General features: G+C 37.9%; 3 protein-coding genes across 9 annotated transcripts; 1 reads left to right on the top strand and 2 right to left on the bottom strand.

The window, feature by feature from the left end:
- Positions 1–89170: 89170 nt before the first annotated feature.
- LOC145999620 (uncharacterized) lies at positions 89171–241574 on the top strand. 7 transcript variants are annotated; one of them, XM_083136706.1, is made up of 5 exons: positions 89171–89560; positions 196673–196771; positions 198566–198725; positions 216425–216987; positions 237448–241574. In XM_083136706.1, exons 3-5 carry the CDS (start codon positions 198645–198647, stop codon positions 239654–239656), a joined length of 2853 nt encoding a protein of 950 aa, XP_082992832.1. In that variant the 5' UTR covers positions 89171–89560; positions 196673–196771; positions 198566–198644; the 3' UTR covers positions 239657–241574. The 7 variants fall into 7 exon arrangements, with proteins under 7 accessions (XP_082992832.1, XP_082992835.1, XP_082992836.1 ...); XM_083136707.1 differs by lacking the exon at positions 89171–89560 and adding an exon at positions 189143–189254; XM_083136705.1 differs by lacking the exon at positions 89171–89560 and adding an exon at positions 189143–189499.
- LOC145999149 (uncharacterized) lies at positions 241543–243375 on the bottom strand. The gene is made up of 2 exons (XM_083136082.1): positions 242832–243375; positions 241543–241647 (listed from the first exon to the last, which is right to left on the bottom strand). The coding sequence occupies exons 1-2, from the start codon at positions 243369–243371 to the stop codon at positions 241543–241545; spliced, it is 645 nt and encodes a 214-aa protein (XP_082992208.1). The 5' UTR covers positions 243372–243375.
- A 38394-nt stretch (positions 243376–281769) lies between these two features.
- On the bottom strand, positions 281770–282603 carry LOC145999148 (uncharacterized). The gene has a single exon (XM_083136081.1). The coding sequence runs from the start codon at positions 282601–282603 to the stop codon at positions 281770–281772; it is 834 nt and encodes a 277-aa protein (XP_082992207.1).
- Between the last annotated feature and the right edge of the window lie 5755 nt (positions 282604–288358).

The following is a 288358-nucleotide window of genomic DNA, read 5'->3' as shown; positions in this document are numbered from 1 at the left end:
GTGGGTGGCCACCAGTCCCATACACAGGCCAAAACCTCAGGATAAGAGTTGTTAAGCTTCCCCCAGGAGACTCAAACTTGCGCTAGTTCTGTAGCTGGAGCCCATAGCACGATGCTGTTGACTGCAAGGCCACGATGCAGGACTATCTGAGCATAAACAATTGTCTACCAGTCAAGAAATCAACAGATAGGTCAAGAAAGTCAATAAATTATGCTTGTGGTCAAGAAGTTTTGCTATTATTTATAGTATAGTGAATTTACATTGTTATATATCTGTACTGGGATTTGATAAATTTGAATCATTGGAAATCTAAAATTATATTGAGTTGTGGTTAAGAATTTTTTGGCTTTTGTTTCTTAAGAATTACACCTTTATGTGCGTGAAGTTTTGTAAAAATATTAAAGTAATGTGGCCATTCCCCATCCAGGTTGAAGCCTGAAGCAATAATTTTTACATGCATAATTAAAGCAAGTCTAAATCTCTTGTTAAAGTACAGCTTCAGTTTTCATCTTAACCAGCCTTGTGGTAGGATTTTTTTATTGAATAAAAATATCTATTTTCTTAATTTTCCAACTATACCTGAGTAGGGGGCGATTAAATACATGTCAAGAAGAAATTGAAAAAAGACCAAGAAAAAGTCAAGAATTTTGGATCTGTTATTTTGGTAGACACCCTGAACTGACAGTTGCCCTGGGTTGATTTTTGTCAGTGATGTTAGAGGACATGGATTGTGCATCAAACCTCAACACCTTTTTTATTCCATGACTTTCTAGATCCAGGCCAATGCCAGCAAGAATTACTAAGAATCTATTTGATATCATCCTTTGATCATAAACCAATTAGGAAGATGGAATTTTGAGAAATTTTACAGTGTAAAATTTACAGTGCACCGCAGAAGGTCCGCTACAAATTGTTTCACTTCTCGAACACTCAGTGCAGGATAGTGTGTGATAAGTCCTCAAGCAATAAGTAATTCAGTGATAACTAGAGCCCGGAAGTTTGGGAAAAAGCCTCTTTTTATCTACTGCATATATTGATAAATTTTTTCCGGATATACATTTCTCATGTTGTTTCGAATGTTTTAGAAGCCTTGTAATTTTGCCTATTTGGGACCCCACTGCCTATTTTTAATTATAATGCCTTTTTTGCCTTTTTCAATTAAATTTGACCATTTTTTTTAAAAAAAAATGTGTATATAAATTATTTTTCTCCCAAAAAACGTTGTTGGCATTTATTTTTTTTTCGTTTATTATGTGAATAATTTTCGCCTTATTTAAGTAATATTGAACTCATGCATGTTTCAGCATTGCTGAAGGAGAAAAGTGTGAGGAAAATGTATTTCATGCTCAGTTAGGATATTGCCTTTCGGTTAACATTTCCTTGTGCATGATTGACTGCTGAAGTGGACAGGTTGATTTCAAACACAAAGAAGATATTTCTGAAATCTCCCTCTCGAACCCGAAAATTTAAGGAAGTTGAATCTGAGCTTAGTTTACCTCTGCAACCAGTCTTGACCAGATGGGGAACCTGGATATCAGCAGCTATATATTATGCTAACAACCTTGAAAAATCAGTGAGGTGATAGATGCTCTTCCAGAAAATGAAGCGGCTTCAATTCGTGAAGTGAAAAAACTCCTGTGCTATTCAAGTTTATTTTTGCACATTATGGTGCATTCCCAGAGACAATTACAATTACAGAACTTAAAAAAAACACTTTGTAGCATCCATGAAAATGTATGAGGAATCTATGCTGCAGATGATGGAAGTGCCAGGAGAAAAGAGGTCAGCTCGGGTAGTGAGTGCAAATGAGGACTTGAAACAATTGAAAACAATTTGTGATATTCTAAAAGGTGAAAATGCTGTTACCGAAATGCGTCCAGCTACATTAGCTTGTTTTATGTATGCTCCAATAACTTCTGTCGAAGTAGAAATATCATTTTCTATTATGAAAAACATTCTCTCTGACAGACTACTATCAATGAATGTTGAGTAATTAAAAAAAACACCTTGTAGTTATGTGCAATCAAGACGGAGAAAATTGAAATGCTCTTCCCAATATAGATTTTAACATGTTGCCAGAAATTATAGATAAAAGTAAGCGACTTCCAAATGTGCCTTTTTTTGGTTTATTTTACCTTTTTTTTCATTTTAATGCCTATTTTCCACATTATAAATGCCTTTTTGCCTGCCTATTTTAACGAAAATAAATGCCTGAACTTCCGGGCTCTAGTGATAACCCACCAAACAAATTATTTTTATACACTATCATAAGAATAACAATATACATAAGAGATCTATAACTCAGAGCAACATTAAGAACATAAAATAACATTAATACTGAACATTACAATTTGGTGATGTGGGACAGTCTCGGAACTTAGTTTGATAAATGTTGCTACAGTTTTTATTTGTGTTATTGCAATTTCATCACTTCAGTATCCAAATTAGTTGTTCGAGGTACCCCCCCCCCTGCCCTTTTATAAAGTTATACTAATTGTTACTTGCTTAGAGTTCTTACCCCTTCTAGTACACAGAGATCGGGTGTTTGTTTTGTAAGTTTCATTTTATCCTCAGTTTGAATGCACTGGAGTACTTTTCAACCACACCATTTGTGACATCACATTATGCTGCACAGTAAAGCATGGGGTTCAATAAGAAGCTCTAATTAAAATCGGTACTTACTGTACAAGAGTTTTTTTTTAAGGGGGGGTTACATTGTTGCCACTTATCTACTTCTAAAGACTGCAGTGATAGTAAAATAATGTTAAGTAAACTTTAGTTAGTATCTTGAGATGGGTGCAGTGGCATGCACAAGAATTTCTCAGCATTTTGTCCCCGACTATTTTTGTTAACTTTTTCCTTGCATCCTACGTATTTTTAAGCAATGAACTCTTAAGTCCTCGAGCTGTTCAGATGCTTGGTTAGCATTTTGATCCACTTCTTGAATCTCTCATGGGCTAAAACAACGAGAAAAGAATATGGTGATGGACAATTTGCTTTGTAATTAATACTTACGCATCCAATTGTACAAATAGCTGTAGGGAAGAATCCATACACTGTAATGAACAAACTACTTAAATCAGTATAGTTGTCAAAATCTGACTGCAAGACAAAAATTTGACGTAAAATAAACCAAACACGCAAATCCATATTTCAAGACCCTCAAAACAGATTTGGAGAATATATGATTGTCGTTTTGATGCAATCATAAAGTCTTCTTATGAAAAAGTACTAAATTAGAAAATTACAAAATCGAACATTTCTATAATCTCAGAGCCCCTGTCACTAACATAAATTAAAATTTCTCCATGCATAGTGAAGTTGAATTGCCATTCGCAACATTGACAGTGGTGCTTGAGTCTGATTGAAGTAAATATATTGGGTTTCTTAGTTCTGCAACTGCTGGGTAAAGAGGAAAGAAACCCTGGCATTCATCAAGGCTTGTGGATTCTTGTTCAAGAAAGCTCACTTACACAATTGTCCAACACTTTGCTTAAAATGCATGTTGCATATGATAGGTGCGACTCCTTGGAAGTTGGTTTCTTTTGGATCTCATACAGATTTCTAACTCTGATCAGTTCTTGCTTTTCATAGTTTACACCAAAATACTGTGCTCAATTTTGTGAATAGAAAGTTACATTTTTGTGTATAACAATAAAATTTAACTTTGATGGAAAAATTTTGCAAGCAAAAATTGTAATTTTGAATTTTATAGATAACTGTGCTTGGACATTCAATATCACAGTATGCAATAAGTATGAAGAATACTGAAAACTATGTTTTATTTTACTGTCTGGATGCAGTTAGACTTATTTTTATAATGAAAAATTATATGTCTATATTGTAAGTCTTTATTATTGATATTAGTGCACATCTGTAGCAGATTGCTAAGCTATATTTATGTTTTCTGGAAATTCAGAGAGTAAATTGTTTACATTTGTATTGAATAATTCTCAAACTGATAGTCTAAACTATATTTCAGACTTTATAGTCAATATCATTCTGCACACAAAATTATAGTGGGATCTTTCAACATCAAAGACCATATGTTATCTTTTATCTTGCACTGTTATCAATACGGCCAGGATTTTGATGTATTTGCATCTTTTTCTAGGAAAAACCAATACGTTGCTCAGTTAGATGTTCATTGGTTTCAAACAAAGCATAAGGATGGGGCTTTCTTTCTTTATGTATTTTTGTCAATTTTCCAGGATATTGCATTTTTTGTTTTCATGGAATTTTAAACAAATTTTAGACACATTATTGTGCTTTTGTTTTACATGAGAAGAGACATTCTTAGTGTTTTTGTTTGTTTTCTTAAAATTTGTTTCTTGCCAGTACGAGAATTTCAGAACAACAACTTTGGTTACAGGAAATCTGTTAAATCCTTCCGTTTGGTACAAAGAGTCCCACTGAAAGAAAGTGACAAGTGAGTTAGAAAAAATTGATTGAAAATAAGCAACCAAGAAAATGATTCTGGTTGGTTTTGAACAAAAATGAAAGGTTTAGTATAGAATGTTCTCTTGCTAATGATATGTTTCAAGAAATTCTTCTTCTGTAGGATTATTGGGGGATTTGCAAGCTGGTGACATAGTTTGCTTTAAGTATGTTACACTAGTATTGGTAGAGATGGAAAGGGGCTTTTCATTGTTCAATTCTTTGTTAAGAGACAATCGGCAGTCAATCAGTATTGCATTGAAATGCAGGACTGGTGAAATGAAATTGTAAGTTGTAATAAAGCATTGTAACATTTTGTGTGTTTATTAAGGCATTATTGCATTTTTATGGAGCATTTTCTGGTATTTTTTGTGAATTAAAATCCTAGCCCTGATTAAAGTAAAGGTAAAGTGCTCCCCTGTACTTTGCACCATGCCATGAAGGTGTATAGGGGGTGTGGAGTTAGGGCCCAACACTTTCATGGCCGAAGGTGGGGGTGATGTGATCAGCACCATGCCCTAGGCTGCCTTTACCCCCCAGAGTTTCCTCCAGGTACCCACTTTACACGATGCTGAGTGGCTGCCGGAGCCACTTGAACAGGTGGAAAAAATACCAGTTCTTCCCTGCCGGGGATTGAACCCAGGTCTCTTGCATGGTAGTCAGATGCCCTAATGACTAAGCTACTGCAGCTAGCCCTAAATATACATATATATTTTTAGATAACTATGATTCATTGTTCAATATCACAGTATGAAATAAACACGAAGAATACTGAGAAATCTCTTTTATTTTACTCTCTGAATGTAGTGTGCCATCATTATTATTACTTCATGCTTGTACTAGATTACTATGCATATTTCAGACTTATAGGCAATATAATTCTTCATACAATATTATAGTTGGATCTTTTGAAAACCCATATTTTACCTAGCACTGCTATCAGTGTAGTTCTTGATATAGTGTGTCTGGCAAATGTTTTTGTGATTTAGTGGTTTCCATATCACACTGTGAAGCTGACGTAGGAATCAAAGGTTTGAATCCATTTTTGAACATTGATTTGAGTGACACAATACAGTTGACACTGACATCATGATCAACAACAATGGTACCTACTTTTACCTACACTAGACACTTCTATACACATTTTATGTCATTTAGTTAATATATGAGGGGCGATCAGGTTGCTCTGACCCTAACATAGAAAGAGCGGCAATAGGGTTTCATTTTTTATTTTTTATTTTTCAACATACTCCCCTGCAACTCCAATCCACTTCTCCCATCGGTGATCCAACGCGTGGATACCTTGCAAACAAGTTCTTCCGACTGGTCCTCCAACCATGAGTCCACAGCTTTTATCACCTCAGAATCATCAGAAAATTCTTGCCCACGAATGTCATTTTTCAAATGCTTGAACAAATGGAAATCACTGGGAGCCAAATCTGGGGAATAGGGTGGGTGGGGCAGCAATTCGAACGATGCATCTGCGATAGCAGCCCTCGCAATGCGTGAGGTGTGGACAGGTGCATTGTCCTGGTGAAGGAGCACACCACATGCCAACATCCCACGCCTCTTTTTCTTGATGGAATCATGTAATTTCTTGATTAGGTCACTGTAGTATGTGCCAGTGATGGTTTGGCCTCTTTGTAGATAGTCCACAAGAAGGACACCCTTGCAGTCCCAGAAAAGTGAGGCCATCACCTTCTTGGCTGACGTTTGCATCTTGAACTTCTTTGTTTGGTGGAAAGTGTGGGTGTTTCCACTCCATGCTTTGTGATTTTGTATCTGAGTCGAAGTGATGGGCCCATGTGTCATCCATAGTTACAAATCGGGCAAGGAAATTGTCTATATCAGCACGAAACTCGTCAAGAAGTTGTTGACTGATGAGCACTCGGGTGCGCTTCTGATCTGGGGTGAGGTTTCGAGGGACCCATCTTGCAGCAATTTTTTTCATTTGCAATTCCTGGGTAATTATGTTTTGCACAGTACCATATGACACAAAGTGAGTATATAATGTAGTTGAGAAAGTAGCGCAGTCTTCCCTCCCGAAGCTGAAAAAAGAGGGCCGTGGGCGTTCCCAACCCTGATGTCACTCACGGGACAGAACTGAAGCTGTCACAGACCTTTCCGCTTGTTATAGGATCTGCATTTGTGTGAGGGAACGTGAAAGTGCCTTGTGTTTTCTTTTTCTGTAGCTCTTGTGTGATAGTGGAGAATTTTTTTCAACAACAATAACATTTCAGGAAAATGCCACGCAATTGTGCTGTTGCTTTGTGCCCGAACAACGCAACAAATACAGTAGGACAGGCACATATCCAAGCGAAAGTTTTCGGTTTAAACTAGATAAAATGAGGATTTTGGTTTCTTGTTGTGTGAAATAAGATAATGTGACAATAATTTAAGGAGAGAAATTATTATCAAGGCAAGACGGAGAATGTTCTGTAACCCTGTTATTGATAATAGCATGCATCCAAAGTGGGGTATAGGGGGCTTGACCCCCCCCCCTCTCCTGGAAATTTTTCAGTTTACATTAGATAAAATTAGGCTTTCGGCTTTGTCAATAATATGACTGAGAATGTTCTATAACCAGGAAATTTTTCAGTTTACATTAGATAAAATTAGGCTTTCGGCTTCGTCAATAATATGACTGAGAATGTTCTATAACCCTGTTATTGTTACTAGCACGAATCCAAGATGGGTATCAGGTGGCTCGAGTCCCCTCAGGTAATTTTTCAGTTTACACTACATAAAATTAGGTTTTTATCTTCTTGAATAATGTGACGATAATTTAAGGAGAGAAATACTTATGAAAGCAAGACGGAGAATGACCCTGTTGTTGATAATATTGCACGTAAACTTTACTTGAACTTTCAGTGTTGTCGCAGTGAACTTGAGCACTATGTAGAGACTTGTCAGTATTTGGAAGCTGCACAACAAAGGTAGCTCCACACGTAGGGCGATTCGTTGTAATTTCTAATCTCTGGAAGACGCGAGAGGGAATGTTCTTGAATAAGAGGAGTCGAACTACTGGCAATATCTATGAATCGTTTATCTGCGGAACATTCTAGAATATAATGAGGATAAATATGCGTTAATTAGAACCATTCCTAAATAGATACACTTTGACCAGATCTTGGATCCAATGAGAAAAATTGCATTGTTTCTGACTTCATTGCCTTTTAAGTGTTCAATTCAAGGACTTGTTCATGATTTATTTGATCGTGTACAAGGCGCTTTACTTCAGTCTCCAATACGAAATCATAAAAACTTCTGGGGACTTGATTTCAAAAAATGTGTCCGAGATAACGAGTGACGTTCCCAGGATTTTCGGAAGGGAAAGTGGTTACGTATACTATTTTTGGTGGTCAGTCCTCATTTTGTCATCTTTTCCTGTCTTTGATGTTCAAATGGGGCTATGACCCCACCAACCCTCCCTTTGGCACATCACTGGAGATAAATAAGTAAGCAATTAACCATATTGGGAGACGAAACATCAGATGTGTTGGGAACGGAAATGTTTTCACTGTGCATTAATTATTTCGCGATCCAACTGTATTCTAGAAGGTGAGACTGCGGAATCTGTGACAGACAATTTTGAACACTTGCGAGTGCTTAGGCTGAATATGAACAATTTGGTGGGTTTCTGCTTTTATAAGAGCTGCAAACATGGGAGGACAAGACACATTAGTAGTGTTCAGGCTCGAATCAGAGAGAAATAATCGAGAACTGTCTGTGTCCAGTTCGCAGCCCACAGCTTGAATCTCGCGTTGTCGAGTGGATTGTCCATCTCGTGTATGTGTAACAGCTTCGTAAAAGCACTTCTGGTACACAGATGGTTTGATCCTAATCAGAAGAAATTGATAAACACACATACTGAGATGGTTCCTGCACACAAAGTTATAGCATGGAAACAGGAGTCGAGTGGTAAAAAATATCCCGATTTCACGTTCTGATTAAAATGAGAGCCTTAAACAGTGACGACGATTTAGGGGATAGTTGCTCCCCATTTTCTTGCCTCCACACTATGTCCTCTTAATGCTAAGCCTTGTCTATCAAGAGAAAGTAAACTTTCCTTGCAAACCGCCCAGTTTTAGAACCAAATTGCCACCACTGGCCTTAAACATACAATACACCCCTTAAAAAATGGTGTTCACCCACCTCGCCGAAAGGAATTCCTGGATACGTGCCTAAAGGATCCGATTACATGCAAGATGTGGGTAGTGAAGAGATTTGATCCTGTTAACACCAAAACAGCGACAGTGTACTCATTGCATTTTCTGTATGCCGATTACGAACGGAACTTAAAAACTGCTGAGTATTATTACCTGTAGACCGCAGCTTAATAGAAACGCTGTACCATGTTTAAATTTGCGTGGTTGTGTGGTGAATTGTAGTAGTGTTCAATAGCCAAATGGCATAATTGATTGGAGTGTACGTGCCAATAAACGTCAGATTCGAAAGCGAGCAGTGGACAGACTTGAAGAGTTGTCTCCTCGCAAAAGAATTTGCATGGCACATAATTCAGAGACTTTGAGTACTGGAAATATACCCAATCTCCAACAAGATAGTGTGTTGGAAACTCTGAAAAAGAAATTAAAATGTGCTGAAGAACAAATAAAAAAACTGCAAACACTACAGAATGAAAGTGCTAAAAAAGTAACTTTTGGATTATAAACATGAAGTTGTAATATCTCGGTCCCAGTGATTTATCCAACAACTTCGCCCTAACATTCCACACAGTGTTTTAAAAAGGACAACTTTGTGGTCATTTTGGCTCTAAGTATAACTTTTCACCCCCATAAACACGAATTTACACCACTCAAATAGAAAATTCTGAACAAACCTCTGCTCCACCTCCGAGCCGGCTTTCCCGCTTTTCATTACATGTAATTCTATTGATAGATAACTTTCAGCGACACAATTTACTAAATATAGTCTGCTCTATACATATACATTTATGTATACACACACGCTAGAACATTCATTCTATTTTATAACAAATTTATTTCCGAAAACACGGAAGAAGTGTGAATTCCTATGCCGTTGCTGGTGCTCGTCTTTGAAATGTCCCGTGGCTGACGTCATCCGTGGAGGTTTACAAATGGTTTCGAACTTTTCCGAACGCCAGACTGTACCTCCCTGATATGACAGGCCACACATCTCAGCATCATGATGGATAGTGACTCGACGATCCTTCAGCATGATATCGTGGACTTTGTTAATGTTTTCGGTCGTCATGACAGTTTTTGGTGCTCCACCTGCATGTTCATCCTCACACGACTCTCTCCCACAATTAAACTCACGACACCATCTCTTCACCATACTGTATGAAGGAGCACTGTCCCTTAATGTATCCACCAAGTCCTCATGAATTTTGGATACCGTCCACTTCTTCTTCACAAAATATTTGATCACCGCTCTCACCTCAGTTTTTTCCATTCTGGCACATTGACACACCTTCACTCCGTTAAACCCCTGTAAAAAGAAAACTGTACGTTACTTAGAATTGCAATTCAGATTGAAAGCATATAAAGGATTAGTAAACAATAACAAAATAAAAAAATCAATCGTAACGTCATTCATTCTATGTTAGGGTCGGAGCAACCTGATCGCCCCTCATATGTTTTTAACTTCTACAATGATAAAAATGTGTATTTGTTTTGTACTGCCCTTCAACTTTTTCCATACCAGTTTACAAGGTGAATAGAAAAATAATATTGACATGAGCATACTTAATATTTAGATACAGGTAGTTTCTTGCTGAATGGAAAATAAAAGTGAAGTGAAGTAAATTGCTCCCCTGTGCTTTGCACCGTACCATGAAGGTGTATATGGGGTGTGGAGTTAGGGCCGTACACATTCTTGATCATGGCTGAAGGTGGGTGTGATGTGATCAGCACCACGCTCCTTGCTGCCTTTACCTCGTCTCTCACATGGAAGTCAGATGCTGCTTATGACAGCTACCACTCCTCAGAATAGAAAATAAAGCTGCTTATTTAATGTTCTTATGAGATAAAGAATATATCAACCTCAAAACAGTATTGCATATTTTGGATAAACCTTAAAAGCCTTATTATGACAATAGTACAGGGTGTCCAAAAAGTCCCACACCATAGGCAAAATCACAGTATTTGTTCAATGTGCTCTCCATTGAGTTCAACACATTTGTAGGTGGAATCGCAAATTGTTGAGCACACGGGGGCCATAATCTGGGCCAGTGGCTTCACATACATCCTTGGTTCTTGTGCGAAGATGAACCATATTATGAATCTTCACGCTGTACACCAGAGATTTAACATTCGGCGGTTCCTCTGCGACCTATCCAGTGTTCCGGAAATCTGGTATCCAACTAGTCTCATACAGCCTGGGCATAGTGCTGTGGGACACCATAGTGCATGAACCATACTGGATATGTTCCAATAATGTCCAGTTCAGGCAGCGGTGGCTCAAGGGGGAGAGCCGCCGTGTCATGGCACTACCCTCAGAAGAAATGCATACATAGCCCAAGTATTGTTAAATTAATACACGCCACTTAAGAGCTGGCCTAACCAAGTTGAAACACGTGAGAAGTCTCAGCGAATAACATTTCCACCATGAGGCGGGAAGAAGGTGGCAGGGGGTGGTGTTAGCCAATGGGGTTAGCCCATAAGACACCACCCGTACCCATTTTCACTTTGGCACAGCGAAGGAACTTTTGCTGTGTTGACACAGTTGCCATCTTCAGAGATAAGTTGCTAAATACGACAGATTTGTAAGACCCGTTGGGGAAGTAATTCTTGAAAAAGGTACTATCTACTTTTCTGCCAACTTTTGGAGAAACGAACCTAGTATTTTTCCAAAGTTAAATGAACATTTTGATAATAGATAGATGCACCTAGAGGGCCATCCAGACTTTTTAAAAATATAAAAGTAAAAAATCCTATGGTGATGCGAGTTTTCTTTGGCATTTCGACAATTTCTTTTTACATCAAAGGTCTAGAATATTTTCAACATCTAGTTGGAATACGTGTGCATGGGGGAGGAGAAAGTGAGAAGATTTGTTTTCCCTTCCTCTTGTAATTGTGTTTTTAGTGAAGTGTCCTGTAGTGTATAAAGATAGGTTAGTGAGTGAAGATGAATCGTATTAGTGTGTTATTACTTAAACCCACACTGTTTTCCACGATGAGGATAAACATCTTGGCCAGTGGGGCAACCTGAAGGAGGGAGCGGGGACATTGCGGAGGTTTTTTTTTTTCTTGATCACGTTGGCACTACCCTTCATACTTGCTGCCGGCCGCCACTGAATTCAGGTATGAGCCAGCCACTGAATTCACGTATCAGCCAATCTCCCAACATTGTCAGATAGTTTTTTCCGTTCACAACCTTTTCGAAAAAGTATGGGTCAATGATATGATGATTCCACATGCTGCACCACATAACTCGCTGGGACCCCTTCTGTGAGGTTTGTACCAATGGGGGTTATCCTTGGACCAGTAGTGCAGATTCTGTTTGTTGACCTTCCCATTGACATAAAAATTAGCCTCATTGGAAAACAGCACACTTTAGAAATGTAGCATCCTCATCCATCTTCTCCAAGAACCAAGCACACATTTCCAGTCTGCGGTCAGGATCTTCTTCGGATAGGCGATGCAAAAGTTGCAGCTTGAATGGATGAAATTTTTCTTTCTTCAGGATATCGTGAATGGTCGATCGGGGAGGAAAACTTGCAACTCCATGCTGGTCCGCCGGATAGACTTCTTTGGACTGGCATACACTTCGGCAATCACTGCTTCCTGCATGTCTTCGCTAGTGTGTGGCCTTCCTGACCAGGGCAAATCCACAACAGAACCTGTCCTTTTGAATTTCTCCAGCAATCATCCCATGGTGGTGAGGGATACTGGTTGCCGTTGTCGTTTGGTATGGCATCGGTTGAACTCACTGACATCATCTTGATGTGAGTAACCTTCATGCCCACATAGCAGTATTATTTCCACATGTTCGTCCTGCGACAGCATCATTCTCTACAACAAAAGAACAAAAAAATAAATTTTTACCATTTTGCCTATGGTGCGGGACAGGGTGTTCGCACCCTGTATTTGTTCAAACTTTCTATATGCTCAGCACAAAACTAAATGATTTTTTTTTTACTGCTTTGAAATTATATTTAAGTTGCTATGAGCATGTTATCAGCTAATAATCTTTTCCATTATTCTATCAAATTTCTACACTTTCTTCTTCTTTTCCATCCCCTTCTGCCATTAAGCATCAGGTTGCACTTTTCAGACTTTAGTGAAGAAGCAAGATTACACTTGGAATGTACTCTTTTTCAGATATCTAAACAAAAACTTCATGGAAAGACAGATGCGAAATGTGCCAAGGTTACCTCCATTTCCATCATTACATGCAGGCAAGTCAAGCATTCAAGAGCAGCAGGAAGATAATACAAAATGCATCAGTGGACAATTGAACATGGGTACCCATTCTTCACAAAAATCCTTCAGAAATAGGACAGATTTTGACCATGGCAGTGATGATAAAAAGAAGCAGTTGATGTGTTCCAACTGCAACAAAGTTTTCACCAAAAGGAGAGATATCATAAGACATTTTCACACAAAAGAGAGACCTTTTAGTTGTTCAATTTGCAACAAAGATTTCCCTCGTAAATGGTCACTTACGAGACATATACATTTACACAACAAAGAGAAACCTTTTAGTTGTTTAATTTGCCACAAAAATTTTACCCGTAAAGATAGACTTAATCAACATACAAAGCTACACACCAAAGAGAAACCTTTTAGTTGTTTAATTTGCAACAAAAATTTTATCCGTAAAGATAGACTTAATCAACATACAAAGCTACACACAAAAGAGAAACCTTTTAGTTGTTTAATTTGCAACAAAAATTTTACCCGTAAAGATACACTTAATCAACATACAAAGCTACACACAAAAGAGAAACCTTTTAGTTGTTTAATTTGCAACAAAAATTTTACCCGTAAAGATACACTTAATCAACATACAAAGCTACACACAAAAGAGAAACCTTACAGTTGTTCAATTTTGCAACAAAGATTTAATCCAAAAACAAAATCTTAATGTCCACATGAGGGTTCACGAGAAACATTTTAATTGCTTAATTTACAAAAGATTTTGCCTGTAGAAATACATTTGTTAGACATACAATGGTATACACCAAAGAGAAACCTTTTCGTTGTTCAATTTACAACAAGAATTTTATTTTAAAATCCGAGCTTAAAGAGTACATGATGATTCAGACAAAAGAGAAACCTTTTAATTCTTGAATTTGCCACTAAGATTTTCCTTAGAAATATTTACTTAATGTACATATGAGGGGTTATACAGAAGAGAATGCAATGAAAGTTCCATAAAAGATAAGCTTAATGATTATATCCAGTTTCACAATGAAGAGGCACTACATGTTCAATTCGCAACCCGAGTTTTAGAGAGAAATAGAATCCCAAATTTCATGTAAAGATTCACACTGAGGGGAAGCCTTTTAATACATATGAGCCTTCTTACAAAGATAATCCTGTTGACTGTTTACAACATAAGTTGTAACATGAAAGGGAAATATTAATGTCCATAGTGACTCAATATTATAATAGCGAAAGTCAGATATTTCTTTTCTAAATTTTTCTGTATTTAAATTGAGTAGTTGTAGGTACTTTAGATGTAATAGGTGAATTTAGAAGAGATATGCAACTGTATAGGAAAATATCACATTGCAAGCAATAAAACTTTTAAAAAAATAAGTTGCTGTTTTTATTTGTCAATTTGGAGAATTGTCATTTTGATATTCTAAATATCTATTAAATAAACTTTATTTTATTTATAATGTGAGTTTATAATCTTAAACATCCACACATTATTTTATATTCGAATGTGTAAAAATTTGTATTAATTACGTAATAACTCAGATCACTTTTTTATCAGATTGAATATACATCACACCCCTTATAGTAAGCTCAGTATCTCACATGCACCTCCAGATCCCAGTACCTGGCAACACCTATGAATATAACTAATGAGTACTAATAAGTACAACTTCAGTAATTTGATTTACATAAGCTACTTTGAAGAATACATTACAGATTCGTTGACATCGTGCTAATTGACTACTACTGTTTGTCAAAAGTTTGGGTTTTGTTTTAAGTCCATGTTTATGCTTACGTTGGCTAATTTGGACTTGATCTACAGTTTAAAGTGAGATCCAAACCACTATGTGTCTCCATTGGGTATCAAACCCTGTATCCCTTGATTACAAGGCAACGATGATATCACTACACCATCGAGGAGGCTCTGTTTATCAAAAAATGTGAAAATATTTAGATATTCTTCAATGATGTGATGTGTTTGAAGAATTATTTTATAACTTTGAAAAATGTTTGACTTGTACAAACCTAAAAAGGTGATGTGAAGATCCCTGTGCATATAGCAATTTGCCATGAAGGCACATTTAGGCGATGTGATGGTAAGGCCCCATGCATTCTTGATCTCGGCTATTTTGGAGGTGATGTGAACAGTACCATGCTCCAGGTCACCTTTACATCCCAGGGTTGCCTCCAGATACCCATTGATTTGAGGCTGAGCACTCCCAGAGCCACTTTTTTATGCAGGGACAAGGCCAGAAAAATTCTGATCTTAGATCACCAGCCCCAGAATCGAAACAGTCTCTCCCACGTGTAAGTCAAAACACCCTACCGACTAGACCACTGCAGCTCTTCATAGAAACTTAAAAACCTTTATCCATAAAGAAATTCACACACATTATTTTTTCAATTAGTGTTGTTATTAGTATCTGAAAGTAGTAATAATAATTAAGGATGAACTGACAAATTTTTGCCCATACTGTTATTGTATCGATCTGATCTAAAATTGCCATTTTTAGAAACTCAAATCCATGATATATGAATTCTCTATTTTTATTAATAAAATGGTGGTATTTTGCACTAAATTACAGGCTGTTTATAAACATATTGGATTGGTAAAAGTATGACTTATTTTACTGCTAAACCAATTGGTATCAACCGATACTAATACGGTACCAGTTAATCTTTCCCACCCCTAATGACAATAAGTAAAGTGAAGATTGTATGGCTATAAGAACCATTGCACAATAAATTTAAAGTAGTAATGAACTTTCCATCAACTTTTCTTGGGGGGGGGGGAGAAATAAGTATTCTGGGAAAATACATCTTGAGTTTGTGGGAACCCTAAAGAAGTTAAATTGTAGGATTTTGTCAATTTGTGATTTTTTCAGCCCAAATTATTATCCTCTCTTTCTGAAATAAAGATAAGATATCTTACTTAATTTAAAACTAATTCTGAGTTAACACTGATTAAATATTCTGACTCCAAAAACAATTGTCGTTTTTGTAATAAAAAAAATAGAGTAACACTGTAAGCAACAATGAATTGGTAGCATAAAATAGTTCCAAGCAGATAAGAAAATATGACCATTAATGACATGTGCCAGATGTTCCAAGGTCAGTTAAACATTTCCTGTTATCTGTTGGAAAGGCTAGTGAATTAAACAAGACAGAACATATCAGTGGAGAATAAAAATTCAACGTTATAACTTAACCAATGCAAGGACCCAAGTTACGTCATAGCAAAAGATTTATTGTTTATTTGTTTAATTTATGTACATGTTCTGTAAGTGCATCACATGTATAGGAGGGCCTGTATTGTCATGTCTAGTGTTATCGCATATATCGGCAACTCTGTAAAAATAAGCGAGTTGGTATCTATGAAAAAAGATTGAGATTTTGCTGGCTTTTTGGTGATGTGAAAAAATATGAAAGATTACTTTAATGTAAGTCTAAGTTTGTTTGATCGCCAGTTATTTTGTGATAATATTGTGACTATTTTACGGCTTATAATCTGCTGGAAATTTAATTAAAAGATTGGCCTCTGTAAGGTTTTGTGTAAACTAAGTATCTTCTTGAAAGTGTCTTTTAAACGTGTGTTGTTAACTAGTTGCTAGTTAAATCAATTACTGTTAATAAAACGTTAATTATGCGATATTTAGACTCTTACTTAAACCCAGCAAGACCTGTAAAAGAGTTCTCGTACTCCTAGCCGGGGACGATGTAGCACCAAAAATCTTTATACGAAGGTAGATACTATGACCATCCCAGAGGTGATAAAAGGTTTACTGTCCATGTCAAGGAATATTGAGCTATAGGGTCTACCAATTTGAACGTCAGATCTTTAAAATTAGATAGAATGAAAACCACAAGTGATAATGACATTTTTTATTTTATTTTGAAGAGCAAACAATGGCATTATGTTTTAAACAATATGTCGTTCAAATGTCCTCGTCTGCTTTGGTGGGTGGAATGGGTTCTGAATGACCAATTTTCCAGCATGTCTGCACACATATTGAGCGGTATAGCCTCAATGGTTTGTTTGATGTTCTGTTTCAGGTCACAAACTGTGTGTGGCTTAGTCTCATAGACTTTGACATAACCCCATAGAAAATTATCCAGGGGGGTTAGGTCACATGATCTTGGTGGCCAGTTCACATCACCCTTTCTGGACAGAACTCGTCCGGGGAACTTTTCCTGCAATAATTGCATTGTTTTACGAACTGTGTGGCAAGTTGCACCGTCCTGTTGGAAAAACACATTGTTGATGTCAAGATTTGCCAGTTTAGGCCAGAAAAACTGCACCACCATATTCCTGTATTATTCCCCATTGACAGTCACATGATTTCCATGTTCGTCCTCAAAAAAATAAGGCCCGATCATGCCATTGGCCCAAAAACCACACAGTCACTTTCTTAGGATGAAAGGGTACGTCCAGAATCACTTGCGGATTTTCTTCTGCCCAAATCCTACAGTTTTGTTTGTTAATGTAGCCATGAAGAAAAAATGTGCTTCATCGGAAAATATGATGAAATTCCTCTCAATGCACGAAATGTCTGTCAAACTGAATATGAATTTTGAAAATAAATTTGAATAGTTTCTTTGCATTGTGTATCCCTCCATGAATGATAACTTGCCACAGACTATTGCACACAGATGTCCCAGTTCCATCTCGTCATTCCAGCCAGTTTTGCTTTAACACACTTTCATAGTTCTGACGTTCAAATTGGTAGACCCTTTAGTTCACATGATTATAAAATTGTACTCAATGGGAGGTAAAAAGTCGAATGTACCTCACTGCAAAACTTCAAATATCTGTTCTTTAATATGAAGGTAAGTCAGTCAGAAACATATATATTTTAAGAAAGGACTAAGTGAGATACTGACTTGAAAACCATTTTTATTTTTCAACATAATCTCCACCAACATTGATACTCTTATCGCATTTCTCTATCAGTTCCCTCAAACCTTTTGCAATAAAGTCTTTGAGCTGCTGCCCCAGCCATAGTCGCACCTCATGTGTTCAACATCATGATCATCTGCGAAACATTTGACCGTCCTTGTGACTTATCAACCCAGTTGTGCACCACTTTACATGACAAACACTTCTCACCATAAATGGGAAACATTTCCTAAAATCTTTTGCAGGAAGTCCTCCTGTCCACAAAAGATGCACAACAGGATGCTGATCTTCTAATGTACACTCCTTGAGCAACAGGTGCAAGGGAAGGAAATGGGAACATGGGTGAAAGAGATCAGAGGCAAACTATAAAAAATTGGATTAGGATGGATCTGGGAGGGGGAACACGTCGACCAGGAGACATTGCAATTAGTGAAGCAAATATTAGAGGATATAGATAGGCAGGAAATAATAGTGACATGTGAAACTAAGAGATCGCTCGAGCTTCAAAGAAGGGCACCGCGTACATCAAGAAGGTGACCATGCTGGCAAGAAAGGGGTTGGCATGTATGAGGCAGGGAGGATGGAGACACAATACAGTAAAACATGAGGAAGGGAGATAATAATGCATATTATGCAATGGTGATGATGTGCCAGAACATTTATTCTTATGTCAGGGCACGCATGTTCTGCAGGAGGAGAAGATACGTAACATAAGCTTGGAAAGTGTCTTCAAATCAATAGTAGTACAAAGGAACATGGAATATTGGAAAAAAAGGGGGGGGTATATTTACAAACAGTTAGGGGGGAAAGAAGTGCTGCACAGAGACGGGATAAAGAAGAGGAATAAGTGTTAGTTTAAGTGGGAACAGTTAAAACAACCAGAACTGCTATTTAACACCTATACGGAATGTAATGGAAAGTGTAGTCTGTAGGGAAAATCAAAGTTGTATAATAAGAATAGATGTAGTGAGTACTGCCGATGGCTCTCACATGAGTTGAGCAATAAATACTATATTTTATGAATAAATTTGTATGAGTATGACTAAATTTTGTAAAAATTAAGTATTTGGCCATTCCCCATCCAAGAAGAATGTGCAGTAACATGTAATTATGTAAATTAACATATGCTTAGAATTTAAATTAATAATTTTTAGAACTTTTGTAGTAAAAAGAAAATGTAAAAAATATACAACTACCGAGGGATATGAAATACACGGCAGTTAAAGGTGAGAACTCAGCTTGCTTTTGTTAGTTACTGTAAATTTTCTCAACTGGCCTTCTGGTAGGGGTTATTAACAATAACAACTTTTCTTTGTTTATAAACATATAGACATGGAAAATGATATAAATAGACCTAGACAAACCTGGAATTTAAAAACAGACATTTAGTAGACACCATTGCATATTTATGGATCATTTTTTCTGGTATTTTATTGTGCATGCCCTTTATCGTACTAGCTCTAGCTATCCCCAGTATCTTGCAGCAAGTTTTGCGATGCAGTGATTTACATATCAAACTTGGAATCTAACCTAGGAGTCCCAGGTTTGAATCCATTTTTGGACATGGACAATTTGAGGGACACAATGCAGTTGATACTGACATGAGACTGCAGAGGCACCAACCACCATTTACTCTAGACACTACTACACACATTGTAGTTTGTATAATTCATGGGTTTTAATTTTTACAAAGATAAAAATGTGCAATTCTTTTGTACTGCCTTTGCACTTTTTCCATACTAGTTTATGAAGTTAATAGAAAAATAATATTAACAACAGCACATTTTTTATTAAGATGTAGTTTGTTTGTTGCTTGAATGGAAAATGAAGTTGATCATCTATTGTTCTCGGATGCTTAAGATACATGAGCCTGTAAACGATATCACATATTTTCGATAACATTTTAAAAAGGTAAAGTGCTCCCCTGTGCTTAACACCATGCCATGAAGGCCTATAGGGGGTGTGGGGGATAATGTTCCACACTTTCTTGATCCGGTCATGAGTGGGGGTGATGTGATCAGCATCACGCTCCTGACTGCCTTTACCCCCCAGGGTTTCCCCCAGGTACCCATGTCATTCGATGCTGGGTGGGCGCTGGGACCGCTTCCTACATTAGAAAAGTTCCCGGATTTGAACTGGCCGGGGATCGAACCCAGGACCTTGAGCATGGTAGTCAGACGCGTTACCGTCTGAGCCACCGCGGCCACTAACATTTAGAAACCTTATGACAATAGCATTGTTCAATCTTTACTATTGACTTCGTCTTAAAGTAATTGAAAGCATGTTTTTTAGTGCCTCAATAGCATTTTTAAATTGCTACTGAGATACAGTTCATTAACATTATGAGTTGTATTTAGCTTAAGAATGAGCTTACTGTATAAAGCAGAGATGAAAATAACCTTTTACAAACTTTTATTTCTGAATTTCTAATTAACAAGCAATTATGAGGAGGTCCTTGGTAGGTCTCCTTCACCTAATTTATACTGAACGGTTCAGTTACAGGAATTTACGGAGAATGCCCTGATTGTCTCAGTGAAGATTAAAAAATGTAACCATACTTAAAAAATTAACACAAAATAGAAGCTAATATACACATTGATAAATATTACTCAAAGTTGTATAGTTCAGCGCTATATTTTTAACTTTGTAATGATCGACGCTAAAAAGGCCATATATTTGAGAGCTCTCAACACTTAAACAAGACTCACTATCAAAATCACTGAGCACTTATATTCTTCTGCTTCTGGTTAGCAGTTCCTTTTCCTTCCTCCTATCTGTAACCTTAAAAAAGTTGCGGAAGAAGCCACCTCTCGCCGATCCATCATGCTACAAGTCTTTTCATCCTTCAAACTACGAGTTCACCATTCGTGTTCTCTTTTAGGCTCGAACTATCCATGCCCTTTTGTGTTTCGCGGTGACGAAGTCTAAAAAAATGTCAACAACTCGAACGATTGCAAACTTTTTGCGTTTTTCCAGCAACGCGCACGCGGACATCAACCGCAAAGATGAGATGCTGTAACTCTCTATCGCCGACTGTTGCAACTAACCCAAGCTCGAAATTCACGAGCGCTTATTTACCATTGTCTTTGGGACTCTTATTATTTAAGGGGGGAGTGAAGCCTCTTTCATCCGCATTCGTTCCGAAGCATAAGTCCTACAACAATCTGTTATAATAGTGGTATGGATCCCACTTTATGGTCCAGTCCTGATTAGCCTTACTGCGCTTAAAGTGGACGGGTCATTCCATGTCAAATCATCCAGAATTTTGTAAAAATGTCACCCACCATCCCCGATTTTGATGAAATTTGGTATGCTTATAGAACTTTTGATGCTGATTACAAAAATGACAACTTTTTTTTAAATTGGTCAAGTGGGTCAGAAGTTACGCGCTTTTTAAAATCTCCGTGTATGCCACATTCGGCTCCACTTTGAATGACACGCATTAGGTTATAAACGATCGTATCTTCCCTCGGGTTTGCCGTAGAAACTTCAAGTTTGTTTTCTTTTGTTCAGAATAGTATAAGCTTTCATTTAAATAACGTTTCAGATTAATGCATCAATAAACATGTATTTTTATATATAGTTTTATGTATTTTTTTAGAAAAATAAATGACTAACTTCAAGAGCAAATTTCATGCAATGCCCCCCCTTCAATTTCCCCCTAATTTTATATGTAGGTAGCTCAGAGTGTGTACTAATGCCTGATGGAAAAATTGGGATGGGCGGTTCAGACACAGGGTGATAAAAAAATCATTTGCATAAAATGATATTAAAAGTAAATCTTATTAGAAATGCTTATGTATTTAGCATAAAGCCTGAAGTACAATATGTTTCAAGCTACAATATTCAACATTTATGTTCACTATGTGTGAATATAAGCATAGGCGTAACCTAGCGGGGGCAAAGGAAACTCTTGCCCTCTCCCAAATTTATAGATTAATTTAAAATTTGCAAGTAGCTAATAATTACAGTGGAACCCCGATTTAAGTTCCTCGATTTTACATTTTCCTTCATTTTGCATTCAATCTTGGTGGTCCCAACATAGCAAATTGTTTAGAAATTTTCCAAGATTTTACATTTTCCCGCGTATTAATTATTTTCAGCTTGATCTCCTGGATAACATAAAATCCAGGTTCCACTGTATCTAAGTTAGTTTCAACTGTCTTTAGTTTTTTTTAAAAAAGTTATATAATTTTATATATATACACTCTTTATTAACATTCCCAAGTTTAGCAAATTTATCTTCGAGAACATTCTTTTTGTGCATTTTATCTCAATATGGAAGTTCTCTTTTGGCTACTCTTCATGGGGATACGTAATATGAAGTAAGAATTGATACTACACATTTGTGCTGATTGAATTTTTTTTCAAATGGAGCTTTTTCGCCACATACCACAGAAAATATCCTTGTGATGGGATGGTTGGAGCATTAAAAATACTTGTATAGACTTCTATAGTATAAAGCAACAAATACGGCAATTATGTAGAAATAGTATTCAAGACATATATTTCTTAGTAATCATCTAGGGTGAAATGACAACAACTCACAGTACAATGTGTCAGCGATTGCAAAGTACTACATCAGTGTCAGGAAGTATGCACAATTTTGAACTTACATGTTCCGTAAGTTACTTTTTAGAAGTAACTGAGTTACAGTCACTCATTTAAAAAGTTACTCAGTTAGTGTTACTGGTACTTTGAAAGTAACTGAGTTTCTTTTACAGTTACTGTAACAGTAACATACTGTCAATGATCATTGATTTGTGAAAAAGTTACACACAATCAATGATCATGAAGACTTCCATGTTTTACTTATGTTTCTAGTACATAATATGTATTCATGTAGGGGAGACCGGGGTAATTAGAACAGGAAACAGCCTGTAGAAGTTCCACTGTAAATTACTCAGAAAGTTACTGATGGATTTTTTAAAAATTTCTACCATTTAAAAGGACATCTTTTGCATATTTTTGAAAAAAATAATGACCATACCTGCATTGCAAATACTCGTCCAAAAAAAAAAAAAATTGTCATGACACCAGAAAATTGTTCCAATTACCCCATTTGGGGTTAATGGAACATAAGTTAGAAATTTCAACTGAATAGCTTTAGATTGCTGTTGGGGTAATACGAACATCATATATAAATGTCCCATTTACCCTGCAAATTTGAACACAATAGCTCTACTTCTTCTGGAGTTATCAATGCTTGTTTAAATAAAATCCCAAGTTAACGTCTTTTTTTCATAAAGTTCAATTTCCCAGCTGTGAAGCAAATATGTGTGAATGAAAATCAGTGTTCTATGATTTATTTGAAAGGTTACAGGCCATTCTACAATGTAGTAAAGAAAAAACTTCTAATAGTTACATGTACAATCTAGTAAACCCAAGCAAAATCAAGCAAATTACGCAATGTTCTAATAACCCATTTGCAGAAATTTTTGGGGTAATAAGAACTTTGCTTATAAAAACCAGGCAAATTGCCCATAGACAACCAAACTCACATGAAATTATGTGTGCCCTTATGTTTTATTATAGGGGTGAAGAAAATTTTGAAAGGGTTCTTTCATTCACATCCAGTATATGCAGAAGCAGAGAAACACCAAGCATGCGTCACATCATTTTTGCAGGTGTATAATAAAAGTCAAATAAAACTTACTTTTGTGTAGTTATTCCAATAACAAATTTTCTGCATGTAGGTTTAGTGTAGGTACATAGGTATGAAATGTTATTACACCAGTCTTTTCGTTTTAAATTATTCTACATTAACATGTTTCAATAACCCCATGTTCTAATTACCCCAGTCCCCCCTATTTACATTATTACTGCTAATAAATGATGGAAAACACAGTCAGCTTTGCTTGAACGATTATAATTAAAAAATCATTTGTATGCTGACCACGGTATTTTGAATATGGTGTCATTGATTCCACTTTCACCTTTTTCTTTCTCCTCCATTCCAAGTTCAACCAGATCCAAAGATCCACTCCCTCGACAATGACTTTTTCCTAGGTGGACAACCACATTCCAAACAAACGCAGCCAAAACAATGGAGTTTTCACATACAATTAGAAATGAATTACAGTAAAGCGTGGATGTTCTAAATTTAGCATGCAACAAAGCATAGCTTCCTTGCCAGCAATTCCAAGAAAATCCTTTCACGTAGCATCTGTAGAAGGTACATATTTTTTTATATATAGTCTGGAACAGAATTGTCCAATTTAGCTATTTCCCTACTGCGAAAAGTAACTCTGTTACGTTAACGTTACTGGTACTTACTTTTAAAAGTAACTAGTTACAGTTAGAATTCCTAAATAAAAAGTAACTTTTACTTGTAACTTTGTAACTAGTTACTTCGAAACACTAGTTGTTTAACAGTCAGAGCAAAAATAGTAAGTGCTGATGTAATATGTTTTGTAACTGTATGGTTTGACTTTTGTGAAGGAGTGGCTTTCCGAATTCCAACTGTAAACAGTTATGTAGTAGCATGTGTGTGCGTGACTCAAACTTGTTTGTAGGATTGCTTCAAAAGTCCACTTCAAAATGGAGATGAAGCTATTAAATTCTTGCATCCACTTGGTTCATCAACTTCCAAAAAGTATGCTGTGTCCAGTGGGAACATTAACAACACAAATGGAAGGACATATGTACTTAGTGATAAGTCAAATTCTTTAGTGTGTTTGAAATGGTCAAAATATCCATGTAAAATGTGAACAGCACAATTTATAGTACATGAAATTTTGGCAATGCATAGAGTACAATTTTTAGATACTATCTTAATGGGTGTCACTTGGAAACTATTTTTGGGTTGAGATAATCACAAAGTTTTCCATTGCATAAAAATAGTGTCCAGGATTATTTGATAAACACATTTGAAAAATCACAATTATTACTCTTTATTCGTCTGTTCCTCAAGTGCCAAGAGGATTACAAGATATATATTTAACTTGTAAATTTTTATTAATCTATAAATTTGGGAGAGGGCAAGAGTTTCCTTTGCCCCCGCTAGGTTACGCCTATGCTTATATTCACACATAGTGAACATAAATTTTGAATATTGTAGCTTGAAACATATTGTACTTCAGGCTTTATGCTAAATACATAAGCATTTCTAATAAGATTTACTTTTAATATCATTTTATGCAAATGATTTTTTTATCACCCTGTGTCTGAACCGCCCATCCCAATTTTTCCATCAGGCATTAGTACACACTCTGAGCTACCTACATATAAAATTAGGGGGAAATTGAAGGGGGGGCATTGCATGAAATTTGCTCTTGAAGTTAGTCATTTATTTTTCTAAAAAAATACATAAAACTATATATAAAAATACATGTTTATTGATGCATTAATCTGAAACGTTATTTAAATGAAAGCTTATACTATTCTGAACAAAAGAAAACAAACTTGAAGTTTCTACGGCAAACCCGAGGGAAGATACGATCGTTTAAAACCTAATGCGTGTCATTCAAAGTGGAGCTGCATGTGGCGTACACGGAGATTTTAAAAAGCGCATAACTTCTGACCCACTTGACCAATTTAAAAAAAAGTTGCCATTTTTGTAATCAGCATCAAAAGTTATATAAGCATACCAAATTTCATCAAAATCGGGGATGGTGGGTGACATGGCATGGATGAATTGACGTGGAATGACCCGGACTTAAAAACACCAAATCAATCCAATCAACTGAAAATCCAACTTCAGGTGAGGTATTTTGGTGTAGCAAGAAGAAAAAATGTGAGGTAGTTTCCAGTACGTCTGAGGGGAAACTTAAGGGCAAGGTGCAATTTCAAAATAATTATGCCATAACCTAATTTATTTTCAAATAGGTAATAACTGTGAGCAAGACAGGCACGTAGAAGGTTGTAAATTTAATATATATCATAACTGATGACATTTCCAAGCTTCTTCATGGTTGAATTTGTTTGAAGTCCACTTTATGCACAGAACGGATAATCGTGAATGGAACTGCAGTGGGATCTGAACAATTGTGCAATGTGCCTCCATCAAGTATCAAATCCAGAACCCCTTGATTACAAGGTGACGATGTTAGCACTACGTGATCAGGGAGGCTGCAACCTTCTTCATAATTATCTCACTCAAAGTTACTTCATTTTTAAAAACAGAAGATTTAATTATTGGAAATTCATAACAGCCCTCAACAGCATACAGGGGGCCTCTTTGATGCTGCAGTGGTTGCGCCGTTGCCTTGTAATCAAGGAGTCCCAGGTTTGGTACCTGGTGAAGGCATGCAGTGGTTCGGATCCCACATTAAACTGTATAGCTCCAGTCCCAATTAGCCTTATTGTGCATAAAGTAGACTGTAAACACCAACTCAACAGCATACACCAGAATGTAAAGTTTGTCATGAAGAAAAAATTTTGAGTTCTTGTTTTAAGACCATTTTATACACAGAGGCTAACTGGGACTGGACCTACAGTTTAAAGTTGGATCCCATCCACTCTGTTTCTCCACCAAGTATCAACCCCGAGTACTCCTTGAATTCAAGGTGACTGTTCTATGCTGCCAAGATAACCTTCTGGTACATGAAATCACTCAGGCAGCCATACCCCAGGTCAGAAATACAACCCAGAACCTTTGGTTGTGAAACTGCCAGTTGACCACTCAGCATGCTTGGTCATAGAGGTGGCAAGAATGGTAATGAATCTTGGAAGGCAGCAAATTAATTAATTTGTTTTTCAATATATAGAATAGCCTATGGCAGTGGTTCTCAAACTGTGGTATGCGTACCCCCAGAGTTACATGAACTACTTGAAGGGGGTACGCGAACAGCTCAGAAGAGAAATGTCGAGAATACCCACACAACATTTTTGCTGCAGGTGTGTAGAGCAGACTTAATTGTTTCAGACTTCATAGTTTAACACACAGCAGGAAAATAAGGCTGATTTTGTCACTAACACTCTTTATCTTTGTTTCATGTTTTGAAATAAAATACTCGTTCAAAATCTATAACAGACTAAATTTGGATCCAACCTCCACTTGAAAGTCTCAAGCGCACAAACAGACATCAATAAACTGAATCACGCTATGCAGGCACATCCATCTCACTAGAAACTCTGAGTATTTACAATAAAATCTCCAAAATTGTGCTTGAACGTTTGTTTGCAAACTTATTTGAGTTGTTTACTTTATTTTCAATAACTCTGGAAAAATATGTGAAAATTAAACTTTTTTTTATATACTTCTTGGTATACATATGTTTCACATTTTTATTTTTGTAACTAATCAAAAAGGTAGTAAATGTAGAAATTCCCAATAAAATAATAAGTGTATGATTCTAATGTTTATTTGTTTACCATCTTTCCACATACAGCCCAAATGCCATTATTTTTGTTCTCTTACAGATACATGCCTCCAACATATCAAAAATGCCTCACCAATCAGGCAGCCAAAATAATTCCCCAAAACCCACTATTCGGAGATAACCTATGGTGGGGGTACATTAAAGGTTTAGTTACAACTAAAGGGTACAATGAGAAAAAAACTTTGAGTACCACTTGCCTATGGCATTCACAAAGTTTATTTTATTTTTATTTTATCTTTAAATTGAAGATTTGGTTGGAAGAATGGAGTATGTGTAAAAATGTCATTCTGAGGTTGCTATTTTAGCTAAGTAACTTGTGTGCAATAAATAAATAGAGAGACTACCTTCATGAGGTGGTTAACCTAGCTTTTGAACTATTTTCACCAGGTCTATCTATATCTATCTCTATCTAGAGATAGATAGAGATAAAATATTTTTTTTCTATCTCTATAGAGATAGATAAAGAGAGATATCTATGGAGATACAGGTAGCCTCCATATACAGGGTGGTGCAAAATTCCGTTTACAACTCTTGGGAGGTGAATCGCCAAGTAAAAACAAGGAAAAAATGCCATTTGAAAAAATGTCGAAATCGGCACCGTTTGCGAGTGACAGGCGTGCGAAAATCGCCCCACACCATGTGTAAAGCACAATAACTCAAGAAGGAAGAAAGATATCAATGTCGGATTAAAATAATACAAAGAAAGTCGTGCCTGACGAATACAATGGTGCAGAAATTGAGGCCCAGTGTAAATTGCGCAAGGGAACTCTCAAAGAAAGTGGGGAATCCCATGATGGAAAATATAGGAAATTTGCTACTATTTTCTACATAATGTTGAGATCGGAATGTAGGCAGTAAAAAATGACGACGTATGTCCACATGTCCCACTACTGCTGGGACACCCTCCCACAATCGGGAAATAGGAAATTCACCCGAAAATGACGCTATGCCGTCAGATTACGCTGAGATTGATTTCACCTAATTTATACAGGAAGCCCCACTAGAGGCGCTGGGAGTGTAGGTCACCTGTTACGTATTAGCGTTGGTGGATACTACGTAGAGAGTGTAATCGACCGTTGTTCTTCCTGTCTGTTCTGCGTGTCGCAGCGTGGAGTTTAGTCTGGCGTGTGTGTGTGTGTGGGTGAATTGCGCCAAGGAATATTGTACGTAGAGTACGTATTCCATGTTCTTTCTCGGTTTGCAAAAACTGCGTGGACACCTGTGTGACATTACGTGGGTGCTAATCACGGTAGTTGTGATCCGTCACTCGGAGGGAAAGTGCCCCTGTTGCTGGGCAGTTCTCGAACAGGACAATGGTGGAGTACTCTACCCACGAGCTTGCTGATATGCATCTCGTTTATGGAGAGGCAAACCGAAATAGCCGTGAAGCACGGCGTTCGTATCACAAACGTTTTCCCAATAGGCGGTTACCAGCAAATGCACTCTTTCAAAGACTTGATGCTCGACTGCGTGAAACTGGATCTCTACTACCCCGTAGGTGGGATTGTGGAAGACCCCGCACTGTGCGCACTGTGCAATTTGAAGAGGACGTATTGGACGCGATACGAGACCGACCTGGCACCAGCACACGTGCCGTTGCTCGTACGCGACAAACCCACCATAGCAATGTGTTCCGCGTTCTTCAGGAGGAGGGATTTCACCCATACAAATTGCATAAGGTGCACCACATACTGCCCACAGACTTTCCCCTACGCATGGATTTCTGCCAATGGTACGTGCAACAAACTCTTGCCATTCCGGATTTCCCAACAATAGTTTTGTGGACCGATGAGGCAATGTTCACCAGGGACGGCATGTTCAATAGCCACGTCTGGGATATGGACAATCCGCATGCAATCATTGTGCGCCATCATCAACATAGGTTCGCAGTGAATGTATGGTGTGGCGTAGTAGGTGACCACTTGATAGGCCCGTACATTTTGCCCTCTACTTTGTGTGGTGGGAATTATCGGGTGTTTCTACATGACGTATTACCTGAACTTTTGGAAAACGTTCCACTGGCAGGTAGACAACGTATCTGGTTTCAACACGACGGCGTCCCCACACATTTCGACCGGGGAGCCAGGGCCTTACTCAACGATATTTTCGGCGATCGTTGGATTGGCAGGGGTGAACCTTTACCGTGGCCACCTCGTTCCCCTGACCTCACACCACAGGGTTTCTGTGTATGGGGAGAAATGAAAAGGCTCGTGTATGAAACCCTTGTGGAAAGTGCTGAAGACCTCGTTGCTCGTGTTAGTGCCGCTGCTGGGACAATTGTTGACATGCCAGAGGTATTTGCGCGTATCAGACAATCAGTACTTCGCCGATGCCATCTTTGTCTTGAAGTCAATGGTGGATATTTTCAACAAAGTCTCTGAGTATACCGATGTTTGTGAGCCCCTATCAGCACCGCATAGCGTCCTTTAGTGAAAGGTGCGAGTGAAGATGCTGGAGATCGCTGTACTTCATACCATCGATCTGCATGTGCGGAGGTTGTGCGCTTCTCAGTGGAATCCCTTCCAGATGTGCTGTGCCTGGAAATGTTACATGCCATTGTGTGCATTTTCTCGCCTTTCTCCGTCTTCATTCCTTCGAGGATTACCCACTTTCTTTGGGGAGCTCTCTTGTAGTATATGTACAGCCTAACGACATGTGGCCATTGTTTAACTTTTGTTTTTCGTACTGCAAAGTAGTGTGTCAACATTAAGGGATTGAAACGTTTTTTATGATTTTCCGGTATTTTTTTCCATTTGGGATGGTGTCCCAGCAGTAGTGGGACATGCGACAACTTGGTTTCTTTTCTTGTTCGTACCGCAATAAGAACCGTGTGCAACAGGAGATTTGCAGTTATTTTCCTATTTCCCGATTGTGGGAGGGTGTCCCAGCAGTAGTGGGACATGTGGACATACGTCGTCATTTTTTTCTGCCTACATTCCGATCTCAACATTATGTAGAAAATAGTAGCAAATTTCCTATATTTTCCATCATGGGATTCCCCACTTTCTTTGAGAGTCCCCTTGCGCAATTTACACTGGGCCTCAATTTCTGCACCATTGTATTCGTCAGGCACGACTTTCTTTGTATTATTTTAATCCGACATTGATATCTTTCTTCCTTCTTGAGTTATTGTGCTTTACACATGGTGTGGGGCGATTTTCGCACGCCTGTCACTCGCAAACGGTGCCGATTTCGACATTTTTTCACATGGCATTTTTTCATTGTTTTTACTTGGCGATTCACCCCCCAAGCGTTGTAAACGGAATTTTGCACCACCCTGTATATATATATATATATATATATATATATATATATATATATATATAGATAGATAGATAGATAGAGATTATCTCTATCTCTAGCCAGAAAGGAGCTGCGATTGGACTCGATGTGCTGACCAAGCATCACCCAATGAAAAAGCCGCTCTGCCACACTCTGTGCTTTAGAGGTCTGTTGCTATACGATTGATTGATTTGCTATATTTTACTTCACTTTTTTGTGCCATTTTTGGCTAATTTGCGAAGATGGGAATGAGATAGATAGAGATAGTATCTATCTCCATCTTTTTATCTCTATCTATCTAGAGATAGATAGAGGTCGTAAGTTATGCTTCATCAATATGTGGGAGCTACTTTTATAAATTTACATGTTCTTGTGTAAGATATTTTTTTTTAGTGCATATCTTGTAAGGTTAAGCAGTTAGCTTCCATGTCTCTTTCTAAAAAATAGCCACTTAAAAATTCCACACTATGTGAAACTTGGCTCAAGTTCCTTTTGTTTTTTTGCGATTTCATCATGCTACAGATTCAATTTTTACATGGTTCGATTTCGATTTATGTCTGTTAATACATACTGAGGAGTTTTAGCGATTATTTAAGATTTTGTTCAATATATACTTTTGTGGTTAGGTTACGCAGGTCAGGTTTGGTTCTCTTAGAATTAAAATAAAGTTCCTGAATGCATTCTCTTAAGGTTCAGATTTACTTCTACATTCATTCCCACTAGTCTATGATACTTACTGTCTCTTGTCAACGGAGAATACCTTGTCCATGGGAAGTACGCATCCTTGTGTAAGGTGTTTGGGTCATTCCATGCCAAATCACTCAAAAAAATGGAATTTTTGACCTCACGATTTCCGAATTTCATGAAACTCTCAGAGTTAGTAGTATTTGGGGAGCAAAGAATATTTCCACAATAACATCCAACAACGATGCATACTTTTCATGTAGCAGGATTGCTAACTTAGGGAAAAAGTGAAAAATTTGACACACGGAGCTGAAGGAAAAAAAATCATAACTGTTGTTGCAGGTAAGTTCGAATCTTCATGTTGGGCTCACTTTAAAGCTATAGTATTGTTCTTTTAATAAAAAATAAACTTCTTTACCTTCAATCAAATTTTTATTTCAAAGTCATATCATATGACCTTTGACCTTAAAAATTTTCAAAACTGTATTTTTGAAATTTTTGAAACTAATACATATGGTGCATTAAGATGTCTATAAGTGACAGAAATATTATCTTGGGATGGCATTGGGAACAGGAGCTATGATAGTTACTGTCCACTGGACTTAGGCAGTTGTTGCACTGAAGGTATCAAAGGAGCAAGTTCAGACATGCTCAGTCACTTTGTTTTCAGTGAACCTACAGTCTTCCAAGCAGTGAGAGGTGTCCTGTGCCAGTGTGCTTATTAACATTTTGTTTTGTAAGTGTGTGTGTGAGGATCTGTTTGCAGTAGATTGCAATGGATAAGAACTATTATGAACCTACATAGTGCTGTAACCCCTTTGATATTGAAGGACATACCAGTAGCAGAAAACAGTTAACAAATGTTCTGTGATGGATGGTAGAAAAGCTGCCACACCTGCATATTGGGTACAAGATATGTGATGCTTGTAGAAAACAAATTCTAATCAGAACCAGCAACAGAGTGAGTGGTGAAGACACAATGGTTAGAGAACAAAGAGAAAGTGATAATGGTTGTGATGAGGAAGTGGAGAAGTTCTACAGGGATGTGTCTATTCAGGCATTAAATGAGAGCTTACAAAGTGTTAAGAATCACCCATCAAACGGAAAAAAATGAAATCAACAGGTTATAGCAAAAGCAAAATAAAGATTACAGAAGCAGTACAAAATATTCCAAATACCAGGAGCAGAAGAACAGGTTCTAGAAAACAAAAGTACTGATGGAAAAATATTGGAGCAGTTGAAAGAAACGTTTGAAAAATGTACAGAAAGATGTGCTAAAGTGTAGCTACCTAATGATTGGAGTATTGGAAGAATGAAGAATGAATCCAAATCCTAAACCTGGGAGAAGTTTGAATCCAGGAATACCTCTGACACCAGAAGAAAAGGTTTTCTACAGACATAAGTAGTGAAAAACACCACACCAGTGTCGCGCAACAAACACTGCCTTTGGATGAAGCTCGTGGTTTTGTGACGTGCGTTCATGATCATGCATGGTGGTTGGGATGTGTTGTCGATGTTTGTGAAAGTTCTTATGAGGAGGTTATCATCAGTTTTCTTCATCCACATCGTCCTTCTATATCGTATGTATATCCCCAACATCCAGACATAAGAATTCCAAACCAGGATGTTCTGACTAGTGTAGATCCAAGAACTGAAACTGGACGGACATATACGATCCCAGCTTCAGACACTAAGACCTTAGAAGAGAAGATGAGGAATAGGCAATGCCATTATATGCAATGTTATTTGTTATTATTATTGTGTAGTTTTCTAAAATGTAAACATGTGCATCCTTCCCAGTGTTTGTATCCCAGTCAATGCACAGTAACACTTTTTTGTTAAGTTCATATATTTCAGCAGCTCCTATTCCCAATGCCATCCCAAGATGATATTTCTGTCACTTAGACAACATCTTAATTCACCATATGTATTAGTTTCAAAAATAGTTTTGATAATTTTCAAGGTCAAAGATCATATGATATGACCTTGAAATAAAAATTTCATTAAAGGTAAAGAACTTTATTTTTTATTAAAAGAACAATACTATAGCTTTAAAATTAGCCCAACATGAAGATTCTAACTTATCTGGAACAACAGTTATGATCTTTTTCTTCGGCTCCGTGTGTCAAATTTTTCACTTTTTCCCTAAGTTGGCAACCCTGCTACACAAAAAATATGCATCGCTGTTGGCTGTTATTGTGCAAATATTATTGTTTCCTCAAATACTACTAAACTCTCACATTTTCATGCAATTCTAAAATGGGGAGGTCGGGGGCTGTGTGATTTGGCATGGAATGGCCCGTTTTTTAATTTTATTTTTCAACATAAATAACTTTCTTCCGAATACAAACAGTGCTCATGACTTCAAGGAATTTCGTGTGACAATGATTTTCCAAATTCTAAGATAATTAGTCTTTCTGCTAGGAGAATTTGAAAAGAAATCATAAAACAATTGGAACCATTACCTAAAATTTAATTAGAAAAAAAAGCATGCTTTTAACAATACATTCTGATTCTCGTAGTTACGCAAATACATATTTTTGCATTTAGAAACTTTGATTTCACTTTCAACACCAATAGTATATATTTATTGTTTTGCCGAACAAATCCGTTTGATACCATAGCCTATTTTGGCCAAAATTAAGCTATATTTTCATTTCTTCTGGTGGATTTAGCTAAGTTCTAGGTCTAGCAAAATGCCCAACCATGCTAGTACCCTCGTACTAAGGTGATTAACAAGAGCTTAAATTTTTGAATATCTAGCTTTGGAATTCTACCGTTAGTGTCAAGTGACACTCTGTTGATTGGTTGAGTGTGTATTTAACTTATGCTTCAAACAACTTTACTGCCAGGTGGCAAGTTTTATTTGAGAATGGTGCCAAGGTAGTTTTTTAGATATGAAAACTACTGACTACTTGATTACTAGTTAATTTGAGACACACTGTTTTGCTTATACCTAAGGTAGTTTCTTAAATATTATTTTGGTTACTAATATTAAGAAAAAAACTTTTGAGGCATCCTATGTAAGAGACTAGTTTAGTCTAGTATATTAAACAACTAAAATTGTTCTATGACTCTTTCATTCTTCACATCATAAAGAAAAGTCTACTCTGCAATAAGAATAACACTACTAAAAGTGTTGTCAGGCAGAGGCTCATGGATTTCACACACAATTTTGATATTAGTTCTATCATTGACTACCACTTGATTTCCTTTTGATGTGTTAATAACAAACATTGGTCTGTGTGCCTTGAATTCACTAGGAGTGTAGTATACATCTATGTTTCCTTCAGTTACTCTCTTGTAAGCAGTGTAAGCCTCATATAATTTAATAAAATCATCTTGTGCTATGTCCAGATTATAATTTTCACGGGGGGAAATCTCATTACGTCCATTTTAAAGATATATATATTTTTAATCTTGCAATCATCAAATTTGATAGAATCTTTTTCTTGACTGTTCTCTCTCCCAGTCTGAAACAACACAATTACAAAATCTGGCATATCATACTGTACTACTGAATTGATTAGTGGCATCAAATTCATAATGTCCACCAGAGGCTGGTTTTTGGACACACTGGTAAGTGTAAAATCCAATAGGAATTTGTGGATTTTTTAGAATATTTGCTTTGTAGTTTGTAGTTTCATATTCTACTACTGGTATTCTTAGCTCCATGGTCTTGATGATACACTTGGCTGTTTCAGGCAAGGTGTTGGATAATGTTGTACCATCAGGATGCAAAGTACGAGGGTCACTATTTATATTTTGAGCCTTGGCAACACTGATTGAAGTTAGGCGCGATTTGACATTTGCACGGAATCGTCTGGCATTATTGACCATAACGTACTTCAAATGTTTTGTCAATAGCTTGATTTGTGTTGTTTATGTTGCCTTGGAGATTGCGCGACAACAATAAAATGGAATTAACTCGTGAACATTTTCGTGCGATGATTTTTTACGATTTTCGACGTGGATTATCAAGACAAGAGTGCATCGATCAACTTACTTCCACATTTGGCGATGAAGCCCCATCCTTTGCCACTGTGAAACGTTGGTATAACGAATTTAATCGTGGCCGCCATTCGCTCACCGACGAGATTCGCGAAGGTCGTCCAAAAACAGTTGTTGTTCAAGAAAACATTGATGCTGTGCAAAACCTAATACTGCAAGATCATCATGTGACATACTGTGAGATTGAGGCAACCATAGGCATTAGTTCCTCCAGCATATATAAAATATTACATGATCATTTAGCTGTGAGAAACGTATGTTCTCGTTGGATCCCACACAATTTGACAAAAACTCAAAAAGACGCACGCTCGCGTCAATTGGTGCAAACAAATGCTCAATAAATACAATCGTGGTGCTTCAAAAGACGTATATATAAGTTTGTAACAGGTGACGAATCATGGATATATGCATATGAGCCGGAACATAAACAGCAGTCGACTGTATGGGTGTTTCAAGATGAACCCAATTCAACAAAAGTTGTTCTCGCTCGAAGCACATCGAAACAAATGGTCGCCTGTTTTTTTTTGGGTAAGCTGGTCATGTGGCAACTGTGCCTTTAGAGGAACGTAGAACGGTCAACTCTGAATGGTACACAACAATTTGTTTGCCAGAGGTCTTCGGTCAAATACGGAAAACAAACAAACGCCATCGGATCATTCTTCATCACGACAATGCCAGCTGTCACACATCTCGTCTAACAGCCGACTTTATGAACTCAAAAAATCGAATTGATGGGTCATCCGCCGTACAGTCCTGATTTGGCACCCAATGACTTCTTCTTGTTCCCGAATGTCAAGAATAAATTGCGTAGACAACGATTTTCGTCGGCGGAAGATGCCGTTGATGCGTTCAAAAACCATATTATGGAGGTGTCTCAAGAAGATTAGAAAAACTGCTTTGACAAATGGTTCGAACGAATGCAAAAGTGTATTGACCATAAAGGAGAATACTTCGAAAAACAGTAAAGCAGTTTTCAATGCCAAATTCCTGTTTTTTCATTGTTAGGCTCAAAATATAAAAAGTGACCCTCATACTATAACGCATTAGTGCATTATTATCATTGGCTGCCCTACAAAAAGTAATTCTCAAACCACCTTTCCATATGATGTCCTTGTAGTATGAGAAGAAACCTGGCAGCAGACGCATGGGAAATAGTACTGTGTGGTTTTTTTGTCAGAATCTTGGTTCCTGGTTCAAATCCCCATGCCTGGTAATATGTTGCATCTACTTTGGAAAATTTAAGTGTTCCTATGGCAGTAGAAGTAATGCCAGGATAGTCTATTCTATCTATCACAGTACCATGTTTTCTAATTTCTACTTGAGAGAACAAGTGTGGTACAAAATTATCTACTAGTTTTATGTTTGCACCAGGGGGAAATGCTTCATTATTTTCATTTCTACTACTTCAAATTTAATATACAAGTCAGCCCTGTGAGGATGTACAAAACTGGCACCCACGTACATGTCAAATTCAATTTCACGATTGGGTTCATTGAGATTATCAAATGTACGACGATTGCGAGGAAAAGATTGTAGTTCATAACTTTTAATATGCTCCATGTTAATGGTGATTTTATATATTAATTTCTATGATTCCTGTTGTAGAGGCACCAGCAAAATCTACTACTACTCCTTTTTCATTGGTTACCACCAACTCTATGTGGTCTATATGATTGTGAGATACTGCAAAATAGATAGGTGAGAAGGGTGTGTAAATAATACTTACTTACTCCTTGGCTGCTACAGCCCCTAAATAGCCTTGGCCTCTCTCACAATGATAGCCCATTCTCTTCTGTCTTCTGCTCGACGTCTCCACCGTCTTACTCCCATCCTCCTAAGGTCCTCCTCAACGTCCTCCAACCATCTTTTCCTTGGCCTTCCTCTTAATCTTCTCCCTCCTGCTGTCCCTTTATAGACCTTTTTAACTGCTCTGTCTTCAGGCATTCTTTCCACATGTCCTAGCCACCTCAGTCTCATGTTTCTTATATCGGAAACTATATCTGGTTTTTTGTAGAGTGCTCTAATTTCATCGTTTCTCCTTATTCGCCATTGTCCATTCTCATTTACTGGCCCGTATATTTTCCTCAGTATACTTCTTTCCACCTTCGCAAAAGTTCTTCATCTGCTTGCACCAAAGTCCATGTCCCTGCTCCATATGTCACCACTGGCTTTACGACTAGCTGATATACTTTGATTTTCAAATTTCTACTCAGGCTGCGAGATTTGAAAACTCTTAACAGTGAGAAATAGCTTCGATTACCAGCTGCAATTCTTGCTTTTATTTCCTCCTTAATATTATTATCCATGGTAACTAATGTTCCAAGATATTTAAAACTTTTGCATTTTTCATATGTGCCTCCATTAAGTTGTATATGTTGGCCTTCCCTGAATTCCATATTTCGCGCTGAGAACATGTATTTAGTCTTGGGTTGGTTTATTTGGAGTCCCATCTCACTAGCTGTGTTCTCCAATCTTTCCAGTCCTTCCTTCACTTCTTGCAATCTTCGTGCCATCATATCAATGTCATCAGCATATGCTAGATTTTGGTTCACTCTGTTGAAGAGAGTTCCTCCTGGGTTACACCCTTGACACACTCTTCTCATGATCTTTTCTAGAGCTATATTGAATAATATCGTAGATGGCACATCTCCTTGTCTCAAACCTTGGTTCACTGCAAATTCCCTTGTGAGCTCTCCTTCAATCTTCACCTTGCATTTAGTACCCCTAAGCGTCATTCTGGTTAATCTTATTAGCTTGCTTGGGATCCCTAGCTCCTTCATTGCCTCATACAATTTTCCTCGTATGATACTGTCATATGCCTGCTTAAAGTCTATAAATGCTGATGAATATTAATGTTATATTCATAACATTTCTCCATTATCTGCCTGACCATAAAGATTTGATCCGTAGTGGATCTGTTTGGTCTAAAACCACACTGATAATCCCCTATTATTCCCTCAGTCAGTGGTGACAGTCTTCCTGCTAGGATCTTTGCAAGCACTTTGTATATTACGCTCAGTAGGGCTATACCTCTATAGTTCTCACAGCAGGTTTTATCGTTCTTTTTATGTATAGGGCAGATTATTGCCATACTCCATTGATCGGGCATCTGTTCATGTTCCCATACATCACATAACAATTTGTGTATATATTTTATTAGTTGATTTCCTCCGTTCTTAACCATTTCAGCATTGATATTATCAATCCCTGGGGCTTTGTTATTCTTAAGAGACTTAATAGCTGTTCTAACTTCTTCTAGTGTTGGAGATGTTCTGGTTTCGTCTTCATGGTCCTCCTCTGGGTACTCCTCTTCATCACTCAATTCTAGATATTGGAACCCATCTTCCACATTAAGTAGCTGACTGAAGTATTCTGCCCATCTCTCTAAGATCTCATTTTTCCCGCCTATTAGGTTTCCTACTTGGTCTTTACAGAAAGCTGTCTTCGGTTGGAAGCCTTTCCTTATATCCTTCACCCTCATATACATTTTCCTTACTTGCCGATTACTATTATATTCTTCAAGTTCCTCAATCCACTCTTTCTCAAAACATCGTTTCTTTCTCCTGCACACACAGTCTGCTTCCTTTCTTTTAAGTCTATATTGTTCTGTGTTATATCTGGTTTTCCTATTAAGCATTCTCTTTCGTGCCTCATTTCTTTCATTTATTGCTGTTCTACATTCCTCATCAAACCATTTACCTCTTCGGATCTTCGTCTTCTCTCCCAGCACTTCCTGTGCTGTTTGATGTAGGATCTCCTTTATTATACCCCATTTCCCTTCAATACTTTCGCTTTCCCACCTTTGACTTCTTTGTTGAAGTTGGTTGCCTACCATTAAACGGAATTGTTTGGCAATGGCTTCATCTCTTTTTGACTTCTCATCATCATACCTTGAGGTTACCTTCGCTCTTCTTCCATCCATATATGTAGCTATTCTCTGTCTGTATTTAATGCGTACTAAATAATGGTCCGAATCACTGTCTGCTCCTCGACAGCTATCTACTTGTAGTATATCAGAGGCATGTCTTCTGTCTATCAGCACATGGTCAATTTGGTTTGTGTTACACCATCTGGTGAACACCATGTCATTTTCCTCACGTTCTTCCTTTGATGCCAGGTGCTTCTAATGACCATTAAGTTACACATAGCCAGATCTATCAATCTCAGACCATTATCATTTGAAATTTCATGTAAACTTTCCTTTCCTATGGAATGCTTCTTCGCGTCCAACCTTGGCATTAAAGTCTCCCATTATTATCTTAATGTCATGTTTTGGTATACGATCGATTACCTGATCCAGCTGCTGGTAGAATCCATCCTTTTCATCTTCTTCTGCCTCTTCCGTTGGGGCATATACACATACTAAGGTAATGTTGAAGAACTTGGCTTTCATTCTCAGCGTACATAGCCTCTCATTTATTGGTTTGAAGTTCTTTACTACAGTTTTATATTTATTGTTTAGTAGGAATCCTGTGCCACCTCTTGTACTTTCACTGCTTCCACTATACATTAAAGTATAATCCCCAGTAACATAACATTCCATTTCCTTGCCACCTGATCTCCTGCAATGCGGCTACTATTATTCTGTATTTCTTCATTTCCTCCTTTAGGTTTTGCGATGCACCTGGTTTACTTAATGTTCTAACATTCCATGTGGCCAGGTATATATCATTCTTCCGTTTACGTAGTCCTTTAGCATGCCTGTGTCTTTCCATAGAATCTGTCCGGCTATCATTGTTTCTGAGTTCCGTAACAATGTTTGTTTTATGGGATAGGGTCGTTAGCCCCATGCTCAACCCCCAACCTGGAGGACCAGGGTTTGTATCAGGTTTGCTCCTTTAGAACAGTTGCCATCACTGCAACTGAGGAATCCACTCCATCCCCCTCGTAACCCTGAGGACGGGACTAGGGACTAGGTAGGAATATTGGGATAGGATACAATAGGTAAGATGGGACGTTGCAGAACGCCTTAGTCTGGCTTCTCTTCTGAGACCTGTCCGGCATGGGTGACCCTGCTGGTAGAAAATCTACCGCTGGCATAGCTCTCAGCCTCAACAAAGCACGCAATCCCCTCTGCCCGCACGGTCAGTGCTACTATAAGGCGGCGTTCCTTGGAGGGGTAAATAATAGGGTCCATAAACTCAGAATTTGGTTTGAAAGTTGCTATTATTCCAGTTTGTTTGTGACTACCTATGTTGCCATCAGAATTTGTAATCATTCCTTCTGCCACATTACAATGGATGTTCAAAGTCTCTATCGCCAAGAATTTAGGAATCTTGCCACCTATGTGTTTGATGGCAGGCTCAAGTTTTGTGTTATTCTCAAAACCTAGTAGTTTACCAAGTGTACCCAGATCAACTGTTTCAGTTGCATAAACTAATTCTACTCTGTCTCTAACAGAATTATGTGATAGTAGCACTCCTCTAGGCAGATGAGCTTGTAATGTTGATAGATTATACTGACCAGGAGTAATAATATTTTTTTCATTGTCTACTGCAACCCTATTAATGTGTTCTGTGATGTTGGGAATAAGACACATACTGTAGAAAGCATGTACAGCTATGGATTTAGGATAGATAATATCATTGTGTAAGCTAAGTTTTAGTATTGAAGTCTCACTAGTGAGATGGAATACTCCCATGATGCTTCAGGTACCACAATGCCTTCTGGTAATCTTTGATTGTTGGGTTATTTATATGAGTTAGGAAGGCCAGCATTGAAACACATAGGTGACCACAATTTACATCCTCAAAACCCTGGATACGCTCGTCATTATAATAAGATTAGAAGTATTAAGATAACTAACTAAGCCTGATGGTGGTATTACACCAAAAGAATAAAAAACAAAAGCTATGTTAACTTGTTTGTAATAACAAATCCAGTGAGTGCCTTGATTTTTTAAACTATCCAAATTGACTACTCCACATTCTATTTGATATGGTCCCTTGAAGAGTATGAATCTGACATGAAAACACCTCTGAATTATTTAATTTTCAGTAACTTAATCATATTTTCAATATTATAGTTGGATAATGGGTCTATTTTTTTTATATATTTTCTCAAAGCATTAATACCCTTGCCTTTCTTCTCCATTGCCAGATTATGATTATATTTATGATTATAGTCCCCACCCTAATTTTTGTTTTGTATTCATGACAATGGTTGTACCTAATGCTGCTATTTTTTCACATAATGAAGCATATTTGCTGATTAGTCTTCCAAATGCTACTTGTTCCAATTTTTGATCAGCCTTATGACGAGCACTAGGATCATTGTAAGTTTTGTAGGCAATGTCATGGTCTTTACAAGCTGTATCCAAGGATTAATTTCTTTGTCTCCTTTCTACAGTCTTTGTTCTAGTTTAGTCCCTGGACCACAGTATTGGTAACCAGGTAAGTGCATTTTGAAAGCAAGTTTGTTAATAATATCATTAACTAAACCCTGACCCTTCCAGAATTTAGGAGGTAGAGTATTAATAATTTTAATTAAGTATCCTATGCCTTTACTGTCATTTACAATAAAATTGACTAGTTTAGCACTAATCATATCCACAATGACTATTTTTTCATTATAGAAATTATATTTTGCCAGCATTTTCTTCTCCTGCTATGACCATCAATCTATCTATGAGTTTTCTTTCATCATCCACCCACACAAACTCTTCGGGTAGAGTATTGTAGTGTTTAATGCCACTACCAGTTTTGAGTTGGTTCCATATAGGTTTCATCAAATTCTTGTACGCGTATTTATCCCCATTGCTAAATTTAACTCTATTCTGACTAGCATCATTGTTTTGGTATAGAGCATCAGACAGTATTAAAATTTCTGAGTAACTCTGGTAACCTTCATCTGTATAATCACTAGGATGTTTCTTGGTGATGAGTTCCCTCAGTTCCAGGATATCTGGACCAGTATTGCTCCACCCAAATTGACTTTTACGTCATCTCCTTGAAATGTAACTCTAGATTTTCCAATTTTCCAAACTACTCCCTCATTAGGCTCCATGGTTGGATATAATCCAAACACTTCATCTTTGTCAAATTTCCCAGTACTCAGGTAATCAAGGGACCTAACTCAATGTTTTCTGAATCTCGTATAGCCTTAGTAGGTGGTTGTTGGAGTACTAGAGGATTATGAATAATGGATAGTAGTGTAGGAGGAAAATCTGCATAATTTCTAGCAGCAAGAAGCACTAGCTCATTCAAGAGATTCTTATTTTGTTCTGTGACACCCTTAATTTCTCTACCAAGACCACTGATAGCATCAATAATTGGTTGATCCTGACGCTTGTGTTGTTCATAGTATCCTCTATTCTCAGATTTCCAGCCTTTAAATCTTTTGGCCAGATAGTCACATAAATTCAAATTGTCTTGAATTTTATGTTTTGTCATTTTTGTTTATAGGTTATTTATAACGTCACAACGTATCTTATAATGATTCAACATTTATAAAATTGTTCATTTTGTTTCTATATTTTCCATTGTTTGGTATTTGAGTCATATCAATTGTCGCAAACCCAAAATCATCTTTGTTCAAGCAGGAAGAGCAGAATTTTGAAAATTGACTGTAGTTTAAATCTCCTCCTACATAGTCATTATATACATGTTTAAGATTAGTGTGGTCCTGACGAAACAGACAAACTAGATTTGTATTATCTAGAAGTAACTGTTTGGGGATCTTAGAATAAGTCTGAGCCAGATAAAAACAGTCTATTCCCCTGTGATGACACTGAGTAAAAAAATTACGAATTTCATTTTTATTTTCTAAAATTATCATCAAAGACTAGAAGTGAGTTTTGAAGACAATGGTCAAGTGGCTTTATTTCTGATCCAAAGGTAGCTATGCCCAGTCCCTCATACAGTTCCATAAGCTGCTGATATTTGTGTTGTTCCAAACTTTTTGAGAAAACATACAAGTGTCTGTTCTTCCAGTCTAACCAATTTGGAGCAAGCATAAAATTATCTACAAGTGGTGTAGTTCCTCCACAACCAGATGGACCTACAGTGCTCCCTGACAATCTGAGATTGTCAGGGAGCAGCTCACCATTTTTCTTTCTAGTTTCTAGTAAATCAGGCAAACGTCTTACCACATTCCATGTTGTTGTCATAGAATTATTTGGAATGTGGTAATCCAACTATTTTCTGTAAGTCCCAGCCTTTCACTAATAACTTTTTGTTTTTTCTACGTAATATTATAGTTACCGAGCAAACTAAATTGTTTCCACATATGATTTTTTAGTGTCCTGTTGAAATGTTCAACTATGCTAGCTTTCAAATTCCTGTATGTAGAATAACGTCTAATATCATGCTGGACCATTCATTTGGTGAATGTGGAATTGTAAAATTCGTTTCCTCTGTCTGTCTGTAGGTGACGAGGTATTCTGCCTTGTTCAAAAATAGACTTAAAGGCCTCAGTGACATAAGTTCCTGTTTTAGATTTCAGAGGAGCAGCCCAAGCATATTCACTAAAAAGTGTATTACAGTAAGCAAATACTTAAAACCATGATTTTTCAAATTTCCTGTGTTCATTTCAATCAAATAGGCCTGCCATAGATCATCAATTCCTTTTGTTACCACAGATAGTCGTTTGTAGTTACGACGAGCTGGTGTGTGTAGTTCATTAACTATATGTTGTCTAGACATTGAGTCTGGTAAGAGAAGATTACATAAAAAGGATTATCCTCAGGGTACAATAGTTTAACTTCAAATAATAATTGGTCACCATTTTCGACAGACAAGATGCTATTGGTATTTGAAGTGCCCTGAATACACCATCTTTTCTTTGTATAGTGAAAAGTGGCACCTCAAATTGTCTTCCTTTTTTCAAATATGCAAATTTTAAAAATTGAATAGTACCATTGAGAAAAAAATTCATGAGTCTGTGAGTAAGGATATAATTTGTAAATATTACCAGCCTTAACATATGTCCAGTGCCCTCGTGTACTTGGAATAATGTGAAGTCTGGCAATCACAACAGAAATTATTGACTAGATTCTATTTCATCCAATCTGCTCAACAATGGTTCCAAGTGTTCTCCTATATTACGAACAATCTCATCATAGCCAGGTTATGTATGCGGTCCCAAGCATCTCGATCGAGATGCTGTGTCAAGGTCGTAGTTTTTACGTTATAACTTTTCTATTTTTGGCTAGAATTTCGATTTTTTTATATTGTTCCTAACACATGTATTTAACAGAAATGTTTTTTGCCCTTTTTTCCTTCATGAAAATGGAGGGTAAAAGGGACTTCTCTTTTGCATCTCTTTTCAAGGGAAAATTTTTGCCGACAAAGGAAGACCGGCTTTGTTGTTCTAAAGCAATGCCTTTCACTCCCGCCTGGTAACTGCATTCGAAGGAAGCTTGTTTATCAGTATCCGATGTCAAAATGAAAGTTTTCCGTGAGGGCGCAAGCAGGGGGTTGGATCTGCCTTGTGAGAATGGTATTTCGAGGCACGCTGAAGGAAACCTTTGTTTCTGAGCACAAGTGTTCCACAAGTTGCAACACCCTGCATTGTCTAAAAATATAATTTCAAGCAGCTGCAAGAATCGGCGCTCATTTTTCACTGCGTTCTAGCTTTTCGTCCGTGAAAGTTGTGCGTAGGTGTGTGTCGTTTTTTGCCCAAGTGCGAGGATATTTTTTGAGTGAAGTGACAGACTTCCAAGGACTTTTTTGTCATCTACGTGTTTTTCTTGTGGTGTGAAGTGTGCTAGTGTCGTTTGTGCCTGCTGCATTTTGAACTTTTCATTTCCATTTTTTCGTGGGGGCGGGGAGGGGGAAACCTCTTTTTTTTAAAAAAAAGTCATGGGATTTCCCCCTCCATATGTACGCCGAATGTGCATAAATTATATATCGTCTGAATGTGTGATTAATTCTCCGTACAACGGTATATCTTTCATATCTCTAGGGCATTTAGTTTCTGAGCTATAGTCATTTCAATGTAACTCTACATTTCGATCAATTCCGAAGCTTGAGACAGTGGCGTACAAGCCTTTCGTTCCAGGGGTACAACTCGCGTTATATTGGTCATATGACAATGATGCAAATATTTTTCTGTTTCTTACATGCCAGCGATAATTTCTATGGCGCTTGAACTTTTCATATCCTTTTTTCGGGAGGGGGGAATATATTTTTCAGGGGATTTCCCCCTCCATATGTACGCCGAATGTGCATAAATTATATATCGTCTGAATCTGTGATTCATTATGCGTACAACGGTATATCGTTCATATCTCCAGGGTAAATAGTCTCTGAGCTAAAGTCATTTCAAGGTACCGCTGCATTGAATCAGTGGCGTGTCGACCATTCCTTTTTGGGGGTACAACTCAAGTTACATTGGTCATATGATAATAATGCAAATATTTTTGTGTTCCTTACATGTCAGCGATCATTTTCATGTCCATGTCGACACTGTCATGTAGTTTTTTCTTGGGGGGAGGGGGACCCCATTTTTTCCCCGGAATTTTGGAATTTTGTAAGTTAGCCCACACCACATATACCACGAATTTGCATAAATTTCATATAGTCTGAATCTCTGGTTCATTCCGCGTACAACGGTATATCAGTCATCTCTCTAGGGCAATTAGTCTCAGATCTACACTCATTTAATTCAAACTCTGCATTTTGCTCAAAATCTGCTCGGGACCAAGGGAGTTGCATGTAAAGATGGCCTTGGGACTCCAAAGGTTAATGTTTGAAATAATTTGCTGTAAACTCTCCACAAGCCTCAATTTGGAGCTTTGGCTAGAGAGATTGTGTACTTGGCGTCTGATTTCCATAAATAATGAGTGAAGTTCACCGACAGTGTGGTTGATGGGCAAAGTGGCAATAGTTTCTTGAATTTGTGCAATTTTCACCTGAGGGTTTTAAATATCTTCAGATTTTAGTATTTTATTTACTGATCTTTTCACAGCTCTTAGTTTCTGAGAAGTAGGTAAGCTAGCTACAGTATTCTGAAGTGTTGTCAAAGCTTTTTTCACAGCACTTAATGCAGTGGCATAAGCTACAGTACTTAAGGCATCTTGGAGTTGTGTTATGTCGTTTTGTGTAGGTGTTGATTGCTGTAGTGTTTCTAATTTGTTTTGTATGTCATCTATCAAATGATGAAAATGAGATAATACAGATTCAGTGTTCAGATTTTGCAGCTTAGTAATTTGCTGTTGGACTATACTCAGAGTTTCAGTAATGCCAGGTAATTTTGATTCCAGTATTTCCTGGACATTCATTCATTCATTTTTCATTGTTGTCAAAGTATCCTCAATGCGGGCTATGATACTTTGAATTTTCGCGAAATTCTCAAGTTGGAGTTTGATGTTAGTAACATTACGAGCAATTGCATTAAGTTCAGTGGAGGAGGGTAGATTATTTATAAAATCTTCCAATATTTGAAGTTTGGCTTGGAGTTCAGTTATGACAGTGTGCAGCTCATCTGTTTGTAGTTCAATTTTTATATTTTCCAATGTAGGAATCTCAAAGGATTGAAACTGCTCACGCAAATCAGCAATTATACTATCATAATCTTCTTGAGTTTTAATACTTTGGATAATAGGTTGTAATTCTACACGAATACTGTTTGTTTGATTATTTAATTGTTGTTTCAGTTGTTCTACATTAGCAGTCTGAGCTTGTCTGAATTTCTCAACTTCTGTTTTTAATTTGCCTACACTCTCTTCTAAGTTTTGAAGATTGTCCATTGAGGCCAAATTAGTGTATTTTTGCAGTAAGGATTTGAGTTCAGCATCCATTTTGAGAATAGGATCCAAACACAGCCTGTAGGCTAGCTATCTCAGATTAAAGACTAGAGTTGAGAGTATCCTGTAATGTTCGTAGATCAGTAAGTAATTTTTTGACTAATATCAAGTACAAGAATTTCATCACTGTGATCATTGTGTTTTGTATGACCAAAAATATCATTAGGCATTTTGGTAATGGTTATTTATTATAAGATAAGTGATTTTCGACTCCAAAAACAAAAGGTATAAGTTTGTTGTAATCTTAGATACAAAATTATTTTCTAAAAAATTGAAACATTTTGAAAAATATTTTCTTTCAATTTTAACTTTAAAATTTTTGGGTAGGACCATATACTACCATATTACTCTAAGATCATATACAATTTAAAATGGACCATGTCCATTTAATATAAAATATGTGAAAGCATAGTTATTTATAAAGATAGTTTCTACTTATCCTTAGATATTGTTAATGTGTTTTAAAATCTCTTATTTTCTAGTTCTTCAAATACTATTGAATGTAAAATAATTTCTTCTTAACGTAGTCCTTGCTTATGGGAATACATAGACTATAACTGCTTTATTGAGAAAGTGTACATTACTTTTAACACACCCTGTAGTCTCATCCTGCTTTTAAGGTACAGCATGGCCTAAATAGTTCATCCAAGATACAAGAATAGTTTCTACTTAAGACAACCATTGCTCATGGGAATACATAGACTATAGCTGCCTTATTAAGAAAGTACATATTACTTTGAACACACCCTGTTGCCCCATCCTATGTTGAAGGTACTCATTTTCCCAGCAGGTAAAGGAAATAGGTGAATGGGGGGATATTGATTTTCCACAGGCAGACCTAGTATTGACGTCTTACTCCCAATGCTAATTATGGCAGCATGCAACATTTCAATCCAGCACAGAAAAACAAAACCTTTCAGTTATACATATGGTGCAACAGAACATGTATCTTGTTTTCTCATTGCTTATACAAGCATAATAGTTTTGTTATAGAACATTTAATCTGGTAAGTATTAGGCATTTTGGTAATTATTATTTATTCCCCCCCTTCAGTTTGGGAGACTTTTGAGACAGTTGTAATAATCATCAAAGGAGAGTTTATTCTCTATTGTAGATCTACCTACTCCCTTGGCTTTTTAAATATATTTTTCTGATTTAATTACATACATCTTTGCTCTCAATCCAATAAATTCCTTAATATCATTACTTTTTCATATTTTAGTTTGCCTGGTACCTTTTTGTTGTGGGAAGGAATATCAAAATTAGGAGGGTATGAAGATGTATCAAAATAATGAAACAACTTAGGGTGTTTTATATCTTCAAACAGATTAGGTGTCTTGATATGATATATAAAACTATCTGTGTTCATATACAGAAGAGAAAGGTCATCTCTATAAAAAGGCTTCATTGTATCATAGTGAAACTGCAATATGTGGAGCTTAGACATATCCAGAACTGCAGCTCTCACATAGATATGTTTGTTAAATTTGAACCATGGCTTTTCCATTTGAAAAAGTGACAAATCTTCATGATATATTGTACGAAATTTACATTTTGGATCTGCCACTAATTTATTACACTTTTTTGGATCAGAGACTACTCTTATATCTACATGCTTCCTAATATTCTCCATGGTCTTACCATAGACAGCATTATTCATTTATTTGAAGAAATCCTTATCTAAATCTGAAGTAGCAAGTGTTTTGTGTCTTTTGTTAGTTTCAATAAGACCTCAACCACTCAGCCTGAATCTGAGGACTCTTCGAATTTCCACTATAAGAACATTTTTCTCTATTAAATATTTGAGATTCTTCTAGTGTATGACATCTCTCTCTTTAGGATCAAGAGTCATCAGAAGCTTTTTTCTTTTGATTCAGGTGGACACTTGAACTCAGGGGCTGGTGGCAAATCAGAAAACAGATTGTGTAACTTATGAGGAAAAAGAAGATCCACCTTAGCAAAGAAACCATACTCAGTGTCATCAAAATTTTGTATATCTATTGATGTAGGTTCTATCCACTTAAAACCACCATAGGGGAGTTTCTGCATCATTGAATAACCATATAAATTATTTACATCAACATAGAATATATAATAGTTTTTCTTCTGACGTTTCAGGAGAACACACGCTCCCTTCATCAGACATGTATTTTCATTTTGACAAAAGATACAGTTATAACAATGGTTAGCATATGGATGTTGTCAATGTTATATTGTAATATAGCAACTTAACTGTGAAAAGAAGCAGTCTGTTTTATGTTTTATCCATGCCAATTCAGAACATTCACGTACAACAATGGATAATATATCTTTAATTTTTTCCTGGGAGCACAAAGACTATGTTCTAATAATAAGGATATCAAAAATGAAGAAGAAAAGCTTTTTAATATAGCAAACCAAAATGGCTTTCACGCTAACATAATAAAGCAAATCAAAAAATAAGTCGCTAGAAAACTAAAGGAAAAGAGAAATACAGACAAAGATGAAAAATCTGTTTAAAAAAATTTGTGTGCATTCCATTCCACAAGGGATTCTCACATAAAATTGCCAAAACTTTTAGAAGATTTAATTTCAAAATTAAGAAGTTTGGAATGTACATTTAATGAATTCAAAATGAGAAACTCTACCAGATGTGAAAACCACAGGAATACAGGGTTATTATAAATGATTGACCCGATTTCATAAATTCACTGTAGCTTTATTATTTGACATATTGTCAAAAAACTTTGCAGACGTATAGATAAACTCAAAAAGTTTTTTTGTGTTGCACTTTCGCTTCAGATTTCTGCCACGAGAGCGCAGCAGTGAGCATTTATTCAATATGGCGACAGGCAGAGAGAAAGCTTATGTTGTGCTCGAGTTTCATTCACATCACTCTGTCGTAACAGTGCGACGACACTTCCGAACTAAGTTCAACAAAGATCCACCAACTGCCAAGTCCATTCGGCGATGGTATGCACAATTTACAGCTTCAGGATGCCTCTGTAAGGGGAAATCAACTGGTCGGCCTACAGTGACTGAAGAAACGGTTGAGCGCGTGCGAGCGAGTTTTGCACCAAGCCCACAGAAGTCGACGAACAAAGCACGCAGAGAGCTGAACATTCCACAGCCTACCGCTTGGAAGATCTTACGGAAACGATTGAAGCAGAAGCCTTACCGCTTGCAATTGCTACAAGCCCTGACTCCTGATGACAAAGTCATACGCTTTGAATTTTCAGCATATTTGCAACAGCTTATGGAAGAAGAAGATGGCTTTTGTGAGAAACTCATCTTTAGTGATGAAGCAACATTTTTGTGAATGGAGCAGTGAACAGACACAATGTGCAAATCTGGGGGACGCTTTCGTGCAGCACATTAGAAACTCACCAAAGGTTAACGTGTTTTGTGCAGTCTCACGGTGTATAGTTTATGACCCCTTTTTCTTCTCAGAACAGACCGTGACAGGACACGTGTATCTGGACATGCTGGAAAATTGGCTCATGCCACAATTGGCAACAGACAGTGTGGTCTTCGTCTTCCAACAGGATGGTGTTCCAGCCCACTTCCATCTCGATGTTCGTGAATTCCTAAACAGGAGGTGGTGAGGATGATGATAAGCAATTCCTGTCATGGCTTCCACGCTCTCCGGACCTAACCCCAAGCGATTTTTTTGGGTGGGGTTATGTGAAGGATACAGTGTTTACGCCTCCGCTACCAAGAAACCTAACAGAACTGAGAGCTCGCATCAACAGTGCTTTCCAACGGATTGATAGTGACATGCTGCACCGAGTGTGGGAAGAACTTGATTATCGAATTGATATTTGCAAAATTGCTAGGGGGGAACATATAGAGCACTTGTAATATGTCACAAAAAAACTTTTTGAGTTTTTCTAGACGTCTGTAAAGTTTTTTGACAATATGTCAAATAATAAAGCTACAGTGAATTTATGAAATCGGGTCAATCATTTATAATAACCCTGTATATAAGTTGTTGATATTCAAAGGATTATGTAGGGCAAACAGGAAGGAAAATGGCAATAAGATGACATGAACACGATTTGGACTTTATAAATCTAAACCCTAGAACAGGTTTGTTTGTCAGCTCACATCATCGAAGAGAAGCATTTGATTAAAAAAATAAGGGTTTTAAAAAGATTGACAGGAAACAGAGTTGAATGTCTGGGAAGCTTTATTCATTGCAGAAAAACACTGGAATAAATTAAATAATGAAAATAGTAACATAGATCCAGTATGAAGTTTTCTTTTACACAAATGGAGTAAGCCACAATCTTTAAAACTTAATGTAACAGAAAACATCAAGAGACTTTGTGAAGACAATGATGACACTGAATTACCTGATGATATTTGGGATTCATAATTTTAAATAAAAAATGTGATCATTTTTTTTTATCTGAAATAAAAATAAAAGAGACTGCTTCTTTTCACAGTTAAGTTGCTATATTACAACAATGTAACATTGACAACATCCATTATATAACGGATTCTTTTTGTTTAAAAAATTGCTAACCATTGTTATAATTGTATCTTGAGTCAAAATGAAAATAAATGTCTGATGAAGGGAGTGTGTGTTCTCCTGAAAAGTCACAACGAAAAACTGTTTTCTTATGCTTGTAATAACCGTAAACTACAGGAAAATAATAGAATATATAGCTAGAGGGTTCATTTGGATTATATTGTTTTGTCATATGTGTATTGTTGGCCCTTGCATATCTTTCTGTGCATTGTACCATGGCCCCACGTATAGATCTTTCTATAAAAAGAAACATGTCCACATCTGAAATCAGCTCCAACTCAATTTTTGTTTTTAGCAATATAGCTGACCAAGCTAACCCTGGTAGGCTGCAAAAATGTGCTGGGTCCAATTTATAGACATTCATAGACAATTTTCTAAAAGCTGGAAATACGTCAGCAAGAATTGTCACATCTAATTTTAGGTAAGCATCATGGTTATTCTTCCACATTAGTTGTGCATGATGGTAATCTTTATCTGTAATATTATTTTCTCTGAGTTGGCTGTAGAAATCCTTGAGAGGGGTAAGAGTTTCATCATTAAACTTAGTATGGTCAGTTACATATTCATATGGATAGACCAATTTTTGTCTAATATGTTCTGTGCCTAAGCCAGGAAAACTATTAGTTGTAATTTGGAACTGTTCATCAGATAATTTGTTGGCAAGAGCATCCAATCCAGCAGAGAGAAATCATGGAGTCTAGGAATCTCATCTTAATAATGCCACCACCAGGAATTTTTACTGTTTTGCTAAGACTAATATATCTCTCTTGATTCTCTGTATCATAACTAAGATGCTTAATCAAATGCTGGAAATCATAGCCACTGCCATTATGAAAGAATATGGGGACAAATTTGTCTCTCTGTATTTTGAGATTACAGCTATTACACAAGACCTCAAGATTCTTCCCTGTGAAAATACAATGGTGATAAAATTTTTATTTTCCTTTGTAAAATGTGAATTACACTGTGGGCAAATCTCAGTAGCATCATATAATTGTTCTTCAGCAGCAGATAATGGTACTCTTGGTTTTGACACAGATAATACTTTACCAATTTTTCTTACGTCTATTATTTTTTGGAAAAAGTGTATGACTGCATTAGGTCCTCTGTATACATGAGGCTCATTAGGTTTTAATGAATTTCCCCACACAACTATGTAACCGTAACTACAGACGTCATAGAGCTGATATGTGTAGTACAAGATATTTCAGGATTAGGGTCTGAATAGTTGAATGGTTTGAGAAATGCCTCAAAATCCATTATTATAACTGGATGCTACAACGGGGCCTTATGTTGTTTGAATTACTCAACTTCTTTTGGTTTGGGCATAATCATACGTACAGGTTTGTTCTCACCACAGTATTGTTTGTGTTCTTACAGTTTCTGGATAGCAATTTATTGATTATTATATTTAACATAATTATGTTGTTTACAATTATTAAATGTAGTCAAACACCTACGAAACATTATGATTTCCCCATGATATTTACTTATTTGACTTCTAACCAAACGAGAAAGATTACGAATAAGACAGTAATGGAAATTCTTGTCATCTGAAATAAGTAACAAATCAATCTCAGTAGCATTATCATTATTGATGGATGGTATTTATTCTGAGAGGATATACAAAATTATTTTCTGTATAGGCATACACATTGATTGCTAAGAGTTCTTTTGCTTGTTTTTTCAAATTTTGTTATATCAGATATAGCAACAGGATTTGACATAATATGTTTATACTCTGTCTCATACTGTATATAATGATGAACTAGCTCTGGATTGTTTTTCCAATGAATTAGGTAAAGTTTTGCCAAGACACACCATACAAAAAACTTATCTTTATTTTTATTGACCACGGCTTTCTCATTTTGAATATTCACTGGAAGAGGGACATAAGTTGAAGCAGAAAAGGGTGAGGATTAACTTATTTTCAGTTCTAGTTTATGTGAGTCCACATAATTTTCAACCAGATCCTTTGGCCTCGAATTCCTCATGTTTTGTATGTAATATGTCCATAAGCTGGGCATACATTTGTTCCAAATTATCTATATGACTAAAATATAGAGGCTGAATCTTGGAACAATGGCAAAATGTATGATGTTTTTCATCAGGTTTCTCATATTCAGATGATAGAGTACTATAAAACTTGATAGATTTATTCATAAGTTTATTTCTTAGGAGTTCTATTATTTAAGATTTTATGTTCTTCAAGAAATTGTTGATATCACAGTGTGGCTCTGATTCAAAAAGGTAATCAGGGAGACGACCACCAAATGTTGTTGCACTAGGTGTAGTCAAAAATCTACTTTGTTTCGGTTTAGGGTCATCAGTTGGATCTATATCTGCTTGTCTTTTTCTAGGATTGGTCTGGCTGGTTAATAGTTGAGATTTGCAACTCATCTTCTTATGTCTGCATATGTGGTATGCTAATACGATTTCCACAATAGGGGAGGGTTTGGTTGGCAAATTAGGAATTTTGGGTTGGCCAGTGCATATTGCCAAGTGTTTTGACAAATTTGTTTTAGATATAAATTTACCACATTTGGGGCATTCAGTTTTACAAGTAGGATTTTCCATTGTTTTTATTTGGTATTTATAAATATTTTTTTCTGGATATATTACAACTTTAGAGGGTGTCAATATTTCAATCTCACTTGGAGATAATATATTTAGCACATATACTTTTAAAAATTCATTAGAAACTTATCTTGGCTTAAGTGTATCAAGAATAGTAAATTATTTTGGGTATTGGATATTATATATATATTTTGCTGGAGACACAAGTTTGTTTAAGTATGTCAAAAATAGTAAAATATTTTACACAAATACAAATACACAAACACACACACACACACACACATATATACAGTAGTGGCATTAATTCTGGACACTTTTAGTAAAATGTTATTTTTTTAAAAAATCTTGAATGTAGAAACTATATTCTGTATAGAAATACTAAACAAGTTTAAATGACATCGTTCGGTAACTTCAATAATTGCATCTGAGTGCAGCATTGCAGTCTGATTATAATTGTTATTTTCAACCAACAGAACGTTTGTGTGCGATTGTTGTATAGTAGGTCAACTTCCTACTGCTGCAAACAATGAAGCTCACACTTAACCCACACTACAATACAGAAAATACCAATAATCAGAGAACAATGCTGCAGTAAGATGAAATTCTTGAAGCTACTGAACAATGTAAGTAGTGTAAAAGTATATAGGATAAACCCGAGAAAGTATGAACCCCCCTCAAGCAGATTTGCCCACACTTAAAACAAGCTCAACATGCCCATATGAGTTTTTTGCTCAAGTGTGGAACTCTGTCTAATCCAAGATTTTTGTAAAAATGCCCTCAAAATTTTCCTGAGAAAGTATGACCCCCCTCAGATTGATGTGCCTACACTTATAAAAGGCACTTCTGTGAGATTGTTGTCCATAAACTTGTCAAAAATATGCCCCTCTTGATATTTTTTTTTGGCCACACTTAAAACTAGGGCAAGATACACACACACACCCACCCACCCACACCCACCCACACACACCTACACATATTTACTTCCGGTCCACTTCCGGTTCACTTCCGGTCCACTTCCGGTTTGCCTACTTCCGGTCCACTTGTGGCCAAGTTGTGGCCTATTTCTGGTTTATTTATATTGCATCATGCTGTGCAACAAATTATTATTGTTATTAAATTATTGAATTCAAACCGAGCCATGATTTTACCTACCAACTAGAAGTGCCTTCACAGAGCAGGTAAATATTTTATATACACCCCAACATGAAATATAAGGAAGATTTGATTCCAACTGCACCTCCACTCTATCAGGAAGATAAATATTTACCAAATGTTTCAATGTTAAAAAAACAATCAGAATAATATCTTCCAGGAAATATAGATACCTGAACATGCAAACATATTTTGAAAGAAGAAACATTGCAAGATATATAAAATCAGACCACCTGTTGGATTGTTTTAGGGAAAAATTTGAAAATCTATCAGAGTATGATTTTTTTAAAGTGCAAAATGAAACAGAAGCAAGATGGGTACTTGACAGTGATGTTGGGTTTGGGTATGTGAGCATAGAATTGGGTTCTGAATATGATGATTTTGAATCCAATACATACTGGCATAGAATTGATGCATACCTGTTGCATTGTTATTGGGGAAAATATGTTGCTTTTTTTTACAAAAAGTACTTCAAGTTTAGAAAAATTTAGGTTTTACAATTTTTTCCATGATCATAGAATTTATACAAACAGCAGGTGGCCTGTCGATGACATAACATGGGACACAACAATTTCCATACTTGATGAGGCAGGAAAATACCTATTGGATGTAAATTCTGGTTTATATTTTAATGAGTTGATTATGTACCTGCTTAAAAACAATATCAATTCTGGCTTCTTCAATACAAGATGGATTTAAATAATTAGAGTTTTTACACAAAATATTTTTTTTGTAGATGGAACCTCTACCAGATTATAATTTATTTTATGGAGATTATGTTTATATAGGCCCATTGTTTGAGTATAAGAGTATTACGGTATTTAATATTAGATAGAATAAAATAGGATATATATGTTCCCATTTATATATGTCAATTTGCACAACACAAACCCACCTTTTAGGTTGTTTATATAAGCAACAAAGCTCTGTTTCAATATAAATATTATATTTTATATTATTTTGTTTTGTTTTTGATTTTGGGTGAGTATTTTAATTTGCTCATCATATTTGATAGATAGGATAGGAAAATTGCATAGAGACGTGTTAATAATATTTTTTTGTTAATAATTTTAAGTTCCCTGAGTGGGAATATGTTGTTTCTAAGATCAGCATTAATTTTGTAGTATAGCATTGCTGTGGAATATGTTAAGTCCTTGGATTTTGTTATATTTATTTTAATACAATTAATATCACAAGTACCATTACAAGGCACGCACCGCATAAAATCATAATTCCAAGCGATGGGATGGAGTAATCATTTTTCCACGATTCCATATCATACAAAAAAATTATACTGCAATTGGAGCTTCAGCAGTTCGGGACTGTGCAATGTATTGTCTACAAATGTAGGAAAAATAATATTGTACGGGTTGCAAACAAAACTCCCAAAGCTTATGTATTTCAGGTTTCTTAAATTTGAAACAGAATCCAAACTGTCTGGAAGTTCATAAAAGTGAAGCTATTCTACAAGCGGGTCTATCTCAGCTTCTGCATGATATATTTGAGCAAGAGGTGATGTGTTTATAATATTTGTTGGGTTGTAATATGTTATTCCATAATTTGACCTATACTGGTGATACCTCGGAATGGATATAATTTTTGAATTTTGGCTGAATGAAAATATATCAATGTTCTGTGTGAAGTTTTTCAATTCTCTAAATTGATCCAATCTTGTGCTTATAATTGTTGCTCTTACAAGTTTTGCATATTTTATTTTATTTACAATCTGTGCAAACATCTTAAACCTAATAGGACCGAGCTCCATTATATCATAGGTTAAAACATCCAATGCGAGCAGGGATTCAACATTGTTTTTAGCAATAAATATGCTTTTTTTATATCCATCATGTCCATAATTGATAAGGAGACACAAATTTACAACTATTGTAATTGATTGAAGCAATGCGGTGAAACTTGATATTGCATTGATTACATATTTGTTCTGATCAAAGGCATGAGCTATGGCACATCCAGATTGAATGGCTGCATATATTAAGTATAAGCCAAGAAAAACAATCATCTGTAAGAAAATGCACTGTATTAAACACAGACACCATATGTTCCATAATCCTCTGCTGTAATGCCGAGACTCATGGCCTCATGGTTGATGTGATACTTATTCATCATTTACAAATTTACACCTAGATCCTTCAAATTTTTACAGAAATCTGGAATATTACAAATATCTTCTGGTGAGTACAAGCTGTGATACACAGTGACATATTTTAAATTTGGAAATTTCTCTATGAGGATTTTCCTATCCTCATCCTATCAAAATGGATCCATGTGACTGTTTCTGTGTTTGGGATCATGTCATAGTATGGGGAGAGGAGAAAAGTGTGACCCATATTTGTTACACATTGCAGGAATTTCTCACCGTACAAATTTAATCTGTATGCATTTTGATATTGTTTCACAACGGGCCTCCCATATTTCAGTGAGAGCTTCTTTCTCAATTCTGGCCTGAGCTGAGACCTGACTTTCTCAATATCAATTTTGTCGTCAAAATAGAGATCAAATTTTTTTATGAAGGGGTATATCTGAATTTTCTTCTATTTTTTTCTAGATGCTCCAATCTCAACAAATTTTATGGACTGTGGTGGATCCTCCATTGCTTGAAAAGGCAAAACATACAAATTAAAAACTAAAAAATTGAACTACAGGCTTGTTGATATTATAGATGTTATACAAAATTGGATGTATTATCTTATAATGGAGCATGAGTCTCAACTGATCCCTAAGGCTCACATGTATTTTCCTATTATTCCCCCCAACAAACTGAACAATGTGCAGGTTTTTAAACACCCTTTTGAATTGCCTGTTTTCTGAAAAATCTGTATCTTGTAAAAGCCACTTGACTTTTGCACTTTCAGTTTTGGATCCCCCAATAGTGTCCAGATAATCATATGAGTATGTATATACAAATTGCTTGTCTGGTGAGGAATAATTGCGTTTGTAATCAGATCTGTCCCAGTACAAATGATCACCCCTAAACATTTTCTTAAACCCATCCATAACATCTTGTTTTGCAGACAGATTATATATGCACACCAGATTTATGTTTGATATGAATTCCAGATCCTCCAGGGTTGTGTGAGGCATCATTTGACAGATTTTATTTCCAACATAATAGGGATGACAGAATATAAACCTATGAGGATTTTAGACATTTGTTGTTTGGACTGAATGAAATGGTCCTGTACTTCATATGGCACAAATTTAAACACTGTGGCCTGGACTGTGTGGGAAGAATCATGGAGTGGGGATTTTTTAATGTGAGATGCAGATGCGGCATGCAAATTTGTGATGCAGAGTTGTTTTAATTTCAGATGCAAACATATTTTGATAGAAGATGCCTATCCCGATTTATTAGATCCAAGTCTGTACTTGATGATATCATGCCCAGATTCCACCAAATTACAGAGTTTGATTTGTTTTGTGTGAGAAATGAAACAGAGATTCAATAGGTCCTAGACTGTGGGAAGCAATTTAAATATTTGAGTCTGGGGGACATCACCCCATTTGAGGAATATCAATATATAAAGGGGGGAAGAATCAATGGATTTTTTATTTTCTTCGATGTGGATTATACAAGAAGGTGGTACTCAAATTATATGATTTCCGGATACAAATTCAGTTTGCACCGATACGACATAACAGATAGAAGCTATTTCAATGCATTAGAATTTCACCAGGAGGATGACAATCTTATGTACAGGGGTAGTGATTTCAACCCTGAAACCTTTTACAATTTTGATAAGAATCTTATATCTATGAACGAACTATCTATGTGTTTTATATGCAGAAAATTTCAAAAATGCAATGCCTCTTGCCTAGTGATTGTTCTGCAAAACGGCATATTTTATTCCCAGTGCAGTTGCGGGAAGCAGTTGTGTTAGACAGATCTCAAATCTATGCGTGAAGATTTAACAATTGGGAACAATATCTGAGAACAATATAGAATCTATAAGATGCCAATTTAATTGTGACTCAATCAGTTGTTAATATGTATGTGTGCAGGTATGAATGTATTGATTCTGTTTTGGGGATATGCTATGTAAATTAATTTGGCATTTTGTTTTTATAGGGTGCCAAAATTCAAACATATTTTGACAGAAGAAACATTGCACAGTACATTAAATCTGATATTCTTGTTGATTCTATAAGGCATGAATTTTCAACTCTATCAGAGTATGATTTTTTTGCAGTTAGGAATGAGACAGAGTTTAGGTGGTTGCTTGACAGGGATCATAGTTTTGGGTATGTAAGCATAGGGCTGGGTGATTGCATACATTACCATGAATTACAGGTATATCACTATAGAATAGATGCATTCATGCTTCACTGCTATTACAGATCCTATGTAATATGGTTCAGCAAGGCACAGGTTCTGCCCACAAAACTCATGTTGTGTTCAAGCAGAATCTCTACACACTGATGTGATAGGGGTGTAACACCATGGTCAAGACCTAGAATCTTATTCTTGCTGTGAATAGTGTTTTTGGAATTTTGAATGGAATCAACTATAAATGGTTACCCTTCCTCATTAAATACAATAAAAGATCCTTTATACTCGGACAATGGGCCCGTGTAGACATATGGTTCATAAAATGAATTATAATCAGGTGGGGGCGCCATATCTAAAAAAAAAATATCAATACATTACTTTGCATGCAATAGGTATTTCTATGTTAATAGCATATAATTCTACACACTAAGCATGTACATGAGTAACTTATTAAAACATGCAGCATAAGAAGAATTGTTGAATTTTACATTCATGAGGCATTTGCTGAATTGTACAATAAATTTTTTGTATTTTTCTACACACCCCAACTTCATATAAATAATAGGGGTTGGTTTAGATTTAATAGTGCAGATATTATAACAGATGGGGAGGGGAATATATATTTCAACATACGTTGAAACGTTTATATATAACGTTTATATATAACCGGAAGTGGACCGGAAGTAAATATGTGTAGGTGTGTGTGGGTGGGTGTGGGTGGGTGGGTGTGTGTGTGTATCTTGCCCTAGTTTTAAGTGTGGCCAAAAAAAATATCAAGAGGGGCATATTTTTGACAAGTTTATGGACAACAATCTCACAGAAGTGCCTTTTATAAGTGTAGGCACATCAATCTGAGGGGGTCATACTTTCTCAGGAAAATTTTGAGGGCATTTTTACAAAAATCTTGGATTAGACAGAGTTCCACACTTGAGCAAAAAACTCATATGGGCATGTTGAGCTTGTTTTAAGTGTGGGCAAATCTGCTTGAGGGGGGTTCATACTTTCTCGGGTTTATCCTATATACTTTTACACTACTAATGTACAACAATGATGCTCCCACTTGACCTACTATACAACAATTGCACACAACCGTTCTTTTGATTGAAAATAACAATAACAATAATAATCAGACTACAATGCTGCACTCAGATGCAATTATTGAAGTTACTGAACGATGTCATTTAAACTTGTTTAATATTTTTATACAGAAATTAGTTTTTACATTCGAGATTTTTTAAAAAATAACATTTTACTAAAAGTCTCCAGAATTAATGCCAGTACTGTGTACATACACTAGCGTGCGAAAGTCTTTGCCCAAAGGTAATAACTGTCAAAAACAAACCAAATATATCGAAAAATAAGAAACTTTATTTGAAATGTTATATTATATCACATTTGAACAAAATAGAAACATAGAGGTTCATTACTTAACATAAACAACGTAAATAAACTTATATTTTGCTCTCATCGATATGATCCCCTTTAGCACGCATCACAGCTTGACATAACTTCGGCATTCGAGACACTAAATTTTGCAATGTTTCGTGTCCAATATTTTTCCAGGCATCTTCTAAACACTGCCACAAAAATTCGTTGGAGCCATCATAAGAAAACCTTTCTGTCCAAATCGTCCCACAGCTTCTCAATCGGGTTGAGATTGGGTGATTGTGGAGGCCACAACATCACTTTGAGAATTTTTTGCCTCTCCTTTGTTTTCAAATAGTTCGTACACAGTTTGGACGTGTGTTTTGGGTCATTGTCCTGTTGAAATATAAAGCCCTTTCCAATAGTCTTCATTCCAAATGGCACTGCATGACGTACTAAGATATTATGGTACATGTTTTTGTCCATAGTTGACTTTATTTGCACCAAATCTCCAACTTTTCCTCCTCCAAAACCACCCCAGACTATGACATTACCTCCTCCATGTTTAGTAGTGTGACTCAAACAACTGTGAAGCATTTGTTCTGCGACCTTTCTTCGAACGTATAATCGTCTTTTTGTTCCAAACAATTCAAACTTCGATTCATCAGTCCATAACACTTTGTTCCACTGTCTTAATGTCCATGTTTGATGTGTCTTAGCCCACTTCAGATGTTTCACTTTATTTTGAGACCACAAGAAATGTTTTCGACATTAAATTCGACCATTTAAACCTACGCTACGCAGTCGGCTCTTAATCCTTAGTTCGCCGCCATAACACATATGTTACAAAAAAAGTATGTCCCTTGTAGCTGCTGTAACACATATGTTACAAACAGCTTTAGGTACAATTATCGAGGGTTTGCCACACTTATATTTGTATATTGAGGTTGAAACACTGACAGTTCGTTCGGGAACATGTTTTGCAATTGTGTTTCGAAAATTCCAAATCCCCCCACCCCCTCCTTTCTCGGAATATGTCACGTGTTTGGGCTCACCCAAACACGTGTTCGCTCTTCAATTGACAGACACAATAAATGCTTGGTATTTACGATGCTGTTTTCCTCCAAGCTTCCAAAGCTGTGATTTAGTACTGATAAGGCACACATTCTTCTTTGTGTTTAGACCTGGTGATCGAGCTGAAGTAGTGGCAGGGGTGGGGGGTAGGGCAAGGAGAGAGGGGATTGGATGAGGTTTGGCAGTGTCAGCTTTCTGTCGCCTCTATGTTAGAAATGCAATGAAGCTTGACGATAGCCAGAGGCCAAAAGCATGAGTCTAAAGCATGCGTCTATCCAGAAGTATAGACAAAAGAAAGGATTGCAAAGGCTCCCTCCCCCCTCTGTTAGGACTAACAATGGCCTCACCATAAACACTTCGTATCATATAACAGCTCATCGATTTCCCTAACGCACAAACGTTTCCTTCCGGACATATTTCCACAAAGAGCCGAGTCAAAAGGGAGAAATAGATTCACAGTAGCTACACAAGATGCAAGTGCGAATGAAAAAAGCAAAAGTTCGGGTTTTCTCCCCAAAGTAGCTGGAGAAGAGGGGGCAAACTCCAAATTTTTATGATTTTTTCATTGAAATTGGGGGGATGCAGCCCCCGCCCGTAAGCCCCCCACGGTTATGGCATCCAAATTTTACATGGTTGCATGCACTGATGTTCTGCCTGCAAAACAAAAGTTATCCGAAGTAGATTGGTCCCATAGTGTCAGTTATAACAATTTTATGAATAATATGCAAATTGGCTAAAATTCGCTAGAGTTTTACGTTTTGCCTTATTATTCAAATTGTATTGCACCCACGAACATGAATCAAGTTTCATTCTATTGCGGAAGGTCCATTCTTTAAAAAAAAAAGCAAAAGTTCCGGTTTTCTCCCCAAAATAGCTGGAGAAGAGGGGGCAAACTCCATATTTTTATGATTTTTTCATTGAAATTGGGGGGATGCAGCCCCCGCCCGTAAGCCCCCATGGTTGGGGCATCCAAATTTTACATGGTTGCATGCACTGATGTTCTGCCTGCAAAACAAAAGTTATCCGAAGTAGATTGGTCCCATAGTGTCAATTATAACAATTTTGTGAATAATATGCAAATTGGCTAAAATTCGCTAGAGTTTTACGTTTTGCCTTATTATTCAAATTGTATTGCACCCACGAACATGAATCAAGTTTCATTCTGTTGCGGAAGGTCCATTCTTTGAAAAAAAAAAAGCAAAAGTTCCGGTTTTCTCCCCAAAGTAGCTGGAGAAGAGGGGGCAAACTCCACATTTTTATTTTTTTCATTGAAATTGGGGGATGCAGCCCCCGCCCGTAACCCCCCCGTGGTTGGGGCATCCAAATTTTACATGGTTGCATGCACCGATGTATTGCCTACAAAACAAAAGTTATCCGAAGTAGATTGGTCCCATAGTGCCAGAGTTATTACGATTTTTCTGCATTATGTATACGAATTCAAATTTCCCGCTCAAAGCCTCGGCGACACTGGGCTTACTTTCGTCAGACCGTGCGGCGTACTAAGGGTTAACCGTATCAACCGAAATCGAAGTTTTTCTAATTCTGTTTATTTCTTCTACAATTGCAGTTGCTGGAAGTCTTCGATTTCGCTTGCTCATCACGATAATATGTTTATCTTCCATTCTTGTTGTGCTTTTGGGCCGTCCAGAACATTTCTTCGTCATATTTGTCCCTGTTGCTTTCAGACGAGCTAACGTATATGTAACACTTCTCCTTGGAATATTCAAACGTTTTGCAATTTTCACATGAGTATAACCTTCTTCTGATAAAATTTGTATTTTACTACGCAATTCAGTTGAATATTCCTGCCTTTTCTTCATTTCATGAATATTATATTATTTCACTTGCAATAAGAAAGATATAATTGCAAATCATCTATTATAATTACAAAATGTACATTAAATGTAAATTAATGTTAAGTATCTATTTAAAAAATAATAATAGAACATATTCGTCAACATACACACCGAAAATTGATATGAAACAAGGAACAAGTGCAACAGTCAGTATACACAAAGGTTCAACTCCTCGTCGTCACGACGTCTGTCTATGTTTTCATATGAAATACGATTGTGTATGCTCCGAATTAAAATGTAGAGTGTTCCAACTTGTTGATATACATCAAAGACATTCCAGAATAGAGTCAAAACTGATAATTATTTGAGTTTCATAACAGAAATCACAGATAATGACTTCGGGCAAAGACTTTTGCACGCTAGTGTATATATATACACTGCTCAAAATAATTAGGGGATCAGGCAAAAATAAGTAGGGGATCAGACCAGATATCAAAACTTGTGTAAGCATACTAATACCAGATCCTTTATTTCATTCTGAGATTACTTACAGTAAGATATGCTGTCATGATACCTGATGTTAATGACATTAATGACATGTGATGCTATATGACAATTACAGCATCAGTAGAAAAGCACAAAAACAGACACAAACCCTACTGCAACTCTCCTGTAGTACAGTGTATGGTCTCCCCTAATGGGCAACACTGCTGCACACCTGGGTGGCATGGAATCGGTGAGCTGTTGGGGGATACGTCACCACTATGCTAGAAGGGCAATTTCCAGCTCTGCACGAGTTGTGGAATTCGCTGACCCAGCTGCAACTTGTCGGCCTAGTGCATCCCAGATGTGGTCGATTGGATTTAAGTCTGGAGAGCAAGCTGGCCAGGGCAGATGCTCGATACCCTCCTGGTCCAGCATGTCGTCCACCAACTCAGCTCGGTGTGGACAAGCATTATCATGTAGGAAACGGAAAGAATTACCAATGGCACCAGCATAAGGCACGACATGAGGTCGGAAAATCTCGTCTCTATACCTTCAAGCTGTCAAGATGCCATCGTGGATGATGTACAGGTCCGAATGTCCACCAATACTGATTCCTGCCTATACCGTCAGTCCACTGCCACCATATTGGAAGCGTTTGTGCACAAAAGCTGGGTTGTTTTGTGTTCCCTCCAGATGAGAACACGTAGACTGTCAGGTTGCACACCGAATCACGACTCATCAGGGAACAGAACGTACCTCCATTCGGCATGTCCCCAACCACGATGTTCCTCCGCCCACTTTCTATGGGCTATACAGTGTTGTAACGTTAATGGAACACACACCATGGGCCTACGTGCATAGAGACCACCTTCATGAAGACGATTATGGACAGTTTGAGATAACGCTGCGTCCCGTTGCTGTTTGCCAATCACGTTGCAGTAGCGTTGCATTCTGCCCCCTGTTCCGACGGGCTTTGATTAACAGATAATGGTCCTTCCTCGATGTTGTTGCTCATGGACGACCTTGGCCTTGTCTTCTGCGAACACTTCCTGTTGTTTCAAAACGATTCCATAGTCTGGAAATCACACTTTGCGACACTCCAATGGCGTGTGCTACCTGGCGTTGTGACTGCCCAGCTTCAATCCTTCCTTTAGGTCTCCAAGCCGTAGCTTCTGGTAAATCACATTGGTGCGGCATTGCCTTTCTCACGTGAACCTTTGCCTTCCCCAACTGAACTGTATCGCTAACCAGAGATGACTAGCATACAACACCAGCACGCACACACTCCTCCCATCTACCCTTTGATATCACCAGTGCAAAGGTTACATCATGTTTAAGGCACTGGAATTTCCATTTATGGGGCTTTAGCAGCTGATTGTAGCTCATACAGGCGCTGACAACATATCTAGTCTGATCCCCTACTTATTTTTGCCCTGATCCTCTAATTATTTTGAGCAGTGTGTATATATATATATATATATATATATATATATATATATATATATATATATAGAGCTAGAAACACAAATGTTTGCCTCAAAAATAATAAAATATTTTGGGTATTAATAGAATTTACATCAACAGCACGCTTATAACTATACACATATACGTATATCACAATTGCTCTCATAAAAACTTACAACAACTCTCAGTAACGACTAATTTTTAACAACTGATGGCAATGCCCAACCAAAACCTATATATATATATATATATATATATATATACACACACTCTGACGGGACATTCCCAAATTTCACTTACAAGTATAAGTTCCTATTCTCAAAATCTGCAAGTGTGAAGGAGAGGAGAAGGAAGAAGCATACTAATATATATACACATATATCTAACCAACTAACAGAGTCATGTGACCTTATGGTAGAATATTCCCTAGGTAGATATTCAAGAATTATACTCTTGTTGTTATATCCAACCTTGAGCTTTTTTAGACATACCAGCAAGCACACACAGGTAATTCATATCTCAAATTCAAGACTAGATCAATACATGTGCATGTAGGTAAGTAATACGTCAGACTAAAAGTCATATACGTTTCTTCCTACATTGACTCACAGCAAATGAGGATAAAAACAGGGTGTGTTAAAAGTAGTGTCTATCTTCTTTTATATAATAACTCACAACAAATGAGGATAAAAGACAGGTAGTGTAGTGTCTATTTTCTTTATTGGTAACCAAATAGTCAGTTTATTCATATCTAATGAACTACTTTAAATAGAAGCAAATATAATAGTTTTTTATTATAACTAAGAGACTTTGTTAGGTAGAAAAACATTTATTTCTCAAACAAGACTAGTCACCTGTTTGGAGCATAAGTTAAATTCACCTTTTTCACCAAAAAATACCTACTTTTGTGTTACTCATTTTGTATTTTTCTCCGGGTTCGAAAACCCCACGAACCATGCACGTGTAGCTCCACACACCATTCATGGATAGCTTCCCAAACCATTCTAAAAGCCACACGAACCATGCATGGATACAATACAATACATTTATTCATCGTTAAACAGTGTACAATGCAAAACATGTTGTCAGTTATTGGTTACACATTTCTTATTGTATATATGTAAATATACGTATAATTACATATATAGAGAGGGACTACATGGAACTACAATATGTTATAGATACTAATATGAGAATATATGCATATATAAAGTAAGAGTATGTAAACATAGAACAATTATAATAATAGTGACGATGAAATAATATAAATATGGCAGTGGCAATATACATAACAATAATATATAAAACAGGAAATAAACAATACAATACATTCTAGAATATTAAATCATTTTTGGGATGGATTTCCAATTCTTCTAGATTGTAGAATACCTTTTCTTTTAATCAAAGTTGAAGTATACTTTTAAATTTTTTAAGAGAGGCACTGTGAGCAGCTTCCGGTAGATAGCCCCACAAACCATTCATAAATAGCCCCACAAACCATGCATGCAAGGTTAGGTTAGGTTCTGTGAGGTTAGGCATAGTTAAAATTGTCATGTTCTGGCAAAACAATGGCGAGTTTGGAAACACTGACCGGGGGTTACATCATTGAACGCATGGAACATTTGGTTCACGTAACTAACTAACTAACTCTCTAGCCTTCTTAAACCCGAAGGTTCATGGCTGCAGCAACACAGGCCTTCCATGTTTCCCTATCTTGAGCAAGATCTATATACTCTTTTCCATCCCTACCGATTTCCCTTAGGTCCATCTCAACGTTGTCCCTCCATCTTCGTCTTGGTCTTCCTACAGGTCTCTTACCATCAGGTTTCCCAACAAGAATCCTGTAAACTCCTCTTTCCTCTCCCATTCGTGCCACATGGCATGCCCACCTAAGTCTTCTTGATTTAATTATTCTAATAATATCTGGACACGAATACAAATTATGTAGTTCTAAATTATGTAACCTTCTCCACTCACCTGTCTCCTCATCCCTTTTAGGTCCAAATATTTTCCTAAGGATCTTATTTTCAAATACTCTCAATTTATGTTCCTCTTTCAATGTAAGGGACCAAGTTTCACATCCATATAATACTGCAGGCAAAATTACTGTTTTGTATATTTTAACTTTTAGTTTCTTAGATATTAAATTTGGTTCACGTAGTAGAACGTAATGAAGGCAAGAGCTTTTGTGCATTGGGAGAGGCAATAATGTCGAAAAATACATGATTTATGGGCCGAATAAGTTGAACGAAGGGAGAAAACACTTCCACAAGCTTTCAAAAGTCTACAGAAACTTAGTTCGGTAAAGGTTACGATTGTTTTATGATTTCTCCTAGCACACAGACTCAGGCACGTATCCAGGAATTCCTTTCGGGGGGGGGGCTCAACACCAATTTTTTAAGGGGTATAGTAAGAACCTCACAATTGTGTGTTTAAGACCAGAGGTGGCAATTGGGTTCCAAAACGGGGGGGGGGGGGGCTGGTGCGGAGGGCGTTGCGAGGAAAGTTTACTTTCTCTTGGTAGCCTAGGCTCAACCTTAAGAGGTCATAATGTTGAGGCAAAAAAATAAAAAATGGGGAACAACTATCTCTTAAATCGTTGCCACTGTAAGGCTGTCATTTTAATCAGAACGTGAAATCGGAACATTTTTTACCACTCGACTCCTCTGTTTCCATGCATTAATATTGTGTGCCGGAACCATCTCAGTATGTGTGTTTGTCCATTTCATCTCATCAGACATAAAAACATCTATGGTGTCTTTGAGTGTTTTTACGAAGCTGTTACACATGCACGGGATGGACAATCCACTCGACAACGCGAGATTCAGATTGTGGGCTGCGAACTGGATGCAGACAGCTCTTGAATATTTCTCTCTGATTCGAGCCAGAACACCACTAACGTGTCTTGTCCTCCCATTTTTCAGCTCTTATAAACAAGTGTTCAAAAATGCCTGTCACAGCTTCCGCTGTCTTGTTATATATCGGCACGAAACAAAGGAAGTCTTCTCGAATACAGGTGGATCACGAAACAATTAATGCACAGTGAAAACCCTTCCGTTCCCAACACATCTAATGTTTCGTCTCCCAGTATGATGAAATACTTACTCATTTATCTCCAGTGACGTGCCCAAGGGAGGTTTGGTGAGGTAATAACCCCATTTGACCCAGTATTCCCCCTCTCCCTTCCGAAAATCCTGGGCACGCCTCTCTTTATCTCGGACATTTTTTTTAAAATCAACTCACCAGAAGTTTTTATCATCGTATTGGAGATTGAAGTAAGATGCGTTCTTCCTGCAGGTTTGGATATGATCCTTTAGGGTGCTGTCGTCTGCCTGCCTTCACACCTAACCTTAACAAGACCCTAATTTTCCATCCTTGTGACTTGGATCTTCAAGACTTAGGAAGGTTTCAGACCGAAGGGACACGCGATACATGTCGATTGGAATGGGCCAATCAACAGCAACGTTTCACACCGTAGCGACACAAAAGGCCGCACAAACCTAATTTCGATTTGTGAAATCCTCAGGCGACAAGGTGTGAAATCTCCCTTATTAGGCCACTGTCATTGTCACCTCGAAGTAGTAGCTCTTGTTGACCACAGAAAAAAATATCCTCAACCGGTGATAATGCTCCTCAGTTTTCTTCTCTCTCCTATATTTTCTGTGCTTGTTCACTATACAGGCAACACCTTACGATTTGATATACACAGGACATGTACTATGTAGACATTTTAACGAAAAATCGGTTGAAGTCAAGGATGGCTAGGTGGCTCAGTTGGTAGAGCCTGCAATTTCCGCCTAAAATGTCTACATATGCAACATCTTCTTGCTTTCTCTTCTCGACATTCATAAAATTTTCGGCTGTCTCTTTATGGTAGTTAAGTGTTTGAATGTGTTTCGAACCCAGTAGGCTTAAACAAAAGTATTTTTTATACCATGAAATTCTCGGACTGCATATACGAAATTTAGTTCTGGCAAAACTAAATCATCACTCAAAACTTTGCTTTTCAGTTGATCTATGCAGTTTATTTCTGTTTTAATAAACCACTCCAATATCCGGTATTGCTGAAGTATTCACTTTAGAGAGAGACCTTGGATCTCCTCGGCCCTCGAACCGAACTTGCACTACACTGAGGCCCCGGAAATTCTGCTGTCGTCAATGTCTTCATTTTCGAATCACTATATCTTATAAAGCAATCAGAGGATGCTGACTGATCTGATCACCAACGACTGTATGAATTGTCACACTTACCTCTGAAATCTCATTAACCGATTCTTTGTACAGATCAACCGAAAAATTGAATCTGCGTATTTATATCCTCATTATATTCTAGAACGTTCCGCAGATAAAACGATTCGTTAATATCGCCAGTAATTGACTCCTTCTCTCATTCAAGAACGTACCCCCTCCCGCCTTCCAGAGATTAGAAATTACAGCGAATCGCCCTAAGTGTGGCGCTACCTTTGTTGTGCAGCTTCCAAATGCTGACAAGTATCTACATAGTGCTCAAGTACGCTGCGAGAACACCGAAAGCACAAGAAAAGTGTACGTGCATTATTATCAACAACAGGGTTATAGAACATTGTCCGTCTTGCCTCGATAATTGTCTATCTCCTTAAATCATCGTCACATTATTCAAAAGCCAAAAACCTGATTTTATCTAGTTTAAAATAAAAATAAAAATCCTCGGGGGGGGGGGGGCTCGAGCCACCTCAGCCCCAGCTTGGATACGTGCTATTGACAATAATAGGATTATAGAACACTCTCCGTTTTGTCTCAATAATTATTTCTCCCAGATTTATAAATTTATTATCTTCACATTATTCAAGACGCCAAAAATCTAATTTTATCTAGTGTAAATTGAAAAATTTTCTGAGGGAGGGGGAGCTCGAGCCATTAACTATAACAGGGGTATAAAACATGCTCTGTCTTGCCTCGATAATTATTTCTCTCCTTACATTATTTTCACATTATTTAAGAAGCCAAAAACCTAATTTTATCTAACGTAAACTGAAAAATTTCCTGGGTAGAGGGTCTAGCCCCCTGTGCCCCATCTTGGATACGTGCTATTATCAATAACAGGGTTACGGAACATTCTCTGTCTTGCCTCGATAATTATTTCTCTCCTTAAATTATTGTCACATTATTTTATTTCACACCACAAGAAATCAAAAACCCCTTTTTATCTAGTGTAAACCTAAAACTTTCGGGGGGGGCTCGAGCCCCCTAAGCCCCCCCTCTGGATACGTGCCTGCACAGACTAATTATCGTAGAATTTTGGAAATCATTATCACACGAAATTTGAACGTTGCTGAAAGTAGCGAGCACTGTTTGGACTCGAAAAAAGTTATTTATGTTGAAAAAAAAAACTACTTGAAGATTACCTCCACTTCTCATGGGATATATATTCTCCGTCGACAAGCGACAGTAAATATTGTAGAAGCATGGGAATGAACCGTCGACAAGCGACAGTAAATATCGTAGAAGCATGGGAATGAATGTAGAAGTAAATCGGAACCTTAGTAGAATCCATTTAGGGATTTTATTTTAATGCTAAGGGAACCAAACCTAACCTAACTACGAAAGCATATATTGAACAAAACCTTATGTAATCACTAAAACTCCGCAGTATGTGTTAATAGACGTACATCGAAATCGAACCATGTAAAAATTGCATTCGTAGCATGATGAAATCGCAATAACACAAAAGAAACTTGGGCCCTCAGTTCCGTAAGTAGTTATGGTAAATTTGAAGAAACGTGTTTTCCCTATACCATACTGTTACCCTGAAAATGTTAGATGATGTAATAAACGAAAGTTAATGGTGACAAAAATTATAGTGTATATTCACAACAAGTGATAAACAAATTGATATCTTTCCTTGAATATTTCGTCTTTGTCCGTCCTCTAGGTACATGTTAAGTTTGAAACCATTAGTCGTCAAGCAAAGTCTACATAGTTTATCATAGTCCTCTCGAATTTCTGTGTGGTGGTTATTAACATTTTTATTCAGTAATTTGGGTTCCATAATTTCACAAACTTTCACGCAAGTGACGTATTTATTTTCACATTGACAACAAGAAACCAAGTTGTGGTGAACTCGAGAAACGGTCAACGCAAAGCAAGTTACCGAGACCAGTAGTAGGTTGCACTTGCACTTGCTACCTGGACGTTGAGAGTGGTTGAGATCCAGCAGATGCACGCGCTACCCACTGAGTGCTGCTACCAGCACAGACAAATTTAGTATGCACACGTAGCTACTCTAATCTGTGGAAAATGGCTTCTGTTTAAATGGACATTTCCACTCATTTTTTTTTACAGCATATTTAAATACTACACCCTGGAAAAATTACCCCTGCAAGTTCTCGCGTTTCTCTGCGTCCAGTTTAAGGCAGAAACGAGACTTCCAAAGTTGCGAGGCTAGCGTTGCGCTGAAAACACGCCGCCGCCATGTTACTACGTCACTCCTTAGGGAGAGCTCGTTTGTCGTCTGCTTCGAGCGTTCAGTTCCGGATGGGTAGCCCACGGTGAGCGAACACGTGCAACAGTTTTACAAATCTGTACCGATTTAAATACTGGAAGAAGGGGCGATAGGAGAAAGGAGAAAGCTATGCTTTGTAATGATCATTCTTCTATGAAATATCCGTGCTGCTCACGTGCAAGATAAATGAAAGGGTTCAGCTGCGTGTGTTCTCAGGCCATGCGAAAAATATTGCTTATAAAATTGGTTGCTGACAAGACACTCAAAAATATTTTTTACGGTAAACTTATATTTATTGATATTTACCGTAACCTATGTACTGCAAAATAGGAATTTTCACATTCTTCACTTTATAAAGCCTATTTAACTTTCTTTTCTATAAAGCAATTTCAGTTTGTGTTCCATTTCTGTTGCGCAAATTATGATCAAATATTTTCGTGCAGATAAGAGAAAATACACTGGGAAGATTACACGGTACAGTACATATCTATATTTAGTTTATGTATAATTATTACAAGAAAATAATGTGTATAACCATGGGCGCATTTAAGGGGGATTCAACGGTTCCAACCCCCCTCTTTTTTTGGTTCACTAAAATTACCAGTTTCCTTGTTCTATCCGCTTGTTCATAAAAAATTTCTTCGGACTTATTTCATTCTCTTAAATTAGAAACGTATAGGACGGGATACGGATGGGAAGGAAATTTCGGTAATTCCACACACCAGATGGGACTGCAGACCAATATCTCCAATTTCCTGATAGTTTCGGAATTTCTGCGATAAGAAACTGCATTGAGACTATCAAATCAGTTGTTTTTTTCTCTCCCTCGAATCATATTAAAGAAATTTGGTTCTTAAAAACGTAGTGACACAAGATGAACAGAAAAGTATCAATACTTCGTGACTACAAACACACAACTTTGTTGGGTCCAACATCCCCTCCCCCCATGCTCCCCAACAAGCTTCCGGCCAACAGTGTCCTGGATTTTCACGAAATAAAGCAACCCTAATCATACCAAAAGTTGATCCATCCCTCCCCCCGTGAACTATATATACACGCCCATGTGTATAACAATATCCCATTCTGATATGGTACGATATAATTATTTTGAATTTTGTACTGCGAAAAAAGGAGCCTCATCTCGTTACCCCGAACGCATTAATTGGTTGGTTCACAACTTCACCACTAAGGATCATATCGAGACGAGACATGGCAGCCTTGGTCTCGTTCTCGTTGAGAGTTGTAAATGTCTGTCTCGTGTTTATTTGTAAATGTCTCATTAACAGTCTCGTCTCAATTTATAAATATCCGTCTCGGTTTGGGAGGGCAATTCTCGTTCTCGTCTCAAGTCTAGAAAAATATAGAATTAAAAACGTATGCAGAGACTTATCATTACAAATACGAAAAAAAACTTTCTTAATATTTTTTATTATTATTATTTTTATATGACTTCTCGTTTCGACGGTACAGCCCTCGAAAACTAAATATTATCCTGCTTATATATGCAAACTAAACTGCAGATTCAGAATTACCAGGACTGAACTGGCGTTGTAATTATTATTCACAAAATTCATGATTTATCTGAGGAAGTCACATGTTCCAGGTTTGACTCTCGACCTGGGCATGACTGTTTCCTTGTGAGTGACATTTCATTGAACTGGAAATTGTTACATGGGAGGATGTTTGCTCGAGACTTTGGAGACAGCTAGGGGGATGCTTCTATTGTTAATGTTAGTGTTGCTCACGAGACGAGGCATGTTCCATCTGGGGGACAAGTGAATGTTTTCGAAATGAGATGGGACAGAAGAAAAATTTCGTCTCTTTATCATGGCAGGTTGGGTGATACTTAGATTGTGCAGTTGGTGGTAGTGTGTGTGTGTGTGGGGGGTGTACTCCTGCACCCCGACTGCGAATACAGCTTGTAGTTATTCATCTTCATTGTAGCGATTAGCCAAAAGTGGGAAGAAATGTGATGTTAGAGATGATACATAATAAATTAACCATGCGTTCGTTCTCATCGTTGCGGTTAAACAAAGTGAACGGAAAAGCGACGTAAAAGTAGGCTAAATACAAAAATTTGCAATATATATATTAACTGAAGAAAACTGTCATTTACTGCAGGAAACTGTCATTTACTGCAGGAAATTAAAAAACTCACCGTACCTTTTTATACCGTATCACCTCTTATATTGCAGAAATTGGCGTGTAAACCAGTGTGTTCTAAAAGTATTATCTTAACATTTGTGAAGAAAATATTATGACGAAAATAATTGTAATTCCAGAAAAGCCATTCCTATAACATTAAGTTCTTGCCAGTCAGAACCAACCTATGTATTCGCAATGAACAAGGCTGTTCACGTGTTCAGCCATTCACTGTTACAAGTTTTGCTTTGTCACCCTAATGGGAAAACCCTCTACCAAGTGGCTGAATTATAGTAAATACTGCTAAACTGCTAGGGCATAATTCATCTCCAAGAAATGGAGCGCAGATTTTTGCACTGGAAGTTAGAAGATACTTGTTTTTCGTTTTACACAGTAACAAGTTAATTTTCTGTCGCTTCCGCGGCTCATGCTAAATTGACGGGACGAGCAGAAGCCCCGCCTGCACGCATTTCTAAGTGATGACGTCAGAGGACCTCCTGTCTGTGGAGAGGACGTTTTGAAATCCGTGACGTAGTAGGTGAATTTCAGCGGTGTTTGAAGGCGTGTTTCTCGAGAACCGAAACAAATATCGCCGAGATATTTTGCACATCTCATGTTTGTGTCATTATCTGTAAAATGAATGGATTTAAAACGTTTTTCATGTCAAAGTGGAAATGTCCATTCAACAACGTTTACAAAATTGTCGATACTGTGCAGTAGGGGCAATGCTAGGGGTGTGCGGGATCCCGAAACATCGGGACCGGGATCGGGGAAAAAAATTCCCGTCCCGATCCCGACTTCGGGAAATGGTGTCCCGACTTTTCGGGATCCCGAGGAGTCGGGAAATACCGAATGGTCATTTTAAAAAGTCGTTATTTCTCGACGTATTGTGCATTGTAAATGTTTGGAACTTATCGGAAATTGTTAGTTTTTGTACTAGGAATGCAAAAACAATCACTTAAGGTGAAAATTTCGTGTAGAATTTGAGTTTTCCAGAACATCTGGAAATTTCGAACATTACCAGAACCGACAATTTCCCGACATCGTCGGGAATTTGCGATTTTTTCCCGTCCCGACCCAAAAAATCCTCGCCTCCCGCACACCCCTAGAATGATGATTAATGGGCGCGTTCCGAAAGTCATAACGAAACGAACGAATCGAACGAAAGTAACTGGGTTCGTGAACCTGGTGAAACCAGTTATTTTACAGACTTATGGGACGCTCTAGACGAAAGCGCAGGCGCAGCGTTTTGTTTATAAAAATTTTCCGCATGGCGTCCAGCGGAAGGCATTTCCTTCTGGCAGAAATAAACTCTACTGCGGATACTGTTACTAATTTTAATCACATTGTAAGAACAGTAGTAGTGGGATTTGTGGTATTACTAGCACCACTTACAAGTGTAGAAAGTATGAACCCCCCTCAAGCAGATTTGCTTATACTTAAAACAAGCTCAACATGGCCATATGAGCTTTTTGCTCAAGTGTGAAATCTTGTCTAATCCAAGATTTTTGTAAAAATGCCTTCGGGAATTTCTCAGAAAGTATGACCCCCTTCAGATTGATTTGCCTATACTTACAAAAGGCACTTCTGTGAATAAATTTGTTAAAAATATGCCCCTCTTGTGGCCTACTTAAAACTAGGCCACCCACACCTACACCCACCCACACCCACCCACACATTTACTTCCGGTCTACTTCCGGTCTACTTCCGGTCCACTTCCGGTTCACTTCCGGTTTACTTCCGGTCCACTTCCGGTCCACTTCCGGTTTGAGTTCAATTGGACACCAGGCTCATCTTGCATATCTAGTACTAAGACAATGCAATATGCAGAGACCCTCTAGAATTGCTCTGTGACCCTCTCATTTCTTACATCATAAACATATGATTTTTCCCCTATGAGAATAACACTACATATGGTGTCATCAGGTAATGCCTCATGGAATTCACAGATAATTTTAATGTTTGTCCTGTCATTAACCACAACTTGTTTCCTTTTTGAAGCATTGATGACAAACATGGGTCTCCGTGCTTTGAATTCATCTGGTGTGTAATACATGTCAGTATTGCCAGTAGTGACCCTTTTGAAAGCCGAAAATGCCTCATATAATTTGAGGAAATCATTCTTGGACATGTCTAAATTATAATTTTCTCTAGGAAATACCTCATTTCTGCCATTTTTAAGATATATATTCTTGATGTTGCAGTTATCAAATCTACTTGAATTTTTTTCCTGATTGTTGTGTCTTCCAGTCTGAAACAGTACCACCACAAAATCAGGCATGTCATATTGTATACTGGAGAATGAATTTGTAGCATCAAACTCATAGTAAGTGCCAGATGCAGGCTTCTGTACGCATTGATATGTATAAAATTGCAGAGGAATCTGTGGATTTTTTATTATATCTGCTTTGTGTTTAAGAGCATAACTGGCCTCATATTCAACAACCGGGATTCTTAGCTCCATAGTCTGAATAATGCATCTGCCTGCATCAGGTAGGGTATTAGGCAGAGCTTCCCCTGTAGAGTTTAATGTGCTGTACCTCATCAATGCATTATTATCATTGGCAGCTCTTCTAAATGTAATTCTTAACCCACCCTTCCACATAATATCTTTGTAATCTGAGAAGAATCCTGGCAACAGGCGCATAGGGAACAGCACTGTGTGGTTCTTAGATAATATCTTATCACCAGCTTCAAATCCACCTATTTATAGTAAGAAGCCTCGGTTTTGGATAATTTTAATGTGGCCAAAGCTGTGGAGGTAATGCCGGGATAATCTATTCTGTTTATAACAACACCATGCTTTCTGATCTCAATTTCAGAGAACAGATGCGGCACAAAATTGTCCACCAATCTTATATTTGAATTTGCCGGATAATCTGTTCCATCGAGCTTTACAACATCAAATTTGATGTATAGATCTGCTCTGTGAGGGTGTATAAAGCCATCCCCTACATCAAGATCAACCTCAATTTCTGTGTTGGGTCGATTTAAATTTGCAAATGTCCTCCTGTTTGGGGGGAATGATTGTAGCTCATAACTCTCAATATTTTCCATTGTATGTATTTTTATTTAAATGTTAATCTCTATGATTGCAGTTGTTGTGGCTCCAGCAAAATCAACTAATTCTTCTTTTTCATTAGTGACCATCAATTCAATATAATCTATTCTGTTGTGGCACACAGGAAAATATAATGTTGGGGATGGATTGTAGATGATTGGCTCCATGAATTCGGAATTAGGTTTGAATGTTGCAATGATGCCGGTTTGTTTGTGAGTGCCTATGCCATTTGATTTGGTGATCATACCCTCAGCCACATTACAGTGAATATTCAGAGTCTCTATGGCTAAGAATTTAGGTATATTCATAGCAGTGTGTTTGATGCCTGGTTCAAGTTTTGTGTTGTTCTCAAAGCCTAACAGCTCTCCTATAGTACCCAGATCCACTGTCTCTGTAGCAGATACAATCTCTACTCTGTGAGTGACAGAATTTTGACTTAACACTACACCTCTGGGTAACTGAGCATTTAGAGTGGACAGATTATATTGCCCTGGAGTGATGACAATTTTTTGATCCCCTACTGCAATTTTGTTGTTGTGGTGTGTAATATTAGGGATCAAGTACATGCCATAAAATGCTCTGAGAGCTATTGTTTTGGGATACACTATATCATCATGCAATTTGAGTTTCAATATTGAATTTTGGCTGGTGAGATGGAATACTCCCATGATGTTTCAAATACCACAAGGCCTTTTGAAAATCTTCAATTGATGGTTTATTTATTTGAGACATATATCTGAGAACTGATAAACACAAATGTCCACAATTAACATCTTTGAAGTTTTGAACACGGGCATTATTGTAATAAAGATTAGCCGATTTTAGATATTTTACTAAATTTTCAGGTGGAACACCTCCAAATGAATCAAACACAAATGCCTCATCTTTTAAATATTTAAGATAGCAGATCCAGTGAGTGCCCTGATTTTTGTACTCATCCAAATTAACAATGCCACACTCTTTGTTGAGTGGTTGTTCTGGTAAAGAATCAGACATGTACACACCTCTAAAATGTTTGATGCCCAGTGGCTTGATTAAAGCTTCAATATCTTGGTTTGTAAGCGGCTCTTGTTTTTTTTAAACTTATTCATGGCTCTCTTAACACCTTTGCCTTGTTTCTCCATGGCCAGGTTATGGCGCCTCTGCTCATCTAATTCTGCCCTATTTTTCTTGGCATCTATTACTGTTTTTGCTATGGCGGCTGATCCCCCAGCCAAGCTCCCAACAGCCCCGAGAGCAGCTAAGATGGCAGGGATGGTAAATATAAATCCCCCTACATGTGATTTTTTTCTTGATTGCTGTAATTTTTTTAATTGGGGGGTACTAAGCAACAATTTCATACCATTGCCCTTTGCAATACAAGAGCTTTTTTTCTTGCGCTGCTTTTTGGTCAAGAGACTGTCAATAGGCCCAAGAGATTTGAGACCTGCATAAGGTATTTGATACATAACACCCTTGGCCTTCATTGTAGGTTTATTATATACATATTCACAGCCCCCACCCCAGTTTTTGTTTGGTGCTCATAGCTATGGTGGTTCCCAATGCTGCTATTTTTTCACTTAAAGAAGCATCTTTGCTTACAAATCTACCAAATGCAGCCTCTTCTAATTCCTTGTCTGCAACATGTCTCTTGTCAAGATCAGAATGTGTGTTGTATGCTATGTCATGGTCTCTACAAGCAGCATCTAAAGGATTAACACCAGGATCACCTCTGTTTAATCTATGATCCAATTTTGTGCCTGGACCACAATACTGATAGCCTGGAATGTGTAGTTCAAATGGCAGCTTGTTTATGATGTCATTAACCAGGCCCCGACCCTCAGAAATATTCCAAAATTTGGGGGGTAGAGTATTAATAATTTTTATGAGATATCCAATCCCCTTAGGGTCATTCACTATAAAATTAGATAATTTGGTGCTTATCATGTCCATAATTCCAACCTTTTCATTGTAAAAATTGTGGTTGCCAGCATTTTCTTCCCCAGCTATCACCAATAACCTATCTACAAGTTTCCTGACATCATCAACCCACACAAATTCTTTAGGCAGGGTGTTGTATTGTTTGATTCCACTGCCAGTCTTGATCTGTGACCATATGGGCTTGATTAAATTATTGTATTTTGCCCCACTGCTAGACTTGACTCTTTTTTGTGTGGGATCATTGTTCTGGTATAGAGCATCTGATTTTATTAATATTTCTTTGTAATAATCATAATCTTGATCTGTATAGCTGCCAGGCCTTTTCCGAGTCATCAGTTCCCACAATCCAGGTGTTCCGGGGTACTTAACAAAAGCACCCTTTTCTCCGAGACGAGATTCTGAATATACAATGATATCATCTCCCATAAATGTTACTCGGAAATTGCCAATTCTATGTACGATGCTACCGTCAAGCTCTGTGTCAGCATATAAGCCAAACACCTCATCTTTATTGTCTTTGGGTGTGGTTAAATATTTTTGAGCAAGAAGACCCAATTCAATAGGATCCTGTGTAGCTTCAATTCTTCTAGGAGCAACAGGACTAGGTGTATGAATACTGGAAAGTGGGGTGAATGGATAATCTAAAATGTTCCTTGCAGCTACAGGTACAAGCTCTGTGATCAAATCTTGATTTTGCTCTGTAACAGTTTTGATATTCTTACCTAAATTATTAATAGCATCAATTACAGGCTGTTCTGTTTGTTTGTGTTTTTCATAAATTCCCCGGTTCTCTGATTTCCATCCCTTAAATCTTTTTACAAGATAATCTCTTAACTTAAGATCGTCAATAATTGGCCTTTTCATGGTTATTTATATACGTTTCAACGTCTAGAAAATCGTTGATTTTATTTCTGTATTTGCCACTATTAGGTGTTCTTGTCATATCAATTGTGACAAACCCATAACTGTCCTGGTTCCAGCACCTGCTGCAAAACTTGGAAAAATCATTGTAGCTCAAGTCCCCACCTACATATTCATCATGTATGTGTTTGAGGTTGGTATGATCTTGATGAAACACACATATAAAATTGCTGTTGTCTCGGATCAGCTACTTCGGTATTTTTGAAAAAGTCTGTGCCAGGTAGAAGCAATCAATGTTTTTGTGTCGGCCCTGTGTAAAGAAATTTCTAACCTTGTTTTGATTATCCAGTATAATGTCATCAAACACAACAACAGAATTATCGAGACATTCGTGAAGTGGCTTAACATCTGGTTCAAAAGTGGCTATATCCAATCCATCATATAGCTTCATCAGCTGCTGATATTTTAATTGTTCCAAGCTCTTAGAGAAGACATACAAGTGCCTGTTTTTCCAGTCTAACCAGTTGGGTGCCAATAAAAAATTATCAACCATTAGTGTAGTTTTACCACAAGCAGATGGCCCAACAATAAGACACCTAATATTATCAGGCAGCAAGTTGCCATTTCTCTTATTCTGTTGTTCAGGTTCTGGCAGCCTTTTTATAACATCCCAGGTGCTCATATTATTATTTTGTTTGCATCGATCCAGCTGTTTTCCGGATGACCCAGCCATTTGACAAATAACTTGTTGCCTTTTCTGCGGATGATTTTTTCTATGAGATATGTGTCAGGCTGTTTAGTTTTGCTGAGCTCTTGTTCATAAAACCTGCCTTTGAGAATTTCTCCTCGGTGATCCTTTATTATATATGTGTTAAGGGTCCCGGGTTTAACTTGAACCACTGTAAATAATTCAGTGCTCCAGTTTCTTGTAAAGCCTCTTTTGAATAAGTGCTTATATTTGCTGATTCTTACTTGATCACCCACCCTGTATTTGGCCTTTCTTGTTGTTGGCTGGTATCTAGGATAATAAACAGTCCTGATCAATTTTTGCTCATCAGATGAAGTTACTTCAGAGGGTTTCATGTTGATTGTGGAATGGACCGAGTTGTTATATTTTTGTAGAAGTTCTGGAAGAATATTAATCCATTTATAATTACCTTGGAGTGTAAATTGTTTATACATAAGATTTTTTAAGGTTCTGTTGAATCTCTCTACAATTGAGGCTTTGAGGTCACTGTAACTCGAGTAATGTTTTATTGCCTGGCTTTTAATAAATTGTTGAAACACTGAATTATAAAATTCTTTGCCATTATCTGTTTGCAAATAGCGCGGTGATCTTCCACTCTGATTGATGATTGTTCTGATGGCTTCTGTAACACATGTTCCAGTCTTGGATTTGAGTGGCACAGCCCAGGCAAATTTTGAAAATGTATCTATTACAGTGAGTAGATACTTGTAGCCCTTGTTGATTTTGTCTAAGTTTTTCAACTGCCCACTTGACAACTCAATCAAGTCGCTCTGCCATAAATCATCTATGCCTTTTGTGACTACTGGGAGTCTCTTAAAATTATGCCTGGCCTGTCTGTGTAATTCATCAACAACTAGACATAATATGTAAACAAGAATATTGCAACTATGGGGTGTTCAGCAGCTGAGACTGCAGGATTTTCTAAATATAATTTGTCTCCTATTTGTATTTTAAATTCCAAAGTGCCATCATCTTCAGTATAGGCTGTTTCTAATGTATTGGGGTCTGTAAAATCCTCCAATTCTACACTGGTGATTTTTGGTTTGTTGTCAGCATTTGTTATTGATAAGGTAGGGTAGTGGTGTGCCTGTGGTTGATGCCAATATTTGATCTTGATTGGTCTCAATGTGCCCCCAACAAAAAATTGATAATAAAATTGTGCAGGGGACAGCATATATATTTTGCCACCTGGTGTAAATGGAGAATCATATTCTTTGTTGGGGATGCTGTACAATTCAAGAATTACTGTATGTTTTGGATTCTCGATTATGCCTGTTATTTCCTTTTCTGCTGTAAGCAATCTGCTTGTTACAGATTCAAGGTGCTCATTGATGGTCCTAACAACATCATCATGGCCTGGCTTGATTTTTATGTCCACAACAAGTTTCTTGTATTGTTGCACAATCTCTTGAAGCTGGGTGGCAAAAACAGACAGAGCATTTGCTTGATTGGATTCCATGGTCCCTAGCTGTTGCTTGATATTAGCTACAATTTGTTGCAAATTTTCAACAACTGCCAATTTTGAATTTTGAGCAGTAAGATCATGGACCTGTCTTCTGATATCCTCAAACAGGGCATGCAGTTCATTAATATGTTGATTGGTTGGTAGAGTAGCCACTGTCTGTGTGAGTTGTTTGATCTCTGCTTGGATATTCTTGATATCTTCTGATTTCAATATCCTATTCACAGCTCTCTTAATATTTTTAAGTTCCTGTGATGTAGGAAGATTTGATACTGTATTTTGCAAAAATTCAAGTGCCAATTTTACATTGTTTAATTCAGAAGCATCAGCCACATTTTGCATAGCATTTTGGAGCAGGGCTATATCTGCCTGAGAGGGTGTGGATTGTTGTAAAATTTCAAGTTTTGTTTGGATATCATCGATCAAGTGATGAAAATGAGATAGCTCAGATTCAGTGTTGAGGTTTTCAAGCTTTGTGATTTGTTGCTGGACACTGACAAGTGTATCTACAATACCGGGCAGGCGAGATTCTAGTACATTTGCCAAATCATTTTGCACTGCTGCTGTTGTACCTTCAAGATGGGTTATGGTACTTTGAATTTTTCCAAAATCTTCATATGTTTCAAGTTGCAGCTTAATATTTGCTACACTCCGAGTTATTGCATTCAAAGCATCAGAAGATGGCAAGTTGTTCATAAAATTTTCAAGTGTCTCAATTTTTTCTTTAACCTCGGCTATGGCATTGTGCAGAGGATCCAGATTAGGTATCTGGAGTGACTGAATCTGTTCCTTTAGAGTGGAAATCACTAGATCAAAATCTTCTTGTGATTTTATGCTTTTGACAATTGTTTGGAGCTGTGCCTGGACATTATTTATCTGCTCTTCCAATTGTTGTTTCAATTGTTCAGAGTTGGTGGCCTGGGTCTTAAATTTGGCTTGATGAGCTGCTACAGCTTCTTCTAAACTTTGAAAATTATCTAATGTTGCCAGATCAGTATATTTTTGAAGCAACAATTTGAGTTCAGAATCAATTTTAAGAAGAGGGTCCATGCATTGTGATTGTAAATTTGTAATTTCTAGTTGAAGACTGGCATTGAGTGTGGTTTGTAAAGCTTGTAAATCACTTCTTAATTTCTTGACTCTGACATCAAGCATCAGAATCTCATCACTGTGATCTTCATGTCTTGTATGGCCAAATATATCATTAGGCATTTTCTTTTAATGGTTATTTATTATAGAGTATCTGATTCTTAATTCTATAAAAAAGGGTATAAGCTTGTCATATGATCCCGGGACCTCAATATATAAGCAGTCACCAGCAGAAACAGTATATACAGTGCCAGAAATCATGTTTGAGTGCTTAATTCTATAAATATTTCTCCCTACTGAAATCTTGACATCACCCTCAGGGGTTGTAATAAATTGTAATTGCCCACCTACAGGTAATTGGTAATGATTTAAATTATTGTTAAATATGTACAATATTTTGCCTGTTTCATCATCAACATCTGTAAGTATGCTGTTCAGATGAATAATTAACAAGCCACTCAGTTTAGACATCATATCAGGAGAGGCTTGTGGTGTTGGCAGCTCCATAATAGCCTGTTTTTTGAACCCAAATAAGTTCATAGGCATGTTTATTTATTTCAAATCATGCTCTGTAACTGGGCATTGATTACCATTTTTCAAATCACAATGCCCCCAAGGTAAAGTATGTATGCCACATGATAAAATGTATCTCTTATCATCATGTGGGTCCAGAGCCACTTTTCTTACAACATTTGAAGTCAACAAGTGATCCTCACTCTGAATTCTATTTTCTGATGTTTTGATTGAACTCTGGGATTTGAGGCAATTTTCATAATCTTCAAATACAAGATCTTTGTCAACAGTTACTCTGCCAATACCCTTGGCCTTTTTGGCAGCAACACCACCACATGTTTTAAAACTGTACATCTTGGCACTTAACCCAGCAAATTTCACAATAACATCACCAAGTGTCTCATCTTTTAACTTGCCAGGCACCTTTTTGTTGTGGGGTTGAATTCTTGTATGTTCACTGGTATCAAAGTATTGAAACAATTCAGGCTGTGACATATCTTGATAAACATCTTCTGTTTGAATATCAAGAATAAAACTATCCGTGTCCATGTACAATAATTTTACACGATCACCATAAAAAGGTTTCAGCACATCATAATACAATGTTAACATATGTAATTTGGACAATTCCAATATTGCAGCCCCTTCATAAATAGGTTTATCAAACTTAATCTTTGTTTTCTTCATGTTGAAAAGTGCCATGTGCTCATCATAAATTCTTCTATAATTGAAGTTGGGCTTTGCAACCAATTTTTTGCTCAGGCTGGGGTCAGTAATTATTTTAACATCGGTATGTTTTCTGACATTTTCAATAGTTTTGCCATACACTGAATTCACCATCAATTTAAACAAGCCCTTATCAAATTGGCTCTTTGCAGATGTTCGAAGCTTTGTGTTTGTATCAATGTATGGTTTCAACCATTCTGAGTGCCTGAACCTTAAGACTTTTCCAACTTTGGTCACTTGAACACCATGTTTCATCAGGAACTGGAGGTTTTTGTAATATGTGACATAACCCTGTTTCGGCTCCAGGGTCATCATGAGCTTCTTCTGTTTAGAGCCAGGTGAGCACTGAACCTCGGGAATTGGGGACAGATCAGAAAATTTGTTGTGTAAATAATCTGGAATTGTCAGATCAACCTCTAAGAAGAGGCCATTGTCACTGTCATCATAATTCTGAAGATCTTCAATATTGAAATTTTCAACCCATTCAAGCCCTGCATATGGCAGTTTTTGCATCATGGCATGACCATAGAGGCTGTTTCCATCTACATACGTTATATAATTTGATGGCCGCGCTGGATCATAATCAGGCAGCATAATATGCTTGTTATTTGCTCTGGCATATCTCTGAGGACATTGCACCATCCCTCCTCTTATACATTTCTCCATAAACAGATACATATCTTGATCGTGGATCAGATCCAATTGCTTTTTGGTATTCAAAAACGTTGCAGACCATGCTAGGCCTGGAGCACTGTAAAAATACATTGGGTCCAGTTTATAATTTTGCATAGAAGATTTTCTGAATGCCTGCAGTATATCAGCTAAGAGGGTGACATCAAGTTTCAAATATGCCATGTGATAATCAGCAAATGTCTGGCAATTTAAATTGTTCCACATCAACTGGGCATGGTGATAATCTTCATCAGTGATTCCAGATCCTCTGATTCTGCTGTAAAACTCTTCTTGCGGTGGCAGAGAACATTCATCAAATTTAGAAAAATCTGTAACATAGTCATATGGATATACACCCTTCCGCCTAATTAATTTCAGGTCCTGATTTGGAAACAATGCACTTGTGATTTTGAATTGATCATCAGATAATTGAGTGGCCAGTGTAGCCAGGCTAGCAGATAAAATTCTGTAAGAATCAAGAAATCTTATGTGAATAGGAACACCATTAACTTTAATTATCTTGCTAATAGATATATATTTCTCATCATTTTCAGCTAAAATATTTAAATTCTGCTTGTCAAACCCCTCGTACCTGATCAGATGATGGAAATCATAATTGGATGCTCCATGGCAAAATATGGGGACAAATCTTGGTCTCTTGATCTGAATATTACAGCTATTACACAGGGCCTGTTTATATCGACCATCTGTATGAGAATGGTGTTTCACCTTGATATTTGTATCTGAAAATTCAGAATCACATACCGGGCATTTTTCTGCATTGTTGAAATCCTCAATCTGTTTCTCTGTTAAAGGCATCATAGGCTTTGATTTTAATAAGATGTTAGATGCTATGTCACGACACTCATTTTCCATTCTATGTGCAAATTCTTTGATGGCATTTGGTCCCATGTATAAGTATGGCTCACTAGCTACACCATCCCGTATAACTGTATAACAAAAGCTGGAAGGTTCATGTAACTGGTATGATGTACTTGAAGATTCATCAGGATCTGGATTGCAGGATGCAAGAGGTTTGAGGTTCGATTCGAAATCACAGACAATATATGCTGGGTGTTCCAACAAGGCTTCAAACTTTTTGAATTTGCAATTTTCACTTGGATTAGGCATCACCATATGAACAGGTTTATGGTTGCCACAGTATTTCAGATGCTCAATTAATTTGTTTTTAGCAATTTCTGCATTCTCTTCACAAACACCATTTACCATTTTTCTACCATCAAATACAGTTAAACATCTTCTGCACAACTTGAATATTGTATTAGATTTGTCTAGTTGTGTTCTGACTATAGCTTCAAGATTATGTATCAAAGTGTAATGATATGTACCATCCTTTTCAATTAAGAGCAGATCAATCGGAATTGCAGATTCATCATCAAGTGTACTGATTCTGAGAGGATCTATCAAGCAATTGTCACGGCCACTAGAACAAGTAAATACATTAATAGATAATTGTTTGCCATTGATATGCTTGGCCCTTTTTTCAAATTTATCAATATTCTGAACAGACATTGGATATTCTAAACCTTCCATTGCATCGTCAAAATCGTGCTCATGTTGTTTGTAATAATTTATTCTCTGAGGATTTCTTGAAACTGGATACAAGGCAGCTAATATACACCACAAAAAGCATTTCTGGTCGGTATTTTTTATATTAACCACGGCTTGTTTGTTTTTAATATTAGCAGGTAATGGCAGATATGTAGAACCTTGTAATGGGCTGAATTCAGAAATATTAACATATAATTTGTGTGATGAACCGCATAGGCTCCATCCGGACTCTTTTGCTGCAAATTCAGAGTGTTTGATATTCAGTTGATTTATCAAGCTGCTTATTATTGTGTCTGAATTTGTATTTGAATATATAGGTACAGTTTCTGTTATGTGGGGCTGTGTAAATTTTGTGCCATTTGGCTTCTTATATTGTACAAACAATTTGAGGGATAGCTTATAAGAGCCAAGATGTGCATTAAGAATTGCCTGCAGATCAGGATTTATATTGTTCAAAAAATTCTTAATGCCACATCTTGGCTCTGATACAAACCGGTAATCCCTAAGTTGGGCATTAAAACTGCTATGGATGGGTGCATGGCGTGGCTGCTTTGCTGCTCTGGTATTAAGAGGTGCTTCGTGCTTTCTTTTCAGAGCAGATGTAGATGGTTGTGTTGCTGACTGTGCAGAGCAAGTATCTTTATGTGTATATGTGAAGTATTGCATGCTGTATTTTCTATTGCATTTGGGGCATATTTTTGTGGGAGTTCTGTATTTGTCTGGGTTACAAATCTTTTGGTGCTTAGCCCAATTGGGGCTGGATATATTCTTATTGCATTGATTACAATGTTTTTGATTCGGCATTTTTGTTGTTGTTTATTATATACAATTTCTTGGGATTCAATTCAAAATTCTAAGCTGGATAAAAATAGCAGCTGGGTTCAACACTGTACTGTGTATGTGTGTGTATGTGTGTATACACTTAATATTTTTGGCTTTGGTATTTATATACAATTTCTTGGGATTCAATTCAAAATTCTATGCTGGATAAAAATAGCAGCTGGGTTCAACACTGTACTGTGTATGTGTGTGTATGTGTGTATGTGTGTATGCACTTAATATTTTTGGCTTTGGTATTTATATACAATTTCTTGGGATTCAATTCAAAATTCTATGCTGGATAAAAATAGCAGTTGGGTTCAACACTGTACTGTGTATGTGTGTGTATGTGTGTATGTGTGTATACACTTAATATTTTTGGCTTTGGTATTTATATACAATTTCTTGGGATTCAATTCAAAATTCTATGCTGGATAAAAATAGCAGCTGGGTTCAACACTGTACTGTGTATGTGTGTGTATGTGTGTATGTGTGTATACACTTAATATTTTTGGCTTTGGTATTTATATACAATTTCTTGGGATTCAATTCAAAATTCTATGCTGGATAAAAATAGCAGCTGGGTTCAACACTGTACTGTGTATGTGTGTGTATGTGTGTATGTGTGTGTGTGTGTGTGTGTGTGTGTGTATGTGTGTATGTGTGTATGTGTGTATACACTTAATATTTTTGGCTTTGGTATTTATATACAATTTCTTGGGATTCAATTCAAAATTCTATGCTGGATAAAAAAAGCAGAAATAGGCCACAACTTGGCCACAAGTAGACCGGAAGTAGGCAAACCGGAAGTGGACCGGAAGTAAACCGGAAGTGGACCGGAAGTAGACCGGAAGTAGACCGGAAGTAGACCGGAAGTAAATATGTGTGGGTGGGTGTAGGTGTGGGTGGCCTAGTTTTAAGTAGGCCACAAGAGGGGCATATTTTTAACAAATTTATTCACAGAAGTGCCTTTTGTAAGTATAGGCAAATCAATCTGAAGGGGGTCATACTTTCTGAGAAATTCTCGAAGGCATTTTTACAAAAATCTTGGATTAGACAAGATTTCACACTTGAGCAAAAAGCTCATATGGCCATGTTGAGCTTGTTTTAAGTATAAGCAAATCTGCTTGAGGGGGGTTCATACTTTCTACACTTGTAAGTGGTGCTAGTAATACCACAAATCCCACTACTAACAGTTGAGGCACACTCATCTTGTGCATGTTGCTTCATATCGCTCTCTGTTAAAATTATAATACAATTCCCGAACTAGTGCATTTTGAAGCCATCATGCACCCGCGGTGTCTGCAGGCAGCAGACGATTCTCACTGAACAAACCAGCTTTCTGGCCCGTGCGTTTCGTGAATCTCGTTCTTGCACGAGACGCACGGAATGCGACTTTTGGGACAGCATAATGAACGGGATATATGATCTGTGATAATGAACCTCACGAAACGCACGGATGCGCTTATGGAACGGCCAGTTGGCATAACTCGTTTAACGCGTTAAACTCGTGCGACTTTCGGAACGGGCCCATTGAAACATATAAAATAATCGGAATTCTAAAATATTGAATCAATCGATTATTTTGAATCGATTATGCCTATCGGTAATTGCTACTTATCACAGAGTAGGAAATGTGCATTTTGTCAGCGCGGAATATAAATTCATTGTTCTTTCCTAACAGTTCTAATTTCGTTTTAATTTTCCACATATTCTGAAGGACTGTTATTGTGCAGGCAATGCTGCTGTACTAAAACAAAATCACTAAAATATCAGCAAGAACTTTTAGTGTGGTCGAACACTAATGTGATAAAGTTTTTCATAAAACTTGCTGTATTCAGTGTGAAAATAATATTTTGCGATGTTTTGCTGGTGTGAAATTTTGAGAAATGATGTAACACAAATTACTTTATAAAATATTTGTCGGCACACAGAGATCGGAGAGGATTATCATAATCTGTGTAGACTTTGCTTGACGAAGACTAGTTTGACGCTTATCATGTGCCTAGAAGACTATGAAGAAAGAGGTAACAGTGTGATATATGGAAAACGTATTTCTTCAATTTTACAGGAGAAACGGTAACAGTTTCATACATCGGAGGGTAATCCTGCACAATTGGGTTGTATTAATACGCATGCGCGAGATCCATGCATTTCGCGAGGCGGAAGATGTACAACGTTGCCAGATCTCTTTGCAGCGTCTTCGCTGCCATTAGGGGTGTGTAGGGGGCAGCACGCACATTAATGAGCAATTGCACATTCCAATATCTACCGGTATCGTGGGTATTTCTTGTTGCAGATTTTTGCGAGGTGGAAGATCTCCAACGTTGCCAGTTCTCTTCTTTTTGGCATCTTCGCTGTCATTAGGGGTGTGAGGGGAAGATTTTTTTGGGTCGGGACGGGAATTTTTTAAATCCCGATATTCCCTGCATTCGGGATGTGAAAAATTAGCCATTTCCGGACTAGTCGGGAAGTGATAGAAATTTCCCGAACAATTTCCGATAATTTTCACACACTTCATTTTAAAACGACCATTTGGCATTTCTCGACTGCTTATAATAACGAAAAGTCGGGAAATATTTTCCCGAATTCGGGATCGGAACGGGAAATTTTTTCCCCGATATCCGGGTCCCAACTTTTCAGGATCCCGCACACAGCATTTACATCATTTGAGGAATGTGCGGGATTCCGAAAAGTCGGGACTGGGATCGCGAATAAAATATCTCAACAATGTCACTATTCGAATTACGTTAATTCTTTCCAGATATCTCAGGGGAGGCAAGTGCCCTCCCCCCCCCCCCTGCGGTCACCCATGCATAATGTGGACTTTAATCAATCAACCATGCATGCTAACGGGTAGATATTAGAATGTGCAATTGCTAATTAATGACGCATTAGCTTGGTGAATGCGAAACGAAAATATGCTGGCAGCACCCCTGTTCAATCCCTACGCTTTTGATGGCCAATTGTTCTCCCATTTAAATACATAGGGAATTTGATGCAGAGCGTGATTCTATTACATTCATCTTAACTTTAGAAATTATGTCAGATCATGATAGACGATTAATCAGTGCTGTGACACTAAGAATTTTAATGAGACAATTGTCAACAGAACAGACATGGGAACTCAAAAAAAGCCTTAAATTTTTCACAATTTAAGGCCGTACTAAAGGCAATTTTGTGGTAATTTTTCGCTTACAGATGGCAGCACCGTTTGCCATGGCTACCGAGAGCCATGTTGCCAGATCTCCGCGTAAATATAACCAAGGTAGATACATACAGGTTGGTCGATTAGGGTACTCGATGTGAGATGACGCCATATTGGTTAGAGGTGAGTTAGTGGATTAAAAAATAGTAGTAAATCAGGGAAATTGATAATCATGATATTTTAGTTATATGTTCTTCTTACAGAAATATGCAATATCATTAGTGGAAGGTAGTAATAGTCGAAATATTAAAATAAAATCCGTTGTTTTATATTAAGTATTTATTTTAATATTCAGAACGCAGAGAAGAAAATACAATAATAAGTGTAGTTAATTCAAACACGAAACGGACCAAGTAAGGACAGTAATTGAAATAACTGAAAACATTTTGTGAACGCGTTTGAAGAGAATGCTGCGTTGACTCAGGCACGTATCCAAGGGGGCGTTCAGGCGGCTAGAGCCCCCCCCGAAAGTTTTCGGTTTACACTAGATAAAATGAGGCTTTTTGGTTTCTTGTGTGTGTGACGAAAATTTAAGGAGAGAAATAATTATCGAGGCAAGGTAAATTTTTCTACAACCCTGTAATTGATAATAGCACGTGTCCAAGGTGGGGATAAGGTGGGTCGACCCCCTCCCCAAGAAATGTTTCAGTTTACACTAGATAAAATTAGGTTTTTGGTTTCTTTAAAATGCGACAATTTAAGGAGAGAAATAATTATCGGGGCAAGATAGAGAATGTTCCATAGCCATTTTATTGATAATAGCAGGTATCCAAGGTGGAGATCAGGGGGTCGAGCCCCCGCAGGAAATCTATCAGTTTACACTGGATAAATTAGTTTTTTTGGCTTCTTGAATAATGTGACGATAATTTAAGGAGAGTAATTATCGAGGCAAGACGGAGAATGTTCTATAACCCTTTCATTGACAATATTGCACGCAAACGTTTCTTGCGCTTTCATTGTTGCCGTCGCAGCGAGAGCGATCATTGTGTAAAGATTTGTCATCATTTGGAAGCTGCACAACAAAGCGTGCCACGAGTAGGACTATTCTTTGTATTACTTATTCTTTGGAAAGCGGGAAAGGAAACGTTCTTAAGTAAGAGGTGGAGTCGAACTACTGGTAATATTAATGAAACGTTTTATCTGCGGAACATTCTAGAATATAATGAAGACATAAATACCTGGCTTCAATTTCTCGGTTGATCAGTACAACAGAATCTGTTAGTAATTCGAAAATGAAGAGAACTAGTGACACAATTTCCCGTAAACTACCGAAGTCTACTTCTAGTTCGTGTCCAAAGTTGAAGATATGGACGTCTGTGTAGTGTTGCCCACGGGACGAGACGGGACAGGCTTTTAAAAATTCGAGACGAGACGAGATGGATCATGTGTCCCGAGAACAAACGAATATTTTCGAGACGAGACAGCATTTCACAGCATTTCCACGAGACGAGACAGGCCAAAGTCTCGTCTCGTGGGCAACACTACGTCTGTGGAACTCTAGGAGACTCAGTGTAGTGCTAGTTCGGGGCATGAGCAGAAGAATTGAATTGAATTGATGTTTTAAGTCCACTTTATGCACAGTAAGGCTAATTGGGACTGGACCTACAGTTTAAAGTGGGATCCGAACCACTACGTGCCTCCACCGGGTATCGAACCCGGGACCATGAGCCGAAGAGATCGAAGGTCTAAAGTGAATATTTCAGGAGTACCGGATATTGGGGCGGTTTATTAAGACATAAATAAGTTGCACAGATCAACTGTAATTTTATTTGTGCCCCAAAAGGACTTTTATTTAAGCCAACTGGGTTCGACACACACTCAAACACTTAACCACTACAAAGGGACAGCCGAAAATTATATGAATTTCGAGAAGAGAAAGCAGGAAGATGTTGCATATGTAGATATTTTAGCGGAATTTTCAGGCTCTGTCAGGACCCGAACCAGGGTCTCTGGCATTGGCGTAGCTACGAGGTGTGCCGGGTGTGCTTAGGCACACCCTAAAGGGCTGCTTTATCAAAGAGAATTAAAGACAGATATTTCAATAAGAGAGAAAATAAGCGGCAGTTTGTAAGAAGTTGAAAATGTCATTACTTGGTACAAACGTGTGCATTATCGCTGATGAAACGAGTGTCTATAGATTTTCGATTTTTTTATGTCATTGGAGAAAGAAGATATTTACTGCATTCTACTCTGTACTGCAGCGCCATTATTCTATACCTGTCACAAGCTGCACGTGTGAGAGAGAGCTTTCTCCAAGCTTACCCAAGTTAAAACTAAATTAAGAGCAACTCAGAAGCAGGATAGATTGGAAGCCCTGCTCTTGCTATTTGTGGAACAGGAAAAAGCTGTCTTTTATATTGATGTAAATGATGTTATTGAGGAGTTTGAGAACATTGTACCTTTTGACAGACGTCTCTTGTTATAGATGACGTGTATTTTAATGTATTTGTTTGTAACATTTATGAACATTTTGTGTGTGTGTAATTTCTATGCAATTTGATTTTTCTATTACATATATTCAGAAATTTTCAACACTGTCATTTAGTGAATTTATATTCCTTTACAAACATCAGTGCAGTTAAAGAGCAAATGATTGTGTTGCAAAATATGTTATTAGAAAGGTACAAGAACTCATTTTTTTTTCTTTGTGCACACCCAAATATAAAGTTCTAGCTACGCCTATGGTCTCTGGCATGTCGTGCCGTTGCGCTCTACTGGCATACCTAAGATTTTCGAAAAGGGGGGGTATGTATACTTTTTTCGGTAGTCAGTCCTCATTTTGCCATATTTGTCTGCCTTTGACGTTCATTTTTTTTTAGAAATACTGGGCCAAAGGAGGGTTATGACCCCCGTCACGCCACTGGAGATAAATGAGTGAGCATTTTATCATATTGAAGTCGAAACATTAGATGTGTTGGGAACGGAAGGGTTTTCACTGTGCATTAGCCTAATTGTTTCTCGATGCAGCTGTGTTCGAGAAGACTTCCTTTGTTTCGTGCCGATATATTATGACAAGACTGTGGAAGCTGTGTGACGGACAATTTTGAACACTTGCAAGTGCTTAGGCCTGAATATGAACAATTTGGTGGGTTTCAGCTGTTATAAGAAGCTGCATACATGGGAAGACAAGACACATTAGTGGTGTTCAGGCTCGAATCAGGGAGAACTATTCGAGAACTGTGTGCGTCCAGTTCGCAGCCCACAGTTTGAATCTCACATCGTCAAGTGGATTGTGTAACAGCTTCGTGAAGAGACTTGCTTTCGTTCGCTTGCTCCAGCGAAGTTCTTTTCTTGTGTATGTTGCGACCGTTCAAAATATTCTTGGGTAGAACGCAACGCAACGCACCGTGCTTTCATTGTTAAAATGCCATTTGCAATTCCGCACCCTGTATTAGTAAAATGAAATTAAAGATAAAACAAGTTTTCAATTTTTTTAATTATAAACATTGTTGGAAAATGCTTAAAAGTATTAATGTTAATTTTTCCACAAGGCCGTAAATTTCAGTTTCTTAATGTATTATTCTTGCAGAATTCCAATTGATACAAAAAAGTGTTCCATTTTCTCAGGATGATGATAAGACCAAATAATCTTTGCTTATTGTCAATTTTGAATATTCGTCTGATGAAGACCCTGTTAGAGGGTGGAAACGTTGCATTTTTATGTATATTTTTTATAATATAAAAGCTTTCCTTCAACATTTTAATGACATGGAAACAAGGCTTAACAGTGTTACAATGGAAATTAAAGCTCAAATTACTATACTTTAAGCAAATTATTTTTTTGAAAACCTTGAATTGATGATTTAAGTTCTTTTTATGCACAGATAGGCTAATCAGGACTGGACCTACAGTTTAAAGTGGGATCCGATGTTTCCTTCTTCCAACATTTACTGGGATTCGTTATTCTCTAGTAACTTGGTTTAACTTTCACAATTTCGAAGCACTCGCATTGATCATATCGTTAGAAAGCACGGAGTGAAATCTCGGCAACAGTGTTGGCTAAAATCTGCACCACGGACTAAATTGCGACGAAACGCCACTTCAAAAATTTTGATGATAAGCACTACTCTCTGAAGGTACGAAATGTTTGCATTTTTTCACATAGAATTTCAGATGCTTGGGGGAAGAAAATGTGATCTTTGTTTCACCACGAAATCTTCCATACTAGTCATACAATAAAAAAATGCACCGGTATTGACAAAACTACCACTTCAGCGCCATCTGTACGCAGAAGTTTGAACATGACGGAGACTTTTCTGTTATTTTCTTATATACCTTCAATTTTTACAAAAATATAAGGCTCACATTTTTTAGTGAATAAAACAATCTTTCATATCGGAAAATTTCTTCCTTACCGAATCTATATTAGTTGTACGATTATATTTTGAAATTTGGGCCTATGCTTTAACATGGCTTTAGAACCCCCTTAAGTGCTTTATTCTTGTGAATCTGGTAAATAATAATACATAATACTTCCACGCGACTGTATTCTTATTTTTATAGTTGTTATTTCGTAACTAACTTTTTTTAACGTGATATCATACTTTTCCCTCATGACTAGTAAATATGGTTTTCTATTTTATACATGCACATTTATAGAGAAAACTTATTGCAAAGAATATTGTATATTCTGTTTCATGTCTCGCAATCTCTACCGCTTTCTTATTTACAGGAACTATAATTTTAAAATTGTTGAAACCAAAGAAATATAGGACGAAAATAGGAGGGGAAAGAATTAATGTTATAATATCGGATAGGGTACAGTGTCATAGTGTATAATAATAAAAAATATCATGCGCTTACGCACTTAATACATTTTCGTTTCAATTTTGAGAAGTATATATCAGATTCCTACTTCCGCTGTTGAATTAGTATTCGCAACCAGAAAAAGAAAACATTAGGCGTAGTGTAAAAAGTCTAACTTTTTTTATTTTCGACCCATGGCTGCTAGGCAAGGCCCAATTACATCAAAGACCTATGCATATTCTGCAGAGAGAGAGAGAGAGAGGGGTAGGTGGTGGAGGAGGGTTATACCATAGAAAATGGTTATACCAGGCTTGATGACATTGGGAAAGACGCGCGGCTTCTTGAGCCCATTGTGCATTGGGAACTCCAACATGGGTGTCCCATCTGGTGCGGTTTTTGTCAAAGGGGAGGTAACTGAAAACTGGTTACAACTAAATACCAATGTTGCCACCCACACATAGGAACAAGTTTTCCGTTTTATGGTAGTGTTTATTGCAACTCGGATAAAAAGGGAGTCCACATAACGAATGCAGATAAAGGTTATGGTTACAAAAGCTCTTAGTAAAATGTCGATTTATTGATTTGGTTTATTTTACTTCGCATTTCTGCCACTTTTGGCTAATCGCGAAGACGAGGATGAATGATGATATGATGAAATTGATAAAGAGATAACCGTGCCCAGGCCGAGATTCGATCCCGAGACGGCCGGACCCTGGGGTCGAGTTTTTAGCACATCGCGCTGCGACGCCAAGGGTCCCGGGTTCGAATCCCGCTCGGGCTTGGTTGTTTGTGAATGTCCATTCATCAATTTCATCATTTCATCACTCATCCCCATCGAATTTGCCAAGAAGCACAAAACGCGAAGTAAAATAAACTAAATCAATCAATCAATCAATCTGTGCTAACTACTCAGCCACGGAGGTCGGCTTAGTAAACTGCTGTTGCAGACTTATACCTATGCTTGTACGTCGCAGTCTCTTAACTTAGAAATAATAGTTCATGTTTTTATTTAAGCCATTTCTGAGCGTAACTGCTACTACAATTGTTCTTATGTACCTTTATACTCAATCAATACTGTGGCGGTAGAAATTCTCTTTCCCGATTTTATACCAGATAATCCTCGAATGCAAAAGGCGATTTAATTAACATTTACATTGTCTGGAGTGACTGGGAAAAAAGTTGAAGAAAAAACCTGCGACTTGTCTGATACTGGTTTCCGGGTTCGAATCCCGGACTGGCATGGGTGCTCTTTGTGAGTGTCCCTTCATCAATTTCACATCTTTATGATTAGACAAATGTGGCAGATGCGAAGTATAATAAACCAAATCAATCAATCAATCTGTGTAATACTGGTTGGTTACCTTCCTTGATTGAAAGTAAAATTTTAATTCAAGGATATTTCGGGGGTTCAGGCATGATAGCCCTTCTCCATTACCATCAATGCGAGTATACTTTGAATGTGTTGTTAAAAAAAAACTGTGGGCGTTCTTACATTCTCTAACTTTGTCTAATTTTAAATAAAAGCAAGCTAAGGTGTTATCAGGTAGAGTAATTCAAAAATATATCCCCGAATGCGTAATGGCTGAAGCTCTAGTCTTAGTTAACACAAAAATCACGAAATGTTTCCATAAACTTTTAAACGCCAAGTACATAAATCCATGCACCGTCACAACCATTTATTTTAGAATATTTCTGAGAGATGAACAGAAAATAGAGGTCGGATTTTTTCCAGTACTGTCACTTGCACCCCCTCTGTTTTGGCACTCGATCATCGCCACTGGTTGGGGGAAACTACCTTTACCTTAGGTGAATTAAGGGGGTGGGGTTATCGTACCACTTGAAGTACAAATTCATAATAAAATTTGTAGTAACATAACAGTATTATCTTTTGACATCTAAAATTAATAATTAACGTTCAATAATGATAGTGGGAAGCTTTTCCCACTCAACCCCCCCCCCCCACCAGAACGTTGATAATACGCTATTATTAGTTCTTCTGATTTTTAAGCAGATCTCCTGATTTTCCAGGGGACGATCTCCCGATTTTTGAAAATATGACCTGGCAACGCTGAGAACAACAAGCAAGCGACAAGCGAGACGTGCACCTTCGGTTTGAAGAGTTTGCTGTGAGCAAGATTTCTGCACACCAAAGTTACAGGCGACAAGCGACACGAGTCGTTTGGAAGCGAATTTTCAGTAGTCAATGAAACCTTTCGAACAGAAGACACACGAAAAGCTGCACGTGTCTCTTGTAGCCTCGGTCCGTTGTTCACGGATGCGGGGTGAATGTTTTCCTTCCGACTGAAGAAGATTGTGTCGCTTGTCGCTTAGGTGTGAATTATACGTGTCACTTGTCGCTTCGGTGTGAATTTCCACAAGATAGCTTTCAGGTTGAAGCGACAGGCGACAAGCGACACAGGGTTTTGACACCAAAGCAACAAGCGACAAGCTCCTTTAGGGAGATTTCAGACCGGAGCGATAAGCGACACGCGACACATGTTGCTTTGGAACGAGCCAATCAACAGCAACGTTTCACAGCGTAGGAGCATGGCAGGCAGCACAAATCTGCATTCGATTGGTGAAATCCTGAAGCGACACGTGTTACGGGTCGCGTGTCGCTTCGATGTGAAATCTCCCTTAGTCTAAAAGCAAGCTTTCGCTGTGAATTCACTACCAACAGACAGAGGCGACACAATGCAAGCTATTAAAAAACTGCCCAGTCCGAACGCCACGCAAGCGACAAAGCAACGCTTGCCGGTCTAGTCGCTTCCGTTCGGAAGGTTGCATTTATTACTGTGGGTTCATTTCCAAGCGACACTTGTTGCTGTCGCATGTCGCTTATTACTCCTATGACTTCAGGCAAATTTTATGTTCGTTACGTCAAAGCAGAGTATCTAATTGCACTAGATTTTTAGAGCCGCGGTGGTGTAGTTGTTAGGGCGTCTGACTGCCGGCGGGAGACCCGGGTTCGAACCCCGGAGTGGGTGAATAAAGGTCGGAATTATTCCGCATTGTCCCCGCATAAAGTAGCTCCGGGGCTCAACAGCCTCATATCAATGGGTGCATGTGGGCAATCCTGGAGGGCAAAAGCGGCCGGAGTGTGATGGTGATCACTTCGCCTCCAAAATGACCTTTCCCCCACATCCCGTAAATATGCCTTCATGGCACTGTGTTATATGCACTTGGAACTTTACCTTTACCTAGGTTTTCAGTGCGAAATCTTTGAAGTTTGCAACCAGCACTCGAGGCTGCTGTGGATTTTGAGAAGAGGGTCACAAATGAAAGAAGGGTCTGTTTGGGCGAGAAATTTTATGACGATTGTCGCCAGTATGGCTGGAACAGGGCCGTAGGAAACAATGGCAGTGACTACCTCCGGATCGTTTTGCGCAAGGATGAATGGAAGAGAGCTCTTGGGGTAGCAGATAGTTGCCAGATTTAAGGTATTCTGAGGAAATTTCAGTAGGAAGATACAGAGACACGAGGCTAAAGTCTGGGCAAATTCGTTCCGGACAACGTGCGACGAATTAGGATTTTTCGAGGGGTAATTTTACAGATCTCTATTCCTGTAATAGAAGCTGTTTTGGGTTTCCAAGGAAAATGCTTTATTCCGAATAAATAAATATTTGCAATTGATTAGTTGTTTTGTTTATATTTTTTCGAGACTTTTCAGGAGACGTCTCGTCCCGTCTAGTATCTCGTCTCGAAAACGAGACGAGACAGGTGGTCAGTCTCGTCCCGTCTCGAATTTTAAAAAGCCGTCCCGTCTCGTGGGCAACACTACAGAAATAAATGCATTTTTTTAAAAACCGAAGCGACACGACAAACTACAAGTGTCGCTTGTCACTCGCGTGTCACTTGGATACAGTCGCTTTTCCAACATCATGCGTAGTGTCGCTTCGTTGTGTTGTTTGCTCAACTGCGGTAAATATTTTGCTTTGGGAAGAATTTACACCGAAGCGACAGGCGGCACGTGTCGCTTGGGTACGAACCAATCAACAGCAACGTTTCACACTGTAAAGGCGTGACAGGTCGCACAAAGCCTGCCTTCGATTGGTGAAATCCTTAAGCTACACATGCCGCGTGTCGCTTCGGTGTAAAATCTCCCTAAAAGCAAGTATTCACCGCGCATGCGCTACAAACAGACCCAGGTGAGACGATATATGTTATTGGGAAAACGGACCAGTCTGAGTGACACATGGAAGCTTGCCGTGTCGTTTCCGATCGAAAAGTTGCATTGATTTCTGAGGGTTTGCTTCCAAGCGGCATGTGTTTGTCGCTTCGGTATGAATAGATACAATTTCATATCGAAACAACAAGTGATAAGTACCGCTTTGAGGATTTCACCAATGCAAGCTTCTGCGGCGTATCTTGCCGCTGAGGCAGGCTGGTGTAAACGTTGCCAGGATCGTCCCCACGTCGCGTCTACATTCGATCTTAAAACACCATTATTAGAGGCGACAAGCGTCACAGGCCACTTCGGTCTGAATAAAAAAAAATGACCATGCATGTGCCACAAACAGACCAAGGCGACCCGATGGACTGTTATTAAGAAAATGGCCCAGTTCGAGCGACACGTGCAGTTTGGCGTGTCACTTCAGTCCGGAAGGTCTCATTTATCTATGATATTTGGTTTCCAAGCGACACGTGTCTCTTTTTTCATGTCTGAAGTCTCTTTGTTGGTTACGAATTTACAATCCACATAGTTCGGAACATGTATAAACATTCGCAATAGTTATCTTTAGGAAACTTGCGAACGATTTTTGCTATTCCAATATGTGGTAATTTTTTAATTTATAATTTTATACATACCGTTAATAATAATATTACTAAAAACATCACAACAGAAATGCGTGTATAATAAAGGTAAATATGTTTTGTAAGCATGTTTATCTGGGAAACGTAATCTTCTTGGACCTCTAAATTCCTTTAAAAAAAAAGTTCTTGCAACGTCTGTTGTTGCATCCGAAAGCTCCGCAGAGAGGCATAGCTTCTTATTTATTGTTTACTCTCAGTATCATTGAAATGTGCAGATATTAAGCCGCGTCCACATAGGCGTAACAGAATACCGTTCCGTAACCGCATAACGCATCAAGGTTGATACGGGGCAAGGCAATGCACGCGCCGATGTTATGGCATGAATGTTTTTCAATCCGCACCGGAGTCCGTAACTGCAACATTCTCGAGTTTCACCAGTTGAGTGTGTACGAACATGGAAGTCGCTGCAGCGTACATTTACATGCATTACGCATTGAAAAGGAAAGGAAAACAGATATGTTGGTGGGGGACACAATTATACAAACGTAGAACTAAATATGGAGGTTCAAGGTTTTTGCCCCCCCCCCCCCCCCAATCAGGGGTCAGCGCACGCCTATGTTCGGCATCCTCGGCCGACTCCCGCAGCCCCCTAGCTATGTATCTGAACTTGACGAGACTGAGAAAAGCAGGTATTGCGAGCGAAGCGAGCAAGAAAATTTTACGAAATTTATTCTTATTTGCATAAAATTTGAAATCGAAGGGAACAATTGTTCCTCTGTGCCTCCCCCTGTAGGTGCCTTTGACCATCAATAATTGCCCCCTTCCTATTTGCCCTTATAAGGGCGCACATAATATCACGGGGCGCCAAGGCATTGTCTCTTTAAAAACATTTTTTTCATTAGATCATTTGGAGTTCATGGCCGCCGCCCTCTAGCTACGGATCTGAACTTGACGAAACTGAGAAACGACATTGGGAGCTATGCGAGCAAGAAAAATGTTACGAAATTTATCTTTACTTGCATAAAATTTGAAAACGAGGGGGGGGAGGTAATTGCTCACCTGTGCCCCCTGCAGGTGTCTTTGACCGTCAATGTTTGCCCCCTAGAATTGACTTCCGTCGAAGGTTGGGGGAGGAGCAATGCCCCCTGTGGTCGCGCCACTGTTCTTGGGTGTCTCTCTTCGACTGTCACGGAATGAGTGTTACACGTCTCTGTTCTATGCACGTCCAGACTTGCTGCAACTTAAACGAGCTCAGTGGCGCAGGAACGATGGGGGGGGGGGGTTACATTGTATCCCCCTAAATTTTTCAAGGGGGGTACTGTACCCCCTAAATCCGTAAATCTAATTGTACCCACTGTACCCCCTTAGATAATTTGACAGACGCAAGGTGCTACTGTTAAAATAACCTATTTTCAATTAGCTCAATAAAAGAAGTTTAAATTGTTTATAACTTATAACCATTATCTTCCTTACCACAGAAATTCAAACCACTGTAAACTTATTTTACTACATTGTGCTTGCTATGATTTAGTTCATTGACCTGTGTTCTTGGAAACTTCTTTAAGGAGATGAAAATTGTTTAAAATGTGTGTGGAACAGTGGAATCAGGTAAAGTTTAGCCTACTCTCAGAAAATCACTCTGCAGGCGAATGCTCTTTTGCTTAAGGGGAGTACACTTTTCTCAAGAAACGGTCGCGTCTATTCGAAGATAAGATATAAATCTTAGTCAGAACTCAGAAGAATATATGACTGACCTCCTTTTCTTTTGAATTTTTCAAATGGAATTTTCCGAAATGAAATACACAAACGAGACTAGAGACGACTGACCAACTTGGGGGGGGGGGGGGGGCACAATCTACTCCTGTACCTCACTCATAATTTTCATAACTTTGTAAGAGGGTATTTGGAAAACTATACTTAAACCTATATACCTCGTATTAAGAGATTTGTTGAAAATACAGATGTTACTAAGACAAGAAAAATCTGTTTTTTTCTCAAATTTCAAGACGAGAATGAAATAAATCTCTGCAAAATCAAAGCAATACGGTACTTGATGTAAGAGACGATCTCGTTGGAAACTCTGGTTATCATGTTTGAAGAAATTGCTTAAAATAAATTTAAAATGGTATATCTTTTTCAGACATACCAAGTGTATATCAATATATTTTTGAAATTAGCTGTGTATTTTATTTATTGTAATTGCAAAGTAAATCCAGTAGTGACAATTGTAAGCCTGTGCTGCCCGTTTTAATCTATTCAGGATAAAATTCCATGTTTCGATGGTTCGCAGTGTCGAAACAAGATGTAAAGCAGAAAAACGTTATGAACTAAAGTTTTTGCTTTAATGAGATATTGTACGTTGTGGGAGTGGTGACACAATGTACATGTTGGTTATACTAAACATTTCGTGGGACAGGACGAGACACCTCGCCTTGTAATTAAGGGGTCCCACACGCACACACACAGTGCTTTGGATTCCACTTTAAACTGTAGATCCAGTCCCGATTAGCCTATCTGAGCATGAAGTGAATCTAGAAAAAGTTTTAATAACTTCTGATCTGAAACCGAGACAAGAATAAGCACAAACAAGAACGACCTCGCCACACAGGAGACGAAATGAGGCTGTGACAATTCTCGACTCGTCTCATCGCGATATCATTCCCATGTACATTAAAATGCTTCCTACACATTAAAACGGTGCGATTTGTGATTTTATCAGATGGAGGAGGACTTATTTTTACCTATGTATTAGGTATACTGAGAATTAGACACTAATTGCTTAAAATCTAATTTGATATACAATGAAACACAAACACAACGCCATTTTAAGTTAAACCCTAAAGTCAAACTGTAAGAAAATCAGATGAATGTACGAGAGAAATTGAATCACTGCAGGTTCTATGGTTTGACAGTTGGACTGTCAAAGGCACTGTGATGCTTAGACTTGATCAAACAATGCACTGGGGGTCTATTTATTGAAAGGAAAAGTAGATTTGAAACTTCTAAATGATTTCTCTAATCAGTTAAGTTAGGTTTATTGCATTGAACCCGCTTTCACATTCAGTTGATTTTGGATTCGATTCACAAGGTCTTTGAGTGAGATGGGAATATTTGATTGATTGATTTGGTTTATTTTACTTCGCATTTCTGCTACTTTTGGCTAATTACGAAGATGAGGATGAGTGATGATTATGATGAAATTGATGATGAGACACTCACAAATAACACCCATGTCCAGGCCGGGATTCAAACCCGGAACCTCTGTCATTGTAGCGCGCACTGCTAACCACTCCGCCACGGAGGACGAAGAATTGGCATGTCACCCTAAAACATACGCATGTACGTACATTCTACATTTAATACCACTACATATGAAAAGAAACCTTGGCTGGCTCTTCATATTGTCCACCAAAGATTGAAATGAAATAAACTTTCGAGCGAATGGTTTTCCTTGCTTGCTCTGAGATCTGAAGGATTTCGGTTTTGTATGTGTAATAATAGTACTTTCAGTGCTTGAACAGCCTCATTAGGTACAGCTAATTATATTACAAATAAATGCTTTGCCATGAATTTTTTAATGATATTTTTATATGTAGACATGGGACATTAAAATGATCTGAACTGAAGTGGAACTTTATAAGTATGATATATTCAATAATATGGTTTCTATATCCAGTAAGTGGGAGATGATTATTCCTGATTGGAATGGCTCAAGATAGGGGTGGGGGCGGGAATCTTCCTCACACCCTTTAAATCGCAACCTGCATTAAAATGAATAGACGTATCTTTATTTTCACATTTCGAACTCCTGATTTTCCGTTCCATTAAATTTAAAATGAGCCCAGAACAAGGTTCAGAGCTTTATATGTTTCGGAATTATTATCTGATCTTAAATTATCATAAATTCTAAGAAAAACAAAGAAATAAAAATTATTTGTTCAAATTTAGCATTAAATAACAGGAAATTTGTGCGTGCTGTTCTAAAATGGAATATTCCCCATGCCTTAACATTATACAGGAATGGAAACCTGTGAAGTAATATATATATATAGGGGAGTAGGGGAGGCTGAATTTTGTACCCCCCCAAATGAAAAACGTTCCTGCGCCACTGATACGAGCTGAACCCTTTGTTGCGACGTGGAAAAACCGACAAGTCATGGAATGGAGCGAACCCCGACTCTTAACATAATTGTTTCGGGCTCAGGTTGCGCGTGCAAGATTCGCAATACCGTCCAAATCCCTACTTCCACCAATGCTTCAGCTGTGTAACTGTGACACATCCCAAGATGACGAAATTTACCTCACCCCCTTCCCCTCGAGCAGAAAACATGCTTAGGCTCTCTCTATTCCTTCTATACTCTTAAGTTTGCAGGGCTGGAAATCGCACGTCGACGTTCTGTTTCACGTTCTGGACTAAGCGGTTCTTTCTAGTTTGCTAGTTTGCTAGTCATTGATTGTTGTTGCCGTTTCGGTTCGTTACTTAACATTTCGAGCAGTGTACGTTTGGCGCGATATTTAGTGTAAATTAAGTAAATTTTATAAGTTTCTTTAGTTCAGTTTGTGTGTATTAAAATGGCTGGCAGAAGAGGCGTTCCTGCACCGACTTCCATAGTAAATCCTTTAGAGATATTGGGGAATGACGTGATCAGGAACGAAATGGTTACCTGGGATGATCTGGCTTTCCGAACATCTTTGGAAACCATCATCTGGCTGACAAAAAGACGTCTGTTGCACAATTCGTATTTGTGCCAGAACTGCCAAATACAGATGTCATTTATTCAGCGAGCTGAGCGAGCTGATGGTTATCGCTGGATGTGTAAGCAGTGTCGCAGTGCTGCTAGTATCAGGAATGACTCTTTTTTTAGTCGAAGTAACCTGACACTAAAGCAGATCATTAAAATAATGTACGGATGGTCCAGAGACTACCCCCAGCGTGACATTGCGTATGAGGCTCGGCTTGGAGTTCATTCCGAACACACTATTGTGGACTGGTGTTCTTTTTGCCGAGATATTTGCGAACAATATTTGACAGACAATCCCACAGTGATTGGTGGGCTGAACGAAGATGGTGAGTCAAAAGTGGTGGAGATCGACGAAAGCAAGTTCTTTCACAGAAAGTACCATAGAGGTCAATGGCGAGATGGGCACTGGGTCTTCGGAGGTGTTGAAAGAGGTACCGGAAAATGTTTTATGGTTGAGGTTCCGGACAGGACAGCAGAAACCTTATCCAACATAATTGAAAGGTGAGTAGGGTTCAACTTTTGAAATAATGCCTTTGTCTGAAGTTTCTAATAACCTACATGGTGTGTTTTCCTTATGCATGTGCATCTAATTGGAGCATATATTTTTGCTTAGGACACAATTTTTTTATTACAAAATTCCAGTAATATTGTACAATAGGGGCGTAAGAATGCGCATGTGCGAGATACACGCGTTTCGCGAGGCGGAAGACCTACAACGTTGACAGTTCTCTTTTTTAGAGTCTATTATCTAAATACGTTTGCAGGGCTCATGGCCTAATGTAACCTAACCTAACTTCCGCCTCGCAACACGCGTGTATCTTGCGCATGTGCATTCTTACGGCCCTATTGTACAGTGGCTCTCAAAAGTTTTAGGACAACGACATTTTATAATAGGCAACCCAACTTACAAAGGCGTTGGTGGGTTGCGTGTAGAGTTAGGCTTAATTTCAGGGTTGCCACATGAAGAAAAGATATGTATGAGTAGTAATGGCAGCACTATGTTCCTACGCGTCAGCAAAAATTCGATGCGGATGGTGTTATGTTACATCCGGTGGTAGCGGGCCACGAGCGATTTTATTGTTGAGTCAGCAGAACGTGACTGTTGACATTGAAGGCATCGGAAGCGGTGGGGGGAGGGGGGTCAATGGATTTGTCACGTTGTTTCTTGATGTATGCTAACCTAACACGTGCGTATGTTTGTGTGTGTGTGGAGGAAATGCGCGCGCAACCATTGCGTATGATTCAAAGACATGAAGAAATGATTTAAAGATGGCGCCGAAGGTGCTTTACCCCGAAAGCTTAGCGGCTAAGGTTATTGCTCTGTAAAACAAGAGGCATCGAGGGTTCGATTCCTGGTAGAGTCAATATTGATTGATTGATAGATTGAGTTAGTTTTTTAAGTCCGTTTTATGCACGGCAAAACTAATCAGGATTGGAGCTACAGTTGAAAAGTGGTGATTCGGACCACTATGTGCCTCCACCGAGTATCGAATCTGGGACCCTTTGATTACAAGTCGACGATGTCAATATTGAATGGTCTCGATTAGCCTGGGTGTAAATAAAGGCAACAAAATGTTTGAGTTCGAAAATCGAGTTGGGTTAGTGGTTAATGTTGTCATCTGGCAATGAAGAGGTCGCGGGTTCGATTCTCTAGGTAGTTAAATTAGGCCAATTGTTTAGTCCCGCCATTATAGGTCCCCGATTAGTCCATCTGTGCATAAATAGTGTTTGAATAAAATCAATATGGCGGCCTTTTGTTAGTGGTTATTGTTGTCGCCTGGTAATGAAGAGGTCGCGGGTTCGATTCTCTAGGTAGTTAAATGAGGCCAATTGTTTTGTCCCGCCATTATAGGTCCCGATTAGTCCATCTGTGCATAAATAGTATTTGAATAAAATCAATATGGCGGCCGCGTTTTGTGTTTAGCGGCGGCGGCGACCGGGGCGCGGCGCGACGCGGCGCGGGGCGGAGCGGGGCGGAGCGGGGGGTGTTTTTTATTCCGCGAGATGTTTTAACCAAGTGGTTGAGGGTTCGATTCCCAATGTTAGTGAAAATTGGATATTCAATTGTATTTGTTTAAAAGTTCCGATTAGCTTTTTGTGCACAAAGAGAAAATGAACTAATTGGAAATAGGATGTTTATGCTGTACTGAAAAGGTCCCCGGGTTCGATTCACAATGTCAAATTGGCTGATAATGATGTTGTTTTTAAAATAAAATAAAAAAAGAAGTGTGTTGAGTCCCCATTAGTATTTATGCAGGAACAGATATTAAAAATCAAAACAAAATGGCTGTGACTGGTGTTTAGTATTCGAAAGGTTCCAGGTTCGAGTTCCTAGTTATAATTTTTTTTTTTTAGTTTACAGAATTAGTTCCCATTTATTGCGTTTTGGCGAACACGTCCTCCCCCCTTTGTGGCATTTGGACATGTTGGATATATACATAGAAATTGTTGTCAAAGTGCCTAATAATGATTTTCTGTTTAAATAAAAAAAGAAGTGTGTTATCAGTCCCGATTAGCACGAACAGATATTCAAAAAGCAAAACAAAATAGCTCATATTGTTGTTTAGTATTCAAAAGGTTTTGGGTTCCAATGCTGGCAAATTTGCAGAATAACATTGATTTGTTTAAAAAGTGAGTTACTATCCCCGATTATTTTTGATACACAAATAGAAAATGCGTAACCAAGGGGCTAATGTTGGCGTTTTTTAACGCAGTCCCGATTAACCGTAATGCATAAAGCTGTTTCAACGAATATCGAACCTGGAACCTTTTGATTACAATGCAAAGACTTTTCCACTAATGTATGCTATGTTTTAAAACCAAAAATAAATAATAGTATCGAATTTTTTAAAAAATGCGTTACCAGTCTCGATTAGCCATTATGCACAAACAGATGTGTTTTGAAACCAAAGGGGGGTCGAGGGTTCGATTACAACTGGGGTATGTGTGTTGAGGAAACTAAAGGTCAACAGGCATGGAAAGTTTTTATTCGCCATCTCAAAATAAGTTTTTGGGCTTGGTACAGGTAGCTTTTTGTAGAAAGCCCCACAACGACATCAACGTGGCTACCATCTGTGGGGGCCTCTTTTTTTTTAAGTTGGAGAGGGGCACAAAGCCGTTTGTACCATACAACGTTGCACCGAAGAACCAACTTGTCAACTAGTTACTCACTCCATCATTAAAGTGCACAACATAATATCAGATTTGCACTGATAATAAGCAAAAAATTATAGCGGCTGCATAATTATATTTCAATGACAGCAAATGGTTTCAAATGAATGGTTTTCACTTTTATTTTTTACTAAGTAACAGATTTGGTAATGAAAAGCTTTAACATTTGCATATAATATGAGATTTGTTTTGGTATCCAGTTTGTATGTTGACCAAATCACAGATATACTATTACTAAGGATAGCATTAACTTAATCTAATAAAAATATATTCCACTGCATTACAAAATTAACTCATTCTGTTTTCTGTTGTTTGAATCCATATGGTAAAGTCTCGAAACTTGATGCACATCTTTTTCTTTTGGTATATACCACCTGAAAAACCCTTATTTCCGGCTTACTAACAACGGAATGTGTTTTTGTGCGTACGATTTTGTTCGAGTTGAGTAAAGTTAAAGAGGAGGTGTTGTTGAGAATAGCATTGGTGAGTGATTCGAAATTGATTGTGCTGCTGTTTTTATGGTTTAGACATATGCCTTTCACCTTGCAAACAGTAGTAACATTAGTATTGTCTGGATTTACTACCTCAAATGCATAACTTTTCGGCCCACTGGATGAAAATGCTCTGATATAAGCATTTTTCCCATAGAGTTCTAGTTCATTTGTTAGAAAAGGCGCATTTAAGAATTCCCCGAGTCACAGATAGTAAAGTCCAACTTTTGCCCCCCATCCAGCAGAAAGTGATTATTCAGTATTTTTAAGTTCAAAAATAGTTTCAAAAACTCAGTTTGCTGTGCTCTGTATTGAGAAAAAGTTAAGCCGATTGTTTCGCTGCTATACTTTTTTATTTCTGCTGCAACCCCACAATGCAACTGGAGGTAAGTGCGTGATATAAGTTTGTTTTCCTAGATAAGTTTGTTTTCCTAGTTAACTGTTATTTCAAACTGCTTACCCTACTTCTCTAATGGTTACTAATTTTAATCTCTAGTGCGTGTGTGTCTGGTGTGTAGTTTGACCAATGTAGCTCAACCAACAATAGAATTCACCAACGATAAGATGTAAACCAAATTGAAATGGAATAAAATTAACACTGCAATAAAAAATTCTAGGGTTCGAATCAAAGCGGGGTTATATGTATCTATATAAATTTGTTTTTAAAAACTGTGTCACCAGCACCAATCAACCGCTGTGCGCAAAATGAGAAATTGTTTAGAAGGCCGCTTTATGCACAGATGGGGTAATCGGGGCTGGATCTACAGTTTGAAGCGGTACTATATGTAACTATATAAAATCACTCTTTTAAAACTGTTACCAGTCCCAATCAGCCGCAGTGCGCAAAAAGAGAAATTGTTTAGATGGCCGCTTTATGCACAGATGGGGGTAATCGGGGCTGGACCTACAGTTTGAAGCGGAGCCTTATGTATGTATTTAAATTAGTTTTTAAAACTGTGTCACTAATCCAAATCAACCGCTGTGCGCAAAATGAGAAATTGTTTAGAAGGCCGCTTTATGCACGGATGGGGTAATCGGGGCTGGATCTACAGTTTGAAGCGGTACTATATGTAACTATATAAAATCACTTTTTTTAAAACTGTTACCAGTCCCAATCAGTCGCAGTGCGCAGAGAAAAAAATTTTTAGAAGGCCGCTTTATGCACAGATGGAGGTAATCGGGACTGGATCTACAGTTTGAAGCGGTGTCATATGTATGTATTTAAATTAGTTTTTAAAAACTGTCACTAGTACCAATCAGCCGCAGTGCGCAAACAGAGAAATTGTTTAGAAGCCCCGTTTTATGCATAGATGGGGTAATCGGGACTGGACCTATAGTTTGAAGCGGAATCATATCTATCTATTTAAATTAGTTTTTAAAAACTGTCACTAATCCCAATCAGCCGCTGTGCGCAAAATGAGAAATTGTTTAGAAGGCAGCTTTATACACAGATGGAGGTAATCGGGACTGGATCTACAGTTTGAAGCGGTGTCATATGTATGTATTTAAATTAGTTTTTAAAAACTGTCACTAGTACCAATCAGCCGCAGTGCGCAAACAGAGAAATTGTTTAGAAGCCCCGTTTTATGCATAGATGGGGTAATCGGGACTGGACCTATAGTTTGAAGCGGAATCATATCTATCTATTTAAATTAGTTTTTAAAAACTGTCACTAATCCCAATCAGCCGCTGTGCGCAAAATGAGAAATTGTTTAGAAGGCAGCTTTATACACAGATGGAGGTAATCGGGACTGGATCTACAGTTTGAAGCGGTGTCATATGTATGTATTTAAATTAGTTTTTAAAAACTGTCACTAGTACCAATCAGCCGCAGTGCGCAAAAAGAGAAATTGTTTAGATGGCCGCTTTATGCACAGATGGGGGTAATCGGGGCTGGACCTACAGTTTGAAGCGGAGCCTTATGTATGTATTTAAATTAGTTTTTAAAACTGTGTCACTAATCCAAATCAACCGCTGTGCGCAAAATGAGAAATTGTTTAGAAGGCCGCTTTATGCACGGATGGGGTAATCGGGGCTGGATCTACAGTTTGAAGCGGTACTATATGTAACTATATAAAATCACTTTTTTTAAAACTGTTACCAGTCCCAATCAGTCGCAGTGCGCAGAGAAAAAAATTTTTAGAAGGCCGCTTTATGCACAGATGGAGGTAATCGGGACTGGATCTACAGTTTGAAGCGGTGTCATATGTATGTATTTAAATTAGTTTTTAAAAACTGTCACTAGTACCAATCAGCCGCAGTGCGCAAACAGAGAAATTGTTTAGAAGCCCCGTTTTATGCATAGATGGGGTAATCGGGACTGGACCTATAGTTTGAAGCGGAATCATATCTATCTATTTAAATTAGTTTTTAAAAACTGTCACTAATCCCAATCAGCCGCTGTGCGCAAAATGAGAAATTGTTTAGAAGGCAGCTTTATACACAGATGGGGGTAATCGGGACTGGATCTACAGTTTGAAGCGGTGTCATATGTATGTATTTAAATTAGTTTTTAAAAACTGTCACTAGTACCAATCAGCCGCAGTGCGCAAACAGAGAAATTGTTTAGAAGCCCCGTTTTATGCATAGATGGGGTAATCGGGACTGGACCTATAGTTTGAAGCGGAATCATATCTATCTATTTAAATTAGTTTTTAAAAACTGTCACTAATCCCAATCAGCCGCTGTGCGCAAAATGAGAAATTGTTTAGAAGGCAGCTTTATACACAGATGGAGGTAATCGGGACTGGATCTACAGTTTGAAGCGGTGTCATATGTATGTATTTAAATTAGTTTTTAAAAACTGTCACTAGTACCAATCAGCCGCAGTGCGCAAACAGAGAAATTGTTTAGAAGCCCCGTTTTATGCATAGATGGGGTAATCGGGACTGGACCTATAGTTTGAAGCGGAATCATATCTATCTATTTAAATTAGTTTTTAAAAACTGTCACTAATCCCAATCAGCCGCTGTGCGCAAAATGAGAAATTGTTTAGAAGGCAGCTTTATACACAGATGGAGGTAATCGGGACTGGATCTACAGTTTGAAGCGGTGTCATATGTATGTATTTAAATTAGTTTTTAAAAACTGTCACTAGTACCAATCAGCCGCAGTGCGCAAACAGAGAAATTGTTTAGAAGCCCCGTTTTATGCATAGATGGGGTAATCGGGACTGGACCTATAGTTTGAAGCGGAATCATATCTATCTATTTAAATTAGTTTTTAAAAACTGTCACTAATCCCAATCAGCCGCTGTGCGCAAAATGAGAAATTGTTTAGAAGGCAGCTTTATACACAGATGGAGGTAATCGGGACTGGATCTACAGTTTGAAGCGGTGTCATATGTATGTATTTAAATTAGTTTTTAAAAACTGTCACTAGTACCAATCAGCCGCAGTGCGCAAACAGAGAAATTGTTTAGAAGCCCCGTTTTATGCATAGATGGGGTAATCGGGACTGGACCTATAGTTTGAAGCGGAATCATATCTATCTATTTAAATTAGTTTTTAAAAACTGTCACTAATCCCAATCAGCCGCTGTGCGCAAAATGAGAAATTGTTTAGAAGGCAGCTTTATACACAGATGGGGGTAATCGGGGCTGGATCTACAGTTTGAAGCGGTGTCATATGTATGTATTTAAATTAGTTTTTAAAAACTGTCACTAATCCCAATCAGCCGCTGTGCGCAAACAGAGAAATTGTTTAGAAGCCCCGTTTTATGCATAGATGGGGTAATCGGGACTGGACCTATAGTTTGAAGCGGAATCATATCTATCTATTTAAATTAGTTTTTAAAAACTGTCACTAATCCCAATCAGCCGCTGTGCGCAAAATGAGAAATTGTTTAGAAGGCAGCTTTATACACAGATGGAGGTAATCGGGACTGGATCTACAGTTTGAAGCGGTGTCATATGTATGTATTTAAATTAGTTTTTAAAAACTGTCACTAGTACCAATCAGCCGCAGTGCGCAAACAGAGAAATTGTTTAGAAGCCCCGTTTTATGCATAGATGGGGTAATCGGGACTGGACCTATAGTTTGAAGCGGAATCATATCTATCTATTTAAATTAGTTTTTAAAAACTGTCACTAATCCCAATCAGCCGCTGTGCGCAAAATGAGAAATTGTTTAGAAGGCAGCTTTATACACAGATGGGGGTAATCGGGGCTGGATCTACAGTTTGAAGCGGTGTCATATGTATGTATTTAAATTAGTTTTTAAAAACTGTCACTAATCCCAATCAGCCGCTGTGCGCAAACAGAGAAATTGTTTAGAAGCCCCGTTTTATGCATAGATGGGGTAATCGGGACTGGACCTATAGTTTGAAGCGGAATCATATCTATCTATTTAAATTAGTTTTTAAAAACTGTCACTAATCCCAATCAGCCGCTGTGCGCAAAATGAGAAATTGTTTAGAAGGCAGCTTTATACACAGATGGAGGTAATCGGGACTGGATCTACAGTTTGAAGCGGTGTCATATGTATGTATTTAAATTAGTTTTTAAAAACTGTCACTAGTACCAATCAGCCGCAGTGCGCAAACAGAGAAATTGTTTAGAAGCCCCGTTTTATGCATAGATGGGGTAATCGGGACTGGACCTATAGTTTGAAGCGGAATCATATCTATCTATTTAAATTAGTTTTTAAAAACTGTCACTAATCCCAATCAGCCGCTGTGCGCAAAATGAGAAATTGTTTAGAAGGCAGCTTTATACACAGATGGAGGTAATCGGGACTGGATCTACAGTTTGAAGCGGTGTCATATGTATGTATTTAAATTAGTTTTTAAAAACTGTCACTAGTACCAATCAGCCGCAGTGCGCAAACAGAGAAATTGTTTAGAAGCCCCGTTTTATGCATAGATGGGGTAATCGGGACTGGACCTATAGTTTGAAGCGGAATCATATCTATCTATTTAAATTAGTTTTTAAAAACTGTCACTAATCCCAATCAGCCGCTGTGCGCAAAATGAGAAATTGTTTAGAAGGCAGCTTTATACACAGATGGGGGTAATCGGGGCTGGATCTACAGTTTGAAGCGGTGTCATATGTATGTATTTAAATTAGTTTTTAAAAACTGTCACTAGTACCAATCAGCCGCAGTGCGCAAACAGAGAAATTGTTTAGAAGCCCCGTTTTATGCATAGATGGGGTAATCGGGACTGGACCTATAGTTTGAAGCGGAATCATATCTATCTATTTAAATTAGTTTTTAAAAACTGTCACTAATCCCAATCAGCCGCTGTGCGCAAAATGAGAAATTGTTTAGAAGGCAGCTTTATACACAGATGGAGGTAATCGGGACTGGATCTACAGTTTGAAGCGGTGTCATATGTATGTATTTAAATTAGTTTTTAAAAACTGTCACTAGTACCAATCAGCCGCAGTGCGCAAACAGAGAAATTGTTTAGAAGCCCCGTTTTATGCATAGATGGGGTAATCGGGACTGGACCTATAGTTTGAAGCGGAATCATATCTATCTATTTAAATTAGTTTTTAAAAACTGTCACTAATCCCAATCAGCCGCTGTGCGCAAAATGAGAAATTGTTTAGAAGGCAGCTTTATACACAGATGGAGGTAATCGGGGCTGGATCTACAGTTTGAAGCGGTGTCATATGTATGTATTTAAATTAGTTTTTAAAAATTGTCACTAGTACCAATCAGCCGCAGTGCGCAAACAGAGAAATTGTTTAGAAGCCCCGTTTTATGCATAGATGGGGTAATCGGGACTGGACCTATAGTTTGAAGCGGAATCATATCTATCTATTTAAATTAGTTTTTAAAAACTGTCACTAATCCCAATCAGCCGCTGTGCGCAAAATGAGAAATTGTTTAGAAGGCAGCTTTATACACAGATGGGGGTAATCGGGGCTGGATCTACAGTTTGAAGCGGTGTCATATGTATGTATTTAAATTAGTTTTTAAAAACTGTCACTAGTACCAATCAGCCGCAGTTCGCAAACAGAGAAATTGTTTAGAAGCCCCGTTTTATGCATAGATGGGGTAATCGGGACTGGACCTATAGTTTGAAGCGGAATCATATCTATCTATTTAAATTAGTTTTTAAAAACTGTCACTAATCCCAATCAGCCGCTGTGCGCAAAATGAGAAATTGTTTAGAAGGCAGCTTTATACACAGATGGGGGTAATCGGGGCTGGATCTACAGTTTGAAGCGGTGTCATATGTATGTATTTAAATTAGTTTTTAAAAACTGTCACTAGTACCAATCAGCCGCAGTGCGCAAACAGAGAAATTGTTTAGAAGCCCCGTTTTATGCATAGATGGGGTAATCGGGACTGGACCTATAGTTTGAAGCGGAATCATATCTATCTATTTAAATTAGTTTTTAAAAACTGTCACTAATCCCAATCAGCCGCTGTGCGCAAAATGAGAAATTGTTTAGAAGGCAGCTTTATACACAGATGGAGGTAATCGGGACTGGATCTACAGTTTGAAGCGGTGTCATATGTATGTATTTAAATTAGTTTTTAAAAACTGTCACTAGTACCAATCAGCCGCAGTGCGCAAACAGAGAAATTGTTTAGAAGCCCCGTTTTATGCATAGATGGGGTAATCGGGACTGGACCTATAGTTTGAAGCGGAATCATATCTATCTATTTAAATTAGTTTTTAAAAACTGTCACTAATCCCAATCAGCCGCTGTGCGCAAAATGAGAAATTGTTTAGAAGGCAGCTTTATACACAGATGGGGGTAATCGGGGCTGGATCTACAGTTTGAAGCGGTGTCATATGTATGTATTTAAATTAGTTTTTAAAAACTGTCACTAGTACCAATCAGCCGCAGTGCGCAAACAGAGAAATTGTTTAGAAGCCCCGTTTTATGCATAGATGGGGTAATCGGGACTGGACCTATAGTTTGAAGCGGAATCATATCTATCTATTTAAATTAGTTTTTAAAAACTGTCACTAATCCCAATCAGCCGCTGTGCGCAAAATGAGAAATTGTTTAGAAGGCAGCTTTATACACAGATGGGGGTAATCGGGGCTGGATCTACAGTTTGAAGCGGTGTCATATGTATGTATTTAAATTAGTTTTTAAAAACTGTCACTAGTACCAATCAGCCGCAGTGCGCAAACAGAGAAATTGTTTAGAAGCCCCGTTTTATGCATAGATGGGGTAATCGGGACTGGACCTATAGTTTGAAGCGGAATCATATCTATCTATTTAAATTAGTTTTTAAAAACTGTCACTAATCCCAATCAGCCGCTGTGCGCAAAATGAGAAATTGTTTAGAAGGCAGCTTTATACACAGATGGGGGTAATCGGGGCTGGATCTACAGTTTGAAGCGGTGTCATATGTATGTATTTAAATTAGTTTTTAAAAACTGTCACTAGTACCAATCAGCCGCAGTGCGCAAACAGAGAAATTGTTTAGAAGCCCCGTTTTATGCATAGATGGGGTAATCGGGACTGGACCTATAGTTTGAAGCGGAATCATATCTATCTATTTAAATTAGTTTTTAAAAACTGTCACTAATCCCAATCAGCCGCTGTGCGCAAAATGAGAAATTGTTTAGAAGGCAGCTTTATACACAGATGGGGGTAATCGGGGCTGGATCTACAGTTTGAAGCGGTGTCATATGTATGTATTTAAATTAGTTTTTAAAAACTGTCACTAGTACCAATCAGCCGCAGTGCGCAAACAGAGAAATTGTTTAGAAGCCCCGTTTTATGCATAGATGGGGTAATCGGGACTGGACCTATAGTTTGAAGCGGAATCATATCTATCTATTTAAATTAGTTTTTAAAAACTGTCACTAATCCCAATCAGCCGCTGTGCGCAAAATGAGAAATTGTTTAGAAGGCAGCTTTATACACAGATGGGGGTAATCGGGGCTGGATCTACAGTTTGAAGCGGTGTCATATGTATGTATTTAAATTAGTTTTTAAAAACTGTCACTAGTACCAATCAGCCGCAGTGCGCAAACAGAGAAATTGTTTAGAAGCCCCGTTTTATGCATAGATGGGGTAATCGGGACTGGACCTATAGTTTGAAGCGGAATCATATCTATCTATTTAAATTAGTTTTTAAAAACTGTCACTAATCCCAATCAGCCGCTGTGCGCAAAATGAGAAATTGTTTAGAAGGCAGCTTTATACACAGATGGAGGTAATCGGGACTGGATCTACAGTTTGAAGCGGTGTCATATGTATGTATTTAAATTAGTTTTTAAAAACTGTCACTAGTACCAATCAGCCGCAGTGCGCAAACAGAGAAATTGTTTAGAAGCCCCGTTTTATGCATAGATGGGGTAATCGGGACTGGACCTATAGTTTGAAGCGGAATCATATCTATCTATTTAAATTAGTTTTTAAAAACTGTCACTAATCCCAATCAGCCGCTGTGCGCAAAATGAGAAATTGTTTAGAAGGCAGCTTTATACACAGATGGGGGTAATCGGGGCTGGATCTACAGTTTGAAGCGGTGTCATATGTATGTATTTAAATTAGTTTTTAAAAACTGTCACTAGTACCAATCAGCCGCAGTGCGCAAACAGAGAAATTGTTTAGAATCCCCGTTTTTTGCATAGATGGGGTAATCGGGACTGGACCTATAGTTTGAAGCGGAATCATATCTATCTATTTAAATTAGTTTTTAAAAACTGTCACTAATCCCAATCAGCCGCTGTGCGCAAAATGAGAAATTGTTTAGAAGGCAGCTTTATACACAGATGGGGGTAATCGGGGCTGGATCTACAGTTTGAAGCGGTGTCATATGTATGTATTTAAATTAGTTTTTAAAAACTGTCACTAGTACCAATCAGCCGCAGTGCGCAAACAGAGAAATTGTTTAGAAGCCCCGTTTTATGCATAGATGGGGTAATCGGGACTGGACCTATAGTTTGAAGCGGAATCATATCTATCTATTTAAATTAGTTTTTAAAAACTGTCACTAATCCCAATCAGCCGCTGTGCGCAAAATGAGAAATTGTTTAGAAGGCAGCTTTATACACAGATGGGGGTAATCGGGGCTGGATCTACAGTTTGAAGCGGTGTCATATGTATGTATTTAAATTAGTTTTTAAAAACTGTCACTAGTACCAATCAGCCGCAGTGCGCAAACAGAGAAATTGTTTAGAAGCCTCGTTTTATGCATAGATGGGGTAATCGGGACTGGACCTATAGTTTGAAGCGGAATCATATCTATCTATTTAAATTAGTTTTTAAAAACTGTCACTAATCCCAATCAGCCGCTGTGCGCAAAATGAGAAATTGTTTAGAAGGCAGCTTTATACACAGATGGGGGTAATCGGGGCTGGATCTACAGTTTGAAGCGGTGTCATATGTATGTATTTAAATTAGTTTTTAAAAACTGTCACTAGTACCAATCAGCCGCAGTGCGCAAACAGAGAAATTGTTTAGAAGCCCCGTTTTATGCATAGATGGGGTAATCGGGACTGGACCTATAGTTTGAAGCGGAATCATATCTATCTATTTAAATTAGTTTTTAAAAACTGTCACTAATCCCAATCAGCCGCTGTGCGCAAAATGAGAAATTGTTTAGAAGGCAGCTTTATACACAGATGGAGGTAATCGGGATTGGATCTACAGTTTGAAGCGGTGTCATATGTATGTATTTAAATTAGTTTTTAAAAACTGTCACTAGTACCAATCAGCCGCAGTGCGCAAACAGAGAAATTGTTTAGAAGCCCCGTTTTATGCATAGATGGGGTAATCGGGACTGGACCTATAGTTTGAAGCGGAATCATATCTATCTATTTAAATTGGTTTTTAAAAACTGTCACTAATCCCAATCAGCCGCTGTGCGCAAAATGAGAAATTGTTTAGAAGGCAGCTTTATACACAGATGGGGGTAATCGGGGCTGGATCTACAGTTTGAAGCGGTGTCATATGTATGTATTTAAATTAGTTTTTAAAAACTGTCACTAGTACCAATCAGCCGCAGTGCGCAAACAGAGAAATTGTTTAGAAGCCCCGTTTTATGCATAGATGGGGTAATCGGGACTGGACCTATAGTTTGAAGCGGAATCATATCTATCTATTTAAATTAGTTTTTAAAAACTGTCACTAATCCCAATCAGCCGCTGTGCGCAAAATGAGAAATTGTTTAGAAGGCAGCTTTATACACAGATGGGGGTAATCGGGGCTGGATCTACAGTTTGAAGCGGTGTCATATGTATGTATTTAAATTAGTTTTTAAAAACTGTCACTAGTACCAATCAGCCGCAGTGCGCAAACAGAGAAATTGTTTAGAAGCCCCGTTTTATGCATAGATGGGGTAATCGGGACTGGACCTATAGTTTGAAGCGGAATCATATCTATCTATTTAAATTAGTTTTTAAAAACTGTCACTAATCCCAATCAGCCGCTGTGCGCAAAATGAGAAATTGTTTAGAAGGCAGCTTTATACACAGATGGGGGTAATCGGGGCTGGATCTACAGTTTGAAGCGGTGTCATATGTATGTATTTAAATTAGTTTTTAAAAACTGTCACTAGTACCAATCAGCCGCAGTGCGCAAACAGAGAAATTGTTTAGAAGCCCCGTTTTATGCATAGATGGGGTAATCGGGACTGGACCTATAGTTTGAAGCGGAATCATATCTATCTATTTAAATTAGTTTTTAAAAACTGTCACTAATCCCAATCAGCCGCTGTGCGCAAAATGAGAAATTGTTTAGAAGGCAGCTTTATACACAGATGGGGGTAATCGGGGCTGGATCTACAGTTTGAAGCGGTGTCATATGTATGTATTTAAATTAGTTTTTAAAAACTGTCACTAGTACCAATCAGCCGCAGTGCGCAAACAGAGAAATTGTTTAGAAGCCCCGTTTTATGCATAGATGGGGTAATCGGGACTGGACCTATAGTTTGAAGCGGAATCATATCTATCTATTTAAATTAGTTTTTAAAAACTGTCACTAATCCCAATCAGCCGCTGTGCGCAAAATGAGAAATTGTTTAGAAGGCAGCTTTATACACAGATGGAGGTAATCGGGATTGGATCTACAGTTTGAAGCGGTGTCATATGTATGTATTTAAATTAGTTTTTAAAAACTGTCACTAGTACCAATCAGCCGCAGTGCGCAAACAGAGAAATTGTTTAGAAGCCCCGTTTTATGCATAGATGGGGTAATCGGGACTGGACCTATAGTTTGAAGCGGAATCATATCTATCTATTTAAATTAGTTTTTAAAAACTGTCACTAATCCCAATCAGCCGCTGTGCGCAAAATGAGAAATTGTTTAGAAGGCAGCTTTATACACAGATGGGGGTAATCGGGGCTGGATCTACAGTTTGAAGCGGTGTCATATGTATGTATTTAAATTAGTTTTTAAAAACTGTCACTAGTACCAATCAGCCGCAGTGCGCAAACAGAGAAATTGTTTAGAAGCCCCGTTTTATGCATAGATGGGGTAATCGGGACTGGACCTATAGTTTGAAGCGGAATCATATCTATCTATTTAAATTAGTTTTTAAAAACTGTCACTAATCCCAATCAGCCGCTGTGCGCAAAATGAGAAATTGTTTAGAAGGCAGCTTTATACACAGATGGGGGTAATCGGGGCTGGATCTACAGTTTGAAGCGGTGTCATATGTATGTATTTAAATTAGTTTTTAAAAACTGTCACTAGTACCAATCAGCCGCAGTGCGCAAACAGAGAAATTGTTTAGAAGCCCCGTTTTATGCATAGATGGGGTAATCGGGACTGGACCTATAGTTTGAAGCGGAATCATATCTATCTATTTAAATTAGTTTTTAAAAACTGTCACTAATCCCAATCAGCCGCTGTGCGCAAAATGAGAAATTGTTTAGAAGGCAGCTTTATACACAGATGGGGGTAATCGGGGCTGGATCTACAGTTTGAAGCGGTGTCATATGTATGTATTTAAATTAGTTTTTAAAAACTGTCACTAGTACCAATCAGCCGCAGTGCGCAAACAGAGAAATTGTTTAGAAGCCCCGTTTTATGCATAGATGGGGTAATCGGGACTGGACCTATAGTTTGAAGCGGAATCATATCTATCTATTTAAATTAGTTTTTAAAAACTGTCACTAATCCCAATCAGCCGCTGTGCGCAAAATGAGAAATTGTTTAGAAGGCAGCTTTATACACAGATGGAGGTAATCGGGACTGGATCTACAGTTTGAAGCGGTGTCATATGTATGTATTTAAATTAGTTTTTAAAAACTGTCACTAGTACCAATCAGCCGCAGTGCGCAAACAGAGAAATTGTTTAGAAGCCCCGTTTTATGCATAGATGGGGTAATCGGGACTGGACCTATAGTTTGAAGCGGAATCATATCTATCTATTTAAATTAGTTTTTAAAAACTGTCACTAATCCCAATCAGCCGCTGTGCGCAAAATGAGAAATTGTTTAGAAGGCAGCTTTATACACAGATGGGGGTAATCGGGGCTGGATCTACAGTTTGAAGCGGTGTCATATGTATGTATTTAAATTAGTTTTTAAAAACTGTCACTAGTACCAATCAGCCGCAGTGCGCAAACAGAGAAATTGTTTAGAATCCCCGTTTTTTGCATAGATGGGGTAATCGGGACTGGACCTATAGTTTGAAGCGGAATCATATCTATCTATTTAAATTAGTTTTTAAAAACTGTCACTAATCCCAATCAGCCGCTGTGCGCAAAATGAGAAATTGTTTAGAAGGCAGCTTTATACACAGATGGGGGTAATCGGGGCTGGATCTACAGTTTGAAGCGGTGTCATATGTATGTATTTAAATTAGTTTTTAAAAACTGTCACTAGTACCAATCAGCCGCAGTGCGCAAACAGAGAAATTGTTTAGAAGCCCCGTTTTATGCATAGATGGGGTAATCGGGACTGGACCTATAGTTTGAAGCGGAATCATATCTATCTATTTAAATTAGTTTTTAAAAACTGTCACTAATCCCAATCAGCCGCTGTGCGCAAAATGAGAAATTGTTTAGAAGGCAGCTTTATACACAGATGGGGGTAATCGGGGCTGGATCTACAGTTTGAAGCGGTGTCATATGTATGTATTTAAATTAGTTTTTAAAAACTGTCACTAGTACCAATCAGCCGCAGTGCGCAAACAGAGAAATTGTTTAGAAGCCCCGTTTTATGCATAGATGGGGTAATCGGGACTGGACCTATAGTTTGAAGCGGAATCATATCTATCTATTTAAATTAGTTTTTAAAAACTGTCACTAATCCCAATCAGCCGCTGTGCGCAAAATGAGAAATTGTTTAGAAGGCAGCTTTATACACAGATGGGGGTAATCGGGGCTGGATCTACAGTTTGAAGCGGTGTCATATGTATGTATTTAAATTAGTTTTTAAAAACTGTCACTAGTACCAATCAGCCGCAGTGCGCAAACAGAGAAATTGTTTAGAAGCCCCGTTTTATGCATAGATGGGGTAATCGGGACTGGACCTATAGTTTGAAGCGGAATCATATCTATCTATTTAAATTAGTTTTTAAAAACTGTCACTAATCCCAATCAGCCGCTGTGCGCAAAATGAGAAATTGTTTAGAAGGCAGCTTTATACACAGATGGAGGTAATCGGGATTGGATCTACAGTTTGAAGCGGTGTCATATGTATGTATTTAAATTAGTTTTTAAAAACTGTCACTAGTACCAATCAGCCGCAGTGCGCAAACAGAGAAATTGTTTAGAAGCCCCGTTTTATGCATAGATGGGGTAATCGGGACTGGACCTATAGTTTGAAGCGGAATCATATCTATCTATTTAAATTAGTTTTTAAAAACTGTCACTAATCCCAATCAGCCGCTGTGCGCAAAATGAGAAATTGTTTAGAAGGCAGCTTTATACACAGATGGGGGTAATCGGGGCTGGATCTACAGTTTGAAGCGGTGTCATATGTATGTATTTAAATTAGTTTTTAAAAACTGTCACTAGTACCAATCAGCCGCAGTGCGCAAACAGAGAAATTGTTTAGAAGCCCCGTTTTATGCATAGATGGGGTAATCGGGACTGGACCTATAGTTTGAAGCGGAATCATATCTATCTATTTAAATTAGTTTTTAAAAACTGTCACTAATCCCAATCAGCCGCTGTGCGCAAAATGAGAAATTGTTTAGAAGGCAGCTTTATACACAGATGGGGGTAATCGGGGCTGGATCTACAGTTTGAAGCGGTGTCATATGTATGTATTTAAATTAGTTTTTAAAAACTGTCACTAGTACCAATCAGCCGCAGTGCGCAAACAGAGAAATTGTTTAGAAGCCCCGTTTTATGCATAGATGGGGTAATCGGGACTGGACCTATAGTTTGAAGCGGAATCATATCTATCTATTTAAATTAGTTTTTAAAAACTGTCACTAATCCCAATCAGCCGCTGTGCGCAAAATGAGAAATTGTTTAGAAGGCAGCTTTATACACAGATGGGGGTAATCGGGGCTGGATCTACAGTTTGAAGCGGTGTCATATGTATGTATTTAAATTAGTTTTTAAAAACTGTCACTAGTACCAATCAGCCGCAGTGCGCAAACAGAGAAATTGTTTAGAAGCCCCGTTTTATGCATAGATGGGGTAATCGGGACTGGACCTATAGTTTGAAGCGGAATCATATCTATCTATTTAAATTAGTTTTTAAAAACTGTCACTAATCCCAATCAGCCGCTGTGCGCAAAATGAGAAATTGTTTAGAAGGCAGCTTTATACACAGATGGGGGTAATCGGGGCTGGATCTACAGTTTGAAGCGGTGTCATATGTATGTATTTAAATTAGTTTTTAAAAACTGTCACTAGTACCAATCAGCCGCAGTGCGCAAACAGAGAAATTGTTTAGAAGCCCCGTTTTATGCATAGATGGGGTAATCGGGACTGGACCTATAGTTTGAAGCGGAATCATATCTATCTATTTAAATTAGTTTTTAAAAACTGTCACTAATCCCAATCAGCCGCTGTGCGCAAAATGAGAAATTGTTTAGAAGGCAGCTTTATACACAGATGGGGGTAATCGGGGCTGGATCTACAGTTTGAAGCGGTGTCATATGTATGTATTTAAATTAGTTTTTAAAAACTGTCACTAGTACCAATCAGCCGCAGTGCGCAAACAGAGAAATTGTTTAGAAGCCCCGTTTTATGCATAGATGGGGTAATCAGGACTGGACCTATAGTTTGAAGCGGAATCATATCTATCTATTTAAATTAGTTTTTAAAAACTGTCACTAATCCCAATCAGCCGCTGTGCGCAAAATGAGAAATTGTTTAGAAGGCAGCTTTATACACAGATGGAGGTAATCGGGACTGGATCTACAGTTTGAAGCGGTGTCATATGTATGTATTTAAATTAGTTTTTAAAAACTGTCACTAGTACCAATCAGCCGCAGTGCGCAAACAGAGAAATTGTTTAGAAGCCCCGTTTTATGCATAGATGGGGTAATCGGGACTGGACCTATAGTTTGAAGCGGAATCATATCTATCTATTTAAATTAGTTTTTAAAAACTGTCACTAATCCCAATCAGCCGCTGTGCGCAAAATGAGAAATTGTTTAGAAGGCAGCTTTATACACAGATGGAGGTAATCGGGACTGGATCTACAGTTTGAAGCGGTGTCATATGTATGTATTTAAATTAGTTTTTAAAAACTGTCACTAGTACCAATCAGCCGCAGTGCGCAAACAGAGAAATTGTTTAGAAGCCCCGTTTTATGCATAGATGGGGTAATCGGGACTGGACCTATAGTTTGAAGCGGAATCATATCTATCTATTTAAATTAGTTTTTAAAAACTGTCACTAATCCCAATCAGCCGCTGTGCGCAAAATGAGAAATTGTTTAGAAGGCAGCTTTATACACAGATGGGGGTAATCGGGGCTGGATCTACAGTTTGAAGCGGTGTCATATGTATGTATTTAAATTAGTTTTTAAAAACTGTCACTAGTACCAATCAGCCGCAGTGCGCAAACAGAGAAATTGTTTAGAAGCCCCGTTTTATGCATAGATGGGGTAATCGGGACTGGACCTATAGTTTGAAGCGGAATCATATCTATCTATTTAAATTAGTTTTTAAAAACTGTCACTAATCCCAATCAGCCGCTGTGCGCAAAATGAGAAATTGTTTAGAAGGCAGCTTTATACACAGATGGAGGTAATCGGGACTGGATCTACAGTTTGAAGCGGTGTCATATGTATGTATTTAAATTAGTTTTTAAAAACTGTCACTAGTACCAATCAGCCGCAGTGCGCAAACAGAGAAATTGTTTAGAAGCCCCGTTTTATGCATAGATGGGGTAATCGGGACTGGACCTATAGTTTGAAGCGGAATCATATCTATCTATTTAAATTAGTTTTTAAAAACTGTCACTAATCCCAATCAGCCGCTGTGCGCAAAATGAGAAATTGTTTAGAAGGCAGCTTTATACACAGATGGGGGTAATCGGGGCTGGATCTACAGTTTGAAGCGGTGTCATATGTATGTATTTAAATTAGTTTTTAAAAACTGTCACTAGTACCAATCAGCCGCAGTGCGCAAACAGAGAAATTGTTTAGAAGCCCCGTTTTATGCATAGATGGGGTAATCGGGACTGGACCTATAGTTTGAAGCGGAATCATATCTATCTATTTAAATTAGTTTTTAAAAACTGTCACTAATCCCAATCAGCCGCTGTGCGCAAAATGAGAAATTGTTTAGAAGGCAGCTTTATACACAGATGGGGGTAATCGGGGCTGGATCTACAGTTTGAAGCGGTGTCATATGTATGTATTTAAATTAGTTTTTAAAAACTGTCACTAGTACCAATCAGCCGCAGTGCGCAAACAGAGAAATTGTTTAGAAGCCCCGTTTTATGCATAGATGGGGTAATCGGGACTGGACCTATAGTTTGAAGCGGAATCATATCTATCTATTTAAATTAGTTTTTAAAAACTGTCACTAATCCCAATCAGCCGCTGTGCGCAAAATGAGAAATTGTTTAGAAGGCAGCTTTATACACAGATGGAGGTAATCGGGGCTGGATCTACAGTTTGAAGCGGTGTCATATGTATGTATTTAAATTAGTTTTTAAAAACTGTCACTAGTACCAATCAGCCGCAGTGCGCAAACAGAGAAATTGTTTAGAAGCCCCGTTTTATGCATAGATGGGGTAATCGGGACTGGACCTATAGTTTGAAGCGGAATCATATCTATCTATTTAAATTAGTTTTTAAAAACTGTCACTAATCCCAATCAGCCGCTGTGCGCAAAATGAGAAATTGTTTAGAAGGCAGCTTTATACACAGATGGAGGTAATCGGGACTGGATCTACAGTTTGAAGCGGTGTCATATGTATGTATTTAAATTAGTTTTTAAAAACTGTCACTAGTACCAATCAGCCGCAGTGCGCAAACAGAGAAATTGTTTAGAAGCCCCGTTTTATGCATAGATGGGGTAATCGGGACTGGACCTATAGTTTGAAGCGGAATCATATCTATCTATTTAAATTAGTTTTTAAAAACTGTCACTAATCCCAATCAGCCGCTGTGCGCAAAATGAGAAATTGTTTAGAAGGCAGCTTTATACACAGATGGGGGTAATCGGGGCATGATCTACAGTTTGAAGCGGTGTCATATGTATGTATTTAAATTAGTTTTTAAAAACTGTCACTAGTACCAATCAGCCGCAGTGCGCAAACAGAGAAATTGTTTAGAAGCCCCGTTTTATGCATAGATGGGGTAATCGGGACTGGACCTATAGTTTGAAGCGGAATCATATCTATCTATTTAAATTAGTTTTTAAAAACTGTCACTAATCCCAATCAGCCGCTGTGCGCAAAATGAGAAATTGTTTAGAAGGCAGCTTTATACACAGATGGAGGTAATCGGGACTGGATCTACAGTTTGAAGCGGTGTCATATGTATGTATTTAAATTAGTTTTTAAAAACTGTCACTAGTACCAATCAGCCGCAGTGCGCAAACAGAGAAATTGTTTAGAAGCCCCGTTTTATGCATAGATGGGGTAATCGGGACTGGACCTATAGTTTGAAGCGGAATCATATCTATCTATTTAAATTAGTTTTTAAAAACTGTCACTAATCCCAATCAGCCGCTGTGCGCAAAATGAGAAATTGTTTAGAAGGCAGCTTTATACACAGATGGGGGTAATCGGGGCTGGATCTACAGTTTGAAGCGGTGTCATATGTATGTATTTAAATTAGTTTTTAAAAACTGTCACTAGTACCAATCAGCCGCAGTGCGCAAACAGAGAAATTGTTTAGAAGCCCCGTTTTATGCATAGATGGGGTAATCGGGACTGGACCTATAGTTTGAAGCGGAATCATATCTATCTATTTAAATTAGTTTTTAAAAACTGTCACTAATCCCAATCAGCCGCTGTGCGCAAAATGAGAAATTGTTTAGAAGGCAGCTTTATACACAGATGGGGGTAATCGGGGCTGGATCTACAGTTTGAAGCGGTGTCATATGTATGTATTTAAATTAGTTTTTAAAAACTGTCACTAGTACCAATCAGCCGCAGTGCGCAAACAGAGAAATTGTTTAGAAGCCCCGTTTTATGCATAGATGGGGTAATCGGGACTGGACCTATAGTTTGAAGCGGAATCATATCTATCTATTTAAATTAGTTTTTAAAAACTGTCACTAATCCCAATCAGCCGCTGTGCGCAAAATGAGAAATTGTTTAGAAGGCAGCTTTATACACAGATGGGGGTAATCGGGGCTGGATCTACAGTTTGAAGCGGTGTCATATGTATGTATTTAAATTAGTTTTTAAAAACTGTCACTAGTACCAATCAGCCGCAGTGCGCAAACAGAGAAATTGTTTAGAAGCCCCGTTTTATGCATAGATGGGGTAATCGGGACTGGACCTATAGTTTGAAGCGGAATCATATCTATCTATTTAAATTAGTTTTTAAAAACTGTCACTAATCCCAATCAGCCGCTGTGCGCAAAATGAGAAATTGTTTAGAAGGCAGCTTTATACACAGATGGGGGTAATCGGGGCTGGATCTACAGTTTGAAGCGGTGTCATATGTATGTATTTAAATTAGTTTTTAAAAACTGTCACTAGTACCAATCAGCCGCAGTGCGCAAACAGAGAAATTGTTTAGAAGCCCCGTTTTATGCATAGATGGGGTAATCGGGACTGGACCTATAGTTTGAAGCGGAATCATATCTATCTATTTAAATTAGTTTTTAAAAACTGTCACTAATCCCAATCAGCCGCTGTGCGCAAAATGAGAAATTGTTTAGAAGGCAGCTTTATACACAGATGGGGGTAATCGGGGCTGGATCTACAGTTTGAAGCGGTGTCATATGTATGTATTTAAATTAGTTTTTAAAAACTGTCACTAGTACCAATCAGCCGCATTGCGCAAACAGAGAAATTGTTTAGAAGCCCCGTTTTATGCATAGATGGGGTAATCGGGACTGGACCTATAGTTTGAAGCGGAATCATATCTATCTATTTAAATTAGTTTTTAAAAACTGTCACTAATCCCAATCAGCCGCTGTGCGCAAAATGAGAAATTGTTTAGAAGGCAGCTTTATACACAGATGGAGGTAATCGGGACTGGATCTACAGTTTGAAGCGGTGTCATATGTATGTATTTAAATTAGTTTTTAAAAACTGTCACTAGTACCAATCAGCCGCAGTGCGCAAACAGAGAAATTGTTTAGAAGCCCCGTTTTATGCATAGATGGGGTAATCGGGACTGGACCTATAGTTTGAAGCGGAATCATATCTATCTATTTAAATTAGTTTTTAAAAACTGTCACTAATCCCAATCAGCCGCTGTGCGCAAAATGAGAAATTGTTTAGAAGGCAGCTTTATACACAGATGGGGGTAATCGGGGCTGGATCTACAGTTTGAAGCGGTGTCATATGTATGTATTTAAATTAGTTTTTAAAAACTGTCACTAGTACCAATCAGCCGCAGTGCGCAAACAGAGAAATTGTTTAGAAGCCCCGTTTTATGCATAGATGGGGTAATCGGGACTGGACCTATAGTTTGAAGCGGAATCATATCTATCTATTTAAATTAGTTTTTAAAAACTGTCACTAATCCCAATCAGCCGCTGTGCGCAAAATGAGAAATTGTTTAGAAGGCAGCTTTATACACAGATGGGGGTAATCGGGGCTGGATCTACAGTTTGAAGCGGTGTCATATGTATGTATTTAAATTAGTTTTTAAAAACTGTCACTAGTACCAATCAGCCGCAGTGCGCAAACAGAGAAATTGTTTAGAAGCCCCGTTTTATGCATAGATGGGGTAATCGGGACTGGACCTATAGTTTGAAGCGGAATCATATCTATCTATTTAAATTAGTTTTTAAAAACTGTCACTAATCCCAATCAGCCGCTGTGCGCAAAATGAGAAATTGTTTAGAAGGCAGCTTTATACACAGATGGGGGTAATCGGGGCTGGATCTACAGTTTGAAGCGGTGTCATATGTATGTATTTAAATTAGTTTTTAAAAACTGTCACTAGTACCAATCAGCCGCAGTGCGCAAACAGAGAAATTGTTTAGAAGCCCCGTTTTATGCATAGATGGGGTAATCGGGACTGGACCTATAGTTTGAAGCGGAATCATATCTATCTATTTAAATTAGTTTTTAAAAACTGTCACTAATCCCAATCAGCCGCTGTGCGCAAAATGAGAAATTGTTTAGAAGGCAGCTTTATACACAGATGGGGGTAATCGGGGCTGGATCTACAGTTTGAAGCGGTGTCATATGTATGTATTTAAATTAGTTTTTAAAAACTGTCACTAGTACCAATCAGCCGCAGTGCGCAAACAGAGAAATTGTTTAGAAGCCCCGTTTTATGCATAGATGGGGTAATCGGGACTGGACCTATAGTTTGAAGCGGAATCATATCTATCTATTTAAATTAGTTTTTAAAAACTGTCACTAATCCCAATCAGCCGCTGTGCGCAAAATGAGAAATTGTTTAGAAGGCAGCTTTATACACAGATGGAGGTAATCGGGACTGGATCTACAGTTTGAAGCGGTGTCATATGTATGTATTTAAATTAGTTTTTAAAAACTGTCACTAGTACCAATCAGCCGCAGTGCGCAAACAGAGAAATTGTTTAGAAGCCCCGTTTTATGCATAGATGGGGTAATCGGGACTGGACCTATAGTTTGAAGCGGAATCATATCTATCTATTTAAATTAGTTTTTAAAAACTGTCACTAATCCCAATCAGCCGCTGTGCGCAAAATGAGAAATTGTTTAGAAGGCAGCTTTATACACAGATGGAGGTAATCGGGACTGGATCTACAGTTTGAAGCGGTGTCATATGTATGTATTTAAATTAGTTTTTAAAAACTGTCACTAGTACCAATCAGCCGCAGTGCGCAAACAGAGAAATTGTTTAGAAGCCCCGTTTTATGCATAGATGGGGTAATCGGGACTGGACCTATAGTTTGAAGCGGAATCATATCTATCTATTTAAATTAGTTTTTAAAAACTGTCACTAATCCCAATCAGCCGCTGTGCGCAAAATGAGAAATTGTTTAGAAGGCAGCTTTATACACAGATGGAGGTAATCGGGACTGGATCTACAGTTTGAAGCGGTGTCATATGTATGTATTTAAATTAGTTTTTAAAAACTGTCACTAGTACCAATCAGCCGCAGTGCGCAAACAGAGAAATTGTTTAGAAGCCCCGTTTTATGCATAGATGGGGTAATCGGGACTGGACCTATAGTTTGAAGCGGAATCATATCTATCTATTTAAATTAGTTTTTAAAAACTGTCACTAATCCCAATCAGCCGCTGTGCGCAAAATGAGAAATTGTTTAGAAGGCAGCTTTATACACAGATGGAGGTAATCGGGACTGGATCTACAGTTTGAAGCGGTGTCATATGTATGTATTTAAATTAGTTTTTAAAAACTGTCACTAGTACCAATCAGCCGCAGTGCGCAAACAGAGAAATTGTTTAGAAGCCCCGTTTTATGCATAGATGGGGTAATCGGGACTGGACCTATAGTTTGAAGCGGAATCATATCTATCTATTTAAATTAGTTTTTAAAAACTGTCACTAATCCCAATCAGCCGCTGTGCGCAAAATGAGAAATTGTTTAGAAGGCAGCTTTATACACAGATGGAGGTAATCGGGACTGGATCTACAGTTTGAAGCGGTGTCATATGTATGTATTTAAATTAGTTTTTAAAAACTGTCACTAGTACCAATCAGCCGCAGTGCGCAAACAGAGAAATTGTTTAGAAGCCCCGTTTTATGCATAGATGGGGTAATCGGGACTGGACCTATAGTTTGAAGCGGAATCATATCTATCTATTTAAATTAGTTTTTAAAAACTGTCACTAATCCCAATCAGCCGCTGTGCGCAAAATGAGAAATTGTTTAGAAGGCAGCTTTATACACAGATGGGGGTAATCGGGGCTGGATCTACAGTTTGAAGCGGTGTCATATGTATGTATTTAAATTAGTTTTTAAAAACTGTCACTAGTACCAATCAGCCGCAGTGCGCAAACAGAGAAATTGTTTAGAAGCCCCGTTTTATGCATAGATGGGGTAATCGGGACTGGACCTATAGTTTGAAGCGGAATCATATCTATCTATTTAAATTAGTTTTTAAAAACTGTCACTAATCCCAATCAGCCGCTGTGCGCAAAATGAGAAATTGTTTAGAAGGCAGCTTTATACACAGATGGAGGTAATCGGGACTGGATCTACAGTTTGAAGCGGTGTCATATGTATGTATTTAAATTAGTTTTTAAAAACTGTCACTAGTACCAATCAGCCGCAGTGCGCAAACAGAGAAATTGTTTAGAAGCCCCGTTTTATGCATAGATGGGGTAATCGGGACTGGACCTATAGTTTGAAGCGGAATCATATCTATCTATTTAAATTAGTTTTTAAAAACTGTCACTAATCCCAATCAGCCGCTGTGCGCAAAATGAGAAATTGTTTAGAAGGCAGCTTTATACACAGATGGAGGTAATCGGGACTGGATCTACAGTTTGAAGCGGTGTCATATGTATGTATTTAAATTAGTTTTTAAAAACTGTCACTAGTACCAATCAGCCGCAGTGCGCAAACAGAGAAATTGTTTAGAAGCCCCGTTTTATGCATAGATGGGGTAATCGGGACTGGACCTATAGTTTGAAGCGGAATCATATCTATCTATTTAAATTAGTTTTAAAAAACTGTCACTAATCCCAATCAGCCGCTGTGCGCAAAATGAGAAATTGTTTAGAAGGCACCTTTATACACAGATGGAGGTAATCGGGACTGGATCTACAGTTTGAAGCGGTGTCATATGTATGTATTTAAATTAGTTTTTAAAAACTGTCACTAGTACCAATCAGCCGCAGTGCGCAAACAGAGAAATTGTTTAGAAGCCCCGTTTTATGCATAGATGGGGTAATCGGGACTGGACCTATAGTTTGAAGCGGAATCATATCTATCTATTTAAATTAGTTTTTAAAAACTGTCACTAATCCCAATCAGCCGCTGTGCGCAAAATGAGAAATTGTTTAGAAGGCAGCTTTATACACAGATGGAGGTAATCGGGACTGGATCTACAGTTTGAAGCGGTGTCATATGTATGTATTTAAATTAGTTTTTAAAAACTGTCACTAGTACCAATCAGCCGCAGTGCGCAAACAGAGAAATTGTTTAGAAGCCCCGTTTTATGCATAGATGGGGTAATCGGGACTGGACCTATAGTTTGAAGCGGAATCATATCTATCTATTTAAATTAGTTTTTAAAAACTGTCGTCACTAATCCCAATCAGCCGCTGTGCGCAAAATGAGAAATTGTTTAGAAGGCAGCTTTATACACAGATGGAGGTAATCGGGACTGGATCTACAGTTTGAAGCGGTGTCATATGTATGTATTTAAATTAGTTTTTAAAAACTGTCACTAGTACCAATCAGCCGCAGTGCGCAAACAGAGAAATTGTTTAGAAGCCCCGTTTTATGCATAGATGGGGTAATCGGGACTGGACCTATAGTTTGAAGCGGAATCATATCTATCTATTTAAATTAGTTTTTAAAAACTGTCTCTAATCCCAATCAGCCGCTGTGCGCAAAATGAGAAATTGTTTAGAAGGCAGCTTTATACACAGATGGGGGTAATCGGGGCTGGATCTACAGTTTGAAGCGGTGTCATATGTATGTATTTAAATTAGTTTTTAAAACCTGTCACTAGTACCAATCAGCCGCAGTGCGCAAACAGAGAAATTGTTTAGAAGCCCCGTTTTATGCATAGATGGGGTAATCGGGACTGGACCTATAGTTTGAAGCGGAATCATATCTATCTATTTAAATTAGTTTTTAAAAACTGTCACTAATCCCAATCAGCCGCTGTGCGCAAAATGAGAAATTGTTTAGAAGGCAGCTTTATACACAGATGGAGGTAATCGGGACTGGATCTACAGTTTGAAGCGGTGTCATATGTATGTATTTAAATTAGTTTTTAAAAACTGTCACTAGTACCAATCAGCCGCAGTGCGCAAACAGAGAAATTGTTTAGAAGCCCCGTTTTATGCATAGATGGGGTAATCGGGACTGGACCTATAGTTTGAAGCGGAATCATATCTATCTATTTAAATTAGTTTTTAAAAACTGTCACTAATCCCAATCAGCCGCTGTGCGCAAAATGAGAAATTGTTTAGAAGGCAGCTTTATACACAGATGGGGGTAATCGGGGCTGGATCTACAGTTTGAAGCGGTGTCATATGTATGTATTTAAATTAGTTTTTAAAAACTGTCACTAGTACCAATCAGCCGCAGTGCGCAAACAGAGAAATTGTTTAGAAGCCCCGTTTTATGCATAGATGGGGTAATCGGGACTGGACCTATAGTTTGAAGCGGAATCATATCTATCTATTTAAATTAGTTTTTAAAAACTGTCACTAATCCCAATCAGCCGCTGTGCGCAAAATGAGAAATTGTTTAGAAGGCAGCTTTATACACAGATGGGGGTAATCGGGGCTGGATCTACAGTTTGAAGCGGTGTCATATGTATGTATTTAAATTAGTTTTTAAAAACTGTCACTAGTACCAATCAGCCGCAGTGCGCAAACAGAGAAATTGTTTAGAAGCCCCGTTTTATGCATAGATGGGGTAATCGGGACTGGACCTATAGTTTGAAGCGGAATCATATCTATCTATTTAAATTAGTTTTTAAAAACTGTCACTAATCCCAATCAGCCGCTGTGCGCAAAATGAGAAATTGTTTAGAAGGCAGCTTTATACACAGATGGAGGTAATCGGGACTGGATCTACAGTTTGAAGCGGTGTCATATGTATGTATTTAAATTAGTTTTTAAAAACTGTCACTAGTACCAATCAGCCGCAGTGCGCAAACAGAGAAATTGTTTAGAAGCCCCGTTTTATGCATAGATGGGGTAATCGGGACTGGACCTATAGTTTGAAGCGGAATCATATCTATCTATTTAAATTAGTTTTTAAAAACTGTCACTAATCCCAATCAGCCGCTGTGCGCAAAATGAGAAATTGTTTAGAAGGCAGCTTTATACACAGATGGGGGTAATCGGGGCTGGATCTACAGTTTGAAGCGGTGTCATATGTATGTATTTAAATTAGTTTTTAAAAACTGTCACTAGTACCAATCAGCCGCAGTGCGCAAACAGAGAAATTGTTTAGAAGCCCCGTTTTATGCATAGATGGGGTAATCGGGACTGGACCTATAGTTTGAAGCGGAATCATATCTATCTATTTAAATTAGTTTTTAAAAACTGTCACTAATCCCAATCAGCCGCTGTGCGCAAAATGAGAAATTGTTTAGAAGGCAGCTTTATACACAGATGGAGGTAATCGGGATTGGATCTACAGTTTGAAGCGGTGTCATATGTATGTATTTAAATTAGTTTTTAAAAACTGTCACTAGTACCAATCAGCCGCAGTGCGCAAACAGAGAAATTGTTTAGAAGCCCCGTTTTATGCATAGATGGGGTAATCGGGACTGGACCTATAGTTTGAAGCGGAATCATATCTATCTATTTAAATTAGTTTTTAAAAACTGTCACTAATCCCAATCAGCCGCTGTGCGCAAAATGAGAAATTGTTTAGAAGGCAGCTTTATACACAGATGGGGGTAATCGGGGCTGGATCTACAGTTTGAAGCGGTGTCATATGTATGTATTTAAATTAGTTTTTAAAAACTGTCACTAGTACCAATCAGCCGCAGTGCGCAAACAGAGAAATTGTTTAGAAGCCCCGTTTTATGCATAGATGGGGTAATCGGGACTGGACCTATAGTTTGAAGCGGAATCATATCTATCTATTTAAATTAGTTTTTAAAAACTGTCACTAATCCCAATCAGCCGCTGTGCGCAAAATGAGAAATTGTTTAGAAGGCAGCTTTATACACAGATGGAGGTAATCGGGACTGGATCTACAGTTTGAAGCGGTGTCATATGTATGTATTTAAATTAGTTTTTAAAAACTGTCACTAGTACCAATCAGCCGCAGTGCGCAAACAGAGAAATTGTTTAGAAGCCCCGTTTTATGCATAGGTGGGGTAATCGGGACTGGACCTATAGTTTGAAGCGGAATCATATCTATCTATTTAAATTAGTTTTTAAAAACTGTCACTAATCCCAATCAGCCGCTGTGCGCAAAATGAGAAATTGTTTAGAAGGCAGCTTTATACACAGATGGGGGTAATCGGGGCTGGATCTACAGTTTGAAGCGGTGTCATATGTATGTATTTAAATTAGTTTTTAAAAACTGTCACTAGTACCAATCAGCCGCAGTGCGCAAACAGAGAAATTGTATAGAAGCCCCGTTTTATGCATAGATGGGGTAATCGGGACTGGACCTATAGTTTGAAGCGGAATCATATCTATCTATTTAAATTAGTTTTTAAAAACTGTCACTAATCCCAATCAGCCGCTGTGCGCAAAATGAGAAATTGTTTAGAAGGCAGCTTTATACACAGATGGAGGTAATCGGGACTGGATCTACAGTTTGAAGCGGTGTCATATGTATGTATTTAAATTAGTTTTTAAAAACTGTCACTAGTACCAATCAGCCGCAGTGCGCAAACAGAGAAATTGTTTAGAAGCCCCGTTTTATGCATAGATGGGGTAATCGGGACTGGACCTATAGTTTGAAGCGGAATCATATCTATCTATTTAAATTAGTTTTTAAAAACTGTCACTAATCCCAATCAGCCGCTGTGCGCAAAATGAGAAATTGTTTAGAAGGCAGCTTTATACACAGATGGGGGTAATCGGGGCTGGATCTACAGTTTGAAGCGGTGTCATATGTATGTATTTAAATTAGTTTTTAAAAACTGTCACTAGTACCAATCAGCCGCAGTGCGCAAACAGAGAAATTGTTTAGAAGCCCCGTTTTATGCATAGATGGGGTAATCGGGACTGGACCTATAGTTTGAAGCGGAATCATATCTATCTATTTAAATTAGTTTTTAAAAATTGTCACTAATCCCAATCAGCCGCTGTGCGCAAAATGAGAAATTGTTTAGAAGGCAGCTTTATACACAGATGGAGGTAATCGGGACTGGATCTACAGTTTGAAGCGGTGTCATATGTATGTATTTAAATTAGTTTTTAAAAACTGTCACTAGTACCAATCAGCCGCAGTGCGCAAACAGAGAAATTGTTTAGAAGCCCCGTTTTATGCATAGGTGGGGTAATCGGGACTGGACCTATAGTTTGAAGCGGAATCATATCTATCTATTTAAATTAGTTTTTAAAAACTGTCACTAATCCCAATCAGCCGCTGTGCGCAAAATGAGAAATTGTTTAGAAGGCAGCTTTATACACAGATGGGGGTAATCGGGGCTGGATCTACAGTTTGAAGCGGTGTCATATGTATGTATTTAAATTAGTTTTTAAAAACTGTCACTAGTACCAATCAGCCGCAGTGCGCAAACAGAGAAATTGTTTAGAAGCCCCGTTTTATGCATAGATGGGGTAATCGGGACTGGACCTATAGTTTGAAGCGGAATCATATCTATCTATTTAAATTAGTTTTTAAAAACTGTCACTAATCCCAATCAGCCGCTGTGCGCAAAATGAGAAATTGTTTAGAAGGCAGCTTTATACACAGATGGAGGTAATCGGGACTGGATCTACAGTTTGAAGCGGTGTCATATGTATGTATTTAAATTAGTTTTTAAAAACTGTCACTAGTACCAATCAGCCGCAGTGCGCAAACAGAGAAATTGTTTAGAAGCCCCGTTTTATGCATAGATGGGGTAATCGGGACTGGACCTATAGTTTGAAGCGGAATCATATCTATCTATTTAAATTAGTTTTTAAAAACTGTCACTAATCCCAATCAGCCGCTGTGCGCAAAATGAGAAATTGTTTAGAAGGCAGCTTTATACACAGATGGGGGTAATCGGGGCTGGATCTACAGTTTGAAGCGGTGTCATATGTATGTATTTAAATTAGTTTTTAAAAACTGTCACTAGTACCAATCAGCCGCAGTGCGCAAACAGAGAAATTGTTTAGAAGCCCCGTTTTATGCATAGATGGGGTAATCGGGACTGGACCTATAGTTTGAAGCGGAATCATATCTATCTATTTAAATTAGTTTTTAAAAACTGTCACTAATCCCAATCAGCCGCTGTGCGCAAAATGAGAAATTGTTTAGAAGGCAGCTTTATACACAGATGGAGGTAATCGGGACTGGATCTACAGTTTGAAGCGGTGTCATATGTATGTATTTAAATTAGTTTTTAAAAACTGTCACTAGTACCAATCAGCCGCAGTGCGCAAACAGAGAAATTGTTTAGAAGCCCCGTTTTATGCATAGATGGGGTAATCGGGACTGGACCTATAGTTTGAAGCGGAATCATATCTATCTATTTAAATTAGTTTTTAAAAACTGTCACTAATCCCAATCAGCCGCTGTGCGCAAAAGGAGAAATTGTTTAGAAGGCAGCTTTATACACAGATGGAGGTAATCGGGACTGGATCTACAGTTTGAAGCGGTGTCATATGTATGTATTTAAATTAGTTTTTAAAAACTGTCACTAGTACCAATCAGCCGCAGTGCGCAAAAAGAGAAATTGTTTAGATGGCCGCTTTATGCACAGATGGGGGTAATCGGGGCTGGACCTACAGTTTGAAGCGGAGCCTTATGTATGTATTTAAATTAGTTTTTAAAACTGTGTCACTAATCCAAATCAACCGCTGTGCGCAAAATGAGAAATTGTTTAGAAGGCCGCTTTATGCACGGATGGGGTAATCGGGGCTGGATCTACAGTTTGAAGCGGTACTATATATAACTATATAAAATCACTTTTTTTAAAACTGTTACCAGTCCCAATCAGTCGCAGTGCGCAGAGAAAAAAATTTTTAGAAGGCCGCTTTATGCACAGATGGAGGTAATCGGGACTGGATCTACAGTTTGAAGCGGTGTCATATGTATGTATTTAAATTAGTTTTTAAAAACTGTCACTAGTACCAATCAGCCGCAGTGCGCAAACAGAGAAATTGTTTAGAAGCCCCGTTTTATGCATAGATGGGGTAATCGGGACTGGACCTATAGTTTGAAGCGGAATCATATCTATCTATTTAAATTAGTTTTTAAAAACTGTCACTAATCCCAATCAGCCGCTGTGCGCAAAATGAGAAATTGTTTAGAAGGCAGCTTTATACACAGATGGAGGTAATCGGGACTGGATCTACAGTTTGAAGCGGTGTCATATGTATGTATTTAAATTAGTTTTTAAAAACTGTCACTAGTACCAATCAGCCGCAGTGCGCAAAAAGAGAAATTGTTTAGATGGCCGCTTTATGCACAGATGGGGGTAATCGGGGCTGGACCTACAGTTTGAAGCGGAGCCTTATGTATGTATTTAAATTAGTTTTTAAAACTGTGTCACTAATCCAAATCAACCGCTGTGCGCAAAATGAGAAATTGTTTAGAAGGCCGCTTTATGCACGGATGGGGTAATCGGGGCTGGATCTACAGTTTGAAGCGGTACTATATGTAACTATATAAAATCACTTTTTTTAAAACTGTTACCAGTCCCAATCAGTCGCAGTGCGCAGAGAAAAAAATTTTTAGAAGGCCGCTTTATGCACAGATGGAGGTAATCGGGACTGGATCTACAGTTTGAAGCGGTGTCTAATGTATGTATTTAAATTAGTTTTTAAAAACTGTCACTAGTACCAATCAGCCGCAGTGCGCAAACAGAGAAATTGTTTAGAAGCCCCGTTTTATGCATAGATGGGGTAATCGGGACTGGACCTATAGTTTGAAGCGGAATCATATCTATCTATTTAAATTAGTTTTTAAAAACTGTCACTAATCCCAATCAGCCGCTGTGCGCAAAATGAGAAATTGTTTAGAAGGCAGCTTTATACACAGATGGAGGTAATCGGGACTGGATCTACAGTTTGAAGCGGTGTCATATGTATGTATTTAAATTAGTTTTTAAAAACTGTCACTAGTACCAATCAGCCGCAGTGCGCAAACAGAGAAATTGTTTAGAAGGCCCGTTTTATGCATAGATGGGGTAATCGGGACTGGACCTATAGTTTGAAGCGGAATCATATCTATCTATTTAAATTAGTTTTTAAAAACTGTCACTAATCCCAATCAGCCGCTGTGCGCAAAATGAGAAATTGTTTAGAAGGCAGCTTTATACACAGATGGGGGTAATCGGGGCTGGATCTACAGTTTGAAGCGGTGTCATATGTATGTATTTAAATTAGTTTTTAAAAACTGTCACTAGTACCAATCAGCCGCAGTGCGCAAACAGAGAAATTGTTTAGAAGCCCCGTTTTATGCATAGATGGGGTAATCGGGACTGGACCTATAGTTTGAAGCGGAATCATATCTATCTATTTAAATTAGTTTTTAAAAACTGTCACTAATCCCAATCAGCCGCTGTGCGCAAAATGAGAAATTGTTTAGAAGGCAGCTTTATACACAGATGGAGGTAATCGGGACTGGATCTACAGTTTGAAGCGGTGTCATATGTATGTATTTAAATTAGTTTTTAAAAACTGTCACTAGTACCAATCAGCCGCAGTGCGCAAACAGAGAAATTGTTTAGAAGCCCCGTTTTATGCATAGATGGGGTAATCGGGACTGGACCTATAGTTTGAAGCGGAATCATATCTATCTATTTAAATTAGTTTTTAAAAACTGTCACTAATCCCAATCAGCCGCTGTGCGCAAAATGAGAAATTGTTTAGAAGGCAGCTTTATACACAGATGGAGGTAATCGGGACTGGATCTACAGTTTGAAGCGGTGTCATATGTATGTATTTAAATTAGTTTTTAAAAACTGTCACTAGTACCAATCAGCCGCAGTGCGCAAAAAGAGAAATTGTTTAGATGGCCGCTTTATGCACAGATGGGGGTAATCGGGGCTGGACCTACAGTTTGAAGCGGAGCCTTATGTATGTATTTAAATTAGTTTTTAAAACTGTGTCACTAATCCAAATCAACCGCTGTGCGCAAAATGAGAAATTGTTTAGAAGGCCGCTTTATGCACGGATGGGGTAATCGGGGCTGGATCTACAGTTTGAAGCGGTACTATATGTAACTATATAAAATCACTTTTTTTAAAACTGTTACCAGTCCCAATCAGTCGCAGTGCGCAGAGAAAAAAATTTTTAGAAGGCCGCTTTATGCACAGATGGAGGTAATCGGGACTGGATCTACAGTTTGAAGCGGTGTCATATGTATGTATTTAAATTAGTTTTTAAAAACTGTCACTAGTACCAATCAGCCGCAGTGCGCAAACAGAGAAATTGTTTAGAAGCCCCGTTTTATGCATAGATGGGGTAATCGGGACTGGACCTATAGTTTGAAGCGGAATCATATCTATCTATTTAAATTAGTTTTTAAAAACTGTCACTAATCCCAATCAGCCGCTGTGCGCAAAATGAGAAATTGTTTAGAAGGCAGCTTTATACACAGATGGAGGTAATCGGGACTGGATCTACAGTTTGAAGCGGTGTCATATGTATGTATTTAAATTAGTTTTTAAAAACTGTCACTAGTACCAATCAGCCGCAGTGCGCAAACAGAGAAATTGTTTAGAAGCCCCGTTTTATGCATAGATGGGGTAATCGGGACTGGACCTATAGTTTGAAGCGGAATCATATCTATCTATTTAAATTAGTTTTTAAAAACTGGCACTAGTTCCAATCAGCCGCAGTGCGCAAACAGAGAAATTGTTTAGAAGCCCGTTTTATGCATAGATGGGGTAATCGGGGGCTGGAGACAATTTTACAAACACAGTTTTATATAGATTAATGATGGAGTGAGTGACTAGTTGACAAGTTGTTAGGTAATTTTGAACTTTATAATTTTCAGATATCTTCGAAAAATGGAAACTGGAAGTACTACTAATTTTGAGAAGGTTATTGAAATAAGCACCCAAGAGGTGTTGAATAAAATCAGAAATGAAGTCGGAGAATTTAGTCAAAGTAGCTGTATATCCACCCAAGGTGTGCTCAATGATTTGGATTTGGCCTTGGGTACAACTGGGGGAAATAATTCGATTGACAACATAGACAAAACCGTAAACATTGATACTCAGGATATTTTTGTTGCTGTTGCCAATCAATTGGGGGAAGACATTGCTAATAAATCAACTGGGGTTGATTATTCACAACAGCATAATAAGCACAAACAAAATGTCTCTTCTACTGTTCATAGTTATGGTAGTTATAGTGACTACATCCAATCTACCCCCTCCACCTCAATGGAAAATGCAGGCACTGCTAATTTTGAGAGGGGTATTGAAATAAGCACCCAAAAGGTTTTGAATACAATCAGAAATGAAATTGGTGAATATAGTCTATAACGTAACAGTGTGGTCAAATGCGATCGCTCAAAGTACTTAATTGGAAACGACTGGGCTGCGATCGCGAACAAGGTAAAAACAAAACTTTAATATCCACACTTCACGCTACAATTTTTATCTTCTTGTGTCGTACTTCCTGCACCGTACTGCGAGAGTTTACGGGCAGCAGGCACAAGAAGCACGAGACAAAAGGGGACCCTGAAATAAAGAAACTAATGAATTACGCACACTTACGTCGTAGTTTCGAAGGGTTCGTCAGTGGATAGCAATACTTGCCTTCTCCGCTGTATTCTAGGTTTAATACTTGCGTTGTCCCGATGTAATATCCTTTCTCCTTTTCCAACGTTGCTGAACGTGTAATCTAACAATTGTCTTTTAACGTTAACTTCAATTTCGGGCTTTTGACCAATCTTTTTTTTTTGTAATTCTAGTTGTTTAGAGCATTCAACCAATGTAATTAAAAGATCTCCACGATTCAATTCAACAAATATATATATATATTCAAAGTTCCAAAATAGTACACTTTACAAGTACACACAATCTCCCAAAAAGACTAGAGTTGGGAGCAATTTTAACAAGCAATGTGATATTAACAACAACCCACGCGACCTGCGCGCTATTTCAATCTTCTCACATAAATTTTCATTTTTAATGTTAACAAATCACGAGCATGCACATAAAATGCAGTTTAATCACAACCTTGTTCTTCGCTGGGCGAGACACTAGAATAGTTGGCGAGCCCAAATTTGCATCTATAAATTACCTTAAGAAGTACAGTTTATAAAAGAAGCACCCCGCTATTATTATTTAGATCAAGGAATACCTCTCTTTTATTCTTAATCAAATGCCTCTCTTTTATACTTAATCAAATGCCTCTCTTTTATTCTTAATCAAATGCCTCTCTTTTATTCTCAATCAAATGCCTCTCTTTTATTCTTAATCAAATGGCTCTCTTTTATTCTCAATCAAATGCCTCTCTTTTATTCTTAATCAAATGCCTCTCTTTTATTCTTAATCAATGCCTCTCTTTTATTCTTAATCAAATGCCTCTCTTTTATTCTCAATCAAATGCCTCTCTTTTATTCTTAATCAAATGCCTCTCTTTTATTCTCAATCAAATGCCTCTCTTTTATTCTTAATCAAATGGCTCTCTTTTATTCTCAATCAAATGCCTCTCTTTTATTCTTAATCAAATGCCTCTCTTTTATTCTTAATCAATGCCTCTCTTTTATTCTTACGTTTAAATTACCTTACATTTAGTTAAATTACGCCGGCTGCCTTTATTATTATTATTATTAGTTATCGCATCGGTAGTGCTACCAAAAGGTGGACAGGTAGGTTTATTAAACTACTAGATGGTAAAATTGGAACAAGACGGCAAGAATCGCGATTTTCTACTGGTCTGACTATCGAGTACGCACGCGCGTGCTTTTAACTTCACTGACACCACTTTTGGGCGATTAACAATGATATGCTTCACTATCAATCTTTATACGCTGCCTGTGCGTGAATAAACTTTATTAAATAGTTCAATTATGCAGCTAGTCACGTTTTGCGTGGAATTCTTTGAAAGTATCAGATTATAAAAACGCGTCAGCAACATATAGTACAAGTTCACGCGTGCACACACACGCCTTCTTTCCTTGACTCCTTTTTTCCTTTGTTTTAACGCGCACTCACCAATATATGCATTGGTTTCAAACATTTATCAGAAAGTTCAACGAGAGCGACCAAAGGCAAAGGGGGGGGGGGGACAACTGAAGGAGAACTAATGTTCGTTTTATAGAATTCGTTACTCAAGGTTCCATAAAAAGTCAAAAGCAAATTCTCAATCGTTATCAGCGAACGGCAAGATCGCAAGATGTAATCACCATTTCCATATCACGGTCAAAGAGATTGTTTTTGTACATACCTCCACTAACGTTCAATACACACCAAGACCCACGCCATCCTTCCACTATACACGTTCAACAGGCTTCTACGTGTTATCGGTTGGAATGGCAGGCTTCACTTCAGAAAACAGTGGTGGAGTAGTATCTCTTGCCGACGAAGGATTAGACGTCGTGCCCAAGGACAGGCACCTGCCGTTCGGAGCGGAAGTAGGAAGTAGCTGCAAGAGGCAAATCGCACACGCCGACTAACTGGAGCAGCATATTTTACAAGCAGGCCAGTGCGGCCGAAATCGCCGCTAGAGGCAGCACCAGAAGTCATCGTGAGGTAAAGTGACCTCCGATGGCTAAAAAAAAGGGAACGTCGCTTTTCTTCACTTTTTTTTTGAATGTGTAATGTTTGTAAAGCAAAAATAATGCAAACGTTACAAATACCCCCCACTAGAAAAGAGAAAAGAAAACCCACTGATATAGAGAAGGCAATGCAAATTACCAAGAAAAATGTTAGCAGGCAAAAATATACCCATTACTGACCAACAATATAAGAAATGGTAAAGCAAATAACACTAGTAAAAAAAAATCCCAAAAATTAACAAAACACACAATAAGCACACTAAATCGTAATCACCAATCAGAGTTCAACTCTGACAATTTTTCATAATTAACACATAAAGTTCAAAATTTTGAAAACCAATTCTGTTGTCGATCCTCCAATTTGCAGAACATCGTGCACACCTCCCGGTCGAAACACCTCGATGTCTGACAAAATGCAACTCTCTCCTGACTAAAACATATCTGCTACGTTGTCATTCCTATGCATGCATGAAAGGCTACGCCGAATTGTAAAGAGAGATGTAACACTGAACCATTTTCCAAAAGAGCACCAGTAGTATCTCACGTCCTCGTAGGAGTAAAAACATAGAAAAGAAAAAAACCAGGAATCAAAAACTAGAAAAGAAGGAAGGAAGAAATAAGAAATAGGAAAGAAGAGGAGGGAAATTACTACAACAGGGAAAAGGAAGGTAGCACTATTACAAAGATGCAAAAGGCAGGTATAACCATAGGATACACAACATATACATAGTCAAATTTCAAGAGAGCATAATGAGCAGTATTAACAAACACCTTTACAAAGAATGAATAAAATCATTCATAAATACACAAAAAGCCTTAATTTTAAGAATAATACCTGAATGCATAACAATAACCTGGGGAACAAAATACACGATATATATATATACAAGAGCTATCTAAGAAAAAGAGCTAGGATATACATCGGATGAACCAAGCACTACCACTTAAGAATATCAAAGCCAGGTATGAACCGAAAGAGAAGCTCTAAGAAGGACGCGGCACATTACCAGAACCGGTGAAAGGGGAAGAAGTAGGACGACGACGACACGCCGAAATTAAATGACCCCTTCGGCGACAATAAGTACAGTATGGAAAATTTGCCTGAGAAGCGGACCTAGAGGAAGAGGGAGGAATGGGCGCCAAAGAAGTCACGGAATTGTTCCAGTGAGCAGTCTTGCTCGTTTCTATAGCAAAAATCTCTTTCGCGTATTGGGTAAGTTCTGTCAAGGACTGGGGGTGGCCGCGAAAAAGGAGACAGCCCATGGAAATGTGATTCAAATGGAGGAGAATGGTCTGTAGGAGGACGGTTTCGTCCCAAGCAAGCGCGAGAGCGGAAGCAGAAGTGACTATGTCACATACAAAAGGATGGAGGTTTTCATTAAGTCGCTGAAGGCGCGTAACATATTGGTTTACTAACAAGAGATACTGATGATTAGGAACCAAACAGTTCCAAATAGTAGATTTGAGGTCATCCCATGGAAGGGATTGAGACAGAGTCTCCAACCATGTATTTTCCAAAAACCCGGTAGTGCGACGGAAGGCATTATGCAGGACCCACTCCAAAGGAAAATGGCCATACCCAATAAGGCGCTGTAAGGCGACCATAAAAAGGAAAAGCTTAGGGGGGTCCATGCCATCGCAGAGCGGTAAGGCGTCAATCGCTCTATTGAGATTTTTCATTTTAATAGTATCTAAGGGTGACTGGGAAGGAACAAAAGAACACGAGGTCGGAGGAGCAGGAACGGAAACGGAAGGAATTGGAACAGAAGGAGGGGGGGTGGTCAACAATGGACGGGTGGGGAAAGCAAACGATGGACGAACCGTGCAATCGGAAAATCTATAAAAAGGAGGGAGAGAAGAATGATGCTGTAAAGGCGGAGCGGAAGGAACTGAAGATACTGGCAAATGAGAATTACCCAAAGGGGGCAAGGCAGGCAAAGACAACGCGGTTTGACAACCAGCGTCAACCACCTTTACGTCGTCCTGAGGAGCCATAAATAGCTATGCAAGCAGACCGTACAAATATAAAAGCCTACCCCAAGGGAAAATTGAAAAAAAATTACGTTACAATTGTAACGAAAAGGTACAATGTTGGTTGCTTAGATCGGAAAAAAAAAGGCAGTGCTAATTTTGAACTGCACCCAGTTACAAATTGCACAAAAGATAGTGTAGTAAAACAATATATGTGTAGGAAAAAGGGAGACCTGAAAAGAAAAAAAAAATCAATTACCCAAAAAAAAGGGGGAGGGTCAAAAACAATCGGGAGGGAAAAAAAAATTGTCAGGTTATATAATAACAACAGTAATGATGCCGCAATGAATCAAAGAAACGATGCTCTGGTACCAAATTTGCAACGTAACAGTGTGGTCAAATGCGATCGCTCAAAGTACTTAATTGGAAACGACTGGGCTGCGATCGCGAACAAGGTAAAAACAAAACTTTAATATCCACACTTCACGCTACAATTTTTATCTTCTTGTGTCGTACTTCCTGCACCGTACTGCGAGAGTTTACGGGCAGCAGGCACAAGAAGCACGAGACAAAAGGGGACCCTGAAATAAAGAAACTAATGAATTACGCACACTTACGTCGTAGTTTCGAAGGGTTCGTCAGTGGATAGCAATACTTGCCTTCTCCGCTGTATTCTAGGTTTAATACTTGCGTTGTCCCGATGTAATATCCTTTCTCCTTTTCCAACGTTGCTGAACGTGTAATCTAACAATTGTCTTTTAACGTTAACTTCAATTTCGGGCTTTTGACCAATCTTTTTTTTTTGTAATTCTAGTTGTTTAGAGCATTCAACCAATGTAATTAAAAGATCTCCACGATTCAATTCAACAAATATATATATATATTCAAAGTTCCAAAATAGTACACTTTACAAGTACACACAATCTCCCAAAAAGACTAGAGTTGGGAGCAATTTTAACAAGCAATGTGATATTAACAACAACCCACGCGACCTGCGCGCTATTTCAATCTTCTCACATAAATTTTCATTTTTAATGTTAACAAATCACGAGCATGCACATAAAATGCAGTTTAATCACAACCTTGTTCTTCGCTGGGCGAGACACTAGAATAGTTGGCAGTAGTGCTATTGGAGCGTTTCAAAGTAGTACTTAGTAGGTATGGTCTTTTTTTACCAATTGAATATCACTTTTTGACATACTTTGACAATTTTTTGTCGATGTTTTAGCGTTTAGCGATGTTTTAGTACAAATTTTCACTATACTCATTTTTCCCCCACTCGTACTTGGTAGGTATATCATGATGTTACGTGATACAACTTAACCTATCCTTTTTTTTACGATTATTTAATTTTTTTACGATCTTAAGTGATATAATTTAACCTATCATTTTTTTTATTTAGGTACTGTTTGAACGTTATTATTTGAGGATCATATTTTGTAGGTATTTTTTTTATCAATCGAATATAAGTTTTTGACATATTTTTGACAATTTTTTGTCGATGTTATAGCGTTTAGCGATGTTTTAGTACAAATTTTCACTGCACTTATTTTTTTTTCTATTTGTACTTGGTAGGTATATCACGATGTTACGTGATATAACTTAACCTATCTTTTTTTTTTTTACGATTTTTTTAATTTTCTTACGATCCTAAGTGATATAACTTAACCTATCATTTTTTTTTATTTACGCACCGAACTAACCTACAAGGGGGACTCTGTTTGTTTTAATATTTCAGTATTATAAGGTTTTCACAAATTTTATATAACCTAAAATGTGTTGGATGTTGATTTTTAGTATGTGGCAATTTTTTATGAATTTTAAAACTGTTCCGTCACCCTCTCGTTCTTCACGTCGTGGACGAAGGACTTCTCTGCAATCAGGATGACGCTGCATAGAGTATCGGCAGGCAGCGCGTCGTGGAACTCGCAGACGATCTTGATGTTGGTGCGATCGTTGACCACCACCTGCCTTCTCTTAGATGTGTTGATGACGGTCATGGGTCTCCGTGCTTTGAATTCGCTGGGCGTGTAATACATGTCCACGCTTCCCTCGGTCACGCGTTTGTAAGCCGTGTAAGCTTCGTAAAGTTTGAGGTAATCGTTTTTGGTCACGTCGAGGTTGTAATTCTCGCGCGGGAACACTTCGTTGCGTCCGTTCTTCAGATAAACGTTCTTGATCTTGCAGTCGTCGAACTTGCTGGAATCTTTTTCCTGATTCTTGTCCCTCCCGGTCTGAAAGAGCACTACGACGAAATCCGGCATGTCGAACTGTATGTTGTTGAACTGCGTCGTCACGTCGAATTCCATGTGACTTCCCGACGCCATCTTCTGCACGCACTGGTAACCGTGAAAGTGAATCGACACTTGCGGACTTTTCAAGATCTCCGCTTTGTACTTGAGGGCGTAGTTCGTTTCGTATTCCACCACCGGCATTCTCAATTCCATGCTTCGGATGATGCATTTTGCTGCTTCGGGTAAAGTGTTGGCTATCGGCGTGGTGCCGTCCGGACCCAAAGTAGCGTATCGCATCAGTGCGTCGTTGTCGTTGGCCGCTCTTCGAAACGTGACCCTCAGTCCTCCCTTCCACATGATCTCCTTGTAGTCCGAGAAGAAACCAGGCAGCAGACGCATGGGAAAGAGCACCGTGTGACTTCTCGTCGATATTTTGGCCCCGGCTTCGAATCCCCCGGCCTGGTAGTACGCTGCGTCCGTTTTGGATAATTTCAAAGTTCCCACCGCCGTCGACGTGATGCCTGGATAATCTATTCTGTCGATGACGGTGTTGTGTTTCCTCACCTCCACCTGCGAGAACAGGTGAGGCACGAAGTTGTCCACGAGTATCAAGTTTGCTGCTGCGGGAAACGCGTCTCCGCTTTCTTTCTTCACCACGTCGAATTGAAGGTAGAGGTCCGCTCTGTGAGGATGAATGAACCCGTCGCCTACGTCCACGTCGTATTCGATCTCCCTGTTCGCCTCGTTCAGATTGGCGAACGTGCGACGGTTGGGAGGGAAAGATTGCAATTCGTAACTTTCGATTTGCTCCATTTTACATGTATGGTTATTTATTATACGTTGATCTCCACGATGGCCGTCGTAGTGGCACCTGCGAAATCCACCACGTCTTCTTTCTCGTTCGTCACCACCAACTCTATGTCGTCTATGCGGTTGCGACATACTGGAAAATAGATCGGCGAAGAGGGCGTGTAGATGATCGGTTCCATGAACTCGGAACTTGGTTTGAAAGTGGCTATGATTCCCGTCTGCTTGTGACTTCCTAACAATCCGTCCGAAGATTTCGTGATCATACCTTCCGCCACGTTACAGTGTACGTTCAGAGTCTCTATGGCCAAGAATTTAGGAATGTTGGTTGCTACGTGCTTGATGCCAGCTTCGAGTTTGGTGTCGTTCTCGAAACCTAAAAGTTCTCCTATGGTGCCCAGGTCCACGGTCTCCGTCGCGGATAGGATTTCCACTCTGTGCGTGACCGAATTTTGAGAAAGGTATGTGCCTTTGGGTAACTGAGCTTGCAAAGTGGAAAGATTGTATTGGCCTGGCGTGACGACGATGTGTTCGCTTCCGACGCTAATTTTGTTGTTGTGCTGGGTGACGTTAGGTATGAGGTACATGCTGTAGAATGCACGCAGAGCCACGGATTTAGGATAGACGATGTCGTCGTGCAGCGTGAGTTTCAAGATTGAAGATTCGCTCGTGAGATGGAACACGCCCATCCTAGTGATGCTGTTTGAGGTTCCACAATGCTTTCTGGAAATCCTCGATCGTAGGGTTATTTATTTTAGAGAGAAATGCGAGCACGGAGAGGCAGAGATGACCGCAGTTCACGTCTCCGAAATCTTGAATGCGTTCGTCGTTGTAGTATATGGAGGTTTTGTTCGTTTTCAGATAATGAATTAAATTTGTAGGTGGAACACCTCCGAAAGAATCGAAAACGAATGCTTTATCATCATTTTTGTGGTAACATATCCAATGCGTGCCTGGATTTTCTTGACCGTCCAAGTTGACTACTCCGCATTCTTTTTTTTTAACGCTTGAAGGTAACGAGTCGGACATGAAAACTCCTCTGAAGTGTTTGATTTGAAACGGTTCGATCAGAGATTCAATGTCTCGGTTGGTGAGTGCTTCTGTTTCTTTTTTTTAAACTTCTTCATCACGCCCTTCCCCTTCTTCTCCATGGCCAGGTTGTGACGTTTCTGTTCTTCCAATTCTGCCTTGTTCTTCTTCGAGTCGATGACGGTTTTCGCGATGGCGGCACTTCCGCCGGCCAAACTTCCAACGGCCCCCAATGCTGCCAGGATGGCCGGGATGCTGAATATGAAACCTCCGATCTTTTGCTGTTTCCGCGAACGCTGCAATCTTTTCAATTGAGGTGTGCTGAGCAGCAATTTCATTCCATGTCCTTTCGACAAGCAAGAACGTTTCTTCTCACGTTGTTTCTTGGTGAGTAACCCATCGAGGGCACCTAGATTTTTAAGATTGGAGTATGGTATCTGGTACACGACACCCTTGGGCTTCATGTTGATGCTCTATGTGTTATTTTCACGGTATGTTATTTATATATATATTCTGAGATTTTTTTTGTGTAGTTTTTTACGGTATGTTATTTATATATTTTCAAGGCCTCGCAGTCGTTACACAAATTCTATTACGTGCTTCGTTTTCTTGCCAAGAAGTTCCTTTGTCCCCTTGTATACGATTCGAGTTTTGTTCTCGATTAAAATAGATAGCTTCTCGTCGGATAACATGTTAGCGTATCGATCTGGTAAAAATAGACTGTATTGTGCGTTGAGCAACAGGCGTACCTTGGGACCATACTGGGTAGAAACGATTGAACCGGAAGTTATCGTGTAAGGTTTGTCGACTTCCAATTCCTGAATTTTTACATACTCGACTGACAAATTTAGCATTTGTTTTAATGCTTGGAGATCGCTCATTTTTTTAGTTGTCAGAGTGTTAGAGAGAAATTTAATTGCTTTTTTTTCACTATGTGTGTTATTTATATATACCAAAAATTATTTTTTTACGATGTGTGTTATTTATATATCAAGTTTTTTTTACGGTATGTTATTTATATACCCCACCCCAATTTTTGTTTCGTGTTCATGGCGATGGTGGTACCCAGTGCGGCGACCCGTTCACCCAACGATGCGTCTCTGCTCACGAACCTTTCGAAAGCTGCGTGCTCTAACTTTCTGTCTGCTTCGTGACGTGCGTCCAGATCCGTCTGCGTGGTGTTGTAGGCGATGTCGTGATCTTTGCATGCCGCGTCCAACGGATTCACACCCTTGTCTCCTCTCTCCAATCTTTTCTCGAGTTTGGTACCCGGCCCGCAGTACTGGTAGCCAGGTAAATGCATCTCGAAAGGTAACTTGTTGATGATGTCGTTCACGAGTCCCTTTCCTTCGGCAACGTTCCAGAATTTCGGAGGCAGCGTGTTGATGATTTTGATCAGGTAACCTATGCCCTTGTCGTCGTTCACGATGAAGTTGGAAAGTTTCGTGCTGATCATGTCCACGATGCCAACCTTCTCGTTGTAGAAATTACGGTTGCCTGCATTCTCTTCGCCGGCTATCACCAACAATCGGTCCACGAGTTTCCTAACGTCGTCCACCCAAACGAATTCTTTGGGTAACGTGTTGTAGCGTTTGACGCCGCTGCCTGTTTTGACCTGGTTCCAAATCGGTTTGATGAGATTCCTGTACTTCTCGCCGCTGCTCGATTTCACCCTATTCTGCGAGGCGTCGTTGTTCTGGTACAAGGCATCCGTCATGATCAGAATTTCCTTGTAACTTTGGTAATCTTCGTCGGTGTAATCTTTCGGCTGCTTTTTGGCGACGAGTTCCCACAGTCCCACCGTACCCGGATACCTGTTCCAACTATCCTTGTCGCCTAAATTGACTTTAATGTCGTTGCCTTCGAAGGTCACCTTCGATTTCCCAATCTTCCACACCACACCGCCGCCTTCGCTGGTTTCCATGCTGGGATACAATCCGAACACTTCATCCTTGTCGAATTTCCCCGTGCTCAGGTAGTCTCGTGCCAAAGGTCCCAACTCGATTTTATCCGAAGACGACGACGTGCTACCTATGGCTCGACGTCGTGCCGGTGCATCCTTCAGTTCGAACGGCGTCGAAGGAATGCTCGAAATAGGCGTGGGTACGGCGTAACTTTTAGCTGCGAGCGGTACGAGTTCATTAATCAAATTTTTATTTTGTTCCGTGACACTTTTAATTTCTTTACCTAGACCGCTGATGGCATCGATCACGGGTTGATCCTGACGTTTCTTCTCTTCGTAGAATCCGCGATTCTCGGATTTCCAACCTTTGAAGCGTTTCGCGAGGTAATCGCGAAGCTTGAGATTTTCGTCTTCGATTTTTCGTTTCGTCATGACGTTATTTATATACGTCGTTTCTCACAACGTTGCAACGTTTAGAAAGTCGTTGATTTTGTTTCTGTATTTTCCGTCGTTGGGTTTCCTCGTCATGTCGATCGTCGCGAATCCGAAATCGTCACCGTTCCAGCAAGTAGAGCAGCAGCCTTCCGAAAATTGATTGTAGTTCATGTCTCCGCCTACGTAGTCATCGTACGCATGCTTGAGGTTGGTGTGATCTTGACGAAACAAACATATGAAATTGGCGTTGTCGCGCACTAACTGTTTTGGAATTTTGGAAAACGTTTGAGCTAGGTAAAAACAATCCATTCCTTTGTGACGACCTTGCGTGAAAAAGTTGCGAATTTCATTTTGATTTTCCAGGATGGCGTCGTCGAACACAACGACTGAATTTTCACGACAATCGTCGAGTGGTTTTATTTCCGAGGCAAACGTTGCAATGTCCAGACCATCGTACAGTTTCATCAGTTGCTGGTATTTGGATTGCTCCAAACTTTTCGAGAACACGTACAGGTGCCTGTTCTTCCAATCTAACCAATTCGGTGCGAGGAGAAAATTGTCCACGAGCAGTGTCGTTTTCCCACACCCCGAAGGACCTACGATCAGACAGCGAATGCTGTCGGGAAGCAACTCGCCGTTCTTTTTCTTCGTTTGACTTTCCGGATCCGGTAGACGCTTCACCACGTTCCACGTACTCACAAGATCACTTCGTTCGCGTCGATCCAACTCTTTTCCGGAAGTCCCAGCCATTTGACCAAAAGTTTGTCACCTTTCCTACGCAATACTTTCTCGATGAGGTACGTGTCGGGGTGTTTTGTTTTAGAGAGTTCCTCTTCGTAAAATCTTCCTTTCAAAATCTCGTCGCTACTATCTTTTATTATATACGTGTGTCGGTTTCCAGGTAGAACTCGAACCACCGTAAAGAGTTCCGTGCTCCAATTTTTTGTGAATCCCTTCTCGAAGGTGCGTTTGAATTTGCTGATCCTCACCCGGTCTCCAATTTTGTATTTAGCTTTTTTTGTCGTGGGTGTGTACTTTGGACAGTAAACTGTAGAAATTAAACGCTGCTCGTCGGACTTGGTAACGTCGGCTGGCTTCATGCCTATCGTTCTGTGTACCGTATCATTATAGGTGTCGACGAGTTCCGGCAGGATGTCGACCCATTTGTAATTTCCCCGAAGCGTGAATCGTTTCCACATGTGTGTTTTCAAGGTTCGATTGAATCTTTCCACGATGCTGGCTTTGATGTGACTGAAGCTCGAATAATGTCGAATCTTGTGTTTTTGAATAAATTTTTCGAATACGACGTTGTAAAATTCTTTACCGTTGTCCGTTTGCAGAAACCGTGGTCGTCTGCCGCCGCTTTTGCGAAAAATTAATTTGAATGCTTCCGTGACGCACGTTCCCGTTTTCGCCTTCAAAGGTAGAGCCCATGCGAATTTCGAAAATGTGTCTATGACGGTGAGGAGGTACTTGTTGCCCTTGTTCAATTTATGTACGTTTTTCAAATTGCCGCTACTCATCTCCACGAGGTCGCTTTGCCAGAGGTCGTCGATGCCCTTGGTTACCACAGCCAAACGTTCGTAGTTACGGCGCGCAGGTTTATGCAATTCTTCGACGATGGCTTGCCTAGACATTTTTTTTTTTTAGAGATTACGTTTCAAGAGAAGCACAAGCGTGATGGGATTCAAAGAGGGTGGCACTTCGCTCGTGTTTTGAATGATCAGCTTATCGCCGGCACTCACGTCGAAAACGGTGAGATCTTCGTCTTCGTGTATTTCATATATGTTGCGCGTTTCGTTCCAACGTGCCAGAGGAATGTTTCCTGCTTTCTGGACACCACGATTCGATATCAAAGTCATGGTGGGAACGCTAGCTTTTCTACCGTGAGACCAGTACGAAAATTCGTTTATCTGAATCGTGCCATCGAGGAGAAACTTGTAGTACGGATGATAAGGATGTAACATGTACAGTTTGTTACCTTCGACGAACGTGGAGATTCTCTGTTGATTGGGAATGCTGTTGATTTCGATGGCTTGCAGAGAATGCAGTTTAGCGAATTTAGTGTCAACGCCGAGCAGATTACTGTGAACTTGTCCGAGTTTATTTTCGATGGGCAGCAAATGCTCGACTATGGTATCCGTTACGGCAGAAAACGACGGTTTGATTTTCACTTCCACGTTCAACTGCTTGTAGTTTTCGTTGAGTTCTTGCAACTTGGCACCGAAAGAAGCCAGCGTCGATTCCTGCGTGGATTCCAGCACTCCAACTTGATCTCTGATGTTGACGACAATGTTCTGAAGGTTCTCGACTTGATTCAATTTCGAGCTCTTCTCGGTAAGATCGTTCACGATGCTTCGCATCTCTGTAAACTGCATGTGAAGGTCGGCGACGCTCTGCGAAGTGGGCAGCGTCGACACCAGCGAACTAATTTCGTCTCGAATCTGTTCCACGTTCGCCGTTTCCGTTTCTAGTCGTTTCAGCATTCGAGATATGTTTCTTTTCAAAGCGTGCAATTCTTTGGAGGTGGGGAGATTGGCCACTTTACTCTCGAGATCGCTCAATGAACTTTTGATGTCGCTCGAATCGGATAGTGCCGTCACCGCCGTTTTCAATTTTTCCAAATCTTCGCTCGAAGGCACGCTCGTCCGTAACGATTCCAAGTCACCCTGTATGTTGTCGAGTACGTGATGAAAATGAGCGAGATTCGTTTCGACGTTCAAATTTTCTAAATATTCGATCTTCTGCTGAACCGCGCTCAACGTGTCTTGAATGCTCGTCAACGCTCTCGCTTCAGCGTGAATATTTTTAATTTCTTCGTTGATCAATTCCAAGGACGCCTGAAGCGTAGCGATGGTGGTTTGAATGTGTTCGAAATCTCGATAGGCCTCCAATTGAATTTTTATGTTCGCGACGCTTTTACCGATGACCTGCAGTTCGTCCGACGATGGTAGGTTCGTCATTGTATCTTCCAAAGTCTGCAACTTGGATTTAATTTCTTCCAACGTGCTGGTGAATTCTTCTTGTAATTTGGAAACGACGACATGCAAGCGTTCTACATCAATATCGTTCACGACGGTTTGAAGTTCAGAGAAATTCTTTTCTATTGCGGAAGTTCGTTCTTCGATTTCGAGTTTCAATTTTTCCAAATCTTCATTTTTCGATTGAAATTGCTGTAATTTGGCCAAATCATTTTGAAGCGAATCCACGCTCAACTGTATATTTTGAACGTTGTCGTAAGAAGGTACGTCGACATAATTTTTTATGAGCGTTTTCAGTTCGGAATCGATTTTCAGAATGGGGTCGAGACATTGCGTTTGGAGCGTAGCGATTTCCGACTCTAAACTTTTGTTTAAGGTCTCCTGCAAAGCGATCAAATCGGTCCTCAACTTCTTAACTCGAATGTCCAACATGAGAATCTCTTCTGCGTGGTCTACACGCTTGGTGTTGCCGAAAATGTCGTTAGGCATTTTGTTAATGGTTATTTATAATAGGATAGACGATTCGTAATTCTACGAAGAGAGGAATAAGTTTGTCGTAGTCTCCGAGGAGTTCCACGTAAAGATAATCTCCTGCAGACACATCGTACGTAATGTTAGAAAGCATCTTGTCGTGCTTGATTCGAAAAATGTTCTTGCCGGTAGAAATTTTGATTTCGCCTGCGTTTTCCGGATTCACGGTGATTTGAAGTTTCCCGTCGATCGGAATTTCGTAGAAATGTAAATTGTTATTGAAGACGTAAAACATCTTGCCCACATCGTCATCCAATTTCGTCCAAATGCTGTTGAGGTGAATGATCAACAGACCGTTGAGTTTAGGTAACACGGAAGGTAGAAATTCATGATCTGTCGTCGTGCGGTGTACAGCCTCCATTGTTTGCTTTCGGAAACCAAAAAGATTCATTGTCCTTTGCTAGTTATTTATCGTGTATGTGAGACAGCTAAAGTTTATTTTTTTTTTTTTCAATTGCATTGCCTACAATTTTTACTAATTTCTAAACGACAGTGCCCCCAAGGCAACGTGTGGATTCCGCAAGACAAAATACATCTTTTATCGTCATGCGGATCCAGCGCAATTTTCTTAACTTTGTTTGTGGTAAGCACGTGGTCTACGCTTTGTATCCTTGTCTCCAAACGTAGAATCCTCGACTGTGAATAGAGGCAATTGATGTAATCCTCGAACACAAGCTTGTTTTTCACGGTATTTTTACCAACACCTTTGGCTTTTTTGGTGATGCTGGTTTCTGTTTTCACCACATACATTTTGGAACGTAAGCCGGCGAACTCCAGAATGATTTCTCCGTTGCATTCATCCTTCATTTTACCAAGCACTTTTTTATTGCGAGAAGGGAGATCAAATCTGTTTGGTTGAGGGAAGGAAGATGTGTCGAAATGATCAATCATTTTCGGTTGTTTCAAATTGTTGTAGAGGTCAGATGTCTGTACGGAATAAATAAAACTGTCCGTGTCCGTGTACAAAAGTGTTATATTTTCGTTATAGAAGGGTTTCATGACATTATAATGAAATTCAAACATATGCAGTTTAGATAAATCCAAAACCGTCGCCCCCACGTAGATTGGTTTGTTGAACTTGATTATTTTTTTATCCATCACAAACAGGGCCAGGTTTTCATCATATATATTTCGTGATTTGAATGTCGGCGATGCTATCAATTTTCTACATTTATTTGAATCGGGAACTAATCTCACGTCCACGTGCTTCCTGACATTCTCCATTGTTTTTCCGTAAACAGCATTATTCATGAGTTTAAAAAAATCTTTATCTAAATCTGACGTGGCGCGTGTTCTATGATACGTATTTTTTTCAATGTAAGGTTTTAACCACTCGGAATGTTTGAATTTCATTATTCTTCTCACATTTATTACTTGAACTCCCTTCTCAATTAAGAATTGAAGATTTTTGTAATGGAGAACGTATCTCTCTTTCCTATCCAATGTTAACAGAAGCTTACGTTGATTTGAATCAGGCGAACATTTTAGTTCGGGTGCAGGAGGTAGATCTTTGAAGTAATCGTGTAGATGGTCGGGGAATCCGAGGTCTGCCTCTATAAACAAGCCAAATTCACAGTCGTTGAAATTATTAATGTTAATGGAAGTGGTATCCACCCATTCGAACCCGCCGTAAGGAAGTTTTTGTATCATAGCATGTCCGTATAAATTATTTGCATCCACATAAAATATGTATTTCGATTGTTCGTTAGGATCGTATTCTTCTGTCATGTGAACGTTATTTGCTTTTGCATGTCTCTGTACGCATTGCACCATTCCACCTCGTATCCCCCTCTCGATAAAATATAACATGTCCACGTCCGGTATCAATTCGAGTTTTATTTTTGTCTGTAATAACATGGCAGACCACGCTAAGCCCGAGAGACCATAAAAATATGCAGGATCTAATTTGTAAATATTCGCCGACGTTTTCCTGAATGCTTGAAAAACATCCGCGAGTATTGTCACGTCCAGTTTCAAGTAGGCATCGTGATAATCGCCGAGTGTCCTACATCCTAATTTGTCCCACATCCGTTGCGCGTGTTCGTATTCATCATCCGTGATTCCTTTCTCTCTGAGTCGACTGTAAAATTCTTTTTGAGGTGGAAGAGTGTCGTCGTTAAATTTAGAATTATCGCTAACATATTCGTAAGGATAAATCCCTTTACGTCTAATCATTTCTATGTCTACGGTGGGAAAATTAGCTCTCGTTATTCTAAATTGTTCAGCCGAAAGTTTGCTTGCAAGAGCGTCCAAGCTCGCAGATAAAAATCTGTAAGAATCTAAAAATCTCATCTCCACAGTTTCGTTTGTTCCCGGAATCAATACTCGCTTGCTGATACTGATGTACCTTTCTTCATTCTCTGCTAGAATATTTATCTTTTGTCTATCATATCCAAGATTCCGAATTAAGATATGGAAGTCGTAACCGCTGCCATTATGAAGGTATATGGGGACAAACGTAGGTTTTTGGATTTTTAGATTACACGTGTTACAGATTCCACCGATGTAGTTTCCGGTGAAGTGATTGTGGTGAAATACTTTCCGGTTCTCGTCGGTGAAACGTTGATCGCACACCGGACACGTTTCAATGTTATTGTGAGATTGAAGTTCATCGCTGGATAATGGAAGCATTGGTTTCGATTCGCGTAAGAGGCTGCCAATGGTCTCAACCTCTTCAACCATCTTTTCAAAAAAATGTTTGATTACGTCTGGTCCTCGGTAAACATACGGTTCATCTATCCTATCCTGTCGCACGACAACATATCCGAAACTCGAGGCTTCGTGCAACTGATACGGTGTTGTGGATGAAAGTTCGGGGTCTGGTTCGCAGTACGACAACGGTTTGAGAAAAGACTCAAAATCAGCAATGATGATTGCAGGATGTTCGAACAATGCCTTATGCATCCTAAATTCTTCGACCTCTTTTGATTTCGGCATCAACATGCAAGTTGGTCTGTTGTCACCGCAGTAAATTTTATGTTTGGCAAGTTTCTCGATAGCAATTTGACGACTATGAAGATTTTGATGATCACGTCGGTCACGATCGTCGAACGTGGTTAGGCATCTCGGACAAACTTCGATGCAATGTTCATACTTGGTTGATTGACTTCTGACCAAACGTGATAGTGAACGAATTAGCGTATAGTGATGAACATCCTCGTTGGAAATTAGAAGGAGATTTATTACACAAGCATCGTCATCGTCGATATCGCTTATCCTGACAGGGTGCACGAGATATTTATCTGACGTGAAGGAATACACATTAATAGCGATGCGTTTTCCTGTACGATTTTCGAACTTTGTTATATCCGACAATGTCACCGGGTATTCGATGCCAGACATTACACTTTGAAAGTCGGTCTCGTATTGTTTGTAATGAGAAACCTGTTCTGGATTATTTGACCAATGAACAGGATGCAGTGCAGCCAATATACACCAGAGAAAACACTTGTTATCGCTGTTCTGTATATTTAACACAGCCCTCTTGTGTTGAATGTTCGGTGGAAGAGGAACGTAGCTGGAAGCGCGAAGAGGCAAGAATCGGTTCACGTAAACGCTTAACGTGTGAGGACTTCCACACAGAGACCATCCCGACCCTTTAGCCTCGAAATCGTCATGTTTGTTAACCAGCTCGTTGGAAAGATCAGAATAAAATTCGTCCAAATTTTCGACGTCCGCCAAATGAAGAGCCTGGTTTTTTGTACGATGATAAAAAATACTCGTTGTGCCATCAACTTTCTTGTATTCGGAAAACAGAACAACGTATACTTTTATAGAGTTGTTTTCCAATTTATTTTTTAGAATATTTATCACGGATGTTTTCGTTTCGTCCAAGAAACTAAGGATGTCACGGCCTGCTTCTGACTTAATTGAAAAATCCTGGAGTTGGTCGTTGAATGCAGATCTAATTGGTTTGGGTTCATCGGATAATTTAATTTGCTTGGAAGTGGAAGCTTCCGTTTCTGAATTATCGATTTTCCTTTTCGATGTTCCTTGTTCGGTCGATGGTTTGCAAATTTTGAGATGTTTACTTAAATTTGTAATGCTGATCATTTTTCCGCATCGAGCACAGGGCTTAGAAGGTAACGAACGATTAATTCTCGAACCTGTTTCGCTACATCTTGCCCTGTGTACTGATAAATTGTTCCTTGAGATTAGCTTCCCACAAGTAACACATTCAGTTTTATCATTTTTACGATTGAAACTGGTGGTGGATGCCATTGCTTTCTCCAAAATCACAGAAATCAAAAAGTCTAGTATATAGCGACACAATTTTCAGGTATGTTATTTTATATAGAATTTCTTGGAGTGATTACAAAACTCAAAAATTCAATCTACTGTAAATAGAATTTCAGGTATGTTATTTATATAGAATTTCTTGTGTGCGAATACAAAAACTCAAGAATTCAATCTACTGTAAATACAATTTTCAGGTATGTTATTTTATATAGAATTTCTTGGGGTAATTACAAAACTCAAAAAATGAATCTACTGTGAATATAATTTTCAGGTATGTTATTTTATATATAATTTTCTCGGGCGTTTAATATTGTCAACGGTATCATATTAGAGCACGTCGCTTGTCGCCTAAACACTACAGCTCACAGGTCGGGAAAATCTGACATGAAAGTAGATAATACGCTTATGCCTTATTTATATATAATTTTCTCGGGCGTTCAATATTGTCAACGGTATCATATTAGAGCACGTCGCTTGTCGCCTAAACACTACAGCTCACAGGTCGGGAAAATCTGACATGAAAATAGATAATACGCTTATGCCTTATTTATATATAATTTTCACGGGCGTTCAATATTGTCAACGGTATCATATTAGAGCACGTCGCTTGTCGCCTAAACACTACAGCTCACAGGTCGGGAAAATCTGACATGAAAGTAGATAATACGCGTATGCCTTATTTATATATAATTTTCACGGGCGTTCAATATTGTCAACGGTATCATATTAGAGCACGTCGCTTGTCGCTTAAACACTACAGCTCACAGGTCGGGAAAATCTGACATGAAAGCAGATAATACGATTATGCCTTATTTATATATAATTTTCACGGGGCGTACAATATTGTCAACGGTATCATATTAGAGCACGCCGCTTGTCGCCTAAACACTACAGCTCACAGGTCGGGAAAATCTGACATGAAAGTAGATAATACGATTATGCCTTATTTATATATAATTTTCACGGGCGTTCAATATTGTCAACGGTATCATATTTGAGCGCGTCGCTTGTCGCCTAAACACTACAGCTCACAGGTCGGTAAAATCTGACATGAAAGTAGATAATACGATTATGCCTTATTTATATATAATTTTCACGGGGCGTACAATATTGTCAACGGTATCATATTTGAGCGCGTCGCTTGTCGCCTAAACACTACAGCTCACAGGTCGGTAAAATCTGACATGAAAGCAGATAATACGATTATGCCTTATTTATATATAATTTTCACGGGGTGTACAATATTGTCAACGGTATCATATTTGAGCGCGTCGCTTGTCACCTAAACACTACAGCTCACAGGTCGGTAAAATCTGACATGAAAATAGATAATACGATTATGCCTTATTTATATATAATTTTCACGGGGCGTTCAATATTGTCAAGAGCGTTAGTTTTTGTAGAGCTCTCTTTTTCCATTTTTCCTCTATACAGTAAAGCTGTAGAAGACGCAATTAGCTAACCTAGCATACAACACACCTTCCTAATTAATATGGATATTGTCACACATTTCTCTTATTTTATACTGTTGTAAATAGAAAAAATTATGTACGGTAAATGTTTTGTACATTATAGGAAAAAAATGCAAAATATCCTCCAATTTTAATTCGAATCGAGTCGAATTTTTACATATTTCCACGCCGCCACATATTGTCCTATTTGCTTCTTTTACTTGCCTTGCTTAATTAACTCTCGCTAATTAGCATTTTTTTGGAAGAAGTCAACTAGAACAACATATGGCGGTATGAGAAATATGCAAATCAAAGAACATTTTAGCAATATATGGGCCCTAGCAATTAGCTTTCTCGACTAAGAGTACTCTTTCAAACGTCTTCTGCTGATCGTATTACTAAACGAGGACGTTTAAAATTTTTGGGTGTTGAAAAAGTTTGACCCTACTTTTTTATTTCTATTGTTTGCTAATAGATGGCGCTAATAGTACCTCCTCCCCTCCCCTCTCCCCTCTTCTCCTCTGCTGTATGACAAATAGGACAAACATAAAAATCAAGATTTTGGAGAGCAAAACATAAAATTTGCATGCATCTGATGTCGAACCAGGAACTTTTATCTTTCGGGGAGTCAACATTATTTTTTTACTCAGTCGTCATATAACATGAACACACGCAAAAATTCACATGTGCTTTTATTATTTTGTGTTCGGTAAGTACAAGTATATTCTTACATAAATTATTGTTTAATTTAATAAATTGTAAACTCAAAACCTGCTAAACTAACACTCCTTCTGTGTTTCATTAAACTATTGAAAATGAATGTTGCGTGCGCGCGAAAATAACACAGAAAAAAAAACCGGATGGAAGCAATTTAAAATCACTGGGGCAAGGTCAGTATTACGAGAGCGTAAAAAACACGTGCTTCCATTCAACTTCGAAAAATAAGAATAAATGTGTAATAACACTGGTATTATTTGTAATCACAGTGCTTACTCATGTATTTTGTTTAATATTTTATTTCAAATTCACTGTCAGAAACTAGTGTTGTTAGTTTCTGCATGTAGGTTTATTTACTCTGTTAGTTGTCACTGTCAAGTTTTTAGTATTCGTACAGCATAAAAAGCTATAACCCCCCTCTCAAAATATATACATTGTATACGCCAAGATGCGCAATAGCCTGGCAACACATCATGAAAAAACATGCCAAGAAGACCCAGTGGGTTTATAAGTCAGTGCTGCCAATTCCTATTTGTAGGTTAGCTTAGCCAGTGAAAGATCATATAGTAGAATTTTTGTAGAGTGGGTGTTTGCGAGTTCCACGACGCGCTGCCTGCCGATACTCTATGCAGCGTCATCCTGATTGCAGAGAAGTCCTTCGTCCACGACGTGAAGAACGAGAGGGTGACGGAACAGTTTTAAAATTCATAAAAAATTGCCACATACTAAAAATCAACATCCAACACATTTTAGGTTATATAAAATTTGTGAAAACCTTATAATACTGAAATATTAAAACAAACAGAGTCCCCCTTGTAGGTTAGTTCGGTGCGTAAATAAAAAAAAATAATAGGTTAAGTTATATCACTTAGGATCGTAAGAAAATTAAAAAAATCGTAAAAAAAAAAGATAGGTTAAGTTATATCACGTAACATCGTGATATACCTACCAAGTACAAATAGAAAAAAAAATAAGTGCAGTGAAAATTTGTACTAAAACATCGCTAAACGCTATAACATCGACAAAAAATTGTCAAAAATATGTCAAAAACTTATATTCGATTGATAAAAAAAATACCTACAAAATATGATCCTCAAATAATAACGTTCAAACAGTACCTAAATAAAAAAAATGATAGGTTAAATTATATCACTTAAGATCGTAAAAAAATTAAATAATCGTAAAAAAAAGGATAGGTTAAGTTGTATCACGTAACATCATGATATACCTACCAAGTACGAGTGGGGGAAAAATGAGTATAGTGAAAATTTGTACTAAAACATCGCTAAACGCTAAAACATCGACAAAAAATTGTCAAAGTATGTCAAAAAGTGATATTCAATTGGTAAAAAAAAACCATACCTACTAAGTACTACTTTGAAACGCTCCAATAGCACTACTGTTGGCGAGCCCAAATTTGCATCTATAAATTACCTTAAGAAGTACAGTTTATAAAAGAAGCACCCCGCTATTATTATTTAGATCAAGGAATACCTCTCTTTTATTCTTAATCAAATGCCTCTCTTTTATACTTAATCAAATGCCTCTCTTTTATTCTTAATCAAATGCCTCTCTTTTATTCTCAATCAAATGCCTCTCTTTTATTCTTAATCAAATGGCTCTCTTTTATTCTCAATCAAATGCCTCTCTTTTATTCTTAATCAAATGCCTCTCTTTTATTCTTAATCAATGCCTCTCTTTTATTCTTACGTTTAAATTACCTTACATTTAGTTAAATTACGCCGGCTGCCTTTATTATTATTATTATTAGTTATCGCATCGGTAGTGCTACCAAAAGGTGGACAGGTAGGTTTATTAAACTACTAGATGGTAAAATTGGAACAAGACGGCAAGAATCGCGATTTTCTACTGGTCTGACTATCGAGTACGCACGCGCGTGCTTTTAACTTCACTGACACCACTTTTGGGCGATTAACAATGATATGCTTCACTATCAATCTTTATACGCTGCCTGTGCGTGAATAAACTTTATTAAATAGTTCAATTATGCAGCTAGCCACGTTTTGCGTGGAATTCTTTGAAAGTATCAGATTATAAAAACGCGTCAGCAACATATAGTACAAGTTCACGCGTGCACACACACGCCTTCTTTCCTTGACTCCTTTTTTCCTTTGTTTTAACGCGCACTCACCAATATATGCATTGGTTTCAAACATTTATCAGAAAGTTCAACGAGAGCGACCAAAGGCAAAGGGGGGGGGGGACAACTGAAGGAGAACTAATGTTCGTTTTATAGAATTCGTTACTCAAGGTTCCATAAAAAGTCAAAAGCAAATTCTCAATCGTTATCAGCGAACGGCAAGATCGCAAGATGTAATCACCATTTCCATATCACGGTCAAAGAGATTGTTTTTGTACATACCTCCACTAACGTTCAATACACACCAAGACCCACGCCATCCTTCCACTATACACGTTCAACAGGCTTCTACGTGTTATCGGTTGGAATGGCAGGCTTCACTTCAGAAAACAGTGGTGGAGTAGTATCTCTTGCCGACGAAGGATTAGACGTCGTGCCCAAGGACAGGCACCTGCCGTTCGGAGCGGAAGTAGGAAGTAGCTGCAAGAGGCAAATCGCACACGCCGACTAACTGGAGCAGCATATTTTACAAGCAGGCCAGTGCGGCCGAAATCGCCGCTAGAGGCAGCACCAGAAGTCATCGTGAGGTAAAGTGACCTCCGATGGCTAAAAAAAAGGGAACGTCGCTTTTCTTCACTTTTTTTTTGAATGTGTAATGTTTGTAAAGCAAAAATAATGCAAACGTTACAAGTCAGAGTAGCTGTATATCCACTCAGGGTATGCTCAGTGATCTGGATTTGGCCTTGGGTACAGATGGAGCAAATAAATCGATTGACAACATAGACAAATCTGTAAACATTGATACTCAGGATATTTTTGTTGCTATTGCCAATGAATTGGGGGAAAATAATGCTAATAAATGAACGGGGGGTGATTATTCACAAGAGCATAATAAGCACAAACAAAATGTCTCTCCTACTGTTCACAGTACTGTTCATGACCTCAACCAATCTACCCCCTCTACCTCTACTGCTATTAACACCAATCAACCCAGACCCTCTGTCTCTATTTCTAGTGAGACCAACCAACATGTTGAAATGTTTCCTAACAACTATAACAACCAGGATACAGAGATATTTGGGTGTATTGGAACAATCGATGAAAAATGTGGAGATATTTTCCATTTAGAATCTGTTTTAGACACTAGAGAATTGGAGCAATGTACAAATCATATTTCGCCAGCGTTATACCAAATGGTGCTTAGGGATTGTATTCAGGAAGCGGAAGTGTGCAGACAGGTAGGCGGTGGCGATGATGCAGTGTTACATCATGTTGAAGTTATAGAAGAGACAAAAAGGCGTTACCAAAGATTCAATATGGAAGGACGAATGGTGCGTGCTCGGTTGCGGGGGGCACCACACAATGAGAATCCGGTGATATGGGTTCAGGAGGGATTGCAAGAACTGGTCCAATATGTTCTACGTGATGTGGCCGAGCATGACCATGTTGGTATTACTATCAGAAATGAAGATCACCCTGATCGCCCTTTTTGGTTATCTTTTCGGGAAGCACAGGCGGTAAATATGGAGATATTGTGGGCAGCATTGGAAAAAGTATTGCAGAGCAATACAACATTTTTTTCTGACAACAATTTCTATGTATATCTCCATCATGTCCAAATGCCACGAGGGGGAGGACATGTTCGCCAAAATGCAATGAATGGGGAACAATTCTGTAAACTAAAAAAAGGAATTATAACTATTAAAAATTCCGATAGCAGGTGTTTGGCTTATGCGTTGGTTGTGGCAAGAGGTATTAATGTTTACAAAAATGAACCTAAAAAACGTTATCAATATGTTAGACAACATAAATGTGTTATGGAAGAAGAAGTGGATAAACTGTGCAGAGAAGCTGGGGAAAATTTGAATGGTGGTGGAGGAACTACCGAAATTCAAAAATTTCAGGACTATTTATCTGATTTCAAGATTACCGTATATAATGGATTTTCCGGGAGTGATGTGATATATGAAGGTCCTTTATTACCTAGGCGCGAAACTTTAAATTTGGTGTACATAAACAACCATTTTAATGTTATAACATCTCTTACAGCTGCATTCTCCGCTAATTTCTATTGTGAAACTTGCCATAAAAAATATGATCATGTTTCTAGACATCTAGGATCCTGTACAGCTGTTTGTTCACAATGCCAAGAAAAGCCCAAATGTACTGTTTCAGAAACCAAAATAAAGTGCACTGATTGTAACAGATTTTTCTATGGTCAAAAATGTTACAATAATCATAAAACATGTTACAATAGAAAAAACTCTCTTTGTCAGACAGTAAAATGTTGTGAAAAATGCCGGAAAGCGTATGCTATCCGTACAAACAGAAATCCTCATATATGTGGAGAGAAATTCTGTGTCAGCTGTAAAAATATGGTACCATCTGAACATCTATGTCACATCCAAAAAATTTATGGCAAACAAATATCTTCTCTTATATCAAAAAAAGCAATGCTTGTTTTCTACGATATTGAATCGAGGCAGGACACAAAACTAGAAGGCACTGAAAACAAATTTCTGCATATTCCAAATCTTTTGGTGTGCCAAAATGTATGCTATAATTGCATTGAGAACAAAGATATGTCTCAATGGTGCAGTGTATGCGGAAAAAGACAGCACATTTTTGATAGTACAGAACCTGTTTACGATTTTCTGCAATTTGTTTCAGCTCACCGCACCAAAATTAACAATATTGTGTGTATTGCACACAATAGTAGAGGGTATGATTCACACTTTGTACTGCAAACTATGATCGAAAAAATGAAATGGACACCGTCTGTGATCATGAATGGAGCCAAAATATTATCTTTGAAGATGCACAATATCCATTTCATAGATTCTCTCAACTTTATTCCAATGGCGCTCAACAAATTACCGAAAGCATTTGATCTCCCAATGTCCAAAGGGTATTTTCCTCATTTTTTTAATACTTTGAAAAATAAAGAATATGTCGGATGTATCCCTGGTACTGAATTTTACGCTGTTGATTCTATGATGGAGAATCAGAGAACCAGTTTTTTGGAATGGCATAGTGAGCAACAGAAAACAGGGGTAGTTTTCGATATGCAGAAGGAGTTGAGAAAATACTGTGTAGAAGATGTTAATGTACTACGTGCTGCCTGTTTGAAATTCATGACCACTTTTGAAAAAGAAACAACAGTGAACCCATTATTGGAAGCCATCACCATCGCTTCAGCTTGTAATAAAGTATTCCGTAAAAGATTTTTGAAAGCAGAACATATAGGAATTATTCCTAAAAACGGATACAGATGGTGTGATATTCAGTCTATAGAGGCTATTCAATGGTTGGTATGGGAGGAAAAAAAACATAAAATCGAAATCCAACATGCAGCCAGAGGACCAGAAGTAAAAGTTGGAGGAAATTTGAAAGTAGATGGATATTTTAAAGATCAAAAGGGGCAAGAGCATGTATTTGAATATCAAGGATGCAGAACACATGGTTGTGTCAAATGTTTCCCTACTTCACGTACAGAACCTCTTCATGATGACCCATATGATACATTGTCTTTTCGGTATGAAAGAACAGAAAATAAAATTACCAGATTAAAAGCACTTAACTACATTGTCCATGAGATGTGGGTGTGCGAATTTCACCAGCAGTTGAGAAATAACAAAACCATGAAACATTATGTTGAAAAACATCCGTTATCAATTAAAGCCCCCATAATTCCCCGGGAGGCGTTTTATGGTGGTAGAACTAATGCTACCAAACTACATTACACTGTGAAAGAAAATGAAACAATTCAATATAAGGATGTATGTAGCCTGTACCCTTATTGTTGCAAAGTTAAAAAGTTTCCAGTTGGCCATCAGGTGAAAATTTATGTGGGGGAAGAATGCCCCGATATTTATTCTTTTGAAGGACTTGTCAAAGCAACAATACTTCCACCGAGAGATCTGTACCATCCTGTGTTACCATATCGAACCAATTCAAAATTAACTTTCCCTCTATGTAGAACTTGTGCCGATGAAATAAACCAGGCGGAATGTAACCATACTGCTAGGGAAAGAGCTATAACTGGAACCTGGGTTGTGGATGAAGTTCAGAAGGCAGTTCAAAAGAAATACAAAATTTTAGAATTACATGAGGTATGGGAATATAATGTTGAACAATATGATTCTGCAAAAAAATCAGGTGGTGTTTTTGCAGAGTACATCAATACATTTCTCAAAGCAAAAGTTGAAGCAAGCGGCTGGCCATTGTGGTGTATTGATGAAGAATCCAAAAAAAAATACATAGCTGACTATCTTGAAAAGGAGGGTGTGTTGTTGGATGAAAACAGAATATGTGCTAATCCTGGATTACGAAGCTTAGCAAAACTTATGCTGAATTCATTTTGGGGTAAATTTGGACAGAGAGAAAACCCTGGTCAAGTTAGTATTATCAACAATCCTAAGGATTTTTTCGATAAACTAGAAAATCCCAATGTTGAAGTACATCAAGTTATACCTATAAATGAAGATATGTTGATTGTTCACTGGCAATATCTCGAAGAATCTGCACTTCCATTATCGACTGTAAATGTAGTTATTGCAGCATACACTACAACACATGCACGATTAGAGCTTTATGAATATTTGGATACATTAGGCGAAAATGTATTGTACTATGATACCGATAGTGTTATTTATATTCAAAGGCCAGGTGATGTTGATCTGCCTGTTGGAGACTATCTAGGGGAGTTAACAAATGAACTAGAACTCTATGGGAAAAATGCTTATATCAGAGCATTTTCATCCAGTGGGCCGAAAAGTTATGCATTTGAGGTAGTAAATCCAGACAATACTAATGTTACTACTGTTTGCAAGGTGAAAGGCATATGTCTAAACCATAAAAACAGCAGCACAATCAATTTCGAATCACTCACCAATGCTATTCTCAACAACACCTCCTCTTTAACTTTACTCAACTCGAACAAAATCGTACGCACAAAAACACATTCCGTTGTTAGTAAGCCGGAAATAAGGGTTTTTCAGGTGGTATATACCAAAAGAAAAAGATGTGCATCAAGTTTCGAGACTTTACCATATGGATTCAAACAACAGAAAACAGAATGAGTTAATTTTGTAATGCAGTGGAATATATTTTTATTAGATTAAGTTAATGCTATCCTTAGTAATAGTATATCTGTGATTTGGTCAACATACAAACTGGATACCAAAACAAATCTCATATTATATGCAAATGTTAAAGCTTTTCATTACCAAATCTGTTACTTAGTAAAAAATAAAAGTGAAAACCATTCATTTGAAACCATTTGCTGTCATTGAAATATAATTATGCAGCCGCTATAATTTTTTGCTTATTATCAGTGCAAATCTGATATTATGTTGTGCACTTTAATGATGGAGTGAGTGACTAGTTGACAAGTTGGTTCTTCGGTGCAACGTTGTATGGTACAAACGGCTTTGTGCCCCTCTCCAACTTAAAAAAAAAAGAGGCCCCCACAGATGGTAGCCACGTTGATGTCGTTGTGGGGCTTTCTACAAAAAGCTACCTGTACCAAGCCCAAAAACTTATTTTGAGATGGCGAATAAAAACTTTCCATGCCTGTTGACCTTTAGTTTCCTCAACACACATACCCCAGTTGTAATCGAACCCTCGACCCCCCTTTGGTTTCAAAACACATCTGTTTGTGCATAATGGCTAATCGAGACTGGTAACGCATTTTTTAAAAAATTCGATACTATTATTTATTTTTGGTTTTAAAACATAGCATACATTAGTGGAAAAGTCTTTGCATTGTAATCAAAAGGTTCCAGGTTCGATATTCGTTGAAACAGCTTTATGCATTACGGTTAATCGGGACTGCGTTAAAAAACGCCAACATTAGCCCCTTGGTTACGCATTTTCTATTTGTGTATCAAAAATAATCGGGGATAGTAACTCACTTTTTAAACAAATCAATGTTATTCTGCAAATTTGCCAGCATTGGAACCCAAAACCTTTTGAATACTAAACAACAATATGAGCTATTTTGTTTTGCTTTTTGAATATCTGTTCGTGCTAATCGGGACTGATAACACACTTCTTTTTTTATTTAAACAGAAAATCATTATTAGGCACTTTGACAACAATTTCTATGTATATATCCAACATGTCCAAATGCCACAAAGGGGGGAGGACGTGTTCGCCAAAACGCAATAAATGGGAACTAATTCTGTAAACTAAAAAAAAAAAATTATAACTAGGAACTCGAACCTGGAACCTTTCGAATACTAAACACCAGTCACAGCCATTTTGTTTTGATTTTTAATATCTGTTCCTGCATAAATACTAATGGGGACTCAACACACTTCTTTTTTTATTTTATTTTAAAAACAACATCATTATCAGCCAATTTGACATTGTGAATCGAACCCGGGGACCTTTTCAGTACAGCATAAACATCCTATTTCCAATTAGTTCATTTTCTCTTTGTGCACAAAAAGCTAATCGGAACTTTTAAACAAATACAATTGAATATCCAATTTTCACTAACATTGGGAATCGAACCCTCAACAACTTGGTTAAAACATCTCGCGGAATAAAAAACACCCCCCGCTCCGCCCCGCGCCGCCCCGCTCCGCCCCGCGCCGCGTCGCGCCGCGCCCCGGTCGCCGCCGCCACTAAACACAAAACGCGGCCGCCATATTGATTTTATTCAAATACTATTTATGCACAGATGGACTAATCGGGACCTATAATGGCGGGACAAAACAATTGGCCTCATTTAACTACCTAGAGAATCGAACCCGCGACCTCTTCATTACCAGGCGACAACAATAACCACTAACAAAAGGCCGCCATATTGATTTTATTCAAACACTATTTATGCACAGATGGACTAATCGGGGACCTATAATGGCGGGACTAAACAATTGGCCTAATTTAACTACCTAGAGAATCGAACCCGCGACCTCTTCATTGCCAGATGACAACATTAACCACTAACCCAACTCGATTTTCGAACTCAAACATTTTGTTGCCTTTATTTACACCCAGGCTAATCGAGACCATTCAATATTGACATCGTCGACTTGTAATCAAAGGGTCCCAGATTCGATACTCGGTGGAGGCACATAGTGGTCCGAATCACCACTTTTCAACTGTAGCTCCAATCCTGATTAGTTTTGCCGTGCATAAAACGGACTTAAAAAACTAACTCAATCTATCAATCAATCAATATTGACTCTACCAGGAATCGAACCCTCGATGCCTCTTGTTTTACAGAGCAATAACCTTAGCCGCTAAGCTTTCGGGGTAAAGCACCTTCGGCGCCATCTTTAAATCATTTCTTCATGTCTTTGAATCATACGCAATGGTTGCGCGCGCATTTCCTCCACACACACACAAACATACGCACGTGTTAGGTTAGCATACATCAAGAAACAACGTGACAAATCCATTGACCCCCCTCCCCCCACCGCTTCCGATGCCTTCAATGTCAACAGTCACGTTCTGCTGACTCAACAATAAAATCGCTCGTGGCCCGCTACCACCGGATGTAACATAACACCATCCGCATCGAATTTTTGCTGACGCGTAGGAACATAGTGCTGCCATTACTACTGTATGAAATACGCAAAAGGAATAAAACCAAGTATTATGTGCATAAAAATATTTAAAATATCAGTATTATATTGCAAGTGACAAAATACTTTCTGAAATAACGAGAATCGATGAGTCTACACGAATGGAAATAAGAGGAGACAGGAAGCGAAAGGAGAAGAGGAAAATTAGAGGAGGGAAGTAATGAGAGCATAGGGGAGTGGAGAAGAGTGGGATGGAGAAAAAAGACGAGAAGAGGAGGGGAGACGATATGAGATAGAAACAGGGGTGAGAAGAAGGAGAGAAGAACATAAGAGATCAAAATTTTCAAATAACTCTGTACTTCTAGAATTACTTTATTGTATTTGAAAGTTAACTGTGAATTTCTTTCTTTGTAATAGTATTAATGTGCCTGTGGATATTTTATTTATAATTTTATAACGGCGCTACGCGAGGTTAGGCCTACGTGAATATCTACGAAATACTTCGTTTAAACTTGCAATTTATTAAATCGCCATTTTCATGTCTTCATATGAATTTCAAACCACTAGATTTTTGGCAAGGGAATTGTGTCATCCTGTTTCCAGTCAAGTGTTCCTGTAGCAAACATTTAAAACTCTATATGGAATTTTCAGTACAAGATAAGTTTCTTTATTTGATACATGTATGCGAATTACACTACGTCTCGGTTATCTATGTAGCAGGCAATTGAAAACAAGTGACTGCGCAAGTACTGACGCGAGACGGCCCCACCAATGAACACGTGAGAAGATCGGGATTGCGTGGAAGGAGCAAAGAGACTGCAGTTTCCAGCAGTACTAGAAAATCTTTCTTTCGGAAATACTTTTGTCATTTGCGATATAATGCTGATATATTTTATAGTTTTATACAATAATACTTGGTTTTATTCCTTTCACGTTTTTTCATAAATATCTATTGTTCATGTGGCAACCCTGAAATTGAGCCTAGCTCTACAGCTCTACAGGCAACCCACCAACACCTTGTGAAAGTTGGGTTGTCTATTATACAATGTCGTTGTCCTAAAACTTTTGAGAGCCACTGTACATGATTACAGAAAAGGGTAAAATTCATAATTGAGTTTTATTTTATTCATTATTTTCAAATATTTAACACTACGACGGGAGGAGTCACTTTTCTCCTTTAATAACTCTCTCGTTTTTCTGATAATTTTCTTGAAATTTTGTGACTTTTCGTAATTTTTTGCTCTTGTATCTAGAAAGTACAATTTATTTCAGTGAAATTTCACGTTATACCCCTAGAACAGCGGGAGGGGTCAATTTGACCCCTATAAAGTTTAATTTATGCATACTGAAATATTGGCGTTACGTAGGTTGCGTTTATAGCATGTTCCCACTTGTCGCAGTTCACAAGTCGTCATGTAGGTAGAGTTCTTGGACAAGGAAGGACGTCCTGAACTGAACATGTCTCATCAAGTCAAGGTCCGTGGAATCTGTTTTCCCCCCTGCCTGAGAAGGTCCCGCCATAACTGGGCTTTCTGACAACCCCCGCGGGCGAGAATCCTGTGACGTCATCGTGGTAGCACCTTCCTTCCTTCGCCAGTCTTTTTACATGGAAGCGCATTGGAGGCACGAATGTTTTCGATTAGTATTTGTACGCAATTGTTGTCGCAACAATGCAACGTCGCATTTAGAGGGAGGGTTCGGGAGGTCAAGCTCCCCCGGAAAAGTTGCCAAGTACCTACTAAATAAGCAAAATACTTGATTACAATATGATCACAGACAATTGTCTGTGGTATGATCAGTGAGCCGGAACGCTCCTTAACTCTGTTCGTTGTCGAAACTCACTCAGCTCCTGCTGCGACATAATACACGAAAGTCCATCCTTTATTACACCTTGTTAATAATAGGTAAAGAGGAAAGATATATATTACTTGAACAAAACTTTTCTTTTGTCCGTGTGTGGCCCGAAAAAAGAAATAAAAATAAAGAAATTCGATCAGTGCTGTTGGGGACAATTACAAGTACATATTGATAGTACATACTGGCAGCACAACATGGAATCGGACGCCAAAACCTTGTTAGCCTGGATAATGCAGTATGGTGAGGTTGACATTTAGGTGTATTGAGAAAGGGTCACTAATTACACCCCGCACGATCCTTTGTGATCATACCACAATATTTAGAGTAGCTTTTATGATGAACATAAATAATAATAATAAAAATAGAAAAAATCACTAATGATGATAATATTAATAATAATATTATAAATAACATTACATTTTTAATACGATTTTATTATTATTATTACTATTATTATTATTATTATTATTATTAGTTCCCATGAGCCGGCCACCGTGACGGAGTGGTGGTTAGCACATCGCACTACGACGCCAGGGGCCCCCTCCCGGGTTCGAATCCCTGAATGGGTGTTTGTGAGAGTCGATTCATCAATTTAATCATATCATCATCACTAATCCCATCTTCGTAATTAGCCAAAAGTGGCAGAAAAGTTAAGTAAAATTAACTAAATCAAATAAAATCAAAATAGTTCACATGTCCATTCATTTGTGGTTGGCGTTCCGGCTATTGAATGAATTAGTTTTGTATGGACATTGTCTGTGGAAATAAGTGCATGATGATAACAATAATACGTTATATTTTTATCACCTGGAACTAACAACCTTTTCGTTTATCTCGTCGTCGCCTTGTTATCATGTGGTCTCGAATTCGATACCCGGTGTAGGCACATAGTGGTTCGGATCCCACTTTAAACTGTAGGTCCAGTCCCGATTAGTCTATGTGTGCACAAATTGGACTTCAAACAACAAATCAATCAATCTTTTTGTTAATTTATAAATTTCTCATTTCATTATTTATTTATTTACATTAATTTTCTAAGTAGAACACATATCTCTGATAAAAATAATGAAGGTAGATAATGAATGTGTTTTGTTACGTATTCTTTCACCATCTCTTTACTGTTCATATAGGTAAGGTAAAGTTCCCATTCCACATTACACCGTGCCCTTAACCACACATATTCGATCCCATCACGCTCCCGCTGACTTAGCCCACCCCAAGGGTTGTCCCCAAGAACCCAATTATTTGAGGCTGGATGAACCCCAAAGTCGCTTCATGCAGGGACAAAGCCGGAAAATTTCCGACCTTAGATCACACACATAAGGGATCGAACTCTGTCTCGTAGCAGTCAGACGCCCTCCCGGCCTCTATTCACATAGCTAATCCATAATTATTTCTACCACTTTTGGTTAATCGCAACGATGAGTGATAATTGGATGAAATTGGTGAAGAACAAGCATGTCCAGGCCAAGACACGGGAACTTCGGTGGCGAGATCGAAAGTCGACCATTTAACGCTTTTGGTCTTATAGTATTATTGGCAGATATTGTAATATCAAGACAATTTTGCGAGTATTATTACATGTGATATAATTGAGCAGCGTCCAAGAACTCTTCCCGAAACATATTTCTATCTATGCCATGCCCCAGAAATAAAGTAATAATAATAATAATAATAATAATAAATTTTCTTTATTCAGCGGGCGAGGTTCAGCCAAGGGCTGCTCTGCCACCTAACCCTTGTCAATATGATAATACATATGAGATGATATAAACTTATGGAGCAGTAAGCTAAACGTAATAAAAAAATAACATACAAAAAAATGAAGAAAAAATACATAGGAATTAGTTGCATACAAAAAAAGTGTAACTAGAAATACAAAAGACAATAGTAATAATAATACAATAATACAATTCCTTATAGTGAGTAAACGATATAATGAGTCAAAAATTAGTTGTAACTATTGGAAAATATTGACAACTCATCGTTGTTTTCAAATGAGTTTTTCAAGGCAGAGGGAAAGCTTGCGTCCGCGATGACGTCACAAATTTACAATCCAAGCCTCTCGCGAAAAAGAGGCTGTTAAGAACAGACCTCTTCAAGGGGGGTAGGAGAAAGTCTTCATGGACATTGGCATCAAGTAGCAGTTTCCCGTAGTGAAATGTTGCGTATTCTGGAGTATTCAGTTGTTGACGATTATCATTTTTATTTGATATCAAAATATATCATAAACCCACCTAAACACTGTGATTATAATACCTAAAGCGCAGAAAATAATACAAAATAAAAATATGTTCCCATTGTAAAATAATTATAATTTTAAATGCATTCCTTATGAGGGGTCAAAATGGTCCCTTTCCGCTGTTCTACGGACTATCAAATCCTTCGCCGTTCTAGTGTTAAAAACATTTTATACCTCTTTCAGGTTTATACTACCTGGCACTATCATTGTGTCAGATGCCTGGAGAGCCTACAACCGTATAAACGAAATTGGAGGCGGCGTCTACGAACATCAGGTTGTGGTCCACCAAGAAAACTTTGTAGACCCCAATGATGCACAGGTCCATACACAAAATGTTGAGAACATGTGGATGAGAGCAAAAAGGAAAATTAGACGCCAGTTTGGTACATCTGAAGCCCTGTTTCCCTCATACTTGCATGAATTCATCTGGAGAAACCAGTTCCCCCACACTACCATTTTCAGTGAATTTTTAATATGTGTTAGTAATCAGTACCCAGTGTAACGCAGGGGGTGCTCGTTGCTATGTGAAGTACGTATGCATTACGTCATCTGGGAGGATCGGGTTTGACCAAGACCATCTTGAGAGAAGGTAATGGTTTGACGGTGCTCGTTGCTATGTGCAGTAAGTTTGGTGTGGGGTACATTTAGCTACTAACACGTCGCAAAAATCGGAACAAGCAGGTTGTTGATTATGTAGCGTTCAATTTATTTTTATTGTATTTTTGTACTTGTAGACTGCAATCATGTCTAATTGTGCTGTAGCAAGCTATGAAAACTATAACCAGAAAACTAAAGGAACTGACATAAAATATCATAGATTTCCAGTCGATAATTGCATAAGTAAACAGTGGATTCATGCTTGTAGACGAAATGTAAAAAAAATGCAAGTGTGCAGTGCCAATTATTGTGAAGAAGACTATGTGCGAGATCTAAAATCAGAATTTCTGTATTTTCCACCAAAGAACGTGCTGAAGCCAACTGCAGTGCCATCGCTAAAATTACACCCAATTACTTTAGTACCAAATAATCGAGGAAATGGTGTAGTTCTCCTAAACACTTATCTTCACAATATGATTCGCTTGTAGGACGTGTTGATAAGGTTTACAGAGATGTACGCTACGAAAGATATGCAATAAGGAGACGTGCCCTAAACAAGCTAAAGACTGTGCTGCCAGAAAAGAGAAAAATATATAGACAAAGGTATATGCACAAATTGCAAGCAATGGTTCGTTGTTGGAAAACATATTCAATCGTTTACAAAGGAGAAACACACATCTGCATAATGAAGCAAATAAATTAAATATTACAAACAACCTCTATCAACCTGCTATAACTGAATAAAGAAGTTCAAAATCTACAACGTAACCTAACCGACAGTACCACAAGAAAAGTCATCAATATCTTGAAAATGTGTTCAACTAGTGCGAAGTACGTAGTGAGCCTAATTGATTTGTTATGTACATTTTATGTAAGTCGGATTTATAATTATTAACAATTTCATTTAACACAGACCGATGTTGATTGTGATTTGTATGTTCACATTATTGTGAAAAACGTTGTCGGAAATGGGCATTTCTCGAAATGAAATTCACTTAGTACATCTTCAATTCGAGTTACATAGCGTTGTATTCACGATGGTAAATATTGCATGAGTGAATATTACACCCATCATTGAAATTTTTGCAACTTTGTTCAATTTTGGTATTTCACAAATATATTGTGAATAATTTTGTACTCTTGTACTCAATATAAACCAATGGATGTTACATTATTTCTTTGTAGTACATTTCTGTCAAAAAGAGCAAGATCTAAGATTAGTGTAATGCAAGTTACTTCGTTAATGTACAAATGTGTGTCGCATATCAGCCTTGGAGTATATTTTCCGGTTATACAACTCAGACATGGAAATGGAAATGGAAAATCTGCGGACAAAGTCCTTTAACGAATAATGATTCGTACAGTTGCACGGTCAACCATTGTGAGTTCATGTAACTTTTCTCCTTTATTGTTTAATTAAACTAAGATATTTTCATAGATATTCTCAAAGCGTTTCATTTACCGTGTGAGCAGAAATCTATTTCTATAGGCTTGAATTTAATAGGTTAAGACATTTAAGTTTGATGTTCCTTATTTTTTAGCACTCATCAAGTATTTAGAGTAGGTTAAGTTAGTTAAATTAGTACTTGTACACTTTGGCTCGTCTTCTGCACGCGTTTGTATGTAAAGTTCTTAATACGAAAAAATACTTTTTAGAACTATGACAACGATAACTTGCAGCCAAATTTGAACCAGAGAAATTAAAAATATCTGCAAATTACAAACTGGAATTGCGTTTTCAAAGTCTGGAACTACTATCTTACAAACTATTTCATCATTCTTCCTCCACATAAAACTTCCCAAAAAATGTTTGCATGTGGAACTTTGATCCGTACGTAAATTATTGTACAGTAAATAAATATATGAACAAGGTTGGGAATTCTTTCGAATTTAGAGTAAGTTTCAAATGCAGAGTAAAATTTTATCTAGCTCGTATATTGCTTCTTTCACTTGATAATTTCAAAAATAAAGTTACATTATGGAGAATGGTAAAGATTGGATTTTAAGTATATCAGTATAATTTTAATACTTTCTGATGTTATGTAAAATTTGAAATGTTCCTGGAAATGATTGCAACGTTCTGAATGAATAAGAAGGAATTATTCAGTCAGAAAACTATATATTAGGCTTTTTACTGCGTTGTGTTAAATGTTGTAAATAGATTATACCAGAGTACTATCGGATTAAAAATTACGGATATTCAAGTTTGGACTCCAATTAAAAGTTAATCAGTAGAACAACATAAAAAAGAGTTACATCAAAATTAAGCTTATTCAATTCTGTGTCAATTTATAGTTACCAATTTATTTTTGATTATGCCCTCTATTTTTATCATCGTGAGAACAAAATAGGATTATTTTTTAGTTTAGCAAACTATCGCTCTCTTTGAGATTCTATAAATAAAGAACGGGTGTTTTTTTATTTATAGATTATATAATTTATTTATTTATTATCCAAACTCTAATATCCATAATTTATAATCCGATAGTACTCCTGTGACGTTCGGTGAGGCCCGTAGTGTCTCGGAGGCCTCTGTCGATATCCTTGGCGTAGTGGTTAGCACATCACGCTTCGACGCCAGGGGTCCCGGATTCGAATCCAATCGGGTAAGACATTGATTTTTCCTTAATGAGAAAATTGAGAATTTAGTAAATGTGATAGTATATGTGAAAACAAATATTGATTGATTGATTTGCTTCATTTTACTTCGCTTCTTGTGCCACTTTTGGCTAATTTGCGAAGATAGGGATGAGTGATGAAATGATGAATGAACACTCACAAACATCCATGCCCAAGTCAGGATTCGAACTCAAACCTCTGGCGTTGAAGTGCGATGTGCTAACTACTACGCCAAGGAGGCCTGCTTGTGGAAACAAAGAAAGAGATCGAAAGGGGGGGGACTACCTCTTATGGGTTTTCCTTTCACATTTAAAACAAGACAGAAAAGCAAAAATAAACCAAATCTGTCAATCAATTCTTTCTTTGTAACTATTTCACTATGCAATTCTTCTTTAGCATGCAACGTTTCTTATTAAAATCATAATACGATTTATGAAATGATGAAATCTGAAATTCTAATGAGAACACGGACAACCTTCTTTGTAATATATCGATCAGGAAACATGAATTTTTACAATACGTTTCCATGTGCAATTTTCCCTCTTTTAAAAGTAGCATGTTTTAATTATGTTACTAATCATTAAAGGAATACCTCAATACCGTCCCGAAGTATGATAATTAATATTTACCCCTCAAAGTAATGAAACACTTTCCCTCTCTGAAACTCGCATAGAAATGATAGCGGCCGTTTGCTTCGGCCAAGCCCCTAACGAACATAACCGAAGGGGCACCGAGCATAACCGATCCTCCCACATGACGTCACGCGCTCGTGCATGATCGGCAATTTTCGGATGGCGCTACCTTATATATTAAGTTACCTTGAGTGTAACGCCCGATTGTATAAAACAGTTGATACTCGATTAGCCAGTAAAATTGATTTGCAGTCACGCTGAACTCTGATTTTGTGTTGTATAAAAGTTGAACTGAGATTCAGTCCCTGCGATCAAAGTTGATCCGCGATTTTTCTCCGATCAGCAGACATTGACCGTAGTTCAGCTGTTGTAACATGGCTCTACTAACGAATATTTGCTTGTAAAATGTGTTGCAAGTGAACGTATGCGGCAAGACGGGAGAATCAATACGTAAAATCCTGTTTCCATAATAATAAAGAAGAAGCATGCACAACGAGGTGAACAATGATAAATATTTCTTCCATTCTTCTTTGTTTCCATATATCGTGTGTCATTGTTATTTACTGTTTAAAATACCATGTATTTTTTTCTTTAAATTTGCCTTAAATGACTGCAATAGCATATTGTAACATTGTTTAATTGTACGATCAGAGAAAAGTAACTTGAGAACAATCGAGTGTTGATACAAACCGAAAATAGACCCGCTTACATTTTCTTGTTGATATCTTTGTAAAACTTGCGTTGGGATGAAGAGGGAGTATAAAAATATTACCATTTCGCTTTACTGCATCCAGCCAAGTGTTATTGCAATTCAATGTTATCCGCAGAATGGAACAGATCATGTAACTTTTGTTGTAGTGTATATATTATTATTATTATTATTTATTTATTTGTTCAGCACAGGATACATTTCCCAATTATGTTGAACATAATACACTGTGAATAAATAACAAGAGAGAAGAGAAAAAAATAATACATGAAACTATGACCGTCTATGTACACAATATTTACATAAATTTATGAACTTATTGTTTTGATTATCTTTTTTTCAGCACACTACGTGAGTCTGTGAACATGTCGAAGCTTTATGAACCGAGCACGTTGCATTTTACTTGGTAAAGCTTTCTCTCCTCCCGATATATAAATGACACATATTTTACTTCGAATATTATTTGTTTTGTGCAAAATTTACATCCAAGAGGACAAGCGCCACTGTTGTTTCAATATTTCTTTCCATTCGGGAAAATGCAAACAAATTTTACATTTCATAACGTAGGCTATTCAAGTGCAAGGAAAATTCCGTATATTACTTAGAGGAACTAATGGTCCACCTGTAACATGTTGTCGTGTAATCACAAAATAAATATAATAAACATTTCCTTACATGAACAATAGCTCCAAATCCGAGTATAAGAAAGTTGTTATATCTCTTTTAGTAATTAAAATAAATACATATTTATTCAAAAATTCTATTTATGCAAGCTTATTTTCTCCTCTTTCTGCATTCGTAGAAACATTAAGCAACGTGAAACTGAAAATTGGAAGACAATATATTTTACGATTCCAGGTGACATTTGTTTAATGTGTATATAATAATGTAATGCTGTTTAAATGCAGATGTATAATTTGAAAATTGGAAGACAATAAATTTTAGGATTCCAGGTAAAAGAAAAAAATCTTTATATAATAATTAGGGGTGTGCGGGACCAAATTTTCTGGGTCGGGACGGGATGGGGACGGGAAATGTTTGAAATTTCCCGAATATCTGAAAATCTCGAAATGTACACATCATTTTCACCTTAGTTGATTGTTTTCTCATTTCTTGTACACAAAGAACGACTATTTAAAATGACCATTCGGTATTTCTCGACTGCTCGGGATCCCGAAAAGTCTGGATCGGGACAGGAATTTTTTTTTCGCGATCCCAGTCCCGACTTTTCGGAATCCCGCACATCCCTCAAATGATGTAAATGCTGTGTGCGGGATCCCGAAAAGTTGGGACCCGGATATCGGGGGAAAAATTTCCCGTTCCGATCCCGAATTCGGGAAAATATTTCCTGACTTTTCGTTATTATAAGCAGTCGAGAAATGCCAAATGGTCGTTTTAAAATGAAGTGTGTGAAAATTATCGGAAATTGTTCGGGAAATTTCTATCACTTCCTTTCCGGAAAATTTCCCGACTTAGGCTGTGTCCGAAAGCTGCAAGACCATACTTGAAGCGAGCATACTTCGAGAGCATACTCGCAGTGCGGTCTTGAAGCCTGGAAGCGGAAAGCTTTCGAACTGCACTTCGACTGCAGCGCCAGCACAAGTGAGGATTGCAACAAAAGTTGCTTTGAAACTAAAATTATCAAACATCGACTGTATGTGCCACAACACACACATGACTCGGCGTGCAGTTTATATAACACAGCACGTTATTAATTATAGAAATATGAAAGAAATTTGCTCTTTCAAATTAATTTTCACACATTCCGCAACATGGTTTACGATCGCGGAAAAAAAATTGTTTTCTCACTTTTAAACACTTCTCACTATAGAAGAAAGAAACCACGCATATATGAATAAAACCAATAAATAAAATTACATAGTATTTTAAAAATTTGTTTACTTACATTTCCACACAATGGAAGAACTACAACTACCAGCTGATTGACTTCCGACGTCCATTTTTCTAACAAATTAAATGGAAGAACAGATCGCAAGTGTGCACTGCTCGCGTGCTGCGTGCTCTGGTCTTGTACACTCGTTTGCTTGGCGCTTTCGAACTGCACTAGGTGATGTCACTTCCGTCAAGACTGTACTTCAAGTATGTACTTTGTACCTTTTGGACACAGCCTCAGTCCGGAAATGGCTAATTTTTCACATCCCGAATGCAGGGAATATCGGGATTTAAAAAATTCCCGTCCCGACCCAAAAAAATCTTCCCCTCACACCCCTAATGACAGCGAAGATGCCAAAAAGAAGAGAACTGGCAACGATGGAGATCTTCCACCTCGAAAAAATCTGCAAAGGCAGTGTCTGCTGCCACGTTCTTTTTCTGCTGGAACCTCAAAAAAGATGCGCGTGGCAGTAGACTCGTTCTTTGTTTTATCGTGATTTCATCATGCTATGTATGCAATTACGTCTGTAACACATACTGTAAAGTTGTAGCGATTACTTTCACAAAAATGTTTTAAGATTAGCTCCCTCAGCATTCTTCTAATAATAAACCTAAATGCTCTCGTAGTTAGGTTAAGATCTATTAGCATTAAAATAATATCGCTAAATACTTTCTAAAGAAAAAGGTTCTAAATTACCTGTAAATTCATTCCCACTAATCATAAACTTGCATTTCTCTCGTCTTAATACGTTCTTAAGATTTGTAACATCCTCTTAGCAGACGAATTACGTGGCAGCAGCAAATTTGATGCTTATTCTTACTGCTGACACGTGCGTGGCAGCAGACTCGGCCAACAAGAAATACCCACGATACCGGTAGATATTGGAATGTGCAATTGCTCATTAATGTGCGTGCTGCCCCCTACACACCCCTAATGGCAGCGAAGACGCTGCAAAGAGATCTGGCAACGTTGTACATCTTCCGTCTCGTGAAATGCATGGATCTCGCGCATGCGTATTAATACAACCCAATTGTGCAGGATTACCCATCGGAGTAGTGATGGGTTCAAGCCGTTCATTTGTGCGAGTCGACTCATGAGCGCTCGCTCACTGAGAAGAGTCGTTCAAATGAGTCGTTCAAAAGAGTCGCCAAGCTTCTTTTTCTCGAAACACATGCCTGAAGAGGGGGAAGGGGGTAGGTGGTGTTGAAGCAGATGATTGTATTTAAGTAAACGAACACAACGTTCAAGATTAATAAATTGTATTGCATTTTTGTGTATGTGTGTGTGCGTGTAGCCGACTAGATGGCCAAGATTCTGAAGTAATCGACATTTGATCCTGCCACAGAAGTTCCCGGGATCTAGTCCCGGTCTGGGCAAGGATATTCTTTACGAGTGTCCCTTCATCTATATCATCACGCATCATCCTCATCGTCGCGATTACTTAAAATTTGAAGAAAAGCGGCATAAAATAAGAAAAATACAAATACGATTCTGTATGTGTGTGGATATACATATATGTGTAAACAGTAAACACACACACACACAAACAAAATTTATACTTTTTTTTATACACATACTTGTTTTCATTACTCTGCCTCATGAGTGAGATTTTCTATATTTGTATCTTGTTTCAGTTTACATTTCATGCTGCGGATAATGCAAATTATGCAGTACGATAGCATACACAGAAATGCTATATAATTATATCAACCTTTTATTAGTAATAACGTGCATTTACATATTCTTCCTTTTTTGCATTCGATCACTGGTTTTAATATCGCAACAAAATGCACTCCAGATCTGCGCTGCGACACATGCTTGCATTTCCACGAGCATCGCTCGTTCACGACTCTTGAAACAGCACGAAGAGTCACAGCACAGTCCCACGACTCTTTCCCCATCATTCGTTCACGACTCGCAAGTCGGCACGAAGAGTCATTAAGCACCTTAGCGACTCTTCTCCTCCCTCATCGTTCACGACTCGCGAGTCGGCACGAAGAGTCATTAAGCACCTTTACGACTCGCTCGCCTTAGCGACTCTTCTCCTCACTCATCGTTCGCTCGCGAGTCGCGAGCTCTCTTACACAAGGCGCGGCGGCGGCAGTCTCGCCAGCAGACTGGATCTACAGTTTAAAGTAGGATCCACCCGCTCGCTCTCCGCGGATGGCTAACACCTGTGTTTAAGAAATATATATCGCTCTTGAACATTATCCATGTCCGTAGCTTTTTGTTGTTCTACAGTCATTCAATATAAGTTTCTGCCAATATCTTAATGTATGATCGAATTTCTATAAAGCGGGCCAAATTATATGTATTTTTTTTTTAATGTTGCTTTCTACTAGTAAAACACCTTAACACGTAGGCTCACCGCAGATGGCCAACAGCTGTTTATATCACTCGTGAACATGACCCATGTCCATCTTACGTAGTTGTTCCTAATTCTGCAGTCATTCAATAAAAGCTATTTTGCAGTATCATGTACGATGAGATTTATGATTAAACTTCTATATTTATTCTTTAATGCTGTTTTCATTAGTAAAATATTTACACGTTAATGTTAATGAAATATTTCACGTTATATGAAAACGATTTTGTCAGACAATGTTTAAAGTTCACTTTATGCTCGGGATTGAAGCTACATTTTAAACTGGGGGTCTAAATCACTGGGCAAGGTGCCTCCACAGAGGATCGAATCCGAGACAGGAAGCGATTTCCTTACCAGGATTTAACAAGGAATGAAAGGATGGCTGAATAACATAAATAAAACATACTCCATGGTGCATGTTCTTTGTTTCTTTGTTTCTATGTTGGCCAGCTTGAAATAATCTTGGAGTGACAGATAAGTGGTGTCGCCCTCCTCAAAGTAAGCCTATTGACACCGAAAGTTCCGGGTTCGAACCCCAGCCCAGAGATGAGTGGTAATCTGTATTTAACCTCTTGTCAATTACTCTAATCACCATCCATCCTCCGTCGTTACCTTGTAACGATACCTGGTGGATCCCACTTTAAACTGTAGATCCAGTCCCGATTAGCTTTTCTGTACGTAAAATTCATTCATCCTCGCTGTCAATACTAAGTAATTAGGTATAAAAGATGCATAAAATACAACAAAGCGTGTTAGGCAGTTAAAATATTAAAACTGAATTAATAAATTATAAAATATAATTACTCCATGCTAATTTATAAGAAATTATAGCATTTTAAAATTTGTTTGTTCCTTAATGGGAAAATAACTAGTAGCTTATTTCTTCTGTTCATTCTCATGTTAACAGATTTGTTTTCTTGGATAAATAAAATTGAACGTGTAAATTAAAAGGTTTACATGTGCACGAAGCGGAAGAGCAACTCGATCGAGTATCGTGGTGAGACAAGATGACTTGGCACATCGTTTCAACTCGTGAATGAGAATGCATATCTTGTTCGTGATTTGATTTCAAGTTAAAAACACCTGTCAGGTCTTGTTCGCTTATCGATTTCAAAGCATAAATCGGTATCGTTACTCCAATGAGACGAGATTCTCGGACAGTACATTTTACACAGAGTGTCTCTCATCATCTCACCAACTTTGGAAGGGTTGGCCCTGTTTTCATTGCGATTTTGTAATGTCCTGCTACTTGTGAAACTGATTCACTTCCAACAATTTCAGTCGCCTCTGTGGAGGAGTGGTTAGAAGAGTGCGCTAAGAGGAATCTCGGAATTGAGTGTCACTTCATCAATTTCATTATATCATCACTGATTTTCATGTTCGCGATTAGCCAAAGTGGCAGAAGAGCAAAGCCTGGGCAAAAGTGGTATCCCGAGCCGCTATGTGTTTCCACTTAATATCGGCCTCAGGATTCCCTGCCCTCGTGCCGCGATGCGCTAACCACTCCGCCACGGGGGCCGGCCCTCCCCATCACATCTCTGTTTTATACTAAAGGCTATGATTGAATATGAATTTAAAATTTTGTGTGCGTCACTTAGGCTATTTTGCACCCTTCACTTTATACGGGATCCAGCCCCTTACCAGAACTAAAATAACATAACTGTAATGTCCTGTAGTAACTAAAATATTAAAATAATCTGACCGGTTAAAAGCTGAGGCTGTAAAGGCACTCTGCACACATAAGGACAAAACACAGGACAACACACACACACACACACACATTCCTACGAAAATTATACTGGCCGTAGGTATAGACGCCAGAGCCTCGTTTGTCTGCAAAATGCAGTCCAGGGTGTACTATGTGGAACTGAGGTTGACAATTGGGTGTACTACGTGGAAGGATCATCCCTTACATCCCTTAAACTATATTTCTCGAGACCCTTGATGTGCTAACCACGCCGGCATACATTATAGAATACTTGAGTTAGTTTTGTCAATATTAATTTTATTGATTGCATTTTTGTTTTGCAATGATTTTGCGCACTGAATTTTCATATTTATCTTTGCTTTTCATTTGTGTTTTACTTTTATTTTGTATATAATGCTGTGTTCCTATTGGTGTAAATTTGTGATTCGTCTCTAATAACGTTATCATTTCAATGTGATTTAAATTTTAATCTTCTAATCTCACGTGTATAATATATAAGTATATGTATGTACACATGCATACAGAGAGAAAGAGAGGGAAATTGCATGATATGATCGTTAGAGGGGAAATCCCCACCGTTCCCCGCATAATTTCAAATTTGTTCCTTGTATTACACAAAATATATTAAATTAATGTTATAACAAATTGAATATCTATTATAGATCGGATTATAAGAAATTATGTATAACTGCGTGTGTGAGCGTGTGTTTGTCTCTCAGGTTCTTTATTAAAAAATCAGAAAAACAGAACATAATGTAGTATTCAAATATAAAAAGACCTTCATTTCACGAGTCCACTTATAATTACTTCATTATCATGTGGTTTGTTGTATTAGGTAATTCTTAACTGAATATAAAAAATTGTAAGTTATAATTTTTGTTTTAATACATGTTTGTTATTTTCACTAAAGGTTTATCATTTGAACTTGTGCTTGCTGCTTGTATTACCTCATTTTTGGATTTGGAGTAACATAAAACAAAAGGTGTTTATTGTCTTTGATCTTGCTTTAGAAAATAATGATTGGTTGATTGATTTGGTTTATTTTACTTCGCCTTTCTGTCACTTTTTTTGGGTAATCGCGAAGATCAGTATGAGTAATGAGGTGTACTAACCACTTCACCATGGAGGCCGGCGCTTTAGAAAATAATTAAAAGTAACAATCGCTTTCCACACTAAGTATTTTGTGTTGCAAATTATAAATTACTGCCTCCCTTTTCTGATTCACTTTAATAGCATAGTGGTTAACGCTGTCATGTATTAAAATGGTTTGCTTGGCAAAAATTGTTATAAGTCCACTTTTATGCTCCAATAGGCTAATCGGGTCTCCCCGATGGCGTAGTTATAACGTCGCCGGTAATCAAGGGGTACCGTGTTCAATACAAAGTGGAGGTTCGGATCCCACTTTAAACTGTAGGTCCAGTCCCGACTATCCTATCTGCACATAAAGTGGACTTAAACAATAACAACTCAAAATAGGCTAATCGGAATATTGTAATCAAGAGGTCTGTGCCTAACACCTTCCCAAAATCTTTACAAGACTCCCCTAATATTTTTTACTAACATTTAATTTCTTGTAATTTTAGCGCTAATGGTTTGGCCGAACTTGAAACTACAGGACAAATTTGTTGGCTGTTCTTCGCTGCCCGTCATGGGCTGAGGTTACGCGCTCTCTCTCTCTGCAAACAACACTCGCGAGTCGCGAGCTCGCGAGTCGACTCTTTCCTTCGTTCAAAGAGTCGCTAAAGTGTGCCACGACTCTTTGAACGAAGGAAAGAGTCGACTCGCGAGCATGCTCCTTCCCCTCTCATCGTACACGGCACGTTTCAGCCAGCTTTACTCAACTAGGGGTAGGGAAAAGGAACAGAGAGGACCCCCCCTCCCTCTCCTCTCCAGTCCCCATTTGCTGCCCGCAGAATCGACTTGCTTTCTTTAAAAAATTCCGGCCGCCAGGCGAGTATACACTTGCGCATGCGCCTTCCTCGCAAAATTCGTGGAAAGGAGAGGGAATAATGGAATAATAGTTGCTTGGCGGGCGGAGGAGTCGTGGCACACATACGACTCTTTGAACGTGTCGTTCAATTCTGGTGAACGAGTCGTTCACCGCTCACAAGAGAGAGTCGTTACTTTTGAACGACTCGTTCACGAACGACCCATCACTACATCGGAGACACATTTCTTCATTTTTACAGAAGAAACTACTTACGGAAATGAGTTTCTCTAAGGTTTCCAATGTTAGTCCAGGTATTTTCTTTCATCGCGGTATCTATTTAACTGGGAAATCATCTAACCTAACCTTATCTTATCAGAATGGTTCGTGGAGCTATCCGTCAGGTACCCATGCATAATGTACAATTTGCACACGTGACGAACCTGATGGTAGGCATTTTTCGGTGAAGAAGGTTGGAAACACTGATATCTTTCGCAAAGTAAGTGATATCGCACCATTGCGTGTGTTCGGTAGCACTTAGAAAAATGGATAAAAATCTGATATTCCCCGGAAACCTAAAACTTCTTCGTTTTGTCAATTTTTGACATTCGTACTTACCTATCTGCTTTGCGGAACAATCTTGAAGGTGTATTCACGTTTTTTTGATCAAAGTAATTGCAATTTTTCACATTACGAGTACTCCTTCGTCGTGGTCGTAGTGTTTTCGCTTGCCTGAGAGACAATATGGCATGTACACCTTCCTACAAAATCGCGCGTCGTGCTTGTGTTTTGTCGATTTTCATTCGTTATGCTGTGTTTCAACCTTTGGAACCCAAGAAATACACGTGAACAATGGTCATCTGATCCAATTTTTTTTTTTTTTTAACTTTTTCGCATTGTTTTACGAAGGAAATTGTAATGTTTCGTGACGCTATCCGTGAATGGTTTTTGGGGCTATCCGTCCCGGAATCGGTGGGAAATTGAAACTAAAAAAATATTTTCGTTTGAAATTTTTTAGTCCAAATTTCCCACCGATACCAGGCTCCGCCTCTGGGGTAATTAACCTACCGCCCCCAACTGCTAACGTGGCCCCGCCTCCACTCTGACTCCCCGGCTTTCTCTATAGAGTCCCTGGTAAAGGTATGTTAGAAATTGGCCGGAGTCACCTGCCCCCGAATGAGCCCCAAACTTTTAAATTTGAAGAAATCCGTTTCCAGGATACGGAAAACATACCTCAATTTCACCACGCATCCACGACATGTCATATTAGGCACATACCTACAGCCCATTTCTTCTAACGAGTAGCTTGAACATGAATTTCCGCTATGAAACATTCACACAAAACACCTTCCAGATGTTAGACAATGCTACAGGAACTTATTACCGTAAGTAGTTTCTTCTGTAAAAATTAAGAAATCTGTCCGGGGAATATCAGATTAGTACTGAAAAATGCGTTATTTTAGTAGAAACAGAGTTTGTTTTCATGTAAAAAGCATAATGGCACTTTGAACTATGTTCCGCAATACACAATTGGTAAGTACGAACCATGCGAAACTCAAAATATCCGATTTTAATGTGTCTCCGATGTATGAAACTGGTACCAGAGATACTACTTACGGAAATGAGTGTTCCCAACGATGCTGTTGTTTTGCAAGAAATTAAGGTGATTTTTTTTTTTAAAAAAAAAAGCTGTATCGCATTGTTTTACGAACAAAATTTTTAATATGCTTGCCAGAAATGGTTCGTGGGGCTATGCGTGAATGGTTTGGTTTTTAATTTTAACTGTTTGCCTAAACTAACTGAACCTAACCTAACCTTCCGTGTATGGTTAGTGGGGCATTTTTTGGTTAAGAAGGTTGGAAACACTGCATACCCACTGATGATCCACGACGTACCAAGCTGTGCCTTACGAAAGCGAAAAAAGTAAGAACTTTAAATACTCGTAATTTTCTTCAGAAATTCAAAATTCCACTGTAAAGAATGTTTGGCAATGCATAATAGTTAATTACCAATGTCAAACAAGATGAAATGAAGGAGTGAAAGGTGTTTTCCCCATACCAAACTGCAACTAAGAAGGATTCAAGGGAAGATATTAGATTGTTTATCCCTTATTGAGTATATTGTAGTTTTCATCACACTTTTCATTTGTTACTTCATCTTCGGGTTCGATATGCAAGAGTCCAACACCCCAGTGCTCCGTGCTTTGAATCTTTGGATATCTTGATTTTCCTTAGTCGTAAACCAATGAGGCGTAAACAGGAGCGGTTAGGGGCAGCATTAACACCTTGGGAAATACATGCTAACAGCACCAAACCTGGCCTGCCTAACCTATCCACGTAGGTATATAATAGCATAAATAAACATGTAAATAGGTTTGGCAAGTTGTATTTTGTTTATTTATATGTGGATAGGTTAGGTTGGTCAGGTTTGCTGCTGTTAGCATGTATTTGCCAAGGGTCGGTATTGCTGCTACAACCATTTTCGTCTTCTTCTGAGAGAACCAAACCCAACTAGCCTAAGCTAATCAACGCATTATTTACCACCCCAAAAAGCTACCAGCCAATGGGAATGCTTGAAAAGGTTGTAGCAGCAATCACTACCTTTCCCAAGCTGCTAATGATGTCCCTAGCCGGTCATGAGTAAACTGCCGACATTCCGATTTAACCCATAACTGGCATGGTGCCAGATTGCAATGCAAATTGCATCGTGTGGTCACGTGGACCACCAATTTGAATTCACTATTTCCATAAGTTATCGAAACAGTAGCGAACTTTTTCACAAATTAACTATTTTGGATCTTCTTTATGGAATTAAGTTTTGTCCACAATTTCCGTTATTGCAGTTTTTATTACTCAATTTATCTATCGCTACAAGAATATGTCCGTTTTTTTGTAAACAGCTCTATAAATACATTTTCGTGGGACTGTAAGATACAAATATCATTTAGTTGTTCAATTATCACAGAACATATATGTGGTTACCCAAAGAAAACAAAATCACATGAAAAAATTCACACAAAAAAATTCTGCACAATGTCCAAATGAGGGGGAAAAGGTAATTGATCGTAGCGATAGTCAGTGAAGATAAATACTTCATTATCAGTTTTATCAGACTCCAGATCTGATAATTAACTTCCACTTGCAACTTATTCATGTATTTTTTATTTAAAGAATATTTTCACTAAAAAAACATATCGTCAACTCTGATTCTTACACAAGTTCCGTGCCGAAAGACTTACGCAAATGGCATTGCGTGGTCCATAGGACCCACAGGTGTCTATTGCTCTGAAACTAAAATGCAGCTAACGAAGTGGCGCTGGCAGGTTACATGATTTTCCAAAATATGAAGTTACCGAAAAGGAGAGGGAAGTACATGTTATTGCTTCAGAGAACGAGAGCATTGTTCTAGGCCACGGATCCCTGAGACCATGCCACGCCAGTTATGGGTTAATTATAACACACATTCATTTTTACATGGTTCGATTTATTTTTATGTCTATCAACATATACTTCACAGTCTTGGTGATTACTTACAGCGTGTTTTCTGGAGAACTATTTTTCCCTTTTGATAAGTTTTTATCATTCACCCCCGTGAGTGATGCACACGGAGTCCCATCATTCATATTTGTGACCATGTAATCAAGGCATCATGGGTTTATATTCTTTGTGGAGGCATATAGTGCTTCGGATCACATTTTAAAGTGTAGGCTCAGTACCAGTTAGCATACCTTAACAAATACTTGAATTAAAACAAATCTAACTATTTGTAAAATCCGGAGGTATTCATACTCAAAACGCAAGAAAAAAACATGTGTGAATGGTAAGAACATAAAACCTAATTCTCCTAACCAAATGAAACTGGTCTTATATTATAGAAAAGGATTTTCATGAAATATACATGCACGCTAGGGTTCAGTGGCCACGGTGGCTCAGTTGGTAACGCATCTGATTACCATGCTAAAGGTCCCAGTTTAGATCTCCGTCCGGTTCAAATCCAGGAACTTTTCTAAGGTTGGAAGCGGCCCCGGCACTCACCCAGCGTCGAATGACATGGGTACCTAGGGGAAACCCTGGGGGGTAAAGGCAGTCAGGGACGTGATGCTGATCACATCACCCCCACTCACGACCGGATCAAGAAAGTATGGGGCGTTACCCCCACACCCCCTATACGCCTTCATGGCGTGGTTTTATGCACAGGGGAGCACTTTACCTTTTTTCACTAGGGTGGTTCGAAAAAACACTTTTTTGGAAATTGGCTTACGGCTAGTGCTAATTTTTGGCCAAATTGGCTCAATAATGCATGTGCAAAATTTCAGCTGGATCGGTGCATGTCTTGAGGTGCCGCATCGTACCTAAAGTTTGAAAAAGAATTGAAAAAAATAACTTTTGGTGAAAAATTTTAGAAATATTTGATTTTCCCTAGTGATGGTATTTTACATGTAGATCAACTCTAAATGCTGTAAACAACGCTAGAAATAATAATAATAATAATAAATATAACAATAAGATATATTTTGTGTTTCATGTGTGCGAATCAATAATGTTTTACATTGAAAATGCCTGAGTTTAGCTCAAGGCCGCGGTGGCTCAGTCGGTAACACGTCTGACTACCATGCTCAAGGTCCCTGCTTCGATCCCCGGCCGGTTCAAATCTGGGAACTTTTCTAACATAGGAAGCGGCCCCGGCGCCCACACAGCATTGAATGACATGGGTACCTGGGGGAAACCCTGGGGGGGTAAAGGTGGTCAGGGGCGTGATGCTGATCACATCACCCCCACTCATGACCGTATCAAGAAAGTGTGGGGCATTACCCCCACACCCCCTATATGCCTTCATGGCGTGGTGCTAAGCACAGGGGAGCACTTTACTTCACTTTTTTTTTTACGAGTTTAGCTCATTACTCAGTGGCTAAATAAATTATCTGAACACCTTTTCTTTTCACGCCTATCACAATATTCCTTAATAACTACGTCACCATGTTATTGCTAAGAAAGTGTTATCAGAAAGAAAAATAAACCTCATTCCGCCCTTGTAATATGTAATACACTCGCCCAAGTTGCATACGTCAACAAGAGATGAGTATCGGTCTCAGTACTGCCAGAGTGATTGCGTGGTCTCGTTGAGGTTAGTTCCTTGCATTCGGAAGAGCATTGTTTGTTTTCAGATTTGATTAGCGGAGAAGCTGTCTTAAGTGAACTGAGAATCATAGCCCGAATATTGGAGTATCATTCACTAATCCGTCAGCTTCAGAAGTCATTAAAGAGACCATCAAATGCTTCTAAAGTGGGTGAACTTCAGAAGACTGCTGATACAACTTTTTTTGATATAGCAACGAGTAAGTGTGTCAACCCACTTGTTCATTGCAGTTGCGGAAAAAGGAACTCGGTTCCTTCCTTGGAAATACCCTTCTTGATTGATCAGCACACTGAAAGGAAGATGTTTATTGGAAGTTTAGACATAAAAGAGACTGAACCTCGACTAAAACAGATTCGTTGTAAAGGAGAGAGATCTAAACCAAATGAAAATCATGGAGGTGCCTCAAGTTCTACCCCTACAGTTCTTACAAATGAAACTGATATGGAAGGAGCTTCGGATTGAGACGAGGAATCCAACCCTTCTAAAAGACAAAAACTTCAACAGAACCTTTCCAGCAAATGTGACTGAAACTTCCTAACTTCGCCAGTGCGGTTTACAGGACCCAAATTTCTAAACGGAAACCGCTTTTCTAGCTTCATCTCTTTTGGAAGATGTAGGCCTTGTTACTGCTAATCATAAGGAGAAAACGATTGACTCAAATAAGGATCTTAGAGAGAAAGATAAATTAGGTGAAACCATTGCAGATGAGGCAGCATCATCACTTAAGTCAAGCGGAGTGAAAGGACTTTATTTTGACGGAAGACAGGATGAAACAATGATGATTAGAAAAAAAGACGATATAGCTTATCAGACTGTAGAGAGGGAGCAACATGTTGTTCTTATAAATGAGCCAGAATCCAAATACATCGGTCATCTAACACAAACTACTGGAAGAGGAAACAGCATTGCCGAAGCCATCCAAAATTTTCTTTCAGAAGAATACAACGACACTTCAGAACTCATCATAATAGGCTGCGATGGAACGCCCATTAATACAGGATGGAAGAACGGCACAATGGCCCAACTTAAATACTATCAAGAAGCCTCTTCAAAGGTTTGTTTGTCTTCACACAAATGAACTTCCCTTGCGGCACTTCATTGAAGAAATTAACGGAAAATGTACAGCAGCTACTACGTTCGCAGGACCAATTGGAATGGCACTACAATATTGCGAGAATATCCCGGTGCAACGCTTTCAGCCTGTGCCAGTGTCTTGGACTGATGACTTAACAGAAGAGAGAACCTAACCTCTGACGAGAGGTATCTCCTGTGCAGCTGTAAATCAGTTTCGACTGGCGATTTCGACGCTGGATTGGCCTGAGAAGTTGCATCATGCCAGGTGGCTGACAGCTGCCAATAGAATACTACGTCTCTACATTGCAATGAAGAATCCGTAGGAAACGCTGCAGACATTTGTCCAGTACCTTACGAACGTTTATGCTTCTATTTGGTTTTTCATCAAGAAAAAGCCATTGTGCTTTGAAGGAGGCCAACACTTGTGGAGACTTTTATCAGCTTCCCGCTGCATGGACGTCAAGTACAGAAAAATAATAGATCCTGTCTTACAGCAAAAGCCTGGTTTGCCCACCTGGAAAACCATCTTCTGACAATGATTTTCGACGATAACCCAGACATAAGGGTACTTAGTTGGAGGAGAATCCTAAAAGTAACAACATCTTCATCTCTGAAAGCCACCCGATAATTCACAGTTTCGGAGATTAAGGTCGACGCAGAAAACTATGTCAACTTGTTTGACTGAACCACCATAGACACGACACTTAAGCTTGGAACAACTTCAGGACAACATAAAATCAGCTTCTTATCTGGGAGAAGATATCACCCGTTTTCCAGCTCATACGCAAGCAGTCGAAAGACGTGTGGAGCTTGTGACGGAGGCGGCAGTGCCAGTGTGTGGCAAAGAGAAACGCCATAAGTTTATTTTGGCAACGTTGAAGTCTCGGGACCATATTCCGAAGTTTTCCACTAAGTCAGAGTACTAAACTACTACATAGGAATACAGCAACTGCCTGATCATTGCATAACATACTAAACCAATATATGCATGGGAGGGAGGGTGGGTGGAACGTGAACTGCAGCCACCTCCTCGTGGTGAGTTCTTTGCTATTTTCGAAAAAAAAAGAAAAAAAAACAACAGTTTTTTTAAGAAAGTATGTGGAGAGCTGCAGACAACACATTATAAAGGATGTAAGTTGTTGTCAAAGATAAATGCACCTAGATTTCTTCACAACTAACACAAACGCAATAAAGAAACACACACATTTTGCCTATTTTTCGCAAATTTTGGTTTAAGTTTAGGCCTTAAGTATGCCTAAAGAGGTCCGGCAATGCCCATTATTATTATTTCTAGTGTTGTTTACATCATTTAGAGTTGATCTACTTGCAAAATACCATCACTACGCAAAATAAAATATTTTATTTTTCACCACAACTTACTTTTTTTTTTTTCAATTTCTTTCAAACTTTAGGTACGATGCGGCACCTGAAGACATGCACCAATCAAGCTGAAATTTTGTAAACATATTATTGAGCCAATTTGACCAAAAATTATCACTGGCCGTAAGCCAATTTCGAAAAAAGTGTTTTTTTCAAACCATCCTAATGCTCACCTTGAGAATATGCATTTTCCACAACATGCTTGCAGGGAGAAAATGAGTGTGGGGTTGTGTGCAGGTAGGCCCTCAAACGTGCATGATCTTGACCATTGGTGGAGGTGCTGTGATGAGCACCATGCTCTGAACCCCCCTCTCCCTTCCTGGGGCTACCTCCTGATACCTATATAGAAGTTACGACCATAAGTACAAGCAAGCCCAACTTATAATCAGGGTTGCTACGCATCTGGAAAACCGGGAAATGGCAGTGAATTTTGCAGATTGTCTGGAATTTACATGCACTTTGGAGTCTGCACAAGGAAAAGTTGCAAAATGAACAAGCTCTTCATTTCCACTTCTGGATTCGGTTCTTGTGATTCCGCTTCCAAAGAAGATTCAGTTCAGAAACTTATTTCTTTCATTCTTAGGGTTCTCAATCTTGTCCAAAATTATGGTTCCTTCAAATTTTGGTAATAAATTTTCACTTTTATAATACAAGATATTAGAAAGATTATCAAAGTAAAACTTGTAGTCCAGATATCTGATTGATAACCAAAGTACATTGACAGTGTTATGATAAATATCGGAAAGGTTGGTGAAGAAGAGGTTATTGTCTATTATTTTATAGATCTTAGTCTAGTTGACATTTCCTATAGAATTCCTATATGCAACAAAAAATTCTCCAGATGCTGTTTACTCATAATGTAAACAAGAGTACCCATTTTTACGACACTATATATCTGCTAGAAAGTGAAAACTTTTGCATGGTTTATGAAGATTATGTTGTTGATGAACTTTTTCTGTTGTTTTTAGATCCTGGAGATGTGTTGTGGTGAATTAATATACCTCTGTTATCTTAGCCTGAAGCCTAGATGAAAGTGGTTATAGCCCATGACATATTTGATGCTGATGGTAATTTTACATTATTCTTTGAATTTTGAGGTGTTTTTGTGCATGTAGAATAAAATTTGTTTTAAAAAATTTGTGAAAATGAATATTCATAATAATTAACAGATTTATATATTTAATTGAAGAAAACAAGGTTCAAAAGCAAATATCATGATTAGGGTTACCAGATCGCTTTAAGAGAAATGTAGGACATGCTGTTCCAAAATGTAGGACACAAAACATTCTCAATAAATAATACATATTTCTGTAGAACACGTTAGAAAGTAATTGAAAAATGACACTTTTAATCTTTAACAATAAATTCTTAACTAATTTCTAAATACAAAATTTCAAGACTTGCAATCATACTAAACGATGCACCTCTTACTACATGATTTAAGTGGTACCTCTCAGAGGACCTAATTTTTCTCAAAATTTCAGGTTTTTCAAAATATATTTATGTTAAAGTGGACAGTCAAACTCTTTGAAATTATAGGGACCAGTACCAAACATTTTACATAATTTCTCTCCGGAGTCTGTTGTGCTGATGGTAATGAATGTACTCTCTCAACATTTGCATTATGACGTGTAATGGCAAACAAATATTCAGCAATTATCGTAATTTGAAATGGTTCCAGAAATTTCATCTTGGGTAGTTTGTAGTTCAATAACAGGGTGTCTACCAAAATAACACATCCAGAATTTTTGACCTTATCCAAAGTTGGAAATTAGTAATTAAGAAAATAAATGTTTATTTAATGAAAATTCCTACCAAAGAGCTGGTTAAGATGAAATTTGAATCTGTATTTATAAAGAGAATTAGACCTGCTTTATGTATTAATGCATCTGGACTTTTTTTGACAGACTAGCGAGGCTTTGGCATCTGGACTCAGCCAGTATAATCTTATGTGGGGTTCATGTTGTGTTGTCCCTTCATCCATTTTATCTTACCACCATTCACCCCATATTCGCGATTAGCCAAAGGGACAGGAAAAGTGAAGTAAAATAAACTAAATCAACCAATCAATAGCAAAAATTCTTGACCGCAAGAATAATTTATTGCCTTTTATTGACTTCTTGACCTACTTGTTGATTTTTTTTTTTTTAACTTTTTCTTTACTTTCTTGACTGGCAGACACCAACAATAACTTTGTTCTCTATACCCCTGCTTTACAATCAAAATATTGAATAAGAATGGGAAACACCTTGTTCCATCAGTATAAACCCCAAGGCAAGAAATTCCGCTCAGGCATTGAACAGTGACATCATCAGAAAGTGGTTCCAAAACTTTGTTCATTAATTGTTTCCGTTTTCCTGTTTGTTTTCTAGCAGGACAAACTCTTCTTTTCTTTTTGGGCAATGGCTGAATCAAAATAAATTTCGCTATTGAGTTTGGACTTGTAACTTGCATGATTTTTTTTTGGGACGTATTTTCCTAATTAATATTATGTGTTGCTCGAAATGTAGGACATTTATAATATTTTTCAAATTCCTCCCAGACGCTGGATATAAGGCTAAAATGTAATACATGTCTGGGAAAAACTGGACATCTCGTAACCCTAATCATAATGATTAACATGTCTGGAAATATTTCATTTTTTTACTGGAAAACCTGGAAATGTCAGGGAATTTCATAATAATAAAATCGTAGTAACCCTGATATCCCTAGTGGAAATTCAACTCTTTACTCTCATTGAAAGATGGCATTTCTAAGAGTTGCAAAACTATCAGAGATAATGTATATGTAATAAAGTATTTGTCATACTTGAAATACTCATGTTCCAACCCTACTTATCACTTAAATTTTCTACATTCCAGGTTTCAGAGAATGACAGTTTACCAAAGTTTGTGTGCTATCCATGAATAGAGAAGCTAGAGAATTTCCAGGACTTGCGACATGTCTCATGAATCAGAAAAGTTTTTCAATGAATACCTGTCATCTGCAGGAGAGAAGCACAGAAACAAGTCGAGTTTTGAGGTAAAATTAATGATTTACTTGAATAAATGATGACATACAAAACAGTTAAGCTTCAGTTACACATGGCTTGGTAATAAGATCCAATTTTTAAAAATAGAAAATATTATTTTTACACCTTCTATTCGTAAGAATGGAATCATATATTATTTCTTGTGAAGACTCACAGTGAAAGAGAGATGTATGTATCAGGTCTCATGTGCAAAAATTGTACTTCTTAATACTCTGTTCATAACATAACCATGTCACAGCCCTTTTGGCCAACCCATGGCAGAGTGGTTAGCACATTGCGCTACGACACCAGGGGTCCAGAGTTCAAATCCTGGCCTGGGCATGGTTGTTTGTGAGTGTCCATTCATAGATTTCATCATATCATCACTCATTCCCATCTTTGCAAATTAGTCAAAAGTGGCACAAAAGGCGAAGTAAAATAAAGCAAATCAATCAATCAAACCTTTTGGCCAAGGCCTATCTACTGACTGCCATTCTCACTCCCACATACATGAAACCAGTTATAGGATGACATGTGGTCAGCAGGACGAACCTTAGTTGTAGGTTTTCCATAACTGGGTTACGCTACTAATTCGAAGCGTTGCATTGCTAAAGCCAGAACCTGAAGTCTTGTGTGTTGAACAATACTCTATTCTTGGTTATCCTTATTCTGGTCCACAATACTCCCACAACCAACACCCTTTGCAGTACATGCCAATTTTCATCACCTCTCCAGATTCATACCCCAACAGGCAATTTTATCATCCACTCCACATCCTCCTCACTTGCAACATCTGGTACTTATATCATCTCGGGACAGGGGTGTAAGGGTTACCTTCCACGTAAGCACCCAGAAGTCAACCTCTTTTCCACATAGTACACCCTGGACTGAAGACTAACGAGGCTCTGGCGACTGGCACTATGGTCAGTATAATTTTGTGTGTGTTGTCCTGTTTCTTGTCCTTGTGTGTGCTGAGTGCCTGTTTACAGCCTCAGCTTTTAACAGAAGTCTGAAGATTTTACAATTTTAAGATTTTTAGTTATGCAATGTTAGAGTTGTTATTTGTAATGATAATGGGCTGGCCACCGTATAATGTGACGGGTGCAAAATAGCCTTAAGGGCTGACGCACCCAAAATTTTAAATTCAAATTCAAATCATCTCGGGACAACACCTTTCACTCGTTTATTTCGTCATTTTTGACATTCGTACTTACCTATTGTGCATTGCGAAACATTCTTGAGGGTGTGATTTTGCTTTTCTCATTGCAAAAGATTCTTGAGGGTGTGATTTTGATTTTCTCATTGCGAAACATTCTTGAGGGTGTGATTTTGCTTTTCTCATTGCGAAACATTCTTGAGGGTGTGATTTTGCTTTTCTCATTGCAAAACATTCTTGAGGGTGTGATTTTGCTTTTCTCACAAAAATAATGTCAATAACAGTAATTATTGTTCGTCCTTTTTTCGCTTCCGTAACACACAATATGGGAGGCACAGCTTCAGTAGCATCGTGGGTCAGTGGGTATACCAACCTTCTTAACCGAAAAATGTCCCACAAACCATTCACGCATAGCCCCAAAAACAATTCACGCATAGCCCCACAAACCATTAACAGTAAGGTTAGGTTTGGTTATATACTGACACCAGTGTATGAAAACACTGGGTGAAATCTTACATATCGACCACGAGTGCAACCACACCCTTTGAACTGAATAAGGCCACTCAGAAATATATACCCTAAGCTACACTGCAACATCTAACTACCAAGTGAGAGATCCGGATTCGATGCCCGATAGGGGAGAGCTGGTATTATTTCCACCTGCTCACCCAGAGTTGCATAAAGAGGGTACCAGGAGGAAACTCTGGGGGGTAAAGGCATGGTGCTGATCACATCACCCCCAACTTCTGAGGTGATCAAGAGAGTGTGGGGCCGTAACTCCACACCCCTATATGCCTTAATGGTGCAAAGCACAGGTGAGCACTTTACTTTTTAGGCTACACTGTAAATGCAATTATTATGTGTTATTTGACTTGGAGCTTCTTTAAGAATTTAGAAACACAGTGAACCAAAAAAGCCAGTAATAGCAGTTGTATCAGTTGAGACATTGGAACATACTTGCTGCTTACTATGCCAGTATTTCATGCGTTCTGACTATCTTTTCAGGCATCTGCTGCATTCATCTTTTTACAGAAATCATTGCGTGTCGCAATTAACATTCAAAATTATTTCTGCATCAGGTTCCTATTCTTGATTGTTTAGACAAAGTAGTAAATTTTCTTTGTTCCTTTTTCTGTCCCGTTAATTAACTTGTTAACAGGCTGTTTTTGACCTTTCAAATGTAACTGACTGCCCATGGGGATTTTTCTTCAGTGGCAGTGAAAGTTGGATATGCAAGGTGTGAACAAATTATGTTGCTCAATTTTGCAAGCCCATATTTTCCCCAATACTGAACAGAAATGAATGATATTACCACCATATGGAAGAGGAGTTTGCAGTTTCACACAGTCCTTAAATGCATTCGATGTGCACCCCTTCTGTGGCATGTGTAACGGACAAGACTCTACCCAAATAATAATGCATTCTCTTTCATATCGAAGCCCAGATGTCAGAGTTAGATAACCCCTAATGGTAGTGCTTGGGCTCAATGCCGACTTACCTTTACACTTGACAGATGTCCAGACGTTTCATCCATTCTCACCAAACCTTCTCAAGCATATCTTGTGTGACATTTCCAATGGGACTCAGTGTGTGATTTCTGGGGGAAGTTCATTAAAGACAATGTTTACGTTTCTCCACAGACGTTGCCAGAATTGTGAAGGTGACCAACATGGCCATCGAAAGCGCCACACAAGACATGCTTAAGAAGCTTGGCCAAGAATGGAAGTACACCCTGAACATCTGCGATGCCACACATTGGGTGCACATTGAATGCATTTATGGTCTGTGCATAACTAGGAATATTCCTATTTCAAACAGTGGTAATGTCATATATTTCTGTTCAGAATTGGTGAAAATATGGTCTTACAAAGTTGTCGAATTTCTGTGTGTTGTCAGTAATGACGGCTGTAAGAGCTTGCTGTTGACCATTGTACACGACGTTTTTCATTTTATAGCTGTTCACTGCCACTTTCCACTGAATGAGCTTTGGGAAGACGTCACATGTTTTGCATGCTTTGAGGAAACTAATGTCCATTCATCAAACCAACAGATTGCGTTCGTTCCATTCGTATTCCCATAGCTCCTTCACGAACAAACGTTCCAAATTCATGATAGGGGGAATAAAAAATTGCAGTTGATAATAAGAAGACATAAGTGAGTTACTAAATTATTTCCGCGAAACTTACTTGTAAATGTTATATTAATTTGGATGGCCTCTGCCACCATCCACTTCAGAACTCGATGCTTCACTGTTGGGTTGACTTCCGGTTCCTGTTGTTTCCTTGCTTACCGCTAGGGGCGCTGGTGTAGCCAGTTTGTATCCTCCGGCATAGCCTATGGCTTTCCAAAGACACAAACAGGGGATTCTGATGCGCCTCATCATCGCAGGGTTCAACCAACCTACAGTCCTCCTCATACATTTTCCGCAACAGCACAGATGCCAAAGAATTAATAACTTCAATAGTGCAAGCCAACCATGCCAAACTCACTAGTATTGATATAGTTGACATGTACAACACGATATAGTTGACATGTACAACACCATCCCAAGTGACAAAGCTTTCACTTCGGTTGAAAGATGGCTGGCTACCAATCAGGTCTCACCAATTAAAGTGGCTGAGGTATCCAAGTTATTGGAAATCTGCCTAAGGCACAGATACTTTCAGTTTGAAGACAAATACTTCATACAAACAGAAGGATTAGCCATGGGCAACCTTCAATCTGCTCCCATAGCCAATATTGCGATGTCCTTCACTCACCAGAACTCTGGTACATAAGATATGGCAGATATGCAGATGACACCATTGTCGTTTACAAAAAGGATGAAGAAATAGATCTAATTATGGAAAAACTTAGCAGCATTCACCCCAGGCTGAAATTCACAATGGAACTGGAAAGCCAAGGCAGCATCAACATTCTAGACCTAACTATCAAAAGTAGGGGCAACAAATTCACCCACACAGTCCACAGAAAACCAGGGGTGGGGAACCAATATATCCACTCCCTCTTCAATCACCCACCCAAACATAAAGCTAATGTATGGCTTAACTTCTACCGAAGAGCTTTCTCTCACTGCACAAGTGAAGAGGATCTGAAAGAGGAAGTTACAGTGGTTATAGACATAGGACTTCAGAATGGGTACACAGTTCAGTTCTACATGGTATAGCAAAGCTGAAATGCAGGTGTGACAACCTAACCACCACCACCCAACAAGCACCAATAAAACAAAATGGATTGCCCTCCCTTACCACCAGACAACATCCAAACGCATGGGCAAGACCAGTGAACAAAATAGCCAGTGTCCTAAGCAAACACAAGAGATTCTGCCTTTCATCACTAGACAACCGAGGTGTATATGACACCCAGTGTGAGTGCAACTCGCATTATATTGGCAGATCCATCAACAGACATACAACATCACTGGACCGGACCTTTCCAGCCATGAACGTGTGCATTTTCCTTGTAAACTTAACATGAGCAGTGTAAGCTATGGGAGTGCAAAGAGACACCCCCTTCCCCCAGGAAATACGTGTCAAACCAAAGTGTTTCTTTCACATATATAATCTCATTTGTCACAGCAATTTATTCTTATAAGGATGTTACAGTAACATGGTAACTTCAAACTGAAGGAGTGTTTTTGAGTGAGGAACTCTCGTCTGTGGAGAAATATTTATTTATTTATTTATTTATTTATTGATAGAGCTCAACAGGCTGAGCCCAATTGTAGTGCTCTAATTACATAATATTACTCAAATAGATTGAGTGTTCCAGTAATAGTATTTTTAAAATTGTATAAACCCATTGCAAAAATATCAATTGTGTTATTTACACATGAAATTGTGTTGAAAGAGTTGCACGCTCTCCATACTGGAGAGGTAGAAAGAATTGATGTTTTCGCTCTCTTGCAATGAAAGATTTTGTGCTTGGGACGTGTTTTGGAACTGGGAACATTAAATGATACGGCTGAAAATAAGTTGGAATCATCTATTATACCGTTAATTACTTTATACAGAAAGAGCAGGTCATTTACTTGTCGTCGGAGTGCTAGTTTGCTGAAGTTGGTCTCTGAGACTAGATTATCGTATGAATCGAATGTTGGATATTCTCCACAGGCTTTAAATTTGAGATATCTAAGAAACTTATGAATTAAGTCTATTTGAGTGGGATTCCAGATTACTGACGCATATTCTAGTTTTGACCGTACGAGGGAATAGTAAAGTATTTTCACTGGTTCTATTTTCGTGAAGTCTTGGTTTGACCGGATTATAAAACCTAAGTTTCTGAAAGTGTTGTTAGTAACAGTTTCAATATGCTTATTAAATTTGAGCTTGGTGTCGAAGGTCACTCCGAGGTCTTTAATTTCATTTTTGCACGTGATTTGTACATTTTTTTTTACAGTATGGAAACACACAAGGAGCTTTGCGTTTTGTGTAAGTGACTACGCTGCATTTTGTTGGGTTAAGATCCAACTTGTTATTTTTACACCAAGAAATCACTCTGTCTACATCTTCCTGTAGTTTCAAGCAGTCGTCAGAGGTAGTTATTTCGTGGAAAAGCTTAAGATCGTCGGCGAAAAGCAACTTTTGAGAATTTTGTATGCAATTTGGTAAGTCGTTGATAAGTAATAAAAACAAAAGTGGTCCAAGATTGGACCCTTGGGGAACACCAGAATGTGGCGTGAAGGGACGACTTTTGATTTTCCTGTATATTACAGTTTGCGTTCGATCGGCTAAATATGAAGCGAAGAAATTTAAAGTATTATGTGAAATATTGAATGATGCAATTTTCTGTAGTAATATATCATGGTCAATTTTGTCAAATGCCTTAGTAAAATCGGTGTATATTGCATCGACTTGTCCTGTGTTATCTAGTATATTGCATGCGTAATGGGTAAAGTTAACTAAGTTTGTTACGGTAGATCTCTTTGGAGTAAATCCATGCTGATAAGGAGAGATAACTGGATTGACATGTGCTAACATCCTCTTGTAAATGATTTGTTCAAATATTTTAGCAAGACTAGAAAGGATTGCTATCGGTCTATAATTTTCTAAGCTTGATCTTTGGTGAGACTTGGGGATAGGACAGACTGATGATGTTTTCCATCTTGAAGGGAAAGTATTGGTATCGAGGGAAAGGTTAAAAATTTGCAACAAGGGATATTTTAAAATATCGCAACATCCTTTTACTATGGTGGTATGTTGTCGGGGCCAGTCGTTGATTTGGATTTCAAATTCTTAATGGCAGCTTCTACTTTGCTTACGCAGATGTTGCGCAAAGTGAAAATACCAAGTTGTTCGTTAGAAATTGCTATTTTCAGATTATTTACGTCATATTTTGCACTTTCGGCTGCGTACACAGAATGAAAGTAAGTTGCAAAGGCATTTGTGATGTCATTTTCATCTGTCAATATGTCTGCGCCGACTTTAATAGCTTCGCAGTTTTGATGGGATTTTTTTACTTTTGATATAGGACCAGAATCGAGAAGGGTCGGCACTTATCTGGTCTTCAGACTGTTTTATGTAATTAGTGTGATCTACTGTTATGTCTTTCTTAACCTGTGCGCGGAGCAGAAGGAATTTCTCAATATGGTATTCTTTGTTTGTAATACTTTTCTTCCATTTTAACCTGTGGTGAGATTTAGCTTTAATTTTTTTTACTATAGCAGGTGTAAACCAGCAAGGATATGTTGTGTTCTGTAATTTTTTAAGGGGATCGCACTCATCAAATAAGTCATAAATTAATCTGTAGAAAATATCAACAGCTTCATTTACGTTATCGGCACTATTTATTAGCGTCCAATCAGTTTGTGATACCAAACTGTAGAGTTTTGTATAGTCTGCTTTCTTAAAGTTGTAGGTGGAAATGTTTTGTTTTGACTTTTTATTTGATTTTACGGAAAGGCACTGGAACTCGATTATTATTGAGGGGTGATGTGTGTCCTCCGGTAGGAGAGGGTGCAACTCTCTGCTTACATCTACATTACTAACATTCGTTAATATAAGGTCAAGTAACCTATTGTTTACATTTTGAATATTGTTTACATTTCTGAGAGCATGGTAAGACATAAAAAGTTGTAGATCTTGACACACTGGCGTAAGACTTAATAAATCAGCGTTCACACTTGTAATTTCTGGTAAATTAAAGTCACCATAAAGTAGTATTTTATCTCCTGGTGTAGTATGGGTTTCAACAAAGTCGTAAAATTTGTCATATAATGCCTTAGTTGATTTGGGGGGGAAGTACACAACACCAATATAGATAGGAAATTTCTTGTTAAGCAATACTTTAACTAAGATGGAGTCAGGCTGTTGCATCGGTTCTCCTACCAAAAAGGACGAATGGTCGTTTTTTACAGCCACAAGTGCACCACCTCCACTCACTTTGCCACTAAGGTCACGGCTTCGATCACATCTGTACACAGTGTACCGGGAATCAAAGTATTCGGAACTCAGGTGAGACGACGTTAGCCACGTTTCATTAACACACACTACGTCAAGATTGCGGCTCGGTACGTTCTCATAAAATGGCCTACTCTTGTTTCTCAAACTGCGAACATTTTGATAATAGAACCTCAAATAGTTATGAGCATTACTTCCTTGGGAGTGTGTAGAGATGACGTCACTTTCTAATCTTACCTCACTACGTAGCTGCACGACGTCTTCCTTCTCATGATTCCACAGATCCTACCTGCTTTCCTGGTTTCTGGCAGTCGGGGTCCTTTGGGAGTACCTCGGGTGTTGGTGACAGTTCACATTTCTGGGAGGGGGAGGGGGAGGCTTTGATGTGCTGCTCGTTGTCGCCGTCGCAGGCTTCGAACTTCCGTTCCGCATTGATGATCTTGTTTTGGGGTCGTTGGTCACCTCGCTGTAGGATTTTCTATTTCTGTACCCTGGTTCTTGAGGGGGTCGGGGGGAGCAGACTGGGAGTTCAGTGCCGGTCGGGACCTTCGATGTCGACGGTTCCTTGGGCAATCGAGGGGTGTGGGTGGATGGATGAGGTTCCTTCGTTCCACTCGAAGAAAAAGGCTCTTCGCTACACTCCACAGTAGGTGGAGCATTTGAATTCACCTTTGTGTTTTGGAGCACCTCTTCCATGGTCACAGGCGGCAGTCCGTTATCATCCAGATCGCTCAACGTATATACTTTACCCTCGATGTGTAGTTTGTCGTACCTCAGTGTTCCATGGAGATTGTTTTCTCTGGCTTCGTCCATGTATTTCCACAACTCGCTGCGGATATCGCGAACACGTCTCGAGTAATCGCTGGAAACACGATACCAGTTCCACGAAAGAAGCACACACGAGCAAGAACGGTTTCTTTTAATTTGTAATTTGAAAACTTTACAATCATAGGTCTGCTATGTCCTGATCCCAGTCTGTGCGCCCTCGCTATGTCGTAGTCAGACGTGTCTATCTCCAGAATGTTCCACAAAGCGTCTCTCACGAGTCGCTCAGAACAGTCCCAAGATTCTCCGGACGTTTCACTAAAACAGCGGAAAATTAAATTGTCCCTTCTTTCCAAGTCATCCAATTTAAGTTCGCAAAACTGTAGTTTAGATTTCAACTCCGCATTTTCATTTTTGAGGCCATTTATTTCTGTTATTAGCCGCTTAATATCGCTCTGGGCCATTGCTCTTGTTTCAGTCACCTTGTCTAGCTTGTTGTCAAATCCAATTTTGTCGCAATGTCCTCCATTGTATAATGTCCAGGATTTTGCTCGACACCAGAGATAATCAAGGCAATCGCAACAACAATGCCCACGAAAAACATGCTGGTTGCATTTGAGCTGTTCCACACGTTCATCACTAACACCGACCACTTCTTATCTCCTGCATTCCACAATCCTATGGCACAACGCCACTGCACAAGAGAATTCCCCATCTTGTCACGCTTCACTGCACTTCGGAGCTTGCTGACACACGTCTGCCTTCCACGTCTGCCTGAATATTATTAAAAAAAAAAGCCTCAACCCTCCCCCCCCCCTGCATCCAAAATAATACCTTGCTTGCCCCTCCCTGGATAAATCCTGAGGGTGTCCATGCTGTAAACGACAGCAAGGAGTTATTGCTGTGTAATATACAAGTATCTCATAACTCTTGGTGAAAAAAATGAGTTACCCATTTTTTTTTATGCATTACATTATCAAAGCCGCAGAATTTACTATTATTAAATCACTTGGTATCAGTGGCGGTCCCTCCATGGAACAGAGGGAACAGGCTGTTCCCTCCTACTAATTGTCCTTTCTAGCTATTTAAATTATCTATATTAACGTAATAAGAACACTTCTTTCTCCTGAAATCAACATTTCCAAATGTAACGCTGAAGATGTTCTTTCACCGTGTTTCGACATTTGCTTACTTCACCTACCCTTGTCACATGGACAGCCTCATCTTTCCACCCTCTACAACCTGACGCCGAGTATTTCTGACCATGCGTGAAGGTAAACTATCCCCACGGAAGCTGAACCTTCTAGCTGTTCTCTCCGAGAGATATAGCTGATTCGCTTTTCTTCTAGTTTTTTGCTATGTGCTGAAGTTTAATTGCATCATAGTGATACTTTTGAGTGTAGTAATTAAGTCCATAATTTCCTAATCTCGTTAGGAACTAGCATCTGTCATCATAATGAACTGAAAATATCTTCTACAGTCTAAGCGCCTGCCAAATGCCTTAAGTTGCCTTGGCTAAATGCTGCAAAATAACTTCCGAGGGAACAGATACAGTCCACCTGTTCCACCAGCCCCAAAACCAAAGTTTTAACGCATCCAGCGGCAGGACAAGAAAATGAATGTTGCAAGTGTTGTATGATCGACCAGCTGAAGACAAAAGCTTTTTGTTCATTGAACTTTGCAGAAAAGATAGCAAACCAACACCTTTCCTAACTGAATTAAAAATTAAAAGGAAATCGTACATAAGGCATTTTCAAACGAGTTGCTACAACTCTGAAAAATGATTAACTGGATATTCTTCCACTGGAAGATTATAAATTGTCCTTGTTTGTTCCTGAGAAGGAAGTTTGGAACATTTCGGTTTTTGTCACATAGTCTGTGGATTCAAGTATGACCATGGCGTTTCCTTTTTCTACTGGTAGAATGATGATGTCCTGGTCTTCTCTCAGTTGCTTGAGCATAGCTTTCTCTGCTGGTGTGTGTTCGGTTTTGGCAGAGCGGCCATTTTAAGGGCCACATATACTTCACGAAAAATGTCCGGGGCTGCTGTCCCTGGAAGGTCTTTTATGGCTTGATCGATGCTGCTGATTATGTCTGTGGTAGGAATGGTTTTAGGAGCAGGAGCGAAGTTCAACCCCTTCGACAGGATGGAGATCGTAGCTTCGTCGAAACGTTTGTCCTTTAGTTTGACAACGGTGCGATGGATAGTGTTCTGTCAGTTTTGCCGGTTGGCTGTCGGTTGAATGCCGGCTATCTGTTGACTGTCGGATGAAGCTAGGCGAGAGTATTTACTGCTCTGCTTGGCAGTGGTCTTGCCGGCTAGTAGTTCCACGTGGGCTTTGGTGGTAGTGTCTATCCATTCCCAGTCCATCGGAGACACAGAAGAGGATATTTCCAGTTGACTATGGAGTAGGCTTCTGTCTATCGATGCAAGTTCGCGTCTTGTGAAATGAATTCTTTCTCTTAACAACGTGATGCTGGTGCGTCTTAGTATCTGGTCTATTGTTATGTTTTTGATCGGATATTTCAATTTGGCGAAGATGGGTATAACATTCTTGTCTCTGTATCTCTGTAAGAATGCCAATGTCGACAACAGCTTCGCTTTTTTGGTGCATAGATCTTCAAATCTGAGGATCCATTGTAACATTTTCTTCCCGTAGAGACGACTGAAATAATTCTTGAATGTTTCCTGGCAGCATATATTGAAGAGGTTTTCTCAGGCAATCAGCCAGGTGATTTCCGAAAGGCTTTCGAGCTTTCGAGAGCTAACGTCACACTCATCTTCAGGGAATGAAGTTCAGGGATGTCAGGGTGACGTTATATGTATTTGGTGTGGGAGGGGTCCGGTGTTGCTTGGCGTTTCTCCAATGTCCGCACTCCCAGTCGACTATCGCTAACCTGGCTGGGTCCAGTTCGAGTCCCAGATGACCTAGAACAGAAGACACCCGGGATTTACCATAATGCCTGTGCCTGCGGTAAAGCCTACATTGGACAAATGGGAAGGACAATCGAACAGCATTGCAAAGAACATGCCAGCTACATAAGGAATTTTCATCCCGAAAAATCAGGGTTAGCAGAACATTCAATCCAGGAGGGCCATAGAATTGATTTCACAACCACCGAGATCATCAAATTACTGGGACCGTCTCATCAAAGAAGCAATAGCCATCCACGGGGAAAAGGACAACCTCAACAGGGACACGGGACTCGAACTGGACCCAGCCTGGTTAGCGATAGTCGACTGGGAGCGCGGACGTTGGAGAAACGCCACCTACACCAGACCCCTCCCACACCAAATACCCTGACATCCCTGAACTTTATTCCCTGAAGATGAGAGTGACGTTAGCTCTCGAAAGCTCGGAAGCCTTTCGGAAATCACCTGTCTGATTGCCTGAGAAAACCTCTTCAATATACGCTGCCAGGAAACCTTCAAGAACTATTTCAGTCGTCTCTACGGGAAGAAAATGTTACAATGGATCCTCAGATTTGAAGATCTATGGACCAAGAAAGCGAAGCTGTTGTCAACATTGGCATTCTTACAGAGATGCAGAGACAATAATGTTATACCCATCTTCGCCAAATTGAAATATCCGATCAAAAACACAACAATAGACCAGATACTAAGACGCACCAGCATCACATTGTTAGAGAAAGAATTCATTTCACAAGACGCGAACTTGCATCGATAGACAGAAGCCTACTCCATAGTCAACTGGAAATCTCCTCTTCTGTGTCTCTGATGGACTGGGAATTGATAGACACCACCACCAAAGCCCGCATGGAATTACAAGACCACTGCCAAGGAGAGCAGTAAATACTCTCGCCTTGCTATATCCGACAGCCAACAGATAGCCGGCATTCAACCGGCAAAACTGACAGAACACTATCCATCGCACCATTGTCAAACTAACAGACAAACGTTTCGACGAAGCTACAATCTCCATCCTGTTGAAGGGGTTAAACTTCGCTCCTGCTCCTAAAACCATTCCTACCACAGACATAATCAGCAGCCGCGGACATTTTTCGAGAAGTATATGTGGCCCTTAAAAGGGTCGCTCTGAAAAAACCGAACATCACAGCAGCAGAGAAAGCCGCTCTCAAGCAACTGAGAGAAGACCAGGACATCATCATTCTAATAGTAGACAAAGGAAACGCCACTGTCATGCTTGAATCCACAGAGTATGACAGAAAAATCACAGACATTTTCACAGACGGCACATACCGACCTTTACTCCGAAATCCACAACTGTAATAGAAAGGAAAACCAGAACTCTACTGAAGAAATCTGCACTGCCGATAGAAACCCAGGACTGGATAACACCAAATGCAACAGTACCTCCACGACTTTACGGCCTTTCGAAAATACACAAAACTGATGTTCCATCGTCAGCGCAATTGGATGCCCTAGCTACAGACTCGCCAAATTTCTAACGGCACAACTCCAACCTCTGACGGGAAAGTGCCAACACCATGTTAAAAACTCATCGGAGTTCGTCAAGACCCTTCAGAACATCAGAACTTCTCACGGAGACCTTCTAGTCAGCTTTGACGTAGTATTTCTCTTCACCAAAGTGCCGCTTCAAGATTCTTTAACACTGTTGGAGCAACATTTCACACCAGATATGATTAGCCTTTTCAAGCATACCCTGACTTCAACATACTTCAGCTACAAGGACAAGTGCTATGAACAGACTGACGGAGTGCCAATGGGATCCCTGCTCTCACCAGCAATAGCCAATTTCTTCATTGAGAACTTCAAACATGAGGCACTCCGTTCAGCTCCACAGAAACCTTCCACATTTTACAGATATGTAGACAACACCTTTGTCATCTGGCCGCACGGTGAAGCAACGCTACAAACATTCCTGAATCAACTGAACAACCAGCACCAGAACATCAAATTCACTATGGAGACAGAGATCAACGGCAGCCTTCCATTCCTGGACATCCTCATCACACGCAAACCGGACGGGACCTTAGAACACAGCGTATACAGGAAACCTACTCACACCGACCTAAGCCCGACCCTGTGGCCGAGTGGTTAGCACATCACTCTGCGACGCCAAGGGTCCCGGGTTCGAATCCCGGTCGGGCTTGGTTGTTTGTGAATGTCCATTCATCAATTTCATCATTTCATCACTATTCCCCATCTTCGCAAATTAGCCAAGAGGCACAAAACGTGAAGTAAAATAAACTAAATCAATCAATCAATCAATCACACCGACCTATATCTCAATGCCAAAGTTTTCACCATCCAGCGCAGCGATCAACAGTACTCTCGACATTGTTTCACCAAGCCATCGCCATCAGCAATGCAGAACACGTTCAAGAGGAAATAAGACACCTATGCACAGCCTTCAGACAGAATGGATACAGTGAAGGCATTATCAAAAAGACGCTAAAGAAAGTAAAACCCAAGAACAAGCAACGAACAAACCCGGATCCACCTGATGAGCAACAAGTTGGGAATGACAGGGGGTCTTGCTGATAGACTTTGTGGAACCTGGTACGACCATCACTGTGACAGTGTACAGTGAAACCATAAAAAATTTCGAAGGCTGATTCAGAACAGGAGAAAAAACTTTAACGGGCGATTCAGAACAAGAGGCGAGGCATGTTGTCCTCGGGGATTCTTTTGGTTCACGATAATGCATGCCCACGCACAGCCACAGTCACGCAAGCCTTGCTTCAGAAATTTCGATGGGAAGTGTTTGACCACCCTCCCTACAGCCCAGGCCTCACACCCAGCGACTTTCATTTGTTTGCAAGGTTGAATGTGTGGTTGGGGTCACAGAGATTTGAGAGCAATGAGGAGCTGATGGATGGGGTTCAGGAGTGTCTGAGTTTCCTGGCGGACACCTTCTTCGACGAAGGTGTACAAAAGATGGTGCCACACGATGACAAGTGCCTAAATTCAGGTGGCGTTATGCTGAAAAGTAGCACATGTATGTGTGCGACTTTTGTGCATAATAAATTTTAGTTGCCTTTTATATCTGTTTTATTTCATGCCTCCCAGAAAATGATTTCTGAATAGCCCTCTTATTTTTTTTTTTTTTTTTTTTTTTTAGTTTTTGTTGAAATCCACGTAATATAGAGGTAGAGTAATTGGGACTGGAGCTACAGTGCCTCTGTGGGTATCGAATCCTAGGCCCCTTGATTACATGGTGGCAATGTTTCCACTGTAACATCGGGGCAGTATTCAGAACTAGGAAAGCTTAAGTAAACCAAGGTTCCACCTGTCTGTCATTTATACCATGTTAAGCGCAGAAGCATATTCACCTCCACAGCTATCTCCAAGTTTTGAACAAGCATCCCCTACTTAACAATTACTTTCAAGGGCTTGTGAGACGAAATTAATAAATGTTACGCTTTTATCTTATTCCTATTTTGCACAACATGCTATATTTAATTTCGATACATGACAATTTCTTAATTTTTTAAAAATCATTTAATGGTTATTAAATATTTTTTTAGCACGCATGTAAAACTGGTTTAATTTATCTTCTTCCACGTGAGCAACATTGATAGTTACTAGAATAATGATCATTACAAAACATAGCTTTTTCTTCGACTAGTGCTCGTTCTTCCATTATTTCATATTTTAAATCTGTTCAGATGGTAAAACTGCCACACACGTTTCTCCATAGACTTCATAGTATAATGGAGACCAGACAACAAAATAGTCACGAACCTAGTGATGTATGAACACCGCTGTTTTGGGTACCCCTTTGGCCTCTTAATTTTGAACTCTCTTTTTTGACTTAAGGTGAGGAGGGAAAATTTCGCATCAGGCATGCATTTCTTTAAATATCGTCGGAATTGGCACTGCTACTAAAGAAAATCCACGCATAATTTGAGAGTATGAATTTCTCCCCATGTTGCAAGTGGAAGCGGTTTTTAAAGTTGATTATTAAGCTAGATACCATGTTTGAAAAATGTGATGAATACGTACTTACAGAATCCCATGTATTCCTTATGAAGAGACAACTTCAAATTGAAGTTACGGCTAAACAAATGGGAGTTTCGACTATTTCTAGCGCAAATATCATCTTCAATGGATCCTTTACCCGAACATATATTTTTTTCCGCCATCGGAAGTTTGATATCTCCAAGAAAACGAGTAAATTAATTCTCCTATCAGCGTAATGTATTTCTCCTTGCCTCCTACAGCCATCCTGGCAGTGTTGCCAATCCTGATGTGCATAAAAGAGCTACATTTCACCAAGAGCTAAAGATGACTTTCAAGGATCTAGATTAACGAAGGCTGCATAAAGTGTCTCCTAGGGTAATTTTGGTGTCAGACGGGTGGAGGCGCTGCTATTATCGTTATCTTTAAAGTGATGGAAATGTATTCTTAGTTTTCACCACCTAGATTTGGCGGCATTACCCATCTCAATAATTTTATAATGTTCATATGAAATCGAAAATAAAGGATTCCTGGATAATAATATTGAGATCTTCACCTTAAGCCACAGCTCTATATATAAAAATACCTGGGGAGGAAAGAGGAGTGTGGGTGACGCAGCCTATACATGAATATCACGTCACGTGCAAAATGTACACTCATGGCAAAGGTTGGTCCTTATGGACCGAAGACATTGGTGGCATCATGGTGGGGTAGAGGGCGGGTGCCATAGTTCACAGTAACGAGTTCACGAAAGAGCCAGATCTGGCTCCAAAAGAGCAAAGTTGGCAACAGTGATTGACAGCTGTCCCAGCGAGAAAGACCTATTGGAAATTGTCCCTCCTCGCCTTAAACTGAAAGCACAGTAACGTGAGAACATCAGTGGGTACTTTTTGTATGGTGTAGTTTTTAAAATTGTTGTAACAATTTTTTGTGGAAATGGCCATAATCTAAGAATTATTTTATCTTAGTGGTGGATATCTAATCAATTGTGATATCTGGATATCAGTTTTCATTCATTATCAGGATATTTTGAAAATCTCATTCTAGAATGAGTCAGTAAGAAAAGATGGCATTGATACATTTTCCTTCAAAATATTAGGTTGGATCAAATGAAAATGGAACAGGGGCCACAGAATGAAATTATCAAGGTTTATTTCAAACATAATCTCCAAAGTTACACAAGCACTTGTCCCACTGTTTCACCAAGTGGTGAATACCTTGCTCGTAGAACTCCTTTGTCTGAGATCCGAACCAGTTTTGAACATTGTCCATGACTTCATTGTCTGAGTGAAAGCACCGACCCTTCAATGCCTTTTTTATTGGACCAGAGATGGAAGTCGTGTGGTGATAGATCAGGGCTATATAGTGAGTTCCAACATTGTCAACCCAAACGTCGCCAGCATGTTCCTTGTAACAGCTGACACATATGGATACACGTTGTCATGCAGCAAAACCACTTCAGAGGATAACAGGCTGGGCCGTTTGGCCTTGATTGCTGTGCGCAAGCAGTGGAGGGTACTTCAGTAACAAGCAGTGTTGATCCAGGAACTCCAGGAGAAGGGGTCCTTCATGTTCGAAAAAAATAAACATGTCTGCATCGAATAACACCACGTTGCTCTTCTTTGCTGGCAAACATTCCCCCGCCGCAGGTGAAGCACTGACTGACTGCCTGCTTGCCAGCTTGCCTTCTCGGACAATACTGCTGCCAAACTGCCTACACATATCACATGCTCACACGCGACTATCTAGGGTGAGTCCATTATGAAGTAGGGGTTTCCTTCCTTACCTCCTGCCCTACCTCTACACAAGGTTGTCGCCACACACATACATAAATATAACCCAATACATCCACTGTTCCATTTTCATTTGATCCACCCTCATGTAATCATTCATATTCTATTAAAAATGAAATAATTATTCTCAAATAAAAACAAATACTCAGATATCAGTATTCAGATATCAAATTTGAATTGATATACCTCTTACGTAGGCACATTATCATTCTCAAACACTGTACGGTAATAAAAATAATTCACAAAGGTAATACTGCTGTCAAAATATATATCGAATGAGGGGTATAATGATTATAAATAACCAAATCTATTATCTGCAGTTAGTACAGCTGGTAAGGGTTTGTTTTGAACATCCACCCGATTGTTAATTTTTTGTTCATGCAAAAGTAGTGAACTAGCAAACAGGAGTAGCATAGTGAGATACTTTTGGTAAATGTAGCTGTAGCGAAGCTACATTTTGGAAGAGTAGCTGTAACGAAGCTACATTTAAAATGCATCATTCTGATTACTGCTTCATACCTAGTTAAGAGGTTAAATGGAATATGCTTGACAACTCCGAGATAGCCCTGCTTTGTGGTGGCATCTAAACTGCACAATTAGAACATTGGTTTCTGTAGGAAGATGGAAGGGTTGTTTTGAAAAGGCAAAGAGAGTACGATAAAATTATATTTATTATATGATTATATTTCAGATGTCTTCTGAATTCTGGTCTCAAGAAACTGATAGTAGAGAAACTGTTGCTACTCCAGTGTCTGATACAGGTTTCTCTCCTCTGGAAGTGCTCTCAAAGTCTGAAGCGGAAACTGCTGATCCATTAGTTTGTGAACAAACATCCCTGGAAAATATGTGGCCTCAGAATCAACATTATGTCAAGACCGAAATCACACTATCCCTTGTGCCTCCTAGTGTTGATAACTCTGTTGAAATCAAACCATCTAATCACCACGTTGAAGATGCTTCTGTTGACAACAAGCTATCTAGTCAGTACATGAAAGAAACTTCAGTTGGTAAAATGAAAATTGAGAGTGATGAAGATTTGATGCATTTTGAAGGTACAACTCAGGAAATTCCTTCTGGACAAAATGTTCCCAAAAGTGAAGAATTTTATCCACGTGATCATGGACAACTTGTTAAAAAGATGCCAGCTGAGGACAGTGACAATGGTGAATTAATTTTAAGTGAAGATAAAGACATGAAGTATAGTGTAGAGAATGCTGATGAGATGGAAGGAGAAGTGGCAGTTCCTGCAGAAAGGTAGGTGAAGGAAACTTTAATACAAGGATTGAAAATGAGCATGGCAGTACCTTTTAACAATTATCCCAGGTTGATTTCCTTTCTTGTTCAAAGTCTGTGAACTCTATCTATGTGAGAAACTTTCGATATTATTCTTTCATAAACAAATCAGGAAGGCAAAATTTTGTGAAATTCTACATTGTAACAGCCAGTTTCCATTTATAAGTTAGTAGAGCTTTCCAGAATATAAAAGAATTTGTAAATTCTTACTGTCATGCTCATTTCTAGTCTTACATTTGAGGGTTCTAATGTATTTTATTGATTTTTCTTGAGAGGGGAATTTACTTTTCATGTTTTTTTATTTTTTCAATTTTATTTTGAAAATATTTTTTTTGTAATACTTTCCACCCCAAAAATTTTAATAGAATCTTCTTTCATTGTTATTTCCATAAATTATTAAATATACAATAGGAACTGAAGCTACTATACTTGCTTGAGTTAATAAAAAAGAAAAAAAAGTAGGGACATTTGAATTCTAATTGAACCCAGAACCTTCGGAATGTGAAACAGATATCCTACCACTGCACCACTTGTCAGTCTCACAGTATCTTCACCTCACAAGGCATACTTGTAAAAATTCAAAACTTTGAATTGCTTGTTCGTGGGAATGGCTAGCTATTGTGCACTTGTAAGCCCTTGAGTGAAGAAAACTGCCCACCCTCGAAAATTGCAAATTCCAAATCTGCAGGATGTGACAAGGCAGGATAGTATGGCAAACCTCACGTACGAGAAAGTAGCATTGCCAGTACATTGAAGTCTTGGTCATGTTATTGCAGATATGTAATTGATATATTTACTTATTTGTCATGGATAATTACAAATAATTCAACAATTGATGCATTACACGATACATGTTTTGCTCCTGCTTCATTCATCAACATTGCTATTGCAGCAGGTGACACGTGTTCTTAATTACGTGCCTTACCATGTTGGCAATGAAACTGCAGTAATACTGTCGATCATCGTAGCAGTTTTCCTGACTCAGCATTTGGCTTGTTTATGGGGGGAATATATCAACATTCCTCTAGCAGGGTTGGTCCTCCCCGGTAGCCTAATCATTGGATACACCAAAGTGTGTGCCTCCTCAGGGAATGCAACCCTGAAAACTGATACAGCATTATCTATTACACCCTCAAGGAAGAGTAGAATCAAAATGTTGGACAAATATTTTGGAACAGAAAATGTCAACACAAGGAGGAAATCGAATGGACAGAGCAAAGCAGTACACGCTGCTGCGAAGGCTGGTAATTGAAGTTGCTCCCCCCTCTCCATGCAATCCAGTTCCTTTTCACGTGTTTATTGGTGGTGCTGTCTCACATCACTGCTTCCGCAGAGACTTGCTTTCATTCACTTGCTGAAGAGATATTAGGGACAGGGTATAAAGGAATACAAATTGAATGTTACGATACACTACTAACAGGGGAAAAAAGTATTTGATAATTAAAATATATATTTTTTAACATAGCCTGAAAAAAACCCAATAAAACCCAGTTTTGCCTGGGTTTAATTGGGTTTTATCTGAAAAAAACTGAAAAATCCACCCGGGCTGGGCAAAAGGCCAACCCTGGCCTTTAGAAATGTAGAGTCGCAAGAAATGGCCAGACAAAACATGTCATGTAGTATCAACCAAGCCCAGAACACCTTGAGGAGGGAGAGAGAGAGTGAGTGAATGAGTGAGTGAGTGAGTGAGAGTGTAAGTAGTTGGTAAGGTCATATTAGTGATAAACTCATACTGAAATTGTGATCTCATGTTAGAAAAGTTATCATGATGTGGTGGATGGTGGTTTATAATGTATGTATATTAAAATTGCCCTGTTGTTTTCACTATCATTTCAAACCATTTGAAAATAGCTTTTGAAAGCACAACGTTGAGCTGCAATATTAGTTATGAATTTTTGTTTGCATTTATCAGAAACATTTGAAGAATGAAGAGCATAGTATAGCAACATTAATAAAAATATTATTTGTTCCTAACAAATATCAGAACGTGTTTAACCTAGAAGTTATTGCAAAATAATCTAACACAGTTATTTTTAGTGGTTTCTATTTTATCTGCGACATTTCGTCCTGGTTTCCCAGAACTTTTTCAATCTTACCCTAGATACAGATACAACTTGTTATTGCAAAGCACTAGTGCACAGTAAAGGTTTAAAAACATGGAAGCAGGACCGTAGCCTTGCAGGGGCTTTTTGAACTCACCCTCCCCCCTTCTTCATTGGCATTCCTATCAGCTCCGTTGACTACAGGTAAACTATTTTGATAAATGTGTTTGCAGTTGATAACCACCGCTACAGTTGAACTTGCAGAACGAATACCAGTGCAAATAGTATTGCGGTAATTAACGTTAATCCTTATATTTAAAACAAATACATTACAGGCACAGGAAATCTTACCACTTCCATCACCATTGCTATGGTTACAATAATTTTTCTTCTTTTTCCTTTTTTCTCGTAGATGTAAAGTCTTTAATGCAGTGCGATAAGAGCAATATAACAACATATATAAAGAAACAAACATGCATAAGTTAAAGCTACATTAAGGCGATGAGGGACAATTATGCACCAATTGTGCATTTATTTCAATATCGCCGGAATGGGCACTGCTATTAAAAAAAGGGTGTAGTATGCAACAGACCATGAATCTCTCCCCATGTGTTGCAAGTGGAAACAGTTTTTCAAGTTGATTATTAAGCTAGCCACGATATTTCAAAAATAATAATGAAGAATAATAATAAGAATTTTTAAAATCCTATGTATTCCTTATGCATGAAAAAGAACAACTTAAAGTTCGAGTTTTTGACTTTTCCATCTAGTATTCACTACTTCAAAGTGTCCTTTTTCTGTTGATATTTATTTTAAGGCAATTGGAAGTTATATTTTCCCAAGAGAACGAATAAAATAATTCTCCCATAAGTGTAATGTTCAATTTCTCCCCATCTCCTTCAGTCATCGTGCCACAGACCTCTTTCCCCCTTAGCAGCTTGTGGTGGAGAGTTGTGGGGAGGGGCGAGAAGAGGCCTGTCTACTGGTAATCTGAGAAGAACCACATGTTCCTTTCAGAGGGTCCGGCAATGTCTACCAGAATAAACAAGGGCCGCAAGTCCTTGCTATAATAAAGGTGGGATTCGTGAGCCCTGGTTACAGTGGACCAAGAAGCTCTGGAAAGCAGATAGGGAAGTTAAACTAAAGCCCACAGAAGGGACTAGATTTGAGATAGTAAAGCAAATTAATTCGCAGTACACTAAATATAATATATAGTTTCTTGTAATATGCTGCAACATACTTGAAGAATCCTGGAAAATTATGGGCAAAATACAGGAAAGGCATGGAGTTACTATAATAATTATGTAATTCTTCATCGATTTGGTCACAAAATGTCTTTGGGACAGACCTTAAATTGCAAAAATACATATTTACATTATGCTCCATATTTATTTGATCTACCATTGTTTAACTATTGCAAATTGAAAACTAACTTATGTTCTTATTTAAATTGTTTTTCTTGTCATTGCAATTGTCCATTTCTGTACAATACATATTAATCTTAAGGACACCTCTGCCTTCAAAAGGATGATTGTACTGGGGTGAGAAATCAAATCATATTATTTTGTTAAAAGAGTTTTTTCTGAACAAATTATTTGGATTAATCTTGGATGCCCTCTGATTTAGGATGACAAATGGATGGATTTTTGTGTATTGAATACTTATTTTGCTGTTAATGAAGGTGAATTTCATTATACCATTCAATAATTTTCTTTACATTTCCTACTTTCAAGCATACCACTATTCTGCAAAATTTATTTTCCATCATGGAAATTATGGGAAATTATCGGGGTTCCATGAAATACAATGATTATTTTTTCTTCGTACCAGGTAATAATTGCACAACCAGATTCAGACACTGGCCCACAAAGATATATGTGCACAAATTTTTTTCGGAATTTTTAATGTATTTTACATTGTGCTTTTAAAGAAATAAAATGCACTGATTGTAGCCACTTGAACATCAACATAACAGGCGATTCCTTCAGGAACAATGGGCTAGCTAAGCATGACAGTGACAGGGACCCAGCTCCAGGTTCGGTGCCTGCTAGAGGCACGTGACACGGTGGTTCTGATCCTATTTCAACCTGTAGGTCCAGTCCCGATTTGCCTACCTGGTATATACAAATCAGAATTTCAGTGTCTACCAACATTAATTAGCTTCTTTTGTAACAGACAACTAGTAGCCGGCAGCAAATGTAATAGTAGGCTACTTGTTTTCATGACTGTCACTAGCCCTGTCTGCAAGTGAAGGAATTGTTCTGATATTGAGGCAAACAGCATCCTCTGCTTTCTTGGCGATATTTTACAATTTGCTTGAACACAATAGGAGGCATTTGGCCTACTATTACATTTGCCGCTGATTGTACATCACCTTGAATATAAACAGGATAGTTGGCCTATAGCCTATTTGATTAATTTATATGTATTTATAACATTTTCACAATATTTACATTTCTATCCTCATTCCACATGATATTTTATACGCTACTCATAAACAGAGTTGTAGAAAGGATATATTAATCGATTTTTTTTATTTTTTCTGGTCTTATCGTGCATAAAGTGGCTCGGAAGCTCAGCCAGCTTCCAACCAATGGGTACCTGGGGGCAAAGGTGCCTGGAGCATGGTGCTGATCAAGGGTTGCAGTGGGAGCATGATGCTAATCACATCACCTCCAAAATAGCCGAGATCGAGAATGTGTGGGGCCCTACTGCCACATCCCCTAAATGTGTCTTCATGGCACAGTGCTATGCCGCTATTTGATATTTTCAGTGCAAAACTACCATATTATGTTGCCAAAATGTTCATATCTTCGTGGGAGAAAAGTATCTTTATTTGTAACACATAAAAAAGTTTTATTTGTGATATTAGTAATTTAGAAAATATAAAATAATAACTAATTTCGAAGTTATTGTAATTTTTTTCATTAGAATCTTGTAATTTTTTCATTAGAATCTTGTATTCTATATGTGCTCATAAGCTAAGATATTTTTTTTCACATTTGTCAATAGTACCCACCTCTTTTATCACGTGGGTTTATGGAATGAGTTAAATTCCACCTATTTGAGGAATTTTGTGAAGTTAATTTTTTCTTACCTATTGACATTTGTAGACATTTTTGTCTAACCAGTTCTTCCTTGATAGTGTGTTATGATTTTGTGGTATACAGTGCTCGATGTGGAAATTCCTAGCTGAATTTTTTCCTAGTTTAATTTTTGAGTTTCAAGGTAGAAGAGTGGATCCTTGTATGGATCAACATGGAGACAGTTCAGAAGGTGGGGGGTAAGTAAAGATGAAGTTTCTCGTGAATATAGCACCATGCGATAAAGGGACGTGGGTAGGGGGGTGCTTATGCAATGCCAACAACCTTTTTGGGGGTTCCAGTTCTTGCGATCTGCCTTTCGGTGAGTGACAGATTTTCAGTGAATAGAACCTTATCGCCTTCACCACTTTATTACCTATATCTGAAAATTCTAATTGACCTTGCATTCTTGGAATACACCGACAATCTAGAGGTCTAGTTAAACCTCCACAGCTGATACATTGAGTTTGCTTGAATATATTATAAAAATATATAATAATAATATATTTTTTATAGTCACAATTAATACATTATTAACAGGCAAATGTCAGCAACTTATACCTTGAATCTTGAGCTAGTGCAGCCAAGAAGATGGATTTTGGAGCTGAAGCTGCACCCGCTGCAAAGTAACCAATTAAGAAGCAAAAAATGACACAGATAACAGTATTTTTTTTTCAATATCTGATTATGTATTGACTATGTAACTTAATTGTGTTCTTAAATTGCATGAAAAAATATGAAATATAATACACTACATATTTGCATGCATCCTCCCTCTTCCAAGAAAGGAGCCTGGTTGCACCACTGCATTGAAGTAATAGAAAATATTTACAGTTTCTCATAGATTAACACCATCGTGATTTAGTTTCCAGTATCTACTAAGAAACTACTACGCTGATACAGATGCCTGTGGTATTTCTAGTTGTGAAAGAAAGGGATTCTCTCTTCAGTTTGTACAAATTGCTTGTTTTAATACTTAATGGAATCATTTTATAAGAAAATTATTGCAATAAAACATACAAATTGCTTTCTTTTTTTTAAATATGACTTTTCTAATGTAAAAAAAAAGATTTATAAGAGAGGAAGGATGCCAGCACAAGAGGGAGGGAATGAAGTACTAATGGTATTATGAATGCAAGTCAACCTGTCCAGACAAACTTCTGCCTTTCACATCGTTTCATTCATACTACTACGTACAAAAAGTACCTGGAATTTGTGAATAAAACACAAAATATGTGGTTAATCATCAACATTTATTTTGTCGCCTTCAAAATAGACCCCATGAGATGCAACACACACATGCCAATGCTTAACCCAGTCTTCAAGTCACTTTTCAAATGCAGAAGACTGTATCACCCTGAGTTCCTTTTGGGAATTTCATTTAATGGATTCTATTGATTCAAAATGCCTTCCCCGAAGTGGTAACTTGAGTCGCGAAAAGAGAAGAAAATCACACGGAGCCATATCTGGAGAATAAGGGGCTTGTGCGAGGACATGTGTTGAGTTTTGGCCAAAAACTTGCGAACAAGAGTCGACGTATGCGACGAGACATTATCGTGGTGCAAAATCCAAGAATTGTTTTTCCATAACTCTGGTCTTTTCCAGCGAACATTCTCACGTAGATGCCTCATAACAGTCACATAATATTCACAGTTTGTCCCGCTGGAAGGAATTCTGAGTGTACAACACCACAATAATCAAAGAAAACAATGAGCATGACCTTAATTGTTGAGCGACTTTGGCATGGTTTTTTGGGTTTTGGTTCATTTTTGAAGCACCATTCCGAAGATTGTTGACCTGTTTGCATGTCATACTCATACACCCATGTTTCATCACCAGTTATGATGTATTTCATGAAGGTTGAGTCACTAGAGGCTTGCAAAATCATGTCTTCAGCAACATCCCTGCGATGTGCTTTTTGCAGTAAATTCAGCTCCTTCGGAACAAGTCATGCCGCGATGCGTTTCATGCCTAACACATCAGTCAAAATGTTGTGAACGGACATGTGGTATGACAAGCTCACGAGCCACCTCTCTCACACTCACACGCCGGTTTTCAAACACCCTTGTCCTGATTTTTTCAGACATTTTCATCAGTCGTCGACGTGGAAGGTCGACCAGAACGGGGAAAATCAGCAACATCTTCTCTGCCTTCTTTGAAACCCTTGGACCATGCATACGCATGAATCACCAAAGGCCTTTTGTAGCATTTTCAACGATTCAGCACATTACAGTCCATTGGAAACACAAAATTTCAAACAAATTCTTTGCTTATTTGCAACCAATAACGTAAATTTACCTTTTTTGTTCAATTTCCCCATTATCCACGGAATATCAATTTCGATTTTCTTACAGGTACTTCTCAGAGTACACTTTACACTCCTAATATAATTTTTTTTTGCTCCTCCTTCAGAGGTATAGGGGCTGAAATTTTTTAAAAAAATGGAAATCTAGCATTTTCAAAGAGCTTTAACTAGAAGATACTAGTAGCAGAGCTCAAATATCTTCTGCCAAAATTTTGGATGTGTATGTTTTGTCTAAAAATGTATAGCTCTTATATATTACTTCCCTACTAAAAATAATCCTAAACTATGACTTTTGTTCAAAATTGAATATAATTTTTGGTCTTAAATTTCAGCCATTTTCATAAGAGATGGTGCAAAAATGCACAGAACATAAAATAATGCTTAAAATGTACTGAAAACAATGTTGTTTACCACAGCTTTATATCATTTTCTTAGCTGACCTATCATAATTATTGCAACTGTCTGCAAAGGCCAAAAATTGCCAAAGTCATGAAACAAAGAAAATGATCAACATTTTAAAACAATGTCATGTTTTAGAAAAATAATGCCTGCTTTGAACTACCCCTGCATATGTGTTAAAACAACAAAAATATTGAAAATTTTAAAGTGGTCAAGCAACCAGTGTTGAAACATTCTGTATGAATTGACCCATATGCATTCTGAACAAAAATTCTGGTCTTAGTACAATTTCTATGAACTAAAATTGGATGAACATCATAGTAATGCTTCTCCCACTTCTTCAACATTTCTAACAATATCATGTGTACTCGTATTAGTGGTAATTAGTGAGTGTTTTAGGGATATTTGTCAACAATGTAGCTGTATGCCAGTGGAAAATTGGTTCATACACCCCATACTGAAACCTGTGATATTTTTACTATGAAAAATATTACCTTTCTGATTTTTTAATATTATATTTGACATGTATTGATTATGCTGTGTAACAATTTACATTGTGGTAAAATCTGGGACTACCTATCAAACAATTACCCAAAGTGGAGTGTTTTGTTCATCACAACATTTTAATTTATTTAAAGATTTTTCTACTTTCTGAGTAGGTAAGAGTGGTAATATAGATTTTTTCTCTTAGGACTGTCCTTCTCCTCTCCAACCACACCTAAATCATCAAAATACCCCACATAGTTTCCGAGCTATGACATGTTTGTGTCACATGGTGCGTTCATTCATCCACCCAATTTCTAAAAATCTTCAGATTTTCAAGAATTCGTAACTTTCAAAATCACTGTTCTACAAAGGTTTTTTTTCTTATGTGAAAATAAGTCTTTCTGAAGGAATTTGGTATGGAAAATTCAAAACCGTAATTCAAATTTCGCTATCAGGGACAGTTTTTTTAGTTATTAGGAAATAAGAGTCTCATTTGAGTGAGATTCACCGTTCGTGATAAATTCAGGAAATTGTCAGATGAGCCATTGGCAATGTCTGCTTCTGAGCTTCTGTTTCAGATGTTGGCAGTTCTGTTACTAAGCTACATGATGAACCTGCAAGTTATTGTCAAAATACTAAGCATTGTGTTTGCAGCTTTTGTTTAAGTTGATATACTTTGCCTGTCGAAATCAACCAGGTAGCTTCTGCTACATCTGTGGAGAGTTGCAAGGCAGAAGAGGATTCGATCTATAATGAAGAAGTACTACAAATATTACCTTGGAATCGACCAATATAATCTCCACCCCAGTAGAAACGTTACTAAATTTAGGCAAACGTGCCTATTTTGAAACTGACCACCTACTGACTGATCGCAACGACGTTAGTGGTTTAACACATTCGGGTCTGGCCTCATAATACAGCATTTGTACCTCTGGTCTGCGGTTTTTGGTTGTTTTTCAAAAAATCGTAGAAAAAATATTTTTAATTTGTTTTTATTTACCATACATTTCTTAAATCTACAAAACGTCCTCTTTTCAATGAACAAAAATTTGTTAAATTTTCTTTTCATTTTCAGACATTTTTGAATATTTTTTTCAGCAATGTTTTGTGAAAAGAGAAAAAGTACAACATTGTAACAAATGTTAATATAGAGATATTTTAAGTTTGTAATCTGGAAATTTTAATAATTAACTACATAAACTATCAATACATCTTTTGAATCTTGCATAAGAATACTTCTTATGTTCACATAACAAAAAATAATTACAAAAATAATTACAAATTACAGGTAATTAGCTTTTGTATGAAAAAGTGGATGCAGGACAGGACCAGAGGATGTATCAGTTGGTTTTGCGTCATCTGTAAATATTAAACAAATAAATAAATAAACTAAATAAATAAAATAAATTTTCATTTGACATACACTATACAAAATAATAAATGTAGGAGAATCAAGCCAGAGGCAAGATGAATAAACCCAAAAAAAATTACCTCTTCTCACTTCATTCATAAAATACTAGAGTTTGCAACACTGTTTATATTGTCAACAATTAATTATTACGAATATAACCTACCTTCCAAATCTTCAAATTCATCTGCATCATCAAAATCGTCGCTAACTTCAAACTCTGAGGTGGAATCCTCATGCAGAATTTCTGCTATGCAGTCTGGATCTAACGACGCCATTCTAAACAATGCAACGTACATCAACCCGAACAGTCTCAGGTGCGAGATAAAAATAGCACATGAGTCACCTAGCGGTCGGAATTTCAACAGAGGGGCTTGAATGAACACGCACATGAGACGAAGTACGAACATAGCCCGTAGTTCAATAGGCAAAGCTATTGCATACTGCAGGACGGGCTATGCCCATCGTTCGTCCACATTGACTTTAAGTGCACTGCGGGCTATGCCCGTCGTGAGACCCCAATGTGTTAATGAACGTTCCTACGTTCGTATGATGTCACAAAGAGACCTGTAAGATATTAGAAGCTAACTAACTAACTCTAGCTTCTTAAGCCCAAAGGCTTATGGCTGCAGCAACACAAGCCTTCCATCTGTTCCTATCCTAGGCAAGATCTATCCAATATTTTCCATCCTTACCGATTTCCTTTAGGTCCAGAGAGATTAGAAGAAATCCATGGAATATAATAAGCATAAGTGGACGATAATGGGCGACTTCAAGATAGTTGAAGTGATATTGGGAATGCAACATGGCTACACAAAATATACCTGTTTCCTCTGCAAGTGGTATACCAGTGACAGAAGAACCACTATACAAAAAATAATTGGTCTCAACGAAATTAACAAGTGGGAGAAAAATTATACAGCATGTGATGTTCCTCTTCCCCCTCTTCACATTAAGCTAGGCCTTATGAAACAATTTGTAAAGGCTATGGACACAACTGGAAGAAGATTTAAGTGTATTTCAAACAAATTGCCTCGTCTTTCACCAGCAAAGCAAAAGGAAGGTATTTTGTGGGACCTCAAATTAGAGAACTTCAGCAAATCCAGAGTTTGAAGCATGTCAAACAGACAAAGGTAAAGGAGCATGTATATAATGTTATATACAATGTAAATTGCAAAAATTTTATTGTATTTTTTGAAAATAAGTATTATATAACAATTCTGTGTGCAAATATTGTGTCACATCACATTTATAACTTTTAAACACAATATACTAAGTTTCGAGAAAGGATGATTAAATTATTCCATGAGTTCACTCAGTATTCACCTTAAAATTGTAACGATAAAACTGTGTTCTTTCAAATTTTATTATAGTTTTTAGTGTATGAAGAAAAGAATAACCAATTACCTTTATATTCTTTTATTACAGAAGAAAAAACCAAGAAATCATTTGACAAACATTTAAAGGTTCTCACTGATTCGCTGGTGGTTCTTGGTTTATATGAGTTAACTCAATACAAGAGTTGACACCAGTACTTTAGATTTTCTTGGTAAAATAAATATATTTATAAAAATAACAAAATTAACCTTTTTACTTACTATTACCTTGCTGGCCAGCCTTTAGAAATAATTAGCCTTTTTAGAACTTTAGTTGGATTTTTCTTCAGAAGGTCAAGCTTGAGGGGATTAAATACACGAGAACACTGTACACTGGTGACCACTTCATTAAAAATACTCTTTGCTCCATCTTCTTTTTCCGACGATCCTCGGTGTCTTGTAGTTGGAGAAAATTTCTCCTTGCAATCTCAGCTTCACTAACTGAAAATCTGCAAAACTGCTGCTGACAGAGTTGACTCCCGGATGATCTCTCTTCCGAAGAGCCTTAATGCCAATTTTAAGTTTCTAGTGCTTCTGCAAACAACGGCATACTAGCATGGTCTTCAAACTGAAGACTCTACTATCCTTTTGCCAGAAGAAAATGTCCACGGAGGTCTACAAAGCTCAACAGACCGAGCACTAACTTGTGCGTCTACCTCTCAGTATAAAATCTCCATGCCAACTACTGTAACGGTAACCTTTCCGTGCCAAAATGCACGCGTGCTTCTTCCCCATTGTGTATCGGACTCGGTCTATTATCTCAAAAAGGGTTGTTTCGATTCCTTTTGCTCCTTGATGTAAACAGTCGGTTACAGAGATGAGAGACATTATATAGACTGCAAGGTGAGATAATGTCTTTTAAAGTTCTTTCCTTCTCTGAATTTTTATCCTATCCCCGTATATACATTTTATTTTTAATTTGGACCACTATTTCCATATTTCTTTTAACATAATATATACCATAGTCTAGTAAGAATATTCTTAATGAAGCAAACATAATCGTAATTAGTAAACACTCAAGCATAATATAAACAGATTATGAAAACTTGCCATCACATCATATACCTTCATACACCAGATATCATTTATTGTTAATGAACACCTTTACAACATTTAACATTCTAGTATATGTATATTTTCATTGTACACAAACCTTTCAACAATTTATATACTATTATACTACATCCTTTTATCAGTCATTCTATTTACTTCAAAATATGAACATTGTTCAGACCAGTTTGTTCCCAGAATTTATTCAAATAATATTTTTATCCTCTAACATATAAACTTACATCACTAGTTTTAAATTTTACATAGACATTTCAAATTTATTGATCTTTCATCTTGTTTAAATAAAAGTTTATTTTATGTGCACTGCAATTCCACAATTTTAAATTCTCTACATGTTGAGATTCGAACACTTCACCTGAACAACAATCAACTAAATTAACCGACCCAGCGCAGCATCGCTGTTGGCACAGATATTGACCTTTGTATAGTAGACAATATTTAGAAATCCTCTTATCTACTAATGAACTCTGGTTTCTCGTCTTTAAAAACAAAAGGTCACGTTCCTTGATTTCTCTCCTTCCTACTTCCTTTTCGGCCAACCTTTTCATTTATTTTCCTCTTAACTCCTTGGTCCTAACTTTTACCATTAACAGCTTTTCATTCCATTCCATTCTTCTATACCCAGTGCCCTTTTTACAGAATTATCAACTTGCTCATTTAAATAATGTCAGGAAATTACCTCTTACAATTCGTAGCTACTCTTTCACCATATAATTTTCAGACTTGCAACAGAATTCGAGACATAAACTTTTGCTTCAATATCAGTATGTACTCATTAAGTAAATACCATAATTTTTGGCCTGCCTTCGACCTACTATTTTTCAAGGAGTTCTAGTCCGTACTCGACATTATACAGAAGGTTGTTTGCTTTATATGAGACCATTTTCGATTCGGTGCTGCCACCTGGCGTATCATGCTGTAACTATGGGTCTGCTGGCGGGAGCAGTATTGTGTCTGACCTTGTAGGTGTGTGAGTGTTTGTAGTGAATGTTATGAATTGGCGCTGAAAATTAAACCGGTATTGGGAGGGTTATGTAATGGCCCTTTCCATGCTAAGTTTTCATATGTACGCATTGTGAAACAAGGTTGGGAGAATGGGTCAACAATATATGTGACTACTGCGAATATATTGTGGCCCATTACACACAACAGGCTCTCCTTGCGAAGGATTCACCCACGAAAACCACCAGGAGAAGAGCTGCAAGCAAAGTGTCACTGCTGGTGGTTATATTCACTCGATCACATACCGTGACATTGATGGCAAGGGGCGCAGCAACTTTGTTCGTCAGTGCAGGGAAAGTTTCCCTCGTGGCTTTATGGTTGTGACAGGATTCGGATATGAGAGTAAGTTGATGATACGCAAGGTGCACAAAAACATGAAGGTGAATGCCAGATACTTCCAAGACTCCATTCTGACACCTCTCTATCGGAGAGACATACCCACAATTGTATGGAATGGACGTAAACCAGGTGATGATCCATATGGATAAGGTTTCGAGTCATACCGCCAGAACATCACTAAGTTTTTATCAGGAAATGGCAGAGGAATTAGGAATTCGTGTCATTCCATTTGAAGACATTCCTGTGAAAAGCCCAGATGCCAGTCCAATGGATTTTTGCGCATTTGGACTGTTGAAACGATGTCTTCAACATTGCCGCCCACGCACCCTGGATGGTCTATGGAAAGCTTGCAGGGAGGAGTGGGACAGACTTCCTATGCCTGTCCTGTGCCGGAGCTTACTGCAATGGAAACTGCGATGCTGGGGGATAGTCCACAATGCTGGGGGTCCAATAGAACATGATTGGTGGTGGTGGCGCAGTATCTCTTAAGGTCAAAAATGGTCGGATATAAAGCGAACAACCTCTGTATTCGTGTGCATTTCTCACACTTCCATTTTCTCTTTTATGGATCTGTTCAAGAATTTCTAAATTTCTTTCCTTCTCTGAATTTTTATCCTATCCTCGTATATACATTTTTTAAAATTCTGACTACTATTTCCATATTTCTTTAACATAATACGTATATACCATAGTCTAGTAAGAATATTCTTAACCAAGCAAACAATCATAATTAGTAAACACTCAAGCATAATATAAACAGATTATGAAAACTTTCCATCACATCATATACCTTCATACACCAGATATAATTTATTGTTAATGAACACCTTTACAACATTTAACATCCTAGTATATATGTATATTTTCATTGTACACAAACCTTTCAACAATTTATATACTATTATAGTATATCCTTTCACAGTCATTCTATTTACCTCAAAATATGAACATTTGGTGAACTGTTGGTGAGGATCATTGGTCTGGGTACCATTTCTTGACCGCCACTGAAATCTGGAATTTCTTCCTTAGTTATGTTCTCTTCCATATTGAAATTGGTTTCTATTTAGCTCGGGCTCTTATCTCCGTTGCCAAAATCCATTTCTGTTTCCCCTCTGTTAATTTGTAAAATCATCCCTACGAGGAGAATTTGAAACTACATTAACATTTCTAACATTGTAGCTCTGTTCTTCCCTCCCTCTGTTGCTTCTTTCATTATTCTTCTTACTCCGATAGGAAGACTGATTCTTCTGCTCCAACCAGAGCAATTCATGTCTGCGTAACAAGTCAGCAGAAGCAGATAGAGATTTACATCTAACTGTTAAGAGTATTTCTCTCAATCTGAATGGGAGTTGGTTAGCAATCAAGCTTATACATTTGTCCTCGGATAAAGATGGTTGTAGGAGTCTGAGCAGTCAGGCATTGTCCCAGAAAAATTCCTCTGAGCTTTTCTCTTTACCTGGCACAAATTTTTTCACAAGAATTGCAACGTCTCATTCGTGGGTAAGTTAAGGTAAGGCTCCATTTTATGGGTGCCACTTGTGCAATGTCCCTCTAGTGCACTTCTTAAAATAAACATACCACAGCTACAGATATATCTTAATCTCAGGGGATTATTCGAGAATTCCAAATAAGAAAGCGGTTTATAGCCAAGAGGATATAGTTAAATGCGGATCTATATTCTGAAAACTGTACACAATACAGAGAAAATATATAGCGAAGCTTATATATACATTGAAATATATATATATAATATGCTGATTCCAAATTTACGTCGATTATATTCTTCTTATAAATATATGTATAATTGAAAGGAAATCTTCTTCTTCTTTTCTTCTCACAATTTTGAGAAAAAGTCTTCTTCCTCTTTTCTTCCTTCTATTTTCGTAAAAGCTTCTTCTTCCTTCCTATCTTTGATTTGGGAAAAGGCTACTTTTTCTATTGTTGATTAGTGAAAAGGCTTCTTCTTTTCTATACTCTGTTAAGGTAAAATGCAGCTTCTTCCTTCCTAACTTTGATTTGGGTAAAGGCTTCTTCTTCTTTTCTTCCTTCTATTTTGGTAAAAGGCTTCTTCTTTTCTATCTTTGATTAGGGAAAAGACTTCTTCTTTTCTTCCTTATATTTTTGGTAAAAGGCTTCTTCTTTTCTATCTTTGATTAGGGAAAAGGCTTCTTCTACTTTTCTTTCTATTTTTGGAAAAGGCTTAATCTTCTTTTCTTTCTTCTAATTTATTGTCCTTGCCTTTAAAGCGTAATCTTATTTATTACATGTATGCGCTCGTTTTCCCCGCTTCTTTGGCATTATACAAACGACACAAGCTATACTTATAGAAAGATTATGGCGACTAAACTGACAGTAGCGCCACCTCCTATGTAACGACCAAAAGGGGAATAGCACAGAATTGCTAACAGCAAGCGCTGCCTATGGCCCAGTGTGTCTAATAATGAGCACAACCGTAAGTGCTTCGGGGCATCTAATTGATCACAGCGCCTCTTCACTCATATCTTTGCATTTTTTATGCACCCGTTTCATACACAACATTCAACAGCACAATCAATGCCCAGTCTTTTCCCACAGCAATCTAACATGTTATCCCAGGGAATTTCGGATACCTGGTCCTTCTCATAAGGTGACACTGATATACGATTCATGTTGTCGTTTCTGCTGACCTACTTCTCCCCTTCCCAATAACACAAAAGAAAGAGTTGTCAGTATTTCCTTTAAGCCTAACAGCTGAAGCAACTCAACTTCATTTGACGACAGAATGTCTGGGCACGAGTCTACGTTTTCTTTTAACCAATAACCCAAAAGTCATTACCGCGTTCCTTACATCATACAACAATCAGTGTTTACACAGCAACACCTTCGACAGATTACAAAGAAATCTCACTATTTTTTTTTTTTTTTAACCAAGACAATCCAATAGCAATTCCCGGTAGTTTTGGGCACCATGTAACGATAAAACTGTGTCCTTGCAAATATTATTATAGTTTTTAATGTATGAAAGAAAGAATAACCAATTACCTTTACTTTCTTTTATTACAGAAGAAAAAACCAAGAAATCATTTCACAAACATTTAAAGGTTCTCGCTGATTCGATGGTGGTTCTTGAGGTTTATATGAGTTAACTCAATACAAGAGTTGACACCAGTACTTTAGATTATCTTGGTAAAATAAATATATTTATAAAAATAACAAAATTAACCTTTTTACTTACTATTACTTTGCCGGCCAGCCTTTAGAAATAATTAGCATTTTTTAAGAACTGTAGTGGGATTTTTTTTCAGAAGGTCAAGCTTGAGGGGATTAAAAACACGAAAGCACTGTACACTGGTGACCACTCCACTAAAATCCTCATTGCTCCATCTTCTTTTTCCGACGATCATTGCTGTCTTGTAGCTGGAGAAAATGTTTCTCTGCAACCTCGGCTTCACTAGCTGAAAATCTGCAAAACTGCTGCAGACAGAGTTCACTCCCGCACAATCTTTCTTCCGGAGAGCCTTAATGCCAATTTTAAGTTTCTAGTGCTTCTGCAAACAACGACATACTAGCGTGGTCTTCCAACTGAAGACTCTACTATCCTTTCATCAGAAGAAAATGTCCACAGAGGTCTACAAAGCTCAACAGACTGAGTACTAACTTGCACGTCTACCTCTCAGTATAAAATCTCCACGCGAACTACTGTAACCTTTCCGTGCCAAAATGCATGCGCGCTTCTTCCCCTCTGTGTATCGGACTCAGTTTATTATCAAAAAGGGTTGTTTCGATTCCCTTTCCTCCTTGATGTAAACGATCGGTCACAAAATTGCAAAAATTTTAGAAAAAATTAAAATCAGGATTACTCATAAAGTATCCCTGACAGATAAAATCTAAATAATGCTTTGAAATCAGCACAAAATTTGCAATGGGAATCAAAACTTTTTCCTCCAGAAAAAATAAAAAAGATATTTTTAGTAGAACAGTGATATTTGTTGGACATTTCTAATATAACATATTTGTCATATTTGACCAAGTATCTATCAGTATAAATAATTTGAAACAAATCCATGACTATGAAGCACACTGCTCTGGGTGATTTCGCATCGAATTACAAATTAGTTATTCACCAAATAATTCATACTAACTCTCTCTAGCCTTCTTAAACCCGAAGGTTCATGGCTGCAGCAACACAGGCCTTCCATCTGTCCCTATCTTGAGCAAGATCTATATACTCTTTTCCATCCCTACCGATTTCCCTTAGGTCCATCTCGACGTTGTCCCTCCATCTTCGTCTTGGCCTTCCTACTGGTCTCTTACCATCAGGTTTCCCAACAAGAATCCTGAAAACTCCTCTTTCCTCTCCCATTCGTGCCACATGGCCTGCCCACCTAAGTCTTCTTGATTTAATTATTCTAATAATGTCTGGACATGAATACAAATTATGTAGTTCTAAATTATGTAACCTTCTCCACTCACCTGTCTCCTCATCCCTTTTAGGTCCAAATATTTTCCTAAGGATCCTATTTTCAAATACTCTCAATTTATGTTCCTCTTTCAATGTAAGGGACCAAGTTTCACACCCATATAATACTACAGGCAAAATTACGATTTTGTATATTTTAACTTTTAGATTCTTAGATATTAAACGAGAAGACAAAAGTTTATGAAGAGAGAAGTAACATGCATTTCCTGAATTAAGCCTACTTTTTATTTCCTCTTTAATATAATTTTCATTTGTTAATATTACTCCTAAGTATTTGAATTTGGAAACTGTTTCAAACGAGTTGTTATCAATAATTAGATTTTGATTATTACCTAACACTTGGTTTCGGCCTGTAAGCATATATTTAGTTTTCTCTTTGTTAACTTCCAAACCTATCTCTTTAGCAGTTTTGAAAAATATTTTAGCATTATTCTTAATTGTATTCACATCATCCCCCAGTAAGTCTACATCATCTGCATATGCTAACAACTGAGTCACACCATTTAATTTTAGTCCTTCTTTAGTTTCATTTACCTTCCTAACAGCATATTCTAAGGCAAAATTAAAGAGCAATGGAGATAATGCATCTCCTTGTTTTAACCCATCATGAATTGTAAATTTGTCAGACATATTAATACCCACACGAATTTTACTTTCTGTTTCACTGGTGCATATTTTTATCATACTAACAAGCTTCTTAGGTATTCCAAACTCTACTAATATATTATATAATTTATCTCTTTTGACCGAATCATATGCTTTTTTGAAATCAATGAATAGCTGATGGACATTTTGATTATATTCCCACTTTTTTTCAAGTGTCTGTCTGATGTGAAAAATTTGATCTGTAGTTGATCTGTTGCGTTTAAATCCACATTGATAATCACCTATAATTTCATTAGCATATGGGGTTAGTCTTGTTAAAAGAATGTTAGATAATATTTTATATGTTGTTGAGAGTAGAGAAATTCCACGGTAATTATTGCAGTTCATTTTATCACCTTTTTTAAACACAGGAACAATTATGGATTCTTTCCACTGTTGAGGGATTTCTTCTTTATTCCATATTAAACAAATTAATTTATGAATTTGACAAATTAATGAATTTCCACCATATTTAATTAACTCAGCTGGTATTAAATCAATGCCAGGTGCTTTGTTATTCTTTAGCCTTTTAATAGCATCTTTAACTTCAGTCAAGTTAGGTTCTGGGACTAAAGGTTCTGCTATGTGTACTTCATTCACTTCTGATTTATCTCCTACATGGACATTTAAAAGGTCATTAAAGTAGTTCTTCCATCTATTTAGAATATCGCTTGGGTCAGCTAGAAAATCACCGTCTTTATCTTTTATCAAGTTTACTTTAGGTTGCCACCCCTTTCTAAACTCATTTACACCTTTATATAAATCTCTGATATTTTTATTTTTGCTGTTTGTTTCAATTTCGTTAATTTTGCTTTTCAAGTAATCTCTTTTTTTACTTCTAAACGTGCGGTTAACTTCTCGCTTTATTCTATTATAATTGTTTAGATTTGTATCATCAGAGTTATTTAACCACCTAAGTCTAGCCTGATTTCTTATTTCTATTAGATTATGACATTCATTATCAAACCATGGCTTACTTTTTCTCGGTTTATGGTATCCTATACTTTCTTTAGCTGCTGATTCTATTGCATTACGTATGTGCTCCCAATTCTTATTTACGTCTGTTTCATTTATATTTTCATCATCATTTAAATCCTGCAAAACATCAAATCTATTTGACAGTTTAATTTGGTAATCTTTCTTAATTCTTTCATCAGTAAACTTTCCTGTATCAAATTTTAGAACTTTTAGATTTTGTTGCTTATGATTTATCACTGAGAGTCTTTCTCTTAATTTAGCAATTACTAAATAATGGTCACTGGCACAGTCAGCACCTCTATGTGTACGAACGTCAATTATACTAGTATGCCTTCTCTTATCAATGAGAATATGATCTATCTGATTATGAGTTTTACCATCTGGAGAAGACCAGGTATATTTATGGATATCTTTATGTTTAAAAGTGGTACTTTTCACAATTAAATTCTTTGAGGTTGCAAAAGTAATCAATCTTATACCATTATCATTACTTAATTCATGAAGACTTTCTTTACCAATCGTGGGTTTAAATGTCTCTTCTTTCCCAATCTGTGCATTACAGTCACCTAACAGAATTTTCATATCATGCTGAGAAAATTTATCAAAGACCTGTTCTAACTCTGTATAAAAATCATCTTTAGTATTATCATCTTTATCTTCCGTTGGTGCATGTATGTTTATTAAAATAATTTTACACCACCTACCCTGTAAAACTGCATATGATATCCTATCATTAATAAATTCTATTGTTTTAAGAGCCGAGATAATTCTATTATTTAGAATAATTCAAATTATTATAATTCATACTGTGTCCTAATTTTTTTACAGGTACCAGAACAAAAATGACATGGAAAACTTTTTCAAATTGAAAGATATTTCAAGTTCAGATAGTCATCTGCCATTGTTGTTGGAAGAGATGGAACAAAGAAGTGTGCAAGAACAGCCTTTTAATTGTTCAATTTGCAAAAGAAGTTTCATTTGTAAAAGATACCTAGATGAGCATATAAATTTCCACACACAAGAGAAGAATTTCAATTGTTCAATTTGCAACAAAATTTTCAATTGTAAATGGTATCTTACTAAGCATATGAGTATTCACACACACGAGGAGATTTTTAGTTGTTCAATTTGCAATAAAAGTTTCAAATGTAAAGGAAATCTTAGTTTGCATATGAGGGTTCACACACAAGAGAGAGCTTTTAATTGTTCAATTTGCAACAAAAGTTTCAAACGTAAAGGAAATCTTAGAGCACATATGAGGGTTCACACACAAAAGAAGCCTTTTAATTGTTCAATTTGCAACAAAAGTTTCAATTATAAAGGAGATCTTAGTGTGCATATGAGGGTTCACACACAAGAGAAACCTTTTAATTGTTCAATTTGCAACAAAAGTTTAAATCATAAAGGATATGTTAGTAAGCATGTGAGGAATCATACACAAGAGAAGCCTTTTAATTGTTCAATTTGCAACAAAGGTTTCAATTATAAAGGAGATCTTAGTGTGCATATGAGGATTAACACACTAGAGAAACCTTTTAATTGTTCAATTTGCAACAAAAGTTTCAATCAGAAAGGAACTCTTAGAGCACATATGAGGATTCACACACTAGAGAAACCTTTTAATTGTTCAATTTGCAACAAAAGTTTCAATCAGAAAGGAACTCTTAGAGCACATATGATGGTTCACACACAAGAGAAGCCTTTTAATTGTTCAATTTGCAACAAAAGTTTCAAACGTAAACGAAATATTATTTATCATATGAAGGTTCACATGCAAGAGAAGCCTTTTAATTGTTCAATGTGCAACAAAAGTTACAATCAGAAAGGAAATCTTAGTTTGCATATGAGGGTTCACACACAAGAGAAGCCTTTTAATTGTTCAATTTGCAACAAAAGTTTCAAATGTAAAGGAAATCTTAGTTTGCATATGAGGGTTCACACACAAGAGAAACCTTTTAATTGTTCAATTTGCAACAAAAGTTTCAAACGTAAACGAAATATTATTTATCATATGAAGGTTCACATGCAAGAGAAGCCTTTTAATTGTTCAATGTGCAACAAAAGTTACAATCAGAAAGGAAATCTTAGTTTGCATATGAGGGTTCACACACAAGAGAAGCCTTTTAATTGTTCAATTTGCAACAAAAGTTTCAAACGTAAAGGAAATCTTAGTGTGCATATGAGGATTCACACACAAGAGAAGCCTTTTAATTGTTCAATTTGCAACAAAAGTTTCAGGTATAAAGGAGATCTTAGTGTGCATATGAGAATTCACACACAAGAGAAGCCTTTTAATTGTTCAATTTGCAACAAAAGTTTCAATCGGAAAGGAACTCTTAGAGCACATATGAGGGTTCACACACAAGAGAAGCCTTTTAATTGTTCAATTTGCAACAAAAGTTTCAATTATAAAGGAGATCTTAGTGTGCATATGAGGATTCACACACAAGAGAAGCCTTTTAGTTGTTCAATTTGCAACAAAAGTTTCAATTGGAAAGGAACTCTTAGAGCACATATGAGGGTTCACACACAAGAGAAGCCTTTTAATTGTTCAATTTGCAACAAAAGTTTCAATAAAAAAGGAGATCTTAGTGTGCATATGAGGACTCACACACAAGAGGAGCCTTTTAATTGTTCAATTTGCAACAAAAGTTTCAATTATGAAGGAGATCTTAGTGTGCATATGAGGATTCACACACAAGAGAAGCCTTTTAATTGTTCAATTTGCAACAAAAGTTTCAATCAGAAACGAACTCTTAGAGCACATTTGAGGGTTCACACACAAGAGAAGCCTTTTAATTGTTCAATTTGCAACAAAAGTTTCAAACGTAAAGGAGATCTTAGTGTGCATATGAGGATTCACACACAAGAGAAGCCTTTTAATTGTTCAATTTGCAACAAAAGTTTCAATAAAAAAGGAGATCTTAGTGTGCATATGAGGGTTCACACACAAGAGAAGCCTTTTAATTGTTCAATTTGCAACAAAAGTTTCAATTGGAAAGGATCTCTTAGAGCACATATGAGGGTTCACACTTAAAAGAAGCCTTTTAATTGTTCAATTTGCAACAAAAGTTTCAATTATGAAGGAGATCTTAGTGTGCATATGAGTATTCACACTCAAGAGAAGCCTTTTAATTGTTCAATTTGCAACAAAAGTTTCAATCAGAAAGGAGATCTTAGTATGCATATGAGGATTCACACACAAGAGAAGCCTTTTAATTGTACAATTTGCAACAGAGATTTCAGTCATAGAAGAGATCTTAGTGTACATATGTGAATTCACACTCAAGAGAAACCTTTTAATTGTTCAATTTGCAGCAAAGGTTTCAATCGTAAAGGATATCTTAGTAAGCATATGAGTATTCACGTGCAAGAGGAGCCTTTTATTTGTTCAAATTACAGCAAAAGATTTAGTCTTAAAGGAAATTTTATTTACCATATGACTGTTCACACGTAAGAGGATCTTTTTAATTGTTCAGTTTGCGGCAAACATTTCCGACGGAAAGGATATCTTAAGGACCATACGGATGAAAGTTCACATGCCAAAGAAGCCTTTTTAATTGTTCAATTTGCAAGAATAAGTTTTGCCAAATAGGACATTTTATTGTGCATATGATGTTCACGCCAGAGAGGTGCTTTTTGTTTGGTTTGAAACAAAAGTTTCAGTTGAAAAATATGTCAATGAGAATATGGGAAGAGGAACCATTTAATTGATCAATTTTCAAGAAGAGGTTCCCCAAAAAAGAAATCAGGATATGGTGGTTCACACTGGAGAGAAGTCTTAATGGTTTAATTTGCAACAATATTGCAATCATAAAGCATATATTAGTGAGCACATAAGAGAAACCTATTATTTATTAAATTTGTAAGAAAACTTTCAATCATAAAGGAGATCTTATTGTGCATATAAAAGGTTCACATGCAAGAGTTGTGTTTTAATTGTTCAATTTGTAAGAAAGATTTTGCCCCCTCCCCCTCCCCCCAAAAATTGTGCAAGCAAGGGTTTACATTTATGAGAATCCTTTTAATTCTTTGATTTGCAACAAGAGTTTTACCTCTAATGGGTTTTTATTGTATATTACATGTTTCACATCAAAAGAAATCTTTTTGTTGTTCAATTTGCAACCAAGATTTTTCCCATAAATTCTCAGTTGATATAATTTGAAAGCGGCTTGACGGAGGACTTTAGGTGTGGGTAATGGGTGTGGGGCACACCAGATGGGGCCAGTATGCATCATGGCAGTCATCTTGAAAGCCACCATTTTGGAATTTCCTCCAGATTTTCAAATGGGAAGGGAGTCATGTGGCACATTATTTAAGATGTGCATTTTCTCAAACAATAATATGCAGTTATTTTCCACCTAACTTTATTTTGTGAGGTTATTTTGACAGTTGAAGTTGAAATTTGGCATCCTACAAAATAAGCTCTATGTGTTTTGACTTTTCTATGCCGTCATCGCCTTGTTATAAATGGTTCCCAGGTTCGATACCCAGTGGAGGCTCATAGTGGTTCGGATTCCACTTTAAATGTAGGTCCAGTCCCGATTAGCCTTCCTGTGCATAAAGTAGACTTAAAACACCAACTCAACTCAACCCTTCTATGCCACACAAAATGCAAAACATTTCCACCAGTCCTCATGAACACGCAATAACACTGCAGGGTCCACAGACCCACACACTTGCTGGATCCGGTGCTGTAAGATGGAGATCATTGATTTTGTCTTGATAAATCATGTCTTTAAGATGACCCCAAGTGTAAGGGGGCCTAAGGTCCAGAAAAGAGGGTGGCCACTCAGTGGGTTCTGCTACATTTCAAATTTGTAGGGGGGTGCCACTTGTTCGAATGCAACACCCGGAGAATGGATCTCTGACTGACTCCTGACACTGATGCCAAATGTTGGGTACTGTGTTTTGGGCTCTTGACTAAGGATGCCACGATTGCTGTTGCTGCTTCCTCATCGGTACTGGTCCTATCCTAAGCCATGCAGTATGTTCTCTGTCATGCACGGATCCTGTCTCTTTAAACTTCTGCAACAGCAACACACCCAACACTGCAGTATGCGAGATGTCGTCTCTCTATGTATGCCGGGTGTTGAAATCCTCTGCGACGACCCTGACACTGCGCTCCCCACTTATCACAACAATTTCCATCCTTTCTTATAAGGCTGGTGCCATGTTACATCACCTAGAACGAAAAAATAACAACCCATTTCATTATACCAAATGTGAACTTCAACTGTCAAAATATCCTCACCAAATAAAGTTGGGGAAAAATAACTGCATATCTTGTTTATGATAAAATGCACATCTTGAATTGCATGCCACATGAGCCACATGAGCTCTTTGAAAATCTTGAGGCAATTCCAAAATGGCAGCTTTCAAGATGGCCACCATGATGCATATTGACCCCATCTGGCATGCCCCCACCCCCATTATCCATATCTGAAGTTTCATAATGCACTGTAGAGCCTACCAACTAAATAATAATTTAAACGAAAACTGTATGACATGGTCATCAAGCTGTTTTCAAATTGAAAGGGTGGTGCTGGACTTTTGTCTCACACTGTACATATTAGGGTTCATACTCAAGTAAGACCATTTAAATTCTGATTATGTGACAAATTATTCACTTTGAAGGCTTCCTTGCACAAACATGGTAAACCAATAAGTTGCTGACCAAGGCAGTTTATTAAGGTAAAAACACTTAACACGTAACGTTTCGACCCTGTATCAGGGTCTTCCTCAGACGAAGAACTAAACTAAAATGATGAAATAAACTACACACAGAAAGATTACATACACATAGCAGGGTCACAAGCCACACAACAACAAATCAAGTTGACAGTCCTTATCTAGGAAGATTTCTACAAAGGAATTAAACATATCACCTCCTGACAGTTGTTGACTAATGGGTCTACTACACTGACAGGTGATTGGCAGGTCAAGATCAGCAAGAGTCTAAGAACCACCTGCTCACCACTCCCCCACCCCTCCTGCCTTTCTGGTTATGGGTGAATACCTCCTCCTCTGGTCTTCTTCTTTTCTCTTCTTTCTTCCTTCTTCATACTTCTTTTTTCTTCATTCCTTTTCTTCATCTTTTCAACTTTCTCTAACACACTCTTCCATTCCTTGTTTATCTTGAGCCCTCCATTCCAATTCATGATGTCTTCTCCTTTCTTTTCTATTTCTTTGGCCTCCTTCCATTTTCTCACTAGTTCTCTCTTCTCTTTTCCTATTCGCCTAGCCGAATCCCATTCAACTTCATGTCCTGTTTCTCTAGTGTGTTTGAATATGGCATTCCTGTCTCTCTTCAATCTCACATCATCCATGTGTTGCTTTAACCTGTCTTTAAGTCTCTTCTTCGTTTCCCCTATGTATACACTTTCACATCCTCTGCACTTCACCTCGTAGATAACCCCTTCCTCTTCCTCCTCTCTCTTTTCTTCATTCTTCTTGCTGGCTATACTTAAAATAGTGCGTCCTCCCTTCCTGTAAGTTCTTATACCCACTTTCCTCAGCACTTTGCATATCTTCTCTGTGGCATCGCCCATACTTCTTATACCAAACCATCTCTCTTTTTCTTTTTCTTCCTTCTCTTCCAGTCCTCTCTCTTTTATCTCTTTCCTTCTTCTGTTGATGTTGTGTCTGTCTTTCTTTTCATAGCCATTCTCTTCTAGTTGTTCCCACAGGCTATTAATCTTGGTTTCTTCTTCCCCTTTCTCTGTGCATATCTTCTTTATTCGGTCTTCCATATTCCTTATAAAATTACGTTTAGTTCCATCACCCACATCACTTCTTTTGTGGCAGAACACTCCTGCCGAACACTTCTTTTGATACCATGTAGCCACTATTCCCATTCCTCTCTTCTTTTTCATCTCAATATCCAAGAAATTTAATGTTCCTTCCTGTTCCGTTTCGAGCTCGAGGAATATCCCTGCTTTCTCATCTTCTACATCTTTAACAAGCTTACTCAGCTGCCTTTTTGTTCCTTTCCATATCCCAAAACAATCATCCACATATCTACAAAATAGACTTAACTTATCTCCTCCTTTCACTATCACTTCCTTCTCCCATTCATTCATAACTAATTCCGCCAGCACAGGGCTCAAGCAAGAGCCTATATTTAGACCTTCACTAATCTTGATGATTTTACTCCCCACTCTGCTGTAGCTATTGTCCCAAATGGTTTCCAGCGCTTGTACCACTCTCTCACTATCCCATTCTCCTATAATGCTTTTCCCAACTTTTTTCCTCACTATATCCACTACGTGTCCCCTTTTGATGCTCGGGAACATGCTTCTCACGTCTAGGCTAAACATTGTGATTTTATCCCCAGACTCCTTCAGACCTTTTATAAGGTCCACCACCTGCTCACTGTTTTTCACGGCTCTGCTTTCTTGTTCTCTCACTAACACTTCAATTACCTTTTTTAACTTCTTCTCCAAGAAAGCAGAGCCGTGAAAAACAGTGAGCAGGTGGTGGACCTTATAAAAGGTCTGAAGGAGTCTGGGGATAAAATCACAATGTTTAGCCTAGACGTGAGAAGCATGTTCCCGAGCATCAAAAGGGGACACGTAGTGGATATAGTGAGGAAAAAAGTTGGGAAAAGCATTATAGGAGAATGGGATAGTGAGAGAGTGGTACAAGCGCTGGAAACCATTTGGGACAATAGCTACAGCAGAGTGGGGAGTAAAATCATCAAGATTAGTGAAGGTCTAAATATAGGCTCTTGCTTGAGCCCTGTGCTGGCGGAATTAGTTATGAATGAATGGGAGAAGGAAGTGATAGTGAAAGGAGGAGATAAGTTAAGTCTATTTTGTAGATATGTGGATGATTGTTTTGGGATATGGAAAGGAACAAAAAGGCAGCTGAGTAAGCTTGTTAAAGATGTAGAAGATGAGAAAGCAGGGATATTCCTCGAGCTCGAAACGGAACAGGAAGGAACATTAAATTTCTTGGATATTGAGATGAAAAAGAAGAGAGGAATGGGAATAGTGGCTACATGGTATCAAAAGAAGTGTTCGGCAGGAGTGTTCTGCCACAAAAGAAGTGATGTGGGTGATGGAACTAAACGTAATTTTATAAGGAATATGGAAGACCGAATAAAGAAGATATGCACAGAGAAAGGGGAAGAAGAAACCAAGATTAATAGCCTGTGGGAACAACTAGAAGAGAATGGCTATGAAAAGAAAGACAGACACAACATCAACAGAAGAAGGAAAGAGATAAAAGAGAGAGGACTGGAAGAGAAGGAAGAAAAAGAAAAAGAGAGATGGTTTGGTATAAGAAGTATGGGCGATGCCACAGAGAAGATATGCAAAGTGCTGAGGAAAGTGGGTATAAGAACTTACAGGAAGGGAGGACGCACTATTTTAAGTATAGCCAGCAAGAAGAATGAAGAAAAGAGAGAGGAGGAAGAGGAAGGGGTTATCTACGAGGTGAAGTGCAGAGGATGTGAAAGTGTATACATAGGGGAAACGAAGAAGAGACTTAAAGACAGGTTAAAGCAACACATGGATGATGTGAGATTGAAGAGAGACAGGAATGCCATATTCAAACACACTAGAGAAACAGGACATGAAGTTGAATGGGATTCGGCTAGGCAAATAGGAAAAGAGAAGAGAGAACTAGTGAGAAAATGGAAGGAGGCCAAAGAAATAGAAAAGAAAGGAGAAGACATCATGAATTGGAATGGAGGGCTCAAGATAAACAAGGAATGGAAGAGTGTGTTAGAGAAAGTTGAAAAGATGAAGAAAAGGAATGAAGAAAAAAGAAGTATGAAGAAGGAAGAAAGAAGAGAAAAGAAGAAGACCAGAGGAGGAGGTATTCACCCATAACCAGAAAGGCAGGAGGGGTGGGGGAGTGGTGAGCAGGTGGTTCTTAGACTCTTGCTGATCTTGACCTGCCAATCACCTGTCAGTGTAGTAGACCCATTAGTCAACAACTGTCAGGAGGTGATATGTTTAATTCCTTTGTAGAAATCTTCCTAGATAAGGACTGTCAACTTGATTTGTTGTTGTGTGGCTTGTGACCCTGCTATGTGTATGTAATCTTTCTGTGTGTAGTTTATTTCATCATTTTAGTTTAGTTCTTCGTCTGAGGAAGACCCTGATACAGGGTCGAAACGTTACGTGTTAAGTGTTTTTACCTTAATAAACTGCCTTGGTCAGCAACTTATTGGTTTCAATATGGAAACAAGGCTTAATTATATTGCAATTAAACATGGTAACATTCATCTTGAGTGTATTTTTTGTTCTGTTTTTCAAATGCCATTAATATTGACCAACCATACATGAGTAACTTCTGCAAACACATGTTTCCCACAAAGAAGTAATGTTTAGCACATTCAAGCCTCTACAAAAACTCATTTAAAGAAGACTTTGCAGGAGATATCGAATGAGTAGATTGTCAGGAGACAGTATGCTGAGGTTAAAGCCATAAAATCTGTTAGCTGCAACAGTTATTGTACACAGGCTAGAACAAGTGGTATGACAGGTTTCTTCTTTGCTTGGAATCCTGGGTACCCTCTGTTGGATATTGAAACCATCATTTGATTTTTACAACATATTGATCAGGATACTACTGCAAATCAGATTTCCAAGTTAGTTTCATTTGGAAGCATTGACTGGGGGGGATTTCCAATCCCTTTAAGAGATCGGTGTCTTCCAATTTGCTATCTTCTGTTTGTACATGGACAATGAAACAACAGAAGCAAGAAAAGTTATTACTTCTCTATTAGTCCTCGTAACACATTTATTTCTGTCACTGCAGAGTGTCCAGCAGTCAAGAAAACATCAAGAAGTCAACAGGTAGGCCAAGAAACTCAAGAAAAAGTAAAAAAATAAACATGTGGTCAATATTTTTTTCTATTTTTTTTACAGTATAGTGAATTTACATTGTTATATACCTGAACTGGGATTTGATGAAATTGAATTTTTTGAAATCTAAAATATTATTCAGTTGTGGTTAAGGTAAGATTGTTCACTTAGTTTCTTTATAATTACGTTCTTATATGCATGAGCCTTTTTGTAAAAATTTTATTTGACGTAATGTGGCCATTCCCCATCGAGGAAGAAGCATTAATTTTTACATGCATTAATAATTAAAGCAAGTCTTTTTAAAGTACTGCTTCATTTTTCATCTTAACCAGCCTTGTGGTAGACGTTTTTCATTGAATAAAAATAAATAGTTTCTTAATTACATACTATACCTTAGTATGGAGCAATTAAATAAGTGTTAATGAAAATGCAGAAAAAAGGTCAAGAAAAAGGAAATAAAGGTAATGAAAAAGTCAAGAATGTTGGATGTAGATGCTGAAGGACATCTTTTGTGAGTGCTTCATCTGTCTTTAATTTCTTCCCTCTCGTGTTCTTTAAGTGGCTCAAACAAATCTGATAATCACTGAGGGCTAAGTCCAGAGTGTAAGAACAAGGGGCAAAACCCTTTCGGAGAGTTGTTGCTGTCAAATTGGCCATCAATCCCAATTAGCCTTACTGTGCATAAAGTGGACTTAGCGTTCTTCACCAAACTGTTGTCATTCGTGCATTCTTGACCATGACATTGTTTGTTCCCCATGCTGTGCTTCTTCTCAAAATTCTCAAAAAAGTTTACTTCACATTTTCTTTCCTGCTGAAAGCCTGTGGTTCTGATTTACCTTGGAAACAGCCCAATTGTTGCCTTTTGTTTTATTGTCTAGAAACTAACTCCAGTTTTGTGTGCATGTGAAATGTACTGAAATGTGTCCTCCATTTGACTTCACAGGCATTTAATATTTAATAGGAGGCAACAGTGCACAGAAAAAAATGGTCACATTTCTCAGTCCTTGAACACGTAGTTTCCATATTGGATATTGGATTTAAGCAATAAATCAACCAATCAAAGCAAATCTGTTTATATTTTCTTTCAATTTGCACAATGTGGAAATTTGATATTTATTTCCATGACCACCATTTTGATATGTGTTGCATTACAACTTCACTGAGCATTACTGAGATTTCAACATTATAATTGTGGCTGTTCCACAAATGATAGCAACATTACATGTGACTGACATATTTCCACATAAATCACACAAAATGTCATATTTTTATGATAGGTTCGCAAGAAGTTACATGCAATTGAATTTAGCTTAAAAAAAAACGGAAGAGAAATTACACTTAAATTTTTTTGTCAGAATAAGAACTGACAGTGTTAAAGTTACTGGCCTTACTTTTGCCTCAGTACAGGTACTTTTGGTTTTTCAGTGAGGTACATTTGATTTTTATATCCCATGGAGTAAATTTTGTATAGATAGGATGCAATATTTTGTACTCGGACAGTAAGCAGCTTATATGTTCTGACTGCAATGAAATTTTATTCAAGAAAGGAAATGGCTCAAACAAAAGAGAAGCTTATTAATTATTTTAATAGAAACTCAAGTTTTACCACCAAATGAAGTTGTAGCTTGCATATGAGGGTCCATATCAAGAAGAATCCACTCCGCATTAACTCAGCAGCATATACCATACCAACAAGTTCACATTCATCTAAATAAGACATGTGGCAGAGTATCACACAATTTGTCAGGTTCAAGTTATGTAGAATATATTGACCTCATCAAAGATAACTGAAACTGCAGACTGGTATCAACATATGCACTAAGAAAAATAACTGTGTGTTATAACTTTAAACTTAAATTTGTATATTGTTGAGACATTTTTTAGTGTTCACAAAAAAATTTAAACCAGTTATGCAACATCATAGAAAAATCCATGCTTGGAAAATTGCATTGCACTTTTTAAAATACTATCTTGTATATTATTTGGAATATTGTCATTATCTGTGTAAATAAATTTTGTTTTAATGTAGGATTAATTAAAAGTTTTACTGAAAAATGTTTCATATCCTCATTTATTGTTTTTTGTGTGTTTGATTGTTCAAGAACTTGAGTTCATTATGTGATGCCTCAGAGCAATTCCTTCGTTTTAATACTTCAATCTGTTGTGCGATTTTGTGAATGTAAAGTTTCATTTTTGTGTCAAATAGCATAATTGTGTTTGGATGGGGAAATTTTGTGATAAAAAAATTGTGTATTATATTTTACATGTAACTGTGCTTGATCAGGAAGGCTACAATTCCTATTTAGGCTTGAGCATTCAGTACCACATTATGAAACGAACATGAAGAATACTGAAAAAAATGTTTGATTTTATTTTACTTTTGGGATGTAATTTTATTTTTATAATAAAAAAATTATGGCACTATATTTTATGTTTTATCATTGATATTACTGCACACTTAGCAGATTACTGTGTTATTTATTTTTTTTTATATATATATATATATATATATATATATATATATATATATATATATATATATATATACAGGGTGTTGCAAAATACCTGTTACAACGCTTGGGAGGTGATTCTACAAGTAAAAACAAGGAAAAAATGTCATGTGAAAAAATGTCGAAATCGGCACCGTTTTCGAGTGACAGGCGTGCGAAAATCGCCTCACACCATGTGTAAAGTACAATAACTCAAGAAGGAAGAAATATAGCAATGTCGGAATAAAATAATACAAACAAAATCGTACCTGGTGAATACAATGGTGCATCAATTGAGGCCCAGTGTAAATTGCGCAAGGGGACTCTCAAAGAAAGTGGGGAATCCCCTGATGGAAAATACAAGAAATTTACTACTATCTTCTACATAATGTTGAGATCGGAATGTAGCCAGTAAAAAATGGCGACGTATGTCCACATGTCCCACTACTGCTGGGACACCGTCCCACACCCGGGAAATAGGAAAATAACTGCAAATCTCCTGTTGTACACGGTTCACATTGCGGTTCGAAGAAAAGAAACCAATTTGTCGCATGTCTCACTACTGCTGGGACACCATCCAAATGGAAAAAAATACTGGAAAATCATAAAAAAAAGTTTTCAATCCATTAATGTTGACACACTACTTTGCAGTACGAAAAACAAAAGTTAAACAATGGCCACATGTCGTTAGGCTGTACATATACTACAAGAGAGCTCCCCAAAGAAAGTGGGTAATCCTCGAAGGAATGAAGATGGAGAATGGCGAGAAAACGCACACAATGGCATGTAACATTTCCAGGCACAGCACATCTGGAAGGGATTCCACTGAGAAGCGCACAACCTCCGCACATGCAGATCGACGGTATGAAGTACAGCGATATCCAGCATCTTCACTCGTACCTTTCACTAAAGGACACTATGTGGTGCTGATAGGGGCTCACACAAACACCGGTATACTCAGAGACGTTGTTGAAAATGTCCGCCATTGACTTCAAGACAAAGATGGCATCGGCGAAGCACTGATTGTCTGGTACGTGCAAATACCTCTGGCATGTCACCAATTGTCCCAGCAGCGGCACTAACACGAGCAACGAGATCCTCAGCACTTTCCACAGGGGTTTCATACACGAGCCTTTTCATTTCTCCCCACACAAAGAAATCCAGTGGTGTGAGGTCGGGGGAACGAGGTGGCCACGGTAAAGGTCCACCCCTGCCAATCCAACGATCGCCGAAAATATCGTTGAGTAAGGCTCTGACTCCCCGGTCGAAATGTGCGGGGACGCCGTCGTGTTGAAACCAGATACGTTGTCTACCTGCCAGTGGCACGTTTTCCAAAAGTTCAGGTAATACGTCATGTAGAAACACCCGATAATTCCCACCACACAAAGTAGATGGCAAAATGTACAGGCCTATCAAGTGGTCACCTACTACGCCACACCACACATTCACTGCGAACCTATGTTGATGATGGCGCACAATGATTGCATGCGGATTGTCCATATCCCAGACGTGGCTGTTGTGGCTATTGAACATGCCGTCCCTGGTGAACATTGCCTCATCGGTCCACAAAACTATTGTTGGGAACTCTGGAATGGAAAGAGTTTGTTGCACGTACCATTGGCAGAAATCCATGCGTAGGGGAAAGTCCGTGGGCAGTATGTGGTGCACCTTATGCAATTTGTATGGGTGCAATCCCTCCTCTCGAAGAACGCGGAACACATTGCTATGGTGGGTTTGTTGAGTACGAGCAATGACACGTGTGCTGGTGTCAGGACGGTCTCGTATCGCGTCCAACACGTCCTCTTCAAATTGCACAGTGCGCACAGTGCGGGGTCTTCCACAATCCCACCTACGGGGTAGTAGAGATCCAGTTTCACGCAGTCGAGCATCAAGTCTTTGAAAGAGTGCATGTGCTGGTAATCGCCTATTGGGAAAACGTTCGTGATACAAACGACGTGCTTCACGGCTGTTTCGGTTTGCCTCTCCATAAACGAGATGCATATCAGCAAGCTCGTGGGTAGAGTACTCCACCATTGTCTTGTTCGAGAACTGCCCAGAAACAGGGGCACTTTCCCTCCGAGTGACGGATCACAACTACCGTGATTAGCACCCACGTAATGTCACACAGGTGTCCACGCAGTTGTTGCAAACCGAGAAAGAACACGGGAATACGTACTCTACGTACAGTATTCCTTAGCGCAATTCAACCATACACACACGCCAGACTAAACTCCACGCTGCGAGACGCAGAACAAGACAGGAAAAACAACGGTCGACTACAGTCTCTACGTAGTATCCACCAACACTAATACGTAACAGGTGACCTACACTCACAGCGCCTCTAGTGGAGCTTTCTGTACCAATTAGCTGAAATCAATCTGAGCGTAATTTGACGGCATAGCGTCATTTTCGAGTGAATTTCCTATTTCCCGAGTGTGGGACGGTGTCCCAGCAGTAGTGGGACATGTGGACATACGTCGTCATTTTTTACTGCCTACATTCCGATCTCAACATTATGTAGAAAATAGTAGTAAATTTCCTATATTTTCCATCGGGATTCCCCACTTTCTTTGAGAGTCACCTTGCGCAATTTACACTGGGCCTCAATTGCTGCACCATTGTATTCGTCAGGCACGATTTTGTTTGTATTCTTTTATTCCGACATTGATATCTTTCTTCCTTCTTGAGTTATTGTACTTTACGCATGGTGTGAGGCGATTTTCGCACGCCTGTCACTCGCAAACGGTGCCGATTTCGACATTTTTTCACATGACATTTTTTCCTCGTTTTTACTTGTCGAACCACCTCCCAAGCGTTGTAACAGGTATTTTGCAACACCCTGTATATATATATATAATATACAGGATGTCATTTTAATGGCACCCACGGACCACGGAAACATATAGAGGACATCAAAACAAACCAATTTTCTCCGTAACATTTTTCTCGGAGCATAGTTTCGTCGCCTGAATGCTGGCAACCCAACACAACATTTGATAGCATTTCTGACGTTGTATCCCATCGTGAAGCGATGCATTACAGGGTTGCCAGGAACAGACATATTCTGTGAAAAATGACATAGCTAAAATCAGCCACATTATGTACCGTAAAACAAAACAAGAAAACACGTTCTGTAGCTTAACAGGAAGTAAACAAATGATAGAAAGAAAATAGAATTCAAGTAGAAGTGGTCATATTGAATTTTGTCTCAGCTACCATGTCAAATATTTGCAAATCTAGTTACAAAGTTGGCATCTACAATTTAGTCTATCCACTTCGTCCTTCTGATACTAGTTGTCTGTGACACACTGAACAGATGACAAAATAGAAATGAAAGAACTCAAAATTAAAAAGGCAAGGAACACATAATATAATGTATATTCAGGGCATTATGAGGCAAGTGGCAGAAATGGTTGAAAATACAGGAATATAAGTAGTAGTAATACAAGCTCTCTGACAACTGTGTTTATCTATGCATCGGATACACATGTAATAGTTTGAAACTGTGAACAGGGCAGTATATTCGTTACTGATTCATCATTACGTTGTTACTGTGGTTGTCCGTGTTTTAGCCATATTGTAACAACGTGAACCTCGGATACTTCCGTTATCAGTACAAAGTACCACAATGCATCTGGACGCAAACCTATAGATATCAACCTTGCAAAGAGATTTGCAAAAATTTGACATGTAGCTGGGCGTAAACAGCCACATGTAAGCTGCAAGTCCAATAAAATTGATTGTTGTTGATATTTGACATTTAGGCTGAGACAAAATCCGATATTGACACTTCATTTTGAATATTTTTTTTTTTTACCATTTCTCATATCGTTGATTCACTTCCCCTTTCCCCTGAGATGACTGCTGACTATGATGTTCGGTCTTCTGGACGCGTTTCTCACTTCATTTTGCAGCTAATAATGTGGTTAGTAGTTTGTCATTTTTCATAAAATTTGTGTGTTCCTTGCAATACTGCCGTCTCTGTTTCACCACAGGAAATGACGTCACAGATGCGATCAAATGGTGTGTTGGGCTGCCAGCATCCAGGCGGCAAAACGGTCTTTTTAGAACGGTTGTAGCGTTGAATCGAAGCACCAAAGAGAAAAATGTTATTGAGAAAAGTTGTTTGTTTTGATGTGCTCTATACGAATCTGTGGTACGTTGGCGCCATTAAAATGACATCCTGTATATATATATATATATATTATTTTTTTCTGGAAAATCAGAAAGTAAATTATTTGCATTTGTGTCACGTAATTCTCAACCAATAGTGTAAAACAAATTTCAGAATTTGATACGATTCTGCACACAAAATTATAGTTGGATCTTCCAAATTCAAATACCCATATTTTACCTTTCCTGGTTTGCCACTGTAGATCTTTTACGTCATATGTGCCAGAAGTTTTTGTGATACAGTAGTTTACATATCACATTATGAAGCTATTCTTGGAGTTCAAGGCTTAATCAGTTGTTAACATTTTTGCATGTAGTGCGTGTTACTCACTGTATAATATAATCTATACTTAATTAGTATAAAATTGGACTTACATGAGTGAGTATGAAGTTTTGAAAACAACGTTTCAGAGTACGACTGCCCCCTTCTTCAGGTTCTTATTTTCTTTAGGTACTAATCATTATGCCATGTCACAAAGTGTAATAAAGGATTAGGTTAGAGATTTGGTTAAGGAATACTTGAATTAATCACTGCCAACATTCCTGTCTAAAAACCACCAGTTAAAAATCCCATTTTTAAAAAGTTCCCCAATCCCTGTAAAACCTCTTTAAAACCGGGGTTCTATAAAATTGGTAAAACATGTTCTGTTGCTCAGCCAGCACTAGCAATAAACTCCAGTTTGAGGAGTCATGAAAGTTATTTCCCCTCCTTCCCTGTTCCACTTTCCTTTCCATTACGTCACCATTCCAACTTGAACTCTCGTTCCACCCCGGCCGCTCGGACCACTTCCGGAGTAACATGGAATCCCATCTTTCGATCTTTTTTTCATTGTTCTGTCCCATTTTTTAAAAAAAATTACCCATCCTTCCTCTAAATTACCATCATCTCTGTTTAGTTTTATATTTCTCCCCGTATAAATGTTCGCGGTCTCGTAGACGTTTCTGTTCAATTTTTTGTCTTCTTTTCTAATAACCTCTTTCTTTATGATTTTATGCCTGCTCATGATTATATGTTCGGATAATCCTGTTTTGTGGACTCCTTCTCTAATGTCATCCTCGTGTTCCCCCCATCATATACGCATGCTTCTTCCAGTTTGTCCGATATACTCTTTGCCTCATTCACATTTAATTCTTTATATGCCTTTAGATTCCTTGGGGTTTCCTTTTCCTCCTTTCTTTATATTCGGTGAAATGTTTCTCTATATTTCAAGGGGCATCCATCCCACATCTAATTCCATATTCTCTTACTGTTTTCTCATTTTTTTCTGATACCCCTTAGACGTACGGAATCCATGCAAAACTAACTTTCTCCGTACTTTTTTCTTTTTCCCCCTCCCTCATTGTTTCCTCATTCTTATCTATGTTTGTCTCTCTGTTGATAATTTTCTGTGCATTCCTTAGTATTCTTTTCATTTCGTGGTTCTTAAAACCATTGGATAATGGAAGTGCGAAGGAAAAAGGCCTTAAGCCTGCGTATGCGAACAATCGCCATTCCACTGAAGCAGACGACGAGACCAAGAACCGATACTTACAATGCCAAAACCTTGATGCTCACCAAAAAAAGGAAGCACTACACCCACACCAAAATGGCAGAAAGTGAAAGGCCCACTTGAACTAGCACCACCACGAGCACAATCGGAAGAAGGACGAACCACGCCACCCGCAGCAAGACAGTACACACTTGAAGAAGCCACCAGACAGATGGTGAAATCGATCGCCAAGAAATGCAACGGGACAGTGACAGCGTGTGACACACAATCAAAATGGGCCACGAAGTGAAAGAGACAACTGAAAGTGAGCGATAGCTAATTATTAAATTGAATAATGAATGTAAAAGTGTACGGGAAAATCGCAGGACTTGTCAGCAGACTCCGGTAAACCATTCAGACCATAATTCACCACTTTGGAAGGAGTAAAACGGTGAAGAACAAATGCAGAAGTGGGTGACCATGACAATTGTTCCATAGTGCATAGAATAAAACAAAACACTAAAACGAGTGCTCTGACAATAGCTGCAAAATTTGGAAAATGAAGCGTAAATGTATCTGCAATCACAGTGAGGACTGTATGCAAGAACATGGGGTATCATGGTCGAGTAGCTCGTAAGAAATTTTAAGTCAATACAGCTAACAGTAATAAATCATGGAAATAAATAACAATAGTTTTGGAAGCAGGTTATATTTATGGATGATAGCAAGTATTTTTATACAGGGTATTTATAAATAATTCATTGGATTTTAAAGTGAAATATTTGCAGAACTAATATGATATGTGTGTGCTAATTATTGTGCTAATTATGAAATGAAAGAACACACCTGAAAGTTTAATTTCTCATATTTGTAACCTTGGTGCCTGCTGACAGAAGGCAGCACAAACCTAGTTTCCAAAATGGCGTCTATGCAGCAGAAAGCCTTCTGTGTTTTGGAATATGAGAAGTATTTTTGCATTGTTACCATACAGCATGCATTCCAGAGACGGCACCGCCATGTCACCAAAGCATTCTGCGATGTCATCGGCAGTTTAAGGAAACTGCTTGCCTGTGCAAGGGGAGTGGTGCTGGAGTGGCGCGCATTGTTTACGGTGTAAACGTCACAGATACTTTTGTAACAATGGTGCTAAACCCATAACCCTGTGTTTGGCGAAAATAAACCGAAGATCTCCATTTCAGAAGTGGACCTGTTTCAAACAAAAGAAAGTAAACTGCCCGAGGGAACCGACCAACATCTTTCATCTCTTCCGCATTTTCCGGTTAGAGGGTGCATGGAAAACACCCTCACATTTGCCCTTTCTCAGCACCGACACAAGGGGTTTGCTATGCCTCTATTATCACGAGGAATTTTTATGACAGGAAATGGTAGAAAGTTGTGTTCACAGATGAAGCTTTCGTTGTCGGCAATTTTCCACAATCTTTCAAGTCGAATGCTAACAATAACAAATCAATTTGCCTTCTGCTGGTGTTCGGTGTACAGCTATCGATAGGGGTGGGCATGCGTCCTGCACCATAATGTGAAAATGTGAAATATATTTGGTGAATTAGACAGCATGTCTTCCTCAATAATTCAAGGTAGCAACGCTTAAGCTAGGGTGCCACCCATCCTCCCCATCTGCTAGAAATACACACACACACCCACAAACACATACATGTATAACATAATTTACCCACGCTAAGAAGTCAGTGTTTCTACCTCGTAAGGCAAGGACATTTCACTGTGTTTGTGTCACATCATCCATTTCATCAGTTTTTCATTCATCCATATTGTTGTACTTACCCGTAGAGGCACAAAAGCAACATAAAATAACTAAAATAGAAATATAGTTTAGGGTGGGATAAAATACAGCCATCTAAAAATAGTAATGTAGTAAAAGTAATAAAATAATGTCCTATCACAATTGAGTAGCGTTTGACATAATTTCACAGTTCAAACAGCACTTTTCATGGCTGAGTGGAGTTCCACTCCACATCTCCCCTCCATGTTCAAGTAAGATGAGCAGGAAACATGTTTTTAAGTTGGGCGTTGGAAGTTCTATAGCAATAGTTTATTAAGGAATTCTCCCGAGAAGTCAATTGTCCTGGCAACGCTGACGTGAGCCAGCGCGAATTTTGCTTCCCTCTGCCCTTTCCCGCACCTGCCGGCGCGATGTGCTTCTGCGCAGGTTTTTTTGCTTGTGGTTCCACCATAGAGCGTGTTTGGGGCAAACTAGACTATCACATAGATGTGTGTCATCTGATGAAAGGAAGCCACATTGAACATTTGTGAAAGTATGTCTGGACAGTTTCTGTTTATTTTCATGTATAATTTCTTTATTGTATGTGTTATATATATTTTTTAATGCAGTCCATTCAAACCCGATGACCCATTTATAATTAACCTGTATAATAAGATAATATATGTTGAAGTGAGTAACACTTGGTTCCTGACTTTTGACTTACCCTGTATTATTATACCAGGGTAATACTCACTGGTAATTCCTTGAGTTCCGGAAATTATGTGTGAATTCTACTTGAATTTTTCTCCGTAGACGTGAAAAATTACAACTTTTATTAATCCAAATCCTATTCACATTTTATGCAAATGAAAATTATTTTCGTAAAATTTTCTTAGTCTTATCAAGTTCATAACCATAGCTAGGGGGAGGCGGGAGTCGGCCCTGGGCGCCAAACTATCTAAAACGTTAAAAGTTGTAAAATTGATTGTTTGAGTTGTGGTTTTAAGTCCAATTTACACAAAGGAAGGCTAATCAGGATTGGACCTACAATTTAAAGTGGGATCTGAACCATTGTGCCATGTGCCTCCACTGGATATCGAACCTGTGACCCCTTGATCACAAGGCAATGATGTTACCACTACACCATCGGGGAGGCACAAAAGTTGTAAAAGATAGAATGCATTGGCGTCCCGTGAAATTATTTGCACCCTATTAAATCAATATTGATTTCAGCCTGCAAAAAAAAAAAAAAAAAAATAGATCCAAAAATTTTGTTGCTCGCTTCGCTCGCATTATTTGCATGTTCTCCGTGATCCATTGTATTGGGAATTATCAGACAGATAGATAACACTTGTCTTAATTGATTTTGTTTTAAATGCACAAACAATTTTTTGAGGAAAGGGAGCGTGCACATTTCAGAGACGTATTTATGTAATTTTTGCTGTTTGTTTATTGTGAGATGGATGAATTCGTTGTGTAATGTATTTAAATAATATATGTTCTATAAATTATATATTAAAGAAACTTTGAATATGTACACAATTTAGTGTCCACATTGCTCCATGTTGCATAGGCTATATGTGAAACATATATCGAATGGTTTAGCACCAACTTCTACCCCCTTTTTGCATAATTTACGAGTGTAATAACGTCCTTGATACTACTACTACTACTAATAATAACAACAATGTTGGTCCCAGCAGGTTCGAATCATGGCTTGGGCATGGATGTTTGTGACTGTCCATTCATCAATTTCATCATATCACTCATCCCCATCTTCGCAAATTAGCCAAAAGTGGCACAAGAAGCGAAGTAAAATAAAACAAATCAATAATAATAATATACTAACATTATTATTAACACTATTATTATTAGTATTAGTACATTTATCCTGGCACTTTCTCCCCGCCCACCCACACAAAAATTTGTGGTTGCGCCTCTGATTGTAAATAGAAACTCGGCATCTTAAATTAAATATTATAATTATATTATGTATACTGTTTAATTGAATTATAATTTTTGGATGTTTGAATCACATAGACCCTTTATATTATTAAGATATTTGTGTGTGAATGTTGAGAGGCAGTAATACGTAAGGTTGAAATAGAGAAAACATCTTGAATTTTTGGAAAGTTCACCTTGAAAACCGGGTATTATACTTGAATTTTATCATGGTCCTAGAGTAGCCACCCTGTGTACACAATCAGAAGTTTGTAAGTGCTGTATTCGCCAATAAGTAGCAAGACAAATTTTGCATTACTGTGCAACAGAGAAGGGTGTTCTTTAGCTAATGTCAGGAAGGAACTATTTTTTTTGTTCTTTATTTATTTTTAATTTTTTATTTGAATGCATGTTGATAGTTAATCATGTCAAAATTAAGGTCATAATTCTTTACAATAAGCTGATGTGTTATAATATACAATGTATAATAATATTTTACAATATATATTATCCATATTATCTATTGTAGTGGGATGCCTAGGATTTTAAAAGGGTGTTATGTATACTTTTTTATTCAGCCATCATTTTGCCATCTTTTTCTGCCATTGACATTCTTCTTTTTATGCATAATGGATTGAATGAGGGTTATGACCCCCACTAACCCTCCTTTGGCATCCCACTGATATTATTCATATACTATATGTAAATTTAAAATGTATTATGTACTATATGCATATTACATTTGTAATATATATAATGCCATAATTATAATAATCTGTGTGTTATTGAGAAAATGAATAACTGATGTTCCACAGTGATTTATTTATTTATTTATATTAATGAACTCAACAGTCTGATGCCCAGTTAAAGAGTTCATGTTGCATAATGGATCAGAGATACAGGTTATCATAAATGCTTCAGTAAGCGTTATTTGATAGTGATTACAGCATTATTAAATTGCATATAAGACATACAGAATAAATCAATATTTTTGTTACGCTTTTGTAAGGCATTGTAAAGAACACTCATTCTATAGATAGGGGATTTCTTGATAATGTTTGTTCGCGCTCTATTCACAAAAAATGTTTGATGATTAGGTCGCATCTTATTGTTAGGAATATAAATCACCTCATAGTGAAGAAACAAAATAAATAAATAATTTTACTGTTTTTGTATTACTCAGCCGCAGTAGCTCAGTCATTAGGGTATCTGACTACCATGCGAGAGACCTGGGTTTGATCCCCGGCAGGGGAGAACCGGGATTTTATCCACCTGTTCAAGCAGCTCTCGTGCCCACCCAGTATCGTATAAAGTGGGTACCTGATACACAAACAAATTATGGTGTTTATTGACATTAAACATTTGGTCTAGATGGTAAAAAATATAGGTATTACAATTTATTGTTTAATATATAATATATTTGCATCTTTATAAGTATGTCCACATGCACAGTCTAATCTATGTACTATTCTCTCTTATAAATGATCTTCACGTAACACTAATTACATACTTATGAAGTGAAACTACATTTGTATGTCAATCTATTATTTCAGATACCTGAACAAGAGCTACATGGAAGGACAGCTTCAAGATGCCCCAAGGTCAATTACACATTTGCCAGTATCTGCAGGAAATTTAGTTGAACAAGAGCAGCCAAAAGGTAGTAGAGAAGATGTCAGTGGAGAAGGAACATTTGAAGCTGAAACTTCACCAATATCCCTTGAAAACACAGAATATATTGGCCACGGCAAAAATGAAAACTCGAGAATTAAATATACATGTTACATCTGCAACCAAGTTTTCTCATCAGAAGGATATTTCATAACCCATACAAGGGTTCACACCACCAAGAAGAGAACTCTTAATTGTTCAATTTCCAACAAAGATTTTGTTATTGAGAGTAATCTTACTGTGCATGGGAAATTTAACACAATCGAGAAACTTTTCAATTGTTCAGTTTGCAACAAAAGTTTTAATCAAAAAAGGAATCTCAATAATCATATGAGCCTTCACACCAAAGGGAACTCTTTCTGTTGTTCAATTTGCAACAAAGATTTTGCCAATAAAAGCAAGCATACTGCCCATGTGAGGGTTCACACCAAGGAGAAACCTTTCGAATGTTCAATTTGTAACAAAAGTTTTACTCAAAAAGGGAGTCTCAAAATACATATGAGGCTTCATACCAAAGAGAAATCTTTCAGTTGTTCAATTTGCAGCAAAAGATTTAACCAGAAAGGGAATCTTCATATACATATGAGGCTTCACACCAAAGAGAAGCCTTTCAAATGTTCAATTTGTAACAAAGGTTTTAGCCATAAAGTGAGTTTTAATATACATATGAGGCTTCACACCAAAGAGAAGCCTTTCAGTTGTTTAATTTGCAACAAAGATTTTGTCAGCAAAAGCAATCTTGCTGTACATGTGAGGGTTCATACCAAGGAGAAACCTTTCGAATGTTCAATTTGTAACAAAAGTTTTACTCAAAAAGGGAGTCTCAAAATACATATGAGGCTTCATACCAAAGAGAAACCTTTCAGTTGTTCAATTTGCAACAAAAGATTTAACCAGAAAGGGAGTCTTCATATACATATGAGGCTTCACACCAAAGAGAAGCCTTTCAAATGTTCAATTTGTAACAAAGGTTTTAGCCATAAAGTGAGTTTTAATATACATATGAGGCTTCACACCAAAGAGAAGCCTTTCAGTTGTTTAATTTGCAACAAAGATTTTGTCAGCAAAAGCAATCTTGCTGTACATGTGAGGGTTCATACCAAGGAGAAACCTTTCGATTGTTCAATTTGTAACAAAAGTTTTAGCCGTAAAGTGAGTCTCAATGAACATATGAGGCTTCACACCAAAGAGAAGCCTTTCAGTTGTTTAATTTGCAACAAAGATTTTGCCAATAAAAGCAAGCATACTGCCCATGTGAGGGTTCACACCAAGGAGAAACCTTTCGAATGTTCAATTTGTAACAAAAGTTTTACTCAAAAAGGGAGTCTCAAAATACATATGAGGCTTCATACCAAAGAGAAATCTTTCAGTTGTTCAATTTGCAGCAAAAGATTTAACCAGAAAGGGAATCTTCATATACATATGAGGCTTCACACCAAAGAGAAGCCTTTCAAATGTTCAATTTGTAACAGAGATTTTAACCATAAAGTGAGTCACAATATACATATGAGGCTTCACAACAAAGAGAAGCCTTTCAGTTGTTTAATTTGCAACAAAGATTTTGTCAGCAAAAGCAATCTTTCTGTACATGTGAGGGTTCACACCAAGGAGAAACCTTTCAATTGTTCAATTTGTAACAAAAGTTTTAGCCGTAAAGTGAGTCTCAATGAACATATGAGGCTTCACACCAAAGAGAAGCCTTTCAGTTGTTTAATTTGCAACAAAGATTTTGTCAGCAAAAGCAATCTTGCTGTACATGTGAGGGTTCACACCAAGGAGAAACCTTTCGATTGTTCAATTTGTAACAAAAGTTTTATCCAAAAAGTGAATCTCAATATACATATGAGGCTTCACACCAAAGAGAAGCCTTTCAGTTGTTTTATTTGCAACAAAGATTTCGCCAGTAAAGGCAGTCTTACTGTCCATGTGAGGGTTCACACCAAGGAGAAACCTTTCGAATGTTCAATTTGTAACAAAAGTTTTAATCAAAAAGGGAGTCTCAAAATACATATGAGGCTTCATACCAAAGAGAAACCTTTCAGTTGTTCAATTTGCAACAAAAGGTTTAACCATAAAGGGAATCTCAATATGCATATGAGGCTTCATACCAAAGAGAAGCTTTTCATTTGTTCAATTTGCAAAAAAGATTTTGCCAGTAAAAGCAATCTTGCTGTCCATGTGAGGGTTCACACCAAGGAGAAACCTTTCGATTGTTCAATTTGTAACAAAAGTTTTAGCCATAAAGTGAGTCTCAATATACATATGAGGCTTCACACCAAATAGAAACCTTTCAATTGTTTAAATTGAAACATAGATTTTGCACGTAAAAATAAAATTACTCTGTATGTGAGGAGGGTACATCTCAAAGACAAGTCATTAAGGCTATGTTAACATAGAAAATAGTGTTGTAGCAGATATTGATTTATTGAAGGATTTAGAAATGCTTGTAAATAGAAATTACTTCAAAATCTCTTGAGTGTGCATATTTTACAGACGGCCATAGATTCCTTCAACTGATCTGATTTTTTCGTTATAGAATAGAGATTACTCCCATACTTTCAATGGCACTAGTAAGTGATAGCTTTAAGATGGAAACCATACATTGTGTGATGCTGGCTTTTTATCATGGAAAGCCATTGTTTATGCCTTTTCCTGAGCCAAGGGCAGCTTTGACCTGAATTTTGAACCAGAGAGTGGACAATCTTGAGTCTTCAAGGTTCTTCCCTAAAACGAATGTCAAAAGAGGCTTTTGTGTAGATTTGGTCAGCATGTATTATCTGGCTGATGATAATATGTCAAGCTGGTATGGAATTGGTCAAGCTGGTATGGAATTGTTTTCTGTTTTGTTCCCCTGTGCTTAGCACCACACCATGAAGGTGTATAGGGGGTGTGGGGGTAACGCCCCACACTTTCTTGATCCGGTCGTGAGTGGGGGTGATGTGATCAGAATCACACCCCTGACCGCCTTTACCCCCCAGGGTTTCCCCCAGTTACCCATGTTATTCGACGCTGGGTGTAAATTGAAGTAATTTGTGAGTATTGAAGTGCCATTGTCTTTATTTCACTTACATAGTCGGCCCCCGACTTCAAATAGAAGATTGCCACCCTTCGTGGCAGAGTGGTTAGCACATTGTGCTACGATGCCAAGGGTCCTGGGTTCGAATCCCAGCCTGGGCATGGATGTTTGTGAGTGTCCATTCATCAATTTCATCATATCATCAGTGACGGCACCAGCCTGAAATAAGGGGGCTGCAGATTTTGAAGTAAATTCTCGGCGCTAACTAATTCCGGCTAAAAGGTTGTTACTTGCTACTTTCCTGGGGTGTAATGTTACCAGTGACATATTTTACAGTCATACTGAAATATAAATCAATGATATGTTGCATTATGTTCCATCATATACAAAAGTAGTTTTGAGCACTAATATTTTTATGTCAATTAAAATGCAATAATTATATTGTTTTATTTTCCTAAGCCATTATTGAGTGGAATAATATCACAGACTTGCTATTCATATGAACAGTACAAAATACACCATATGAACTACACTCATTATCATCTTGCTGAATATATGTATAAATACTACACGTAACACTATTTCTATTGAGAGAGTGTGAGTACTTTTTTTTTTTTGCTAGAATGAGAAAATGGACCACAGCAAGAAACTACAATAAGATACATATGTTTTTATGAGGAGGTATAACCTTGTTTAAATCCAAAGATTTTGCAAGCTCTTTCTCAAAGGGCAGAATAGATAGAGCACTCAACCTCTTGTTACCAATTGGATTATGAAGGTAACACTTGATTTTCCGCAAGTAACCGTTGATGGGGGTATGCCCATTTCAATAACACAAAGTTCATAAAGTTCGTAAAAGGCAATTTTGAATGTTTCATCTATTGCAAGCAGCTGCTTAAAAGCCTTTATTTTGAGTTCCTTTCTGCAGCATAGTGTACCATATAACTCGAAATGTCCAAATCACAACAGTAGTGAGTGGCGAAAGTTTGTAGCTTTTCGTGCTTCAGAAAATTGGCACTAACTTAATAAAGTAGACATCAAATAACAATACCACCCTTGGATAGAAAGTGTGTTAATGATACCATATTCTCTGCTATGATGAAATATCTTACGACTGGAATTCAGAACTTGGGGCTGAAATAGGACAGATGCAAGATATACCGTCCAATTAGGAGGTGCCACTCTCAAGGAACAAACATATTTTCACTACAAATTCATCTCCACTGGGAGACAAATGCAGTGATATAAAAGCAATGACTATAGTTCCAAATATTGCACTGGGCATTTTGATTAGTGAAATTAGTGATGAGGATTATAATTATATTTTAGACTATACAGGGTGTTTCCAGGCTGATGATACAAACTTTCAGGGATGATGGAGACGGGCACATGTATCAATTTGAGATAAGGAACCCTGGTCTGGAAATGACTTAGTAGAAAGTTATAAGCAAGAATCGGTGTATGAAGATGTAATACTTTTACTACCTGCACAAGTTTCACAAGCTGCTACATTCACAACAGTTGTTCAAAGTGGCATCCCCCAGCTTCGCTGCAGGCATGACATCGTCGTACAAAGTTCTGGCGTACCCATTGGAACAACCCTGGGATCGTTCGAACAATGTCACAGGCAGCGAGAATTCTTGCCAGGAGATCCTCTTCAATCTACTACAGGTGTCTCGTACACAAGGCTTTTCACATAACCCCACAAGAAGAAATCAAGTGGGGTCAGATCAGGTGACCGAGCTGGCCACGGAACAGCTTGAGCAGGTAATAAAAGTATTACATCTTCATACACCGATTTTCGCTTATAACTTTCGACTAAATCGTTTCCGGACCAGGGTTCCTTATCTCAAATTGATACATGTGCCCTTCTCCATCATCCCTGAAAGTTTGTATCATCAGCCCGGAAACACCCTGTATTGTGCATCAATACTGACCAGAATTGGATAAATAGTTCTAGATGTGCTTCAAAGATTGGATTCTACTGCACGGAATCAAATATTTTCTGACATCACAAATTATAATTAATTAACATATTGGACTAGGACTGTGAGAAATAAAATAGCCCAATCTTGCTGATTTTCACATCATATTGCAATGATTACTTGATTGGATTTGTATTAAGGTCCACTATATGCACAGAGCCTAACCTGGATGAGAGCTACAGTTTCTGGTGGAATTTGAACCACTTAATGAAATGTTACCTACACCGGGAATCGAACCCAAGTCCCCTTGAAATAAAAGCAGCAGTTTTATCGAGACTATTGGGGCTGGGAGCCCAATTTTAATCTTTCCAATTCTTAGCATTTAAGAATTCGTAGTTTGTACTCTCTTTGATTTTTTAACATCGTATTTCTTTCTCTCGAATATTTGCAGCGATAAGAATAGATATAACAATGAAACCAATGAGAAAGCATTGCTAACACTCATGCAATTGTCGGTACTCCAATGAGAAACTAACAAACAGAAAAGAAGCATAATGCTTCTTAATATTTTTATTGTCGTTGTCTTTATAAAAATTAATTTGTCACACCTGTTAGATCTATTCAGAAATATAGTGATGCGATTTATGGAGGTTAATAAGCAATTGCACACATTTAGCTGTACATGCCAACAATCAAATAACAATCTCACAGCCACTGAATACGTCCACCCACCAGGCAGGCAGAAGATTTCGTAACAAGTTTGGCGACTCATATGATTGCATGCCCGTACCCAGAATTTTATTTTGGGAGGGCCTCATCCCTTATCGAAAGCTGCCATCTAAAGGCAAAAAAGTGGGGAGGTAAAAGCCCTGAAGATGAAATTCTCAGCATATTTCAACTTATTGTACAGGATGTTCAATCCTGCTAAGAAAGTCAAGTTTATTACCACTATACACTATTTAAATTAGATATTTGTAGGATTTTGAGAGGGGGCTCTAATTATAATTTAATTTAATATAATTCATCTTATGTAATAATATGCCCCCGAGCCCTTCCTTTGGCTATGTGCCTGCATGATTGGCCAATTAATAGTATCAAATGATGAGTGGCCACTGTTATCCAGACATATCTTCAGTTGCTCCCTCTACCCCTTGATTTTAGAACACATCATAATAAAGTTGCCTTGTGGTCTAACCAGAAAATGTACGTGGACATTGTATTTGCTCCAATGGAAGTTTTATAATGGAAAATGTAAACTTCTACATTTTAAGTTTTTGGTTGAAATGCATACACGGTACTACAAAAAATCTGGGGGGGCTGAGACTAGTTTTGGGGTCTGGGCATATCATCACTCATCCCCATCTTTGCAAATTAGCCAAAAGTGGCACAAAAAGCAAAGTAAAATAAAACAAATCAATCAAAACTAAGAGTACTGGAACAGTAGTGTGAAATAACAAACATTGAACTTGTGGTATCGCTTCTGAGTTTGAATCATTGTTGTTTCTTCAATCAATAGCGTCAATAAACTGTGACTGTGAAATAAAATGCCACTTATTTTGTAGGCAATAGCAATGTGAGAAGAGGAAAACATATTCCTCATATTTTCTATTTTTTATACATTTTATGGGCATCTGAAAGCAATACTTGTGTACATAATATCAATTTTGCCCTGTTTATTGTATGTAGTTTCCAAATTTGTGGCATTTATTGATTGGTCGTAAGTTGAATTGTTGCAGGATCTGGACATAAGAGATATGTTAAAAGAACGTTCCTCTTTTCACAATTTAGTGTCGCTTTTCTGCCACTTTTGCCTAATCAGGACATTGAATATGAGTGATGAGTGATGATGTGATGAAGCACACTCACAAAGAACATCCATGCCCAGGCTGATATTTGAACCTGAGACTCTTGGCATCATAGCATATGCTGTGCTAACCACTCTGCCATGGAGGTCAACAATTTGCACAAAGGAACTTAAGAGCTTCCTTACTCTTATTTTTTCAAGTTTAGCTAATATGATGTTTACGTATATAATTTTGTAGTGAATGAAGAGAGATTGAGATTTGATTGGCTTCCCTACAGGCCATACCCTTGCTTCCCAGATTAGATCCTTGTGAAGAATCTTGCACTGTCACATTACCAATTGAAAAATATGGCCTTTCCATTTAGGAAAGCATTTGATTAATAGTAGATAGAACTGTCTTTGGCAAATTCACACATATTGTTTCTTTGATGTTTACATGACACATGAATGAACTACAACAGGAAAGCAACAAGATAAGTAGATGGAGGTGATACCAATATTCCGCTAGGATATGTTATCCCTCTTCCAAACCAATACCTTTTTTAGTATGAAATGAAAAGTTTAAAAATTCTACATGTGTAACTCATAGCAAGATGCTTATTATGGGAGATATTTGGGTAATGGGGAATGAAATGGTGGTCCAGTTGGTAGGGCATTACACTGCCATATAGAACACCTGGATTCAATTCCTAGGATGGACAGTTTCAGGTGGGAATTGTTCTTAAAATGTCCCTGTTTGAAGTGGCTCTTGGGCTCACCCAGACTCTCATTAGCATCTTTGGAATGTTCATTTCAGTGATATCAATAAATATTTACTGTAATTGACACATGGAAGTGAAGATGTTCATCATCATTCATAAATGGGCACCAAATTACTAGGAATAGAGCACTTCATGCAGAGTAGGGTGCATAACCTGAAACAGTGAATATCAGCCATATTAGAATTGTGTCCATATTGGCTAAAGTCATAGGTGGAAAGTTGTAGACATTTCATTCTTACGTAGATCTTTCAGCAAAAAATGAAGGCTCATCCAGGACTCGAATTTGGGTCTCTGGCATACTGTGCCATTGCTGTGGCACTTAGGTACCGAGCTGGCCTGGCCTCACCTGATATTTCACTGTCGCTGTTTTACCTGTGTGGAATCGTCTCTTTGTTTCTAATTGTTATTTGGATTAAGAGTCCATTGAAAGTAATGATAGCACAACTTCTTATGGCACTGTCATAATTTTTGGCTTTATTTAATTGATATAGCATACAACTATTCATACATGGTGGTGCAATGAATCTGGCAAATTTTAAATACTCCACAGTTGAGAGAAAAATGAATAATACCTAACATAATATACATAATTAAGACAAAATGAACTACTTTATTCATTGAAGAAAAAGTACCAAAGTAAAATACAAGTACAATCTTTACAACTTTATTTATTTGAAAATAACATTACTCAATGACCTCCATTTCAGTCTTTGGGTAGGAATCTAAGCCACTTCTTCCTGGATCTCATCTGCAAGTTCATTAAGCATGCGTGGGGGTTGGTGGGAAGACTTTTTCTATCAAATATCACCAGAGAAAATAACCACAGGCAGACAGATGTGGTTATCTGGCTGGTCAAGGAATAACCCCATTGTTGTTTTTGTAATACACTTTTATAGCGAATGCACACAGTGCGTTGTTCTATAACTCCATCATAAGTGATATTAAAGCGGCTGCTACAAGAATGCATAGTCACGTGTTACCTCTTACACAACAACTAGCTCTATCCAGTGTTGCAAAATCCCCCCATTCATTGCTGCACCCTGCATGTGTATAAATATCTCTCAATGCTTGCATGACTATTGTGAATTTCACCTGTTGTAATATAACCCACATTAAGTTATTCAACAAAAGTAATTCTATGTTGCAGTAATATATATTGGTGTTCCTGTTAATTTGAGAATTCAACAAAACACTTGATGTAACAAGGCTCACTTCCTCAAAATAATTTACAAAAAATATTTACTAACAAAAATCTTCATATTATCATGTAGAATGTTTTTTGATTGCAACTGCAACAGTTAATGAAATGTGAGATAAGAATTAAAATTGTCAGCTGTGACACCCATTTGTTATCCAGATATTTCATAGAAATTAATGTCATGTAAATTCCATAAGGAATTGGTAATGGTTCAGTACAATATTGAACATTTATGTGTGTCCAAATTTTGAATTAAATTTTATGCAAAAACTGAACTTTGAGAAAAGAATGATTTTGAATGATGGTGCATATAATAAGTACTTTTGGCACTGTCCTATTCATAGTAAAGTATATTAGTGTGAATGATTGTATCTAATTTTAGTGAACTTTTAATATGTTCAATATGAAGGTAAAAGGTAAAGTTCTCCTTGCATATAGCACTGTGTCATGAAGGCTCATTTAGGGGATGTGTGAGTAAAACCTCACACATTCTCTATCTCAGCCATTTTGGAGGTGATGTGATCAGCATCATGCATCCACTGTCTTTACCCTCAGGTACCAATTGATTTGAGGCTGGATGAGCCTCAGAGCCACTTCATGTAGGGACAAAACTAGAAAAATTCCAACCTTAGATAATCCACCCAGGGGAATCGAACCCTGGTCTCCCATGTGGCAGTCAGTTGCCCTACCTACTAGACCACTGCAGCTTGAGTACAATATTTCTGCCAAATTCCTTACTCGTCTGAATAATTATATTCATAAAGTTTGATCAAATTTTACTGCAGTAATGGTGGCCAGTGTGTAATGTTTGAGATTAGTTTATTTTCTTTGAAAATTTTATTTTGTTTTCAAGGTTGGTTTCCTTGTAGAGTTATACTCTTTGTGTATCATTTGTACAGGTTGTAAAAAAGAAAATATATTTTGAACATTTCCATTATGTAACTGAGAGGTTGCGTACGTAATAATGATAATCAAAATCTTGAAAACGTGCAAAGAGTCCGTGGAAAAATTAGTTACGTGTACGCTTAAAAAAAGAAAAAACCAATCAGTCACAATAGTCACGATTTTTTTTTTAGGTTAGCGACTAGTATTTTGTACTGTCACCTCAGTCTCTGACGAGATCCAAGTTGCACGGGACCATGTGATCCATTTGAATGAAAGTAATTGTAAATAAGGTCAAAAATATATATATAAAAACTGTGACCAAGTTAACTCTTGAACTAACGAGCGAATATAGCCACGAGTCCGTCTGAGAATGATTTACAACTTCGTTTCATCAGTATATAACCTAAAGTACAGTTTTCTTCTTCGTGCGGGGATAAACATATAATGCAATGCTTAATTTGCGACACTAGTCAAAGTTTATTATACCAACCTCGCAGCGAAGAATGGTTAGTATTTCAATCAACAACATGTACATAATATAACTGTAACAATTATCTTCTTCTAATCCTCACTACAACAATTCTTCGAAAGTTTTAACACTTTTACCGGAAGATAATATAATAAAAATAGAACAAAACTGACAACATCAGAATAACGTATACAATGGTACCGTTAAAATCTACAATGGTCAATCTTTAGCAGTATTATACGTGACTTATTCTTTTTTTGAGACAAACTCCCATTTTCCTTTTTATTTGGTGCTCTTGTGCATCTTATAACATAGAAAGTTATTTATCCACCATATAATAGCCAACAATTACATAAATTGCATTCCCCATCTCTTTTTTGTACTCGCTTGATTCTAATTAGTGCCTGTCTTACTTCTACAAAATTGAAACCGGGCGTCGCTTTACTTCTCCACTAGACCAACCGCGACGATGTCGTACAAGGTGAGAATGAATCGTTAATTGCCTTCTATTTGACTTGTCCCTTTTTTGCCATCCGTTTCTCTCAATATTTCAACTTACAACTTGATCAAGAAAAAGGAGGTGTATTAGTCAAGCACACATTCACTGTTCACTTATGCAAAAAATGGTCGTAAAGTACATACCTCAATATTTTTTGGACAATCGTTCACCATAGTTAATTCGAGCTGACCACTGTTGAATCAAAGGGAAGGAACGCCTTCCAATGGGTCGTCTCCATGCACGTACGAAGTATGCTGTCCTTTTACTCGTATCTTTCCTTCTCCAACTTGGCCCATCGCGCCTTCATAATTCTGGTTGCACTTTGTGAAGGAAGAAAATGACGATGAAACTGGTCAATGGTCAAAGCACGCTCCAATTGATCATCTTCGTTGATTGGCGTCCTTCATCCAAAAATCCCAGGACTTCAATGTCGTACTGCCACACTATACAAAAAAAATGGAACAGCTTCTCGTATTGTTCGAAGAAGGTAGTTAGTCCTATGTTACAAATTGTAATCGACGACGGAGAGTTACGCCTAGTTCCGCGAGTCGCTGCTTCTCTTAAAGTTCATGTCGTCACACCACAACTCCTTCACGACTCGCAAGCTGGTTCGGAACTGCTGTCTCTCGTCAATCGTGATCGCAGAACAGAAAAATGCCACTAGTGACCTCTGGCGGTCAATCGATCAACTAGTATCTGATAACACTGACACAAAGCGTACCAAAGATTATGAGGAGAAATGTGAGGATTTTCTACGCGGAAATTTAACGTGATACATTTTATTACGATCCGCGCAGAAAAACGTCACAAACTCCCCCCACTGGCGAAAACAAGAAGGTCGCCGGCAAGGCACATAATCAATCAAAAATTTTTAGTATATAATCCCAAGAGCACCATAATAGAATCAAAGCCCTAAAGAATAAAATAGATAAATATGAAACAACCACTTCATGACCTTTCTGAAAAAACCATAAGAACCTCACAATAAATAAGTCAAATACATACAGTGTTATGTTACATACAAAATGACTGCCAAAAAATATTTCACCCAAAAAACTTGTTACATTTTAACAAGGCAAGCCAATGTCATAAATATACATAAAACTTGCGATAAATTGAAACACAATAAATAGATATAATTAATAAATACAATGAAGATGATTGTAAAAATGGACGTGAATGAAACGATTGCAATCTTAAAATGAGAATGAACAAACCATATGAAAACACTTGACAATTACAAATGTGAAAATACAAAATATTACTTTTGCAAAACAAATTATTACTGTAGACGCCTATAAAGAGTCGATAGATCACAGGTTAGGCGCTGATAACACTGACGCAAAGCGTACCGAAGATTATGAGGAGAAATGTGAGGATTTTCTACGCGGAAATTTAATGTAATACATTTTATTACGATCCGCGCAGAAAAACGTCACAATTACTGAGAAATCATCATTCAAAATCACTGGCTACTGTGAATTGGAAGAACCTTAAAGTATGTTTATGTTACCCTCTGTATGCAATATTATGTTTTTGTATAATGAAGCACTACATCTGACTGTTATATTTTTAATTATGGATACATTGGAGGTTAGTGTTGAAATGTACATTTAGGTATTCCTCACAATGAGAATATTTTTAATAATCTATTTTGAACAAAGATTTTACCAAGAAAAAAACTTTATATCCATACAAGAACTCATAATATGTAGCCTCAGTGAATTTTAATAAAAATGCTAACTATAATTTAATTAAGTTGCAAATAATATAAGATGCCTGATCAACTGATTCTACTAATGGATCTATATCTATGCATGTAAATAAGCAACCAATTATATTACGAATACAAAAGTTGAGTGATACTATTTTGTATTTTCACACCCAAAATAGTTATATATGTTCATGCAGTGGCATCTCGTCCCTTGGAGCTTCCTGGGCTTAGCTCCTAAAGAAATACGGATGTATTGACATTATTATCAATCACAATAATGCATAACTATCACACAAACTTTTAAAAGGTGATTTTTACCCACATAAGTGCATCGTCTGCTGCAATGGATACTACAGCGCTCCTAGTGGCATTGATATCAGTTATCGGTCTCCGGAGCTCGTTGCAAAGGAAGGCGTGCCCTACGCTACAGTGAAGGTCACGTGCTACCAGAGAGAGAAGGGAAGAGTGCAATGGGTTTGAGTGCTGATTCGGGGCTAGTTCCGTCGCGTCGCGTTCGATCTTGTGTATTGTACTGTAGATTTGTGGTGGCTTTTATTCGCTATGAGCAAAGTGGTTTTATTGTTGGCAATGCCATTTCAGACATTGAGTGACGAAGAAAAACTTCTTGTTAAACAATTAGGTCCTGATCATCTGAGTGTTACATTAATACAAAACAAAAATCACAATCACGCTCTTTCAATCCAGACTGGTACAACAAGAAACCGTTGTTGACAGCTAGCGAGATCAAGAAAGCTCTCTTGTTTTAATTGCCTTTTATTTGGTGGTGATGCTTCATGGACAGTTCATGGTGTAAGTGATCTCAAACATATTTCTGAAAGAATCAAGTTACATGAAACTCGTTAAAATTGAGTTTGTTTGGAAAGGTTGAAGTTCGAACACAAATTGATGAAGGGTATAGGCCGTCAATTACAAGGCACAATGAATTAGTCTGGAAAGATAGACATATATTAAATAGAATTATCGATTGCTTAAAATTCTGTGGTCGACATGAACTTGCTGTACGAGGACATAATGAAAGAGAAAAATCTTTAAACAGAGGCATCTTCCTAGATTTAGTAAATGAAATTGCTAAGCCAGATAACAGATTGCATGAACATTTAGAGGAATCCAAAGTAAATAAATACACATCAGCCGTGATACAAAATGAGTTGTTAGACTGTATGCACGAGGTTTACAGTGAGGCCCTCCAGGAGGATGTAAACAAAGCGATGTTTGTGTCTGTACAAGCGGATGAAACCAGCGACATTTCCAATAAGACACAATTGGTTATTGTGATTCATTTTGTTCAGTGTTCGCAAGTAGTAGAGCATTTTCATGGTTTCATGCAACTGACTGACAGATCTGCTTCAGGGATATCCTAATGTATATTAGACGCATTAGAGCAGTGCAAAGTAAAAACTTTTTTTTAAAAAAAGTTAGTTTCTCAAACGTATAATGGTATATCTGCATTCCGAGGTGTACGGCTTGGAATCCAGAAACTTGTAGATGTTTATCTGTGTGCTTATTTTGTGCATTGTTATGCACACCAACTCAATCTCCTAATGCAACAAGTATGCTCTACCATCACAGCTATTAGAATTTTCTTTGCCAATTTATCTCCATTTTCTTCCTTCTTCACTTCATCTAATAAGAGAACATATTTACTGCAGGAGGTACGTCATCAACAGTTACCACAAACATGCCAAACAAGATGGAGTTTCCAGACTAGGGTAGTGTCCTCTGTTTTCCAGTGCAAGGAAGCCCTGATAGAGTGTTTGGAAATTATTCACCAGGATAGCTCGTGGGATTCTGTGTCAATTAGGGAAGCAACTGGACTAATACATTTCCTTGAAGATGAGGAATCCCTTTTTTTCTTGGATATCTTGAACAGGATAATGCCCTTCGTCGAAATATTTTACAGAAGAAAATGACAACAATGATACATGTAAAGGAACATCTGACACTGAATATGAAAAAACAAGAGTCCCTCAAGCCTCCATACTAGACCGTTACTGTTCATACTATATACCAACGACTTACCCGCCCCAGACAATTCAAATATTTTAACATATGCAGATGACACAACCATAACTTGAAGTGCAAAAACACAAGAACAATTAGAAATACAAACCTACATATCAGTAAATATAATAATTCAGCACTTAAATTCATATAGCTTGAATATAAACTATCAAAAAACAATGTATATGATTTTTAATCCTGGAAATAAACTCAATTTTGACAATATAAACTTACAAATAGATGATAATCAAATCAATTATGAAAATCCAGTAAAATGTTTAGGTTAAGTTATTGATGACAAATTAAGATGGCTATCATATTGACCAGGTATGCAAAAAAGTAGGGAAAAACTTATATATCCTAAAACTCCTAACATAATATCATGTGTCTGAAATAAACACAAATCTATACCATGGACTTGTATATCCATACGTAGAATATTGCATAGCATGGGGAAGAGCTGCACAGGAATACACTCAAAGACTGCTTACTCTACAGTAAAGAACAATTAGAAACTCATGTAGAGAATTAATTAGAGAAAATAAAATTATGACCATATATTCCCTATATATTTATAAAGTAATTGAATATGTACTAAAACACCGTATATTAGATAAAAATTCGACTGTCCATCACCAAAACACACGTCAAAAAGAGAACTTCCGCATGCAAGCACGCAGACTTCAGGGGCGGCGCCAGAAATTTTCGACCGGGTGGGCAGAAGCCCCATATTGATAGATTAGGGTGGGCAGTATAAATGTAAGACCATATATAGTATATACTAGTATTTGTATGTAAGACGTATGTATCTCCTCTCTCTTACACTCCCAATTTTCCTATTACTTCTTTTCCCTTTCCTTTTCTTGTTTTCCTCTCTATTCTTTTCTAATCTATTCTCGCATCTTGTTCCATTTCCTTTCGCTTTGTCTCTGATGGACACAATTATTTCAAGGAAGTGTTTACCCATGCGCATCCTTACATTCTAATCACATTCCTTCATGGATGTTAATACAGTGAAATAAATGTGAATTAGGTTTAAGCTTGTGTTGCAAATACAAGGCACATACTTGATTTTATGTATTCGGCGACAATGATAGAAACTGCGATGCTAGACAATCGTAAAGTTTCTCGTAATTTAAATGCATATTCCTGAGCATAGTATTTTCATCGGATGAGTTTTTGACTGAAAGAGTTTTCTTAGTCCTTGGGGGTCACTTTTCTTAGCATACAAGGTTTGTACACTATCTGAATGTTTGTAGTAGCAGCGATTGGGTGCCGACATTTGAAGGGCAAGGACAATATACATTTTCTTGGTAGAAAAGACTCAGGATAAAGAGGCCATGGTGCGGAGGCAAAATGTGGTGGGGGAAACTGCATCCTCCACTTCCCTCACCTCCTAATCACCGCCACTGAATATTTGGATTAAAATAAACGTCTTATTAGGAATGATTTAAATCACACGCGGAAAACCAATTCTTTGTTCCTTGTCCATGAAGTATTCCTAGGCTAATGAAAGGCTATTTTGACAAAATATCACTCATAAGTAATAAAAAAGTAAGATTGAAAAATCTGTTCAGAATTGAAGAGATTATTAGCTAAGTTGCTATTCGTTTTCTGAACTGCCATGTTACTAATGCGGCAGAAACAATACACGTATGATTACATGAACATATTTTTTGAGGTAACAAAATGATTTAGGACACAAGGATCACCGTACCAGTAATAATTTATCTATTTTTCATAGATGTCTTGGGTTGTATGGCATGACCATTTCGAACACACTAGAATCAGAATGTCAACTTCTATCCTATGCAGCATACTCTGGAAACTTTATTCTTTCAGGGCAACGAGTCCCTGGCACCTGGAACCACTGTCAAAGTAATAATTCATGAGGGTTTATATTTTGAGTGTCAGCATGTGTTTCTTTTCGCCCCTTCGTTACTTTCATCTAATCACCATTGAACCTTACCGTCGTTATTATCAAAATTAGCAGAAAAATGACTTAAAATAAAACAAATCAATGGAGTTTCATTAGTTCATACCTCTTAGAAAGTTAAGGTGGTAGTTTCAATTGCACAGCGTTTCATTAGTGGATCAAGGCAGCTAATTACGTGAACAATGACATTGTTTTTCGAAAGTTTCAAATATTTGTCTCAGGCAATCACCCTCTTAAAATGGACGCATCTTCTGTGGTGATAAAATGACACGTTTGGTGCGAGTTCTTTCTGTATATTTATTCCCCAACGGCATAACGCTGTCACATTAAAAATGAAGAGGTCCTGTGTTCAACTCCCCCCTCCTCTGGTGGAAGCACAATGCACACTGGTTCGGACTACACGTTAAACTGTAGGCTTAGTCCCGATTAGTCTATCTGAGCATAAAAGTGGGCTTAAAAACAAACTTAACAAAATCGTCTTCTGGATGCTTCGTGACATAACTTTTTTTCTTTACTTCAGCTGCATCTACAGATTCTGTTGACATTTTCGGCTGATTCGTGTGGCAAAATTTATGTGTGGAATGAAGATTTCTAAATAGGATAAGCCAGTGATTAGCAATTGAAAAATTCTGTAGCTTTTTTCCATACATAACTGGTTTATTAAAATTTATTTACTTAGGTATTGTAGTGATTATTGTGATTCCTACTTATTAGTAGAACGAATATAAAGTTGCTATTTCGCATACCATATTGATATTTGAAGATGACAGGTATATAAAAATTGTAATGAAATAAAAAAAAGGGCCACATTTGGAATTTCAATGCAGAGCTAATTAAAACTATATTATACTCTGATCACATCACCTCCAGCTTCGGCCGAGATCAAGAATGTATGGGGCCCAAACTCCACACCCCCTATACGCCTTCATGGCGTGGTGTAAAGCATAGGGGAGCACTTTACATTACTTTTTATTATACTCTCTAGCATATTTAAACCCGAAGGTTTATGGCTGCAGCAACACAAGCCTTCCATCTGTCCCTATCCGGAGCCTACTAGCTGCTTTTAATCATGGAAGTATTCATTTGATCACAATTTTTGTTTCAATAGCTCTAGTAATTACTTTCACTTTCTAATGACAAAATTGACTTTTTATGGGTTGATAATATGTGAACATTTCAGCATAGATAATATCCACAAGTAAAATATACATGTTGTGAACACCAGAATACACTCATTTATTGAATCATTCATATATCCCCAAGTATATGTACTTATTGAATTTGATTGGGTGGACACAGGAATTTTTGGGTGGGCGCTAGCCCACCCATGCCCACCCCTGTCGCCGTCCCTGGCAAACTTGCTCTTTCAGACAAATCACCTCATGTTGCAGGAATAAAATACCATAACAAACTTCCCACACACATCAAACAAATTACAGAAACTTACAAGAAACTTAGAGCAATTAAACAGTATTTAACAGATACACCTCTATATAATCTCAATGAATTTAAATAGTTAAACTGGATTAGTAAATTGCAGCATCAAAATTACTTTCATATTGTAGGTCTCTTATATTTGGATTTTCTCCTTTACAAGTTTAGTATTTGACACTTATAACTGTTTAACCCATATGATTTGATTTGTATTTTTGTGTTTGCATTTGTTATTTTCATTGTAATCCTACTCCATTTGTAATATTTAGTATTGTATGACGTTTTCCACACCCTTGGATATGGGTCTACGGAAATAAAGAATTTATTATTTATTATTATTATCATTTGTTGCTGACATCAGTGACATTAGGAATTAATTGGCCAACTCTTCAGATAATAGTTCTGTTCTATATAACATCTCGAAGAAAAGAAAAAGCAGTGTTAACAAAACAGCATGCACTATTGAGTGCTGCGATATAATTATTCATCAAGCCGAAGAGAGATTTGGTGCAACTGAACATTCGGAGTGTTTCAATTTAGTTGACCCTGCAAAATTCAATGAGTGGAGAAAGTCTGATTTTCTCAATGATTCGTGTAAGAATTGTGCCAAATATTATACCTTCATGGAAGAGGGAAAACTAAAGAGTGAACTTCGTGTTCTTTATTGTAGTCAACAGTTTAGAAACATAAACTCTATCAGTGCATGGCATTCATTTTTAATTGAAAATAAATTAGAGGATACCTTTTCAGAAACAGTAAAAATGACAAACATAGTTTCAACAACTCCAGTGGCAACAGCTGAATCTGAGTGATGTTTCAGCACATTGAAGCGTATTAAAAGCTGCTTAAGAAATGCAATGGGACAAGACATACTCAATGCCTTGGCAGCACTTACAATAGAGAAAGAATACATTGCAAACATAGAGGGCTTCAACGAAAAAGTAAGTTCTTGTTTAGATTAGAGTCAGCGTTCGTAGAAAGGTATGTTTCACAGCAATACCTGTTTCTTTTGTAATTCATGTGAATTGTCATTATAATTTAAATTCTATAAAAAAAATTAGTGCAGTTTTGTAATTCATGTGAATTGTAATTACATTTTAAATTCTTTCAAAAAAATAAGTCCACTTTTGTAGTCTAGAAGAAGAAAAATATATTTTTTTTGTAATTCATGTGAATTGTCATTATATTTTAAAACCTTTAAAAAAATTAGCCCCGGCCAAATTTGAGGCCACAAGACTCCACTGTGTTCATGTCAAGTCAAGCTGGCAGAGTGTAGTAGAAGCATGTTTTTTCTCTCTGTGAACGGTGTCATTGTTCTGCTTGTGTTTTGTTACATTTGTATGCTTCAACACCATATATGTGGAGAACAGTTCTCCAGTGTGGCAGTGTTGAATTTTGACACTCTGTTTGATGGACGGAATTTGGAAAACTTCTTTCCTGCAGCTTGCATTATTCCTGGACTACCTGCAGCCAAGTCGTGGTCACTAACCCAAAGGAACCAACTATGAGGTAAGCCAACTGTCGCCCGCCACTTTCACCTGCCCTGCCTCACGCTCATGTGCAGCAATATCCATCTGAATCCCAGTCCCTCAAAACAAAACAAAACTATTAAGGTGGGTGCTCTATATTGATGCTGCAGCATTAGGCACAGATGAAAACGGACGAGAATACAGTTACTATTATTCTTTGTGCTGTGACGTAACTATAACGTCGTCATGTTTATTGTTCACCGAAGATTTCAAGTTAATGCTATCAATTTTATGCATCAGGCCCAATTTCATCTTAATCCGGCCCTGGTATGGGGTTAGGGTTATCAGAACATACAAAACGTAAAAAACAAGCTGTCTGATTGTGCTATAAACCTAAGTGAGTTAATACAATATGACTGTTTGATATTAACTGAGAAATGGCTAAATAAACAAAAAATATATAATAAACACTTACATGAGTGAGTATCGTTGTTAAGGCAACACATAAAATACTTCGTCAGGTGGACAAATCCAGCAGGGCGATTCACAAACTGTTTGTAGTCCGATATGTGGTCTAATATGTAGCCACGACAGGCTTGTGGTCAAACATGTAGTCATTTTCTCAATTTGCGATTCTGGAAACTGTCTACAGGCTACAGTGAACTACATATCGGGCCACAGTTGTAGTGACTTGTAGGAGCCTCTTCGACCCTTCTATAGCGGGCTACAGTGGACTGACTACATTTGGCATAAATATTCTATGTTTATGTATAACATCTAACTTCAAGAAAGCAAATAGAGATACCAAAATGACCCATAATCTGTGTTTTAATGTCTTCGAGAAGCAGAAGGAAAAGACAGTGTCATTTGCATGTACCTAAGAAACATTTTCGAGATATCGGCAATCTTTTTTATGTTTTGGAAATACCTTCATAGTAATTTGGCACTGAATAAGAGGTGCCAAGGATTGAGCAGAATTGTGGAATCTCATTTTCCCAACAAAAGGATTGGTTTTGAACCTCCTGTAATCCCAGTTAGTAATAATAATAATTGCCCATATCTTGCACTGATTTTTATGAAAATACACTTCCATGAACAGATTAATTTAGGTAGGCACAGTTTGTTAGCACCTCCTTGCAAGGCAATCCTGCCAGTGGAAAATACATTTCAACAGTGGTGTCGCGTGCGGTTCACATACGGGTGTTCACAATAATTTTTTTATACTGAATGGAGATTTACTCCTTTCCCTTGTAACTTCATCTTCAATTGAAAAAGTAAGAATAACAGTTCAACTTATTTTCAACTATTTCCCACAAAAATCACGCTATATTTGAAATAATACATTTTTTATTCAATTAACACCCTTTTAATTACGCAATTTACAATTAGTAATGGTTAGTGCAAACTAATTAGTATAACATGCAATCTCAGGTATGTACAATGCAAGACTACCATACTTCGCAATCTACTTTCTATTACACCGACCATATGTTAACCAACCACATTCATTCAGCATTGAAAGCACGTGCATCGTTAGCGGGACAGAGGGGAGGACGCGTCCAGTCCAGAAAAAAAATATTTTGTATGTAAGATATTTGGGAATTATACAGAATGACCTCGCCCCGCCCACAATAACTCGGTTGGGATGCTTATGATTGACGTATCAGTCAATGTGACATTCCATATGTTCCTTCTTCCCTCGTGTTTCGTATTTTCCCTCCTAGCATCATTTTGCCATGGTTCAGAGAGATTGATTTTTGACCATTTAATGCAAGGGTTCTCAAATTTCTTTGCTTCACGGCGCCTTTAGCGTTTCAAGATTTTTCCGCGGCGCCCTGAATGTAGCCCTCTCTAACACTTGCATCAGTCAGTTACTTGTAAGATTGCATGCCTTAAGTTAAAAATTAAACACGTATTTCAAATTCAGAAACATTTCATATGTAAAAAAGTACTAAATAAGCACATATTTGAAACATTCATAGCATTGACTAACAATTCAGTGAAAATATTGGAACATTTCGCAGCGCCCCTTAGGATGCCGCGGCACACTCTTATTATTAACATATTTACCCATCGTTGCCTTCTAATCGAGGGGTCCTCGGTTCGATACCCGTGGAGGAACTTAGTTATTCGAATCCCACTTAAAACTGTAGGTCCAGTCCCGATTAGTCTTACTGTGCTCAATCAAACATATTTACCATCCTTGATCTCATGCATTGCACGAAACTAATCGTTCCAGAGGCAGTCTTTTTGTATAGGTATGTGCAAATGGTAACAAACGCCCAGAATGTGTCCTTTGCCCATCCATGCTTCGAGTGAATTGTTCAATTACAAGAACTGTCCGATGAAAAAAGAATAACAATTCTCTTTTAGATATATTAAAATATTTTTTAAATGTATCTATTACAAACAAGACTACTTACTGATTTGTCCGAATAAGTGACTAAAGAACACACTCTAAATATGCACTTTCAATTATACATTTGCACATGAACTCCCTCCTGAAGGATAACCGGCCGAAGCCTATAATTGAGCTCTAGATATTACACGAAAAAAATGAAATTCTCACTGTGGGTCGAGTAATTGAACGCCACACACCGACGCACAATGCACTTAATAATGATATCAAGAGAAACTAAATTCTACATTATACTGGCACTTACCTTTATAGAGGATACAGTTCCTTTAGTAATTCCTGTTGCAACCACTGTGGTGAATTTTACTTGTAAAGGAAGTCCATCCGTCTTTCTTTTCTTCTGGAGAACTTCTCAATTACTTGGTGGTTAAAGTCTTTAATGCCCCTCACCAGCCTTTTCTCGATGGATAACATAGCTAAAGCCGACAGCCTATCCTGAGACATGGTGTTTCGTAGAAACGTTTTAACCCATTTCAAAGTTGAGAAGCATCTCTCTGCCTCTGCAGTTGTCACCGGAGTCACTACGACTATTCTCAGAAGCTTCACAACTTCAGGAAACGATTCTTTCAATCCATTTTTTATGAATAGATGAAGAAGAGGTACTGCGCCTTGAGCACATCTGAATTCTTCCCTAGTGTACAGAACAGACAACTCGGTTGATAAACGTTTCTCTTCAAGTGTTGGGTACGTTTTAACTGCAGCGTTTAGGAGATCAGCAGGGAATGTTCTCTGGTATGTAGGAAACATTTCCGGATTGAGAAGTTGGGCTGCAACAAGGTGATTTTTGAAAGAAAGTCTTTCTTCAGTCTGTACAATAATGACATCACATACTTCTTTCGCTGCGTTATGTGTGTCAGGCTTCTTTCTCTTAACCAGATGTTCAGAATTTGTAGGCCCGATACTACACTGAATAGAATCAATCTGCTCCCTTACTTTTTGTATTTCCAGCTTAAAATTTTTCACCTGATTCTCAACCTGAATTGGATCCGTATTTGTTTTCTGAAGTTGACGGAACAGAATTTCCACATACGGCATTATGTATTGGAATGCAGTCAGCCAAAATACAAAGATTGGATCGTACAGTATGCGCAACAAACCATCACACTCCCGAAGTGTAACTCCATCGACAGATGACATGTTACTTATTGTCTCCAAGCAATCGATTAACTCGTTTTTATGTTCGTAAATAACAGAAACGGTTCTGCTATTGTATGTCCACCGTGTTGGAACTCCTCTAAGCAGATGCTTCTGTACTTCTGCTTCAAGTACCTTTGTTCTCTTTGCTGACCGAGAAAAAAAGCAGGGAAAGCAGACAAATTTGCAAAAAATAACTTGGCTTGTGTAATATCTGTCACAGCACGCTCCATCAGTAAATTTAGTTGGTGAGCATAGCAATGAACAAAGTAAGCTGTTGGATATTGTGCGCTGATCTTGGCTTGAACACCATTCACACGTCCGCTCATGACCGACCCCGCATCGAAACTCGTACCAATCAACTTTTGTGGTGAATTTTCCAGGTGTTTCTTTAGCTCAGATAGGAGTGTAGACGAAATGGATGTTGCATCATTGCTCTTAGGGTTTAAAAAAACCCAAAATCTTTCAATGGGATTTCCTTCCATTTCATAACGGTAAATTAACACAAGCTGGGTGTGAGTTGTTACATCAGTTGTTTCATCTGCCTGGATTGCTACAAATTCAGAGTCTTTAATTTCTTTGGAAATCTGGTCCCTGCACACTTCTAGCATGCAATCCAACAGCTCATTTTGAATCGTTGCAGATGTTCCTTTGAATATGGTTGCTGTTTCCAGATGCTCTTGCATTGCACTGTCAAGGCTCTTCACAAAGTCCACTAATCCACGGAACACTCCTGGATTATCCGAAGCTTCTGACTCGTCGTGACCAAGCAAAGCGAGTTCGAAAGCACCACAAAATTTTATGCAATTAATCAGGCGAGAAAGTATGTGTCGATTTTTGTCGACTTTTTCGTTGTGACGGAGAATTCCTAAAGTATAACTTCTGTCAAGTTGTCTCATAATGTTGTCTTTCCCTACCATCGATAAATTCAGAACGTTGCTTAAATGTTTTTTTGACAATTCATGTTTTGTAATGTACTGGCTTAAGTGACTAAGGTCTTTCACCCCTGTTTTTGTCCATAAATTGTCGCCTCCAAACAATAAACAAGGAAAACAAAAGAGCACGTTCATAACGTTGCATCCACATAACCAATTGTACTTCGTGTACCAGTCATTTTTGAATGTTCTTTTAAACACGCGTTTGGGAGTACTTACCTCTTGTACAATATAGAGGTCCGGCTGGTGAGGGCCCATCCTTTTCACTTCAGTTCGTTCTGCTTCGCTCATTCGCGAAAATGGAATTTCTTTCAAACTCCTAACAGTATTCATAGTGTACAAAACACAACACTACACTACACACACACACACACGGCACAACACACACACACACGCACGGACGTCTGAAAGTCAATGCACGTAAGTTCACCCAACCGCTTGCCAATAGATATCGTGCTCTCCAACAGTCGACACCACTCTAACCACGTTTTGCCGGTTGCCGCCAAAGAGCACAGGCTTTTTTATTGCCCCGCAAAAGGAAGGGAACTTGACCTTTCCAAAAATAACGTGTCGCTTGCAGGTCTCCCACAGCAACAATGTTGCCAACAACTGAAACGCAGAAGTTGCTAAATCTTCAACATGCGCTAAAAGTTGCTGAATCAAATTTACTGGTGAAAAATGCAAAATATATTTTTAAAAAGTGCTGTAAAGAACAACTTACATCAGGTTTATTCCAACCAATAAATTAAATTTCAATGTTTGTGCGTTTATATGTACATTAAAAAATACTTAATTTCAAATGAGAATTTTATGCATATTTCATTTTAACTTTCTAACTTCAAAGAAGAAAATATTATGTGTAGCAAAAATGAATCTCTAGTATTCTGAAAGTTATATTTTGTTCTTCACAATAAGCATATTCCAATAACGTAGAGAATAGTAAAAATAATTTACTAACATCAATTAAATTTTTTACGGTAACAGCTATTTAGGCCTAGGACTCCATACTATTCTGAGTATAGTTACCAGAAAAATGCACGTTCAATTGATGTAAATGTAGTCGGCACTTTCCTTTGCAATTTAATTCGGTGAGAGTTCTTTTTTTATTTTTCATTAAAAACGTCGATTACTAAAAAAAAGTTGCACAGTCTGAATGGCCCTTAGCCGCACATGCGCAAATCATATAAACCTTAAAAGATATGTAACTCCTGCAGACTAGTTTCTAAAGGAAAGTCGCTCGTCACTATTCCGTGAACTTTAGATCCCACTGGAATTTAAAATCCGCCAGGTTTAGCGACTTCTCACTAAAGTTTGCAACTATGTAGTGAGACCGTCTTGAGTCCCCCTAGGCATGCCTTGTATATGCTGCACTCTGGTGCCGAATGCAAGAAGTATTGCCGCTTGAATCAGGGCTCCCAGCACCATATGTTCGCAGAGCCCAGTGAACACTTTCGCGGTATAGTGGCCAACAGCCCGTTAGCTGCCAGTTCACAACACACAACACAGCAATTGTGTTCATCGCAACCGTGCAACACAGGAGTCAGTGTTACCAACTATCTAAAAAAGTTATCAGACGTGAAAGACGTCAACTCCGAGTAAATTGTGTGTATATATTCGAACATCAAAAAAGTATTTTTTTCAATTAAATATATGTGTGTGTGTGTGTGTATATGTACGTAATTTAAAACATATACATGAGTGTTCACGTGCTCATGCGAACATTATCACGCGACACGCCTGCATTTCAAAACATAATTTATCTTGTAATTAATACTTTGTGCAACTTTTAACTGTGCTAATTAGTTAACCCAAGTTTCGAACCTACTCCCACAATCATTCCCAGTTTTGTAAACACTTCCTAATGCTTCTATAAAACTTGCGAAAAATCATGAAACATTCGGAACTGTTACCTAGGACTTCCTGCGATTTAAAAACAGCAATTTCATCTACAAGCCATAAATAATAACAACACTCATTTTTAATCTTATGCATCCTTTTCTTATCATCCCATAAGCCATGCAAAAATCGTCAATTCGTATCATTCTACAGAATGATGGGGGATCAGAACCAGTCACTTCCACATTTAATCAATGGGTGATGTAACTTATTCATCCTTCATCCTCAATGATGAGAGCACTCGTCATTAACATGACATGTTAAACGCTTGACAGTGTGAAAGGCACAACTAAAACTAAACAGCTTAAGAATTAGAAAAGACAATGGTCACTCATTGGGCTTTATGAACCTTTGAACCTGAATCATGACTGGGTTAAAATAATTACCTGTCTATCTGAAGAATGATGATAATTGCGAAGAATAAAATAAACTAAGTCCTCTCTAGGCTTCATTGCAGGTTGACCAGGCCTCACCTCACTTTCCCTCAACTCCTTTCTCTAAGTTCCTCTCTCTCCTCAATCCGAATCAAAAGTTAGTACCTTCTCAGTCTGCCTCACCTCTATATCACCCAGGCCATGGAGACCTTCCTCCATGCCGAATCGTGATTTTTACTACCTCTATTGCAAACAACTGACTACATAGGCTGATACATCAGGAAGTTTGCATTGCGCAACACTGTGCATTATTTACATACCACAGAGGTTGAGACAACTGAGATAAACAAATGAATGCCCTGGTCAACATGAAGCATCAGAGAGGCTTTAAATAAAATATAATCTTATGGATTGATACGTTCTACTGCTACGGAAAAAATTTTCCAGTTTGAAAATTTAAAATTCAAATCGCAAAGCTTGACATGACCCAGGTTCGCCACTTTGATATATTTTCTTTAAAAAAAAAACAATAAAAATTAATTGAATAACAGAGTATATTTTTCTCTTTGTTTCCTTACCCAAAAAAAACCTTTACCTGAAACCTTATTAACACAATCCATGCATAAATAATACAAAAAAATTATGTACATTATTACATGACTCGTATTTACAAAAGTTTATATCATTATGTCATGAAAATGCTGAATATAACTTTGAACGTAATAAATTGCATACGTATGCATTTCATGTACTATTGCTCATTCCTGCTGAACCTCAAGCAGTCGCCATTCATCTTCTGTCCGTGGTATATCGCCACAGCGATTCCGAGGCGTGACTTCAGCCTGGATGTAAACAAAAGTACTACATGCAAATGGCCGACGTGTGTTGGCAAGGAAACCAACAGTGCATCAATGTTTCTATAGTATTGAGCCCGAATTGGACCTTTGAAGTAAATATCGTGAACAAAAAATGTTTATAATTAAGTTCACGATAGCGTGGATTCCCAATTATGTAAGTAATATAAATAAGTATGTATCGTATATGAAAAATAGTACATAGCACTGAGCGTATGATATTATTTGTCATGCTTGTTTGTATAGCCATTTCACTTGTTACAAGACGAAAGGAAAAATGTTGTCGCACTGCTTAAATTAAATCTTCCGTTCTTTGAAAAGTTAAATAAGCTTATATGAACTAAAATAAATTTTCACTGGAAGGTGAATGTATGCCCATTGTGTACACAAATTGTTTTGCACTGATATATGGAAACTGCTACTGGGATTAAGACCAAAAAATCAAAACAACACTTAATTTTTCTTCACTGCAGTGCTACATACACTGTATTATAGCTTTGTAAACACTATTGATATAAGACTACACAACTAAAAGGTCTTGCAAATGTCCAAAAAAATCTGTTCCGATTGTAAGCATCAGAAATAAAATTTCACACGTACAAATGTCATGTGTAGAAAAAATGTTCTTTTCATGCTAACATAGCTAAAGTTAAATGTGCATAAAATATTGTCACTTAATGTGTTTCATCTTAATGAAAATAAAATAAATGCTTGGATGCTCACATGGTATCAGCTTGTAAATGAGCATATGCACATTTCCTGGAATATGTTCAAAAGTATTGTAGAACTAAACTGCTTTAGGAATGCTTTGCTTATATTTGCATGTTCATTTTGTAGTTTGTTATGGGAAATTATTCTTAAAAAGTAGACACTATTTGTTGCTAGCACTTGATAATTGGCACAACTGCTGCTTGTTGTTTGCTTGACTTACGGTGCATGTTAAAAAACTGGCTAGCATGCATTCATTTCTTGTTGCTTCTTTGTGGTCATGCGAAAAAAAAATGGCTAGCATCATAAAAATATGCGACAACTTTTCAAATTATAACATTTGTGGTGCTTCACATTAAAATCATTTGGGCAGGCTACAAGTGCCATGGCGATTTGTGCCGCACATGCCTGTGCTAATCACCGAGGCTAGTGTGGAGCATGTTGGTATAACTTCTAATTAATCTATGTGCAGAAAATGCTAAAATTGCCCTATTATGAAAATTTCCCTGATTTCTATCTAAATTTCGTTTGGCTTTATCCTGATTCTATTCGAATGCGAGTCGGTTTCCCAAGAAAATTACTTAATATAAATATATTTATTGTAAACGGGAAAATTTGCAAAACAACTCAAAGAAAACTTTTGTCTTCTTGTTCCTTTGTTAAAATCATTGGTCGTGATTAATCTTAAGTGCACAAATGCAAAGGTTATGGCAAAATTTGATCTAAGTAAAACTGAAATATCCCTAACATTGTTGATATGAAATTCTATCGTAAAAAACAATTTCTGATGGTTATATCCTTAACTAAACTGGCCCCTTGAAAATGTAATGAGCGAACGCCACTGGATCGGAAAAATATGCATAGCCTAAAGTTTTCGCTGTCTTCCCTATGCTAACTTCTAACCGTGCTGAAAAGTACTCGAGAAGGCTTGAGCGTGGAGAAAGGAATGTCTTGACAACAGGTATTCAAAAATTCTTGGAAAATTGCATTT

This window comes from Lepisma saccharinum, chromosome 15 (genome assembly GCF_977018435.1).
Source record: "Lepisma saccharinum chromosome 15, izLepSacc3.1, whole genome shotgun sequence".
Lineage (NCBI taxonomy): Eukaryota > Metazoa > Arthropoda > Insecta > Zygentoma > Lepismatidae > Lepisma > Lepisma saccharinum.
The sequence above is the reverse complement of the archived record's forward strand: the minus strand, read 5'-3'. Positions and strand labels throughout refer to the sequence as shown.

What these genes read in the sequence shown, in the direction of transcription:
- LOC145999620 (XM_083136709.1), top strand. Translation starts at nt 198,645, where the DNA reads ATGTCTCATGAATCAGAAAAGTTTTTCAATGAATACCTGTCATCTGCA. An exon ending in GAAACAAGTCGAGTTTTGAG is followed by an intron (nt 198,726 to 216,424) that starts GTAAAATTAATG and finishes ATTATATTTCAG; the next exon opens with ATGTCTTCTGAATTCTGGTC. An exon ending in GTGGCAGTTCCTGCAGAAAG is followed by an intron (nt 216,988 to 237,447) that starts GTAGGTGAAGGA and finishes ATTTTTTTACAG; the next exon opens with GTACCAGAACAAAAATGACA.
- LOC145999149 (XM_083136082.1), bottom strand. Translation starts at nt 243,371, where the DNA reads ATGGAAGACCGAATAAAGAAGATATGCACAGAGAAAGGGGAAGAAGAA. An exon ending in GAAAAGAGAAGAGAGAACTA is followed by an intron (nt 241,648 to 242,831) that starts GTGAGAAAATGG and finishes TTGCTGTTGCAG; the next exon opens with AAGTTTAAAGAGACAGGATC.
- LOC145999148 (XM_083136081.1), bottom strand. Translation starts at nt 282,603, where the DNA reads ATGTCATCTGTCGATGGAGTTACACTTCGGGAGTGTGATGGTTTGTTG.